At 37.5% G+C, this 247733-nt stretch overlaps 1 protein-coding gene, 1 long non-coding RNA gene and 2 other non-coding genes across 5 annotated transcripts; 1 reads left to right on the forward strand and 3 right to left on the reverse strand.

Moving 5' to 3' along the window:
• Nucleotides 1-17942: 17942 nt before the first annotated feature.
• LOC150075861 (uncharacterized) lies at nt 17943-31223 on the forward strand. The gene is made up of 3 exons (XR_016547853.1): nt 17943-18062; nt 29039-29127; nt 31004-31223. It is a non-coding gene; the product is annotated as an uncharacterized LOC150075861 (long non-coding RNA).
• A 12081-nt stretch (nt 31224-43304) lies between these two features.
• On the reverse strand, nt 43305-43393 carry TRNAY-GUA (transfer RNA tyrosine (anticodon GUA)). The gene is given in 2 exon segments: nt 43305-43340; nt 43357-43393. It is a non-coding gene; the product is annotated as a tRNA-Tyr (tRNA).
• A 4108-nt stretch (nt 43394-47501) lies between these two features.
• Nucleotides 47502-47589, reverse strand: TRNAY-GUA (transfer RNA tyrosine (anticodon GUA)). Its single transcript is given in 2 exon segments — nt 47502-47537; nt 47553-47589. It is a non-coding gene; the product is annotated as a tRNA-Tyr (tRNA).
• Nucleotides 47590-70306: 22717 nt separating this feature from the next.
• Rab5 (RAS oncogene family member Rab5) lies at nt 70307-195251 on the reverse strand. Of its 2 annotated transcripts, none has more exons than XM_090388100.1 (6): nt 195192-195251; nt 125179-125347; nt 116803-116954; nt 106676-106798; nt 95489-95582; nt 70307-70951 (listed from the first exon to the last, which is right to left on the reverse strand). In XM_090388100.1, the coding sequence occupies exons 2-6, from the start codon at nt 125339-125341 to the stop codon at nt 70842-70844; spliced, it is 642 nt and encodes a 213-aa protein (XP_090244226.1). In that variant the 5' UTR covers nt 125342-125347; nt 195192-195251; the 3' UTR covers nt 70307-70841. The 2 variants fall into 2 exon arrangements, with proteins under 2 accessions (XP_090244226.1, XP_090244225.1); XM_090388099.1 differs by lacking the exon at nt 195192-195251 and adding an exon at nt 194890-195008 and having other exon boundaries at nt 70312-70951.
• Nucleotides 195252-247733: the final 52482 nt, after the last annotated feature.

Consider the following 247733-nt stretch of genomic DNA (forward strand, 5'->3'; position numbering starts at 1 on the left):
ATCTCCACCTAGGACTGCCAACTTCAAATCGTCCAACAACCTGTCATTTCGAAGAATCATCTAAACGACGATGATTTGCTACTCTGAGTACTGGAGATGTGGGTATCCCACTTAGCAATCCAAAAAAACCTGAATGAAGAAATGTGGTCGCATCCAGTATTTTTGTAGCCATGAATAATTCGGGTAAGGTGGTAGATCGATTTCTGTTGGAAAGTCGTAATTTGCATGCTAGGATGCCAATTACATCAAATATTCATCTTCACAATAAAATGTTCATGTAAAGCATTTTTTTCTATTCATTTTACTGAACAGTGTGTGGGCCCATTATGTTCTTTCCCCATTCACCCAACGACAGGCTAGCAAGAAACCAGAATTAGAAATAGGGAAGGTGAAACCCCCTAGTTCTTTGTGTTCCCCTCATTTATTGATGTTTATGGGAGATGGCTTATCTTCCTAGAACTACGAAAATGTGGCAGCAATTAGAGCAATGGAAACCTTCATTCTAAACTGTTTTAATTCTTAAAGTTATGTTCAATTTATTGTAGTAGTAGTAGTAGTAGTAGTAGTAGTAGTAGTAGTAGTAGTAGTAGTAGTAGTAGTAGTAGTAGTAGTAGTGGCATGTGATGCAAGAAAGCAAGTGTATGAGCTTATGCAGCATCAGCCAAAAAAAAAAAAAAAAAAAAATCACACCATTCCCTCCAAATGCCTGTCCAGTTCCTCCTTAAATTTATTTGACCTATCAACTTCCACAACGACAAATGGAAGTTTGTTCCAGCAATTAACCATCCGCTGGCTAAAGGCAAATTTCCGCACATCTATTCTACATCTATCTTTTCTTAATTTGAATTTATGCCCCCTTAGGTTCGTAATCTGAACAAGTGGAAGGATGCCATCAGAATTCAGCGTGCTCAACACATTCAAGGCCTTATACACCTCAATCAGATCACCGCGCAGGTGCCTAGTCTCCAGCCACTGCAATTTGCAGAACTTAAGCCTCTCATGGTAAGAGGATCCCTTCATTCCCCTCACCAATCTTGTTGCCCTTCTCTGTACACGCTCAAACAAATCTATATCCTTCCTAAAATGAGGCCTCCAGACCTGCACGCAGTACTCAAGGCGTGGCCTGACCATTGCCTTATACAGAGGGACAATCACCTCATTTTCCCTGCTAGCAAAATTCCTATATATCATTGACAAAAACCACATGACCTGCCCTGGCAGCCTGTCTGCATTGCTCAGAAAACTTCATATCTGACTGCACAATTACTCCCAGGTTTTTTTCATTTTCTACCGCCTTAAGCGTAGTACCACACAGTTGGTACGTTTCTCTGGAGTTACTTCTACCCATATGCAGTACTTTGAATTTGTCAAGGTTAAACTTCAGTTGCCACGTTTTAGCCCATCTGCCCAAATTATCTAGATCCTGTTGCAGTAGCACACTGCCATTGCTGTCATTAACAACTCTGCCAACCTTTGTATCATCTGCAAACTTCGACACTAAGCCTGATATACCTTCATCAATATCATTGATAAATATAAAAAACAACAGAGGACCCAACACCGAACCCTGTGGGACTCCAATAATAACATTAGCCCACGAAGAGCAGCACCCATTAATTTCCACCCTCTGTCTTCTCCCACTCAACCATCCTTTTATCCATTGTAGCAACTTACCCTTAATACCATTCTGCTCCAATTTGTACAATAGTCTTCCATGCGCAACAGTGTCAAAAGCTTTCCTGAAATCCAAATATATGATATCAAAATTATTTTTTGCATCCAGTTCCTTTGTAACCACATCATAATATCCTATCAAATTTGTCAGACAAGACTTTCCCTTAACAAACCCATGCTGCTTCTGAATTATTGCTGCAGTCTTGTCCAGATGATCCTGCAATGCATCTTTAACCAGTGACTCCATTATTTTACCCGGAACAGAAGTTAAACTAACTGGTCTGTAATTACTCGTGCCACCCTTCGATCCCCCTTTGTGAATTGGGGATACATTTGCACATCTCCAGTCCGTGGGTACCTCCCCGAGTCCAAGGATGCTCTCATAATTATGGCTATGGGTTTGCTTACTTCCTTTGCTGCCTCTTTTAATATAACTGGATAGATCCCATCCACCCCAGGTGCCTTTCTTATGTTTAACTTCAACAATTTCTCCTCCACTGTGCTCTCAGTTATTTCAAAATCATTAAGCACCCTGCTACAATTTGATAACCTTCTGCCATTTTCAAACCTTAATAACTCCTCATGTGTGAATGTAAATGCGAAATACTCATTCAGTTTATTTGCTATCTGAGCAGGATCATCAACAGTCGAACCATCGATATTAAGTGGACCAATCAGATTCATCCCCTTCCTTTTAGAGTTAATATTAGTAAAGAAATCCTTGCTGTTTTTCTTGGCATCTTTTGCCAAAGACTCCTCGTAATCTGCCTTCGCCTGCCTTACCTCGTTTGTGACCTGATTACAGACTAGCTTATATCTACCATAGGCTTCTGAGTCGCTTGATAATTTATATGCATCCCATGCATTTTTCTTCTCTGTCACGAGTCTCATTAGTTCATGGATAACCATTTAGGCCTAAACCTTGAACAATATTTCTTAATTGTGATACTACCTCCAAAGTATTATGTCAATCCATGCGCTGCTTATTTGGTTCAATGAAAACAATACAACCCTCCCCTACAATTCCATTACTATACAGTACGTACGTACACTACTGGTTAAGAAATACCATATTCGCTCCAAATCATCGCTACTACTCTACGAGTATTAATGTCGCACGCTATGTACTACGTGATAAAGTCACATTATTAAAACAGGGTTGTGTTGCTATAAATTATAATTGATTGGCCCCTTCTGATACTCATTACACGTATTTTTATGATATGTAGTCTGTATGGTTTTATTTTTTGTAAGAAATCTATTTATGGTAGCGCAAGAATTTACAATGTACTGCACTTATAACAGTAGGTTGCGTACCACAGTATCTGTATATATATATTTTTTTTTTTTTTTTGTCGCATTTATGTTTTAAATCGCTATATCTCGGCTTCTATCAGTCCGATTTTTTTTTAAAAACCAAATTATGTCTTTTGTCTTTCTCTACCGTATTTCATTAAAAAATTTATAATAGTAAGCGTTGTAAGGCATATAGAGCACGTATACGTGCAATGCGACCACTGAAACCACCTCCATTGAGTACAAAGCAGAAATCTGTAAAAACTTTGTAATAAACTTGTAAAATATTAAACCACTGTAGCATTGAAATAATAAACGTTTCAAAAGATTCTAAAGAAGTTTCACGTATTCCGCTATGCATAGTAGGGGACACAATGTTGTTTTTTTTTATCTTACAATATATTCACTTAAATTCTTTTGTAGCTATTTGGTTTTGGAAATAAAAAATATATAATTAATGCTCAAATGTATATTAGTATTGAAAACAAAATAAAAAAAACAACATAAAATATCGTTATTGCATAGTTTCTATCAGGAAACTACATATGGCTTGGCACACCCAGGGCTCTGAGCTGGATATCATCATTCTTCTCTTTCTTGGTGATTTCCTTCTACTTTTGACTCTCTCTGTCTCTCGGGAATTTTTTTTTTTTTTTTGGCTGGTGCAGCATAAGCTTCGGGCTTCCTTGTGCTATGCAGGGTGTCTCAAAAATATTGGTACAAACGTTTAGGGGAGGTAGGTAACATCTAAAGGAATGTGAATCACATAGGAACCCATAACCGGAAACATCACCGTAAGTTGGTACACGGCGCTGTTCATCAGTTCGCGAGAGGAAAAATTTCTGGTTTACTCATTCAAGCACTAGTTGCCGCACGAAGAGCATGCATCGATATACGAACTGTGAGCTGGCAGAAATCCACCTAGTGTATGGATTAGCAGAGGGCCCACACGGTGTGCGCCCCCATGCGGCACAACATGGCTTCGCAATAAATGTGTGGGCAGGTATGGTCGGTGACTGCTTAGTCGGCCCATACCTGTTACCATCTCGCATGAACCCCCAGCTTGAAGTAGCAGGAGTGCTACTTTAAGCTGGAGGTAGAAGTCTGCACTGGCCGGGTAACGAAGTTCGGGCTTGGGTCGGGTACAAATAATCGTAATAAATTGTTCTTCCAAACATTCCGGGCTATTTCTTCCAAATATATATTTTTAAAATGTATTTAAATTCTTAAAGGTTTTTTTAGAAAAAAATGTGTGTTATTTGTCTGTTAACACTACTTAATTGACCAATAAGGCACACTTCTCCAACGTCTCCAAAATTCAACGAAATTTGTGCTCTTTCGTGCAGATTACCCGGTCTATCTTTTTGCTGAGTAAAGTAGCCATTGCTGTTAAGCGGGTATTAGTTACTTATTTACGTTGCACCAATTAGTTATTTACGTTATATCAAGAGTATGATGAATCATTATGTCCCCGGCACTGGCCTCTTATTAGTTGTATGTGAAGTCTGATACCGTTAATCCCTAGTTCTACTACATTCGAGATTTTCGGTTGACCTACTTTTAATTCTGAGAATTGCTACATCCAATACTGACCAATAATTTAGAAATACAGGTAAGCTGAATACTTACATATCATTCATACAGTGACAGTTTTTAATAGTAATAGGTGTAGCCCTCATCATGGATTTCTTGACAATAAAATGAAAACCTGCTAATAACATTAGAAATGAATTGAATCACAGACTTGTAAAATTAGGAATAAAGCCAGATGCTCTCTCTAAATTAAATTTCGTGACTGATCAAGAACCTATTGGGTGTGCTCTTCAACAGACTGTCAGACTGATTTGCAGTTGTCACATAATAAACGCAACACTATGAAATACTTTCAAAGAAAATTAACTGAAAGAAACTCTACCGCTCATTAAAGTTATAAGGAAACATTAGAGCCTTATTGCTGACATGGAAAAACTTTTACTGATGTGGATTGAACATCAAACTAGTCACAACGTGCCTTTAAGCCAGGACAAGGCCCTAAATCTTTTCAATGCTATGAAGGTTGAGAGAGGTGAGGAAGCTGTTGAGGATAAATTCGAAGCTAGCAGAGTCTGGTTTAATAGGTTTAAGGGAAAAAGCCATCTCCACAACATCAAAGTGCAAGGTGAAGCGGCTAGTGCTGATACAGTAGCTGCAGAAAGTTATCCATGTGAGCTTTCTAAGATCATCGAAGATGGTGGATATACAAAACAGCAGATTTTCAACGTGGACGGCATCTTCTTCCTATATTGGAAGAAGATGCCGTCTAGGACTTTTATTGCTAAAGAGGAGAAGTCAATGCCTAGGTTCAAAGCTGCAAAAAACAGGCTAACTCTCTTGTTAGGAGCTAATGCAGCTGGTGATTGCAAGCTAAAACCTATAATGATTTATCACTCAGAAAAGTGTCATTGCAGCGTTTAAATCGTATTACTTAAGAAGAACTTTTGCTACCGCTATAAATGCCTTAGACAGTGATACAGTAGCTGGGCATAAACAAAATAAATTAAAAGCATTTTGGATGGTATAAAAGAACAATGCAAAAGCTAACCTCCCTGTTTATTATAAATCTAATTCAAAAGCTTGGATGACTGAAGATCTTTTATCAAATTGGTTCACGAACTATTTTAACCCTACGATTGAGACTTATTGTAAGGAAAATAAAATTCCTTTTAAGATTTTACTTCTTGCAGACAATGACCCTGGCCATCCTAGAACTCTAATTGGTTTGTACAAGGAGATATATGTTATTTTTCTACCTACAAATACAGCTTCATTGCAGCAGCCTATGGACCAAGATGTCATTGCAGCAGCCTATGGACCAAGATGTCATTGCAGCAGCCTATGGACCAAGATGTCATTGCAGCAGCCTATGGACCAAGATGTCATTGCAGCAGCCTATGGACCAAGATGTCATTGCAGCAGCCTATGGACCAAGATGTCATTGCAGCGTTTAAATCGTATTACTTAAGAAGAACTTTTGTTACCGCTATAAATGCCTTAGACAGTGATACAGTAGCTGGGCATAAACAAAATAAATTTAAAGCATTTTGTATGGTATAAAAACCATTAAAGATGCATGGGAGGAAGTTAAAGAAACAACATTGAAAGGTGCTTGGAAGAAGCTAATTCCCAAACATGGACGATTTTGAAGGCTTTGAGAATTCAGTGAGGGAAGTCGCTACAAATATTGTGGAAATGGGAAGGGAATTAGAATTGGTAGTCGAGCCTGAGGATGTGGCAGAATTGCTTGTCTCTCATGATGAGACCCGAACGGATGAAGATCTTCTTCTGATTGAAGAGCAAAGAAGGATGTTTCACGAAGACGAGTCCCATCCTGATGATATTCCTGCTATCCCTAGAGAAATGACCACTGAGGAAGAAGCTATGAAATGTATAGAAACAGGGATGGCAGCTTTTGAGAAAATTGATACAAATTTCGAAGAAGTTCTAAAGTGAATGCAAGACTTCTAGACGATATTGCATGCTATAAAGAAATTCTAAGGGAAAGTAGATGGAAATTAATGAGGCAAGGTTCATTGTTTTCCTACTTTACGAAACTATCATCGCAGCCTTCGACAGCAAAAATCTTCAACGTCAACAGCAACACAAATCCCTGCAAGAGCTTCAACCAAGTTTCCATTGTCAAAACGAATAAGATTCGTTAATGAGTGAGATGATGAAAATGTGCCATCTCCTTCATCCTTCCTACAATAAATATATTCTTTTTTTTTTTTTTTTTCAAATTTACATTCGTCAATCTCTATAAGCTTAAGGGCGAAAATATTAACATAAGTAGTGTGTGTACTGTATATTCATTTGCTTTTCGTATCTTTTTGGAGTTCTACCTCTGTTGCTCACTTAATATATGATAGTTTAAACATGTTATTAGGCTTTTATGTGAATTCGCAAGCGAAAAAAAGGCCATGTTCCACTTTTCGGCGGGGGTCTGGAACCTAATCCGCCGTTTGAGTGTGGTCCTACTGTACTTACAGTTGAAGTTAAAGACGTTAAAAGCAGTCTGGTCTGGTTCGTCACCTGAAAACCACTGTTCGCCAAGAGTATACTCGGTATACTCAAGGGTATACAAGAGTATCCTCGGTCGGTAGAATAGTAGAATTGACATGTATGAATCTTTTGATGTCAACTAGGACAACATTACAAATATTCTCATCGAACGTTGGGAAGAAGAGAGAGAGAGAGAGAATGGTCTATGTCCAACAAGACAACTTAAAATGGTGATTAGTTTTCTGAAATCATTTAAAGAAGCTTCAATGCAACTTGAAGGTGGTGCATATACAACAATGCAGCTTGTTGTCAGATAAAGAAAAACGAGAAACAATAGAGGACGTACGAGATTTAGTAGAAGAATATAAAAGTGACGAACAGTCACTATCTTCAATTATAACAATGCCCAAAACAATACCTGTACATTTAGACGAGTGTAGCAACGACAACGAGGAACCTGTTACAAAGAAAGCGAAAATACTAGACTTCAGTATGTTCCAAGACACTGCTGAAGCGACAATAAGTGAAAATGGCGCAGTTGATAAATATATGCATGTTGATGTGATGGGGCATGTTCAACCCAACGCCTTATTGGAGTGGCGGATAAATCATGAAGGTAAATTCAGATATTTGCCCAAAATGGCTAGGCATGCAAATAAATGTTCATCTTTATACTCCGGTAGGACCACCAGGTCAGTAGATTTACAACAAATCATAAATACAAACATTATTCGTATTCAGCAGTCACGGGTTTGAATCCCGGTCCACCCCAAGAGCACGAGCTACTGCACTCTCGGTCCTGACCACTCGGCTATGTCAGGCCTAAGTACTTTAGGCTCTTGCCCGCCAGCAGTGCAAGCTCTGAAAGAAATTTTAGTGCAGTGAGATTAGCAATGCAAGAGCGTCAAACCAATTTAAGTGGTAACAGTGTTGATCCTATTTTATTTCTACACAACAATTTATAATAAAAAAAATTGAGGATGTAAGTCAAAGCATTTGACTTACATCCTCATTTCGAAATGCTGTTTGAAGAGAGCGTGATCTCGAGCTGCTACAATCTTCACAAAGTTCTTGAACCAAAGCCGATCACACACGGAACAAACTGAACCGAAATCATTATCCAGGAATGTACGTTTAAATTGTGCGTGGATGCTTCGGTGTTTCTTACAATCCTGTTGCTGCTCCGGCTGTGTATTACGTGTTGAACGATTTAATGGAGTCATTTTTGGCTTCTTCACTTTTCATTTACGACTGGGCTTCGAGGACTCTTCATCGTTTTTCATTTGCAGTATCAACTTCTATGACTCCTTGCAAATTCACTTCTAACATTCTGGGGAGAAGTAAGGCTCTGAAGATGTGGATGGACCTTCTCTGGCTTCTTTGTTCAACTCCACCGCGCTCTGTAATTTCTTCCAGTGTCGAAATAGCTTACATCTCTGCTTTGTACTGAATGGAGGTGGATTCGGTGGTCGCATCCACCTCCATAAAATTATAATATTGTTATTATATAATTATTAATATTCAATTTTTAATCTGAATGTTTATTTTTTTATTATGAAACTTCAGAAAATCTGGTCGGGTATTGGTAATAAATTTGAAAAACAAATTCGGGTCGTTTAGATTTCGGGATCGGCTGGGTAAAAATAAAAAATGCAGGCCTGTACAGACCTCTAGCCTGAGGGAAGAAAGAAAGGAGAATGTTCTCTTACGAGTCATGGCCTTAAGAATGTGCATTTTTGTCATGTTTGCAGATTCTTTGGGGGACAATCACTTACGTTGAGAGTTGAGGTTTTAATTAAAAAGTGCAAAGACTGTGCAAGACTCATGGGGGTAGAATTTTTCTCAGCTAGTCTTTGCTTTTTAACAGGAGAGATTGTTTTTATAGGATGGGATACTCTTAAATAGAAGGGGTTCAAGTATATTCCCTGATGTCATCGGGACAATATTTGGTGGGTCGGAAAACTGATACCTTGAGGGGATATACAGCAAATAGATTAACAAGATCCGCAGATAGAGGTTAAAGTGACTGCTGCACTGCTTCTATTGGAACATGCCGCATCCTTGAAGGCAAGATGGTTATTTTAAGGCCTGTTGTGGGTTCTCAAGGAGCAAGCCAACAAATGGACTGTGTTAGGGTAACCGGAAGAAGAACAGGTGCACATTTACTAATTGTAGGTGCACTAATTCTTGGAGCATAGTAAATAAATTTTGTGAATTTGAAGTATGCTTAAGTCATCAAATGTAGACATTCTGGGCATACCAGAAACGTGGTGCCACTCAGATATAAGGTTGTTGTAGAAATTTAGGAGCATTAGCGACTAAGGTCACATTGCTCTGTGTATATTGCCTGTAAACTGTGTTGTGAGATCGATTTTCTGCAAGAAAAACCTAGTTTCCGGGAGAAAAAACCATGCTACCCTCGACTAAGACTGCCTAACTCAGCCACGTTGTGAAAACGGCTCATAAAAATTCTTGACATCATTGCCGGGACTCTAACTCAGATCTTTTCCTCCCAATGTGCGAAGAAGGTGATACCACCAACTGCGCTACCCACAAGGGCCAGATATAAAGGATCCAGAATTTGAATACTGGGGGCACAGTCAGTACAGAAATGACAGACAGGATGGAACCGAGCTATAGACTAATACTCTTAGTCACTCTGGGTGGTGTTGATAAATCACAGTGATGGGTATTAATTTAGAGTTGTAACTACTGCCTGGGCATTGTCGTGCGTAGCACAGTTGGTAGAATCGTTGTCCTCCCCATGCCGAGTGGAAAAGACCTGAGTTCGAATCCCATCGATGACGGGAGGAATTTTTGAGTCTTTTTCACAACGTGGTTGAGCTAGTTGGTTTCAGGAGAGGGTAGCATGGTTTTTTAACCGGAAACTCGGGTTTTTCGTCCAGCAAACAGAAAATCGACCGAAGAACACATGCAATTTACAGACAATATACACAGAGCAACGTGGCCTTAGTCGCTGATCTCCTAAAACCCAACAATAAAAACAACTGTCCAGGGTAGAGGGAAGGTTGACCAAATTGGTCTCAGACAATTCAAAATTCGACACAGTAGGACAAATTCGCCAGTAAGATAATGCTGCCAAAAAAGCAAATTCTAAATAGTAAGCGTTTAGGGATGTAATCGTAGAAACTATTGTATGTTAGTTTTTAGGATTTTTTTTTTTTTTTTTTTTTTTTTTGATTCTGGGGAGTTTCCTATGGCTAGTGATGTGCGAATATATTCCCAATTCAGAAACGAGAGAATCGAGGAGTGATCTGAGTAATTACAGACCTGTTGTTAGCTTAACATCTGTTCTAGAGCAAATAATGGAGTCGCTGGTTAAAGTAGTAATGCAGGGCCATCTAGACAGGAATACAATTAGTGCAATGACAGGGTCGGTTGGTTAGGATTTCGAGTTGTTGATGTTGTGTTAGTAATCGGATTTGATACTATGATGCAGTAACAAAGGATCTGGATACATAAAATAATTTTGATATCATATTTGGATTTCAAGAAAGCTTTGGATACTGCTGCACATAAAAGACTGCTGTGCAAATTGAAACAGTATAGCATTAAGAGCAAGTTCCTGCTTTGGATAAAGGACTGATTGAGTTGGGGAGGACAGAGAGTGGTTTATTAATGGGCACCGATCTTCACGGACTCACGCTATTAGTGGAGTCTCCGGGGTTGGGTTTAGTATTGGGTACGTTGCGTTTTCTCTATTTTTTTTAATAATATTATTGAAGGTCTAAGTTTAAAGATAATACAAAGGTGTAAGGTGGTTAACAACAGCAGTCAAAATATGCTGCTGCAACAGTATCTAGAAAAATTAGGCAGACAGGCCTACGAATGACAACTGTAGGTTAACATGATAAATGCAATATACTGCTTATGGGTATCAGTAATCCCAGATTAAGGTACCAGTTCTGTAGTACACTCAGAGTTGAAAATAAAAAATCACCAGAGGTAATTGTACAGTCAGATATGAAGTTCTCCGAATGCTACAAACAGGCTTCCACGATGTCTCATTGAGTTTTGTTAATGAAATATAGGAATTTTGCTAGCAGCAATAAGCAGATGATTGTCCCATTTTATAAAGCTATTGTTAGGCTGCTCTTCTAGTTCTGCTGATAGGTCTGCAGGCCTCATTTTAGTAAGGATGTGGATCTCTTGTAACGAGTACACAATAGGTTAACAAGATTGGTGAAGGGAACAAAAGGCGGTTATACCAAGAAAGCTTCAGTTCTGCAAATTGCAGCGTTTGAAAACCAGGCACCTGTGAGCTGCTCTGATTTATGACTCCAAGGCTTTGGATGGAGTAAGATCAATGCTGATGGCATTCTTCTTCTTAAAATACACACATAAGGGGCATAATTTCAAATTGAGGAAGGATGGTTCCACGCTAATTGATTTTTGGAACAAACTTCCATTTGTTGCTGTGGAAGTGAGTAGTTTCAGTAAATTCCAGAAAAAATTTACTACACAAGCTATTGGGCAAAAAGTTTTTTTTTTTTTTTTTGGTATGCTGTATATGCTTGCTTCTTACATCGTCTGCCACTACTGTTATTAATAAAAATCTGACAGATAAATTTTATCTGCGTGTAAGAGCACAAATATTGCAGTGTTCGTGGTGCTCATATACTGTATAATAAATCGCTCTGACTGGTATATTACTTAGCACATAAAGAGAGAATTTATTTACTTTAACTCTAGACATCGTAAATAATTTTAAATGTAGTACAGTAACACTTCCCAGAATAAAGAAATGCTGTTCATTGTTTGTTAAATGCAGAAATAGCTCATTGTAAGTGTTCTAAGGAATCAGTTCCTTCACATGTTAAAACTTTTTGTTTCTGTAAATGAAAGTTAGCTTTGTACATTTATTACAGTCAAAGAAATTATGTTTTGTTATTGACATTGAGGTGCAATATGAGTGTGCCACGCAGTTCCTTGAGATTCGACGGAGGTAGCAGCGAACAGCCCTTTCCAGCTCATCCCAAAGAAGTTCAATATAATTGAGATCAGCAGACTGATCTCACTGTAGCAAAGAAAAGTCATTGTCATGTTCTTGGAACCATTCCATAGTGATTCGGGCTTTGTGCACCGGCGTATTATCCTGCTGGAAGTAACCATCTCACTGAGGATAGGTTATCGTCTTGATCAGCAGTGTATAAGTTATCGTCTTGATCAGCAACGACGTTTAGGTAGGATGTGGCATTCAGACGTGAATCTATGGGTATCAATGGACCCAAAGTGTGCCAAGAAAATATTCCCCACACCATAACACTGTCCCCACCACCTTGCACAGTAGTCGTCAGACATGACGGGTCATTGGATTCATGTTGTTTTCGCCAAATTCTGAGCCTTCCATCAACATGATGCACCAGGAACTTCGACTCGTCAGACCAAGCAACTGTTTTCCAATCCGCGATAGTCCAGTGCTGGTGTTGCTGTGCCCACAAAAGGCCTACTATCTTGTTCTTCATTGATAACAAAGACACGCGATGTGGCCGTCGGCTGTTGTAGCCCATTCGCGACAAGGTGCGACTAGTGGTCCGTTGCGATATTTTGTTCTGCGCACCAAGGTTGTATTAGGACGTGATGTGTGGCATTGTGGTCCGTGTGTTTGCTTGCACAATTCTAGCCAACCTCCTCTGACCTCTCTCATCAACAGGCGATTTTCTTCCACACGAGTGAAGTTGAGAGGATGTTTTACTACCATTCCAAGTCCGAAGTCCGTTAGATCACTCCTTTTCCTCATTCTTGCTATGGTTTGTACACTTAACTGATACTAGAAAGGTTGTTCTGCTGCATTTATATCCACAAGTGTGGTCATGTGACTTGCAAAGTTGTGGGAAAAACCATTTGTGTGCACAGCTAGGATGTACCTAATCAAGTGGCAGCACAGTGTATAAGTTATCGTTTTGTGTTGTTTTTTTGCGGTTGATGTAGTAACAACCTCTTGTTTCATAATATGAAAAGGGTCTCTATCACTCTGAGCATAATCTCTCAACTTGAAGTGGAAGTGGGTTTTTTTTTTTTTTTTTTTTTTTGGCTGATGCTGCATAAGCTTGCTTTCTTGCATCAAATGCCTCTACTAATGCTAATTTAAAAAAATGCTAAAAACTTCATCTGAAATCCAAAATATTTTATTCTTATTAATTTACATTTACGTAAAAATTTTATCTGTTATCCATTAATACTATGCTTTATTTAATTGAATTTAATATTTTATTAAATAAATTAAAAAATAATAAATTGAATTTAATACTTTATTTAATAGATGTCTTTTTATGGCTTGTTTATGCTGAGGAATTTAACAAGCCCACTGAGTATTGTAATGTAGCATTCATTATGGACCGTTTGGCCATGTTCCTAGAATAATATAAACCCCTGGTTAAGAAATTATTATATGTATCTATTAACTGGTTTTCTCGGTGCTTCGTACACTAGGACTAGCACTACCTTTAGATCCTTTCCATAATCTTTCACATATAAGAAAACTCCCGCAAATTAGATGACACACACATAATTATGAGTCTTATCGAATATAAACCCCTAGGGCTCACATCTGGTTAATATGGGCTTGGCATACCCAAGGTCTTGAGTTCGATATCACCATTCTTCTCTTTCTGGGTGATTCCTCTCTCTCTCTCTCTCTCTCTCTCTCTCTCTCTCTCTCTCTCTCTCTCTCTCTCTCTCTCTCTCTCTCTCGTGCAGCATAAGCCTCAGGCTTCCTTGCACCATACGCCTAATGATAACAATTAACTATAGATGCCGCGATTATGGAGCAAGCCTACAAGAAGCACCTCAACATGTACACAGCCTACATCGATTACCGCGAGGCATTCGACTCCGTGCCTCATAGCTGGCTTATAGATGCGCTGAACATCTACAAAGTCAATCCGATAGTGACAAACTATCGGATGGCGAAATGGAGCACCACCATTAAGGTCAAGAACATCACAACCAGGCCAATACCTATCAGGAGGGGAATCTATCAGGGAGATGCTCTGAGCCCATTGTGGTTCTGTCTAGCACTTAACCCGCTATCCATCATACTCAACAGTAGCAAGTACGGATATAACTTCAAAGAAGGAAGGAAGAACCTGTACACCCTCACCCACCTGTGTACATGGCTGGCATCAAGCTCTATGCGGGAACCGAGAAACACCTACAGCAACTAGTACAAATCACCGAAGAATTCAGCAATGATACCAGAATGAAATTTGGTCTAGACACATGCAAGATCCCCGGATTGCACAAGGGAAAATAAGCCAACCGAAACTACCAGCTGATGACTGGTAAAAAAGATAGAAGCCATGGCAGAGGAAGAGGCCTACAAATACTTGAAGATGACGCAGCTACAGCACAAGGAAATTAAGGCCTGCCTGACCGAAAAATACCATCAGAGACTCAGAAGTGCTGAAAGCAAAGCTCAACGGAGGGAACACAGTTAAAGCCATAAACATCTATGACCCCGAAGGAGCCAAAATGCTCTTTCGGGGTCATAGATTGGACTAACACCGAGCTGGAGGATATCATGAGAACAACAAGGACAATGATCATCAAAAGCCGCCAACACCACTCGAAATCTGTCGTGGAGAGACTGACAATTTCCCCGTAAGAAAGAGGAAGGGGCTTGATTGACCTCATTGAGCAACAGAAGACAGCTTAGTTAACCTGAAGGATTACTTTCAGAAAAACACAGCAGCACTCCAGCAGGCTATAAGGAAGATAGACAACCAGTATACCCCAATCAACCTAAGCGAGGAGTCTCCCCAACCAGGAGTCACCAACGAAGCTAGAAAGATGGGCAATGACACTTCATGACAGACACTACAATGATCTCCACCAAGGTCACACAGATAAAATTGCTTCCAATGCATGGCTCTTCCCCGAGACTGAAGGATTCATGCTCGCCATCCAAGACCATCAAATCAACACCGGGAACTGTAGAAAATACATTGCCAATGGGCCCGGAGTGTTCGATGACACATGTCGCCAGTGCCATCCGGCCTCAGAAACGAACCAACACATCACCGCGGGATGCAAGGTATCCAAAGTGAGCACAATCATACACACGTCCAGGTAGCCAGGAAAATACATCAGAAGCTAGCAAGGAAATACAAGTTGATCGAAGAAAGTGTACCGTACTATAAGTACGAACCCCAGACAATACTAGAGACCCAAACCCACAAGCTGTACTGGGACCGCGCCATAATAACGGATAGGACAATCCCGCACAACAGACCGGACATAACTCTTGTGGACAAGAACGAAAAGGCTACCTATCTGATTCACACAGCGGTACCTAACACGGGCAACTTGCAGAAAACCCATGATGAAAAGATCAGGAAGTACACGAACCTAAGACAGGAGATCAAAGAGATGTGGCATATGAAACAAGTAACGACCGTCCCGATCATCGTGTCAACCACCGGTATGGTGCCAAAAACCCTTCATAACAGCCTAGCAGCAAGAGGTCTCCCACCTACAAGGAACTCCTGAAAGTCGCAATACTGAACACCTGTAGGACAGAGAGTTCCTCGACCAACAGTAACACCCGACATAACAACAGCCACCCTCTGTACTTGGTAGCAATACCTGTCACGAGGTGGAAACCCCAATTAGGGAGAAATAATATAAGAGCAATAATAATAATAAGTTCACTCGAATGATAAGGCACCCGGAGACAATCCCGAAGTTTCTCACTAAAGGAGTCACATCTCTGAGCCTAAAGATGAAGATACAAGAAACCCGGCGAAATACAGGCCAATTACCTGCCTCCCAGCAATGTACAAGTTCCTGACTTGCTGCATAACCAAGAAAATATCAGACCACTTAGAGTGTCAGAATATAATGGCCGAACAGCAAAAAGAATGCACGCGGAGAAGCAAAGGATGCAAGGAGCAATTAATCATAGATGCCGCAGTTATGGAGCAAGGCTACAAGAAGCACTGCAAGCTATACACGGCCTACATCGATAATCGTAAAGCCTTCGACTCCGTACCTTATAGCTGGCTAACAGAGACCCTGAAGTCTAGAAGGTCAATCCGATAGTGACAAACTTCCTAGGAGCAACAATGGCGAAATAGAGCACCACCAGTAAAGTCGAGAACATCACAACCAGACCGATCTCCACCAGAAGCAGAATCTTTCAGGAAGATGCTCTGAGCCCATTGTGGTTCTGTCTAGCACTCAACATGCTATCCACCATGCTTAACCGCAGCAAGTATAGATATAACCTCAAAGAAGGAAGAAAGAACCTGTACACACCTGCAACCGAGAAACAACTACTGCGGATTACTGAAGAATTCAGCAAGGACATCAGGATGGAATTTGGTGTAGACAAATGAATGACCCACGCACTGCACCAGGGAAAATTAGTCGGCGGAAAGTACCAGCTGCTGACTGGTAAAGAGATCGAAGCTATGACAGAAGGAGAGACCTACAAATACCTAGGAATGATGCAGGCTCAGCAGTTAGAGCACAAGGAAATTAAGGCCTGACTGATCGAAAAATACCATCAGAAGCTCAGAAACCTGCTGAAAGCAAAATTGAAAGGAGGGAACACAGTTAAATCCATAAAGACATTTGCAGCTCCAGTACTAACATACATATTTGGGATTATAGATTGGACTAACACCGCGCTAGAGGATATCATGCAAAATACAAGGACAATGATGACCAAAAGCCGCCAACACCACCCGAAGTCAGCAGTGGAGAGACTAACAATTTCTCGGAAAGTGGAAGGAAGGGGCCTGATAGAACAGCAGAAAACAGCGATAGTTAACCTGAAGGATTATTTCGTCAACAACAAAGCACCACTCCACAAGGCTATAAGGAAGATAGATAAGTGGTATACCACACTCAACCTAAGCGAGGAAACACCTCCCGCCCAGACAGTACAAGAAACGAAGTTAGTAAGATGGACAAAGAAGACACTCCATGGCAGACACTACAATGACCTCCATCAAATCACATCGATAACATTGCTTCCTATGCATGGCTCACAAGGGGACGCTCTTCCCCGAGTCTGAAGGATTCATGCTGGCCATTCAAGGCCAGGTAATCAACACCAGAACCTATAGAAAATACATAGCAAAAGCCTGGAATGTCAGATGACACATGTCAACGATGCCACCTGGCGTCAGAAACGATCCAACACATCACCGCTGGGTGCAAGGTGATCACCCAGACTGAGTAGACTAATAGACACCACCAGGTAGCCAGTATAATACATCAGAAGCTAACGAGGAAATACCAATTGACCAAAGAAAATGTACCATACTACAAGTACGAACCCCAGGGCAATACTAGAGACCCAAACCCACAAGCTGTACTGCGACCACGCCATAATAACGGATAAAACCATCCCGCACAACAGACCGGACATAATCCTTGTGGACAAGATGGAAAAGGCTACCTACCTGATTGACATAGCAGTGCCCAACACTAGCAATGTCCAGAAAACCCATGAGGAAAAAATTAGGAAGTACACGAACCTGAGACATGAGGTCAAGGAGATGTGGCATGTACAAGAAGTATCAACTGTCCCAATCATCGTGTCAACCACCGGTATGGTACCAAAGACTCTACATAGCAGCCTAGCAGCAATAGGTCTCCCAGAGAACACCTACAAGGAACTCCAGAAAGTCGCAATCCTGAACACCTGTAGGACAGTCAGAGATTTCCTCGACCAACAGTAACACCAGACATTACAACCACCTGCGTACTTGGTAGTAGTACCCGTCACGGAGTGGAATCTCCCAATTAGGGAGAAATAATATAAGAGCAACAATAATAATAATAACTTATAAAACCTTGTTTGTGCCGATTTTGGTGTTTGGTATATCGTGCTATAATTAGGCGACGAAAATAATAATAGGTATAATTCTCTGATATGACGTCATTCCCTTCCTATTCAGAGTCGTCATCCGGGTCTTTTCATCATTTTACATGTGGATGGTTTTACGCAGGGTGGCTGTGTTAAAACTTTGATCCGTAAACATCCTTACAAAAGGAAATAATTTTTCGTCATGAGGGCTAAGGTAAGAAATATTATTGTTATAGTTCTCATCCTGTGTCTTTTTTTTACCGAATATTTGAGAAGAAATATGCTTTTTATGAACTTTCGCATAACTTACCAATTTTGGCCGTTCCATTGTCACAAAGCAAAAATTTTGCTGAAATGCGTTGTGGGTACCCAACATTAAAATATTCTTTTGGAGTAATATATTAACTTGATTGCTTACTTTTAACTAATGTTATAATAAATATTAATAAAACTAAGCTTCAGCACTGTTTTATTTAATAAAAGAATTAATTTCATTAGGATTGGCAATATGGCTTGGCACGCCCAGGGTCCTGAGCTGGATATCATCATTCTTCTCTTTCTTGGTTATTCCCTTCTCTCTCTCTCTCTGAGTAACTCAATTTTTTTGGTTGGTGCAGCATAAGCCTCAGGCTTACTTGCACCATGTGGCTAATAATAATGTTTGATATTGATTATGATGTTAGATATAATTGGTTAACTTTGGCAAATTTGTGCATTATTTAGAAATAATTCTCTGGTCCTTTGTTCACGTACTGAATAACTCTTAAGATCAGAAGCTATCGACCTTTTACAATTGAGTACAAAATACTTTCGCATGCATGCTTCAACTTTCTATCTGTCTATGTATATATACACATTCACACACGTAAAATTGAGTAACCTATTTATATATTTCCTCCTTTCAATTCCCAAGTACTTGGATGCTAATTCCTGTTTTTCTCCCCCCACCGTTAAACTCCAAGATAGCAATTCCCTGGCTATTCTTGCACACGTAAAGGCCATTATGAAGTGTTGATGACTAAAGAAACTTAACGTTTTGTTTACTTTAGCAGTAGTATTGCTATTTTCCATTGTTTCAGAAGATTAGGTGTGCATGCATGCAATTGCACACTGTTGAAACAGTACTACTTACAAAAAACCATAGGAAATGTAATGCAAGTTTAGAGGAGCATAAACTTTCAGTGGTCACTGATTTCAGTGATAAGTTGCCTCCGCCTAGTAAGAGAGCAGTTGGTGAAACAGCTGCGTGGGTAATGACATTTCAAATAAATACTTGTATACGTTTTAGGGAGAGTGATGCTTATTTTGTGGTATGCAGGCAATTTGTGATTTGCTTCACAGTTTTAGATAGTAAGATGAGAAATCGGAAGACTGGTTAACACTGAAATTAAATTTCAGTGTTAACCAGTCTTCAGTGACCATGATTCACAGGAAATATAGTAGTAGTAGTGGCATGTGATGCAAGAAAGCAAATGTATGAGCTTATGCAGCATCAGCCAAAAAAAAAAAAATCGCACCATTCCCTCCAAATGCCTGTCCAGTTCCTCCTTAAATTTATTCAACCTATCAACTTCCACAACGACAAATGGAAGTTTGTTCCAGCAATTAACCACCCGCTGGCTAAAGGCAAATTTCCGCACATCTAATCTACATCTGTCTTTTCTTAATTTGAATTTATGCTCCCTTAGGTTCGTAATCTGAACAAGTGGAAGGATCCCATCAGAATTCAGCGTGCTGAACCCATTCAAGGCCTTATACACCTCAATCAGATCACCGCGCAGGTGCCTAGTCTCCAGCCACTGCAATTTGCAGAACTTAAGCCTCTCTTGATAAGAGGATCCCTTCATTCCCCTCACCAATCTTGTTGCCCTTCTCTTTACACGCTCAAGTAAATCTACATCCTTCCTAAAATGAGGCCTCCAGACCTGTATGCAGTACTCAAGGCGTGGCCTGACCATTGCCTTATACAGAGGGATAATCGCCTCCTTTTCCCTGCTAGCAAAATTCCTATATATCATTGACAATACCCCATGACCTGCCCTGGCAGCCTGTCTGCATTGCTCAGAAAACTTCATATCTGCCTGCACAATTACTCCCAGGTCTTTTTCATTTTCTACCACCTTAAGTGTAGTACCACACAGTTGGTACGTTTCTCTGGGGTTACTTCTACCCATATGCAGTACTTATATGCATTTGTCAAGGTTAAACTTCAGTTGCCACGTTTTAGCCCATCTGCCCAAATTATCTAGATCCTGTTGCAGTAGCACACTACCATTACTGTCATTAACAACCCTGCCAACCTTTGTATCATCTGCAAACTTCGACACTAAGCCTGATATACCTTCATCAATATCATTGATAAATATACAAAACAACAGTGGACCCAACACCGAACCCTGTGGGACTCCACTAATAACATTAGTCCACGAAGAGCAGCACCCATTGATTACCACCCTCTGTCTTCTTCCACTTAACCATCCTTTTATCCATTGTAGCAACTTACCCATAATACCATTCTCTCCAATTTGTACAATAGTCTTCCATGTGCAACAGTGTCAAAAGCTTTCCTGAAATCCAAATATATGATATCAAAATTATTTTTTGCATCCAGTTCCTTTGTAACCACATCATAATATCCTATCAAATTTGTCAGACAAGACTTTCCCTTAACAAACCCATCCTGTGTCTGAATTATTGCTGCAGTCTTGTCTAGATGATCCTGCAATGCATCTTTAACCAGCGACTCCATTATTTTACCCGGAACAGAAGTTAAACTAAGTGGTTTGTAATTACTCGTGTCACCCTTCGATCCCCCTTTATGAATTGGGGATACATTTGCACATCTCCAGTCTGTGGGAACCTCCCCTGAGTCCAAGGATGCTCTCATAATTATGGCTAAGGGTTTGCTTAGTTGCTTTGCCGCCTCCTTTAATATAACTGGATAGATCCCATCCACCCCAGGTGCTTTTCTTACGTTTAACTTCAACAGTTTCTCTTCCACTTTGCTCTCAGTTATTACAAAATCATTAAGCACCCTGCTACAATTTGATAACCTCCTGCCATTTTCAAACCTTAATAATTCCTCATGTGTGAATGTAGATGCAAAATACTCTTTCAGTTTGTTTGCTATCTGAGCAGGATCATCAACAGTCGAACCAACGATGTCAAGTGGACCAATCAGATTCATCCCCTTCCTTTTAGAGTTTACATAAGTAAAGAAATCCTTGCTGTTTTTCTTAGCATCTTTTGCCAAGGATTTCTCGTAATCTGCCTTCACCTGCCTAACCTCCTTTGTAACTTGGTTACAGATTAACTTGTAGCTATCATGGGTTTCTGTGTCACGTGTTAATTTGTATGCATCCCATGCATTTTTCTTCTCTGTTAAGAGTCTCATTAGTTCATTTGACAACCATTTAGGCCTAAACCTTGAACAATATTTCTTAATAGGTATGAAACTTTTAGTAGCATCCACAATTAATTCCTTGAATGCTTCCCACTTAGAATTTACTGTTGGTAACATCATCAGTTGATTCCACTGTACAGAATTTAAAAACTGTCGAAGACCACTGTACTCGCCTTTACGGAAGCCAAAACCCTTTCCTTTATCCCTGATGGTAATTATATCCTTTAGTAAATCCCACGTCAGTACACTGTGATCACTGCCACCTAGTGGTTATTTTATCTGCAAATTCCTAATACATGAATGATCACTGCTGATAACCAGATCAAGATTTGCACTGAAGAGGTAAATGCAGAAAAGTTAGTTGTGTTTGGGGTTGAATTGTGAATGTACATCTGTTAACTAGTTTAGAAAAAAAGAGGTTGATTACAAATGCTAATAAGTGTCTGTAAAGGCATGTAGTTTTGGGGTTGCCCCACCCTAGACGTGGGAATAGTATTTTGTGATTAAAGTGAATGTAGAGAATAATTAGTTTAAATGAAAAACAATGTTGAGAGCAAGAGTGAAAACCTGAGTTCTCAAATGTAGATTTGTTTAGCTTGTTCCTCTCTATATATGAAACAATGCTTTTGTGTTACACTTATCCCAGTGCCAAGCCAGGCTTATATTGACTGATAATTTGTTCCAGATACCAGCTTAACTATAAACTTACAAACCATATTCTTTTTTCCTCACACAGTAGAACTAAAATCTGAATGTGTTTTAAATATGTGAGTTCATAATAGCTGGTTATGAAGGATAGCATTGACCATGGGTTGTGTACTGGATTCACTTTGATATGGGCACCAGGTTCAGTGTACTTCGGGCTTGGTGTTGGATTTCTGAAATCGGGTGAGCTTGAAAAATGGGTGCACACAGCACAAGCGATAATTTGTGAAATGCAGTGTCTTCACTTTTGAAATGAAATTGGAACATGGGTACACCTGTTTGCTATTGTGGTATGAACCAGGAACCATTTCAGATGGTGCTATCTTTAGCTCCAGGACCATTGTTGCCAATCCTTGGTGTAGATGGTTTCAACAGGAGCATACTTGTAGCCTAATATGTTTAAAAGTAGTGCCTCTGTAGCTGAGTGGTCAGGAGCGGGAGTGCAGTAGCACACGCTCTGAGTATACCGGGACTCAAGCCCCTGACTGCTAAATACGGTCAATCTGCCAGCCCACACTGGACCAGCATGGCAGATTATGATCCATTTCTCTCAGCATGGATTGTTGAAGAAGCTTCCATCCTGCAGTGGGTGATAATGGCTGCAGTTTACCTCTTATCTATGTTTAAAAATGTCTGAATACCTGGTGTATTGGGGGTGTTTGGATCTTCTATTGTTTGAGGAAGAAGGGTGAGGGTTATCTCAGTCATGCAATCGGGATATTTTCTTGTAACAGTTCATTTTAAAATAAATATAAATGATTTAATTGACCAAGTTTTTTTTTTTTTTTTTTTGGGTACTAAAACTGGTTGGTGAGTTGGCAGCAGAGCCAGGGTAGTTTGCCTAATGGCTGCTTTGTATGAATGGCATGTAGCCCAGCGCAGCATACTTTTTCTTTTTTTTCTCATGTGATTTTGTCAGATGTGTCTGATAGGCCAATAAAATGTCCACTGGCTAATGGGAGGGCTGGAAAAATGCATTTTGCATGGAATGTGAAGAAGGCAGTTACTTATGAAAATAGGGGGAGCAGGTTTTATGAGATGATTGAGGGTTTGGTACATACTTGAAACAAAAGGCTCAGTTATTGTTAGCAAGATGCTGCACTGGTCTAAAAATAAATATATAAAAATAATAAAAAGAAAGTGTTTCATTCCTCATGTGGGTACCCTTTGAATCCAGCTGCTGTTTGAATTTCCCAAAGCTGGCAGCCTCAACAACCTGCAGAACTAATTTCACTAATTAGCAACTTGCTGGGCAAAAGAAATCAGGCAATTTTGGATTCCGCCCCACCCCCCAAGTGTCTTTTGGGTGATTTATCCCAGTGATTAACAACTAGCTGGATAAAGGAAGCTCCTACAATCCAGTCTATAATTCTCTCATAGTTTGAGCCTGTTCCCTAATTATAGTGTTATATAATACTATATGGAAGTTGTTTTCGCTCATTTTCCTTTCCCCTCCAGAGCCTTATAAACCTTAATGACATCCCATCTAGGTACTTTAGATGGGTCTGTTGTCCATATTCTCTCCATCTTTCTCCCCCCCCCCTGCCCCTCATGTACTAGTACAGCATTCAAATTGCCCCATGAACTTTAGAAAAGGTTCCTCCCTCCAGACTTCCTCAGTCTTGGGGGTGTTCTATTCTCCCCCAAGTCTTAGAGTTGTTTCCCCAAATGTAAAACCTTGCGCTTTGCAATATTAACACCCATTGCACCTTATTTAACCATCTATAAAGCCTGTTCAACTTGGCCTCAGAAATACGACTTGACTGCAGTCATTAACCACTGCCCTTGCCTGTTTTTGTTATCTGAAAATCTTAACATCATGCATTGTATTCCTTCATCATTAAGAAAATCACATAGAAGGGGGCCCATGCACAGATGTACGAAATCTCAATTCTGAAATCCTAGTCCATTCTGAAAGAGTAAGCATCTTGTAATCCTTTTTCTTCCAGTTGCATATAATGGGGGGGGTGATAAAATCCTTTGGTATGTTTGGTAGTTTTTCAAACTGCTTTGTACTGGTTTTTTTTTTTTTTTTTTTTTTTTGAAAACTCCAACCATGGAAAGTTCTTGTTTTGAGAGACTTTGTTAGAGATGTCTTGATTAATCTGACTGCCTTTTATGAAGGAAATTTGGGAGAGGCTTTGTGGGCACCACAACAGAAGTGGGAGTGTTCCATGTGATGGTGGATTTCAGATTTGTAGTGAGTAGCTCTTTAGAAGAATAATGTTGAGAGCAAAGGGTAAAATCCAATTTTTTAGATGCAGAGTAAGATATATTTGTGATGTGTTTTATGCTAAAAGAGAGACTAGAAGTCGAGGTAATCCCTAATAGAGGTAAGTAGTCTTTGTCTTGTCTATAAATGTGAGTGTCAGAGATAGCATAGGACAAGTAGCCTCCTTTTTTGCAATATATGACAGCACTGAGTTTTAGGATTGAAAATAACTAAAATAATTTCCTCATTGGCAAATTACTAAGAAATCTGCATTTAAGGAATTGGTGGTGGATATTTGAAAAGTTGAAGCTGTATTTACGGAATAAGGTTTCTCAAACTTAAGGTAGACTGCAATGTGCTGTCATCAGCAAAACTATGTATAGGATTTCCAATCACTAGAAGAACATTGATATACAAGAGGAAATGGGTGAAGGAAAGAACATAATTTTTGATAATACCAGCATTAGTGGAAAAGTTAGAAAAACAGAGAGCTGTCTACCATCTCCTAGAGTGAACAGTCAGAAAACTAGATACCCAATTGCAAAAAAAAAAACAGGTGACAATCCATAAGATGGGAGCTTGCATAGGAGTCTTGTGCAAAACATGATCAGAGGCTTTAAAAATGTAGAGCAACTGCTGGAACTTCACCAAATCTTTCCATTGAATTTGTCCACAAGTGGTTAACGCAAGCCAGTATATCCCCAGTGAATTGACACTGGCAGAATCCATATTAGAGATGATTGATCAGGTGGAATGTTTTGAGATAGATTTGAGATAGTTTTAAGATTTGACAGTTGGATTTCTCCACTAGTTTCGAAAGAATAGAGGTACGTGCAATGGCACAATGACTGGGAGCTGGCTGGATACGAGCAAATTTCCAAGCAGAACAAAAAATGCTGGTGGAATAAGAAAGTGTAAAAAGGCAACACAGAACAGTGGAGAAATGCAATCAGGACTGGAGCTTTCTGGGTATTGAGATTCAAATTTTTTTTTTCTGTCATTCTTTTGATGAAAGACCACAGGATGCATTTAGGGCATACAATACTGGGATCCTGGTCGGTTTTTTTTCTTTTTTTTTTTTTTTCTCGGTATTGATACAAAAAAATGCTGGTTTTTCAGTACTAATTTAAATAAAATAATTGTTTATAATTTTATCACATAGAGGTTATAAAATGACCTTTATGTGATTATGACGTCGTTATCTCTACTAGCAAATGTTCAATAAATCATCGATAGGACACCATGCAACATTGCAACCTGTCCACAATTCCCGGACAACTTTGTGTCTGACAGTATTGTTACTCCCAAGTCCCGTTCCTCCACTGCTGACTTTAGTTCAACTCCACCAAATGAATAAGTTATGTTGGGGTTGCTGTTCCCCAGGTGTAAGACCTTGCATTTTGCTGAATTAAAGAATAGCTGCCACTTTTCTGATCATCCGGGAAGTCTATCTGGGTCACTCTGAAGATGATCTGCATGGCAGCGAATATTAACTACTCCACTGATCTTTACATCATCTGCAAATTTAGACCTCACGCCCTCCATCCCTTCATAGATGTCATTTAAGATAATCAAAAACAACAGTGGTTCCAATTCTGATCCTTGGGGAACCTCACTTCTTACATTAACCCAATCTGAGGAATAACCATTTATCACAACTCTCTGCCTGGTGCCCTCAAGCCATTGTGCTATCCATCTAAGGATTTTCCCTACGATTCCAGCTTGCTCCAACTTATAAAGTAACCACTCATGTGGGACTGAGTCAAATGCTTTGCTGAAATCCAAATAAACACTGCCGAAATTATTCCCTAAATCCAGCTCACAAGTGACCTGTCAAAATGGCTAACCAGATTTGTTAAACTTGATTTTCCCTTTACAAAACCATGCTGTGTATCCTACAGAATTCCATTTCCATCTGAATGATCCTGAATTCCACTCTTCATCATTGCCTCCATGATTTTCCCTACTACTGAAGTTAGACTGTGGCCGGTTGGTAATTTTCCAGAACCTCCTTTATGTTCCAATTTACATCAATCCAACGGAATCTCTCTCCTGAGTCCAGTGATGGTCTTAATGGTTCAATGCAATCACTTGCTGCCTCCTTTAAGATTATAGGGTAAAACTGCAGCCATTATCAACCCACTGCAGGATGGAAGCCTCCTCAACAAATCATGCTGAGGGAAATGGACCATAATCTGGCACGCTGGTGCAGTGCTGGTTGGCAGATCGACCGTATTTGACAGTCGGGGGCTTGAACCCCGGTCTACTCAAAGAGTGTGTGCTACTGCACTCCTGCTCCTGACCACTCAGGTATGGAGACCTCTGTAGCCGAGATTATAGGCTACCCCATATACCCTATAAGATTATAGGGTATATGCCATCAACCACAAGGAGCCTTACTCACCCGTAGGCGCGAAAGTTCTCATATTACATTTTTTTCAGCTTCACTTCCATAACATCTCATTGACACAGGGTTTTTTTTATGTAAATATCGACGCAAAGTAGCTGTTCAGTTCGTCTGCAACTTCAGCTATGTTATCTAATACTATCCCATGTCCATTGCATAAGGGTCCAATCTGATTTGTCCTTCTGTTCTTTGCATTTATATATGTTAAGAATTCCTTAACTGCACTCTTTGCCCTCTTCTTTATTCCTTATCCTCACTCTTTGCTCTCTGCTTTATTTTTTTATCCACACTCTGCTCGCTCCCAGACTCAGTAAAGATACTATAGTGAAAATTATACTTCGCTGAATAAAACGTCTTTCTCCTTCAGAAAATGATGAACATAATTCAACCATGGAAGATCAACATGGAACAGAACATGTGTTCCGCAAATTCTTTCCAAAATAAGAAATTGCCCGACTCCAATGAGATTTTAAAAGATGGACTTTTAAAGAAATTAATGAAATAATTTTAACTATTTTTGCTAAAAATGTTCAAAGCCTAGAAAATATGGACTGAGATCATCTACGATTATCTCAGTACCAGAATAGAATCCGAAAGGGTGTTTCTGCCGCTAATAAAATATGTACCAAAATTAGATCCATTTTAAACGATCATACTATTGATTGAAAGTATTTTAAATGTAACTTCCAAGGGGAATTCAAAATAATTTTCTATAAAAGGATTTCGTTAAACAGAGGTCCGACTGAGTAATTTAGAATAACAAAAATGGTTATACAGTTTTATATAGAAAATACCTTAACAATAGACAGTGAAAAATGCAAATTTAGTTAAATAATTTTAAGCTTTTTTGAATAGCAAATTTAAGGAATATTACAAATTTTGAAGTGCATTACATCCAAAAATCACACGTCACTGTTAATAAAGGTGCCGGTACGCTGCATACTGTCCCAAAAAAAAGTGCTGGGTAGAGGCAATGACAATTGGAATTCTGTTAGGAAATTAAGTGGGGCTTGGCATACTTTAGGTGGAAATGGGCATCTTTGAGAGTGGAGCTTGTGTATTTGTGAAATGAATGAGGCAGTGTTCGAAAGTTTACGCCATTTCTCACTCTAAGTTTTTTTTTTTTTTTTTTCTATTAGTTTAACTATTCTCCTGCATTTAGTAGAAAATGTAAAGGGGGAGACAAATATAAAGTAATGAAATTTTTAGATTAATGTATGCATAGCAATAATATACTTCAGCAATGTCCCCTCCCTCTACCACATATACACTATTTTAACTCCCTCCAGTGACTACTTGGCCTTGGCACAGTATAAGCAGCAAAATTATACCCTAGCTGATCTGGTGGACTGGACTATCTAGCAATTAGCCTGTGAACACTGTTTTAGATTTTGTATCCTTGAAGTGTAAGGAAGATTGGATCCTGCAATGATAAAGCGATGGGATTTGTCTGAAATTTCGTTCTGGAAACTATACATTGGTTTCATCATTTCAAGCCTCCAATAAGCAAAGTGTTGGTATTGCACCAGTTGACAAATCATCTACTCATTGCCTGGTGACACAGAGGGGTGTTATCAACCGGGGTGCAGCGGCACCTTAGTGTGCTGCAATAATGTTCCAGGGGTGCCACGTAATTTGGATTTAAGTTAAACTTATTATTTTTTTTTTATTTATGTTTATTTCATTATAAAACGGTGTACAGTATCTTTAATTTTGTGGTGATTTATAATTGATGTTTACTTAGTACCTCTTATAAAGAATAAAATTATTATATACTGTGTGTGTATATAATTTGTATTATGAAATATAACTTTTATAATTATATTATTGTAATAACTATCATATATATATATATATATATATATACACACACACACAGAGAATCGGATCTAACAGGCAGAAAATTGAGTGGGGTTGCCGCAAAATAAAATAAATTACTTAGGGGTGCCATTATTAAAGAAAAGGTTGAAAACCACTGTTTTAGAGAGTTATATGGCAAATTTCAACTTCCGAGGTTGTGGAATGAATTACCAAAAAAGTGTTGTTGGGTTCACAATACGATGGTGTCTCTTGAATGGATTAATATAGTAAAGCTGGGTACACTATTGTATAGCTACGCATGTGATTTGAAATGCAGTATTTATGAATGTTTAACGTTTTTTTTTTTTTTTTTCAATTAATGTTCATATTTTTGATTTTGTTGATACTTGATACTTTGAAAGGGGAAAAAAACCTCGTAAAGCGTGTATAAGGTTATAGGGTTATATAATTATAAGGTTAGCTAATTATCTTAACTACAAATTATTTCATTAAAACTATTTTTTGGATTGTGATTCTACTATGTCAAATGAATCTTGTTTTGATCGTAAATTATCTGTTTAAATTTAGGATTTTGAAAATGATTTGTTCTATGTAGTGATTTTGTTAATTTTTATTCATTGTGTTTTTTCATCATTACTGTAGTGGAGGAAGAAGCGTATGAGGAGGCTGAAGAGGAAGAGGAGGAAGATGAGGGAAAGGTCTAAGTAGATGAGCAGCCAGTTGACCACCTGGTGAGTATCTGAGGACAATATAGGGAACTTGCAGGACAAATTTATATTGTACCGTGATCAATAGTCAATGTAGTCTGTCTGCTGACTCCTAAATGTTACTACATAATCTTATTGTAAATGGTTGAGGAACTATTGCTTGAAACATTTTAAGATTCTGCTGAATCTTGTCATCAAGGCTAAATAGTGGCAAAAAATGCCTATATTTAACAAAACCAGGCGCCTCACAAATACATACAGAACGATTATTAATATAACTGTCTTGCTTCATTAGTGATGGAAGATTGAAAATAGATGACAATTGTATGTTTGCATCATGTGAGCATCTGTATTTCATATAGGAGCCCATTTGATGTGATTAATAATCTACCACCTGAAAATGCACAGGTTTGCCCCTACTGGTCAAAGCAGCTGTCTTTATGGTTTGTGCGATAGGACTAACAACTGCATGCTTCCTGGACACAAATTAACAGGAGTTTGCTAGGACTGTCCTGAGAATAAAGACCCACTTACTGCTAGCCCCTTTTGTTTACTTCTGAGCAAAGGTAAAAATAGTAGGCAATGGCATTGAAAAAATTAATGTCTATCAGCATAAATTATGTACACATGCACCACCTCGCAGCAGAGATAAATTGTTTCTGTTGCTAGACTTGTGCTTTTACTGCCACACAAATTTATATTTAGAAAGGAAACAATTACATAGGGATTTATTTTCTTGCTTAAACTCTTAGGTCTCAGTCACATTAGGAATTTTTCTAATTGGCCTGGAGTTTCAACTCCATAAGTAGATAAGAAAAATGTTGGTGTTGCACTGCTTTGCATTGTAGCTAGTGAGGGCATCAAAACTGTAGTTCTGCCTTGTGTCTAGGATGTCTAATTTGACTAGCAATAATTTTCAAAATTCTTTTACATGCTGGCAGCTGGACCCAACCATGCTTCGAACACCGAATTTACAACCAATGGTCTCCAAATGTTTTTGGTCACGCACCCTTATTTTATTTAAAAGAACTAACGTGCATCCCGAAATTAAATATATGTTTAATATATTTTTTATTTATAAATCATTTACGTGGAAGACATTAAATCTAAAATCACAATTTTAAAAAAATACAAAATTAAATCGAAGTTCAAGCACAAAAAGATATGAAATCATTAAGGTAACAAGTGTAGTAAGTATAATGTAATATTATTTGTTTTATTTATAAATAATTTACATGGTATACAATTATATTGAGAATCACAATCTAATTCGATGCAAAAATTAAATCAAATCAACAGCATTTTTTAGTGGGAACAATGCACTTGAATATTTTTCATTATTGCTGAGTTTCATATTTTGGGACACAGCTACCCGAAGAACTAGTTCCAAGTTAAGTTTATTTCTAGACGTGGTTTTAATCATACTCATTGCAGAGAAAGTCGCCTCACATAGGTACGTTGATCCAAATGGAAGGAGCCGACCGGGCTAGCCGAGTGGGTAAAATACTTGCCCGGCAACCCAAAGGTCGCGGGTTCGATTCCCGCCTTGGGCTTGGATCAAAGTACTGCAAAAACCTTGGGAGGTGCAATATGGCCACAGAAGCCGATGCGCCAACAACTACCAAATCAAAAAAAAAAAAAACCAAATGGAAGGCTTGCATTGCTCACTCTGCTTACCAAATCACTCCATGGATCATCTGCACACCCCACTTTAGGCTGATTTAGACAAATGAAATGATTTTAGTCCAGTTGTGAAGTGTATTTAACTGTGAAATTGCATGAATAAGTCTAAAGAAAATCTACATGTCCTGTTGAATGAACTTTGACTTTTAAATAATTTTTTTCTCTCTCTCTCTCTCTCTCTCTCTTTCTAACCCTTGTATGTGTTATTTTGTTGCAGGCATTTTGGAATTTCGGGAATGAAGTTGGCTGGAAAGAATGACATTAAACAGAATGAAGACTCGTTTGAGTTCTGATGATAGTTGTGTTGCTATCTAGCAATCCATGTATCCATATATGGAAAGAACTTTATCCTGAATTCCAGATCATGTTGAAATTCGTGCATACGGTTTTTATATTTGTATTTTTTGTGGTCATTGAATTAAAATATAGTTACAAAATGTAGTTTGTTGTGTGTGTATTTGTCATATACTTTTATAATATGGGAGCTCAAATTTTTCAAGGTTATACACAAGTTTTAAATAGAAATGAAAAATTTGGGGTGTTGCCTTTTAAAACTTGGTGGTATTTGTGAAATTAAATATTGAACTAAAAGTCAAGACATCAATTGACAGATTTATGATGAAACACATAAGGAGCAAGAGTGCAGTAGCACATTCTCTTTTAGTAGTCTGGTTTTGAAGCCTGTGACTGCTAAATAAAATGAATACAACAATTGTATTCATGATTTTTTTTGTAAACTTTTGACCTTGTAGTTGTGATGGGCTATAAACAAGAACATTTTTCATGTTTTTGTTTATACTCCAGCATGACCAGATGTTGACTTGTCCTGACTTCTGGTTCATATGGTATATATTAATTACTAAAAAGTTATTTTATTGAGATGGCTGGCTTGGTTCTTTTATGGGGTTTGAAATATTTTCCTTTCTTTATAACTTTGAAAAGAGAGAAGTCATTTGGAGCCAAATCTGGTGAATTGGAAGGTTGATCTCATAGATCCCTTTTTTGCAAAAAAAATCTTAACATGGATAATTTTTTTTTTTTCTCTCTCTCTCTCACAGAAAGGGGTTACTTAAGATCAACCACCCCTATTAAGCAGTTCACTGTGGCTGACTTCTCTTTCCTAAGTCCCCTTTCTATCCCAAACAAATAACCTTTCTGTTTGGGATACAAAGGGGACTTTTTACAGTTGGCATTGATCTGGCCTTCGGTTGTACCACCACTACTACGCAATGAACTTCTCTTAAGCCATTTATGGATCAGCCATAATGTTAATTTGTGTTCTCCAGATTCCCAAACTTTTTTGCCCACTGGCCCCTTGGTCCTGTAGACTCATCCCCATTGTCACCACCCTGTCATATATATATATAAAAAAAAAAAGCTTAATGTGATGGATGGGCATGGTGAAATGATACCAGTTTCCCAATGTCTTGTTTAAAGTCACTTAGCAGAAGTGTTAAATCACCATGTTTAGTAATTTTGAGATGAATGTGCTAAAACCGCATTCCACCAAATATGTTGAAAATACAAAGGAAATGACTGAAAGCAATAAAACTTAAACGTGAAGAAGGAAAGTGTTTTACTCTAGGCTATAACCTGGTCAGTCATAAATAATGTGCTCATGAATGCAACAAGGAGCTTGCATTTCTGTTGTAAATACAGAGCAACAAAAGAAAATAACAGTAGTAAAACTTCAAATAAAAAGCAGGGAAGGTGTTTTGCCCTCTAGCCTGATCAATCATAAATAAGCAATCAGCTTACTCAGAGGGCCCCCACCTCTGATGCACCCCTGGTACGTTAGCACTCCCTTGGGTAGTCTGGTGTAATCAAATATTCCTCAATTTATGAAAAATTTACCAGAATGGTATTGCCAACTGAAGCAACTCTTCAGTTGAGTATTGAGATATCTAAAAAGACTTTTTAGATATCTCAATAAATTTCATAGTAACATTTGTACACCTGCTTTAGCAACATTCCCTTCTAGGATTTGTGCTCCAGACAGTTAGCTCAGTTTCTAACCTTTCTCTATTATACTCTCACATTTTGCAGATTAGCCTAATAAACTGGAAACAGGAGTGAAGGTATTGCAGAGAAGCATGCTATCCTTTAGCACCATTGAGATAAGTTTCTACTGTTGCAGGTTTTATTTTTCAATAGAATGTTTTCAACTTTTTTTTCAACAAGCTCCACACATATTGTGGCCTGCCACTGCTCATCAATCAGCACGGAACATCCACTGATTAATATTTTGGCATACCCAAGTTTTGTGCATGGACCTCTTGCATTTAGCAAAATAGCAATTATAATTTAAATGCCACTATACAAACATAAGACCATGATCTTTACTTCAGATGCAGTCGGTAAGAAATTTACTGGATTCCTTCAACACTTTCACCTGATTTAAAACACCTAAAGTTACTTATTAATACCTTTATTTATATATATATATATACTGTAGCCAGGTGGGAAGGAGCAGCAGTGCGTAGCACACGCTTGATTAGACCAGGGTTCAAGCCCGTCACCACCAAATACGGAGGATGCGGAAAGGTCAGAGAATGACCACTGCATATTCCCGGAGCAATATGGCCTTAGTTGCTAATGCTCCTAAAAACCAAATAACCAACCAACCAATGGTTATCAGAGGATGCAGGGCATAAAGGATGTGATTACAGGGGAACTAGATGCAAAAAATATTACAATATACTTGGATTTCAGGAAAGCTTTTGACACTGTTGCACTTGGAAGACTACAAACTGGAGAAGCTTGGCATTAAGGGAAAGTTGCCATGATTGAGTAAAAGACTGGTTGAGTGGGAAAAGACAGTGGTAATCAATGGACACTGCCCTTCATGGACTATTAGTGGAGTTCTGCAAGGTTCAGTGTTCGGCCCATTGTTGTTTTGTATATTTATCAATGATATTGATGAAGGTATATAAGGCTTGTTGTCCAAGTTTACAGATGATACAAAGGTTGTTAATGACAGTACGTTACTGCAACAGGATCTAGAAAATATGGGCTGAGAAATGGCAACTGAAGTTTAACATTGGCAAATGCAAAGTACTGCATATGGGTAGAATGACCCCAGAGAAATGTACCAACTGTGTGGTACTAGACTTGGTGGTAGAGAATGAAAAAGACCTGGGAGTAATTGTGCAGACAGGCTACCAGAACAGGTCGTCGGGTCTTGTCAATGATATACAGGAATTTTGCTAGTAGGGAGAAGGTGATTATTCCTTTGTATAAGGCAATGGTCAGGCCATACCTAGACTACTGCTTGCATACAGGTTTGGAGGCCTCATTTTAGGAAGGATGTAGAGTTGCTAGAACGAGTACAGAGAAGGCAACAAGGTTGGTGAGGTGCTCTTACCAAGAAAGACTTCAAATTGCAAATTGCAGCATCTGGAAACTAGGCACCTGCAATGTGATCTGATTGAGGTATATAAAGCTTTGAATGTGTTCAGCAGGCTCAATGCTGATGGGATTCTTTTATCAGATTACTTACCTGAGGGGGTGTAAATTCAAATTGAGGAAGCACAGTTGTAGAAAAAGGATAGTTGACTGCTGGAACAAACTTCCATCTGCCATTGTGGAAGTTATCAACTTCCACAATGGCAGATAACTGATAAATTCAAGGAAGTGGACAAACTTTTAGAACAGATGGTTGTGTGAAATGGGATTTTTTTTTTTTTGCTGATACTGTATAAGCATGCTTTCTTGCATCATATGCATCTACTAATGCTAATAACACCAACAGTGCATCCAGGTGTCCTGGCCTTGTGTTGCTTGCTGCATTTTGTGGTTATGCCTTCAGCATGCTAGAGCCAGAAACAAGATTCATCAGACCAGGCGACAGGGTTCCACATTTTGTTGATAGTGTTATGCTGATATGCCCACAAGTGCAGATTCTTATCTTTCAGTGAGCATGAGCACCTGTGATGGCTGTCAATTGCCATAATATATACGAGATAATGTCCAGCACATAGAGTATGTGGTTATTGGTCTTGCTGTTCCTATTGGTCAATGTAACTCATGCACATACCTTAAGAGTTCTTATCTGTTACCCCAACTGGACGTATTATCTAGATGTTCTGGGGACAAAGACGTTTCACGTGCGCGGGTAGCTAATATCAGGGAAGAGAGCCTAAAAAACTTCAAGGGTTGTTAAATATACAAGAACAGTAAATCTTAATTGTTTATACAGTAACGTTAGAAGTGTCATCAATAAAATGAGCGAATTCGAACTGCTGGTTAAAACAAGTAACGCGGACATAATAGGGCTTACAGAGACGTGGTGCCACCCGGAAATTGGGGATGATGAGTTTCAGTACGGCTTGTATAATGTATTTAGGAAGGATAGGTTAGATAGAAGGGGTGGTGGGGTAATGCTTCTTATCAGAAGCAGCCTGAGTGCGAGGATAGCTTTCCCGGATTCAGACGTTTCACATGCTAGTATAGAGTCTGTATGGTGTGAGATAGTTGGAAAGAAAGGTATAATGCGAGTAGGAGTAATCTACAGACCAGGTGATTGTGAAGATTATGACAAAAGCCTCTACATGCAAATGGAATGGGCAAGTAAGCATCAATGCCTTATTATGGGTGATTTCAATTTGCCTCTAATTGATTGGAGTAAATGGGAAGGAAACTCGACATGGGGAACAAAATTTTTAAATCAACTAGATGACTGTTATTTGTATCAACATGTCAGGGAAAGTACTAGAGAAAAGAATATCCTAGACCTCATCATCACACATGAATCAGATGACATAACAGGGCTGACAGTAGAGGAACCAATAGCAGGAAGTGATCACGGAGTTCTACGGTGGATGATGACGAGAGAGGTAGCAGAAGTAAAAGGCAAAGGAATGGGTTTTAATTTCAGAAAAGGAAATTACGATGCCTTAAGGTACTACATGGCCTCTATTAACTGGGTAGATATCGCGCAGAGAATGAATACAATTGAACTGTGGTACGCTTTTAAAACATTAATCACAGATGCCTTGAATGCGTATATACCATTAAAAAAATACTCCACGAGGAGGGTTCCAAGTTGGATGACTAGTGAAGTTGCCGCATTACTTGAGCAGAAAAAGGTGGCATGGAAAGGTTACAGAACAATAAAAAGTACTGAAGCCTATAACAGCTACAAGGTGATGTGTAATAGAGCCACAGAAAAGGTTCGACAGGCAAAGGCAGTTTATGTGAAATCACTAGCAAACAGAGCAAAGAGGGGGGATAAAGAATTCTTCACATATATAAATGCCAAGAAGAGCAGGACAAACCAGATCGGACCTTTACGTAAGGGAAATGGGATAGTAATAAATACACCAGCTGCCGTTGCAGATGAACTCAACAGTTATTTTGCATCGATATTCACAAATGAAAAGCCTTTTGTGGCAAAGGGAAATTGTGGGAGCGAAGTTAAAAAATATGTAATTAATGATATTGAAATTTCGCAAGATTATTTAATGAAAAAACTTTCGAGCCTACAGACCAGTAAAGCTCCTGGAGTTGATGGAATATACCCTATAATCTTAAGAGAGGTGGCTAGCGAGTGCATTGAACCATTGAGGCTAATTATGCGAGCATCATTAGACTCTGGGGAGATTCCCTTGGATTGGAAAAGTGCAAATGTATCTCCCATACATAAGGGTGGCTCTAAAAGTGAAGTTGGAAATTATCGACCTGTCAGTCTGACTTCAGTAGTAGGGAAAATCATGGAGGCAATGATCAAGGGTGGAATTCAGGATCATTTGGATCGAATTGAAATTCTCAAGGATACTCAGCATGGTTTCGTAAAGGGAAAATCATGTTTAACAAATCTGGTTCGCTATTTCGAAAGGGTCACTCACGAGCTGGATTTAGGGAATAATTTCGACATTGTTTATTTAGATTTCAGCAAAGCTTTTGACTCAGTCCCACATGAGCGGTTGCTTTATAAGCTGGAACAGGTTGGAATCACTGGAAAAATCCTTAGGTGGATAGAAGGATGGCTTCAGGGCAGGAGGCAGAGGGTTGTGATAAATGGCTATTCCTCAGATTGGGTTGATGTAAGAAGTGGGGTTCCCCAAGGATCAGTATTAGGACCACTGTTGTTTTTAATTTTTATAAACGACATTGATGAAGGGATAGAGGGCGTGATGTCTAAATTTGCAGATGATGTTAAAATTGGGAGAGTAGTTAATGATCACTGTCAAGCTGAGCTTCTTCAGAGAGACCTAGATAGACTTCAGGAATGGTCAGAAAAATAGCAGCTGTGCTTTAATCCAACAAAGTGTAAGGTATTACACCTGGGAAACAGTAATCCCAAAAAAACTTATTCACTTGGTGGAGTTCAACTAAACCCAGTACTGGAGGAAAGGGACTTGGGTGTTACGATACGGTCAGACATGAAATTCTCTGAGCATTGTAAACAGGTTGCAAGGAAGGCCCATGGTGTCCTATCGATGATCTATCGAACTTTTGCAAGTAGAGATAGGGACGTGATAATCCCATTATATAAGGCTTATGTTAGACCACACTTGGAATACTGTGTTCAAGTATGGAGACCGCACCTGAAGAAAGACATCGAGCTTCTTGAAAGGGTGCAAAGAAGGGTAACTCGCCTGGTGAGATCGGCAAAAGGGCGTCCTTATGAAGAAAGACTTCGAATATGTGGGTTGCAGAGTTTGGAAACTAGACACCTTAGAGGAGATTTGATTGAGGTGTTTAAGGCTCTGAGAGGCATCAGTAAAATGAATGAGGACAAAATTTTCAAGATTATAAATGATGCTAGAACTAGAGGACATAAATTCAAGTTATGGGGGGAAATGTTTAGATTGGACTGCAGGAAGTTCTATTTTAGCCAGCGAGTTATAAATTACTGGAATAAGTTGCCTTCATAGGTGGTAGAGGCCGACAGTTTGGGGAAATTCAAAGGTCATCTGGATAGTACTTTCGGGTAAGGGAAGCGCATAGGGTGATAGGTTTAATTTCCTTTTTATTTATTTTTTATTTTATTTTTTTTATTTATTAATTATTATTATTTAGTTATTTATTTATTTATTTATTTTTTTGTTTTTATCATTGTTTTGTTCGGATTTTTTTTTTTTTTTGGCTGGTGCAGCATAAGCCATAGGCTTTCTTGCACCATGCGGCCGTTACTAATACTACTAATACTACTATATTGTACTGCAGGTCAACTAGACCACAGTGCTACATCGCTGCTGTTGTACAACATGTTACCTCAAGCTGATTTACTGTTAAGCCAGTCAATGCGAACCCGTCACAATAGAACAGAAGTATTTGCTGGCTGTGGTTAATCTTATATCACCCGTTACCTACTTTGAGCCTTCACCAGCTTCATAGACCATTTCTACACAGGGGTGTTGCAGTGTGTAGCCAACTCAGTAATATGGTAACTTAAATTGCTCATATCTGCCAGCTTTTCAATGGTACTATATACAGTTACTGAACAGGCCAATGCATGATGTCCCACATATTTAATTGGGTGGGCTTGTGCCCTTGTGGATAGTTGGTATCACCACTGTCCTCCCCACTGGGTGGAAAAGACCTGAGTTTGAATCCTGTCAATGACGGAATTTTTATGTGCCTTCTCAAGGTGGATGAATTAGCCAGTCTCAGGCAATAGTCTTGGCAGCCAGGTGATTTTTGGTTTTTTCTCTAGGAAGCTCAGGTTTTTTGTCCAGCAAAATAAATCGGCCACAGAACATGCATGCATTTACAGACATATTATAGACAGCACAATATGCCTACGTTTCAGATGTGCCTATAACCAAGTACCAAGAGCTTCGTTTTGTATGGGAGGACAACTTGCGGGATATGTCCAACTAGTGGTAAGAACCATGTCAGGAAGATTATTACGATCACCTGGAAATGCAATATGAACTACCGATGTGTATTGTGTCTGTAAGTTGCATGTGTTCTCTGGTCGATTTACCTGCTTTGCTGGATGAAAAACACTGGGTTCTGGGGGATAAACCTTGCTCTCTACGCCTGAGACCGACTAACTCAGCCATGGAGTGAAAAAAGCCCATAAAAGTTTCTGGCGTCATTGACGGAATTTGAACCCAAGCCTTTTCTACCGGTTGTGGGGAGGATGGTGATGATACCATTGTACTACGTGTGCAAACGCATGCTTCCAATCGAAAACGACACGTCTTTCCAGTTGCTCACGGCCGACTAGTTTAAAGTGTAAAAAAAAAATGGTACATAAGGTCAAACAACCTCCATCCGACAGAATCGTAAAGGATTCTACAAGGTGGATGTTCCTGGTGAGCAAAAGGTGCAGCACATCGTACAGGCTCAATGGCAAGTCACTGTGAGAGTTTATATCACAATACAATATAGCAAATACAAGAGCAATGTCCCTAAAGACAAAGCACTGCACCCTCAGACATAGGGTTCACAGCAAACGACCTAAAAAACACCATCTCACCTCTGATTATCATCGACGGCGAATGATTTGGTGTCAACAAAAAACTGGTTGGAGAACTGGAAACGAGTGTGCCAGTCGAATGAGTCCAAATACCTGGTGCAACACGCCGGTGGACGCCTTTGTTTTTGGCGCAAGAAACATAAGTATGCACTCATCATGCATAGTGCCCACTGTCCAGGTAGGTGACAGTGGTTGCTTTATATGGGGCATGTTTTTCTGGCAAGAAGTAGGACTCCTTGTGCGTATGGATCAACGTTTCAATGGTGAGGTATTTTTTGTGTGTTTCTTGTTCTTGTTTGTGGTCTCCAGAATTTCCCCCATATGCCACTGTATCGTCTGTACTAGGCAAATGCCAAAGCCAGCTGTATTAGTGTACTGTAGGTCTGTAAGTGTTATGTTTGTACTAGTGGGGTCTCTATGTATGTATGTATTTATGTGGTCTCTGTTTATAGTGGCTCCTAGGCTTTTGCCTATCTCCACGTAATGTCTCTGTAATGGAATACAAAATCTCTGTAAAGCGGGCCTGACATAGTATTAATGTATATACTGGTGAGGTCTACTAGCCGTTCTAAGGAGACTATGTCCACCCTGACATGTTGCATATTTTCCGGACAGAAACCAGATCTTCCAAGACGATAATGCACAGCGTCACCTGACCCTCACTGTACACGAGTGGGTCGAGGAACACAGTGCAGATATCACCCATCTTGATGGGCCTCCAAATTCTTTGCCTGACCTCAAACCCAGTGAACACCTGTGGCATGTTTTGGAGCAGGAACTGAGGCGTATGGACACACAACTCATCTATTCCGACACTGTGGAAAGCCTCGCAGGCAGCATGAATGCAGATCCCAACGTACATTTCAGACATCTAGTGGAATCAATGCCTAGATGAATAGCGGCTGTTACCTGTGGGAATGGTAGCCCAACACGGTATTAGATAGGTGGTCATAATTCAGTGATTACTGAGTATATATTAAAAAGAATGAAGGCAAGCCATTCAGTGCAAAGGGGAACTATCTCCTTCTCTTAATGGTAAAAAAAGTCACCAAAGTAAACGATATTACGAATTGTGCTATTGGTTTTAAAATTCATCACGTCTTTGTTGAAAGAATTCCTGTAATCTTAAAACGTTTTCTGGTCTAAACACAAACCAGTGAAAACTGGTTTGGAATGTGCTGTTGTTCACAAAAAATTACTTTGTAACTAATATAATGCGATTGACGAAGGGTAGCCATATTCCCCTCCAGAGGTAGCTGTGTGTAAATAGCATTTCACTGATATTCTTTTTTGCAGCATATGTACACTGGCGTGCAAAACTTAAGGACCAACACTATTTCTAAAGGTTAAAACCACAAAATCAAACGAAACAGCCTGTGGCGATTTGCATAACTGTGGCTGTTCAGTAGAAAGCTGGTGCACATGCAAAAATCTGAATCGTGATGAGAGGGCTCACATAAACAGATAAAAGCAGCAGTTATGTGCAAATTACCGAATGGTGAGAACGATTATTACAGACGTTCGGTTGGTTTCATACAGTGCTACAGACAACGAAATGGCCAGTAGACACCATCTGGATGACAAATAATTGGAAGTTCGAAGTGCAAGGAGTGTGGCTGCATAGTTTGGTATCGCCCATAGCATCGTCTCACATGCGTGGTCGGCCTTCAGGACGACAGGTACAGCTGTCGAAGGACGAGTGGTAATCGTCCACGAAAAACAACGCCTAATGATGACCGCTATATACTCCTACAGGCCAAGAAGAACCGACACCAGACAGCGGGATCCATTGCAAACCAGCTGCACAGGACGCAGGATATCGCGGTTTACTATGGCCTCTCCACAAAGGTGGACTGTTTGTCCGACTCCACAAAGGTGGACTGTTTGTCCGACGGCCAGTACGCTGTGTCCTTTTAACACCTGCCCATCGGAGACACCGTTTACAGTGGTGCATCGAACAGAAGGACTGGACAGCAGCGCAATGGGGTAAGGTACTCTTTGCTGATGAGAGTAGATTCAGTCTCAGCAGCGATTCTGGACGTCAGCTAATCTTGCGAGAGGTTGGCACGCGGTATCACCCCGCAAAAATCACTGAAAAGGATCGATATGCCGGTCGAGGTGCTCTCGTCTGAGGAGGCGTTATCTTGGATAGACGTACACAACTCTAGATACTGGAAGGTGGTACTGTAACCGGTACACGCTACTGTACTGAGGTAATCCTTCCCCATGTGCTTCTGTTCCGAGGTGCCATTGGCTCCGAGTTCGTGTTTATTAATAATAACGCCTAACCTAATCTCACTGTAACTGTTGATATGCTTTTGGAAAGTGAGGACATTGTTCGAATGAATTGGCCTGCCCGTTCCATTGGTCTAAATCCCATCGAACACATATGGGATGCGCTGGGGAGACGCCTAGCGGTACGTCCATACCCACCAGAAAATGTTCACCAGCTGAAGATGGCGCTGACAGAGGAATGGACGATCTTACCCCAACAACATTGTTCTAAGTATAGACAGGCAGTGCAAAGCCTGCGTCGACATTAGGGGTGGCCATATCTCCTACTGAGGACCACCTCTTCCCTTTGTTCCATCTTTGGCAGTGATGCATCTGTATCATGGCAGCCAGTGCTATGTTGCCATTTTTGAATAAAGTCCCTCTAAAGTACCGTTTTGTTTCCGTTGTTGTTTTCTTCATCATTTCTGTACCCCACGAGGTTCCTTTGGTATGCTTTTCCCATATCCAGGACACTCCTATGAGAAGCTACATGTGAAAACCTGACTGGTCCTTAAATTTCGCACACCAGTTTAGTTGATGGAAAATTCTGGGTGTTTACAGTAATTAGTCTCTGACGGGTCCTGTTTACAAAAATTATTGTTTTACCGTACATACTGACACCGGATGTAACAGACAACTTTTTTGACACGTAGCGCCTCTGGCGGTTGATATGATGGTTGTTGTTTCGTTCCATGTTTTTTACTCGAGAATTGAGAATCATAAGTTAACGGAATTAACGACAACGAGAGTTGTAGTAATATAATCAAAGAGATTTGTATGTTTTCTGTTAGAATTATTCTTTATTATAATATTCGTAATTAAAAAGAACGAGAGTTGTAATAGCGTAATCAATGAGACTTGTGTTTTCTTTTTTTATATTTGTGCTCGTTGTTTATTTGATCATTATATTATTTTATTTTACGACATGGGCCAACCCGGAACAATATCTGGCATGACCATGCGTCGCACGCTCGCACGTATGGGCTATACGGGCAGACAACCCCTATGGCATCCTCTCCTAACCAAGGTCCATCGGCGAAAAAGACTCGCCTGGTGCAAAGAGCATGCAAGTTGGATGTTAGAAGACTGGAAGGAGGTGTGCTGGTCGGATGAGTCACGTTATTTACTCTACACCCTGGACGGTCGTGTATGGATTTGGCGTCAACAACACGAGGCTCTTGATCCATCATGCATGGTTTCAAAAGTGCAGGCCAGTGGAGGCGGTTGTATGTGTGGGGCATGTTTCATTGGCAGGAACATGAACCCCTGTGGAACACCGTATCAGTGGTCTCCACTATCGTAAACTGCTTGCTGACTGTGTACACCCCACTAGGTTACACTTTTTCCCGAATGGCGATGGTGTTTTCCAAATGACAATGCGCCGAGCCATAGGGCACTTGTTGTGCAGGAATGGTTTGAGGAACACAATTCTGACTTCCTGCATATCGATTGGCCTCGGAACTTCCCTGATATCAATCCCATAGAGCACCTGTGGGACACAATGGAGAAGGCATATCAGGCATCTGGATACACCAATCACCTCCATGTCTGCATTGCTGACCGCATTACTCACAGCTTGGTTGGCCATATTTCCCCAGTTTTTTTTTTTTTTTTTGTCTGGTGCAGCATAAGCCTGAGGCTTATGCTGCACCAGACAAAAAAAAAAAAAAAAAAATTCTGAGTTACCCAGAGGGTGAGAGAAGCAGAAGGGAATCACCAAGAAAGAGAAGATTGATGATATCCAGCTCAGGACCTTGGATGTGCCAAGCCCATACTCACCAGATGTGAGCCCCTGGGGTAAAATAAAAAAAAATCCGTCGAGCCGGAGTCGAACCAGCGACCTATGGATATCTGTGAACTAACCACTACAGTCCACCGCTCTACCAACTGAGCTACCGACGGAACGCACATTCTTCCTCATTTTGAATATTGCAATCGCAATAATGGCAAATGACGCAAGCTTATAAAACAGCATCAGCCAAAAATAAATAAATTCTCATATCAACCGTCCATCTCCTCCATCTGCTTTGAATTTATTCAAACTACCCACTTCCACAACTACAGATGGAAGTTTGTTCCTGTAATCAACCACCCTCGCTAGCTGAAAGAAAATTTCGACACGTCTAACCTGCAACCATTCTTCCTCAATTTGAATTTATGCCCCCTCACGTGCGCAGTCTGAGCAAGAGGAAAAATGCCATGAGCTTATTCAATCCATTCAATGCCTTAAACACCTCAATCAGATCATCTCGCAGGTTTTAATGTGCAGACGCTGCAATTTGCAGAACTGAAACCTTTCTTGGTAAGAGCACACTTTTGTTCCCTTCACCAATCTGGTTGTCCTTTTCTGCACCCGTTCCAGCAGATCTACATCCTTCCTGAAATGAAGCCTCTACACCTGTATGCACTACTAAAGATGTAGCCTAACCGTTGCCTTGTACAATGGGATAAAAGCCTCCTTATCTCTGCTAGCAAAGTTTCTGTATTCAATGGCTTCTAGGGATATCTTTCGGGGAAAAAAATGAGTTTCTCTCCAAGTTATACAGAAATTTTAATGAACTGTTCTTCCTTCTTACAATCATCATATCGCTTTTTATGTTTTCACACAATAAATAAAAATAAATATATAAATAAAAATAAATTTTCTTTAAATATATGTTTCAATTTAACTTTAAAAATATATAAGGGTGGGAAGTTTTTTAAAAATGCTTTAAGGGTTAAATTAACAAAAATAAAATAAATATATAAATAAAAGTTTTTTTCTGAAATTCATATGCGTTTCCAAAGTTTGAAATGTCACTCAGAGTTGGTTCAATTGACTCAGGACACATTATTTTTTTTTGGCAAATTTGTTAAAAGAGAGAAATTCCATAAGAAGATCAAAAAGTGAGAAATGCGACAGCGAAAACTGAACAAGTGCTTTTAAGACCTATCTTAAAAGGGAATCTTTGGTAGGAAATCTTTGGACATTAGAATAGGATGTTAACTAACTGCAGGCTCATCTATTGGTGTTCGTAGATCCTAGGTATCTTCATTCCAAAGCCTTATTACATTATATCTGATTCAATTTCATCCACTTCTAAATTAGAAATCCGAGAATTATAAATTGTATCTACAATTACTTAGAAACACAGATAAGATAGGGCAGAACACTCCTTGAACATTTCTAAATAATTCGCACATAAATGAACAGAGAATATAATTTGAAACCACTTCAAAACGTATATATACGTTCTCACGACAAGAAGTCAACACGTGTATATACGTGCGTACTCCACAGAACCGACACGTGAAAAGTATATACTGTATATACATAATTATATGTTAGTAAGGATTTTGGACTAAAGATGAATATGGCTAAAACAAAAGTTTGCCACAGAAAGGGATATAATGATTGAAGGAGCAGTAATTGAAAAGGTGGAGTCATATGTTTATCTGGGACAAGTCATTGGCTGTGATAATGCTAAATGGCTGGAAGTCAAGAGAAGAATAAATTTTGGATGGATAGCATTCAGGAAATATAGTCACATACTGAGGAGCAATATCCCAATTTGTCTGAAACATAAAATAATGAACCAATGTATACTCCCCACCATGACTTATGGAAGTGAAACTTGGGCACTCACCAAAAGAATGGAAGAGAAGCTGAGAACTACACAGCGAACAATGGAACGAATTATATTGGGAATCAGACTGTTAGATAAGAAGAGAAACACATGGATTAGGCAGCAAACTCAAGTAAAGGACATTCTTATCAAAACTAGAGAACTAAAATGGTCTTGGGCAGGACACATAGCTCGAAGACACGATGACAGATGGACTAAGAAAATAACAGAATGGTACCCAAGAGGAGCTAGAAGAAAACCTGGAAGACAACGACGGAGATGGACAGATGAAATTCACGAGGTCGTAGGTAGTAAATGGATGGCCATTGCACAAAACAGAAGGAACTGGAAAGTTGCTGGAGAGGCCTTCATCCTGCAGTGGATTAAAAATTGCTGCTGATGATGACGTTAGTCAAAGGATAAAGGTAAAATGAATATCCTACACGATTCAGTACTGCAAAGAAAGGAAAAATGGAGAAACGCTTTTCCTAATACAGGCAAATCCTAGAGTTCAGCAGCACGGGTGCATGATAAGGAAAAGGACAGCAGGATGGGAGGGGGGTGATCCTAAATTAAGGCCCTGTTTTAAAAGATATTATTTCACGAATGTTGATTGGTTGGCGGATGGAAAGACAATGATTGTTATCGTAATCACCCCCCGGCACGCCTTTTGTCTTTAGGTCTTTCCCCACCTGTGCCACATTTTCTCTGAATTGCTTTTACCACCAATTCACTAGAAATTTTAGAAAGGTGGGACATCCTCTATATACAACGCCCAATGAAATACAAGTGAACCGATTATTAATATTTTATTTTTATTTAATTTTAATTTTAACATTAATATAATTTTAAATTTATGATATAATAAAATTTCGTTCTGAAAGCAAACTGAAAAGAAAAATGAAATTTTAAGAAATTTTTGTAGAATTTTTAAAGGAATATGAAATTGGGCATATGTCTTCCATTTTTTTTTTTTTTTTTGTTGTTGTTCATGTCAAGTTGTTCGTGTTGTTAATATAAATTATATAAATGCTTATTACTACGCATTTATATAATTTATATTAACGTTATATAAATGCGTATTACTACCTTCTACATTTTTTGTCGAGTGCAGGGCCGGACTGAGGTATTCCCGAGCAGAAATTATTTTGGAGTCCCTTTGCATATCCTAAATATCTGCGTAAAGTTTTGTAAAAAAAAATCCCTCCCTTGATCTTCAGCTTCTGGCTGAAATAATGGTTTCTCAGGCTGCTGCCCTGTTAGCCCGTGCTTTAATCCAGCACTGCTGGTATGTTCTGTTTCGCAAAATTTTCCATTTCGAGCTCAGAGGAAAATTTATATTTCCTGTAAATTTTCTCAAAATTTAACTAAAAAAAAAATCTTTCTTTTTAGATCGCTTTATAAATGATTTTTAAAAATACGTTCAAATATCTTCTGTCTTCCCAGCCTTCAACCCATAATAAAATAACTGCAAACAATAAAAAAAAAATAATAATAAATAAAAAACTCACTGATGCAGAAGGAATATTTATTGACGTGTCATACACGCATGCTGATTTAACGTTTGTTGAACATATATACCATATTATACTAAACATAGATTATTTCATCAGTGGCAAAACTACCATACCGCCCACTTCTCTAGGGTGGAGAGGGGAAAGACGAGTGCGCTTTGCCCGAAGATTAAGGGATAAATAATGGAGTAGAGGATGAGGATTAGAGCTTTGACTTAGAGAAAATTACTCTGTTTTTTTGTTTGTCTTCTTTTGATAGTGTAATTCTGTGCAACATGGACATGTGTTATGTAGCGGCACCTATTAGTTCAACTCCACCATGGTACATTGTGATGAATACTGAACTCTGTAAAATGGCCAGATATGAGTATGATGCTATGTCTTCGAAGTACGTGCCTTGTTTAATTTGGATGGCGCCATTTTTATGGTTAAAAAAATTTAAAAATTCCAATTTTCAAAGGGCACAATTTTTTTTTATTTGCCCTGGATGCCATCAACTGTAGTTACACCACTGTGTAGCCAATATATTAACTCCACAATGTCTATCCTCTAAATTCAGGGAAAGACCAGAATAACTTCCATCATTCAGTGTAAGGCTGAAGCCAGACAACCAGTTCTCTACCCCCCCCCCCCAGTACCCGGGTTTGGCATGGTTGTTTAAAGTTCCCCACTGTTTTATTCAATGTGCACCAGATTTTAGGAGATTTTTATGCAGAAACCTTTTGGTTCTGTAGTTGGGTGAAGTTCATATAAATACATTTATATTAAATATGATTTTGTTTCGTTTTATTCTGAGATTGAAACAATAAAAACAAAATATTATTGAACAATAAAACACAATAAAATATTTTATTGAAACAATAAAAACAAAAACAAAAAAAAAAAAAAAAATCCGTCGGGCCGGATTTGAACCAGCGACCTATGGATGTCTACATTTTACTTCTACAGTCCACCGCTCTGCCAACTGAGCTACCGACGGGTTGTAAGAACTTGATTAGAATGATCTCTAGAGTATATAGGCTTGCCAACTTTTTAATTTTATTTTATTATTCTTTGAAAAGGTGAATTTTTCTCAATGCGAACATTTTAATACCATTAAAGATTACTGATGTAATAGTACATCGACTTTAAAAATGCATTGCTTCATAGAGTAAAAAATTGATAAGCAACAGAAATAAATAATGTCTGTAGATCGATTGAAAACATGAAGTTAGGCTTTTAATTTCATGTATGAGATGTCTGTAATCATGGAAAGCAGTTATGAGATAATCTGACATCTTTATAATTTCCATTGATTTGGTTTTGCTTTCGTACTCTAGCAGTAAGAGAATTATATTGTTGTTTAGTAACGTTTTGTACCGTTAGAGGGCGGATAAATCAGAGCATTTTAAGAAACCATTCTAGAAAAGTTGAAGAATAATAGTACTGTAGTGTCGTTTTTCATACAATGCTAATAAGAAACCGGATCTTACTTAAGGTTTTTCCTTAATAATAAACTTTAAAAAACTTTTAGCTCTGCAACTCTTGTGATCCTCAGCTGGTTCTAAAAAAAAAAGGTGGGGGATAGCGCAGAAAAATATATGGCGCTAAACATTTTTGATATTTCAAAATAATAACATGAGCAATGCTAATGCAAAAAAAAAAAAAAATACTTATTTTTTTTACAATATATTTGATTTTCATAATATAATTCTCACAGTATATAATTTGAATATAACCCGAACAAAACTAAATTGCAGTAAAATTTAACAATGTTAAAATGAAAGTCAGAGGCAGGGCCAAAAGAACTAGTCTCGTAAATCAATATCTTTTTTTTTTTTTTTTTTTTTTTTTACTGCTATGTGATGATAAAAGCTTAGTCTTTCCCTGTATGTATGAATCTCTTTGCTATAATAAGTGCTTTAATTTTTTTTTTTTTTTTTTTTTTGTTGCAAATACGCGTTACCATTAATCAGAGAACAAAGTTTGCTTGATGCCTCTTATTACTTTTTCTCCTTATTGCAATTTTTTCCTCCCACTGACGGGTATTGGTACCAAGTGCATGTGATGTTTAGTTGTGTCCAGTTGCACTTATTATGATTATTATCACTATTGGTCAGGGAACACTCTGACTATCCTACAGGTGTTCGCGTCTTTCTGGTGTTCATGTACACGTTCTCTGAGAGGCTTACTGCTCCTAGGTTCTTGTGTGTGCTCTTTGGCGCCATGCCAGTGGCCGGTACGGTGATCAGGATGGTCACTACTTGTTCTATATGCCACATCTCTTTGACCTCCTCCCCCTTTCTTAGGTCTATGCACTTCCTGATCTTTTCTTTGTTGGTTTTCTGGAGGTTGCCAGCGTTGGGCACCATTATTTCGATAGGTAGATTTCTTAGATAGGTAGATTTCTTCCTTGTGGACGAGGGTTATGTGCAGTCTGTTGTGCGGGGTCGTCTTGTCCTTTCCCCTACTAGCAAAATTCCTGTATATCATTGACCTGCTCTGGCACCCTGTCTGCAATGCTCAGAAAATTACATATCTCACTGCACAATTACTGCCAATTGATTTTCTACCACCCTAAATGTAGTACCACACGATACGTTTCTCTGGGATTATTCTAAACTGAAGTTAAGAATAACCCCAGAGAAACGTTGTTCTTAACTGAAGTTAAGAATAAACTTCTGTTGCCACTTCTCAGACCATCTGCCCAAATTTTCTAGATCCTGTTGCAGTAGCACACTGCCATTACTGTCATTAACAACATTTGTATCATCCCTGTCACCCTTTGTATCATCTGCAAACTTCAACATTAAGCCTGATATACCTTCATCAATATCATTGATAAATATACAAAACAACAGTGGGTCCAACACCAAAACCTGAGGACTCCACTAATAACATTAGTCCACGAAGAGCAGCGTCCATTGATTACCATTTTCTTTCTTCTCCCACTCAACCGCCCTTTTATCCATTGTAACAAATTACCCTTAATACCATACTGCTCGAATTTGTACAGTAGGTCTTCCATTCGCAACAGAGTCAAAAGCTTTCCCGAAATCCAGCTATATGATATCAAAATTATTTTTTGCATCCAGTTCCTTTGTACCCACATCATAGTATCCAATCAAAATTGTCAGACAAGATTTTCTTTAAAAACCCATGCTGTGTCCGAATTATTTAGTTCGGCAGCTATCTGAGAATGATCATCTAAAGTCGAACTACTGCAGTCTTATCTAGATGATCCTGCGCTGCATCTTTAACCAGTGATTCCATTATTTTCCCGGGAACGGAAGTTAAACTAACGGGTCTGTAAATACTCTTATCACCCTTAGATTCCCCTTTGTGAATTGGGGATATATTTGCACATCTAAAGTTAGCGGGGACTTTTCCTGAATCCAAGGATACTCTCATAATTAAGGCTAAGGGTTTGCTTACATCCTCTGCCGCCTCCTTTATTATAACTGGATAGATCCCATCCACCCAAGTGCCTTTCTTATGTTAACTTCAACAGTTTCTCCTCCACTTTGCTCTGTTATTACAATATCATTAAGCACCCTGTTATAGTTTGATAAACTTACAGAAAATTTCTCCCTTAATAACTTCTCATGTGTGAATGTAGATACAAAATACTCATTTAGTTCGGCAGCTATCTGAGAATGATCATCTAAAGTCGAACCATTGATATCATGTGGACCAATCTGATTCTTCCCTTCCTTTTACAGTTTATATAAGTAAAGAAATCTTTGCGGTTTTTCTTTGCATATTTTGCCAAAGATTTCTCATAATCTACCTTAGCTTGCCTAATCTCCTTTGTGACTTGATTGCAGACTAGCTTATATCTGCCGTAGGCTTCTGTGTCGCCTGCTAATTTATATGAATCCCGTTGCATTTTTATTCTCTGCCACGAGTCTCATTACTTCTTCTGACATCCATTTAGGCCTAAACCTTGAACAATATTTCTTAATCGGCATGAAAAGCCTAGTGGCTTCCACGATTAGTTCCTTGAATGCTTCCCACTAAGAATTAGCTGTTGGAAACATCATCAGCTAGTCCCAATGTACAGAAATTAAAAACTGCCCGAGACCACTCTAGTCACCTTTATGGAAGCAAAAACCCTTCTCTTTACCCCTGATAGTAATTATATCTTTAAGTAAATCCCACATCAGTACACTGTGATCACTGCCACCTAGTGGTTCATTTATCTGCAAATTCTTAATGCATGAATAATCACTGCCGATAACCAGATCAAGAGTATTACACTCTCTGTTTGCGTCTCGAGCATGCTGCTGCTGCTGCAGAAATCCAATAAATCCACAAAAGTCTTGCTAGTATGCGAGTGACCAACCCACAAGATCCAGTCAATATCTGGGATGTTAAAATCCCCCATTATAACACAATCTGATTTACTGGCCCATTCTATTTTTCTGTACAATTGTTCGTTGTACACATTACAGTCATTAGGCCTATAAAACATTCCTACTCTTATTTTTGCTTTCCCAGTGCTTATGTCGCACCAAACTGACTCAACATTGCATTATCCATCTGTGTTAACTGGACGCACTTCCTTAGATTTTATGTTTTTCTTAATTAACAGCATTGTGCTCGAGTGGTCCATTACCTTCTTTTCCCTCTTGTCTGTTATTCCTGTAGAAGGTTTTTGGTTTTCATCGAAGATACGGGTGTTTGTTTTTCTCTTCGCGATCTCTTTGTATCGGTATAGTCTCTTGCTAAGTGCGAGGAAGTTCTGCTTCAGAGTGTCTAAGTATTGTACTATTCTCTGAATTTTGGTGTTGTGTTTGCTGTGCATTATTATTATGTGATTATTTCTCCCTGGGTGTGGGAATGATGGAGATTCTACCAACTGTGCTACGCACCAGATCAATCCAAGAAGTTGAAAGTTTTTGATTATTAATGGATGTTATCGTTGTGAATTTATTAGAGTGGGTTGTTAAAAATATTTTTCATAAACTTGGGATTTATTGGAACTGGTTCGCCTCGAAGTTTGTAATAATGATAAATGCAATCGTGTTTTTTTTTTTGTTGATTGTTTTTTCGAGTAGGTACTAGTATCTGGTGAGTATGGGCTTGGCACACCCAGGGTCCTGAGCTGGATATCATCATTCTTCTCTTTCTTGGTGATTCCCTTCTACTTTTGACTCTCTCTCTCTCTCTCTCTCTCTCTCTCTCTCTCTCTCTCTCTCTCTCTCTCTCTCTCTCTCTCGCTCACAGGGTTACTCGGGAACTTTTTTTTTTCCTGGTGCAGCATAAGCCTCAGGTTTCCTTGCATCATATGGATATTAATAATAATATTAATGTAATGTTGTTGAGCAGATATCATCTTAATATCTCTAATAACATCTACAAGAATATCATCTTAAAAGGTAATACTGTTGTATACGTTGGCAAAAATGACATTAAGTGTAGGAGATCAGCGGACCTGCTTAATAAGTACAGATCACCGTTGAAAAAAAGTCGCGAGTCGGGTTAAATTTGAGTGTCTGCAATTTTGCCCAGACACGATAGGGAGTATATGATGAGAGCCTTTTCAATCAATTCGGCACTGGAGAGATTGTGCAAGGCTCATGGGGTAGAATATTTTCAGCATGATCTGAGATTGTTTCTCAGATGGGACACATTTAAAGAGAATGGGTGCAAGGATATTTGCTGATGCTATCGAGGAAGCGTTAGGTGAGTAGAAAAACTGCTTGCTTGGAGGAAGTCACAGATTAATAGATTAACAGTAGCCGCAGGCAGAGGTGAAAGTGATTCTTGCACTTCTTCTATTATAATGAGTAGAAGCCTGGAAAGCAAGGTGTTGGGGATTTCAAGGATTGGGAGTTATCATGGAACAAGTAAATACATAGCAGTGTTAGAGTAACTAAGAGTAAGAATAGGTGCATGTATACTTGCATATTAGCATTAGTTGAGGCATATGATGCAAAAAAAAAAAACTTTCCCATTTTGCCCATCTGGTCACTCCAAATGTTTGTCTAGTTCAGCCTTAAATTTATTTAAGCTATCAACTTCCACAACAACAGATGGAAGTCTGTTCCAGCAATCAACTACCCGTTAGCCAAAGGCAAACTTCCGCACATCTATTCTACAAGGAATTTGAATCTATGCCCCCTCAGGTTCTTAATCTGAGCAAGCGGAAGTATATAATCAGCATTGAAACTGCTCAAACCATTCAAGGCCTTATATACCTCAATCAGATCACCACGCAGCTGCCAAGTCTCCAGATGCTGCAACTTGCAGAACTTAAGCCTTTCTTTGTAAGTGCACCCCTTTGTTTCTCTCACTAATCTTGTTATCTTTCTCTGTACTCGTTCTAGCAACTCTACATCCTTCCTAAAATGAGGCCTCCAGACCTGTATGCAGTACTTAAGGTGTGGCCTGATCATTGTCTTATACAAAGGGATAATCACCTCCTTGTCTCTGCAAGCAAAATTCCTATATATCATATAATTGTGAAGACTGCACAAATACCCCCAGGTCTTTTTCATTCTCCACCTCCATGAGTGTAGTACCACACAGTTGGTACATTTCTCTTGGGTTACTTCTACTCATATGCAGTACTTTGCATTTGTCAATGTTATTGTAATGTCAGTGTAATATTGGCTGAGAAGTTGCCACTTCTCAGCCAATCTGCCTAACTTTTCTAGAGTAGGCACAAGTGTCTGCAGCATATTGTCTATTGCAGCAGCATACTGTCTTTAGTGTCATTAACAACCCTGCCATGGACCAGTGATGTGCAAATGTATCCCCAATTCATGAAAAGGTATCGAAAAGTGACATAAGTAATTACAGACCTGTTCATTTAACTTCTGTTCAGGGGAAAATAATGGAGTCACTGGTGAAAGATCCATTGCAGTATCATCTAGACACGACTGCAGTAATAATTCAGACACTGAATGGATTTGTTAAGGGAGTCTTGTCTGACAAATTTGATTGGATACTTTGCTGTGGTCACAAAGGAACTGGATGCAAAAAATAATTTTGTTATCATAAAGATGACTTTTAGAAAGCTTTTGATACTATTGCGCATGGAAGACTACTGTACAAGTTTGAGCAATATGGCATTAAGGGCCAGTTGGTGCTATGGATAAAGGGATGGTTGAGTGGGAGAAGACAGAGAATGATAATCAATGGACACTGCCCTTTGTGGACTATTATGATTAGTGGAGTCCTCCAGGATACAGTGTTGGGCACATTGTTTCCTGTATTTATCAATGATATTGAAGGCATATCAAGCTTAATGTCCAAGTTTGCAGATGACAATAAGATTGGTAGGGTAGTTAATGACAGTACGTTACCTCAACAGGATCTAGTAAAGGATAGCGAAAGCTTAAAAAGCGGTACTCACCTTGAATTAATCTGCGATGGCTTACTTAGGCAGCGCGTTAATATTTAGGTTGAATTGTTAAATTGAAAAAATTAAAAGGGAGGAAGTAGGTAAGTGTTGACTGAGTTAAAATAGACGCAAGGAAACAGAAGTGTACACATCCAATTCTTGGTTGTCATTGAAGTAAATGAATAATTAAAAACTAAATAAATGAATACGATGAAGCCAATAGTCGTTACGAGGACTTTCGTTAGTTAAAAACGTCTTCAGTTGGCAATGTGTGGGAGAGAGAACGCACATGGTATTTAAGAATAAAAAATTATACTTTCGTGATAACTTTTTTGACATGTGGGAACTTTAATCGCTAGAGGTTCCAAATTGGGGAAAGATTGAAGGGGGGGGGGTTGGATTTTAGAATTTTGAGGTTAGAGTGGTGCCGGTACCATTCAATAGCTAGGGCTTCATATTGAAGTATTCTGTAGCTGGATTTTAGTTTAATGATGGAAATGGCAGAGTCCATGAGGGAGTTGTGGTTGTGAGTCTGGGCATGAATTGTAAGTTCTGTAACAGATTGGTTAGACATGAGACTATGGAAATGATAGTATGCACGGGCGTTGGATGTTTTTGATGAGTCAAATTTGGTAGTGGTACTTCCGATGTAACATGTGTTACAGTTTGGTTGACAATTAATGAGGTATATTATATTATTGAGGTCGTTTGTAGGATATTTGTGTGTGTCTTTATAGGTGCTGAAGGAGGATCCTAAATTGTAGTAGGTGGAAAAAACAAGGGAGATATCAGTGTCGTTAAATAGGCGGCGGAACTGCCCTGCTAGTTCATTGTGATAAGGGAGGACTATGCGGATGTTTGTTTTATTTTTGTCTTTGGTTGGGTTGTTAGATTTAATTTTATTTTTAGCGATAGAGATTGTGTTTAAAATAAGTTGGTGGGGGTAACCTCTGGATATAAATTTGTCAGTAAGGTATTGGATTTCGTTGTGAAGGTCGGTATGTAAAGAACTGTACTTTAGTGCATTGTGAATTTGATTATATAAAACTGCATTTTTAGTGTTTAGGGGGTGATGAGAAGCAAAATGTAAGTATTTACCGGTGTTTGTATTTTTCCTGAAAATTTTCGTATTTAATTTTAATTATACACGACAGACTTAAATTCACCCTTGAAATTGGACAAAACAATCAGATAAATTTCCTCAATCTCACTATCTATATAACAGGCACAAAATTAAAATTAAACATTTAACATTGACATATGCAATGTGCTGCATATTGGTAGCAGTAATCCCAGAGTAACATACCGTGTGGTACTACACTCAGGGTAGTGGAGAATGAAAAAGACCTGGGGGTAATTTTGCAGTCAGATATGAAGTTTTCTGAGTGGTGCAGACAGGCTGTCAGAATAGCTCCTGGATTTATGTTAATGTTATTATAAAGGAATTTTGCTAGTACGGATAAGGTGTTTATCCCCTTGTATAAGGCAATGGTCAGGCCACACCTTGAGTACTGCATACAAGTCTGGATGCCTCATTTTAGGAAGGATGTAGAGTTGCTAGAACGATTACAGAGAAGGGCAACAAGATTGGTGAGAGGAACAAAGGGGTGCTCTTACCAGGAGAGCCTTAAGTTCTACAAGTTGCAGCATCTGGAGACTAGCATTAGCATTAGCATTAGTAGAGGAATTTGATGCAAGAAAGCAAGCTTATGCAGCATCAGCCAAAAAAAAAATAAAAATAAAAAATAATAAATAAATAAATAATAAATAAATAAAAAATAACCACTTCCACTTCACCCCTCTGTTCATTCGAAATACCTGTCCAGCTGAGCCTTAAACTTATTTAGGCTATCAACTTCCACGACAAGGGATGGAAGTTTATTCCACCAACCAACCACCCGCTGGCTAAGGGCAAATTTCCTCACGTCTATCCTACATCTGTCTTTTCTCAATTTGAATTTATGCCCTCTCAGGTGATTATTCTGAGCAAGAGGAAGAATCCCATCAGCACTGAGCATGCTCACACCATTCAAGGCTTTATACACCTCTATCAGATCACCTCGCCGGTGCCTAGTCTCCAGACACTGTAATTTGCAAAACTTAAGCCTTTCTTCGTAAGAGCACCCCTTTGTTCCATTCACTAATCTTGTTGCCCTTCTCTGTACTCGTTCCAGCATCTCTACATCCTTCTTGAAATGAGGCCTCCAGCTCTGTATACAGTACTCTAGGTGTGGTCTGACCATTGCCTTATACAATGGAATAATCATCTTATCCCTGCTAGAAAAATTCCTATATATCATCGACAATACACCATGAGCTACTCTTGCAGCCCATCGGCACTGCTCAGAAAACTTCATATCTGCCTGCACAACCACCCCCAGGTCCCTTTCATTCTCTACCACTGTCAGTGTGGTAGAGAATGACCACTAACTGTCCCCTCCCCACCCTGCCACCCTATTTCTTCCCTCTGGTGGGGCATGGGCATGCCCCACTGTAAACTGGAGTTGCCTTCCCTTTCGGCTCCATATTTCTGTCTATTTGCCCCCCAGTCTTCAGCCTTCACCCCACTCTATCGTGAACACGCCACACACAATCTAAAATCACCAATCTAAATTAATTTTGCCCAACATTTAGGACTTCTAGCGCTCCCCGCGACGCGTACGCGATTTTTTTTTTAAGGTCCTAGCCACTGAAATCTTAGGAAATTAGGTGGCAGGACCTGCCAGAGTGAACTATATACTAGTGAGTACCTGGTCTGCCTCCACGGGGCTAAAGTGGGACAACGTCGGGCCTCAGTAGGGATCTGGCGGCTAAATGACGAGATGAACAACTGTACAAGGCATCAAATATATACAAAGTCCATACACTTTTAAATCTCTGGCTTTTCCAGTCAACTGGTTCACCCACAATGTAAACTACGCGGAGATGGGGGAAACCCCTGGTGCCGCTTGACCCTAAACACACTTTACACTTTACACTTGCCACAGAGTTGATACGTTGCTCTGGGGTTGCTGTTTCTCATATGTAGTACTTTACATTTGTCAATGTTAAACTTCATTTGCCACCTCGAAGCCCATCTGCTCAACCTTTCCAGATCCTGTTGCAGTAGCATAGTGTCAGTAGTGTCCTTGATAACCCTGCCAACCTTCCTATCGTCGGCAAACTTGGACATTAAGCTTGATATACCATCATCGATATCATTTATAAATACAGAAAACAATAATGGACCCAATACTGAACCCTGAGGGACTCCACTAATAACATTAGTCCACGACGAGCAGTGTCCATTGATTACCACTCTCTGTCTTCTCCCCCTCAACCACCCCTTTATACACAGCAGCAATTTGCCTCCAATGCCACACTGCTCCAATTTGTGCAGCAGTCTTCCATGTGCAACAGTATCAAAAGCTTTCTAAGATCCAAGTATATAATATCAAAGTTATTCCCTGCATCCAGTTCTTTTGTGACTGCATCATAGTATCCAATCAAATTGGTCAGGCAATACTTCCCCTTAACAAAACCATGCTGTGTCTGAGCTATGACTGAAGTCTTGTCTAGATGATCCTGCAGTGCTTCTTAAACCAGTGCCTCCATAAATTTTCCAGGAACAAAAGTTAAACTAACAGGTCTATAATTATTTGTGTCGCCCTTTGATCCTCCTTTGTGAATTGGGGTTACATTTGCACATCTCCAGTCCATGGGTACTTCCCCTGAGTCCAAGGAAGCTCTCATAATTATGGCTAAGGGTTTACTTACTTCCTTTGCTGCTTCCTTTAATATAACTGGATAGATCCCATCCACCACAGGTGCCTTTCTTGTATTTATCTTCAACAATTTCTCCTCCACTTTACTCTCAGTTATTACAAGATTCTCTAGCTTACTGCCAGAGTTGAATACACCTCTGGCATTCCCCTCTCTGCATAACTCCTCATGTGTGAATGTCGATGCGAAATATTCATTTAGTTTGTTAGCTACCTGAGCAGGATCATCAACAGTTGAACCATCGATATCAAGTGGACCAATCTGATTCATCCCTTTCCTTCTAGAGTTTACATAAGTAAAGAACTCTTTGCTGTTTTTCTTTGCATCCCTTGCCAAGGATTTCTCGTAATCTGCCTTCGCCTGCCTAACCTCCTTTGTAACTTGGTTACAGATCAACTTGTATCTATCATAGGCTTCTGTGTCACGTGTTAATTTGTATGTATCTCATGCATTTTTCTTCTCTGCCATATATCTCATTAGTTCATCTCACATCCACTTAGGCCTAAACCTTGAACAATATTTCTTAGTTGGTATGTAAAGCCTAGTAACTTCCAAGATAAGTTCTTTGAATGCTTCCCATTTTGAATTTGCTGTTGGTAACATCATCAGTTGGTCCCACTGTATAGAATTTAAATACTGTCTCAGTCCATCGTAGTCGCCTTTGCGAAAGCAATAGCCCTTCCCTTTACCCCTAATGGTAGTTACCTCTTTGAGTAAATCCCACTTCAGCACACTGTGATCACTGCCACGTAGTGGTTCATTTACCTGCAGATTCTTAATGCATGAAGAATCACTACTGATAATCAAATCAAGAGTATTACTCTCTCTAGTTGCCTCCCGAACATTCTGATGTAGAAAACAATCATCCGATAAATCCACAAAAGTCTTGCTAGTGTGTGAGTGACCAGCCCCCAAATTCCAGTCAATAACTGGGAAATTAAAATCGTCCATTATAAGACTCTCTGATTTACTGGCCCACTCTATTTCCCCGTGCAGTTTCTTATTATACTCATCAGAGTCATTAGGCCTATAGCACACTCCTACTCTCAATTTTGATCTCCCAATGCTTATGTCACACCAAACTGACTCGACACTGCACTGTCCAGCAATGTCGACTGGCTTCACTTCCTTGGATTTTATGCATTTCTTAACTAATAGCATAACCCCTCCTCCCTTCCTACCTTGTCTATCCTTTCTGTAGACATTGTACTTCCCAAATTCCAGTTCTGCATTCCTTACATCTGTGTGACACCACGTCTCTGAAATCCCCACAATATCTGCCGTTGATGTTTTGAGCAATACCTCAAATTCATCAAATTTATTTACTAATTTTTTTACTAGGCACCTGTCAGGTGATCTGATTGAGGTGTATAAGGATTTGAATGGTTTGAGCAGGCTCAATGCTGACGGGATACTTCCCCTTGCTCAGACTAAGAACCTGAGGGGGCATAGATTCAAATTGAGGAAAGACAGTTGTAAAATAGATGTGCGGAATTTTGCCTTTAACCAGTGGATGGTAGATTACTGGAACAAACTTCCATCTATCATAGAATTGACTGCTATATAAGCTTGCTTTGTGGCATCATATGCTTCTACTAATGCTAATCCTTGTGTGAAACTATTTGTAATACGAATGTATTTTAAACAAGAAAATTCAAACAGCAAGTAATTCGCTGTTTGAAATTTTATACTCTATCTTGTAATATGTATATTATTTTCAGATCAGCCTTTTGGCATTTGTGCTTTACAGCGTGGGGTGGCGAGTCTTCTTTTATTCTGCAAGCCTTTTTGTTACCATTAAGTTACATTACCAATAAACTGATATTTATTATTGTCAATAAGCCAGAATAGCTGATGTTGACTGGCATATGAAAAAAATGTTGGTATGATATTACTCTGTGAGCCATTCACATGGAAAGGATTTGCAAGTAACTAGTGAGATAAATTAATGGATCTCAGAAGGAAGTATAAGTTCCTTGCTCAACAGCCAGTGTTTTCATCCAGAAAATTTAAAGAGATATATGAAGATATGTAATTATAGATGAGTCTACTGTAACTGGCTCAAAAGTGGTCAAACCAACCATAGGTCACACTTAGCATTACCTCATGTAGGAAACATTACATGCCTCATTATCCGTGGTGAGAACTGTTTTGTAGCATAGCACAGTGGTCCAGCTAACTGTCTAATACAGCGTAGGAAAAGAAACCAATATCCATATAGACTATGCACTGGACATTAGATCATATAGGCTATGGCAGTCAACAGCCACCACGGGTAGCCAAGATCACTACGAGAAACAAGAAATTGTGCCTTGCATGTATGGCTACATCAACACCAACACTGGACCCACTGACATATGCAAACTCTATAATGCTGATGGGAGTATCCACATTTGGAGAAAACGTGAGGCCATGGCACCTGGATGCAGTGTTCAGCAGGCTGGAGGCACTGGTGTAATGGTTTAGGCTTTTTTAGTTACATGCCTGGGTTCTCTGATCATTGTTAATTAATGGCTTGACGTAAACATTCACCTTTATTTGGTCACCAAGTACACCTCCCTCACAATGACATTGTATCTAGACAACTCCGGCATCTGTCAATTAGATGTGCCATGCCACAAGGCTTAGCAGGTTGCTAACTAGTCTCAGGAACATGGCACGTTGAAGTCATCATTCTCCCATAGCTGCTCAACTAACGATCTCAACTCGGCATGTTTGTGACCAATGGTAAAGGATATTCGATGGTCGTAGCAGCCAAATTGTCACATAGATCCTCGCAGATGTTCATGCGATAATGTGCAACGTTACTCGACACATTGTGAAATGTGTGGTTAGCACTATCACAGTACAACCTGCAACATAGTGTGGGGTCCATGACATGTACTGACTATATCACACCTAATACTGTGAGGTATTAGATAAGTGTTGATGCCTGGGTTCTGATAATGCAGTCAAATCAGTGTATATATAGAATTATGATTTAATTGTAAGCCAGATACTGCACACTATTTAAATGTTTTAAGATTTACAACAATGAATTCAATTTCTACAATTTAGCCAATATTTGATTTTAACCCTATTCAATAAAACTGCATTTCATAATTCGTTATTTTTAAAAAACAGGTTGCCAATTTCAAGCTTTTTTTTTTTTTTTCCAGATACAGCCTCCAGATCTGAATACAGAATTCCACTGATTTGCCAAATATTGTTGACTGGTAAGACCCTCCATCTTCCTAGATGAAAAGGCATGGTAAATCACTGATGACACCATGCACCTTCTTTGCTACCTGCTCACTATGCTAACCTTCACTGTAGCATAATGCCCAAGTCTTGTCATTTACACTATTTATCTACACACACTATTAGTATGTTATTCTTGGGTATTTCCCAAGAATAAATTAACTTTACATTTGGCAGAATCGAAGTTTTTTCCATTTCACTGACCATTCAGAAGCCTGTCTAATCATTGAAGTCCAGATTAACTGCCTACCAAAGCTTCATCATGTCTGAAAATTTTAATGCTTATCAGATTGCTTTTCTCCTCACAGATGTTCGAGAACAAAATATGTCAAGAGGAGCCATTACAGATAACTATATCAGTTGCAAACCGATAGGAATTCAAAACTAAACTAAACTAAAAAGGCCAAAACAAGCACAAGTACTAGCATACAATAATATACACTCAGCAGCTACTTTAATAAGCATACCTGTCTAATAGTGATTAGGTCTACTTTTGGCCCTCAGCATAAATTTTTCATGGTTTGTTTTCAATGAAGTGTTAAAGGCATGCAACAGGAATGCTGACTAAATTGCTTCCCTCATAGTTGTTGCAAATTGGACAGTTGCAGATCTCTTCTCCAAAATGCTTATTCCACAGATGTCCAAATGATTGATAAACTGGGAATGCCACTTAGTAACCCGAATTCACTCTTTTCTGGAATCAACTTCTGACCTTGTGACATGGCATATTAACCTGGTGGAAGAACTCATTCACAGATGGATACACTGCAGCTGTTGAGGGATGCACAAGGTCAAAAAAAGTTCCCAGATACCCTGTGGCACCAAACATTGCTGAACTGGTATCAAATGGTTAAATATGTACCACAAAAACCCTCCCCACTCCATTATGCCACCATGGTAAGTCTGTGGACTCTTGCTTTCACTGAATTCTGGTCATAGCTGTGAAACAGGAACCAGTTTGTCAAACCATGCAGTTTTTTCAGTCCCCCATTATTCAGTGCTGGTGTTTTGAATCCCCATGACTGTACCTTCTATTTTACTGACAAGGGCAGAACCCAGTATGGCCACCATCTGTAACATAGTATGAGTTGCAGTCTAAGATACTGGGTTGTTAGTTGGCCTATTGTAGCCTTTTGGTTACCCTGCATGTCTTGTTAGTCTCCACTGGCCACTTGTATTGAGCTGGTTCAAACCACAGGTTTGTCACTGGCTAGATGTTTAGTTGTTGGACCAATCTTAACACATCTGTGAGTCATACTGGAAACCCAAGTAAGGTTGCAATTTCTAAGCTACATTACAGACAATAGATACAGCACAATATGGTCTGTCACTGATGCACCAAACCCTATAACAGCGTCTGGTACCAACTACCATGCCAAGTTCATCAGTAAAATGTTTCAGGTTGCCTTTTCTTGCACTATTGCAAGAACTGCACACGTACAGCACCTCTATACATCTGCACATTTGCTTTATATTGCATAGTATGAACACGATGCTGTTATTGAAGGGGCACTATTTCATGAAAAGGGTGAATGTACGAGGGTAATTCAAAAAATGTTACTTGATCATTGTAGCTCAAGAGACATTTGTTGAGGTACGTAACATTGTGCAATAGAAAGCACATACCTTGCACTACTTTTGCAGTCACCAAGTTGGTGTAAACACTTCTTCGAACATGCAATTCCTTGATGATAGAAATCCACTCCTTGGTCACTCAGCCAGCATCGAACCATTTGCACCTGCTAATCGTTTGCAAATTGTTGTCCCCCTAGACGTTCTTTCAGCTTGCCGAAGATGTGATAGTCACAAGATGAGTCAGGACAGTACAGATGTTGCCATACCACCCATCCAAAACTTTGGAGCAAGTGTCATGTTGTGCATGCAATGTGTGGCATCGTCCTGAATGAGAACACCTTTGCTTAACTTTCCAGACCTCGTTTTTCATGGCTGATTGCAAAGACTGTTTGGCAGTATGAGACTGCATTAATTGTTGTGCCTTTTGCCATAAATTCCATGTACACTACTTCACAGTCAAAAAACACAGCGGCCATGACCTTTTCTGCTGATGGTGCAACTTTGAACTTTTCTTCCACACAGGCAATGTTGCGTCTCCATTCCATAGACGTTCATTTCTCGGTGAAATGGTGTGCCCATGTTTCATCACCAGTGGTGATGCGGCGTAAGTCACAGTCTACAGAATAGCGTTGAAGGCTAGCGAAGACAAAAAGTGTTGGTCTTTGTGTTCGTCCGTCAGTGAATGAGGAACCCACCATGCACACAATCTGCGATAGTCAAGATGTTCACGGATGATGGAATGAACACTATCGAAATATCCAACTCCTTTGCCATTTCTATGACTGTCAGTCTTTGATTATTGCAAATCATTTCAACCTGCATCACGTCTGCAGTGGTTGACATTGATGGCCTTCCTTTTCGATCAGCATCCGTCAGTTCTGTGCAACCACTTTCAAACTGCTGGCACCACTTCACTATGGCTGGATGCGACATTGCATTTTCTTCACACACCGCCGTTATTTCACAATGAATCTCGGAACAATTCAGACATTTCGCCCGCAAAAACCTTATTGTTCCACGTACCTCGAACTTGGAGTGACATTCTAGCTGACTTGCTATTATGAACGCTTGCTCCTACACAACTGTTACCACTACATCAAATCAATTAAACTCGCCTACCAGGGTCAAACGATATGAACTCCATTCTGCACAGGCACATTGTTGCGCAATCATATCAAGAGATGGTGGCAGGTATAACTTATTTTTTGAATGCCCCTCGTAGCAATAGAGTAGTCAGCGTATACAAAATACAGCTGATGAGAATAACAAAGCCATAATATCACAGGTTTAAGACCATGAACAAAACATTTCAGTGTATATGGAAATAATTTAGGATAGAATTTAAATTTAAGATTATTTTCATGTTTTCACTGATGGCAATAACACAAATGAAAATACCAAAGCAGTCACTTATATCCTGTGATGCTTATATTAGTCCTACAGGCAAGTAAAAATCCATTAATACAAGTATGCTTGTTTAAAAGAAAATATCAGACAAGCCACCTCATTAATTGCCATTTCATGGCAATGAAATTCTGGATTGCCTAAATTAAAAAAGTAATAAAATTTTCATAGTGAAGTACTATTTTGTTTATAGACAAAATCTGTTTAAGCAATCTTAATTAATGCAAAATTATTCAGATAAGATAAAGTTTGGTTTAATGGTAATATGGATTACATTTATAGTGGTGATTAAAGATTTTTTTTTTTTTTTTTTTTTGTAGTTTTGGCACATAGGCTTCTGTGGCCATAATGCACCTCCCAAGGTTTTTGCAGTACTTTGATCCAAGCCCGAGGCGGGAATCAAACCCGCGACCTTTGGGTTGCCAGGCAGGCACTTTACCCACCTGGCTATCCCGGTCGGCAATTAAAGACATAACTAAATGTCTATCTTCAACTATTACATTTATGGATGGTCAATAGAACAACAAATCCCCTACAAGGTGACTGGACCTTAACTTTGAGTCTCGTTGCAGTAAGAGCAATTACACTGTTAACATTCCTTAAAATATTCATAATATCAACTAATTTTTAATTAACTTCTTTGAAAATTTTGGTGCTTCAGCTATACATGCCAGTTTTCACATATCCTAGTTCACATGGTATTGTGTAATGTCTATATAACTGGTATGTTCAGAATCCAATTTTCACATTGTGCAAGCGGAAGAATCCAGAGTAACTCACAGGAATAAAATCCTTTCTCCAGAGATCAGACACGACCTGTTCAAATGAGTGACAAAATCACTACACTCATGGAGATTGTCTTGCAAGATTTAAAGAAATTTTTTTTAATATGAATGTGCTTGCATATCCCTACACACTCTGGAGTTCCAAATTCATGGTATGCATCCTGTTCATTAAAATGTATCTTACACATTTCATCTCATCATATTAAGCTGCTTCACTAAAATCACGTAAACAATTTTTTCCCAAAATTTCAAATTTATGGAAATGCTCTAAAAACAGAACATGGAATAAAACGATTTTCTGTCTTGATGTTTATGGGGAAAAGGTCAACAGAGATACACAATACAGCAGTTATTTCGCAAACCAGAATGAATTCTGAAAATAGAATTTATTTAACTGCACATTACAAGGAAAATGTGAAGTCATTATCCCAATTTTTGTACAATACAGAATCATTAAAAATTTAACACTAAAATTCACTCAGTGAGATATCACTTCAGTACACTAGTTATATAAACAGCTGACTGCAATAATTGTTTCCACTGCCAGCTTGAGAGAGAGGGAGGGGGAAAAACACTACTATCCCCCACTTTCCAATCAAACTGTGAAAGGAGCAAAAAAAAAAAAACTCCACCTTTCAGAGTATTTTTTACTTTTTCAATGGGTTATTCTGGTGTCCTCTAAACAAACAATTCCCATCGTTTTAAAGAAATATTTATCCTATTCAAGACTGAGTTCGATGAATTTGTGTGGGCCCTGTGGGAGTGCCTAAGTTTTCTGTTAGAAACTGGTTCTGAGCCGTGAGTTTCTCCATAGAATTTTTAAATTACATTTATTTTATTATTAAAAAAAAAACTGTGCACAAATGCTTTTAAATATTAATTTATTCTTATTTTGATTCAGCTGCCCAAAATTAGTAAAAAAAATCAAAAATAAACTGCTGCTTCTTTTGATGTAGTAATATCTAATTGTTGCAGGACAGGTACAACACGAGTTGCTAACACTAATTTAAAAAATAAACACTTATGCACCATGCTTATGTAATTAGTTTACTGTAAACTTAATGATCAAAATAATGTATTTACATGTCCAAACACCTAGTGCAATTCAGTATCTAACTGGTTATATTTTGGAATCCACTGATTCCACCAGGCTAAAATAAACTAGCTTTTCAAAGCTGACATCTACTTAGAGCTAGTGCAAGCTATTTTATTCTGATGTGATGACAAAATCCCAAGTGCATTCCAAAATATAACCAGACACTCAATTAGCTTAGTGAACTATACTAAGTGTTGGAATATGTATTTTTTGTGCATTTCAGTCATTTAGCTCACCATAAACTAATTACATAAACAATGTATAAGTTTCTATTATTTATTTTTGAATTAGCAATAAAACTTCTACATTATTTGTGCATCATTTCAATTAATTTTATCAACTTATGCATCTGCATTCTGGCTTCTGTAAACCAAATCAGACAACAGTTGAAAGGTACAATCTCTTCCTCAGGGCCCACATATGAAAAACATATGCTTGTACTCCAGGAAGGACTAATAAAAAAAAAAAAAAAACCCCAACGATGGTACAGTCCCATAACCCTTATGCAGGGAAATGTGTCATGCTACTTTATTTTCTAGATTTAAGTGCTAAATCTAGTACAGTATATATGTATTTATAATATATGCATTCCTTGTCTTTCATCAAGGATGCCTTCTTGGAAAAATAAGGTTACAAGTCAAAGAGCCATAATTTGTAATGTAATCTGCACAGCTATAACATTATAAACTGGAGTTACTACTTAAATGTCTGTTGGGAGTGTATGTTTAATGGGAAAATAAGTCCAAAAATTATAAATTTGTAATTACAACTAATAAAACTAATATAATAAGCATAAATAGAGCATAACAATTAATAGGAGTTTAATAAAAATGCAAAAATAAAACTGCATGCACAATTTGGGCCACCAAGACAATGACAAAATGAAACTGATTTGAAAGGAGTCAGTGCCAACGCAAATCCAGGAGGCTGAAAGTTGGATTACTCTTTTAGAAGTTAAGAAAATGCGAATATAAACACAGCAGCACTTTATAACGTGAACATAATGAACATATGAGTCATAACCCATAAACCCATTGCCACATCATAAATTATAGGTAGAATCTGTGAAAAATACTAATTATATTTCAAAAAGTTATATAAGGGTGAGAGAACTAATAACGAGCAAAATCAAACTAGCATACCAGATCAGAATTTTGCTTGTTTCCTGTCAGAATTTGGAATACAAAATAAGGGGAAGACAGTACTATATAGTCTTATTTAAAAGGTAAGACCATTTAAATAAATATTTCTATCTACAAACAACTGATGAGGATATATTGTCCAAATTTGAAGATGTGAAGGTCGAGGATGGTAGTAAACAATCGCAACCAGGTCATGCCACTTCAAAATGACCTGGACAGACTATACATAATCACAGAAATGGTAAATAAGGTTTAACATTGCTAAATTTAAAATCATACACCTTAGGAATACTTACCCAAGTCAAACTTTAGGAGGAGAAAAGTTCAGGAATGTCAGTGATTGGGGGGGGGGGTGATGATGCAGGCAAATGTAAAATTCCCCATGCAGCACAAACAGGCTTTCTGTTTTCTCAAAGAATTTCTGGCTGCCTGTTTGTACCTAATTTACCAGATATTTGTATGCAGAAATTATAGTTGCCATGTAAATCAAATGTGAGACTGCAATTGGAAAGCCACATCTGAAAAAGGAATAAATCCTTGAGCTGAGAGGGGAGACTGGTGAGAACACAAAACAAGGTTTCTATAAGTAAAGATATCAGAGGTGCAGATTGCAGACTGGAAACCAGGCACCCTGTGGTGCAGGGTTGATCTGACTTAAGCACAGGAGGCTTAAAAGTCAAGTATAGAAATTTTAGAGTTATTGCAGAATCAGCCAGGGGTATTCAAACACCAAATAGCAAACAAAATCTAATTAAATACCCATGGACACTTATTTCCTTTTAATTTTTATTCCTTGCATCATTTGACCATTTATAATACTAAACTGAGCTATCTAGTTTAGTATTATAATGGCCAAATATGCAATGTTTGAAAGTATCACAATACCAGATTAGTTCACTGAAAAGTGGAAATTTGAATAGCAAAGAACAATTTTTTTAAATTTATTTATTTATTTTTTTTTAGGTACATTAACATATTTCGAATATGCATAAAGTACATTATCTTCACCATGTCCATCTGTCTGCCATGTAATAAACTGACTCCTAGTGGAATGATTTTCATAAAATTTCATATTTAGCTCTTTTCGAAAGATTTATCAAGCCTTCCAAATTTCATTAAAATTGGACCAACAGAAATTACTTCTTTATCTATCTGTCTGCATGTAATAACTTGACTCCCAACAATGGACGGATTTTCATAAAAAAATTATATTTTGTTCCTTCAGAATTTTGTCAAGAATTTTATCAAACTTTTTCAAATTTCATTAAAATCAGACAAATAGATTTTTGGCAATTATTTCCTTTTTTCGTGGTTATGAACACAGGCTATCCATATAAATTACCATAGTGGGTTGAAAGAATGGATATGTTTGTTGCTAGATGCTGATTGGAGGAATACATAGAAACCTAAATGTTCTCAGTTCAGCCAACAAAAGTAGCTGCTTTTTGCTCTTTTTTTTTTTATTTATCATGAATTATTACTGTTTGCTAAAGCACCAGAAATGTAATGCACTACATCTGTTTCTCACTGGCTACAGCAAAAAGAAGGGCAGAGCAACATTCCTTATATTCTATAAAATATTTTTTACACTTTACAGTGATATTCATTTCACTCACCTATTTTAATTGTAGTGGCAGAATTTTAAGGGATTGGAATTTTTTTGCTTTTTATTTCGCAACTGTCACCTAGTCCAAAACATGTAAGAGCAAAATAAAACTGACATTAATATGGTGTAGCAAATAAATTTTCATGGCTAACAGTTGAGCTACTTGATTTATGTCGATTATAATCCCAGCTTCTAAACCACAGTGGCTGTGGTAATGCTGACATCAGACTGTGATTAAAATATTTGTGGCAATATCAGTTCTCAAATTCTGACTAAGCACTGCTTTAAATAAGTTTTTCAATGCTGTGCATAATGTTTCTTATTTACAAAAAATATTTTGTTAAATTACTATATTTTGCCATATATGAATGATATTTACAACTACAAAACTTTGCAGTTTTTGCAGTATGACTCCAATAATAATGAGAAATCATTACTGAAAGAGAATGTTTCTCTTGAATTACTGGAGGTTGTCCACTTAACCTTTGCTCATCCAAACCATTTTATCTTGAAGGTTCCATAAGCTTGGCTATAGATTTTTAAATGGCATGTAGCTTTAACAATGAAAATTTTTAGGTTCTCTAAGGTGGTGGTTATTTAGAAGAACATTCAAATAAGTTACACACACACACACAGCCTGCTGAATATAATGGAAGGGCCTCAATAATTATGCCAGAAACTTTCAAAGATTTAACTGATGAGTCACCACAATAAATATTTTTTTGAAACAGCCCTCTTGCAATGTCAATATCACTGGCCTCTTTCCCTAAAGATAGTTTAACTTCTTAAGTATTCTACTTTACAAATTAATCCAATTTGCAGTGTAAATATATTGACTAACTCTGACTCCAAATCCAATGTTCAGATGTGTAAATACTAAAATGAAACCCTTGGGACCAAGACTATCTTAAGAGTGAATAACTATGGTGGTGAATACTTTAGATCATGCAATAATAAATATTAGAAAAAAAAAGTATGTTAAGTTGAAATTTTACAATACTGCCTCTTCTAATTCATGCAATACAATACAGCAGAAAACAGATGTTAAGTAAACGGCAAAACTGCATAGCTATCTATAAAAAATGATCAAGATTCAGATGTAGCTTAGTGTTGCAAGCATATATTTTATTTTTAAAAAGTGAATGTATGAAGTATACAAAACTACAACTATCTGAAAGTTATAGAGTAAAACTGAAGTTTATTAGGTGCAGCAGTTAACATTTGCTATGACTAAAGTTCACATTCCAATTAAAACTGTTAAAAATAATTTTATTTTTTCAATTTTCTGACTCTTGAGTTAGTTTACACTACACATTCTTATTTCAATATATATCTCTTAATGAGTTTCAGGACAAGAGACAGACAACACAATATTCTTCATATGAAAAATTTATTTTATCAGCTACTTTTTTTTTTTTTTTTTTTCACTGCAATGAACAATGTTCCCCCTGCTATACAATACCTATACTTTTTCTTTACCAGGACCAGCTGTTCAAGCGTATACCTATACAGGTTTTTAAAAGAAAAATAAATATACAAAGTATTTACCTTTTCAATAAGTGCTTGGTGTTTAATGTTTTAGAATTAGCAGCAGACAACTAACTACGAGCAAAGTATTAACATCAGAAAATGTTTTTATTTTGAATTTGATATCAAATGTTTATATATACAGCATAGACATACAGAATAAGACGACACAAGTTTTTTTTTTTTTTTCTTTCCTACATGATACTTAACTTGAAAAGCTCACCTTTACAGTATAGTCAGCAAAAAAAAAAAAAACTAACAAGTGAAAAATTCACAAAATTTTCTGCAGTTTAGAATCATTTACCTGCATAATCCACATGATGTGAAAGGTTTTAAGTGCCTATGGCAGGAATGAATTCAAAGCCTTACAATACAGATTGTGGAAACATAGGGTTCCTGAAGTGCTAATTTCTTAATGCTTGGAGAAAGTGCACAGTAGTTCCCACACACAAAAAATCAAATGAAATTATAGCCTTTATGAACCCCCATTATCTTTCAATACAAGCTGCAGTCTAACAAACTTCTTGTTCCAAGAAGTGAGAATCCATGCTAATTTTTTATACTTTATTTTATATTACCCTAAGTATGAAAGCATTTCATTCCCCTAGCTTCCAGTTGTGAAAGTGGTCTCTGTACCTAGTGCCCTGCTTTAACCAGGCCACCAGACAGGGTTATATACACATTTTGTTTCCAATGTACAATACATGTGGTTGAAGGGGATGTCTGAAGTTATGGAAATCAGCCATGGTAGGTAGGCAATTCCATCATTTACAACAACCACCAGAAGACTGCTGTTGGTTATCATTTAAAGTGACACGTCCAGGACCACTGACACCTCCACCTGTTGACTGGTCATTCTTTGGTAGTTTCTTGGCTAAGGAGGAAAAAAAAAAAAAGGAAGAAAATCATAAAAATGCTTTTATAATATGACATATGTCACATATTATACTGCAGTGGTTTCACTATTTCTCAATGTGCCTGTCAAATATATCATCACATTATAAAGTATAAAATTAAGAATTAGTACTACCACTATCAACAAAGCTTTAGAAGCAAAATTCAATCTGTGTTACATTGCTAAACAAAGATCTTAACACCATCAACTTATAAAATTAAAAGTTTAAATTAATAACAGAAATACAAAAACTGTGCAACAAAAATTAAATTACAGCTATATAACTTAATGTGACAGATATATACATACTTCTCTATCAATGAAATATTTCTTTAATATTTCATTGAGTGATATTGTCTAAGCCCCATTCTCCATCACTAAGTCCCATTTATTAAATGTTCTTGAATATCTTTATGGTAAAAACTGGCTAGACTTAAGGGGGGAGAATTAAGTTTTGAATGCACAAGAGTAGCTATATCACTTTACTCAAAGAAAGGTGCCAGAGATAACCAAATAACAACCAGACAACAAGGTCTGAAGAATGATGGGTAAGACAAAACTTCCCACTGCAGGGTTACAAGTTTTCCCTGCATACAACACCTACATAGGGTTTGGCATTATTATACTGGAGCATTAAACTTCATTTGATTCTCCAATGTAGGCAATTTTGTAATTACAGCTTATGATTTAATTTGAGATCATTTAGCAAGTAGTCTGCTATAACAGTTAAAAATGAAATTGCTCTTTACACTGTGTGTTTGTGCGTGCACATATGCACTGTAATTAACTAGTGCACTACTTAATTACATAGATAACTCTATGTTAATGTACTTGCAATGATATATTTAGGAAAAAAGCTTTAATTTAGTAACATCTCTAAGCATCTGCTAATTTAAATTCTTATGTAAAAGAATCAAAAATAAAGACAAAGGCAAAGCTGAGGAAAAATTAAAGACATTTAATGAATTTAAATTTTAAGTGTTAATTTCAATTCAAGGCACCTAAAACAGATCACAAAATGAAAAGCAAGAAGAAAATGATAAAAAGTGAACACAGTGGCAAGAGAATTACTACTTTTCACATTAACATTTTCAATTTCCATTAAGAATAATTTGCACAAGGAAAAGATTAAAGGTATTGTGATGATTACATGAACAGAGGAACTTGTTTTTGATTATGGTGTTTTCCAAACACCATAATCCCAAGAATTCAAATAGGGAATCTGGTACTCAACACGAATGTATCTTCAAATTTTTAAATTCTATTAAGGCAAGCATTTCCATTTCACATAATTCATATTCAAGTTTAATTAACATTAACTCCATCTAGTTCAGATTTATGTAATGAACTACAACCATGGATTGATAACCTCCTGTCTGTCCCAACCTATTTCGTAAACTGTATCTGTGATATGTACCTGTTTAAATGTTGGAGCAGCCATGTCTAACCAATGTTGAACCAACATATTTGCCTGCACAGTTCTCATGACAATTTAAGAAAACTATGCTATTTAAATTGTTCATATTAGCATTTCCAAAAGTGTGGTCTGTGGCTCAGTACCAGTTCTTAAAAAAGAAATACTGTACCTTATAAAATATACAAATAATCACATGATCCTAACATATATTCCTGAATGTGGCAAGTCACAACATAAGTGTGAAATTAGTTTATCTTTTGCCGATTATCAATCTGTAATCATTATTACAAAAAATTAGAGAAACAGACAATGTCAAACCCGATTTAAGGATAAATTGTCTTTTACTTCTGACACAAAGCTGCTTCAATAATGTTAAATTACAGTCATTTGCATTAGTGTTTTATGCATGTTAGCATATATGCACCTCTTGTCTTCACTATGTCTGGTCATAATCTGTCCACATGAAATTTTATATTTGTCTTCACAAAAAGATCTTGGCATTACCAGTGGCAAATGATGCAAGAAGGCAAGCTTATACAGCATTAGCAGCAAAAAAAAAAAAAAAAACCTAACATTTCACCTATTTATTCCCTGCAATAGTCCCTCGAATTTATTTAAACTATCAACTTCCATAACAGATGGAAGCTTGTCCCAACAATCAAACACATTGGCTAAAGGCAAACTTCCACAGATTTATTCTGCAACCGTCCTTCCTCAATTTGAATTTGTGCCCCTCATGGTGTGTGGTCTGAGCAAGAATCTTATCAGCACTGAGGCTTAGGGGTGTATTCAGGGGTGGCCAGAAAGGGCACATGCCCCTCCTTAACCCTAAATTTTTTTGAATGCCTGCATTCTAAAACGCACTGGTCGCCATGCCCCCTCACGATGACACCTGGACATTGTTTATTTGGTTTTTAAGAGCATTAGCAATTAAGGCCATATTGCTCTTGGGATATGCAGTTGTCATTCCCTGACCTTTCCATATCCTCCGTATTTGATGGGCACGGGCTTGAACCCCGGTCTAATCAAGAAGCGTGTGCTACGCGCTGCTGCTCCTGCCCACGGCTGCAATGCCCCCTGTTATGATGATATCTGGATACGCCGCTGTTCAGGCTTGCTCAAACCATTCAAAGTCTTAAACACCTCAATCAGATCAATTTGCAGGTGCCTGATCTCTAGACCAGACGTTGGCAACCTTTTTTGGCTGCGGGTCAAAATCAACCAAAATGTGACTATTAAGAAGACGGTTTGAGTCAATGGGTATTTTCATTTTAAAACAGTCCGTTAGTGAACAATAAGATAAATTTTATTGAGAAAACTATTACAATATGCTTTTAAACTCTTTTTAAACTAAACATAAAAAAAAAAATATATTATAATTCTAATTATTATAAAAACAAATATAATTGTCAAGTTTTAGTTCATTAATAATTTATGAACTTTATTTATAACCGTTCTCTTCGTTATCAATGGCTCCCCTGATGCTGAATTTGTGACGTCAATTTAGTCAAGTCTGATTCATACTTAGTCACCTTAAGACGAATACAAGCATCTGAATTTTCGGTAGTTAATCTGCTCCTGTTCTTACCTAAAATAAATTTCATGTGTGAAAATATTTGCTCACATTTATAAGTAGAACCAAACACGGACAAAATGGCAAAGCCCATATATTTCAAAGATGAAAACTTCATAGGAAGTGATGCCCAACACGATGATATCATGAGAAGATGATTATCTTCACCATTTTCTAAATCTTTCTGCAATGTCTTGAATTTGTCCGTCCACAACGTTGAACTTTTAAAATCAATCATTTCTAAACTTAAACTGTCAATTTTAAGATATTCAAAATACTGCAAATCTAAAACATTTCTCTATTTCGTCGGGCTGTATTATAAATGTAAACATTTCGCCGTGCTTCTTTAAACTTTGAAATCTACTTTCAAATTCACTTTTAATGTTCAAAACACAACTTTCGAACATATTTAGATTGCTTTCATCGATATTTTCTTTCTCATATTGGCTTTTTAGTAAGGGAAAGAAAAGAAATATTTTAGTTTTTATGTCAGTTTCAAATAATATTAATTTCGAACAAAAACTCTTCCATTCCTCGTACATTTTCAAAATTGTGTGGTTATTTCCTTGGAGTCTTACGTTGAAATCATTATAATGGTTCATTATGTCTGTTAAGAACAAAAGTCTTAAAAACCATTGTTTATCAAGTTCGAGATGATTTTCACCGATTTCGTAAAGAAATTTGTATATCATCAAAGCACTCTACAAATCTATTAAGAACTTTGCCTCGACTTAACCATTGTACTTCAACATGTAACAGCAAATCTCCATATTTCGATTCAATTTCCTCCAAAAAAGCTTTGAAGCACCTGTGTGTTAATGCAGATCGTGCTACTATTATGTTTACGATCTTAACAACCTTTTCCGTTACATCGTTAAGTTGTTGCGTAGATGCCTTTGCAAATAAATTTTCTTCATGTATGATACAATGGAACGATAAAAGTGGGCGGCCAAGTTCATTTTCCATTAGTTTCACAAATCCAACTTTTTTCCTCTCATAGCTGGAGCACCATCAGTTGTTATAGAAAACAATTTACTTTTTAAATCCAATATTTTCCCATTTTTGAAATTTGTAAACCCTTGTACTTGATGCAAAATATCAATGCCTTTGGTCTTGTCATTCATTGAAGCAAGAACGCATAGTTCTTCATTGATATTCGAACTATTTATTGATGCAAATCTAATAATAATTGCCAGCCTAGCCATAATATTTACATCGGTACTTTCAACAAGTGCAATGCTAATTACGTCACTAGATAACAAATCATTTTTGACCTGTGCGTCAATATTTTTTGCCATATCTTCAATGTGACGCTGAACTGTTCTGGCCGACAATGACACTTCTTCAATTCTCTCAATTATTTGCGAAGTCATTGAATAAGTGTTCGGAACAATTTATGAATGCGTTTTTCAAAAATTCGCCGTCTCTAAACGGTTTTCCGTTGGTACCAATACTAAGAGCTGCAACAAAGCTGGCAGATGTAGCGTAATTGTGGCTGGTAACAAATCTCTTCAAAAATTTATTTTGTTTTCCATAATTTAATACACGTTTAGCAATGTATTCATATTTTTCATCATTTGGCATTTCACTCACATCTTCATGTTTTGAAGAAAGTGTTCGCTCAATACTGTAAGTCCTGGCGGTAATTATATCCATACATAAAGTACATATCAATTTGTCACCATTTTCCATACCTTTCAGTCCACACATCTTGAAATAATTTTTTGCTGTTTGTTTGTCCATGGTAATAAAAATAATAATTATTTCGCTTAGGTAACTGTTCTCGCGCTTCTGAACTGAACTACTGTTTATTCACGTTAAAGACGAAGTAAACGTAAACAAGAGTAGATGCTTGATCAGCAGGTGGGCAGGGCTCTATTGGTCGGCTGCAGGTGGCATGCAGTCAGGGCGCCCAGCCAACCAATAGGAGTGAATAAACGCTTGTCGAGTAATGATGAGATTCGTTCAGACAATGTCGCTGTATTCTGCCTATGTTCATTTCTGCAACTTTGTAATCAAACCAAAATGTTAATCTTATTATTTATATTTTCTCCAAGTGTTTGTTTCATGTTTATGTTTTATAATTTATTTTTATACAGCAGGCCCCCGTTATAACGCGGTTTGCTTTACGCTGATTCGCTATAACGCTGTTCTTATATTATAACCCGTATCTGACTATAACGTTGTCACAGATCACTATAACGCTCTTTTACAGATTGCATTTTTGGCATATTTAACGAAATCGTTTCATTTGATGGAGCCGATAGCTTGGAAATGAATATAAAAATACGGTTAAAACGTTTCCCACGCCGACTTGAGAAATATTCCCACACTCAGTGAAATTCTCTCGCGCGCTAATTTAATTGCAGTACAGTGACTTGTTACGTAGATCCGAGATCAACATTTTAAAAAATGATCAAGTATATTGCTTGTAATATTTGCGTTATATGCATTTATACGAAGTCTAGTCATCACTCAGTACAGTATTAGACATTGTGCGTAACGAACAGTTTACTCGAACATTGTATCGTAATTAATGCAACCAACGCAGTTACATTTTCGAAGAGTTAATAATGGCCGATAAGAATGAAAAAGCAACAACGTCCGGGCGCAGTACGAAGACTATAAATGTAAGAAAAAGACCAAATTTGAAAATTAAATTAGACGTTTTGAAGCGAATCGATCCGGTCAAAGACAAGCGGATATGTGCCATAATTTAGGACTTGCAAGTTTAACTGTAAGAACAATTATGAAAAAATAAAGAATTAATTTTAGCAGCGGGAAAGATAGCTGTTCCACTGCAAGCAACTAGGACTAGGCCGACTATTAGGATTGAAATGGAAAGACTAATTTTATTGAAGATAATATCCAATGCAGAATTCAGTTAAGTTAAATATTATAAATAATAAAAAGAGAGAGAGAGAGAGAGATTAGCCTATATGATGATCAGAAGAAAACTCACCTAAAAAAAAAAAAAAAACCGAAACCATTTAAAACTAGTAAGCTATTGGAACCATTTAAGTACTAGTAAAGCTCAACCCAAAATCGACACATTTTTCATAATTAAATTCATCAATTAAATTAAATCAATTTGGATCAATTAAATTCATGATTTTAATTGGAATTTTAAGTTTAATTTTGATACGTAAGTAGTTACCACATAATTATATACGTATGTAATGCAGAATATTTTATATGTACGAATATTTGAATATTAAATATTTTGACCAACATTTGTGCATCTTTTCACTGCCGTTTATTATTGATTAGGAAATATTCTATGGCACTGACCGCAACTCACAAATACATATGTTATCTTATGGGAATGCGGCGCTCGCTTAGCGCGGATTCACTTAGCGCTCTGTTTTTCCGGAACGCATTATCAGCGTTAAGCGGGGGTCACCTGTATATTATATTTTATTTGTGGAACTCGAGTGGGTCAATTGAAATTATCAAATGGGTCACTTGGTGACCCGCGGGTCATAGGTTGCCGACACCTGCTCTACACGCAACAATTTGCACAACTGAATCCTTTCTTGGTAAAAGCTTTGTTCCACTCACCAATATGCCTTCATCAATAACATTGATGAATATAGAAAACAATGGGCCCAACACCAAACCCTAGGGCACTCCACTAATAACATTAGTCCATGAAGAGCAATGCCCATTGATTACCGCTCTATCTTCTCCCACTCAACCATTCCTTAATGCCACACTCCAATTTGTACAGCAGTCTTATGTGCAACGGTATCAAAAGCTTTCCTGAAATCCAAGTATATGATATCAAAATTATTTTTTGTATCCAGTTCCTTTGTGCCCACACTGTTGTAACCAATCAAACTGGTCAAACAATATTTCCCCTTAACAAACCCTAGATGATCCTACATTACTTCTTTTATCAGTAACTCCATTATTTTCCCTGAAACAGAAGGTAAACTAACAGGTCTTACTCATGTCACCCTTTCATCTGCCTTTGTGAATGGAGGATACATTCACACATCCCCCCCGTACACGGGGACCTTCCCTGAATTCAAGGATGCTCTCACAATTATGGCTAAAGGTTTGCTTACTTTCTTCACTGCCTCCCTTAATATAACTGGATACATCCTGTCCATTCCAGGTGCCTTTCTTATGTTGAACTTCAACTTATCTTCCACTTTCCTCTCAGTTATTACAAAATCATTTAGCTCCCTGTTAGAGTTTGATAAACTTCTAGCATCCCCTATCTAAAGAGTTGATCAGTTGTCAAGTCATTCCAAATTTCATTAAAATCAGACCAAAAAAAATCTGGCAATTCCCCCCCCCCCACAACTTCCAGTAGATGGAGTTTCATAAATTTTATATTTGGACCTTTTAGAAAGATTTGTAGAACTATCCCAAATTTCATTAAAATTGGACCAATAGAAATCTAAAAATTATTTCTTCTTCTGTCCATCTACATGTAATAACTCAACTTCCAGTGAATGGATTTTCATAAAATTTTATATTGCACTCTGTTAGAACAATTTATTCGACCCTTCTCAAATTTCATTAAAATTAGACCAATAGAAATCTGGTAAATATATACAGTATATATTTTTTTATATAGTATGAATCAGAGCTGTAATGCTCAATACGTTCTACATTGACATTAATATATTTTTAAAATATATAATTTTAGATATATAAAATAATAATAAAATAATTTGTAAAATATATTTTACAAATATATTTTTTTATAATTATCACATAGGGTATCCATATGCATACCAGATATTGTAGTTGAAGCACTGGATATCACGTCTGCTACCACATGCTGATTGGAGGAATGAACAGGCAATGTGGCAGATATACAATGTTTGACTTGCACAAATCATTTTTTTTTTTTTTTTGTTATAAAATCATGAATTATTACTATTTGCTAATGTGCCTGAAATATAACACACCATGAACATTAACTTGTTTCTTATTCAGTTAAAAGGGGAACACAATGACTTATTGTTATAAGATTAAACAAAGAGCAAAAATTTATTTATTATTTTTTTAAATATGCTAAAAGATTTTTTTTTTTTTTTTATTCCTAACAGATGATGTGAACTGAAATGCAGGCATTAGCTAGAATGAATTGTTTTTCTGTGGATACATGTGCTAAGGACAGGGCTTTCTTTCATAACAGTCAAATTTAAGAAATTTCTATTATTATTTTCTATATCAAGGGTGTATTATAATCTGGGGTACAAAGATTTAATTGTGGCTCTGTTACTTACAATGAGAATATCATCTGTGAACAGTGACTATTTAACATGTAATCTATATAGGGCCAATATTTTTTGCATCAGCTTGGTCCATTACTTTAAAGTAGAATCCAAGCCTAGTAGTCCTCGTATTTTGTTCAAGGTTAAATCGACATTCCTGTTAGTGTATAAAAAGGAAGTACATCATATGATGCTAAGAGACATCCTCAGAATTTAAATGGCTTTACTTTAAACAAGGAAATGATATTCACCAAAAACAAAGACCACCTAGAGAAGGCAGACAATTTAAAGAAACAACAGGATATAGGAGGGCACCCAATTCACGTATTTTTATAATACTGAATAAGTGTGGCATGACCAAGCTTTGTATATGCCTATTTGTTGAAAAAAAATGGAAAACTAATCTTCCTCTCTTTTTTGATGGAAAGTGTCAAACTTATTCTTAATTGTTAAGCTGAATAAAATGCCAAATCTGTTATCTGTACTTTTGCACAATTTGTTCTAATTTATTATTATATATTATTTTATCTAATAAAACTCACTTTTATTAGCCTTCTGTATTTTTATTAAGTGCTTTTACAGATTATAATTGAACTTGACTTGCATTTGATTTACATTTCCAAATTAATAACCTCATTTAGCTGTTTTTATTATTATTATTCAGATGATTAATTTCAATTGTGTTCCAAAAATAGCTTCTCTCATTAGGTAAAACCTTCAATGAACTGAACTGCAAAACCAAATCTGAACCATTAAGGCCCAAGTTCAGAATTGCTGAACTATCAACAAAGATAAAATTTATTATAACAGTTGATATGAAAAGTACTTAGTTCTCTTCTTGCCACCATGTTCAGTTTTGTTTAACTTGCATATGTTCTTTTTGTTTATGTCCTATTTTGAATGTTTCAAGGTTGAACCTTTACTGAAATCATGTTTAGAAAAGTTAATTTTTTAATGTTTCCCTGTTCTTGTCATTTTTTGTTTTATTTTTGATTCTTTCATGTAGGAATTTATAGAAGCTTTTTGCTAAACATATCTTTATATCATTATGCCATATACAAAGCATGATTGTTCATGAGTGAAAGGACACATATTGGGGGACAGGTAATAATGCTTGCTTGGAATGTATCTGTGTGTCCTTTGCAACAACTGCTTACAAACAAAGCAGCTGTTATCAGGAGTTATAATCATGAGAAATATCTATTTCTCATGATTATTTAATATTTTTTTTCCAGAACTGACCAACAAACTTATCGTGAGAGAAACAAATGATAACTGGTTATTTAATATATCCCCTACAAAATATTAGTAAAGCAGGACAATCCTGCTTTGCTGTGTTTAATGCACAGCAGAATTTTAATTAGTATCACATCAAATGATGCAAGGCAACACCTTGCTACTAGATGTTAGCCACTAAGTATACAAAGAGACAAGATAGCCCCTATTTACTAATTTATTTTATAAGTCATAATTTTTCTATATTAATACTTGTAAGTTTTAACCTCTTAACTCGTGGCAATACTAAAAAAAGGAAATCACAATTGAACTAATTCTTTTCAAGTGCTTTCAAATTCATCAGAAAAGGAGCAATGAGGAATTACCATATAATGGCAAGTTAAATTGATTAGAAGATTCAAAGCAAATTTGATTAGAACATTTAAACTTTATTTTAATCTTTAGCTAACAACATAAGTGCATTTCTGTAGTTCTGAGCAGAGCTGAAATAAAAACATTAAATTTGTATAGAGGGCATCATTATACATCTCATATTGTAAAATTTTTCATAAGGTGACTTATGTTTTACACTTTCAAGAAGTAACACTTCCCAATAGAAAAGTTTACTGTTATTTATACTGAGTTAAGTGTAACCAAGTCACAAAGGAGATTAGGCAGGCAAAGGCAGACTACGAAAAATCTTTGGCAAAGGATGCAAAGAAAAACAGAAAGAGTTCTTTACCTATTTAAACTCAAGAAGGAAAGGGATGAATCAGATTGGTCCACTGGATATTGATGGTTCAACAGTTGAGGATAATGCTCAGGTGGCTAACAATCTAAACGAGTATTTTGCATCTACATTCACGCATGAGGAGTTATTCAGGAAGGAGAATGACATAGGTAAAGTAGACATTGGCAGTGAGCTAGATGATTTTGTAATAACTGAGAGGAAAGTGGAGGAGAGATTGTTGAGGATAAACATAAAAAAGGCACCTGGGGTGGATGGGATCTATCCAGTTATATTAAAGGAGGCAGCAAAGGAAGTAAGCAAACCCCTAGCCATAATTATGAGAGCTTCTTTGGACTCAGGGGAGGTACCCATAGACTGGAGATGTGCAAATGTAACCCCAATTCACAAAGGAGGATCAAAGGCTGACACAAGTAATTATAGACCTGTTAGTTTAACTTCTGTTCCAGGAAAATTAATGGAGGCACTGGTTAAAGAAGCACTGCAGGATCATCTAGACAAGAATTCAGTTATAGCTCAGACGCAGCATGGTTTTGTTAAGGGCAGGTCTTGCCTGACCAATTTGATTGGATACTATGATGCAGTCACAAAAGAACTGGATGCAGGGAATAACTTTGATATTATATATTTAGATCTTAGAAAGGCTTTTGATACTGTTGCACATGGAAGACTGCTGCACAAATTGGAGCAGTGTGGCATTGGAGGCAAATTGCTGCTATGGATAAGGGGATGGTTGAGTGGCAGAAGACAGAGAGTAGTAATCAATGGACACTGCTCAACGTGGACTAATGTTATTAGTGGAGTTCCTCAGGGTTCAGTGTTGGGTCCGTTGTTGTTTTCGGTGTTTATGAATGATATTGATGATGGTATATCAAGTTTAATGTCCAAGTTTGCAGACTACTGACGCTATGCTGCTGCAACAGGATCTGGAAAGGTTGAACAGATGGGCTGAGAGGTGGCAAATGAAGTTTAACATTGACAAATGTAAAGTACTACATATGGGAAACAGTAACCCCAGAGCAACGTATCAACTCTGCGGTACTACACTGACAGTGGTGGAGAATGAAAAGGACCTGGGGGTAATTGTGCAGGCAGATATGAAGTTCTCTGAGCAGTGCAGACGAGCTGCAAGAGTAGCTCATGGTGTCTTGTCAATGATATACAGGAATTTTTCTAGCAGGGATAAGGAGGTGATTATTCCCTTGTATAAGGCAATGGTTAGGCCACATCTTGAGTACTGTATACAGGTCTGGAAGCCTCATTTCAAGAAGGATGTAGAGCTGCTGGAACAGGTACAGAGAAGGGCAACAAGATTAGTGAATGGAACAAAGGGTTGCTCTTATGAAGAAAGGCTTAAGTTTTGCAAATTACAGAGTCTGGAGACTAGGCACCGGCGAGGTGATCTGATAGAGGTGTATAAGGCTTTGAATGGTTTGAGCATGCTCAATGCCAATGGGATTCTTCCTCTTGCTCAGAATAATCACCTCAGAGGGCATAAATTCAAATTGAGGAAGGACGGATGTCGGATAGATGTGCGGAAATTTGCCTTTGGCCAGCGGGTGGTTGGTTGGTGGAACCGACTTCCATCATTTGTTGTTGAAGTTGATAGCCTAAACAAATTTAAGGCTCAACTGGACAGGTATTTCGAACGAACGGAGGGGTGAAATGGGAATGGTGTATTTTTTTTTTTTTTTTTTTGGCTGATGCTGAATAAGCTTGCTTTCTTGCATCATATGCCTCTACTAATGCTAATGCTAAGATGTAAGAGCAGATAAAACCCAGTTGTGAATTATTTACATAATATGAGAGATGCCAAGAGGTGTATAATCAAACTCTTACGAATCCTAGGGCTATGAAGTCTCAAACTAATATAAAAGTTAGTGCATTTGCATCAATTCTGTATAGAGCTGAAATGAAAACAAAATCAAATTTTGCAGATTTCATACTTGGAGGCATCACAGTAATAGAATTCTAAGAGGTCAGTCTTAAGCAAAATTTGTGGTAGTGCAATGAATTGAGAAACATTCTTATATTTCTCCTCCTTTTCTTATCCTAGATCTTGACTTATTAATGGAATCCCACAGTAGATATGTAAACAGTTCATAAAAAATCAATAACTTTACTGAAGGTAAATGGTATAGAAAGTTATATTTCCATAATTGAGGTTCAAGGTTGACCTTAAAAAAAATAATAATAAATAAATAAATAAAATCTACCAAAACAAAACCTTTTTCTTGGCAGATGGTGAAAAATGCTGAGTCCCTGACACACAGCCATGCCCACAATGGAGCAACATCAGCAGTACAAGATTGCCAGACTTTGCCACCAAAAGTGTGGAACAGCACCATAACCTTGTGGGGAAGTAACTATCATGTGCAGGTATGACTGGTGCAACATGTTTTCTGAAGAATGTGAAGAAGCTGTTAACTGAGCTGCTTCACAACATGGCAAAGGCAGTGAGTCTGCTAAGCTCAAAATGGAATTGCATTATTACCTTGCTTGCATGCTCATTTTCAGCAAACAGCTGTTACAGATATGAAAACTGTCGTATCAAGCTCATTTTGGAAAACAGACTAACAGTGAACAAACTGCATCAAAAGTATGCACAAGTATTACAAGTGCAGAGAATTTCACATACTCACTGTTCAAGAAAATGTACACATAGTAGCTTTTAAAGATACTAACATTTGACCACAAAGCTGAACTCTGTTTTCACCAAATATCTAAACTAGTTTGTGTATGCATTTCTGTAGTCAATAGTGACTTGTGATAAGAATGGGTACATTATTTCACTGCAGAATCAGAAGTCTGGTATGGAATAAAACCACAAAGAATCCCCACCATCCAAAATTCAAGGCATCCTTCACTAGAAAGATCATGGCAATTTTAATTTGGTATTCAGAAGTGTTGCTTCTTGTTAGAGGAAGATTGGACTGAGTACTGAAGGGGCTGTGTAGATGACTGGGAGAAGTCAAGGGAGATCATCAGAAGCAAGACAAAAATCAGGGGATACAAATATAAAATTTCAGAGAGACACTGAATACCGGATCTCAAAGTTCACCTATGAACAGCAGAACAAGGCCCACCCCTTCATTGCATAGGCAATGAGTCTAGCTAAATTTAAAAAATAAATAAATACATGGCTATCTTGTGGGAATATTATGGATATCTGTTTTTTTTTTTTTTTTTTGGTTAATGCAGAAAAGGTCCACTTTCCTTGTATCATCTGGCCTCACTAATACAGTAAAATCCTGTTGCAACAAATACTCTTTTTTGAATAAAATGTAATGGTTTTACATACGTGAAAATTATGAATGACACTGAATAACCATCATATTGTAAATATGACTGTGGGAGGATTCCATTAGAAAAAAATAAGTTTTAAGATGTGGCAAAAAGATCCAGTTTCACACCCTCTTAATTTTTCCACAATTTCTGAATGATGTGGTCTGTGAGATGACAAATTTGCACAAACAGTTACTTTATTACTTTATTTTTTCCCCTCATGGGAAAGGGAGACTCAAAATTACTAGAATTGTCTAATTATTAGTCATTAATTTAATGCAGCCTCTAAGTATTTCTAACTGCACAAACAAGGGCAGAAATTTATGTATTAATATGTGCAGATTAACTGAAAGTTATATTTTCTGTACCATATTTCTGAAAGTGGGGATTATTAATTTTATACAATACAGTAATAATAAATACAATGTTTTCAAAGTTTGTTCAGAGAACAAACTTTACATTAGTACATACTTTTGTCATTTTATTTACTTACTCATTTGAAAGTTGATATTTCAACCCTCTAGACACTGTGGTTAATTAGAGTTGGGTAACATATTCATCACTAACAGCCTTCATTTGACTATACACGAGACAGATTTTGTGGGCTTTGTACTATGATTGTACAGAGTCAAGCTAATAAAAACTTACAGATAGGTGCTGTCATCTGTTGGCTTTCAAATAAATAATCAGTTACAAATATTGGATATCAGAAATGAATTTTTATATATATATATATATAAACCATGAACATATCATACATCCAAAGAGCTAATGTGGAGCAATGTATAAACAACTGACGATTGTGGTTTGGGAAAACTGAGTTGCAATTTTATTTCTACTAAAATGCTTTATTTTCTAACAGAGTCAGAAGTACATGAACATCATGAATCTGATATCAAAAATTCTGAAAATGTTTCATTTGATGAAACAGAGATTAACAGCAACAAGGATCTCCAATGCATTGAAGTAAGTTCTGATCTTGAGAGAGAAAAATGAGCCATTCCATTTGTTTCCAGCCATTGCTGGAAACAAATGGAATGGCATAGGGATGAGGTCATTCCTAAAATATCAGTTTTATGACAGTAATTCAGGAATTAGGAAAGCAGTTTCCCAAAAACTGCAGAGATCTCAAAGAAGTCTACTTTTTTCAGAAAAATATTTATAGAAGTTGCCAAATTAGTAGATGAAGAGACATTATTAGCATAACTGAAAATGCAACCAAAATTTTGCATTAATAGTATTTGCAATAATTCATTGCAATACTTATGCTCATGGTACACAATAAGAAACTGTTGCTAAAATAATACTGGTCAAATGATTGGCTTTCAAAATCCCCAGCTTGCTCTGAGGTTATGGCAAGAGCTGGATTGCTACATTTTATTCATAATGAAGAAAAGGAAAAAGGCAATTTATGCATAAGTTCAGATCTGTGCTGAATCTAAGAAAAGAAAAATTTAAGACTTTTTATCCACCTGAAAAGTGGTGTGCTGATGAGAGCCTACTTGTACTACTACTAGTTCTGCCTACTTCTTGGCAGAACTAGTAGTTTAAAGGATAGCTTGGAATTATAAACAATACATTTGCACAAAATGATATAGATTTGTGTAAAACAGTTTTTGTTTCAGTTGTGGATCCTAAATAGTTTACATTAGATCCACAACTGAAATATCAGTTATTTGTTATTTTTATTTTGGTTTTTTAAGAGCATTAGCAACTAAGGCCATATTGCTCCGGGAGTATGCAGTGGTCATTCCCTGACCTTTCCACATCCTCCGTATTTGGTGGTCATGGGCTCGAACCCCGGTCTAGTCAACAAGCATGTGCTACGCACTGCTGCTCCTGCCCGCCTGAAATACCAGTAAATGCAAATTAGGTGCAAGCAGGACTTTTGTAATGCATTTACTTCAGCCATACCTAGGTAAAGGCCATAGTCTATATACAGGCAACTGGTATGCAAGTCCACTGCTTTCTAAGAAGCTACATGAAATGAAAAGCCAATTTCTCATGGTACAAGTCTGTCCTAAAATAAATAAAATGCCACCCATCAGTTTGAATGAAAAAGGTGCAACAGTCATTCTGCACATATATTATGATGACACTATGCTGGATGGACAGAAGGGAAGTAGAATATCGACAACATTTCATGCAGACAAGTTAGTCGGCCACTATCAAAGCTGACAAGAAAACAAAAGGAAAAAAAATAAAATAATGAAGTCAGCATGTGTAAATGCATATAACAAAAACATGGATTCAGTGAACAGATCTGATATGATGCCAAGTTCAGTAGTGTTTGTACACAATTTTCCTAGTTCATGTTGCAGTACTACACCTTGATTCCTGTCATTAACTATCCTGGCCAACCTTTGTATCATCTGCAAATTTACACAAAACTTGATGTTTCTTCATTAATAAATAATGACCCAGCACTGAATCATAAGGGACTTCACTAATAATATTAGCAAAGAAGAGTGGGACCCACTTATAACTACCCTGTCTTTTGCCACTCAACCATCCCTTTATTCATACCAGCAGCAACTTGTCCATAATACCACACTGTTCCAATTTGTCCAGTCTTTCATGTGGAACAGTGTCAAAAGCTTCACTGAAATCTAAGTGTCAAATTATAAATTATTTTTGCATCCAGTTCCTCCTCTGTTACTTAAACAGTCTAACTTTCCTAACTATTAAACTATCATAGACATTTTTTTTTTTTTTTTGGTCACTTCCATTGGTTGTCCTGAGTAGGAGTCATCTTTTATGGATTCTCAACTACACTTAAACAGCTCAGACCAAAATTTTATCATCTGATATTCAAAAGTAGGTAGCATCATCATATACAGCTTTCATATATTTAAGAAAAATTTTTCCATCAAAAATGATTGTGACCTGATGCTTCAATTTCAAGACATCCACATTTTCTTTTGTGGTTTGCTACTTTGAATCTTGTTCTTCAATTACTTCAACTGTATTGAGCTAGTCCAGCACAAATAAGATATGGACATTTATGTGAGTAAGATAAAAACTTTTTTTTTAATACTAAATTTATAATAAAGGTAGATAACTTATTAATACTCCTCATAACACTTCAATGGACTTGATCAGCAGACAATCATTTTTATGGTTGAACAACACTAATGCTACTTTCATTTAGATAGCAATGAAAATTTCACATGACATGCTAAGAGAGAGAGAATTAAGAAAAAGTTTTGCTGTTTTAGTGTTTAGTTGGATGAATTTGAGTGCTTGAAGAAAACAGCCACTGCCCTGAAAGGAATTAAATCAGGGGGAGGGGGTACTCATCAAGCACTCGACTGTTCACCTTAATGCTGGAGTCTGTGCAGACTCCAGCACTCATGCATCTGACTGCATGGAAGAATTACCATACACAGGATGTGCTAGTCCCACTTATTAGCTATTCTGGGTGACTACTGTCAGTGAAGTGAGGTTTGTTATTTGGTTTTTAGGAGCACTGGCAACTAAGGCCTTATTGCTCTGGGGATATGCGGTGGTCATTCTCTGTCCTTTCCTCATTCTCCGTATTTGGTGGTCACGGGCTTGAACCCCAGTCTAATCAAGAAGAGTGTGCTGCACACTGCTGCTCCTGCCCACCTGGCTACGAAGGCGCCAGTGAAGTGAGGAATATTTTATGTAATAAGGATAGGTGGAATAGGACCAGAGTATGTCTGCCAGGCATTCTGAGACTTTATTTAACAAATATGATGCAATGTTGAGAAAAAACAAGTTAGAGCCGAATTTGAAAGTGTCCGGAATTTTGCCATGACCCAATATTAGGAAGGAGTTTATGATGTTCAGCTATGGAGAGCTTATGCAATGCTCAAAGGGTAGAATTTTTCTCAGCATGGCCAGTAGTTGTTAATAGATAGATGGGATAAAGATGGACAACGCTTGAACAGAAAAAAGGATAAAAGATGGATAAAATCTATCTTTATAAAATTTATGCATACAAATGTAAAAAAAAAAAAAAGCACAAATGTAAACGGCGCAAAAATGTTTGCTGTGGTATTCAAGCAAATGTTAAGGAAGACTACAAAACTTAATCTGAGCGATACAGACTAACTTCACAACAGCCATAAGCAGAGGTAGCATTAATTCTTGTATAGCTTTGATAGTGACATGCAGTATTCTGAAAAGCAGAACAGACATTACGTGCCCTGCTCAGAGTCCACATGGAAATGGCAATTAGATGGGTTGTGTAAAAGTTACTAAAAATGCAAACAGGCATGAGTTTACTTGCTAGAGGAGCAGTGAATAAATGCGATGAGCTTGGGGCATTGATCAAGTCATCAAATGATGACAATTATAACAGAAACATGGTTGCATTCTGATACTGAAGATGCAGAAATTGAACTAGTATTTATAACTTATACAGAAAGGGCAGACAAAGTGGGAAGGGGAATGATGCTTTTACAGAGCAGAGACTGAAACAGTACAGCCAGTAGACACAGGTTACCAGTGTAATGCTGAGTCAGCATTGAATGACAAACACTGGGGAAACAAAAATGAGAGTTGGAGTCCACAGCCTAAATGGTTGTGTTGAGTATAACAAACTATACAGCTAAATTAGAGCAGACCAGCAAATCAGAATATCTTATCATGGGGAATTTTAGCTTTCCATATATTAAATGGAACTTTCAGGTTGGCAGCACACAGTATCAAAGCATTTTGATCAGTTGAATGACTACTTTCTCCACCAACATATTAGAGACGTAGCAAGCAAAAGCAATGTTTTTGATTTGGTTATCAGCAGTGATCCATCACAGTCTTCAGGTTACAGAACTGTTTGGTGGCAGTGATCTTTGCATATACAAACAGGATTTATTCAAAGAAATAACTGTAATCAAAGATAAATAGAAGGGATTTTGTTTTTGTAAAAGTTATTATAATGGGCTCAAGACATTTTTTAAAAACATTTCATTGGAATCAAACATTGTTAAAAAAAATGGGAATGCCAAACAGGAAGTGCTTAAAGATGTGATTTTAGATGCCACTAAGCATTGTACATTGATTAAAAAATAATTTTCAAGATTTAGACCAAGATGGATATCAGATGAACTGATGAGCTAAGTAGCTGAGAGAAAAAAAAAAAATGCATAAGATGATTATTAATTTAAGGGATACAGAATTCTACAGTAAGTAGGAACCAGCATGTAACCGAGTTACTCAGGGGGTTAGGCAGGCTAAGGAAGATTACAAAGAGTCCTTGGCTAAGAGTGTAAATAAAAAAAAAAAGGAATTTTTTGCATATGTTAACACCAGAAAGAATTGGATTACTCATACTGGTCTATTGGATATGGAAGAAAAATAATAAAAAATAGATAAAAGATGGACACTAATAGAAAAGGTGCAAGAATATTTGCTGATAGTATTCAAGCAAATGTTAAGGAGGGTTCGAAAACAGTCTATTCCACATCTGGAATAATGCATACAGGTTTGTAAACCTTATTTTAAGAAGTGCACAGATTATCAAGTTTATTAGCAATCTGTAAAGATTGCTGATAAACTGAATAAATATTTTGCACACAAATGTTTTTAGATGAGGCCAGCAGACACTGAATATTGACTTGGAGTTAAATAATTTTATAACAGAAAGAGATTGTAGAGAAACTGCTCAGCTAAAAATGAATAACACCTAGAGCTGATGGAATCTACTAATTATATTAAGAGAAGCTGTTAAAGAGGCAACTAAACCTTTGACCATAATAATGAGAACATCCTGACATCAGGGGGGAAATACCTGTACATTGGAGATGTGCAAGTGTAATCCACTATTAACAAGAGTGGTTCAAAGGGTGAAGGGGGTAAATTACAGACCTAACAGTAAATTCTGTACCAGGGAAAATAACAGAATCATTAAAGAAGTAATGCAACATCCATTGACAGGAGTGGAGTCATAAGGCAATCACAGCATGACTTTGTTAAAGGGAAATCATGCCTCACAAACCTGATTAGCTATGAGTTTGTTGCAAAGAAACTGGATACAAAGAATAATTTTAATATCATCTACTTAGATTTCAGTAAAGCTTTTTATATTATACCATCCATATAAACTGGAGTAACATGGCATTAGAGGGAAGTTACCACTGTTGATAAAGGGATATGTAAGTGGTAGAAGACAAAGGGTGGTTATAAATGACCACTGCTCTTCATGGACTGAGATGAGTGGAATTCCATGGGTGAGGGGGAAGACCCTTACTGTTTTTAATGTTTACTAATGACATTGATGTGGGTATTTCATTTGTTGTCTACGTTTACTAATTATAAAGGTGGCACAGTAGTTAATATAGTCTGACAAGGAATTCTCCGCAGTGCAAACAAGCTGCTAAAGCAGCTTATGGAGTTCTGTCAATGACATACAGGAACTTTTCCAGAAGAGACAAAAAAGATTATTATCCTATTGCCACATCTGGAATAACACATATAGGTTTGTAAACCTCATTTCAGGAAGCACACAAATCTGTTAAAAAGGGTGCAGAGATAATCAATAAGATCTCAGATTTGGCAAAAAAGACTATTCTTACCAAGAAAGACTGGAGTTCTCTAAATAGTAGGCTCTAGTAACTAAGAATCTGCAGGGCAACTTAAATGAAGAGCATAAGGCTCTAAAAGGGTCAAGTGAACTAAATTCTGATAGCATCTTTACCCTTTATCAGATGAAACCCACAAGGAGGGCATAAATTTAAACTGGAAAAGGATGGTTGCAGAACAGATGTGCAGAAATTTGCATTTGGCCAGAATAATCAATTGTTGGCATAAACTACCACTTAGCGTTGTAGAGATGGGTGGTTTGAATAAATTTAAGGAAGGTCTAGACAAATTATTGAAAGGAATGGGGACAGTGGACATAGTGTTGAGGATCAAGTGGCACCAGTAGGCTAGGTAAAAATAATAATTTGTTATTAATTTAAGTGCTAAGCTGATTAATATTGCTTAATACTTGTTAAGCATTAGTTAAGTATGAATTAACTAAAAAGTTAAAAAAAAAAACACTACTTTACATTTAAGTTGCCTACTGAGTTAAATACTGGGTTTAAGCTGATGAACATTACTTAAATGAGAGTTAGATAATAATTGAATTTAATATATAACTAGCATTTATTGAATACTGGGTCAGATGCTAGATTGAAGAAAAAAAATTATATTTAATTGCATACTAAGTGCTAAGATCGTTAATAGACCCTCAATACTAGTTAAGTACTAGTTAGGTGCAGTTAAATGCTAAGCTACAAGGGGGGGGGACTCATTTGACAACAAAACAACTGTGTTCAGCCCGTTTCCTATCAGTCCATCTTGCTGGTTTCTGTTTATTGCCTAATTTGTCTAACTGAATGAGCTTGGGTTACCAGTCTATGGGTATTGTTCCTGCTTTGGATCACTTCGTGTATGTATGTAGAAAAAGTGACTATAGTTGTCCTTGTTCATAAGAAGTTGTTTTTCATCTCTCCTGGGGAGATGCCTATTCTGGTTATTAAATTTTTATGTTCTTGTAGTTAGTGCAACTGTAGAAGATATGATCCTGCATTTCTTCTTCTCCACAGGATCTTGGCAGCTTCTTGTTGAATGGTCCATGACCTATTATTATGTAGGTCATATTGAGGCCTGGAGCAAATCACGGGTGTTGTTTAGTTGTCAGGCCATTCATTTGGGGTATGAATCTGTATATTTTTCTTCCTAACTGGTTGTTATTCCACCTGTTCTGCCAGATTTTCATAATTTCTCTATCTTTGGTTCTCTTGTGAGATCTATTGTTATTCCTAGGAAGCTTGCTGCTATCTGCCTACTCAGACAACACAGGAATCCTCCATAGGTGACTGCCAGGTACAGGGGTAAGTTACCTGTTATGACTTGGAGGGCAGTGGTTGAAGTTGCCCTACAGGATCTTGATATTGCCAAAAGTATCATTCTTTGGAGGGACTAACTTTCTCCTTACAATTACTTTGTTTGCTGCTATCACATGCTGGCTCCATAAGTTACTATTGGAAGAAAGAGTGAATTGTATAGGGCTACTAGTGCCTTTCCCCTGAATCCCGGAGTGTTCAGCTGTGCTATTCTCAGCTTTGCATGCTCTTTCATATCTAGTGTGTATATCTGTAACTGATTCTCAGCTTAGCTTGTTTCATGACTCTCAGATAAGTAGGGCACTTATTGCTCCTTATGGAGTGGTTGCTTTCCCTCCCTTGGGCCTTAAATCAGCATATTTTGGTGGCTCTGCCCTGTTCAGAGATTCCTTGAAGTCATGCTCTTTTGTGGCAGTGTGGTGGTTTGCCTCTCAGGATAGGTTTCGGTGGTGTGCCCATATTTATGGAACTTGAAACGTTTGGTTAGGGATATGTGCTCCTTGAATCTGTATACTCAAGTATCTCAAGACCATCTCAAGTATACTCTTTCACATTGTTTCAGCCGGTGCCACACTCTCAGAAAAACATCTGCAACCTGGTTAACTGTACAGCTGGACCAAGATTTGGTCTGGTACTTTAACTTGAACTGTTCATTTAATTTCCCCCTAGTAAGTATGTTGTCCACGTTTTTATATATTCCTTCTGTGATCTCTTTACTTATATTGAATATTAAGATGCTTGGACCTATCCCCTTTGATATCTCTGCCTGTAATCCAAGCTCTGAGATGGAGTTGTCCTGTAACAGTTTGTCCACCTCTGCTTTGTTAACTGTTTCTATACTTATCCCTTGTCTCTCACTTTTCTGAGAGATCTGATCTTAGTTGTCTTTAATCTTTCTTTCATGTTCTTGATAAAGTAATCCTTCAACTCTTCAATGGTCTTTAATTAACTCATTTCTGTAGGGTTCAGAATGATAACGTATGGTTGTTCCTATGTTTTCTTGTCTGCTGGCTTGTTTTTCTCTTTCTGTTGATCATTTCCTTTCAGTTTCTCTGCATATGTTTGTACCAGTGGTGTGAAGTCTATTGTTATTCCAATGCTAATACTGTCACAGTAGTAGTTTAACAGTTTGGGTTTGTATGTATTTCTTGCTTTCATCCAGCTGTATCTTCAGCTTCTCATTCTCAATAACTATGGTCATTAGTACCTTTTCCATTTTTAAAAAGGGCTTGATAATTTCGGTGCTGGCAGCACATATAATTTTGTTATTAGAGTGCCCCATAAACTCCTCCAGTTCTATGTGGAGGGCATAAATTTAGTCCAGTGGATTGCCTCCTGGCAATTCATCAGTCGTTGTTGTTTTGTCACCTCTTCTTCCTTACAATCTGTGTCTGTTGTGATAGTTTTATATCTTTTCTCATTTTTGTGTACTGTGTTTATTTAGAAATTACATACCTATCTTAAAAATGGGTATGTAATTTCTAAATAATGTTAGAATCTATTTAATCTAGCAGAAAAAAACTTTATCTACCAGAAACACAAGTTGTGTTTCTAGCTTAAAAATTAAATATAACACCTGAACCAGTCAAAATTACAGTATAACTGGGGAGGGGGAGTTTAAATGCTAATATCTTGGAAAATAATTGGCCGATCGTGCTCTGAGATTTATATGAGGGGGTTTACAAAGACTGAACTAAACACTAAATAATTTTCTGTTCAGCAAATGAGCAGAGAGGTGCTGAAGGTTTGGCATACTATTCAATGGGGGAAGTGAATGATGGTCATAACTGGTCATAATGATGCAATGTCGAAGAAAGTTGAAACTTATAAGGATAATAGTATACAAAAATAATGAACTTGCTGCCAAGTTCATTATTTTCCATTGAATGGCTCCAAAGGTCTAAAGTGAGCAGAAAATCAAAATGGCAGCTCCTTTGTTTGGTGATGCTAGGTCACTATAACAGTTTACAAAAAGTAGTCCACAAAGAAGCATGCCAGAATAAAGGGAAAAAAAACACCTAGTTTTGTATTTCCCATAATAATTTATGTGTGTGCAAGTCCTTCCCCAGTCAAGACTACCAATAATCTGGTACAGTAAAACCAAAATAAGCATTGGTTAGCTTTGTTGGTGGTAGCACTATGGTGATACGGGTGGTCTGGTCCATAGTGACATACTGCCAACTTCAAACGTAAAATTCTTCGTCATTTCCCAGCAGAAAATTCTAAAAATTTTACCAGATGGTCTCTGGTATCTCTTTAGCCTGTACAGATACACACAGCAGACCTCAGTACCTCAATTATCTGATGAAGTAGATCATCCTCTACAGAATGTGAAGAGCATCTCCACCAGAACAGATCAGTAAGGACATCCCAAAAGGAATGGGCAAATGAAGTCTCAAACAGCTGATACTGTATATGCCTTGCTTCCTTGCATCATATTGTCAATACCAATGCTGAAGTTAGAAAGAGCCATCAAAATCTATCCTGATTAGGCCTGATGACAGGATTCAATAAAGAAACCAGAAACATCATTATGTAGTTTTATTGTGTGGGAATTTAAATTAAATTATTTTAAGTAATACTTTTAATACAATAAAATTCACTTAAACAAATCACATGGTTATTTAATTAATGTTATTCATATTTAATTTTAAAATACCACATTTTACCACACAAATTATCAGGATTAAAGGAGCAATAGATTTCCACTCATGCTATTTAGTGATATGAAGATTTGTCAGTTGTCCCATCCAATGGCCCTCAAATATCAATCTTAAGAGCAAACACTTAATTTCCCTTACCAGAACATGTCAAATTATGCTGAAAATTTTCTGGGGCATTTGACAGCTCTGCCCTGATCGGGATTCTTTCAGGTTGATTTTGCACCAATGCAAAGTCAATCTTAAAGGGGAAAAAGAAAAAAAAACCAGCATTTATGATGATAGATTAAATTTCAAATGTATCAAACACAAAGGACAGATCATCAGTGACTTTTAATACTATTCAACATCAGTTTGGCACAGAACCATAGTCTATGCCAAAGTGAAGTTGCCTACAACTATAAAAAAAAAAAAAAACCACATACAGAATATCACATATCAAAGTTTAAATTATTCTTGATATAAGCAAGGCATAGCCTTACAATAATTATTTTATAATTATTTTGCATTCACAAAAATAAATCTCACCAATAGCCAGAAAAATGTCATTCACATTCATAGCTGTCTTTGCTGATGTTTCCATAAAAAGCAGGCCATTTTCTTCAGCATAAACTTGCGCTTCCTTAATAAAAATGTAAAATATAAAAATATTATACAATACGAAATACAACACTTAAAAGTATCTGAATTTTTAACAAAAAAAAGGCTGTTATATATGTTACTTATAAATCTACAATGGCAAAACTTCAATTTGAAGTTTATTTTGTACATGCACAATTTTTTGCAGCAAAGAAAACACATAGCTGCAGAAATGACTGCTCATAATCAACACTCCACTACTATATTCTCATCCTACAGAGTTTTAGTCCTAATTTCATTAGGACTGAGCACTTTACAAATTGTAAAGTACTCAGTCAATGATTAGAATTTATGTTTAAGTTAATCTACTAAACCAACAGAGACTAACCCAAATTTAACATGTCGACTGCTGACTATGAGTTAATTCGTATTTGGCGATCTGGCCCAGGACGCTGCCTACAAGTTAACTCAGACTGGTATGACTTGCCTTTCAGGTGCAGCTACAAGTATATTTGTAGGAAATATGTGCAACTGATGGGATAGTGGGCTTCTGGGATAAGAATGAAAAATCAACCACGGTGTCAGAAAACAGTTTATTCACAAAAAAATAAAAAATAAAAAAATAAATATATATATATTTTATTTACAAATACATAAAGAAAAGTGTATGACTAAAATTCATGATAATATTAGTGTTTATTTGTGGTATTTCTTGAAACATTCCTCTACACAAAGAGCAAGCTTTTCTTGGTACACTGGACAACAATAGCATGTTTCTTGGCTTTTTTTTTTTTTTTTTATTTCTGGTACATATTCGACACGGCTTAGTCGGGTGCTTTTTTTTCAGTTGGTGGTACTGCCTCTAAATAATGAATGTTGCGTTCTGATCTAATCTTTGAAATTTTTCTTTTTGAATTTTCTCCAATCAAAGATTCAATGAATGTTTCTCTGAATTTTAGAGATTTTATGGTGGAACCTGTAACTTGACGGAAAAGGATGTATGTGTTAATTAATATATATATATATATTTCTAAAATATGCAATGCAATTTTTTTCGGCCATCTGACGGTTTTTTTAGCGCTGAATAATGACAGAATTTGATTCGATCGATCTATGCTGGACATTTCGCTATTGTAATCCTGAATTATGTTTGGTTTTATTGAAAGTATTCCCGTTATGTACCTCAACCATTTCAACAACATGTTTGTCAGAAATAGTGAGAACTTCTCTTTTATCCCTCCACTTACAAACTACAACAGGGCCATTTCGTTGCCATGCAACTTAACCTTTCTTCAATTTTCTCATTATCAGATCTTTTGGATTTTCTTCTCTGTTGGTGCGTAATGTTCCACATACATAAGTTTTTCTAGCAGACAACAATTTCATCAGAGCAACAGAATTATAAAAATTGTCCATATACACTACATATCCCTTGTCTAAGTAGTCCTCAAGCAAGTATAACACAACTTCAGCTATATGACCTATGTTTTGTTCAGTTTCTTCTGATTTACCTGAGTAAATTTTTATTTTCATAACAAGACCGCTAGACTCGCACAGTTCGTAAAGTTTTATTCTGTATTTGTGCTTTTTATTTTTTATGTACTGGCAGAAATTCAGTCTCCCACGTCACAACATCGACTCGTTAATACATATGTTTTTATCTGGTACGTAATGTTATGTTTTGGTGATCTTTTATGAGTCGAAATAGATTCCAGTTGATGTTGCGTTATCTGCAAAGTGAAAATATCGCAACATCAACTGGAATCTATTTCGACTCAAAAGATCACCAAAACATAACATTGTAGAATGCACTTGTACTCCAGTAATGCTTTATTGAAGGAAAAGAACAAGGACCCATTTCTAGCAAAATGTCCAAGAGACACTTTCATTTCTGAAATGTCAGTGTCCTTCCATTTTGATGACCTGGCATATTTTTGCAATTGTCCACATTTTTCGATTTCTTGCCTAGCGTATAAATTAGTTTGTTCCACTAATAATGAAAGAAATTCTTCAGAAAAATATAGCTCTACCAATTTTTGTACACTAAGTTCTGTTGTGTCCATTTTCAAACCAACGTTCTCTTCAAAAATAAATTGTGAAGGATCTTGTGCTATCTCATTCCACAAATTATCATTATTTGAGGTACTTGCCTACGGAGAATTAGGATTATCTTCAGGCTGGCAGCTGGCTTCACCTTTGCTATCCTCACTTGAATCGTTATGTTCATTTTATTAACCAGAACCATATGGCTCGTCAAAAATCTCTTCAAATTCGGAGTTGCTCATATCAGCATACAGCTCAAGCTCTTCTTTGGTCAGTGGTCTCTTCTTATCCAAGTTTTAGGTTCTTTTGTTGTCTTTTTTAGAAATGCATAACAGATTACTAAATACAAGGTACATACACGGCACAGTCTATGTCACTACTATGGATTAGTTGGCTGCCACGAGGAATTTTCTATTACACGCGCCACCTGCGAGATAATTCAGGCTTTTTTTTTTTTTTTTTTAAATCAACAATAAGCTTTTTTTTAGAAATTTTGGTGATGAATATATATTATAATTTGGGTTTTGAATAATTTAACATGCCTAACTCAGATTGGTGTCGGAGACCCGTTTACCCAAATAAGCCTGCTACAGTCAATGTGTTAAAAATAACAGATCAAAAAATGCATAAGTATATTTATTTAATAAACATACTTATACATTACCACGAGTTAATATTAGAGTTCACTACAAGTTAATTAGTTCCTAAATATCGGTTTTACTAATAAAGAGTATAGAACAAAAATGACACTATATATTGTGGCTTGAATAATAAATTTTATTGGTTTACTAACTGGTAAGCCTATTTTGCAGTTTCATTTACCACCCACACAAATATTTAATTATGAAAAAAGCAACATATTTTGCAAGTAACTTTCTTTTGCATGCTAGCAAAGATTTAAAATGGAAATATAAATTATAAGCACAGTAAAGTCCTTATTAGGATTTTATTGTGCTTATAATTTATATTTCCTTTTATAATTTATATTTTACTGAGGCTATCTAATCAGAAGGCCAGATCTCTTTATCTCCTAAACTAGAGATAAGCTAAACTCCTAACTCCTATTTTTGGGAACAAGTCTAGTTCTCCACTAGACTTGTGGAGAACCAGCTGGGATTCTGTGTGCTCTCCTCACCTTCTCATGGTGAGACTTATTGGGAGGAAGCCAGTTACATGGCTACTGAAGGAACAGGGATGGGTTACCAACACAGAACTAAGCTAACCAAACTGGATAAATTATAGATTGAAACCATATCACTATAGTAAGATTTTAGTGGGGGAACACTAGGACCATTGTTGTTTTTGATATTTATTAATGACACTGATGAAAGCATATCAGGTTTAATGTCTAAGTCCGCTGACAATAGGTTGGCAGTACCTTCTTTCACCTCAACCCATGCGTGGTACTAATAGCTTTTGTGTTTGGGATTTTCAAAAAAAAAAAAAGGGTGGAGGAGTGGGCCATATGGAGTGAGAAATGACAATTTAGGTTTACATTGATAAATGCAGTGTTGCATTTTGGTATCAGCCATCACAGAATAACATACCAATGGGCACTACAACACTCAAGATAGGGAGGAATGAAAAATACCTGGAGCTAACTGTACATTTGTCATTTGTGTTAGCCCCTATCCTAGTTGCCTCCTGGGCTCGCCCACATGTAACTAGTTCTCAGCTGCGAATTTAACTTAACCTATTCAAGGTTAGTATGTTAGTCATTATCAATACAACACAGCACATGCTCTACAACAACAGCAAGAAGAACAACCTTTGGCCTTGCAGTAGGGATGGCATCTCTGCCCCAACAACAAGGAGGTAGGTCACCCTATCGAGCAAAAACTATTAATGGCACATAAATGCACCTTTAACAAAAAATCTGAAGAACAGGTCTCTATCGAGGCAGAGCTCCACCAAAGCAGATTGTATGAGAGAGAATGTCCCTTGCTCCAGCCTCACTCGGAGGTGTGAGGGACAAGGACAAATCAGCATGATGTGAAGGCTGGTCTCCGGCTCTCCACATGAGCACAGACTTGGTCTGTTTGCTAATTGTAAAGCCTGAAATTAAGTTATTAGTGTAAACAGGATGCTAGGACAGCTCGTAGAGCTCTGTTTATGATACATAGAAGCTTCCCAGTAGGGGTGAAAAGGTGATTATTCCATTGTAAAATGGTAATGGTTAGGCACATCTAGATCTCATACAGGTCTGGAACCTTCATTGTGGGGAAAAATGGGGGATCCATTGGAATAGGTACAGAGAGGAGCAATGAGATTAGTGATGGGAACAAAAGGGTGCTCTTAACAAGAAAGGTTTCAGTTCTGTAAATTACAAATATCTACAGGCTAGGCACCTGCAAGGAGTCTTATTGAAGCATTTAAGGCTTTGAATGGGTTGAGTAAGCTAAATGCTGGTAGCATCCTTCCTGTTGCTCAGATTACACACAGTTGCTTGTTAGAACCAGCCCATCTGTTGTTGTAAAAGTGGGTATAAATAAATTCAAGGAAGAGTTAGATAAACTATTAAAGGGGATGAATGGTAATATGGAAAGGATTCCCCCCCCTTCTTGGCTGATGCTGCACAAGCTTGCTTTCTTGCATTATTTGCCAGTACTAACACTAAGACAAAAGGGCACATAGAAGATTTGAGATTGACAAGTTATATAGAAGATTTGAGATTGACAAGTTATATAGAAGATTTGAGATTGACAAGTTATATAGAAGATTTGAGATTGACAAGTTATATAGAAGATTTGAGATTGACAAGTTATATAGAAGATTTGAGATTGACCAACACTTTGTATTTAGCAAATTAAAAATGGTAATCAGTGCCAACTATAACAGATATATAAAACATTTGAAAAGCCCTCAGATTTATCAATAATTTCAAAGACCTCAGTAGGAAGTACTTAATAACACTGAAGTAATTTTCCTTAATGATTTTAATGCTCATAACTCTAGTTGACTTGAATTTGTTCAGTTTTATTAGAAGCAATATACATTTGGATGAAAAAAATATTTTATAACATTATTGATTTTCAGGAAGATTTTGATACTGTTGTATCATAAAAGACTGCTATACAAACTGAAACAATGTGGCATTAAGGGCAAGTTACTGCTACAGATAAAGGGATAGTTTTTCCAAAAACAAAATAAAGCTTCGGTACAAAGTTATTCACTTAATTCTTAAGTCAAACTCTCAGAACCAAAATGTGTTTTGTGGCAAATTGTTTTTTCTCATACATAAAGATGTACGCTATTCAAATGATTTAAATTTGGGGACATGATAAAGGACTGCAATAGTTCAAAGCTTCTGCCAATCATTTTGTATTCTATTACCCCTAGATATCAGCATCACATCAGCTCATGGAGCTGGACACACACAAGTTATGAAATAAGTTTCTCTATTGAGGAGATCCGAGTGTCAAAATGGTTAGAGTTAGTGCTATGAAAATTGGTGGGTATGTCATTTAGGGTATGGGGAAGTGGTTTGTAGAAGAAAAAAATCAGTTCAAATTTCCACCGCCAGGGGGAAAAACGGCACTGCACATAAATACAAGTTGTCATTTACTTTAAGACACTGCTTACACAAATGACATCCTGTTAGATAAAAGCAGACATTCAACACCACCATGAATAACCATTATGGCTCTTACAAAAAAGGAACGTGCTCTTTTAGTAAAACTGTTCTACCAGAATAATAGTAATGCTAATGTGTGAATATCAGAAACTTTTTTTTTTTTGTTAGTTATTGGCACATCGGCTTCTGTGGCCATAATGCACCTCCCAAGGTTTTTGTATTTTCTACTCTGATCCAAGCCAGAAGCGGGATTCGAACCTTTGGGTTGCCAGGCAGGCACTTTACCCACTCGGCTAGCCCAGTCAGCTACTGGAAACTTAAAAAGGTTTGCTTAAAGGACCTTTGACGTCAGTGGGGCTTTGAAAACTAATAAAGAAATTTGAAGGGACCGGGGAGTTAGGTGTAATTCCAGGCAGGGGACGACCATATATTGGAATGGAGGGAGTGGATGAAGTGGCGGTTGCAATGGCCTCCAGGTCAGAATGCAAAACACTACCAGTCAGTAAGTGCCAGAGGTGTGTCAAGAGACTTGGGTCACCCATGCTTTCTTATTTGATCACCAAATAAGAAAGCATGGGTGACCCAAGTCTCTTGACACACCTCTGGCACTTCTTAGAAATGTAAGTTCTGGAAGGAATCCTTTTCCGGAATAAACCGGTTTCATCCACGTTAAGTATTTGTTGATCAGTGCATCTACCATCTTCAATTATTTTTTCAAAACATCAGGATATTTAGATGCTGCGTCCTCATCTGCACTGGCCACCTCACTGGTAATTTTAATATGCAGCTGAACTATTTTTAAATCAATTAAACCAACCAACACTCGCACTAAATGTTTCTTCTACATTATTTTTTTCTTTCACTCACTTAAACAAATTTAAAACTTTTGTCTGAATGGCTGCCCTGCTAAAGGGCATGCCTTTCCGATTGCAATCCTCAATCCATACAGTTAAAAGATGCTCCATTTCTATCATAGTAATACTCCTATTCCTTGTAGATGTTTGAAAACCACAAAAAGCTGATGCAACTTTACATTTTTCTTTTATTTCCCCTGTGTTTTATAATATTCCGTACCGTATATTCAGGCATTCCGATATCTCATCCTATTTTAGAGTTGCTGTGACCACATTCCTGTCATTCAATCAAATTTTTTGCTCTAATCTAATAACGAGCCTCTGCTTTTTTGCACTCTTAGTGTTTTTATCTGAAGGAATCTCCCCTTTGTCCATTTTGTTAAGGGCACTTAATAAATAAATGTTTATACTCCAGGATGACCAAACGGTCAGAGGAGTTCACAAAATAGACAGAATACAAGAAACAGCACCATATTTAGCAGTCACAGTCACTCAAGGCACATGTACTTATGCACCTGCACGCCTGATCACTCGGCTATGGCGGCCGACTGCTTCTTAAAACAATCACAAAAACTAACGTATATTACAACAGGCAGCAGCACATGCAAAGATAAACAAGTGATAAACAAGTCAAATGTGAGACTAGCGCAGATAGCCTCACATTAACTGAATTTTGGTTTGCATTAAATGCAACCTGGTATACAATTTGCACTAAATCGAATATCGCATTATTCAAACTTGCATTAATTGTGACCTAGCTGTATATAAAACTTAAATAAAATGTAGGGTGAAAATAAGATAAAATGTGCCAGTAGCGTGGCAAACCAGTAGAGTGAAGATGAATTTAACATATAAAATAGAACTAAACAAGAATAAGAGTGTGGGGAGGGGGGAGGGGGAAATATATAGGAGTATATATATTCTTGCCATGTGTACGCCACCATATAAAAAATTTCATTACTTCATATCAAATCCTCAACCCCTTTTCCTACTACTGAATACATCGTGAATAGTCAAACTAACAGAATAAACTTATCTGCGAAAAGATCAAAATCAACCAAAAACTTCCTACTTCATTTCATAAATCAAAGGTTTAGTGTCAAACAAAATTTTAGTTTTACTTTATACAAATAACAATGCATATCATGTCACACAGCTGTATCTCTAGTACTTTAGAAGTTAGCTTGGACTATAAGCAAATTTATGGTAAACCAAGAAAATGTCAAATGACTTTCTTGGTTAATTACAAAAACGTTTAATACAAAATGATTTTGTAGTTAACGTCGTTTGACTCTAAACCCTCAAAATATATGGTCTCAGTTCCAATCTCAATGATTTCCATTTACAGACTGCCAAACCCCACTTTGTCTAACAGAATCACCCCCTTATACCAGCTAACAAAAGTCCTGTATATCAATGACAAAATCCATGAGCTTAATTAAATCCATGAATTAATAAATCTCAGATTAATGTACCCATATGCAGCACCTTATATTTGTCAAAGTTAAATTTCAACTACCATTTCTCAGCCAATCTGCCTAATTTTTCTACATCTTGTTGCAGTTGCATACCTTCATTACTGTCATTAACCACCCTCCCAACCTTTGTATCATCTGTAAACTTAAACATTAGGCTTGATGTGCCTTCATCAATATCATTAATATGGAAAACAACAATGGGTTCAGCACTGAACCCTAGGGATCATGTTAATAACAAGTCAAAAAAGAGCAGTGCCCATTGATAACAATTTTCTTCCACTCAAACCATCCCTTTATCTGGGGCAGTAACGTGTCCTAAATGCTACACTGCTTCAATTTGTACAATAGTTTTTCATGTGAAACCGTATCGAAAGCTTATCTGAAATCCAAGTATATGATGCCAAAATTATTATTTTGAATCCAATTCCTTTGTTACTGAATCATAGTATCCAATCAGACTGGTCTGACAAGATTGCCTCTTAACAAATCCATGCTGTAATAGTCATGTAATTCATGTCTAGATGAACCTCTATTACTGCTTTAACCAGTGATTCCATTATTTTCCATGGAACAGAAGCTAAGCTAACAGGTCTGAAATTACTCATGTCACCCTTTGATCCCCTTGTGAATCGGGGATATACATTTTCATATCTGCTGTCCACAGGGACCACCCCTGAGTCCAAAGGTGCTCTCAAAATTACAGCTAACAGGTTACTTACCTCTTTACTGCTGCCATTATAATACAACTGGATAATTCCAACCATGCCAGATGCCTTTTTGTTTAGCTTCGATAGTTTCTCTTCCACTTTCCTCTCAGTTCCCACAAAGTCATTTAGCTTTCTGTCAGAATTTGATAAACATCTGGCATCCCCTTCCCTAAAGTGTTCCTCATGTGTAAATGTAGATGCAAAATACCTATTCAGTTTGTCAGCAACCTGAACAGACTCGTCAACAGTTAAACAAATGATATTAATCTCCTTCCTTCTAGTGTTTACATAACTAAAGTTTTTTGCTGTTTTTCTTTTGTATCCTTTGCCAAAGACTTCTCATAATCTGCCTTAGTTCCCCTAAACTAGTCTTCAATCAAGCCACAAAAGTGACCCAACTACAGACTAGTTTATATTTATCAGAGGCTTCTGTATCACCTGACAATTTATATGCATCCCATGCATTTTTCTTCTCTTTGCACGAGTCATTAGTAGCTTCTCATCAGAAGTTTCTATGATTTAGTTCCCGAATGCTTCCCATTTAGAATTTGCCATTAGTAATATCACTTGGTCCCACTGCACAGAATTAAAAAAAAAAAAAAAAGTCTGAGACCACCTCCTTTACGAAAGCAAAAACCCTTCCCCATATCCTTGATGGTAGTTACATCTTTAAGTAAATCCCACAATAATACACTGTGATCACTGCCACCTGGTAGTTCTTTTATCTGCAGATTCTTAATGCATGAATAATCACTGCTGATAATCAGATTGAGAGTATTGCTCTCTAGCTGCTTCTGTAACACGTTGCTGTAGAAAACAATCATCCAACAAAACCACAGAAGCCTTGCTAGCATGTGAGTGACCAATCCACAAGTTCCAGTCAATATTTGGAAAGCTAAAATCTCCAATTATAAAACATTCTGATTTACTGTCCCCTCTATTTCTCTGTATGGTTGTTCCATACAGAGAAATGGATGATTTTCCATGAGAACCTTTGTCAAGCAAGCCTTGAAATTCCCACCACCTTGTTTTCCAGGCTGCTGGATGTTTCAATAGAAGCAGTTTGTTTGTATGTAGGTTTTACGACGCAAGGCCATAATGTGCCTAATAGAAGCAGTGCAAGAATCACTTGCACTTCTTCTTGCAATTGTAAATCTATTAGTCTGCATATTTCCCATGGCTAGCAGTTTTTCAGCCCACTTAACTGCCTCATTAGCATCAGCAAACATTTTTACACCCCTTCTATTGAAGGCAATACCACCCCTATAAAGGTCTCTCCAGTATTTCAGTAAAGATAAATCAATAGTTTTATGCCATGTAAAATAGAAGAGTAAAACAGAAGACTTTAAACTACCAAAGATAATGGGCAGTATTTGATACTATATGTTGTGCTCAAATTTTTGATTAACACAGTCACTGAAAAGCACACAACAGTTAAAAAAATAAATAAAATCCAAATAACAACTGCACTCTCAATGAAAGAATCTGCATGAAATTCACATTCCACTATTTTTAGAAAAAATTCTCCCCCATAATTAAGTTCAAATGTACTACTAACTGGGAAGTAGAGTACATGTTAAGGCGCCTCCATAGCCAGGTGGGCAGGAGCAGCGGTTTATAGCATACACTTCTTGATTAGACCAGGATTCGAGCCCGTGACCACCAAATATGGAGGATGCGGAAAGGTCAGGGAATGACCGCCGCATATCCCCAGTGTCTACATGGCCTTAGTTGCTAATGCTCCTAAAAACCAAATAACAAACAAACAAGTACATGTTAAATTACAGAATATTTTACAGTTAAGATTGCCTGTAAGATATTCTGTATGTTCTTTATATTATTCCTATCAATATGCTTTCAGACCATTAGTGACAGGTCTTTGTCAAATAGTTCTTTCAATTGCCTTTACATTAGTATGTTCCTCGTGCATGTTTTTTTAGGTCTGCAGAGCATAGATGATGATCACTGAGACTTAGAACTTTTAAAAATCTATCCTGTGCTGGAGTATTAATCTGCTTCAACTCTGTTCAAGATTTTCCTTTGACATTTCCAGTCTTTTTTGTTTAAGAATTCTTGGCACAAAAGACTGATTACAGCCAATCTTCTTGGAAAGAAGATTGGCTGTAATCAAAGCCCATCCCTATAAAGAGCAATAATTACTTTTCTTCCTCTGAATTAACTGCTTGTATGTCACATTACTGTTGAATAGAAATTAGTAGTAAATGCTAGCAAGTGCATGCCCATAAACTAAGGCGATGCTGTCGGGTGACAGTTTCACATATACTAGAAGATACTACTGAAATAACTTAACTTTAAGGGGATCATGCAATTTTTGTAGCTGCTACTATGTACGAATATATATTTTTTTCAAAATTTTTCAATGCAAGAAAAAAATATTTTGCATTTTTTTTTTTTTTTTATCAAAAATAAAAAAGGGACTTGACAAGCAATAATTACTCAAGGTATTTGTTCAAACTCACCTCATACTCAACAGCTCTTTTATTTGCGAGGTCTGCTTTATTTCCAGCTAGTGCAATGACAATATTTGGGCTTGCCTGACGCTGAAGTTCCTTCACCCATGTTTTTGCTCTACTAAATGTATCCTAATGAAGATAAATTAAACAAAATTTAAACCACTTTACAGAATAAAAATGATGAAACAAGTATCTAAGAGCATCTAATAAGAAATTAATTTATGCATGAAATAGTCTTATTCTGAATGTAATAGTTTTGCAAAGACAAAAAAAAAAAATAAAATAAAAATAACTTTTGATTCAGTTACATTCTGCCACCATTTTGGATTTTCAGATTTTATTTCTTTTGAAGATCTATTTTCTATAGAAGAAAAAAATCTATTTTCTTCTGAAAATAGATTTTCAGATTTATTTTATTTTGAAATGAAGCCATGGATGTTAGATCCAACTGGATGCATGCCGGATCTGCTAGTGAAGAAATTCAAGAGCTTACTGAATTAAAATGTAACAAAGAATGCAAATATAAATTCGAAAAAGATGGAATGGCTGAGTTGTGGGGATCAGGAACAACTAAACTTCTTTATCCAACAATGTGGTCCGAAATGGCCAAAGTACTACTTTGTTTTCCAACATCTTATATGGTTGAAAGTGGTTTTAGTTCAGTAAATAATATATTTACAAAGGAAAGAAACAGAATTGATATATGTTCAAGAGGAGACATTACAATTAAACTTACTAACATCATACCAAACATTGAACTTTTAGATAAGAAACATCAAGCTCAGTGATCCCATTGAATAAAAAAAGTAAAGTATTTTCTTGTTTAAAATTTCATGGGGGTGATTTAGGAGAAAAAAAAAATTGTCTAAAAAAGCCCCTTCGGGGGAAGACAATTAAAAAAAAAATGTTGAGAAATTCTGATATACATGAAAATTCCAAGCAGGCATAAAGTGATTATCCCATTGTACAATCAGTGATTACTGAATTATGACCACCCAATTCCATAATGGACTATGCCACGTAGCATGCAGTATAAAAAGCTAAACAGCTTTGTATGCTACAGCAGTGGTAATTTGCATCTGATTATGAAAGAGATAAAATGGCAGTTTTGAAACATAGTAAATATATCACAGCGTTTCAAAAGGGCATGACTGTGGGAACTTGTGCATTTCAATGTGGGTGCTTCCACATTGAAACAGCATGTTTTTCATTTGCTCACAGCCCACTGCGATTAACGGTTTAACAGTGTTAAACGGATCAAACCACCTTTCACCGACAGAGCTATAAAGGATTACACAAGGTGAATGTTTGTGACAAGCAAAGGGTACAGCATGTTGTATGGGCTGAAAACAGCAGGTCACTGTGTGACAGCTGAAATTACAATACAATATGAAGAATGCAAGAATGAATGATAATGCGGTACACACTCAGACATATGGGACTCCACAGCAGATGACCCAAGACATGCTGTCCTCACCACTAATCACTGTCAACAGTGAATGCTGTGGAGTCAGCAATACACTGGTTGAATACTGAAGGACTGGAAAAGAGTGTGCTGGTCAGATAAGTCCAAATATCTAGCACAACAGGAGTCCATGGACCCATCATGCATGGTGCCCACTATCAAGGCAGGTGGTGGTTGCTTAATATGAAGTACGTTTTGGTGGCAAAAACTAGGATCTCTGGTGTGTATGGACCAACGTTTCACTGGCAAAGTCTATTGGCAGATCTTAGGAGCCCATTTGCACCCCGTTGTGTTGCATTTTTTTTGGGAGCAGAAATGGGACCTTCCAAGATGATGTGCCATGTCATTGGGCCCACACTGCACAAGTGGTTCAAGGAACACAGTGAAGATATTACCCATCTTGATGGACCTCCAAATTCACCTAACCCCAATCCAACTGAAAACCTGTGGGATGTTTTAGAACGTGAAGTGATGTGTATGGACATGCAATCATCATCTATTCAGACATTGTGGAAAGCCTTGCAGGCAGCATGGCTGCAGATCCCTACACACACCTTCAGACATCTAGTGGAGTTGATGCCTAGGTGAATAATGACTGTTATCCAGGCAAACATTGGCCCAACACAGTATTGGATAGGTGGTCATAATTCAGTGATCACTCAATGTATAAGGCAATGGTTAGGCTGTATCTTGAGTACTACATTCAGGGATCTGAAAGTCCCATCTTAAGAGCGATGTGCTTGCTAGAATGAGCACAAGAGAACAGCTGATTGAGTTTTTTTTTTTTACGGCACAAAAATGACTAGGTTATAATGTGCCACAACAAACAGAGAACAGAAAAAAAGTATCAATGGTGTAAAGGGTATATTTACCATAAATGAAAGATTTCTGTTCAGCAAGTTGTAGCATTTGGAGACTAGGCACCTGCAATTATTAGTATTAGCCAAACAGTGCAAGAATCTGCAAGCCTTTGCTGCTCCAGCAAAAAAAAAAAAAAAAAAAAAAAAAAAAGTAGATAAGAAAATAAATTATTTCTCTCCTCATGTGGGTAACTATCCAGTTGATCTTTGAATTTCTTCAAACTGTCTGCCACAACTAACTGCAGAGGTAATTGTTCCAGTAATTAACAACTTGCTGGCTAAGAGGAAACTTCCTATAATCTAGTCTAAACCTCTTCCCCTGTAATTTGAATTTATGGCCAATAGTTCTGAATTCTTTATAACAGTGAAAATTCTGCCTTCATTCATTTTACTAACCCTTCTCAGAGCCTTATGATACTGGCAGAAACTCTTTCGGCATCTTTGTTCAAGTAAATACTGCCTCTACCAAATATTCCTACTTATCAATGTAGGCTGCACCGATAAAAATATTGCAGAGTCCTCAAGTCTTGAGTTAATACACAAGGATTTCAATAAGGTTCTATGTTTATCCAACAAACTGCTTGGTTGTGTTCATTTAACACTGTTAATACCCACATGAACAATAATGCTTGCTTTACCCTCAAAATTCTGTTGGTAACATCATCAATTGTTGCTACCGGAAAATACACATTTGTTCTGGTCCACCTATCTTTATTACAAAAAATAGTTTGTTTCTCTGACAACAGAGTCTCTCAATAAAACCAACTCTCCTTCAACCAGAGCAGTATACGCTTTACTATTCTGTTCTGGAATCTGAATTGGGGGAATATCACTTGCCAGGTCACAAAATACTTGAGTTCCTTATGAGCTTCCAGGTAAATTTGTTTCTAGGCAAAGCATTTATTTCTTCAGTGACTCAAATTCTTCTAGTAATACACCAAGTTTCAATTTCAGATCAGTACACTGCTTACACAAGTAGCAAAGAAAAGAAGTCAGATGACCATGGTTTTGCAACAAACCACACAAGCAATAAACTCATGGTTCACCACAAATGCCCTCAAGCATATCTTTCTGAGCCATGATGTCCTTGGACAAAGTATTGAAAGTGGATCTTGTAACAACCATTATTTAGGTAAAACTGGAACTTTTAAGATTACAAAATTTAAATATTTAATACATTACAGAATTTAAATTAACAAAGTATTATAGAAATTAAGTCTTACCAAAATTTTATCCACTATAAGTTAAAATTAAGCTACTGTAATTATCAGAAAGAATTTAACTTAGCAGGAATACTTTAGAAAAGTTAAAAATTAAATTTACAAAATACTGTAGAAATTAATTTCACAGAGTTAGTGAAATAAGATTTAAAAATTGCAGAAATTAAATTTATTAAATTTCTGTGCACAAATTTTTTCGTGCATGCACTATATTCTGGAATGCAGTTGAACTGCACCAGGGTCCCAGCTTGACAGGGATTCCTCATGAAGGTTTCGCATATTTCTGGAATATGAATTATGCTTCAAAGCTTTTAGGAATATGTGCAGGAAAACTTGTAAGATCCACAGCACAGGCAATTCAAAGAAATTATTTCAAAAAAAAAAAAAAACCTCCTAACCCTTACTGATAAGAAATCTCTGTCTTATCTTATTTAAAAGAGAAGCCAGGAATCATCTACCTCAAAGTAGTACTGTAATTAAGAATGAATGGTTCTTTCATACATAATTATTTTTCATTTTCAAATAAAATGATTCTCTTTGTAAATAAAAATTACATGTGGAAATTCTTTTTTAATTTTATTTCCTGTGCATATCATATATAAAATGCAACAATAAAACAATTTTTAATGAAATGAAAAAATAAAATTAAAAATGTGAAAGTATTTATCAAACAGACTGAAGAAAAGACTCGTATATTCTATTCTTTGTTTTTATTAAAAACCTCAATTTTGTACTTAATAGGTCAATAGTCTTCAATAACTTTATTTTAAATCACAATAAGTTTGCTTGTTGAAAGTCTAAATTTATGTTATGGATATAACTAGTACTAGCCTTTGAGAATGAGCTTCTTCTCTCGGAGCTCTCAAGTGCTTTTACTTTACTAATATTATTACGCAATTGAAGGATTATTCTCTGAATGTTCACTTTATTTTATAAAATTTGTTAATTTTCAAAAATGGTTTTCTAATTTATACGTAAAAATCAACCTTCTAATAACAATAATTATTTTTTATGGTGACTAACCCCACACAACAGAGTGAGGGAAGCATAAAAAAGTGATAGTCATCATTCTGTGCACTGGGGAAAAAAATTTAAGAGGGAAGTATGATCCTTACTCATTCTTGGACAACACATATGTAAGAGGTCAAAAATTCAAAATGGAAAAGGATGGCTGTGAAAGTGGATAGCTTAAATAAATTTAAAGGATTACACAAATCATTAGAGGAATGGAAAGATAATGTTTAAACAAGTGCTAATGTTGTATAAGCTTGCTTCTTCTCATCATTTGCCACTACTGAAACTAACTTTTATTTTAAAACAAAAATATATTTCTTCCATATGCTTAAAAATATTCCACAGGATTCTCCATATGCACTTATGTATATGGAAGTATCTAATAGGTTGTCGTAATGATTTTTATACTATTTCATAAACTTAAAAAAAAAAATTAATAGTTGAAAAAAATATACAGATAGACCCTGCTTTATGATGCTTCAATTTATGCATTTCACATAAATAAAATAAATTTTCTGTTTATACTCCAGCACAACAACCAAGTCAGCAGAGTTTACAATAAATCGTCAATACAAATATTTATCGTATTTAGTAGTCACGGGCTTGAACCCCGGTCCACTCAAGGAACGCGTGTTATGCACTCTCGCTCCTGACCACTGGGCTATGCCTTTTTAAAATAATGAAAAAAAAAATTTTTAAAAAAATATATATAGATATATATAAAAAAAGAAGAAAAATTTAAAGCAAAAGCATAAACGCAGCACAGGAAGTGGGTACCTAGATGGCGCTAGTGTCGATGTCAGTTGCTTGCTCCTTGTCCATCAGTGTGCATGTGTTGAGCTGTGCCTTAAATTTTAATAATTACCTTGTGTTCATTAGTTCCTTACTATTTTAAATAAATTGTGCAACCATGTCTTCTAAGTGTACTGGTGAATCTGTGCCTGCACATGTTAAAAAAAAAGCTGCAAATCCAACAATTGAAGTGAAAATGGATATTATTCGCCATATGGAATCTGGCGAGCAGCATTCGGAGGTGTGCAAGACCCTAAATTTAGTACCTTCTACTGTTACGACCATTATGAATAATGCTGAGAAGATCAAGCAATCATATATACATAAATTGTTAATGTAAGCATTTCTAGAACACCTTATTTAAGGAGTGAGACAATGGAGAAGTTATTAGTGCTATGATAGACGATATGAACCAAAATAACATTCGTGTAACATAGGCAGTGGTTATGGACAAGGCTAGGAGCTTGTTCAATGAAATTAATGAAGAATTGGGAGGGACTGAATCATTTTTGGCTGGCAGGAGCTGCCTTCCCTGGTTTAAAAACCGGACAAGAATTCACAATGTAAAAATTACTAGTGAGGCTGCTGGCACAGACACTGCAGGTGCTGAGGAATATTCTCCCATATTCCAAAAGTTAATGGATGAAGGCTGCTACACCCCAAACTTGGTCTTTAACGTTAATGAAACGGGCTGTACTGGAAGAAGATGCCTGGTAGGACATCTATAGCCCATGAAGAGAGGTCTGCCCCTGGTTATAAGGCTGGAAAAGATCGACTTACATTACTTCTGAGTGGTACATCAGGCTCTTTTAAGTTAAAGCATGTTGGTAGTGTACCATTCAGAGAATCCATGTATTATGAAGGGCATTGTGAAGACTACTTCCTGTTTTCTGGCACTCTAATAAGGCATGGGTAACCCAGACCCTTTTTAGTGAATGGTACACTTCATACTTTTGTCCAGAGATGGCCCAATTTTGTGCAGCAAACAACTTGCCCAAAAACGTTGTTTTAGTCCTCGACAATGCTCCAGGACATCCAGCCAACCTTGAAGATATCCCTAACGACGCTCTGAATGTGAAGGTAGTTTATTTGCCACCCAACAACATTCATTGTTGCAGCCAATGGATCAGGGCATGTTATTGCAACCTTCAAGGCGTATCAGGGTTTCATTGCAACCTTCAAAGGGATTGTCGAGGACTAACTCGGTGAATTTGAGGGACTACTGGAGGTCCTACAACATCCTTAAGGCCCTAAGTAACATTGCTGTAGCCTAGAAAGAAGTGTCGCAATCATGCATGAATGCTGTTTAGAGGAGATTGTGGCCTGATGCAGCATCTTACTTTGTATTTGCACCAGTTTCAGCAGTGGCTAAAGATGTCACTCAGATGGCTCAGGATGTTGGCCTTGGCAAGGTTGACATTGATGATGTCAATGAGTTGCTGCAAAGCCATGGTGAGCCTCTTTCAAAGGAGGACAGATGAGCTGGCTGCACAACTGGCCAAACAGGATTCTGAGGAGGAAGAGCAGGAGATTGTGCCAATTAGGACCCTCACTACAAAGATACTTCAATCAGCTTTGGCACAAATACAAACAGGCTGTGAAACTGTGATAATGAACCAGACTGGGAACGCAGCTCTTCCATCCAAAGAACTGTTACTAACATATTGAAGTCCTACTACAATAACATATAGTAGTAGGGCTTCAACATGTTAGAAGAGAGAAAGACTCAACAATTGTCACTACTGCAGTTCTTTTCTAGGGCCAAAGAACCTGCAGAACTGGTCAACCACCATCAGGCCCATCCCATTAATGCCACACCATTACACCACTGTTAAAGAACAATAAGGTAGGCAGACAGTGGTGTTACTACATACTCCAAATCTGGCTCTACAGGAATGAAGTACTAAGTTAGTTTTTTTATTTTATTACTTATATCTATAAATATTATTTATATCTCAATTATAAAATAACCACAAATATTAAATATAAACAACACTTATATTAACTCTTATGGTTCAATTTTCATAGTGAAGGAACCTATCTCATTAAAATCCATAAGTGTCACCAAAGATAAGCATAGGAGCAGAAGAATCCTTTTTGCGAGGTATAAGACAAGACTGGGTTTTAGAAGGATTGAAATCAACTAAGTTGTCTTTGCCCCACTGGAGATCGGCATTTAAGGAATTGGTAGCAGATTTTCGAAAAGTTGAAGCTGATTGAGCAGGACAAGGTTTCTCAAAATGGAAAGTCGAATGCAATGTGCTATCATCGGAAAAACTATGGATAGGATTTCCAGTCAATGGAAGAAGGTCATTAATATACAAGAGGAAAAGAGTGAGAGAAAGAACTGAACCTTGGGGGGGACACCGGTATTCAGTGGAAAAGTTAGAAGACAGAGAGCCATCACCCTCAGTGAGCGATCAGAGAGAAAACTGGATAACCAATTACAAAAAACAGTTGGCAAACCATAAGATGGAAGCTTGTTTAGAAGACCTTTATTCCACGACTGAAAGCCTTTGAGATGTTAAGAGCAACTGCTTGTGTTTCACCGAACTTTTCCATTGAATATGTTCATGCATTAGGGTTAGCCTTATAGTGCAAGTGAGCCACAGGCTTTTGCTGCATCAGCCCCTCCCAAAAAAAAAAAAAAATATATATATATATATATATATATATTTTTTTTTTTTTTTTTTTTTGGTAGATAAGAAAATACAAATTATGTGCTTCCCTCCTCACACAGTAACTAGCCAGGTGACCTTTGAATTGTCAGCCTCCTATCTGTGGAGGCAGCAATTTGTTTCAGTAATCCAACAACCCACTGGCTAAAAAAAAAAAAAAAATTCCTGCAATCTAGTCACTGGTTGCCTTGTATTTCTTAATTACTGTGTTAACTTTAAGAACTGCAACACAACAGAAACAAAAGGGTTCCTCGCTGCTAATGCAATGTCCTAGTGCTTTGCTTTTCAGGTCTGCAAATGTTAAAACATTCATCCATTCATATGCAGCAACTCTACTTTTGTGAAATACCAGATCAGGCTATTTGAGACATTTGTCCAGCCATTCCAAACTTTAACTGAATTTTTTTTTTTTTATAACAGTGAAAATTCCACTTGCATTCACTTTACAAACCCCTCTCAAAGCCTTATACACTTCACTCAGGTGCCTCCGAGGTGCCTGGTTGCCAAGCTGTGTAGTCCACATAATCTACGTATCATTGCTTTTGCAGTCTTTGGATCCATTCAAGAGGCTCAATGTATTTTTGATGTGAAAATATCTTTGGCGGCACCCACGACATTTTCGGACAGAAGCAAACCAATTGGTAACAAAATTTTCTTACGGAAATGATGCCACTTCCGTCTCTTAGTATGAAGGACACTAACTCAGTCACTGACGTTGATTCGGTAGAGAAAGTTTTGGGTGTGAGAATAAAACATCATGTTGTTCATACTAAGAGGTGGAAATAACATCACTTCCTAAATGACGCTAACTCAGTCTCTAACGTTGATAATCCGAGCCAAAGTCTAGACGGCTCCACCCAATGAGCCCAAAATTGTTTTTCAAATTCATTACCCATACCGACCCCATCCGAACCTATTTTTATCCTGGCCCAACTAACTTTTTATATAAATAAAATCACTAGCATTAGTTTCTGAAGTTTCATAATAATAAACTCTCAGATTCAAAATTCAATATTAATAATTATCCAAAATAATTATCAATATTAATTATAAAAAAGTAAATGTAATAAATTTTACATAAATCTAAAATGTATATTTCCTATTATTAAACTTGTCACAATCTATTTTTGTATCCGTTTCGCTCTGAGCAACAGTAATTTGATATTAATACAATTCTAAAGCAAATATTGACATCCACCTCTACCAGCCACCTCTTCACACTTTTTATTGCAAATTGTTGTGCAGAAATAAAATAAGTCAACACTGTTGTTACTCTCGATGCTCTTGCACTACTAATCTGGCTGCACTACTGGCAGGTTATTTCCATGAAAGAGTACAAATTTCTGTGAATTTTGGAGACGTTGGCGAAGTGCACCTTATTGGCCAATTAAACGTGACAGACAAATAATACACATTTTTTTTCTAAAAAACCTTTAAAAATTTAAATACATAAATAAGTAAGAAATAGCCCAGCCCGAAATGTTTGAAATAACAATTCACTTTGATTATATAGTAGTTATACTCCTAAAACTAGTAATGTATAGTATATAATTAACCAGGAGTATGTTAGTAGTAATAATTAGTTAACTGCTAACTATTACTGTTTAATTTTAGTAGTAACAATTACTAACATTAACTAACAGCAAACAGGAGTATTCACTGGTTCATTAGTAGTAATAAAAGTTAACATTTTAACTATTGTCACTGGAAGAGTTAGTAGTAATAGTAGTCATTTACTGTTATTACTACTGACAACTTTTCCAGCATTGTACTTCTTACTCCAAAGTTGGAGTAAGTCTAAGAACTTTGTTGCTGCTGTGACATAAATTGGCCATCACCTTCAAGATTAGTAGGATTATTGACTTTCGATCTTCAACCGGTACCATTCAACTATAAGTAGCGAGGGTGAACCAGCTACTTACTCTACTGAATCATCATTAGTGACTGTATTAGTGTCACTTAGGAAGTGACGTAATTTGCGACATTTTCATTCCACATTTTTGCCAAAGATGTTCTGTACACAAAACATCTTGTGTGTACAGGGTACACCGTGCTTTTTTTTTTTTAACTGACGAGCTAAAATGAAAGTGCTACACAAACTTACCTGATTAGTGATGTCATAAACAACAATAGCTGCTTGTGCCCCTCTGTAGTACATTGGTGCCAGACTATGATATCGTTCCTGTCCTGCAGTATCCCATATTTCAAATTTTACTGTTGTATCATCTAGACACACAGTCTGTGTCAGGAATGCAGCTAGAGTAAATATGCATGACAAATAATGAATTTGTTTTTATCCATTATATATATTAATGAAAATTAATTTTTTTACATCTCAAACTCTTAATTAATCTTTTTTCAAACTTTTTAACTCTCAAAATTAAAAACAATGGAGATGGTAACTATCATATTTCTTAAAATACAATTGAAAATTACATCCACAAATCAACTCCTAAAGCAAGCATAAATACAGTAAATATTATACCACCAAAAATAAACATATCCCTTCATTAGCAGCCATTTAAACATAAAGGAATATTTTTCAGTTATAAGCCCTCTACGAAACACTACAACTATAAATATATTTTTATCACTTCATGAGCTAAATAAGCTGGAATCTACAGGTGGCTAAATGCACGCACACATATCTATAACATTTAAATAATATTCACATGTACATAACAGTGACCTGTCTACCTTCATCCACTGATCCACAGAAAATGATTCACATTGAAAAATCCCATACAATTTACATAAGAATATCAAATTAAGGTAGTGGCTTCCAACCAATTACTTGCAGAGCAATTTCAAATAGCCCTTGGAAGGTTCTGAAAAGCTTTTGATACTGTTTGATAATACAGAGTGGTTATCAATGGACACCACTTCTCCACTAACAATGTTGTTAGCAGAGTCCCACATGGGACTAAGTAGTGGACTCATTGTTTTCTGTATTTATTAATGATACAGATGAAGGTATACCAGGCTTAATGTCTATGTTTGCAGATAATACAAAGATTGGTATTAATAACAGTAATGATGGTATACCACTACAAGATCTAGAAAAATTAGGCATAAGGGCTGAGAAATGGCAATTAAGTTTAACAATGATAAATGCAAAGTACTGCATATGGCTAGCAGAGCAACATATAAACTGTGTGGCACTAACACTTGGGACAGTAGAAAATGAAAAAGACCTAGGGATAATAGTGCAGTCAGATATGAAGTTCTGTGAGCAGTGCAGACAAGCTGCCAGGGCAGCTCATGAGGTTTAGTCAATGATAGAGGAATTTTGCTAGCAGGGATAAAGAGGTGATGATCCCATTGTATAAGGCAATTGATTGACTACATCTTAAATACTGCATACAAGTCTGGAAGCCTCATTTTGGGAACAATGTACAGCTGCTGGAACATGTACAAAGAAGGACAACAAGATTGGTGAGGGGAACAATAAAGAGGTGTTCTTACCAAGAAAGGCTTCAGTTTTGCAAACTGCAGCATCTGGAGACTAGGCACCTACAAGGTGATCTGACTGAGGTGTTTACAGCTTTGAATGGCATTCTTCCTCAGACTATGCACATGAAGAGGTATAAATTCAAATTGAGAAAAGATGGTTAGAGAATAGACATGTGGTAGTCTGCCTTCAGCTAACTGCTGGTTGACTGATGCTGTGGAAGTGGATAGTTTGAACAAATTCAAGGAAGAACTAGACAACCTACTGGAGGGAATGGATAGGCGAAATTTTTTTTTTTTTTGTTTTTGGCTGATACTGTATATGCTTGCTTTCTTGCATCATTTCTCACAATACTAAAAGGGTGAAGATTTCTACCAAAATGCTATCACACAAAATAAAAGTTGATATTAAAGGAGCCCAATGAATGGCACAGGACTTAATGACAAAGTTTTTTGGAAGATACTTTAAATTTTCTCTTTGCCTATTTCATCAAGGGACACTGACTGTCAGCAGTGGTCCACATCTTCAGTACACTGCATATTTAATTATTTTATTTTTAAGTCATCACTATAAAATATTAGTTCAAGCCACTAAACTTGGCTCTCACAAGTATTGCAGCAATGGTGGCTTTCTTTCTCTTAACATAATTCCATGGTTCCTATTAACCTGTAAGTAAATGTTTTGAGATCAAAACATGGGATGATCCTCTCAAAAACTGGTCACGGGCACACTATGTATAGACTAGGGAGGGTGAACCAATGGCACATGTACCATGAGTGGTACTCATAGGAAAACACATGCACATGGCTATCCATAAATAGTTAATATAATTTAAAAAAGATTTTAATTTGAAGAAAAATTTTTATGGTCTCAGCCACATTTGGTGGAGTAAAACATAGGGATAATTGTGTGTAGCATTATATAGCAACACAGTTCTTAATAGAAACTTTCACTTATTGTTACTTTTTAATAACAATGAAGACTACTCACTAATTTTAGTAATCCTTTCCCCCCACCTCCATGTCTTGTGAAAAAAAATTAATGTTTCTGAGTGTAGGTGGAAAACCACTTTAGTCGTAGTAGCAGTAATGACAAATAATGTAAGAGAGCAAGCTTAAACAGCATTGGCCAAAAAAAAAAAAAGTTTCTTCCCATTTCACCTGTCCATCCCCTCCAGCATTCTATCCAACTCTCCCAGCCAAAGGCAAACCTCCACATATCAAATCTGCAACTTCCCCCATCCAAATTTATCACCAACATGGGTTTAGTCTGAGCAAGGACTCCACCAGCATTTAGCCCACTCACTCCATTCAAGGCCCTAAACACCCCAATCAGATCCCCATGCAGGTACACAGTCTCCAGATAACCACAATTTGCAAAACTGGAGCCTTTTGCGGTAAGAACAAGCTTTCTATGGTCAAATTATGCTGCTCTACTCTGCACCTACTCCAAAAGATCCACATCCTACCCAAAAGGCTTTCAGATCTGCATGCAGTACTCAACGTGGCCCAACCACTGCCCCACACAATGGGACAATTATTTCCTTATCCCTACTGGCAAAACTTCATGAATGTTCCTGGCAGCCCATCTACAATGCTCAGAGAACTTGATATCTGACTGCACAATCACTATCAGGTTCCTTTCTTTTTAGGTTCCAACTGTGTGGTGCCACACTGTCTCAAGTGTGGCACCACACAGCTGGAACACTAATCTGGGATCACCGTTCCCCATGTGAAGCACCCCGAATTTGTCAAAATCAAACACCAAATGCCAAAAATCTTGTTGAAGCAGCATACCCCGACTACAGTGATCAACCACCCCACCAACCTTCATACATCTGCAAAATTAGACATTTAAGTCCAATATGCCTTCAATATTAGTATTAATTGTTACTATTTGTATCATTCATATTTTTTACCAGAACATCAGAATTCCACAACACCTGAAGAATACTAGCATTCTCTCTGCTAAGAGGACCATATTCCCAAAAGAGGATGTGCAAAAAAAAAAAAAAAAAAAAACCGACAAAACAGGGAATTCATCTGTATCTCAAAGCAGAGAACATCCCCCAGTCACAGTGGATGTTCACAATATTTCTGTTGCTGTGGACAATAGTGTAACACAAAATCAATATTCATCTGTTAGTGCTAGGGTAGTATCATGACAGCATAATATTCCACGGTCAACTGTCTGCTAAGTTCTTCAATCCATCATTCACTGGAATTCATACAAAATACATGTAGTGTAACAGCTAACACAAACTAATCACCCACATAGCCGTAATGACTCTGCATGATCATTATCTGCACAAAGAGTTACTTAGCATTAGTAGAGGCATTTGATGCAAGAAAGCAAGCTTATGCAGCATCAGCCAAAAAAAAAAAAATAAATAATAAATAAATAAAAAATAACCACTTCCACTTCACCCCTCTGTTCGTTCGAAATACCTGTCCAGCTGAGCCTTAAACTTAAAACAAACAGCTCCCAGGTAGACCAAGAACATCTATGGACAATACATCAGCAGCGATCATTACCTGGAAGACAGAATACCATTGACGAAACACAATGACCTATCCTGGAAGCATATCTCCACTGCTCAGAGAATTTGATATCTGATGCACAATTACCCTGAAGTCTTTTTCATTTTCCACTACCATGAGTGTAGTACCACAAGAAGTTAAGTACTGTGGGATTACTGCTACCCATATGCAGTACCTTGCATTTGTCAATGTTAAACTTCAGTTGCCACTTCTCATCTCAGCCCATCTGCCCAACTTTTCTTAGATCCTGTTGCAGTAGCAACACTGCCATTACTGTCATTAACAACCCAACCAACCTTCATATCATCTGCAAACTTAGACATTAAGTTTGATATACCTTCATCAATATCATTAATAAATATTGAAAGCAACAATGGGTCCAGCATTGAACCCTGGGGCACTCCACTGATAATATTAGTCCATGAAGAGTAGTGCCCATTGATACTCTGTCTTCTTCCACTTAACCATCCCTTTATCCATAGCAGTAACTTTCTGTTAATGCCACATTGCTCCCATTTATACAGCAGTATTTTATGTGCAACAGTATCAAACCCTTCCTGAAATCCAAGTATATGATATCAATATTATTTCGTTCATCCGGTTACTTGGCCACTACATCATAGTAACCCATCAGATTGGTTAGACAAGACTGCCCCTTAACAAATCCATGGTGTGATTGCAGCATAACTGCATTCCTGCATTCCTTTCTCTCCGAAAAATAAAAAATAAAATAAATCCCATTTCACCCATCCAATCACTCTAAAAGTTTGTCCAGTTCTTCTTGAATTTATTTAAGCTATTAACTTCCACAACGACAGATGGAAATTTGTTCCAGCAATCAACTATCCACTGGTTAAAGGCAAATTTCCGTACATCTATTCTGTCTTTCCTCAATTAGAATTTATGCCCTCCTCATGTGTGTAGTCTGAGCAAGAGGAAGAATCTCATCAGCATTCAGCCTGCTCAAACCATTCAGTGTCTTATACACCTCAATCAGATAAGCTCCCAAATGCCTAGTCTCCAGATTTGCAGAACTTAAGCCTTCCTTGGTAAGAGAACCCCTTTGTTTGCCTCACTAATCTTGTTGCCCTTCTCTGTACTCATTTTAGCAATTCTACATCCTTTATAAAATGAGGACTGCAGACCTGTATGCAGTACTCAAGGTGTGGCCTGAACATTGCCTTATACAATCACCTACTTTCCCCTATCAGCAAAATTCCTGTATACTATTGACAAGATGCCATGACCTGCTCTGGCAGCCTGTCTGCACTGCTCAGAAAACTTCATATCAGACTACACAATTACCCCCAGGTCTTTTTCATTCTCTTCCACCCTGAGTGTAATACCACACAGTTGGTAAGTTTCTATGGAATTACTGCTACCTGTATGCAGTACTTGGCATTTGTCAATGTTAAACTTCAGTTGCCACTTCTCAGCCCATCTATTCACCTTTTATAGATCCTGTTGCAGTAGCATACTGTCATTATCATTAAAAACCCTGCCAACCTTTGTATCATTTGCAAACTTGGACATTAAGTCTGATATAACTTCATCAATATCATTGATAAATATACAACAACAGGCACAATGCCAAACCCTGGGGAACTCCACTAATAACATTTGTCCACAAAGAGAAGTGTCCATTGATTACCACTATCTTTTCCCATTTGACCATCCTTTTATCCATTGAAGCAACTTTCTTTTAATGGCATATTGCTCCAATTTGTACAGTAGTCTTCCATGTACAACAGTATCAAAAGCTTTCCTGAAATCCAAGTATATGATATCAAAATTATTCTTTGCATCCAGTTCCTTTGTGACCATGTCATAGTATCCAATCATACTGGTCAGACGACTTCCCCTTAACCAACACATGCTGTGTCTGAATTTTTACTGCTGTCTTCTCTAGATAATCCTGCAATGCTTCTTTAACCAGTGACTCCATTATTTTCCCTAGAACAGAAGTTCAACTAACAGTTCTGTAATTACTCGTGTCACTCTTTGTGAATTGGGGATACATTTGTACATCTCCATTCCATGGGGACCTCTGAGTCCAAGGCTAATTATGGCTAAGGTTTGCTTGCTTCCTCTATCTATAAATAAATGGATCAATCTATAAACGGATAGATCCCATCCACCCTAGGTGCCTTTATGTTTTAACTTCAAAAATTTCTCCTCCACTTTGCTCTCAGTTATTACAAAATCATTTAGCTCTCACTGTTAGAGTTTAATAAGCTTCTGTCCTCCACTTTCCTACAGAATTCCTCCTCATTTTATAATGTAGATGCAAAATACTGATTCAGTTTGTCAGCTATCCGAGCAGGATCATCAACAGTTGAACCATCAATATCAAGGGGACCAATCTGATTCACCCCTTCCTTCTAGAGTTTGCATAAGTAAAGTCTTTGTATCCTTTACCTGCCGACCTCCTTTGTGACTTTATTAGCTTACATCTACTATAGGCATCTTGTCTCCTGATAATCCATATGCATCCAATGCACTTTTCTTCTCTGCCACAAGTTTCATTAGTTCATCTAACATCCATTTAAGATTAAATTTCCTAGTTTCTTAGTTTGAAAAGCTTATGAAAAGCTTATTTACAACTTGCAAAACATCTGTTTATACCTATTTATTTGTTATTTGAATTTTATGATTTCCGGTTGATTTTTTTATTATTTATTTTTTATTTTTTTAATTTGGAGTCTTGAAGTGTCCCAGTTAATCGAGAGAGTGCCGTATTTTAAGTCAGACAACTGGAGTGGCCACACTATAATTTGCAATACCACCCTCCTGTTGTCGTTTAGTTGCTAGAAAGTGCCTGCACAGCTTAGAGCTGTGCTTCAGGTCACTGTCTTTTAATATTAAAATTCCTTTCACAAAGAGGTCCAGAGGATACTGTATTGTGTTCGAGAATGTTTTTATAGTCTTTTCTTGAAATTCCTTCAATTCTGATGTCACTCCAGAAAAACAGAAGCAACCCCAGATCATGATGGAAGCACCATCATGCTTGGCAACGTTTCTTCAGTTGATCATCTCGCATAAACTCTACACTTGAATCCAAAAATTTCAAAGTTGGATTCAACCATCCAAAGTACATTTTTCCACCCTCCAATATTCATTATTTACAAATGGCTTTTGAATTTCTTTTTGAAGGTAAACCGATTGAAGTATTTGACAGTTACATGGGCACATTGTCTTCTTTTAACTACAAAGTAGGAGTAAATTATTAACTTATTCCCATTTTCTTAATCTAACTGAATTAATCTTAAGAGTTTTGGTCAAGATAATAGAAAATAAGAAATAAGTGCAAGCATCAAAAGCCACTAAAAAAATTTACAAAAGATCTACTGCCATAAAACTTTTCCATAGATCTGGAACAATTAGTCATGTGACAGTTTATGCTAGTTTTCATTGCTTTTCAACTAAGCATTAACAGTTAGGCATTTCCTATTTTTTCTAACAAAATCAATACTCTACAAAAGGAAAAAAAGAAAAAAAAAAAGTAAACTGAGTGACATTTGCAAATCAAAAAGAATATGATACCGAGAATCAAACTCTTGTCATGAATTCAGTGGGAGAGTTCACCGAGTGGCTTTCAGAACATTTTGAAAACTCTTACTAAAATGCTTCACTACTGGTTAGAAATAACAATTAATAAAAGACACTTCATATCAAATTAGGCATTGTGATCCTGAATTTATGGAAAGAGCTGGTTTCCATCACATTTTACATCCTGCTGCTGCTGATAAGTTGCCTGCTTTTCTCTCATTTCTTACTTTCCCTGCCTGCTTTACCCTAACTTTTTCCCCCTTCATATAAATGAATGTTACATCCAGTTGGTATAGAAAAATGAGAAGATAATTTTTTTTTTGCCATACCTGCATTGCATTATCAGGTTCTCAGAATTTAACAATCCCTACCACTGTAACCCTGCACACTGAATTTAAAGTTAATGGCCTCCAAGGATGTAAACCTCCACATCGTATTCAGTTGAATTTTTGTACTGTGTTTAATGGCTTACATCAAAGTCTGAATCTGTCAAGTAGCAATGGCAGCCAGTCATGACAATGTACATTCTCTAGCCAGTTAGCCATGCAGATTAGCCAACTAGCATTGGTTAATCTAGTAAAATAAAAACTTTTAATACAGCTATTTTAGACTAATTACTATCCATAACTGTGCTTCCCAAACTTTTAACTTATACTCTATCCAAACATTACTACTAATGGGGTCACTCAACTGAGACTTTTTATTAATGATGATTACGGCACTTTTGTATGTTTAGCACAGTGATCCCTACTATACTTGTCCTCCTTTTAAAGTCTATAATGCACAGGAATAGAATAAAAATAAGTGCAAATTCTACTGCATAAATGTAATCGATTTCAACTTGATTATTTCAATGTGTGATAAATCTAAATGCCAAAAACAAACCACAGACCATGATTATCACATTATAATAAAAAGATAAACAGCATAAAAAACCAACCTCCAATGGTACTCTCCTGATATTCATGGAATTGTCCTTTAACAAACCGCAGCACTAAGCTCGATTTTCCAACAGCACTTTCTCCCAGCAACACAAGTTTAAACTGGCAGATTTTACCCTGAGTTGCACCGTTGGGTCTCTGGGCTCCACCTCGACCTGCCATTGGAGGCTATGATAAAAACTGATCTTTACACATTTATAAAAAAAATTTAGATAATTTTAAAAAGAATAACTATCAATATACTACTACAAAAAACATTCAGAGTAATTTAAACAATCTTATTCAATATAACAGGATGATCAACATTACAATTTAAAAAAGTGTGTAATGCAACTTTTGTAAGGCATCACACAAGAAAGCATTAAGTCAATATGCTGACCAGAAAGAAACTATCACTATGTTAAATTTGAAAATCATTTATCAATCATAGCCTATTTTTGTACACATCTGTGAGCAAACTGGGTTTGGTACTTTGTGCATCAGCCTCATTGTGCTGGAACTTTGCCACCGAGTTTCCTTGGTATTGCATTACTCTAAATAAAAAGGCACTGCTCTAGTGGAGAGGTACGTTGCTTTTAATTTAAAGTGTAAGCTGCAACTGGACCCAGGTTCAAATCTCATTGGAGTCTCATCGGTGGGCAGGCAGGCATTGTGAAGACTTGAGCAACTCAGTGATGCAATATTTTCATAATAGGTGAGCTGTGAAATAGTGTAGGAAGCAAAGCAGATGAATTAAGTACCAAACCCAGTTTCTTTGTAGCTATGTTTAGACAGAGGCTATGCTTGGCATGTATAATTACTTTATGTGGCTTTCATAGCTTGAGGCTTTTGCCTAGGCTTGACTATGTCTGCTTTACTTAGCATACCATTTCACATAAAGTAACTTATTATTAGCTATGAAAGCTAATAAAGACATTGTACACATTGGGCATAGCCTGTTTCTGTATGTAGCTATGAGCAAACTGTGTTTGTTATTAATTGCATATACTTTTCTAATAGCATCATCTCTCATCTTACATTGTGGATATATTTCATCACTGTGTTGTGCTCAGTCTTCACATTGCCTACCTGCCATTCTAACCAAGAAATACACAGCAAATGGATATCTATTGCAACTATGCAAGTGACCCTTCAGTGCTACAAAAAAAAGGCAGAACAATGGAGGGGGAAAAACTTGTTCCTTTATAGCAGCGTTTCCAAACTGGGATCCATGGACCAGTTGGCGTCTGTAGACAGTTCCTGGGGGCTGCAAAATGGATTCTCTGGAACTGGTCAAATTATTCGTTCTATGTATAGCAAATTGATGATAAAGTTATTATTATATATTTATGTAAAAATAAGAATAAAAGTGAGTTGTTTTAAATATAAAACTTTGAAATTTCTTTTCAGAAAACCCAGTGTACATACATATACAGGTAGCCCTTGTTTTGTGCTGGTCCAATTTGCAATAGCAGTCATTAACCACAAGGCCATGAATATTTATTTTTGAAATTTTTTTATAAATCGAAAGTTTAAATCGTCAAACAATTTATCAGCATTGTACTATACTAAGTATCATGCACTGTTCATGTGATCTGTACACGTGATCAAGGATAATCTGAGCCAATCACAAATAATAATATCAGTTTTGCAACCGATGGATCAGGAGGTAATAGCCACCTCTAAAGCTTACTACCTACGGCAAACATTTACAGAAATGGTAAAAGCTTTAGACGAGTCCAACATTACCATCAGAGAATATCGACAGTTGTTTGATGTCTTAAAGGGCATCAATCACATTAACATAATCTGGCAAGAAGTGACTGTCACTTGTCTAAATGGAGTGTGGCATAAACTTCTCCCAGATTTCATGCATGACTTCAGAGGAGTCGAGCCACAACAGAATGTTGTAGAAAACATCAGCAGGCTCACACAAGAGGCAGAGTTGAAGTTACAGCTGAAGATGTAACTGAGCTCTTGAAAAGTCATGCACACCCTTTCAAATGAACACTTTTAAGCCAACAACAGGAGGAAGAGAAAGAAGATACTCCTCTAAAAATTATGAAAACCAGTGATCTACAACCGATTCTTGCAAGCGTACAGTCGCTCATTAATGAGCTCTGTGACATTTATCAAGACTGGGAGAGGAGTGCCACAGTTAAAAGGGGTGTCATATCAACCCTGACCTGTTATTTTGAAATTCTTAAAGAAAGGAGGAAGAAATCTGGGCGATCAACACTTGCTTCTTTCTTCAAAAACCAACTAAAAATTTTTTTCACTGTCAAAATGTTTTGTAATTTATTTTTTTATATTTAACTGTATTTATGTAGGTTAAAAATAAAGTTTATTTCTGAACTTTAAATACTTCAGTATTGAAAAGGGTAGGTAAAATGTTTGGTGCCCAGAACCTAACTCTGTGATTTCCCATTAACTCCATTATATAAAGGGTTCCATTTGCACCTGTCCCCCATGAACCTAACCCCAGAATAAATCAAGAGCTACTTGTATATACATACACACAGAGGAGAAGGAAAAAAAAATAAATATATATATATATATATATAGACAAAAAAGGTAATTATCAGTGTATTTGGTAGGGGAGTTGAGCTATCAGGTGTAATAATTGCATCTTTATAATTTATATACAGTATATATAGGAGTCTGCAAACTTTTGATTTTTGAAAGGGTCCATAGATCTCAAGTAGTTTGGGAACCACAGCTTTATAGCATTCAGTCAGAATAAAAGGTTTAATTCAATATATTTTGTGTGGCATCCTTTCTAGTTAACAGGTAGTCAAAAAACAAAAGTGAACAATATGCATAATACAGAGTGCCTAACTGGTATGGAATGCCACCAAGTCTTTTTTTTTTTCCATTGATCCCAAAAGAAAGGTTGGCATAATATTTAAAAAAGGAATAAGTAGATGCTTTAAGTCAGAAAAAAAAAACAACAGACTTGCCACATATGTGGGGATAATCTGATTGGAGTTATCAGCTTGGTCGAACCGTTTAGGATTGCTTGCACAAGAAGTTTACAATTTAGAAGTTCTTTTCTGTAAGGGTTCATTAATTTAAATGGATTAAGCAAAGCAAACCAAATGCTAATGGCAACCTTACTCTTGGACAATAAACACATGCACAGGGAACAAATTTAAAACTGAAATGGATGGTTTCAGGATAGATGTGAAAAGATTAAGAGTAGATGTTCAATGGAACAAACTTCCTTCTGGTGTTAGTGGAAGGGACTATCCCTGATTTGTGCCTCAAGACAGAATGGTCAAGAACATGCTGCTCTGGTTCAAAAAGATTTAATTTTATTGGGGAATTACTGTCACAGAAACTAGTAAAATCTTTAAAAATAGAGATAAAAAGGGGAATGTCTGTCAAACGTGAAATCTGATGTGACAAACAAGTTATCAATTTTCAGTGGATCTAAAGAGGGCATTATTATTCATATGGATTATAAAGGATCCAGACAAAAAAAAAAAAAATTGTAAGTTAATTCAATATATTTGTGCCAGCAAGCGACCCTAGACACGATGGGGACTAAATGACAAAAGCCTTGTAAACTAACTCGACTTGAGGAACTCTGCAAGGCTTGTAGTGGGTAAATATTTCTTGCATATGCAATGCAAGAAAGAATCTATTAGCCCTCTTAAGAATCTATTTTGTATAGATGGCAAGCATTTAAACAAAAGGGTCTTTGCCAATATCACTGAACAGTGTCTTAAGAGCATGAGCCAAAAAGTTTTCTAATGTTGTAAGGATGTACCAACAGCAGCAATATGTTTAAATGAATGGAAAGCAAATACAGTACTACAGAAACAAGTTTAAATAACCTTAAAATGGATGTGTCAAGGCAGCAAGTGATAAGGATAGTTAGTCTAAACTGCATCTACAGCAATTTCAGGATTGTGTTGTCAATAAAAATCAATGAGTTTGAACTCATTGATTTTTACAACTAAACCTGACATAAGAGCTAACAGAAACAGTGTCATCTAGAAATAGGAAACAGTTTCATTATGTTATGCACAATGTATTTAGGAAGAATAGGCAAAATAGGGGTAGGGATTCTGCTTTTAATGAAAAGTGGCAAGGACAACAAGAATATTCTCAGATTTGAAACCAATACATACAAACATGGAATCTGTATGGTGAGAGTTACAAAGAAGCAACGGGATTAGCGATTTTAATTTACCCCTTACTGACTGAAGCAAGTTGGGAGGAAAATACACCACAAGGAACAATTTTTTTTTTTTTTTTTTTTTTTTAAATCAACAAGGCAACTGATTTATATCAGTGTGTCACAGAAAGTACTAGGTGCAAGAACATTCTAGACCTGATCACCCACAAACCAAATAATGTCATAGGGTTGACAGTATTTTATTTATTTTTTTTATCAGAACCCCAAGCACAAAAGATATTAGAACCTATAGTACTTAGTATCGTGTGGGTTGAAGAATAAGGTGAAACAAAACACTTGTTGATATATACAGACTTAATTTCTGTAGACTAATTTTCAGGAAATACATATGATGGTAGGTTGTCCTGTGAGTTTGGGGTTGGACAGTAAAAGGATGGTGACTGGTTGTGACACACATTCGGACTGGTTTGGAAGAGAGGGGGAATTACAGAAGCCAATTCAGAAGAACAGAACCCATGGAAGTATCTATGAAAAAGGCACGCAGCAGCAGAAAGAGAATACCTATGAGACAGAGTGAAGAGTCTATTAGAGATGGGTCATTAATTAATCTAACTTGCCCTCTTTTGAATAGTCTAAAAGCCTGAGAGACATTTTGAGGATTCCAGTCCACATGCGGGACCAATATCCCATGTAGGGAAGATTTTTCAGCATTCTCTACCCAGCACATGCATGCGCAATTTTTGAAAATTCCGTTTTTTCAAGGTTATGCATACAGCCTAAGTGTTCAGGCAACGTTTTTTTATTTTATTAGATAAAGTAGTAGCTCCAGTCTAGAATATCCCCAGAACGTTAATCACCAATATTACGCCACAATGGTCTAAGAAATATAGGTTGCAGATTAGCCAAGTGGTCTAAGAAATATAGGTTGCAGATTCAAATGCTGCCTCTGCTATGAGTGTTGCAATTTTCCAATATTTTTTTAAGTGGAAGTATACATAATGCAATATGATTTTGGCAATCATACCACCTTAAAACCTAAATCCATACTACTGTATTATTAATTACTGTACTATACTGCAAATGGTAGCCTATGGTCTAGTGCTAGTCTGCAATCAAGTCACAAGAGGTTAGGCAAGCAAAAGCAGATGAGAAATCTTTGGCAAAATATGCAAAGAAAAACAGAAAAGCCTTCTCTAGAAGGAAGGGGATGAATCAGGTTGGTCCACTTGATATTGATGGTTCGACTGTTGATGATCCTGCTCAGATAGTTGACAAACTGAATGAGTATTCTATATCTACATTCACACATGAGGAATTCTGCAGGGAAGTGGAGGACAGAAGCTTATTAAAAGGAACAGGGATAATGATTTTGTAATAATTGAGAGAAAAGTGGAGGAGAAATTAAAGTTAAACATAAGAAAAGCACTTGTGGTGGATGGGATCTATCCAGTTATATTAAAGGAGGCAGCAAAGGAAGTAAGCAAACCCTTAGGCATAATGAGAGCATAGCTGAACTCAGGGGAGGTCTCCACATAGTGGAGATGTGAAAATGTATCTCCAATTCAAAGGGGAATCGAAGGGTGACAGTAATTGCAGACCTGTTAGTTTAACTTCTGTTACGGGGAAAATAATGGAGTCAGTGGTTAAAGCAGCAATGAAGGATCATCTAGACAAGACTGCAGTAATAATTCAGACAGCATGGGTTGGTTAAGGGGAAGTCTTGTCAGACCAGTTTGATTGGATACTATGTGGTCACAAAGGAACTGGATGCAAAAAATAATTTTTATATTATATGCTTGGATTTCAAGAAAGCTTTTGATACTGTTGCACATCAAAGACTACTGTACAAATTGGAGCAATATGGCATTAAGGGCAAGCTGGTACAATGGATAAAAGGATGGTTGAGTGGGAGAAGACAGTGGTAATAAATAGACACTGCTCTACGTGGACTAATGTTATTAGTGGAGTCCCCCAGGGTTTGGGTGTTGGGACCATTGTTGTTTTGTATATTTATCAATAATATTGATGAAGATATATAAGGCTTAATGTCGAAGTTTGAAGATGATACAAATGTTGACAGGGATGTTAGTGACAGTAATGACAACGTGCTATTGCAACAGGATCTAGAAAAGTTAGGCAGGTGGGCTGAGAAGGGACACCTGGGGTTTAATATTGACAAATGCAAAGAACTGCATATGGGTAGCAGTAACCCCAGAGAAAGGTATCAACTGTGTGGTATTACACAGAGTAGTGGAGAATGAAAAAGAACTGGGGGTAATTGTGCAGTCAAGATGTGAAATTTACTGACCAGTGCAGACAGGCTGCCAGAGCAGGTCATGGGGTCTTGTCAATGATATACTGTACAAGAATTTTGCTAGCAGGGATAAGGAGGTGATTATCCCCTTGTATAAGGCAATGGTCAGACCACACCTTGAATAAGTACTGCTTACAGGTCTGGAGACTTCATTTCTGGAGGTATATAGAGTTCCTAGAATGGTGAGAGGTTTCAAGACTGGTGATGGGAAACAAAGGGATACTCTTATGAAGAAAGAGTTACGTTCTGCAAATTACAGCATCTGAAGACTAGGCACCTACAAGGTGATCTGATTTAAGTGTTTAAGGCCTTAAATGGTTTGAGCAGGCTCATCACTTTAGTTCCATTACTGATGATGGAACTAAATACTTCTGAAGCTGGTCAGGGCAGTGCCTGAATTTAATGGATAATGCCTAACGGGCGATTTTATTGAATTAAAAACAATATCAGTTAATTCAGGTTGACTGCATGGTCAAATACAGTAATTTCTAAAATACAATAAATGTGCTAAGGCTGTTCAAGAGAACAATGTTGCATATCTTAATTGGCTTGTTTCATTTCTTCAGTTTCATTTTCTGCCTACACCAAAATTCGAAACAATTGTAAAGCAGTTATTAATCAGTCCAAACTAGATTTTGAACATGCTAAGAGTAGAAAACTTGCTTCTTGTGCTAATGGTAGCCAAGCATTCTGGCCTCTTGCCAAAGCTATTGGCCGCAACTTTTGCCCATCTCTGCTCCCACCTCTTTCAAAACTAGATGGTCTGTTGTCACTTCGACCAAGAACAAAGCTGACCTACTAGCACCCCATTTTTCTTCCAACTCATGTATTAATGATCTTGGCAAAACACCTCCCACCACGCTGCAATCAATGCTTCCTGTATTCTTCCATCAAAAGGAAGTCAGAAGGATTTTGACGAATCTTGATGCTAAGAAAGCTCCTGTCCTGATGGTATTTCTCCAATTGTTCTCGAAACCTGTGCTCCTGAACTCACTCCTGTTCTTTGCTGCTTTTTTCCACTTTCTTATTCCAAAGGTGTTTTTCCTTCTGCTTGGAAATTTGCTCATATCCAGCCAGTTCCTAAAAAAGGTGACAAATCCTTCCCATCCAATTATCGTCCCATGCAATTACTTCTACTCTTTCCAAAGTAATGGAGAAATCAATTAACCACCAACTCAAACTACCTAGAAATCTTACGTTTGATCAACATAAGGTTTCTAGGTAGTTTCTGTCAATGTTGATCCACTCATGATATTCTGGCTTATGTAACCCATTTATGGGCAAATTCAATGGAAAAGTTCGGTGAAACACATGCAGTTGCTCTTGACATCTCAAAGGCTTTCGATCGTATTTGGCATAAAGGTCTTATAAACAAGCTTCCATCTTATGGTTTGCCAACTGTTTTTTTGTAATTGTTTATAGTTCTCTCTGATCACTCACTGAGGGTGACGGTAGATGACTCTCTGTCTTCGACTTCTCCACTAATGCCGGTGTCCCCCAAGGTTCAGTTCTTTCGCCCACTCTTTACCTCTTGTATATTAATGACCTTCTTTCCATTGACCGGAAATCCTATCCATAGTTTTGCTGATGACAGCACATTGCATTCCACTTTCCATTTTGAGAAACCTTGTCCTGCTCAATCAGCTTCAACTTCTCAAATATCCACTACCAATTCCTTAAATGCTGATCTCCAGGTAATTCTCCAGTGGGGCAAAGACAACTTAGTTGATTTCAATCCTTCTAAAACTCTGTCTTGTCTTATATCTCGCAAAAAGGATTCTTCTGCTCCAATGCTTATCTTTGGTGACATGTCAATTTCTAGGCTAAATGATATCTCTTTTGGGGATTACCTTGACTTCTAATCTCTCTTGGAGCAAGCACATTACAAATATTGCTTCCTCTGCATCTAAAAAACTTGGTTTTCTCTTTCGCTCTCAGTGGTACTTTTCTTCCAAACAGCTGTTCATTCTGTACAAATTTTAAATTCCCCTACCATGGAATATTGTTCGCATATCTGGGACAGTGCCCCCAAAACCTCTCAGGCTTCTAGATTCCATTCAGAAGAGGGCAGTTAGGTTAATTAATGACTCCTCTCTAACAGTCTCTCCACTTGCTGTCTCATAGATGTACTGTTTCTGCTGCATGCCTCTTCTACAGATACTTCCATGGACACTGTTCTTCTGAATTGGATTCTATAATTCCCACTCTCTCTTTCAAAACAGTTCAAACACGTGCCGCCAACATCCATTTGCTGTCCAACTTCAAACTCACAGAACCAACTTTTCATCTTCCTCGTTTATTCATTCAACTGCCGTGTTCTGGAACAACCTTCCTTCATACGTATTTCCTGAAAACCATAGAAGTTAGAGTCTAATGTCAACAAATATCTTCTTCATATTTCTCAACCTCCAACCCAAGCACAGTACTATAGGTTCTAATACCACTCATGTTTGGGGTTTTCATAAAAAAAAAATGCTGTCAACTTCACTGGAGGCATGACAGCATCCCCAGAAGGTCCACTGAAAAACCCACACAGAAAAGCATTGTTTTAGAGAACTACTTCAATTTCTAAAATATCTAACATTACAATCTCATTTCACAGCATAGAGAGAGAGAGAGAAAATATATGCCAGTGACATTAATTTCACATAAATATTCTTCCCAAGTTTTTTTGTATTTCCATTAAAACATACATAATTTTTTTTAATTAGTTATTAGGCAAAAATGTTCATTATGTTAAAATGTTTAGATAATGACTTCCTTCTCAGTTCTAGAAATTCCTTTGTAACAGAAATTAGAGAGAAGGCTCAATTCAAGGGAAGACAGAAATTAAGGGGAAGGCTGAATTAAAATTCAGCTATAAGAATAAAACTTTTAATTCACAAGCCTAAAAAATTATTACTATTTTATAGGAATTTTGATTAAGAGATTAGCAGAAAATTTTTGCTTAATTTGTTTACCTTGTAAATTTAATTTCTATAATTTCAGTAAACTCTGAAAAAAACCATAATTTTAGATTCCATCAACATTTTACAAAAAAAAAAAAAATCAACATTTTCACCATCCAGAAATATTAAGAAAGCAAACCAGCACTTGCACAAGAACACAGTATAATTTGACTTAAAAAATCTAAGCAAAAAAAAAAAAAAAAAAAAAGTTTTTGCAGATAGTATGATTTCAATTTCACAGATAATACAATAGTCTTAATTCTAACAGAATAAAACTGCATTTGCAACGAATTGCCTTGGAGTGGTCTCCGTAGTTGCGTGGTCAGGAGCAGCAGTGCAGTAGCATATGCTCTGAGTAGACCGGGGGGTTCAAACCCGACTGCTAAATATGGTCGATCTGCCAACCCACACTGGACCAGTGTGGCAGATTATGGTTCATTTCCCTCAACATGAATCGTTAGGAGGCGGCGGCTTCCATCCTGCAGTGGATTATTAACGGTTGCAGTTTACCTTTAGGGGTTAGAGGGAAACAGGCATTCGTGTGTTATCAGATAGTCTAAAACACTGATGGATCCAATATCTTTCTATTTTAGAAGTCCAGTTGGCCTGCATCCCTAAAATCCACTCATGCACACCTTCTCATTGTTAAGCCAAGCCCTAATACATCATTTTGGTAGCAATGAATGCATGAAGTCTTTGGTCTTCCTCTTCAAGACACCTGGTCAGAATGAAGAGGAAGACCAAACCCATCAGCACTTTATTAAATATGACAACATGGTGAAACAAATGGCCCTCAGTCCCTAGAAGCTTTCACGCTCCCTGTTACAGCAACAAGAGGATCAGAGTGGAAACAGAGGGTGCAGAGAATCTCTGGTTGCAACCAGGCATGCAGGGAAACTGAACTTGGCCTGTTACAATGCAAGATCACTCATCAGTGAAGATAGGATATTAGAACTGGAAAAGGAATTGGAAAATGTGAATTGGAATATCATCATCAGCTTGGCTGAAGAAATTAATCACAAGTTTATCAAGTGAAAATTTTCTGTACACCAATGGAAACAGTGAAAAGAGCAAAGGAGGAGTTGGCTTTCTGGTCCATAAAGATTGGAATGAGCCGAAGCCTGAAAAACAAGATGCAGGATATTTCAGAGACTGCTGGGAGTCATTGCGGTACAAGTAAACACATGGGTCGTGTTACGGTAGGTAAGAATAGAAACAGGTGCATGTATACTTGCGTGTACACCAATGCTAAGGGTTTGGTAAATAAATTTGAGGTATTGCTCAAAACATCAAAGGCAGATATTGTTGGGATATCAGAGACGTGATGTCACACAGATATAAGGAATGCAGAACTGGAATTTAGGGAGTACATCTACAGTAAGGATAGACAGGATAGGAAGGGAGAAGGTGTTATGCTATTAGTTAAGAAACACACAAAATCCAAGGAAGTGAAGCCAGCCGACATCGCTGGACAGTGCAGTGTGACATAAGCATTGGGAGATCAAAATTGAGAGTAGGAGTGTGCTATACGCCTAATGACTCTGATGAGTATAATAAGAAACTGTACAGGGAAATAGTGGGCCAGTAAATCAGAGTCTTATAATGGGAGATTTTAATTTCCCAAATATTGACTGCAATTTGTTGGTTGGTCACTCACACACTAGCAAGGCTTTTGTGGATTTATTGGATGATTGTTTTCTACATCAGCAAGTTCGGGAGGCAACTAGAGGGAGTAATACTCTTGATTTGATTATCAGTAGTGATTCTTCATGCATTAAGAATCTGCAGATAAAGGAACCACTAGGTGGCAGTGATCACAGTGTGCTGAAGTGAGATTTACACACAGAGGTAACTACCATCACGGGTAAAGGGAAGGGTTATTGCTTTCGTAAAGGGGACTATGATGGTTTGAGACAGTATTTAAATTCTATACAGTGGGACCAACTGATGATGTTACCAACAGCAAATTCAAAATGGGAAGCATTCAAAGAATTTATCTTGGAAGCTACTAGGCTTTACATACCAACAAAGAAATATTGTTCAAGGTTTAGGCCTAAATGGATGTCAGATGAACTAATGAGACATATGCCAGAGAAGAAAAATGCATGGGATACATATAAATTAACACGTGACACAGAAGCCTATGATAGATACAAGTTGATCTGTAACCAAGCTACAAAGGAGGCTAGGCAGGCGAAGGCAGATTACGAGAAATCTTTGGCAAGGGATGCAAAGAAAAACAGCAAAGAGTTTTTTACTTATGTAAACTCTAGAAGGAAGGGGATGAATCAGATTGGTCCACTTGATATTGATGGTTCAACTGTTGATGATCCTGCTCAGATAGCTAACAAACTAAATGAATATTTTGCATCGACATTCACACATGAGGAGGAATGCCAGAGGTGTATTCAACTCTGGCAATAAGCTAGATAATCTTGTAATAACTGAGAGTAAAGTGGAGAAGAAATTGTTGAAGATAAACACAAGAAAGGCACTGGGGTGGATGGGATCTATCCAGTTATTTTAAAGGAGGCAGCAAAAGAAGTAAGCGAACCCTTGGCCATAATTATGAGAGCTTCCTGACTCAGGGGAGGTACCCATAGACTGGAGATGTGCAAATGTGACCACAATTCACAAAGGAGGATCAAAGGCTGACACAAGTAATTATAGACCTGCGAGTTTAACTTCTGTTCCAGGAAAATTAATGGAGGCACTGGTTAAAGAAGCACTGCAGGATCATCTAGACAAGACTTCAGTTATAGCTCGGACACAGCATGGTTTTGTTAAGGGGAAGTCTTACCTGACCAATTTGATTGGATACTATGATGCAGTCACAAAAGAAATGGATGCAGGGAATAACTTTGACATTATATACTTGGATCTTAGAAAGGCTTTTGATACTGTTGCACATGGAAGACTGCTGCACAAATTGGAGCAGTGTGGCATTGGAGGCAAATTGCTGCTATGGATAAAGGGGTGGTTGAGGGGGAGAAGACAGAGTGATAATCAATGGACACTGCTCATCGTGGACTAATGTTATTAGTGGAGTCCCTCAGGGTTCAGTGTTGGGTCCATTATTGTTTTCCGTATTTATAAATGATATTGATGATGGTATATCAAGCTTAATGTCCAAATTTGCAGATGATACAAAGTTGGCAGGATTGTTAAGGACACTACTGATGCTATGCTGCTGCAACAGGATCTGGAAAGGTTGAGCAGATGGGCTGAGAGGTGGCAAATGAAGTTTAACATTGACAAATGTAAAGTACTACTTATGGGAAACAGCAACCCCAGAGCAACGTATCAACTCTGTGGTACTACACTGATAGTGGCAGAGAATGAAAAGGACCTGGGGGTAATTGTGCAGGCAGATATGAAGTTCTCTGAGCAGTGCAGACAGGCTGCAAGAGTAGCTCATGGTGTCTTGTCAATGATATACAGGAATTTGTCTAGCAGGAATAAGGAGATGATTATTCCCTTGTATAAGTCAATGGTCAGGCCACACCTTCAGTACTGTATACAAGTCTGGAGGCCTCATTTCAAGAAGGAAGTAGAGCTGCTGGAACGAGTACAAAGGGCAACAAAATTAGTGAATGGAACAAAGGGTTGCTCTTACGAAGAAAGGCTTAAGTTTTGCAAATTAGTGTCTGGAGACTAGGCACCAGTAAGGTGTGTGTGTGTGTGTTATGGAGGTTTAATGGCACATAAGCTGCTGGGGCTATAATGCACCTCACCAGTAAGGTGATCTTATAGAGGTGTATAAAGCCTTGAATGGTTTGAGCATGCTCAATGCTGATGGGATTCTTCCTCTTGCTCAGAATAATCACCTGAGAGGGCATAAATTCAAATTGAGGAAAGACAGAGGTAAGATAGATGTGCAGAAATTTGCCTTTAGCCAGCGGGTAGTTGGTTGGTGGAACAGACTTCCATCCCTTGTTGTGGAAGTTGATAGCCTAAATAAATTTAACTCTCAGCTGGACAGGTATTTCGAATGAACGGAGGGGTGAAGTGGAAGTTTTTTTTTTTTTTTTCCCCTGGCTGATGCTGCATAAGCTTGCTTTCTTGCATCAAATGCCTCTACTAATGCTAATGTCTAAAACAAAAGTAATGATTTTTTTTTTTTTATGTGAACCCCAAACACGAGAGGTATTAGAACCTATAGTACTTAGTACCGTGCTTGGGTTGGAGGTTGAGAAGACGAAAGAAGATATTTGTTGACATTGGACTTGAACTTCTGTAGATTGTAATTTTCAGGAAATACGTATGAAGGAAGGTTGTTCCAGAAAACGGCAGTTGAATGAATAAATGAGGAAGATGAAAAGTTGGTTCTGTGGGTTTGAAGTTGGACAGTAAATGGATGTTGGCTGGTGGCGGCACGTGTTCGGACTGTTTTGAAAGAGAGAGCGGGAATTATAGAAGCCAATTCAGAAGAACAGTGCCCATGGAAATATCTGTAGAAGAGGCATGCAGCAGAAACAGTACGTCTATGAGAAAGCGAGTGGAGAGACTCTGTTAGAGATGAATCATTAATTAACCTAACTGCCCTCTTCTGAATGGAATCAAGAAGCCTGAGAGAGGTTTTGGGGGCACCACCCCAAATGTGGGAACAATATTCCATGGCAGGGCGGATTTGCGATTTATACAGAGTGAGCAGCTGTTTGGAAGAAAAGTAACGCCGAGAGCGAAAGAGAAAACCAAGTTTTTTAGATGCAGAGGAAGCAATATTTGTAATGTGCTTGTGCCAAGAGAGATTAGAAGTCAGGGTAATCCCCAAAAGAGATATATCCTTTTGCCTAGAAATTGGAGTGTCACTAAAGATAAGCATAGGAGCAGAAGAATCCTTTTTGCGAGATATAAGACAAGACTGAGTTTTAGAAGGGTTGAAATCAACTAAGTTGTCTTTGCCCCACTGGAGAATTACCTGAAGATCGGCATTTAAGGAATTGGTAGCAGATTTTCGAGAAGTTGAAGCTGATTGAGCAGGGCAAGGTTTCTCAAAATGGAAAGTTGAATGCAATGTGCTATCATCGGCAAAACTATGGATAGGATTTCCAGTCAATGGAAGAAGGTCATTGATATACAAGAGGAAAAGAGTGGGGGAAAGAACTGAACCTTGGGGGACACCGGCATTAGTGGAGAAGTTAGAAGACAGAGAGCCATCTACCATCACCCTCAGTGAGCGATCAGAGAGAAAACTGGATAACCAATTACTAAAAACAGTTGGCAAACCATAAGATGGAAGCTTGTTTAGAAGACCTTTATGCCAAACACGATCGAAAGCCTTTGAGATGTCAAGAGCAACTGCTTGTGTTTCACCGAACCTTTCCATTGAAGTAGTCCATAAATGGGTAACATAAGCCAGAATATCACCAGTGGATCGACACCGACGGAATCCATACTGGCGATCGTTGATCAGACGGAAGGTTTCTAGGTAGTTTAAGAGTTGGCGGTTAATTGATTTCTCCATTACTTTAGAAAGAGTAGAAGTAATTGCAATGGGACGATAATTGGATGGGAGGGATTTGTCACCCTTTTTAGGAACTGGCTGGATATGAGCAAATTTCCAAGCAGAAGGAAAAACACCTTTGGAATAAGAAAGTGAAAAAAGGCGGCAAAGAATAGGAGCAAGTTCAGGAGCACAGATTTTGAGAACAAGTGGAGAAATACCATCAGGACCTGGAGCTTTCTTAGCATCAAGATTCATCAAAATCCTTCTGATATCCTTTTGACGGAAGACCACAGGAGGCATTGAATGGACCGTGTTGGGAATGGTGGGAGGTGTTTTACCAAGTTCATTAATACATGAGCTGGTAGAAAAATGGGATGCTAGCAGGTCAGCTTTATCCTTGGCTGAAGTGACAACAGAACCATCTGGTTTGGACAGAGGTGGAAGCAGAGATGGGCAAAAGTTGCGGCCAATAGCTTTGGCAAGAGACCAGAATGCTCGGCTACCATTAGGGCAAGAAGCAAGTTTTCTACTCTTAGCCTGTTCAAACTCAAGTTTGGACTGATTAATAACTGAATGAGGAACAACTGATTAATAATAAATGATGAACAAGTATGCCACTGGAAGGGATATAAACAGAGTAAAAATTGAAAAGGTGGATTCGTATACTTGTCTGGGACAAGTCATTAGATGTAACAATGATAAATGGCTGGAAGCCAAGAGAAGAATAAATTTTGGATGTATAGCATTCAGGAAATATAGTCACATACTGAGGAGCAATATCCCAATTTGTCTGAAACAAAATAATGAACCAATCTAGTACTCCCCACCATGACTTATGGAAGTGAAACTTGGGCACTCACCTCAATCAGATCACCTTGCAGGTGATCTGATTGAGGTGAGTGCCCAAGTTATATTATGATTGAGGTGTATAAGGCCTTGAATGGGATGAGCAAGCTGAATGCTGATGGGATTCTTCCTCTTGCTCAGATTAAAAACTTGAGGGGGGCATAGATTCAAATTCAGGAAAGCCAGTTGTAGAATAGATGTGCAGAAATTTTCCTTTAGCCAGGAGGTAGTTGATTGGTGGAACAGACGTCCAGCTCAGCCTAAATAAATTTAAGGCTGAGCTGGACAGGCATTTGGAACGAATGGAGGGGTAAAATGGGTGGGTTTTTTTTTGGCTGATGCTGCATAAGCTTGCTTTCTTGCATCGTATATCTCTACTAATGCTAATAAGAATTGAAGAGAAGCTGAAAACTACACAGCAAAGAATGGAACAAATTATATTATGAATTAGACTGTTGGATAAGAAGAGAAGCACATGGATTAGGCAGCACACTCAAGTAAAGGACATTCTTATTAAAACTAAAGAACTGAAATGGACTTTGGCAGGACATAGCTTGACGCCATGACAGATGGACTAAGAATATAACAGAATGGTACCCAAGGACTAAAAGTTGTTGTGGTAATTTTTTGCACAAAGGCTACTTAGGCCATATTACTGTAAAATGGCCATCCATTTTGTGAAATGGATGGCCATTTCACAAAACAGAAGGAACTGGAAAAGTTGCTGGAGAGGCCTTCGCCCTACAGTGGACTGAAAATGGCTGATGATGATGCCTTGGAACTGCACTACTTTCAAACATAAGGCCTTACCAAAAGGCAGCTGGTAAGGCAGCTAAACAAAACAGTTGTAAAAAGTTGTTCAACGTGTGCTGCCATGTGATACACAAAAGTTTTCAAAGTTGTAGTATAGCTAGAGCTATCTGCTTTGCCTAGTACTGTCACCAGAAGCTATCCAATCATGGGCAGGTTATTCCTGAAACAGGCTGTTAAAGAAGTCTTATCATATAAACAAATGAACAATATCTTTTGGCACAGTCATCTGTATAAAAGTAATACAATACCAGGACAACTTGATTTAAAGGAAAGTTTGCTCTGCTTTTAGAATTAAGACTATGCATTATCAATGCACTTTAAATCCTGGCAGCTGCAAGAACAGATGAAAGAACAAGGCAGCCCTGCAAACATTTTACAATTTCTCTGAGGCCATACAGCAGTTGATTCACTCACTGTTCATCTCATTGTCCTAATTATTCACTGTACAATTCCTTTTACTTCAAAAGGTAGTACCAGAGCATGTCTGCACTAATATTTCCTGTCACAGAAACTTAATTTGAAATCTCCTCTGCCTCAAAATCTCCCTACGCAATTCTGTCAATCATCTATTGCCTCTATCAATCTCTCAATTATGCTAACTGCTCGGAACTCTGACTTCCTTTCTTTGAAACTACTTTATCCAGTCCAAATTTCCTAAGAGTGAGGTAATTTTCCTTAGCAATTTTAATATACACAACTCCAGCTAGCTTCACTTTTCTACTCAAACAGCCCCAGCTGGCCACAATGCTGAGGCTTTTGCAATTACTAATGACCTCGCACCAATTATTCATTAACCTAAGAAAATACTAAATAATCCTAAACACACAGCCAACTGATTTTCTCACAAAAAAGCTTTCCTAGTACATGATTGAGGTGAGTAATCATCTAAGCACCTCAGATCACAATTAGTGGTCTCTTCTCCAATGGAGCCTTTCTTGTGGCCATTTTCAGCCTCTTATTACTTGGTATTACAACAATGCAAAATGGGATTATCTGAGAGATTTCCATACTTCTTTTCCTGGGTTAGATTACTGTTTTAAATCTTCTGATATCAATTTTTACTCAGATCACATCAGTGAAATTATTCTTGTAGTAATGAAATCCTTTATTCCACATTCATCTCATCCTTTATCTAAACCTTGGTTTTCCAATAAATGGGCTAGGGCTATTCAAGACAAGATTGTTGCATATCACAATTGGCTCCCATCCAAGTCTCCAGGTTCATTTTCTGCCTACACCAAACCTCTTAAAAATTGTAAGGCAGTTAATCAGTCCAAACTAGAGTTTAAACATTTAGTGTTCTTCACTCTTATGACTCCTGTGGTCTTCTGTCAGAAAGAAGTCAGAAGAATTTTGATGCTAAAAAAAGATCCAGGTCCTGACCATATTTCTACACTTGTTCTCAAAATCCAAGCTCCCCTGTTCTGTGTCACTTTTTACACTTTCTTATTCAACTAGTGTTTTTTCTTCTGGAAGTTCACTATTTTTTTGGCTGGTGTTGCTAAAGCCTCAAGCTTTCTTGCACCATATGGCTAATAATAACAATAATATCCAGCCAGTTCCTATAAAAATGGCAACAAATCCCTCCCACCCAATCATCCCATTGGACCTGCCTCTACTCTTTTTTGAAGTAATGGAGAAATTCATTACCCACAAACTCCTATACTATCTTGACACCTTCCATCTGAACAATCATCACCAATCTGGATTCCGTCAGTGTCAATCCATAGGTGATATATCAGTTCAACGTTACCCATCTGTGGAAAAATTCAATAGAACAGTTTCATGAAACTCAAGCAGTTGCTCTTAACATTTCAAAGGCTTTTGATCATGTTCGGATAAAGATCTAAATAAACTTCCATCTTATGGATAGCAAACTGTGTTTTGTAATTGGGTATCCAGTTTTCTCTCTGACTGCTCACTATGGATGATGGTAGATGTCTATCAGTCTTAACTTCTCTGCTACTGCTGGTGTTCTGCAAGGTTCAATTCTTTCTCCATTATTTTCTTCTTGTACCCCAGGGGCTCACATCTGGTAAGTATGGGCCTGGCACACCCAGGGTCCCAAGCTAGATATCATCATTCTTCTCTTTCTTGGCGATTCCCTTGTATTCCTTACTCTTGTACGTTCACTCTGTCTGTCTGTCTGTCTGTCTGTCTGTCTCTCTCTCTCTCTCTCTCTCTCTCTCGGTAACTAAAAATTTTTTTTTTTTTTTTTTGGCTGGTGCAGCAAAAGCCTCAGGCTTCCTTGCACCATATGGCTAATGATAATAATAATATATTAATGACCTTCCATTGACCAGAAATTCTACCCATAGTTTTGCTGATGACAGCACATTGCATTCAACCTTTCAGTTTGAGACACCTTGCCCTGCACAAGCAGCTTCCACTTCTCAAATATTCACTACCAATTCTTTAAATGTTGATCTACAATTCTCCAGTGGGACAAAGATAACTTAGTTGAATTCAATGCTTCTAAAACTCAGTCCTGTCTTATATCACATAAAAAGGATTCCTTTTTGTGCGATTTTTATCTTCGATGACACTGATTTCAAGGCAAGGTTATAATATCTCTATTGGGGATTACCAACTTCTAATCTCTCTTGGCATAAGCACATTACAAATATTGTTTCCTCTGCATCTAAAAAACTGGGTTTTCTCTTTTGCTCTGTTTCTTTTCTTCCAAACCGCTGTTCACTGTGCAAATCACATATCGAATATTGTTCTCACATCTAGGGCACTGGCCCCCAAAAACCACTCTCAGGCTTCTAGATTCCATTCAAAAGAGGGCAGTTAGGCTAATTAATGACTGACATTTAACAGTCTCTCTCTCTCTCTCTCTCTCTCTCTCTCTCTCTCTCTCTCTCTCTCTCTCTCACACACAGATTTTCTGATGTATGCCTTTTCTATAGATACTTCCATGGCCACTGTTCTTCTGAATTGGCTTCTATAATGCCTACTCTTTCTTCCAAATCAGTCTGAATACATGCCACAACCAGTCAGCATCTTTTTTTTTTACTGTACAACTTCAAATTCACAGAACCAACTTTTCTTTTTCCTCATTTATTCCAACTTCTGTTTTCTGGAACCTACCTCCCTTCACATGCATTCCCTGAAAATTACAATCTACAGAAATTCAAGTCTAACATCAACAAGATGTTCTTCCATCTTCTCAACCTCAAACCCACATGCAATACTAAATACCATAGGTTCTAATATTTTTTTTGTATTTGGGGTTTTCATTAAAAAAAAATGCATCTGCAAGGAGATCTGATTGAGGTATTTAAAGCACTGAATGGATTGAGTAAGTGCTAAATTTTAATGGTATTCTCACTAGCACAAACACACATATGGTGACACAAATATAAAATGAAAAAGGATGGTTGTAGGAAAGATGCTTTCAGTCAGAAAGTAATCAATCCCTGGAAAAAATTTGCATATGGTTTTGTGAAAATGGGTAGTATGAATAAATTTGACAAACAATTAGAGGGGATGGATAGTCAGGTGATATGGAAGTGTGTGTGTGTGTGTGTGTGTGTGTGTGTGTGTGTGTGTGTGTGTGTGTGTGTGTGTGTGTGTGTGTGTGTGTTGCTATTTAACCTTGCTTCCTTTTATCATTTGCTAAGACTAATACAGGTGGTGCAAGCGTTTTTACCAATATCAAACTATATAGAGGCACTTTATCCCAACTATACAGTAATGTCAGGAATGTTGTCAATAAAATGGGCAAATTCAAACTGCTGGTTAAGAAAACTAATGCTGGCATAACAGGGCTAATGGAAACTCATCTATAAATATGGGAGGACAAGTTTCAGTAAGGTATATATAATGTATTTCATGAGGATAAACAAGACAGAAGAGGTTGTTGAGGGGGGGGGGGATGCTTATCAGACGTGGGTTGAGCACAAAACAAGCTTTCTTGGATTCATAACTTATGCATATCAGCACAGAATCTGTGTCGTGGTGTCAAATAGTTGGATGCAAAGGTAAAGCAGGAGTGTGGATATGCTACACACCAGATCATAAGAGCCTTTTACACCTATTCCATATCCAAGTGTAAATGTCTTATTATGGGCAATTTCAATTTGCCCCTTATTGACTGTAGCAAGTCACCATAGAGGGGAAATAATTAAATAAACTAGGCAATTATTTTCATCTATCTATGTCAGAGAAAATACTACGGGTAAGAATATTTCCCACCCGATCATTACAAACAAATAAACAAACAAACAAACCAGATTACGCCATAGGGCTCACAAAACTGATACAATTAGCAGTAATAATGATCACAGTCTACAGAAAGGTAAGAGGTTGCAACTATCAAAGGTAATGGTATAGGGTTTAATTTGAGGAAAGGGGACCATGGCAGTCTAAGATGCTATAAGTCCCCCATAAGCTGGGCAGAAATCAGAGGGAGAATGAATTGATTGGAATATCTTAAAAGTAATAGTTACAGAAGTCATGAATGCATACATACCATTAAGAAAATATAAAAACAGGAATTGCTAAGATAGACAGACAAATAAAGAACATACCAGACCAACAGACCAACAGAGTGAAAAGATGGAACAGACAGTTAAAGAGCAATGAAAAAAAAAGTACAGAAGCCTATAACAACTACAAGTTGATCTGTAATAGTAACAAGAAAACACTAGGTTGGCAAGGGCTTAGTATCATAAATCACTATCTAAGAGAGCAAAAAACAGGGACACAGTTGTATATGCGAATTTAAAGAAAATGAATCAGATTGAATGTTTTCACACCCCTTGCATAATGTGTGTGGAAAGATCTTCACTAACCCAGCTGATGATGCTAATGAACTGAAAGGGTACTTTTTTTGCATAGATCTTTAAAGAAAATACTCTTCACAGTGAGGACAAACTGTGTGGTAAATCAGCAATATTGAAATTACAGATAACCATTTATTAGAAAAATATGAAAAAAAGACAAGTAAAGCTCCTGGAGTTGATGGCATATACTCAGTAATTTTGAGAGTGCAACAAGAGAGTTATGCATTGAACTATTAAGGTTAATTACGAAGGCATCACTGAGACTAATGAGAAACTAATGAGAGACTGCTCTGGACTGGAGAAGTTCCAATGTATTAACAGAACTAATGAGAGAACACTGAACTAATGAGAGACTGCTCTGGACTGGAGAAGTTCCAATGTATTAACAGTACATAAAGGCAGTTCTAAGAGTGAAGTGAATATATAAGTCAGAAACTTTAGTAAGTAGTAGGGAAACTCAGAGGCAAGATAGAAATAGAATTCATAGCAGGTTTCGTTAAAGAATATTGTGTTAAAATAATCTGGTTAACTATTTTCACAGTTACCAATGAGCTGGAAGGAGGAAATACTTTCAACATTGTTTATTTGCATTTTGGCAACACATATGACAGTCCCTCAGAGATTACTGTATAAGTTTGAAAATGTTGGGTAAGATTCTAAGATGGATTGCAGGATGGCTGCTGAGCAGGAGGTTGTGATTAATGGTTACTTTTTAGGTTGGTCTAATGCAGGGATTCTCAATGGGGGCAAAAATTGGTTTTTGGTGGTTGAAAAAAAAGTGGATATTTTGATGGTTTGTGGCCCCCCCAAGTTGTTCTATCTGACATCTTATTCCTTAATATTTAATTTCTCCCATTGGGTTTTCTTTTCCCCTGAGAACTTATTTTTAACATAAGTACAGTACAGCGGCTTCCGGTTATTTGGTCCACCGGTTAATTGGGGCAACCGTTCATTTGGGACAAATCTTAAAAAACAGAACCCAATCGAGAAAATAGCCAGGGTTTACTTCGCTTAATTGGGACAACATGCCATTTAATCGGGGCAGGAGACCGCAGCACTGGAGATTACCCTATGATTGTCTCCGACTGTACCACATGGTTCAGTTGGATTTCTGGAGGTCACAACCATAAAACATGGAGAGTAAACTCGATCTTATTGAATTTGCGATAATACGGACACATCTGGAATCTTCAATCATATAAAAAAAATTAAAAAATTAATTTTCAGAAACTTTCTCTTCATTCCTATTTTTTAAGCTTCGTAACTTGCAAATTGCTACTTGCAATTTGTGTGTGCCGTGTTTTGTTATTGATTGCTTATCTTTTTACTGTTTTAAATTTTAAACCCTACCCACAAATGTCAACTAGTTAGTATGTACATATTACAGTACGTATTAATTATTCCGATTTTCACGTATCATTTAATTTTAATTGGTAAGGTAATAAAGGGTAAATTTGTGCTTAATATATCTTTACTTTTATAGCTTGTGGATAATATTCCTCCTATTTTCGCTAATTAGAATCGCTGTTTAATAGAATTAAAATTCAATTCACAAACGTGATCACAATGACCGGCGCTTACTACACATCTTATAGTGAATGGTACTTTACTATGGTGACTCCATCATAATGTGATTTGATTGTACAGCGAACCAATTGTAAAGCGGGGTCCATTGTATTTTTAACTTTTTTTACTTGAAACTTCGGATAATTGGGGCAGCCGCTTAATCGGGCCAAAATGCACTAGTCCCGATGTGTCCCAAATAACCGGAATTGACTGTATATTATATTAGGAGTGAGTTAGATACTTTGATAAAAGGAAGATAGTGAGTGAGCATGATTTAATTCAACTGCCTTTGCTTTTCATAGGCATTAAATGTCTAAGTGCTTTCAGAGGTAATGTCTCCAAAATCCTTGCCTTTACGGGTCTTTAAGACAGCTGCGACATTGGTAGTGGCATGGCGGGGATGATTTATTTATTTTTTCTTTTGTTCCACTGGTCAATATATAACAGTGATGCATCAAAATCCATCCAGTATTTTAAAAGCATTGTCATTGAGCAATGAATCAATTAGAAATCAAACCAATAAGATGTAAGTTAACATTGAAAAGCAGCTAATTGACAAACTAAAAACGAGAAAATTTTCTATTCAGATTTATGAATCCACAGTTGCTGACAATATGGCTCTTCTAATGGCATACATTCATTATTTCGATGATTGTAAATTGCAAGAAGAGATGTTTGTAAAATCTATAGAAACTGACTGTACTGAAGCATCCATTTTTGCTGCTGTAAAAGCATGGTTTGATGAAAAACAAGTACCATTGGAAAATTTGGTATAGTGTTCCACTGCTACCTCCATGGTTGGAAGACAAAAAGGTTTTACAGCCCACCTATAGGAAATGTCCCAAAGTGAAGTTATTGCAATGCACTGCATTGTGAGCCAACATTATTATTATTATTAGCCATATGTTGCAAGGAAGCCTGAGGCTTATGCTGCACCAGCCAAAAAAAAAAAAAAAAAAAAAAAAAATTGAGTACCTTGAGAGAGAGAGAATCACCAAAATAGAGAAAAATGATGATATCCAGCTGGGGACACTAGGTGTGCCAAGCCCATAACTCACCAAATGTGACCTCCTGGGGTTAATCATCTAGTTGCAAAAAAATATTAGCTCCAGTTCTTTATCAATCTCTCAGTATAGTTATTAAAACCATCAATAAAATAAAGTCACATAGCAATATGATTGCCTTTTCAAAAAAATTTGTTGATAATGAACAGTATATGAGGCTTCTTTTACATATACAAGTCAGATGGCTTTCTAAAGGAAATTGTCTAAAAAGATGTGTAAACGATAATTAGTTTTTTGAAACCGAAGGAGACAGACTTATCAAAGGAGATCAGCAAACACAAAAACAACATACTATATATGGCTTGGATTTTTCGAAAACTTAATGAAGTATCACTTCAACTTCATGCGAAATTAATACGGTGATAAGACTGCAAATAGACTTTTGAAAACAATTTCATGGTATGCAAGAGTTAGCTGAAATCAATGAATCTCTCATCGAGAATGATCTTAAGAATTATTCAGATCATTTGTGTTCTTTAAAAGGTGAAATGAAAAATAGATTTTCAGATTTATTTTCTTTTGAAGTGAACCCATGGATGTTAGATTCAATTGGATGTGATTTTGGGTCTGCTAGCAAAAAAATTCAAGAACTCATTGAATTAAAATGTAACAAAGGATGCAAATATAAATTCGAAAAAGGTGGAATGGCTGAGTTGTGGGGATCAAAAGCAACTAAACTTCTTTATCCAGCAATGTGGTCTGAAATGGCCAAAGTACTTTTGTTTTCCAATGTCTTATATGGTTGTAAGTGGTTTTAGTTCAGTAAATAAAATATTAACAAAGGAAAGAAACAGAACTGACATATGTTCAAGAGGAGACATTAGAATTAAACTTACTAACATCATACCAAATATTGAACTTTTAGCTAAGAAGCATCGGGCTCAGAGATCACACCAAAAAGGAGTATTTTCCAATTTTTTAGAATTTCATGGGGGAGGATTAGGAAAAAAAAAAATTGTCTAAAAAAGCCTTTTAGGGGGCAATAATTAAAAAAAAAAAAAAGGTTGAGAAACACTGTTCCAATGTTATAAATGGATCCCTTAATAGATCAGTCCCAGAACTGATGCTTTAAGGGGCCTACTGGTTTCTGGTTTCTTAAATGACATATAGGGCATGATTTCAAAATTTATGGATAAAGTGAAGATTGAGAGACAGTGGTTAAAAAATTATCAGCAATAAACAGTGCTCCTTCAGGATTATTTGGATAGACTGAAGCCTATCCAAGGATGGTCACAAAAGTAGCAACTGGTTTGATGCAGCAAAATTCAAGGTCTTTAACACTGGGAATGGCAATCCCAAAATAGATTATAAACTTAGTGGGAGTGAACTGAAAACAGAATAGGAAAGGAATTTGGAAGTTACAATATGCTCACACATGAAGCTCCCTGAACAGTGCAGACAGGTGGCAAGTGAGGCCCATGGTGTCCTATTAATGATTTATTGAATATTTCCTAACAGAAACAGTAAAATCATAATTCCATAGTATAAAGCAATTATATACCACAATTTGAATACTTTAAATGGAGACTCACAAAGGGAGGCTAAAGTACATAATTAGCAAAAATTATTTTTTTTTATGTGCACTGATAGTAATAAAACCAGAGACAAACCTTTTTGGCATTACTATGTATTATATGTGTACACCGGAGGCCGTAGCCGAGTGGTCAGGAGTGGGAGTGCAGTAGCACGCGCTCTTTGAGTAGACCGGGGTTCAAGCCCCTGACTGCTGAATACGGACGATCTGCCAACCTGCACTGGACCAGCGTGGCAGATTATGGCCCATTTCCCTCAGCATGAATTGTTGAGGAGGCTTCCATCCTGCAGTGGGTTGATAATGGCTGCACTAACTTTTTTTTTTTTTTTACCAGAGATACACTAATTACTATTAAATGTGATAATATAACTAAGGTGCATTAAGGGCAGGTTGCTACAATGGATAAAAAGATGTTTGAGTGAGAGAAGACAGTGGATATAAGTTTAGGGTTATATTTTTGTATTGAAATTGAATCGAAATCATTAGCATAGGCATACAATGCAAGAAAGCAAGCTTATGCAGCATCAGCCAAAAACAACCGCTCCCATTTCACCCCTCCGTTCATTCCAAATACCTGTCCAGCTCAGCCTGAAATTTATTTATGCGATCAAACTTCCACAACAAAAGATGGAAGTTGTTCCACCAATCAACTACCCGCTGGCTAAAGGCAAATCTATCCTACAACTGTCTTTCCTCAATTTGAATTTATGCCCTCTCAGGTGATTATTCTGAGCAAGAGGAAGAATTCCATCAGCATTGAGCATGCACAAACCATTCAAGGCTTTATACACCTCAATCAGATCACCTCGTAGGTGCCTAGTCTCCAGACACTAATCTGCAAAACTTAAACAACCCTTCGTTCCATTCACTAATCTTGTTACTATTCTCTGTACTCGTTCCAACAGCTCTACATCCTTCTTAAAATGAGGCCTCCAGACCTGTATACAGTACCCAAGGTGTGGCCTGACCATTGCCTTATACAAGGGGATAATCATGTCCTCAAAATTCCTGTATATCATTGACAAGACACCATGAGCTACTCTTGCAGCCCATCTGCGCTGCTCAGAGAACTTCATATCTACCTGAACAATTACCCCCAGGTCCTTTTCATTCTCAACCATTGTCAGTGTAGTACCACAGAGTGCTCTGGGGTTGCTGTTTCCCATATGTAGTACTTTACATTTGTCAATGTTAAACTTCATTTGCCACCTCTCAGCCCATCTGCTCAACCTTTCCAGATCCTGTTGCAGCAGCATACTGTGATTAGTGTCCTTAACAACCCTGCCAACCTTTGTATCGTCTGCAAACTTGGACATTAAGCCTGACATAACATCATCAATATCATTTATAAATACACAAAACAACAATGGACCCAACACTGAACCCTGAGGGACACCACTAATAACATTGGTCCACAAAGAGCAGTGTCCACTGATTACCACTTCGTCTTCTCCCACTCAACCATCCCTTTATTGATAGCAGCAATTTGCCTCCGATACCACACTGTCCAATTTGTACAGCAGTCTTCCATGTGAAACAGTATCAAAAGTCTTTATAAGGTCCAAATATATGATATCAAAGTTATTCCCCGCATCCAGTTCCTTTGTGACCACATCATAGTATCCAATCAAATTGGTCAGACAAGACTTCCACTTAACAAAATCATGCTGTGTCCGAGCTATAACTGAACTCTTGTCTAGATGATCCTGAAGTGCTTCTTTAACCAGTGCCTCCATTAATTTACCTGGAACAGAAGTTAAACTAACAGGTTTATAATTACTTGTGTCACCCTTTGATCCTCCTTTGTGAATTGGGGTCAACATTTACACGTCTCCAGTCTGAGTACCTCCCTAGAGTCCAAGGAAGCTCATAATTCTTCTGAAGCCCTCAGTTCTCCTATGAGCCACAGCACACCCATTAGCTTGAGCCTTTTGCTTTGCTGCTCTGGTCTGAGTCATGAGTTCAATTCAATTTCAATACAAAATTATAACCATAAACTTATATCCCAATGCACTTATAACACTATATATCTATATTTTTTTCAGTATAGAGTATTATCTCCGAGTTTCATTATATAACTTCCGTATCAAGTTATGTATTAATTAATAATGTTACGTTTGTAAAATCTAAGTCATACGTATTTAGTTAAAAAGTACAATATTAATTGACAACGAAGTTTAACAAGATTAATAAATTTTACTGATTAATTGATAATATTATATACTATACTAAGCTAACGCCATCTAGTATGGATATAACGTATCATAACAATGGTGTCAAGTTACGAACGGTAAATCTACGGACACTAAGTATTAATTAACTTCCAAAATCTTGCTATCTAAATTCAGAATAATCCAAGGATCTTGACTAGATGTACAAGCTACTTAGAGAAAATAATTTAATATAACAATTGTCAGTAAAGCAGCTAAATATAGCTAAAAGCTTTGCGTTCGCTGGAGCTGCAAAACTTGTAAAACACGTGGATTGGATACCCTTACTGATAAGTAAAAACCTAAAAAATCTCCATCGAAGTTAAAAATTAAACTAACTAAGAATATAAATCTACTCTAGATGTTGTTATTTGATTTTTAGGAGCATTAGCAACTAAGGCCATATTGCTCCGGGATATGCGGTGGTCATTCCCTGACCTTACAGCATCCTCCGTTTTTGGTGGTGACGGGCTCGAACCCTGGTCTACTCTATAAAATAAGTCAATATGCCAGTTTAAGTTAATAAAACAGAAATTTTAAAAAATTTCTCTATTAACCTATAAAACTTCCCCTACACAGGGCTATTGTCATTCCCGATGATCATGCCTCAGACCAGAGCAGAGCAGCAAAGCAAAAGGCTCAAGCTAATGGGAGTACTGTGGCTCATAGAACTGAGGGAAGCAGTTCTCTGAATCGCAGCCTTTTGAAATGTACTGCTTGTTTGATGTTTGTGGGGTAATCAGGAATGGAACATATTGCCAAGGGGAATGTCTGAGTGTGCACAATGCAAGGAGTGTGAGGAAATCAGGTGCCAACTCAGCATTGTTATGGGCCTATATGAGAGCTCGAAGGACAGGGCATATGCTCTCGAAGGATTTAAATAGAGGGACCCATCAAGCTCTCAGCTGCCAGATGCTTGCACTTGAACTTCACAAGCAACACAGCAGCAACCCGCAAGGCAGAACACGCTGGTCCCACAGGAACCAGTTGTTGTCGGTGGCTCTATTGTCAGGGAAACTGGGAATATAACGTGCAAAAGGATAGGTGGAACAGGACCAGGGTGTCTGCCAGGGGCAAAGAGTTGTTGTAGAGCAGATATCTTTTAAGGGCACAAAAGGTGATACTGTTGTACACTTTGCACTAATGATATTTAAGAGTAGGAGACTGGCAGAATTACTTAACAAGTACAGGTCGATATTGAAAAAACGCCGTGAGTTAGGGTTGAATTTGAAAGTGTCTGCAATTCTGCCCAGACACAAAAGGAGGGAATATATGATGAGAGCCTTGTCAATCAATCCTACTCTGGAGAAATTGTGCAAGGCTATAGGGTAGAATTTTTCACAGCTTGGTCTGTGCTTGTTAACAGGAGAGACTGCTTCTACAGGGATGGGATACACTTAAACAGAAAGGGTGCAAGAATATTTGCTGATGCTATCAGTGCAGGGTTAGGTAGGTTGGAAAATTGCTAGCTTCGGTGGGGGGGATACACTGACTAATAGGTTAACAGTAGCTGCTGGCAGAAGTGAAAGTGATTCTTGCACTGCTTCTTATTGGAATGAGCAGCAGTCTGAAAACAAGATGTGGGGGATTTCAGAGACAGCTGGGAGTCACTGTGGAAAAAGTAAATACATAAGCTGTGTAAGGGTAGCTAAGAATAGGTGCATGTATACTCCGTGTACACCAATGCTAGGAATTTTGTAAATAATTTTGATGAATTTGAAGTGTTGGTCAAAACATCAAAGGCAGATACTGTTGGGATATCAGAGACGTGGTGTCACACAGATATAAGGAATGCAGAAATTGAATCTGGGGAGTACAACGTGTACAGAAAGGATAGACAGGATAGGAAGGTAGGAGGGGTTATGCTATTAGTTAAGAAACACAAAATCCAAGGAAGTACAGCCAGTCAACATGGGTGGACAGAGCAGTGTTGAGTCAGTTTAGTGTGACATAAGGACTGGAAAAGCAAAATTGAGAGTAGGAGTGTGTTACAGGCCTAATTACTGATGAGTATATATTATTTTATTTTTAGGAGCATTAGCAACTAAGGCCATATTGCTCCGGGGATATGCGGTGGTCATTCCCTGACCTTTCCGCATCCTCCGTATTTGGTGGTCACGGGCTCGAACCACGGTCTAATTAAGAAGTGTCTGCTATGCACTGCTGCTCCTGCTCACCTGGCTACGGAGGCGACAACTGACTGATGAGTATAATAAACAACTGTACAGAGAAATAGAGTGAACCAGTAAATCAGACTGTCTTATAATGGGGGATTTTAATTTCCCAGATATTGACTGGAATTTGTGGGTTGTTCACTCACACACTAGCAAAGGCTTTTGTGGATTTATTGGATAATTGTTTTCTACAGCAACATGTTCAAGAGGCAACTAGAGGAAGTAATACTCTTGATCTGATGATCAGTAGTTATTCTTCACGCATCAAGAATCTGCAGATAAAGGAACCACTAGGTGGCAGTGTTCATAATGTACTGAAGTGGCATTTACTCAGGGATGTAACCACTATCAGGGGTAAAAGGAAGGTTTTTGCTTTTGTAAAGGTGACTATGGTGGTCTGAGACAGTTTTTAAATTCTATACGGTGGAACCAACTGATGTTACCAACAGCAAATTCAAAATGGGAGGCATTCAAAGAATTAATCTTGGAAGCTACTAGGCTTTTCATACCAACTAAGAAATATTGTTTGAGGTTTAGGTTAAATGCATGTCAGATGGACTAATGAGAAGAGGCAGAGAAGAAAATTGTATGGGATACATATAAATTAACAGGTGACACCTATGATAGATATAAGCTGGTCTGTAACCAAGAGACAAAGGAGGTTAGGCAGGCAAAGGCAGATGAGAAATCTTTGGAAAAGGATGCAAAGAAAAACAGCAGAGTTCTTCAATTATATAAACTCTAGAAGGGAATGAATCAGATTGGTCCACTTGATATCAATGGTTCAACTGTTGATGATCATGCTGAGGTAGCTAATGAACTAAATGAGTATTTTAGCATCTACATTCACAGATGAGGTGTTATTCAGGGAGAGGAATGCCAGAGGGGTATTAAACTCTGGCAGTGAACTAGATGATTTTGTAACAAATAAGAGCAAAGTGGAGGAGAGATTGTTGACGATAAACAAAGGCTCCTGGGGTGGATGGGATTTATCCAGTTATCTTAAAGGAGGCAGTAAAGGAAGTAAGCAAACCCTTAGCCAAAATTATGAGAGCTTCCTGGGACTCAGGGGAGGTACTCATGGACTGGAGATGTGCAAATCTGACTGCAATTCAAAAAGGAAGGTCAAAGGATGACACGAGTAATTACAGACCTGTTAGTTTAACTTCTGTTCCAGGGAAATTAATAAAGGCACTGGTAAAAAAAAGCACTGCAGGATCATCTAGACAAGACTTCAGTTATAGCTCAGACACAGCATGGGTTTGTTAAGGGGGAAGTCTTGTCTGACCAATTTGATTGGATACTATGATGTGGTCACAAAGGAACTAGATGCAAAGAATAATTTTGATATCATATTTGGATCTTAGAAAGGCTTTTGATATTGTTGCACATGGAAGACTGCTGCACAAATTGGAGCAGTGTGGCATTAGAAGCAAATTGCTGGTATGGATAAAGGGATGGTTTAGAGGGAAAAAACAGAGTGGTAATCAATGGATACTGCTCTTCATGGACTAATATTATTAGTGGAGTCCCCCGGGGGTTCAGTGTTGGGTACATTGTTGTTTTCTGTATTTATTAATGATATTGATGATGGTAGATCAGGCTTAATGTCTAAGTTTGCAGACGATACGAAGTTTGGCAGGGTTGTTAAAGACACTAATGACAGTATGCTACTGCAACAGGATCTAGAAAAAAGTTGAGCAGATGGGTGAGGTGGCAACTGAAGTTTAAAGTTTAACATTGACAAATGTAAAGTACTACATATGGGAAGCAGTAACCCCAGAGTAACTTAACTGTGTGGTACTACACTGACGGTGGTAGAGAACGAAAAGGAACTGGGGGTAATTGTGCAGTCAGATATGAAGTTTTATGAGCAGTGCAGACAGTCTGCAAGGGTAGCTCATGGCATCTTGTCAATGATATACAGGAATTTTTCTAGCAGGAATAAGGAGGTGATATCACCTTCTTAAAATGAGGTCTGGAGGCCTCGTTTTAAGAAGGATGTGGAGCTGCTGGAACAAGTACAGAGAAGGGCAACAAGATTAGTGAATGGAACAAAGGGTTGCTCTTACGAACAAAGGCTTAAGTTTTGTAAATTACAGTGTCTGGAGACTAGGCACCTGCGAGGTGACCTGATTGAGGTGTATAAGGCCTTGAATGGTTTGAGCATGCTCAACGCTGATGGGATTCTTCCTCTTGCTCAGAATAATCACCTGAGAGGACATAAATTCAAATTGAGGAAGGACAGTTGTAGGATAGATGTGCGCAAGTTTGCCTTAACCAGCAGGTGGTTGATTGCTGGAACAAACTAGCAGGTGGTTGATTGCTGGAACAAAACTTCCATCTGTTATTGTAGAAGTTGATAGTTTAAATAGATTCAAGACAGAACTAGACAGACATTTGGAGCGAGTGGATAGGACAAATGAGAAGTGGGTTTTTTTTTTTGGCTGATGCTGTATAAGCTTGCTTTCTTGCATCATATGCCTTTATTAATGTTAATTTCACTGCACATAAGTCAAAGCATAATATTCACCCAACACTTTTATAATCAAAAGAGCAAACAACATCTAGGTGCTTCAGCTAGATGTTGAAGTTGAACTAGGTGTTCATCATTACAATATATGATATTAAGGCCGCCGTAGCCTAGTGGTCAGGCGTGTGGGTACTTAAGTACACATGCCTTTAGTGACTGGGGTTCTAGCGCGTGACTGCTGAATACAGTGCTGTTTCTTGTATTCTGTCTATCTTGTGAACTCCTCTGACTCCTCATCCCGGAGTATAAACAAAAAAAAATGTGTGTGTGTGTGTCCCATGATATGTACACGTGTTATAGTTAGGGCAGCTCCTAGAATGTCAATTCACATCCGCCTCTTATTACTGTATGTTTTAACAGACTTTATAAACTAGGCCAGACTTGGAGTAATGTCTTGTTTGTGTATTTTATGTATATTGTGATGTGCTGGCCTCTTGGCTACTTAGAAGCAGCAGTCGCCGGGAAGGCTGCTTCCAGATACTCGCCCACACCACAGGAAGGTGGGCCAGGTCCAGTGGATGAGATGCCTTAGGCCTCTATTAATGAGACCAACTTGAAAAAAAAAAAAAAATTTCATATTAAAAAAAAACCCCTCTGGTGGCCCCACTCCAGATTTAAAAAAAAAAAAAAACTGCCAACTAACTACAACCATGTTAATCGCAGTTAATTATCCAAAATTAATCCAGTTCTTAACTGTGGAAGCATACTTCTTAGATCAAATGCAGCTTTAGCAAAAGTTTGTAACAGCTGAAGTTTATCTCGTTCCATCAAGAGATGAAACTCTTGTCTAGGAGATCAGTGATTATTGATCACGCACTATCATAAATATTACATTCACACAAAATGTGAAACCAATTTTCCTTGGCTCCACAAAAACAATTCAGTATTTGTTAATCCTAGAGCAAATAGTTGCTCATTCAATGAGCAACTATTTGCATAAACCATTCAGCAACCCTTTCACCTAGGAGAAACATCACTTCAGGAAGAAGTAACTTTGTCACCCTTCCCACAGTTCCAGTGTCCCATCTTTTTCCATAGCATTAGCAGAGGCATTTGATGCAAGAAAGCAAGCTTATGCAGCATCAGCCAAAAAAAAAACCCACTTCCACTTCACCCCTCTGTTCGTTCAAAATACCTGTCCAGCTGAGCCTTAAACTTATTTAGGCTATCAACCTCCACCACAAGGGATGGCAGTCTGTTCCACCAACCAACCACCCGCTGGCTAAAGGCAAATTTCCGCACATCTATCCTACATCTGTCTTTCCTCAATTTGAATTTATGCCCTCTCAGGTGATTTTTCTGAGCTAGAGGAAGAATCCCATCAGCATTGAGCATGCTTAAACCATTCAAGGTTTTATACACCTCTATCAGATCACCTCGTTGGTGCCTAGTCTCCAGACACTGTAATTTGCAAAACTTAAGCCTTTCTTCGTAAGAGCACCCCTTTGTTCCATTCACTAATCTTGTTGCCCTTCTCTGTACTCGTTCCAGCAGCTCTACATCCTTCTTGAAATGAGGCCTCCAGACCTGTATACAGTACTCTAGGTGTGGCCTGACCATTGCCTTATACAATGGAATAATCACCTCCTTATCCCTGCTGGAAAAATTCCTGTATATCATTGACAATACTCCATGAGCTACTCTTGCAGCCCGTCTGCACCGCTCAGAGAACTTCATATCTGCCTGCACAATCACCCCCAAGTCCCTTTCATTCTCTACCACTGTCAGTGTAGTACCACAGAGTTGATACGTTGCTCTGGGGTTGCTGTTTCCCATGTGTAGTACTTTACATTTGTCAATGTTAAACTTCATTTGCCACCTCTCAGCCCATCTGCTCAACCTTTCCAGATCCTGTTGCAGCAGCATAGTGTCAGTAGTGTCCTTGACAACCCTGCCAACTTTTGTATCATCTGCAAACTTGGACATTAAGCTTGATATACCATCATCAATATCATTTATAAATACAGAAAACAACAATGGACCCAACACTGAGCCCTGAGGGACTCCACTAATAACATCAGTCCACGATGAGCAGTGTCCATTGATTACCACTCTGTCTTCTCCCCCTCAACCACCCCTTTATCCATAGCAGCAATTTGCCTCCAATGTCACACTGCTCCAATTTGTGTAGCAGTCTTCCATGTGCAACAGTATCAAAAGCCTTTCTAAGATCCAAGTATATAATATCAAAGTTATTCCCTGCATCCAGCTCTTTTGTGACTGCATCATAGTATCCAATCAAGTTGGTCAGGCAAGACTTCCCCTTAACAAAACCATGCTGTGTCTGAGCTATAACTGAAGTCTTGTCTAAATGATCCTGCAGTGCTTCTTTAACCAGTGCCTCCATTAATTTTCCTGGAACAGAAGTTAAGCTCACAGGTCTATAATTACTTGTTTCAGCCTTTGATCCTCCTTTGTGAATTGGGGTCACATTTGCACATTTCCAGTCCAATGGGTACCTCCCCTGAGTCCAAGGAAGCTCTCATAACTATGGCTAAGGGTTTGCTTACTTCCTTTGCTGCCTCCTTTAATATAACTGGATAGATCCCATCCACCCCGGGTGCCTTTCTTGTGTTTATCTTCAACAGTTTCTCCTCCACTTTACTCCCAGTTATTTCAAGATTCTGTAGCTTACTGCTAGAGTTGAATACACCTCTGGCATTCCCCTCACTGAATAACTCCTCATGTGTGAATGTCGATGCAAAATATTCATTTAGTTTGTTAGCTACCTGAGCAGGATCATCAACACTTGACCCATCAATATCAAGTGGACCAATCTGATTCATCCCCTTCCTTCTAGAGTTTACATAAGTAAAGAACTCTTTGCTGTTTTTCTTTGCATCCCTTGCCAATGATTTCTCGTAATCTGCCTTCGCCTGCCTAACCTCCTTTGTAACTTGGTTGCATATCAACTTGTATCTATCATAGGCTTCTGTGTCATGTGTTAATTTGTAAGTATCCCATGCATTTTTCTTCTCTGCCATATGCCTCATTAGTTCATCTGACATCCATTTTGGCCTAAACCTTGAACAATATTTCTTAGTTGGTATGTAAAGCCTAGTAGCTTCCAAGATAAGTTCTTTGAATGCTTCCCATTTTGAATTTGCTGTTGGTAACATCATCAGTTGGTCCCACTGTATAGAATTTAAATACTGTCTCAGTCCATCGTAATCGCCTTTACGGAAGCAATAACCCTTCCCTTTACCCCTAATGGTAGTTACCTCTTTCAGTAAATCCCACTTCAGCACACTGTGATCACTGCCACCTAGTGGTTCATTTATCTGCAGATTCTTAATGCATGAAGAATCACTGCTGATAATCAAATCAAGAGTATTACTCCCTCTAGTTGCCTCCCGAACATGCTGATGTAGAAAACAATCATCCAATAAATCCACAAAAGCCCTGCTAGTGTGAGTAACCAGCCCCCAAATTCCAGTCAATATCTGGGAAATTAAAATCTCCCATTATAAGACTCTCTGATTTACTGGCCACTCTATTTCCCTGTACAGTTCCTTATTATACTCATCAGAGTCATTAGGCCTATAGCACACTCCTACTCTCAATTTTGATCTCCCAATGCTTATGTCACACCAAATTGACTCAACACCGCACTGTCCAGCGATGTCGACTGGCTTCACTTCCTTGGTTTTTATGTGTTTCTTAACTAATAGCATAACCCCTCCCCCCTTCCTATCCTGTCTATCCTTTCTGTAGACGTTGTACTCCCCAAATTGCAGTTCTGCATCCCTTATATCTGTGTGACACCACGTCTCTGATATCCCAACAATATCTGCCTTTGATGTTTTGAGCAATACCTCAAATTCATCAAATTTATTTATTAAACTCCTAGCATTGGTGTACACGCAAGTATACCCGCACCTGTTTCTATTCTTAGCTACCCTAACACAACCCATGTGTTTACTTGTACCGCAATGGCTCCCAGCAGTCTCTGAAATACCATGCATCTTGTTTTTCAGGCTTCTGCTCATTCTAATAGAAGCAGTGCAAGAATCTCTTTCACCTCTGCCAGTGGCTACTGTCAATCTATTGGTCTTTGTCTCCCCCCAAGCTAGCAGTTTTCCGACCCACCTAACACTGCCTCGATAGCATCAGCAAATATTCTTGCACCCTTTCTATTTAAGTGTATCCCATCCCTGTAGAAGCAATCTCTCCTGTTAACAAGTACAGTCCAGGCTGTACTTGTTACATAGGTTAATTCTCTCCTTTAAACACTGCTTTTCCCTTTTAATATCTACCTGACTATCAACTGTAATGTTATGAAACTTAGCAGGTAAGTTCTTAATCCGATAACATAATCCTCAGTATAACAGGAACACGTCCAAAGGAACAGCCCCGGCCAACATCTGAATTGCTGCAGTAGATACGGTCCTACACACTCTCAGCATACTGAGAAGCATTGATCTTTGTATAGAGTTGAGTTCTGCATGGAACCTCACCAACACAGCACGATGAAACCAAGCACCTTGGTTATCAAATGAACTAATAAGACTCGTGACAGAGAAGAAAAATGCATGGGATGTATATAAATTATCAAGCGACTCAGAAGCCTATGGCAGATATAAGCTAGTCTGTAACCAGGTCACCAAGGAGGTTAGGCAGGCAAAGGCAGATTACAAGAAATCCTTGGCAAAAGGAAGGGGATGAATCTGATTAAGATTAATGGGATGAAGGGGATAAACTCTAAAAGGGGATGAGCCTGATTGGTCCACTTGACATCAATGTTGATGTTCCTGCTCAGATAGCAAACAAACTGAATGAGTATTTTGCATCTACATTCAAACATGAGGAATTATTACGGTTTGAAAATGGCAGAAGGTTATCAAATTGTAGCAAGGTACTTAATGATTTTGTAATAACTGAGAGCAAAGTGGAGAAGAAATTGTTGAAGTTAAACATAAGAAAAGCACCCGGGGTGGATGGGATCTATCCAGTTATATTAAAGGAGGAGGCAAAGCAACTAAGCAAACCCTTAGCCATAATTATGAGAGCATCCTTGGACTCGGGAGTTTCCCACGGACTGGAGATGTACAAATGTATCCAAAATTCACAAAGGGGGATCGAAGGGTGACACGAATAATTACAGACCAGTTAGTTTAACTTCTGTTCCGGGTAAAATAATGGAGTCACTGGTTAAAGATGCATTGCAGGATCATCTAGACAAGACTGCAGCAATATTCAGACACAGCATGGGTTTGTTAAGGAAAAGTCTTGTCTGACAAATTTGATTGGTTATTATGATGTGGTTACAAAGGAACTGGATGCAAAAAATAATTTTGATATCATATATTTTGATTTGAGGAAAGCTTTTGACACTGTTGCGCATAGAAGACTATTGTACAAATTGGAGCAGAATGGTATTAAAGGTAAGTTGCTACAATGGATAAAAGGATGGTTAAGTGGGAGAAGACAGAGGGTGGTAACCAATGGATGCTGCTCTTCGTGGACTAATGTTATTAGTGGAGTCCCACAGGGTTCGGTGTTGGGTCCACTGTTGTTTTGTATATTTATCAATGATATTGATGAAGGTATATCAGGCTTAGTGTCGAAGTTTGCAGATGATACAAAGGTTGGCAGGGTTGTGAATGACAGTAATGGCAGTGTGCTACTGCAACAGGATCTAGATAATTTGGGCAGATGGGCTAAGTGGCAACTGAAGTTTAACCTTGACAAATGCAAAGTACTACATATGGGTAGAAGTTACCCCAGAGAAACATACCAACTGTTTGGTACTACACTTAAGGTGGTGGAAAATGAAAGACCTGGGAGTAATTGTGCAGTCAAATATGAAGTTTTCTGAGCAATGCAGACAGGCTGCCAGGGCAGGTCATGGGATTTTGTCAATGATATATAGGAATTTTGCTAGAAGGGAAAAGGAGGTGATTGTCCGTCTGTATAAGGCAATGGTCAGGCCACGCCTTGAGTACTGCGTACAGGTCTGGAGGCCTCATTTTAGGAAGGATGTAGATTGGTTGAGCATGTACAGAGAAGGGCAACAAGATTGGTGAGGGGAACGATGGGATCCTCTTACCAAGAGAGGCTTAAGTTCTGCTAATTGCAGTGGCTGGAGACTAGGCACCTGCGCAGCGATCTGATTGAGGTGTATAAGGCCTTGAATGGGTTGAACATGCTGGATTCTGATGGGATCCTTCCACTTGTTCAGATTATCAACCTAAGGGGGCATAAATTCAAATTAAGAAAAGACAGATGTAGAATAGATGTGCAGAAATTTGCCTTTAGCCAGCAGGTGGTTAATTGCTAGAACAAACTTTCATCTGTCGTTGTGGAAGTTGATAGGTTTAATAAATTTAAGGAGGAACTGGACAGGCATTTGGAGGGAATGGTGCGATTTTTTTTTTTTTTTTTTTTTTTTTGGCTGATGCTGCATAAGCTCATAACACTTGCTTTCTTGCATCACATGCCACTACTACTACTACCTGCTGCATATGTTGTTCATGGGGAGAAATACTGCCTTATAATATAAGGAGTCTTGCAGGATAAATCCCATTCAGACTTAGAAACATGAACAGTACCTGAAAACTGTTTTCACTTTAGCTCCCTAATATGTTAGATGTGGAAAAAATGACAGTTTATTATCTATTACTATTCCTCGATATTTAGCTTCAGACGTCATTGGTAGCTAAATACCATTTAACTTTATTTGTGGAGGTTGACCAGGATCCAATTTGCTTTTAAAAAGCATCATTTTAGTTTTATACAGATTAATAATTAACTTATAGATTTGTGCCAGAGATGTAAATCAGTCAATACAATATTGGCATTATGTTCAAGACTACTCCTAGAATTCCCAGCCACTATAATTGTTAAATCATCGGCAAAAGCTATTGTCCTACAGTTGTAAAAAGAGCGAGCTAACCAATTTTGCAAGACAAGGTTCCATATGAAAGGACCTAAGACTAAACCTTGGGGACAACCACGATAAACCTGCTTTTTGATATAAAAGGTTTTAGATTTAACAATTACGCATCTGTCACTAAAATAACTTCCAAACAATGTATATAATTCTTGAGAACATCCAGTTACCCTCAACTGAGCAAGAGCAGCCTCCCACCATACTGATTTAAAAGCACCCTGAAAATTCATAAAAATGGCTAATTCATACTTTGAAGCAGAACTCTCGATGTATGTTCGAAAGTCCACTAAAGCATCCTCTGCTGACTTTCCAGATGTAATCTTGTATTGTTTATTTGATATCATTCCACGCTGCTCTATTAACTGCATAATGAGCAGAACCATCAACCTTTCCAGTAACTTGCCAAGGTTAGCTAGAAGTGCTTATTGGCCAGTAGGATCCAGGATCTGAGAGTGGCTTACCAGGCTTTTTGATTAGCTTCAATAAAGCTACCTTCCAAACTGGTGGCCTATGATATGTATAGGAGGAGAATAAAATAAATTTCCCAATTTTTTATCGATACAATTATAAAATTTTGGATGGACGAAATATGATGGCTTGACAAATCTTTATAGAAGAGCCACATATAATTTATGAAAATCCATCTACTGAGAGTTAAGTTATTCTGCAGGCAGATAGACAAATGGATGGACATCATGAAGACAGAGGCACTTTACACACCATAAAAATGCACTGAAAGTTGCTGCAACCATTCAGAGACGTATCAGATAAAGTGACTCGTGACAACATTATTCCAGTTAATGTGATTAACTACTACACTTATTTAAAGGAAATTAATATTTTTTGAAAACATACTAGACACACTAATCCCCAAAATATTTAGCTATTAATGAGAAGTCATTAAAGAATCACTAGATAATCATTTACAATAGAAAAGTGATTACAGCAGAGAAAAAAAATACAATTACCAATACAAAAAACAAAAAAAAAAAATCAATACTAAAGGAAATCTCTGTACAATTACACATAATAAAATTATATTTATTAAAAAAATAATAATTATAATAATCCCAAACACGAAAGGCTGTTGAAACTTGACATATCTGAAATTTTTCTGCTAGCAGTAGTTTAGACAACTGTGAATAAAAAATCAAGTTTAGCAGTCTCAGTCCTGCAAGCCAACTCTTTCAGAAATAAAATGCCTCTGCATAAAATTCTTCAATTAATAACAAAGTTTAAAGAAACAGTTAATGTAATGGGCAATGTGACAACAAAATCCTTCCACCTCAATTATTATCTGTATAGACTTCATTTTAAAAATCATAACAGTTGCCTACAACAACCCTTAAAATGCATGCTATCCTCAACACGTACTGACACCTTATCCCTGAGAAGTTAATTCCAGACATTACAGATGACAATGCCTGTTAAAAATAATACATAAAAGGCATGCACAATCAATGGCATGTTAAATGAACAGAGCAAAACAACAAAAGCAGATCTCTTCATAATAAGGTGTGATAGTTTCACCTATGACAACAATTGCACAGCTGGCATAATAGCCACCTATGTAACTATTATGCCATTATGCAATTGTTGTTACATAGAAGGCATGGCTATTTGCCAGGCAGCAGAAAGAATAGGACACTCAGAATCAATATGCATAAGCTTTGTTTTTTTATTGGCATATGTTTTCAACACTGTATGCCAATGGGAAAACAAAATGCTATGTACATGTATAAGCAAGCAAGCACTCAAGTAAATTGTGCATTATGTGAGTAATGGCAGGATGTATTAGTATCCTGTTTGATTAGCCTCTTAGCCCACAGAGCAACAATACATATATGCTGCTACTTGGTTACCATCTCTAGCCATAAGGAAATAGGTCAATAACAACCGCACCCCCAGATGGAGCCAATGGGTCAGCAGCAAGATAATGGATTTAACAGCAACAACAGTTCATTCTCACCCATGGCAAAATCCAAGGATTAGCAGGCAGTAGTCCCATGCTAGAAATGAAGTAACTAATGGCACCAGCAGGATAATTCCACCCTGGAGGAGCCCATGGGTCGGCAGACAGAGTTCCAATGTTGGCTAAGGAAAGTGCCTTCTGTAATGTCAGGAAAAGTATCTCTCACTCCATCCAGGAAAACTAAGGGGTCAGCAAAAAAGTAGATCTCATTGCTGGCAACAAAAGATCACTGGTAACAGTGGGATTGTTGTTTGGTTTTTAGGAGCATTAGCAACTAAGGCCATATTGCTCCGGGGATATGCGGTGGTCATTCCCTGACCTTTCCGCATCCTCCGTATTTCGTGGTCACGGGCTCGAACCCCGGTCTAATCAAGAAGCGTGCGCTACGCACTGCTGCTCCTGCCCACCTGGCTACGGAGGCGCCTACTCTTCCTGGTGACATATAGCAGCCCTCTGTAACAAACTGCCACAATGTAGTAGAATGAAGCACCAACTCTGGGAGGGTTGTTTCTGGATGGCAACCCTATTACTCCCATGGTACTGCAGGTCACGATTAAGAGAGTTACTAGTTAAGGACTCTTATCCTGGAAATTTCAGAGATGCATTTCTTGATCTTTTCAATGTGATGGTTAAGAAAGGACATTCTTTCACCAAGTATAAGCCAAAGGATTTGTATAGACTTGTTATACAATTTGGTCTGTTGGGAGTATAACCTCCCTTTAAATAGCATCACGCATGCTTTCTTCGTTGAGATATGATCCACAAGGACTGGTTCCAATCAACTTCAGCTGGGGATAGGACTCACGTGCCACAAGGATACCTAAAGTAGTGCAGCAAATCATTCCAAGCCAATTAGATCATTTACAACCCAGAAAATGTCAACAGCTGAAGTGGATAGCAAGAGGAAATCAAAGCCACTCTTAATGAGCTGACTCAAGAGACCATTAACAGAACTGGAATAAAGTGCAGAACTGACAATTAATAAGAGAAAAGAACTAGGGGACACAGTCTTAGGAAACAGCAGCAGGCTGGATTTCATGAAATTCACCTTTGGGTAACATGGTGTAATCATTGGAATAAGTTATCTCCTAAGGTGGTTGAGAGCAGAGGGTATGAAACTGGATGGTCACTTTTTGGCAATTGGGAAAAAGTAGACTTTTTTTTTTTTCTTTTTCTTAACCTGGAACTACTCATGCTACACCTGAGAAGTGATGTGCAAAAAAAAAAAAAAAAAGCTAGCAGGCCACCTCCTAACTGTAAGAAATTTTATAGGAGCAATTTTTAAAGAGAAATTATGGTTTTCAACCCACAACATGCAGAGCAAGCACCCTTGCATCTTTTCTGTTTAGTGGTCATCATGCCACACATTGCAGGCATCACCACTCCCAAAAAATATAATATGCAGTGTGTGTGTGTGTGTGTGTGTGTGTGTGTAAATACATAAATATAAGCAGAAGTATGTGGGAATGCATAACTGAAAATTTCAAATATTGATATACTTCACCCAGAGTTAAAAAAAAAAACCAAACTTCTTCCCGATATAGAAAAGAAAGTTACCCCCCCCCCCATGCAGTATATGCATTTTGTTAGGGGTACGAGCACTGCCAGGTTAACAGATACAAAAAAAAAAAAAAATCCACTAACATTTAAGAAAAAGCAAGTTACTGTGTAAATATGATTGTTGTTTTAGTACCAACAAAAGTAAGAGGCAGTGTATTTTGTCTGCAAGCTGCACATACTCTGAGGTTAGAGTGCCTGTTTTCCTAAATGAAAAAGTTATCAGGGAGAGAGTTGCAACCCCACCAAAAACCAACTTGTCTAGTAAACAGTCAATAAAAATTCATCTCAATGAGATTAGAATCTAGGCCTTTTCCATGTGGTGAAAGGACTCATGTGCTACCACCAAGGCATGGGGTAAAATTCATGTATTTCTAGAACAGGCGAAAGGTAACTTCATTTTATCAGACAAATTGGATGAGATGCTTATTACTGACATTAACTTCTACTGTAAGAGATCCAGTGATGGGCAATTTACTTTTTAAAAGTAGTAAAATTAAGTTAGTTGGCTGATAAAAGTAATTTAATTAAGTTACTGATTTTTTTTTTTTTTAATTCATAAAAATGTCATTTAAGTTTTTTTTTTTTTTATTGAATCACATACCACCTTAAATTGAATAAGTTTTTTTAAATAAAAGAATACTAAAACTGATAGAAAAACACTTCTATTATTTCTGTATGAGGTCTTCATTATCAAAAATATTTATAAAATTTTAATAACATCTGCATTTAAAAATTTGCACCAGATAACAATCATTATCTTGTAATAATGTCCTGCAGTACTAAGCATTCTTTCTACATAGGTTAACAATAGTAGCCCCATACTGTAGTGTAAAAAGAGATTTTATAATTAGAGATATTTTCTGAAGTTATTGTAAACTGGTTAATAGCTAATAAGTCCCATATTTTTATTATCAAGATTAAAACATCTTTAAAAAATTTATTTTTTTAAAGAAAGTTTTAAAATTTGTTTTATTGATAATTAACTTGAATTCATTATCAAGAATGACTGGATGAAGTACTATGAAGGACTTTTAAAAGAAGACCGAGAAGTTTCTATTAGGGAAGTGGAGCTCTTACTAAAGGAAGGAATGGCAAATCACCTGGACGAGTTTATATGGAACTTCTGAAATACGGAAGAAGAGGAGTGGCTGTTTTGATACAAAAACTGTTAAATGGTATACTGAGAAGAGAAGAAATACCAAAAGAAATGACAACAGGATATATTACATCAATTTATAAGACAGCCGATTGGAAAAGCTGTTCAAATTACAGAGGAATATGCATCCTGAACCCGCTGTTAAAGATTCTTGGAAAATGGATCAGGAACCATTTAGAAGCCCGAATCAAGGTGTCAGAAGAACAAAATGGTTTTTCAGCCAGGAGATCATGTATAGACCATATCTCAACAGTATAACAGATCCTTGAAAAATGCCAATCGAAAGGAAAAGAAATCTTTGATTTTCATTGACCTTGAAAAGGCATATGACAGTATTCAAGAACACTCTTATGGGAAGCACTGAAAGAGTCAAATATTGGTGGACAATTGATTAACATTATTAAGACAATTTACAGGAATAATAGATGCAGAATTAAAGTGGGATCAGCTTTGTCACCTGAATTTCACACTTCAAAAGGCTTATTACAAGGCTGTTGCATGTCACCAACACTTTTCAAAATTTATGACATCTGCCTAAGATCCTGGTCAAAGAAGTGCAATAAAATGGGATTGCCAATCAATAAGAACATCTATATTCACAATTTACTTTTTTGCAGATAATCAGGTGGTGATAGTACAAGACTTAGAAGATGCAGACTATGCATGTCGTCAATTGTTTGAGGAATATAAATGATGGGGTCTAAAAATCAATTTTAGCAAGACTGAAATGTTGTCTTCAGGATCAGGACACATTCTAAATATTGAAGGTTTTAAAATCAAACAAGTCGATAAATTCAAATATTTGGGATCAATCTTACAAAGTGATGGATCGTCCCAAGCAGAGATCAATAAGTGAATTGCAGATGGCAGAAAGGCTATCAGCATATTAAATTCTGTTCTATGGAGCAGAAATATTCTAAAACAAGAAACATATTTCAAACAATTGTACAAAGTCTTCTATTGCATGGAGCAGAAACCTGGACGAGAAATAGGCAAGGGGGAAACAAATTGCTCTCCACAGAAATGGATTTTTGGAGATCAGCAAGAACTTCTAGAAGAGACAAAAAACAGAATGAAGACATGAGAAAATGGAAGTGAAAAAGAATATTATTGACACTATCAAAGAACAGCATTTAACATGGTATGGACATGTAAAATGGATTCAAGAAACCAGATATCCAAAGGCTATCCTGGAATGGATACTTCCTGGAAGAAGAGGAAGACCTAGGAGGACATGAATGGATGGAGTATGGGAGTGCATGACAGCCTGAGGCTTAATCGATCAAGACATCTTGAACTGCACTTTATGACAGGAAAAAGTTCCTACCAAAAAAACTTTTAGGCTGAGGAAACCAGTTGTAAATGGAAACTCCTCTTGAAGAAGACTAATGTAACCAAGAAATTAAAGGATTATCATTAATTATTTACAAAATAATCCTGGTATGCAATTTAGTTATGCCCATCTTAACTTCACTGCAAAACTAATCAATTATTTCAAATGCACTTTAATTCCTAATTACTACTGCTGAAAATTTCGGGAATTAATACCTTAACTCTTTCCCAAAATTTGCACACCTAATCTGTGTGCCTGCCTGCACTATCTCTGTAGGAGTATTTAATGTTAATCCTATCTGCAATTTTCATGCTGTCCTGATTAGAAGCCTTTTATCTGAGAACACAATGACAATGCAGTTGCTCTGTTGGTAGGATAGAGGATTTGAGCATAAAACTAAATTATTTGGACATAATTAAATTTATTACATTTCATTAACAAATTACTTATGAATTTATACAGATATGAAATACATTTTGATGAAATTGTAAAATGCACACATTTTACTTTCCATTTTGCATATCCCCCCCTTCCTTGATGTGCCCCTTGTGCTGAAGAGTTGTTTTTGGTTATTCCAGTGAAAACATATCTAGTAACTCACAGGACAAACTTGACTACCAGTCCGCAATAGCGATAAGAGTCCAAAAGTCGGTAGGGTTGAATTTTCGCATGTTTGGATATCACCCTTGTATAGTACCAATTCCCCTGGTCACTATGGTGATGACTCTAGATAAGCAGCCGCTACGGACACGTTGTGCTCACTAGTCCAGTAAAATACGAGCTTCGCTCTCCCTGACAAATACTGGTCAGTGTGTCTGACGTTGACCGCGTGAGAAAAGTGCCCCACCCTAGACCAAGCTCCGGGGAGGAGGCGAAAGTTCACGCGATAAGGAGGATATACTTGAGTACGTGGAGAGGAGGGGAGTGGTTGTAGAAAGAACAGTAGTGTGGTACGGAAGAGTTTGGTTTTTCAGAGAGCAAGTTTGGCGAATAAAGTGTAAAAGAGGAGAAGAACAGAGAGAGAGATGGAGAATCATGGAAGCGCCAACTGCAAGCCCCGCACTCGGCCGAAGGAGTCAACTTTACTTCGGTAAGTTATAACATCTTCCCACAGCTATACATAAACCTTACTCCTCAATAATATAATTAATTATGTTAGCATTGATAAATTGTAAAATGTCCTAATACTGCTATCTTAAATAGCGCATCACTTAGATTGTCAGTTTCACAAATTAACAATAGGTAAAATGATGTATCTTAAGCGTGCTATCCTAAATAGTGCGGTATTTTAGTATCGACCCCCATCATGTTTGTACAACCATTATGTCATATGCCAGTCCTTGCCTGAGATGAAGTATCCACACGAAGAACACCTATGTGAAGAGCCCATTAAATTCCAAAACATCAATAATGCTAAGAACTCTTAAATACTCCTATAAAATCAGCTTGTATTTGTGTAACCAAATGATTTAGGATTTGCTTGTCACTGCCACTAGGGCGGTAGTTTTTATACATGTATCAATTCTATAGTGGAGTATATTAAACTATGTTTTGTTTTAAACATATGCCTCAGGCCTATCCTCCATTCACACGAATGAGTAAGTAAAGAATTATATATAGAAGAACTTTTTATTGCGGTGCTCAAAATTCCTGACTAAAACTGGAAAGGGTTTGAGTATTAACACAGCGCCCTGGTCGATGCTGCAGTTCCATTCCCCTCAAAAGGGTGGATATAGAGGGCTGAGACCATTGTCCTAATATAAAAAAACCACTAGACAGTCACACGAGTATACTGGGGTTATGACAGAACAAATGATCAAGGAAGGAAAACGTCCCGCTATACAGGTGTGTTGTCCAGAGAAGTCCGAACGATAAATTAGTAAGTAAAAAATAACCCCCAGTGTAACAAAATCAAATCCAGTGATTTTATTACAAGAGTATTTATCTAATTTATATTTTAACTTTTCTCACTCACCAACTTCATCACTGTCTTAGAATGGAAACAATTATAAAATTGGGTAATTTTCTTATTCACAGTTTGTAAATATTTATTTACAGTCAGTTTCGGCTTTTCTTTTGCAGTTTCCTTTTCTTTTTCTTTTGCAACAATCATCCAATAAATCCACAAAAGAGTGACCAACCCACAAATTCCAGTGTGCGAGTGACCAACCCACAAATTCCAGTCAACATCTGGGAAATTAAAATCCCCCATTATAAGACTCTCTGATTTACTGGCCCACTCTATTTACCTGTACAATATCTTATTATACTCATCAGAGTCATTAGGCCTATAGCACACTCCTACTCTCAATTTTGATTTCCCTATGCTTATGTCACACCAAACTGACTCGACACTGCCCTGTCCATCGATGTCGACTGGCTTCACTTCCTTGGACTTTGTGTTTCTTAACTAATAGCATAACCCCTCCTCCCCTCCTGTCCTGTCTATCCTTTCTATACACATTGTATTCCCCAAATTCCAGTTCCGCATTCCTTATATCTGTGTGACACCACGTCTCTGATATCCCAACAATATCTGCCTTTGATGTTTTGAGCAATACCTCAAATTCATCAAATTTATTTACCAAACTCCTAGCATTGGTGTACACGCAGGTATACATGCACCTGTTTCTATTCTTGGCTACCCTAACACAACCCATGTGTTTACTTGTACCGCAATGACTCCCAGCAGTCTCTGAAATATCCTGCATCTTGTTTTTCAGGCTTCTGCACATTTCAATAGAAGCAGTGCAAGAATCACTTCCACCTCTGCCAGTGGCTACTGTTAATCTATTAGTCCTTGTATCCCCCCCAACTAGCAGTTTTCCGACCCACCTAACTCTGCCTCGACAGCATCAGCAAAAATTCTTGCACCCTTTCTATTTAAGTGTATCCCATCCCTGTAGAAGCAATCTCTCCTGTTAACAAGTACCCATCCCTGTAGAAGCAATCTCTCCTGTTAACAAGTACAGTCCAGGCTGAAAAAAATTCTATGTTGTTGGAGTAACAAGTGAATTCCAGTTATACAATTAAGACCTAATCAATGGCAGGCACATCAAGAAGGCAAAATTATACTATTGGATTTAAGATAAAAATAGTACATCATAGTACAATAACAAAGAACACAGGAACAGAGCAGAAGAATGAAATTTCGGACCACCATCTACTAATACGATGATTCGTCAGTGGAGGAAGCAAGGAGTTAACAAGTACAGGTCACTGTTGAAAAAAGCCGTGAATTAGGGTTGAATTTGAAAGTGTCTGCAATTCTGCCCAGACATGATAGGAGGGAGTATACTATGAGAGCCTTGTCGATCAATTCGGCCCTGGAAAGATTGTGCAAGGCTCAAGGGGTAGAATTTTTTTCAGCCTGGTCTGTACTTGTTAACAGAAGGGACTGCTTCTACAGGGATGGGATACACTTAAATAGAAAGGGTGCAAGAATATTTGCTGATGCTATCGAGGCAGTGTTAGGTGGGTCAGAAAACTGCTAGCTTGGGGGGATACAAGGACTAATAGATTAACAGTAGCCACTGGCAGAGTGAAAGTGATTCATGCACTGTTTCTATGGGAATGAGCAGAAGCCTGGAAAACAAGATGCAGGATATTTCAGAGACTGCTGGGAGTCACTGCGGTACAAGTAAACACATGGGTTGTGTTAGGGTAGCTAAGAAAAAGAACAGGTGCATGTATACTTGCATTGCATGTACACCAATGCTAGGAGTTTGGTAAATAAATTTGAGGTATTGCTCAAAACATCAAAGGCAGATATTGTTGGGATATCAGAGACGTGGTGTCACACAGATACAAGGAATGCAGAACTGGAATTTGGGGAGTACAACATCTACAGAAAGGATAGACAAGATAGGAAGGGAGGAGGGGTTATGCTATTAGTTAAGAAACACACAAAATCCAAGGAAGTGAAGCCAGTCAACATCGCTGGACAGTGCAGTGTCGAGTCAGTTTGGTGTGACATAAGCACTGGGAGATCAAAATTGAGAGTAGGAGTGTGCTATAGGCCTAATGACTCTGATGAGTATAATAAGAAACTGTACAGGGAAATAGAGTGGGCCAATAAATCAGAGTCTTATAATGGGGAATTTTAATTTCCCAGATATTGAATGGAATTTGGGACTGGTCACTCACACACTAGCAAGGCTTTTGTGGATTTATTGGATGATGGTTTTCTACATCAGCATGTTTGGGAGGCAACTAGGGGGAGTAATAGTCTTGATTTGATTATCAGTAGTGATTCTTCATGCATTAAGATTCTGCAGGATAGAGGAACCACTAGGTGGCAGTGATCACAGTGTGCTGAAGTGGGATTTACTCAAAGAGGTAACTACCATCAGGGGTAAAGGGAAGGGTTATTGGTTTCATAAAGGCGACTACGATGGTCTGATACAGTATTTAAATTCTATACAGTGGGACCAACTGATGATGTTACCAACAGCAAATTCAAAATGGGAAGCATTCAAAGAACTTATCTTGGAAGCTACTAGGCTTTACATACCAACTAAGAAATATTGTTCAAGGTTTAGGCCTAAATGGATGTCAGATGAACTAATGAGACATATGACAGAGAAGAAAAATGCTTGGGATACATATAAATTAACACGTGACACAGAAGCCTATGATAGATACAAGTTGATCTCTAACCAAGTTACAAAGGAGGTTAGGCAGCGAAAGCAGATTACGAAAAATCTTTGGCGAAGGATGCAAAGAAAAACAGTAAAGAGTTCTTTTCTTATGTAAATTCTAGAAGGAAGGGGATGAATCAGATTGGTCCACTTCATATCGATGGTTCAACTGTTGATGATCCTGCTCAGGTAGCTAACAAACTAAATGAATATTTTGCACTGACATTCACACATGAGGAGTTATTCAGCGAGGGAAATGCCAGAGGTGTATTCAACTCTGGCAGTAAGCTAGATAATCTTGTAATAACTGAGAGTAAAGTGGAGGAGAAATTGTTGAAGATAAACACAAGAAAGGCACCTGGGGTGAATGGGATCTATCCAGTTATATTAAAGGAGGCAGCAAAGGAAGTAAGCAAACCATTGCCATAATTATGAGAGCTTCCTTGGACTCAGGGGAGTTACCCATAGACTGGAGATGTGCAAATGTGACCCCAATTCACAAAGGAGGATCAAAGTCTGACACAAGTAATTATAGACCTGTGAGTTTAACTTTGTTCCAGGAAAATTAATGGAAGCACTAGTTAAGGAAGCACTGCAGAATCATCTGGACAAGACTTCAGTTATAGCTTGGACACAGCATGGTTTTGTTAAGGTAAAGTCTTGCCTGACCAATTTGATTGGATACTATGATGTGGTCACAAAGGAACTAGATGTACAGAATAATTTTGATATCATATTTGGATCTTAGAAAGGCTTTTGATACTGTTGCACATGAAAGACTGCTGCACAAATTGGAGCAGTGTGGCATTGGAGGCAAATTGCTGCTATGGATAAAGGGGTGGTTGAGGGGGAGAAGACAGAGTGGTAATCAATGAACACTGCTCATCATGGACTAATGTTATTAGTAGAGTCCCTCAGGGTTCAGTGTTGGGTCCATTGTTGTTTTCTGTATTTATAAATAATATTGATAATTGCATATCAAGCTTAATGTCCAAGTTTGCAGACAATACAAAAGTTGGCAGGGTTGTTAAGGACACTACTGACGCTATGCTGCTGCAACAGGATCTGGAAAGGTTGAGCAGATGGGCTGAGAGGTGGCAAATGAAGTTTAACATTGACAAATGTAAAATACTACATATGGGAAACAGCAACCCCAGAGCTACGTATCAACTCTGTGGTACTACACTGACAGTGGTAGAGAATGAAAAGGATCTGGGGGTAATTGTGCAGGCTGATATGAAGTTCTCTGAGCAGTGCAGACGGGCTGTAAGAGTAGCTCATGGTGTCTTATCAATGATATACAGGAATTTTTCTATCAGGGATAAGGAGGTGATTATTCCCTTGTATAAGGCAATGTGGTCAGGCCACACCTTGAGTACTGTATACAGGTCTGGAGGCCTTATTTCAATAAGCATGTAGAGCTGCTAGAATGAGTACAGAGAAGGGCAACAAGGTTAGTGAATGGAACAAAGGGTTGCTCTTACGAAGAAAGGCTTAAGTTTTGCAAATTGCAGTGTCTGGAGACTAGGCACCGGCGAGGTGATATGATAGAGGTGTATAAAGCCTCAAATGGTTTGAGCATGCTCAATGCTGATGGGATTCTGCCTCTTGCTCAGAATAATCACCTGAGAGGGCATAAATTCAAATTAAGAAAAGACAGATGTAGGATAGATGTCCGGAAATTTGTCTTTAGCCAGCAGGTAGTTGGTTGGTGGAACAGACTTCCATCCCTTGTTGTGGAAGTTGATAGCCTAAATAAATTTAAGGCTCAGTTGGATAGGAATTTCGAACAAATGGAGGGGTGACGTGGAATTTTTTTTTTTTTTTTTTTTTTTTTTTCTGGCTGATGCTGCATAAGCTTGCTTTCTTTTCATATGCCTCTACTAATGCTAAAGTTTATTACAAGAAGCTGATAAAACAAAGCACAACCTTTGTAAAATTCCACCTAAATGGCCAAATTTGGAAGAAAACTCGCGTAGTTGGATAATGGAACTTAGGGTCGTTGGTATTGCAGTGTGTACTAAAATGATAATAGAAGAAACACTGAAATGAGCAGCTGATATTAGGATTCAAGACTTTAAAGAAACTGAATCTTGGTGTTACTGCTTCATGAAAAGAAATGGGTTTACGCACAAGAACTAGAATAGCCCAGAGAATGCCTGCTGAATACGAACAGAAAATATTAGATTTCCATAAATTTGTCCTTAATACTAGAAAATGAAGCAACTACTAACTTAGCCAAATCGGGAATATGGATGAAATTCCATTGACTTTTCATACGTCATCCAATAAAATCTTAAATCTGAAAGGGCAAAAATCTATATTAAAACCACTGGACATGAAAAGACACTACACTGCAGTTTTAACTTTTTGTGCTAATGGGATGAAACTTCTGCCAATGTTAATTTTTAAAAGAAAAATTTTACCAAAAGATAAACTACCAAATGGAATTCACGTACTTGTACAACCGAAGGGATGGATATATGAAGAATGTATCAAGGATTGGTTTGTAAAAAAGTTTGGTCCAAGCATCCTGGTGGACTACTGCATAAAAATGCAGTACTAGTATGGGATCAGTTTAGAGCACATAGGACTGAAAATATCAAACAACTGGCCAAAATGATGAACACAGAATTGGCAGTAATTCCAGATGGCTTAACTTCCCAGTTACAGCCATTAGATGTCAGCATCAATAAGCCATTCAAGAATAACAAATATACAAGAACAGTAAATCTTAATTGTTTATACAGTAACGTTAGAAGTGTCGTCAATAAAATGAGCGAATTCGAACTGCTGGTTAAAACAAGTAACGCGGACATAATAGGGCTTACAGAGACGTGGTGCCACCCGGAAATTGGGGATGATGAGTTTCAGTACGGCTTGTATAATGTATTTAGGAAGAATAGGTTAGATAGAAGGGGTGGTGGGGTAATGCTTCTTATCAGAAGCAGCCTGAGTGCGACGATAGCTTTCCCGGATTCAGACGTTTCACATGCTAGTATAGAGTCTGTATGGTGTGAGATAGTTGGAAACAAAGGTATAATGCGAGTAGGAGTAATCTACAGACCAGGTGATTGTGAAGATTATGACAAAAGCCTCTACATGCAAATGGAATGGGCAAGTAAGCGTCAATGCCTTATTATGGGTGATTTCAATTTGCCTCTAATTGATTGGAGTAAATGGGAAGGAAACTCGACATGGGGAACAAAATTTTTAAATCAACTAGATGACTGTTATTTGTATCAACATGTCAGGGAAAGTACTAGAGAAAAGAATATCCTAGACCTCATCATCACACATGAATCAGATGACATAACAGGGCTGACAGTAGAGGAACCAGTAGCAGGAAGTGATCACGGAGTTCTACGGTGGATGATGACGAGAGAGGTAGCAGAAGTAAAAGGCAAAGGAATGGGTTTTAATTTCAGAAAAGGAAATTACGATGCCTTAAGGAACTACATGGCCTCTATTAATTGGGTAGATATCGCGCAGAGAATGAATACAATTGAACTGTGGTACACTTTTAAAACATTAATCACAGATGCCTTGAATGCGTATATACCATTAAAAAAATACTCCACGCAAAGGGTTCCAAGTTGGATGACTAGTGAAGTTGCCGCATTACTTGAGCAGAAAAAGGTGGCATGGAAAGGTTACAGAGCAATAAAAAGTACTGAAGCCTATAACAGCTACAAGGTGATGTGTAATAGAGCCACAGAAAAGGTTCGACAGGCAAAGGCAGTTTATGAGAAATCACTAGCAAACAGAGCAAAGAGGGGGGATAAAGAATTCTTCACATATATAAATGCCAAGAAGAGCAGGACAAACCAGATCGGACCTTTACGTAAGGGAAAGGGGATAGTAATAAATACACCAGCTGCCGTTGCAGATGAACTCAACAGTTATTTTGCATCGATATTTACAAATGAAAAGCCTTTTGTGGCAAAGGGAAATTGTGGGAGCGAAGTTAAAAAATATGTAATTAATGATATTGAAATTTCGCAAGATTATTTAATGAAAAAACTTTCGAGCCTACAGACCAGTAAAGCTCCTGGAGTTGATGGAATATACCCTATAATCTTAAGAGAGGCGGCAAGCGAGTGCATTGAACCATTGAGGCTAATTATGCGAGCATCATTAGACTCTGGGGAGATTCCCTTGGATTGGAAAAGTGCAAATGTATCTCCCATACATAAGGGTGGCTCTAAAAGTGAAGTTGGAAATTATCGACCTGTCAGTCTGACTTCAGTAGTAGGGAAAATCATGGAGGCAATGATCAAGGGTGGAATTCAGGATCATTTGGATCGAATTGAAATTCTCAAGGATACTCAGCATGGTTTCGTAAAGGGAAAATCATGTTTAACAAATCTGGTTCGCTATTTCGAAAGGGTCACTCACGAGCTGGATTTAGGGAATAATTTCAACATTATTTAGATTTCAGCAAAGCTTTTGACTCAGTCCCACATGAGCGGTTGCTTTATAAGCTGGAACAGGTTGGAATCACTGGGAAAATCCTTAGATGGATAGAAGGATGGCTTCAGGGCAGGAGGCAGAAGGTTGTGATAAATGGCTATTCCTCAGATTGGGTTGATGTAAGAAGTGGGGTTCCCCAAGGATCAGTATTAGGACCACTGTTGTTTTTAATTTTCATAAACGACATTGATGAAGGGATAGAGGGCGTGATGTCTAAATTTGCAGATGATGTTAAAATTGGGAGAGTAGTTAATGATCACTGTCAAGCTGAGCTTCTTCAGAGAGACCTAGATAGACTTCAGGAATGGTCAGAAAAATGGCAGCTGTGCTTTAATCCAACAAAGTGTAAGGTATTACACCTGGGAAACAGTAATCCCAAAAAAACTTATTCACTTGGTGGAGTTCAACTAAACCCAGTACTGGAGGAAAGGGACTTGGGTGTTACGATACGGTCAGACATGAAATTCTCTGAGCATTGTAAACAGGTTGCAAGGAAGGCCCATGGTGTCCTATCGATGATCTATCGAACTTTTGCAAGTAGAGATAGGGACGTGATAATCCCATTATATAAGGCTTATGTTAGACCACACTTGGAATACTGTGTTCAAGTATGGAGACCGCACCTGAAGAAAGACATCGAGCTTCTTGAAAGGGTGCAAAGAAGGGTAACTCGCCTGGTGAGATCGGCAAAAGGGCGTCCTTATGAAGAAAGACTTCGAATATGTGAGTTGCAGAGTTTGGAAACTAGACACCTTAGAGGAGATTTGATTGAGGTGTTTAAGGCTCTGAGAGGCATCAGTAAAATGAATGAGGACGAAATTTTCAAGATTATAAATGATGCTAGAACTAGGGGACATAAATTCAAGTTACGGGGGGAAATGTTTAGATTGGACTGCAGGAAGTTCTATTTTAGCCAGCGAGTTGTAAATTACTGGAATGGGTTGCCTTCATGGGTGGTAGAGGCCGACAGTTTGGGGAAATTCAAAGGTCATCTGGATAGTACTTTCGGGTAAGGGAAGCGCATAGGATGATAGGTTTGATTTCCTTTTTATTTATTTTTTATTTTATTTTATTTTTATTTTTTTTTTTATTTATTAATTATTATTATTTATTTTTTATTTTTTTTTTTTTTTGTTTTTATCATTGTTTTGTTCGGATTTTTTTTTTTTTTTTTTTTTGGCTGGTGCAGCATAAGCCATAGGCTTTCTTGCACCATGCGGCCGTTACTAATACTAACATGCAGGAGCAATGGAATCAATGGATAATAGAGGGGAACCATGATACAATGCCTACAGGAAGGATGAAATACCCATCAATAGCACAAGCGTGTGACTGAGTGCTGAAGTCATGGCATGATGTTAAGACTCAAATTGTGGTCAAGTCCTTTAAAAAAATGTGGTATAAGTAATTCAATGGATGGCACTGAAGAGGATGATGATAACCAAGTCAGTAATCAGTAATGAATCTGAAGTTGAATAATACTAAGTAAGAGTAATAATTCTATACCTTTCTTTATTGGCTTTTATTTTTATTGAATTTTAAATTTCCATTGTATTAACAATAATTTTTTTTTTTCTTAAATTTGCCATTCAAAAATTAGGATGCATCTTCCACGCCGCAACGTCTTATAAACTAAGAAATACGGCAATTCGAAACTTGCTTTTGTCTATTTATCATAAACAGAAGCAAGTTTCAAATTTAAACTCTTGTAAACAGCTTCTAAACATTTCCTATCAACCTATGATTTCCACCTATGATAGAGGTGTATAAAGCCTCGAATGGTTTGAGCATGCTCAATGCTGATGGGATTCTGCCTCTTGCTCAGAATAATCACCTGAGAGGGCATAAATTCAAATTAGGAAAAGACAGATGTAGGATAGATGTCCAGAAATTTGTCTTTAGCCAGCAGGTAGTTGGTTGGTGGAACAGACTTCCATCCCTTGTTGTGGAAGTTGATAGCCTAAATAAATTTAAGGCTCAGCTGGATAGGTATTTCGAACAAATGGAGGGGTGACGTTATAACCGGAGGCAAAAACTATTTTTATGCATTTTTCATTGAAAAAGTTCTCAAAAATAAGTTAGTTATTTAAATTATTCATCGAAGCAATTCACCAGGGCACTTAACAAATATCCTCTGAACTATCAAAATATAGGATTGTTACAAAGTAACTTAAAAATTTTAAACATTTGTTAAGCCCCATAATTTTAGAAAGTGTAGAAAAACAAATACATCAAATTAAAAACCTGAAGTTTTTGAAATAGGCACTAGTGATATTTGACAAACATTCCACCAAAAATCAAACTTCAGACAGTGTTGCTATGGCAGCAGAAATTCTAGATTCAGTTCAAACGACATTCCTTGGGAATGATGGTTGGTAGATGTCATAAAGAGGTGGAGTGCTATCTTGTTGGAAGAACAACTGTCCACTGGGGTCAAGAGCACTGATTTGTGCTATCAGAAAATTCAAGCATATCCAGGTAAACAACCTTGGCAATTTTTATTTATTTATTTTTTTTTTTGTGAAAAAAGAAAAAAACTCTGAACTCAAAGAAAAGCACACTGACTTTCAGGCTGTCACAGACATGTTCAAGCAAGCATTCACTTGGTTTTTCTGTGCTCCAAACACAAACATGCATGTTGATATAAATGTCAGTTTATACACTGGAGAGCCAATAGGAGATTTTAAAACTTCACGGTAAGTTTTATTGCAGCTGACATAATAAAGAGTGCACAGCCCATTGACTAACAATGGGCTAGACTTTTTGAGGCAGCATACAAGTTCAATATTGCTAGTGCAAATGTCATTGCACATTATCCCAGGACCAATGTGAATTCATCAAAAAATTACATACTCAAGTAGGTTTTATTCATCATCACACCTGCATTTCCACACAGAAATTGGTATGCTTCACTTTATCTTCTTTTGTGATTGCCTGCACCATTTCAATGGAAACTGCAAACATTTCTATAGCACCTTCTAAACAGCTGGTTGTGGCAGCACACATTCATGACTTCCACATATTACCAATTTTCTCGGTCTTCTGTCATCAGACAGCTCACTTCGTCCTCTGTTTCATCACTCACACAATCTTATTCACAAAATTTGTGTCATTTCTGCTGGGAGGATTCTTCACAAAATGAGTGCAAAATCTTCTCTGAACTGTTGTCACTGACTGTTTCCTCAAACCAAGATGCTGTGCTTTTTCAGCACCAGTGAAATCCACCATTTGTTTGGTGCTATTGCAGTGTTTCTGGTGGGGAGTTCTGGGTATTTCAGCATGACCCAGAGAAAGTCTTAGAATATGCAGTGGACTTTATAAATCATCACAAGGCCCAAAACATTTCATTTCCAAAATCCAAGATCAAGATGATGCTGATCATGTTTTTCAACAAACAGGGTGTGTTCAAGGAATTTTTACCTGAAGGGGAGAGAGTCAAATGTTGCATTCTACATACATCTGCTTCAAAGACTGTTGAAGCACATTTCACAAGCAAGGTCACAATTTCAAGGGAAAGGCAGAAGGTTCTTGCTGCATGACAATCCCCCCCCCACCCATTCAGCACTTGTCATGAAGACATTTCTGACAAAGCATGGCACTGTACAGATCAACCATCCACCTTACTTTCCACACCTGGCACCATACTTCTTCCTCTCCCGAAGTTGAAAACTGCCCCCAAAGAAAAGAGATTTCAGGATATTGAGGGCAAAGAAAAACATAACTGCTAAATTGAACACCTCTTTAGACATCTTCACTGGCTCTTTGCAAAAACTTTTAGACCAGCGTAAAAAGTGCATTAAATCAGGTTGTAATTACTTTGAATAAAAATAAAGCCATTTTTGAGCTCATTCACTGTGTTCTTCTCATTGCAGCAGTCCACAAACTTTACTGCCACACCTTGTATATTAAAATTTTCCAGATATCGCCATATATCTCTTTAAATATAAAGAATGACTGTGCTCTTTATCTACTGACTCCCTAAGAGCCAGTATAAGTAAACTTGGTAGTCACATCTTTCATCAGACCAAAGGCTATATTTAGATCCGAAACTCTGACCACCTCCCCTATAACAGAGTACTGTATTGCTACATTAGTTTATGACCAGAAATTTTGAAGTGGATTCAGGAAAAGTGGAGGACTGTGTTTAGGTCTAAAATTCATTCTAGTATTATAGCGATCTCTGCATCTCGTGACACTTCAGTGATCCGCTTTAAATGCAGAAACCTTCACATCATTATAAATCCTATTTATGGAACAGTTTTTCTTTCCTAAATAGAAATGGTAAAATATTATGGAGAAATTTTGGTGCAAATTGGAATATCATATATAGGCTCTTCATAACAAACTTCCAAATCTTTGATTTTCTAAATGCTAAATAGTCAATAACCCATGGTCATAACAATGACGATTTTCTTGGCAAATTGCATTAAGTCCCCTAATTCTCTCCAGAAAAGAAAACTTTTCTTATAAAGGCAGTTAATGAAGTTTCTAAAAGATACCATTGTGTTTAGGCAGAATTTTACTTCAAAATAAAGGCTTAATTATATGGTTTCAACTACAGTTGAAACTGAACAGAACTTGTAACATCTTTCTGTACCTATCTTAGAAATAAATCTTTCCTGTTAATGTAATAAGCAATATTTTATTAGCATTTTACAACTTGATTTCTCAAAGGAACTACCTGCTCGTATTTAATGTTTTTCCTTTTACTTATTTTCCTGTGTTCTGCTACTGTAGTTTCTTTAAAAGTCATAAAAATCCCCCCCCCACTTTTTTTTTTAACAAAAAAATTAAAGTGCATTATATTTGGCAAAAATCAGTCTTATTGAAAAATCACCATACTACTGCTGCTGACACCTATAACTTGACTTTTTTCTAAATGCACTTTTTGTCATTTTACAAATCTCACCTAAAATGTGATATAAAAACAGTAATGCGGTCTTATCAACAGTGGTGCCATTTATTAAAAATTCAAATTAGCAATTCATGCATAACCAAGCATTTACTAAATAACCAAATAATTAATAAAAAAAATAAAATAATCATGTCATTACTAGTTCTATGGTAAGTAATAACATGATTATTTTATTTTTAATGAAGAAAATAAAACATTTATCAACAATTTGAATATTTAATAACATACTTCACATCCAACAGTATGTATAGAAACCACAATAAAATAATTCAATTATAATGAAAAAAAAAAATTGCAAAATCCAGGAAACTTAGTACATGGTAAAGTGTCTTTTATGGCTGTTGACTGGGTGCCATTCTTCATATTGTATGCTAGCTCATACTTTTCTTATCCTGTGTTATGGCTATGCATCTATGTGAGTGATCACAGCTAATTTGCAAGTTGTGCAGGTTGATAAACATGGAAAAAATCATAGAACTTGTGCTATATTCTGCCAAATTTCACTATCTATTATTATCATCATTTCAATACGTAATTATTTTGAGTATACCTGGGTTGAGAAAGACTTCAAATAAAATAAAATTGCTCATAAATTCAGGAATTTTTTTTTTTTTTTTTTTAAGAATAATCTAGAAGTTTTGCTTAATAAATATTGCAATAAGTAGTAAAGAAATAGTTTTAAGTGACATAACCCTTGGTTACCCATGCTCCTGAATAGAAGACATTCACACTTGTAGCATCTGCAAGATGACATGCTTGGTATCAATTATAATTTTTTTTATTGAATTGAAAACTGTTCTATTAAAGATATGCTGAAATTCAATAACAAAAATAAGAGTAATGAAAGTTTTTGTATTTTTTACAATTTAAAGTCATTCATTCTGCAAACTGAAACACAGATACAATGTGAATGTCTTTTTATCGGCTGTTTCCATTTAGCCAGCAAAACCAAAGCTCTATAACAATAGACAGCTTTCACTGACATCTTGCATACATTGCATGGGAATGGGAATTGAGCAGAACAAAGATGCTTTTGCTCATCTGGTGTCTGGTAAACATATGAAATTGATTTTTTTTTTTTTTTTTCATGTAAACCCCAAACACAAGAGGTATTAGAACCTATAGTACTTAGTACCGTGCTTGAGTGGAAGGTTGAAAAGACGAAAGAAGATATTTGTTGACATTGGACTTGAACTTCTGTAGACTGTAATTTTCAGGAAATAAGTATGAAAGAAGGTTGTTCCAGAAAACGGCAGTTGAATGAATAAACGAGAAAGATGAAAAGTTGGTTCTGTGAGTTAAGTTGGACAGTAGATGGATGTTGGCTGCATGGGTTCGGACTGTTTTGAAAGAGAGAGCAGGAATTATTCCGAAGAATGATTTCCACGGGCACTGTTCTTCAGAATGCCAATTCAGAAGAACTGTGGCCATGGAAATATCTGTAGAAGAGGCATACAGCAGAAACAGTACGTCTATGAGACAGCGAGTGGAGAGACTCTGTTAGAGATGAATCATTAATTAACCTAACTGCCCTCTTCTGAACGGAATCAAGAAGCCTGAGCGAGGTTTTGGGGGCACCACCCCAGATGTGAGAACAATATTCCATGGTAGGGCGGACTTGCAATTTGTACAGAGTGAACAGCTGTTTGGAAGAAAAGTAATGCCGAGAGCGAAAGAGAAAACCAAGTTTTTTAGATGCAGAGGAAGCAATATTTGTAATGTGTTTGTGCCAAGAGAGAAGCCAGCGTAATCCCCAAAAGAGATATATCATTTTGCTTAGAAACTGGAGTGTCACCAAAGATAAGCATAGGAGTGGAAGAATCCTTTTTGCGAGACATAAGACAAGACTGAGTTTTAGAAGGATTGAAATCAACTAAGTTGTCTTTGCTCCACTGGAGAATTCCCTGGAGATCGAAACTTAAGGAATTGGTAGCAGATTTTCGAAAAGGTGAAGCTGATTGAGCAGGGTAAAGTTTCTCAAAATGGAAAGCAATGTGCTATCATCGGCAAAACTATGGATAGGATTTCCAGTCAATGAAAGAAGGTCATTAATATACAAGAGGAAAAAAGTGGGAGAAAGAACTGAACCTTGGGGGACACTGGCATTAGTGGAGAAGTTAGAAGACAGAGAGCCATCTACCATCACCCTCAGTGAGTGATCAGAGAGAACTCTATAACCAATTACAAAAAACAGTTGGCAACAATAAGATTGAAGCTTGTTTAGAAGACCTTTATGCCAAACACAATCAAAAGCCTTTGAGATGTCAAGAGCAACTGCTTGTGTTTCACCGAGCTTTTCCATTGAATTAGCCCATAAATGGGTAACATAAGCCAGAATATAACCAGTGGATCGACACTGACGGAATCCATACTGGCAATTGTTGATCAGATGGAAGGTTTCTAGGTAGTTTAAGAGTTGCGATTAATTGATTTCTCCATTACTTTAGAAAGAGTAGAAGTAATTGCAATGAGACGATAATTGAATGGGAGGGATTTTTCACCCTTTTCAGGAACTGGCAGGATATAAGCAAATTTCCAAGCAAAAGGAAAAACACCTTTGGAATAAGAAAGTGAAAAAAAGCAGCAAAGAACAGGAGTAAGTTCAGGAGCACAGGTTTTGAGAAGTGGAGAAATACCATTGGGACCTGGAGCTTTCTTATCATCAGAATCCTTCTGATATCCTTTTGACGGAAGACCATAGGAGGCATTGAATAGAGCATGTTGGGAATGGTGGAAGGTGTTTTACCAAGATAATTAATACATGAGTTGGAAGAAAAATAGGATGCTAGCAGGTCAGCTTTATCCTTGGCTGAAGTGACAACCAAACCACCTAATTGGGACAGAGGTGGGAGCAGAGATGGGCAATAGCTTTGGCAAGAGAACAGAATGCTCAGCTACCATTAGGGCAAGAAGCAAGTTTTCTATCCTTAGCCTGTTCAAACTCTAGTTTGGACTGATTAATAACTGCTTTACAATTGTTGTAAGCTTTGGTGTAGGCAGAAAATGACACAGAAGAATTAGAAACAAGCCAATTACGATATGCAACGTTCTTATCTTGAACAGCCCTAGCACATTTATTGGAAAATCAAGGTTTAGATAAATGACATGATTTTCAAGTGGAGTGTGGGATAAAGGATTCCATTCCTGCAAGAATAATTTCATTGACACGATCTGAGCAAATGTTGACATCAGAAGTTTTGAAACAGTAATCCGACCAGGGAAAAGAAAAGAAATCTCGCAGGTCATCCCATTTTGCATTCTTGTAATGCCAAACAATACGAGGTGGTAGTAGTGGCATGTGATGCAAGAAAGCAAATGTATAAGCTTATGCATCAGCCAAAATAAAAAAAAATATATCATCATACCATCCACTCCAAATGCCTGTCCAGTTGCTGCTTAAATTTATTCAACCTATAAACTTCCACAACGACAGATGGAAGTTTGTTCCAGCAATTAACCACCCGCTGGCTAAAAACAAAATTTCCGCACATCTATTCTACATCTGTCCTTTCTTAATTTGAATTTATGCCCCCTTAGGTTCGTAATCTGAACAAGTGGAAGGATCCCATCAGAATTCAGCGTGCTCAAATCATTCAAGCCCTTATACACCTCAATCAGATCACCGCACAGGTGCCTAGTCTCCAGCCACTGCAATTTGCAGAACTTAAGCCTCTCTTGGTAAGAGGATCCCTTCATTCCTCTCACCAATCTTGTTGCCCTTCTCTGTACATGCTCAACCAATCTACATCCTTCCTAAAATGAGGCCTCCAGATCTGTACGCAGTACTCAAGGCGTGGCCTGACCATTGCCTTATACAGTGGGACAATCACCTTCTTTTCCCCGCTAGCAAAATTCCTATATATCATTGACAAAACCCCATGACCTGCCGTGGCAGCCTGTCTGCATTGCTCAGAAAACTTCATATCTGACTGCACAATTACTCCCGTCTTTTTCATTTTCTACCACCTTAAGTGTAGTACCACACAGTTGGTACGTTTCTCTGGGGTTACTTCTACCCATATGTAGTACTTTGCATTTGTCAAGGTTAAACTTCAGTTGCCACTTCTTAGCCCATCTGCTCAAATTATCTAGATCCTGTTGCAGTAGCACACTGCCATTACTGTCATTAACAATCCTGCCAACCTTTGTATCATCTGCAAACTTCGACATTAAGCCTGATATACCTTCATCGATATCATTGATAAATATACAAAACAGTGGACCCAACACCGAGCCCTGTGGGATTCCACTAATAACATTAGTCCACGAAGAGCAGCACCCATTGATTACCACCCTCTGTCTTCTCCCACTTAACCATCCTTTTATCCATTGTAGCAACTTACCCTTAATACCATTCTACTCCAATTTGTACAATAATCTTCCATGCACAACAGTGTTAAAAGCTTTCCTGAAATCCAAATATATGATATCAAAATTATTTTTTGCATCCAGTTCCTTTGTAACCACATCATAATAACCAATCAAATTTGTCAGACAAGACTTTCCCTTAACAAATCCATGATGTGTCTGAATTATTGCTGCAGTCTTGTCTAGATGATCCTGCAATGCATCTTTAACCAGTGACTCCATTATTTTACCCAGAACAGGTTAAACTAACTGGTCTGTAATTACTCCTGTCACCCTTCGATCCCCCTTTATGAACTGGGGATACATTTGCACATCTCCAGTCCGTGGGAACCTCCCCTGAGTCCAAGGATTCTCTCATAATATGGATAAGGGTTTGCTTAGTTGCTTTGCCTCCTTTAATATAACTGGATAGATCCCATCCACTCCCATGGCTATTCCCAGGTTGGGAATAGCCATGAGATAAAGGCTCCACTGGAGAAGAGACAATCACCATGTTGTGATCTGAGGTGCCTAAAGGACTTCTCACTTTGACCGTATACTTATAAGGGTTGTTTATGAGAAAAAGATCAAATGTGTTGGCTGTATAGTTAGGATTGTCCGGTATTCTTGTAGGTAAATGAACAATCTGTGCAAGGTAATTGCAAATGCCTCAGAATTTTGACCAGCCAGGTCGGTGTGACTAGAAAACAGAAGCCAGCTAGAGTTGTGAACATTAAAATCACCAAGGAAAATTACCTCACTATTAGGAAAGATGGACTGGAGAAAGTCAAGGAGCTCCAAGTGATTAGTGGAGTTGGGAGAACGGTAGAGACAACAGATGAATTTTATACAATGGGGTAGAGATATTTTAAGTCGGAGAAGGTCGAAAAGAGAAGATTCCAAATTACCAAGTCTCTGACAGGAAATATCGGAACGGACATATGCACCAGTACATCTTTGAGGGGAAAGGAATCATACAGTGAATAATTTGGGCATCTGAGATGAGCAGTAGTTGAATCAACCGATAACTGAGATTCTGTCAGAAAAAGTACATGGTGTTTGGCAGACTGCAAGTGAAAATGGATATCGTTGATATTAGAATTGAGACCACATATATTTGTGAAATGAATCAGGAAGTGTTTGGGAGGTTTAGATCTTTTCGCAGATAAGCTTACTCTATTAGCTTGACAATTCATGGTGTATTCAATAGTAAGAAAAAGTGGGTGGGGCATGCTATACGAAGTAATGAAATTTTTGGATATGGCCTACACATGGTAAGAATATACCCAGATCCTTGACATAACGTGGCCTCTACAATGCTCCCCCCCCCCGCATACACACTACTCTGACTCCCTCCAGTCACTATCTGGCAGAGTAGAGGTAGCTATACACTAGCTGATCCAGAAGCCTCCTAGAGAGTTACCAATAGGTTCTGTCCGGTGTACTAACTAGCAGCCGGCCTGTGAACACCGTTTTAAAGCTGTACCCTCGAAATGTAAGGAAGATTGGATCTCATCACGATGTTTATCATAACCTCAAAAGTCATCAATCATACTGCATGGGGGGGGGGGGGTTGACCGGAACTTAGCTCTGGAGACTAAACATGGGTTCCACCACTTCAAGCCTCCAATAAGCAAAGTTGTGGTATTGCACCGGTTGATGAGAGTCATCTACCACCCAGTACTGCCTGGTAACACAGAGGGGTGGCATTCATCCATATGGTGTGGACACTACACCTCGACCCCTGCTTACGTTGGTTCACACCTGGGTGGTCACCCACCACGAGCTTATGCATGGAGGTTATAACCAGGATTACTAACAGTCCCACCATCGTGAAGGTGCAAGCAGAGGATTTGGTTGTCACAGAGCATCCGGACTTCGCCAAAATTGGGTCCACTTGACTTGAGTGTCACCCAAATATCAGTTCCATCAGCATTTTAGACTGCCAGGTAGCAAGTGCAGCTTGTCTGGCATATCTGAGAGAATGTCTGTGACAACCTCAAGGACCAATTTCTTGTAATACCCAATATATCAAAATGAAAATACAGTACTGCATAAAGATCATTCCATGTTAAGTGACCAAGGGTCCCCTACTCTGCCATCTTCAATTTTGTCCAAACTTGGTGTGGCCTTCCATAGATGTCCTATGAACTTCTGGAAAATTTCAGCTTCATATATAATACAGGTCAGGTGCTAGGACCTTTCTGTTCAACTTTTCTTCCTGAACATTAATTCTATTGGATAGCTCACAAATCAATATATTTTTAAAAATTAGGTCTGAAAGTGGCCATGAAAATTACCGTGACAAATCTGACCCATACTTTGGCAATCCATAACTTTAAAACAAAAACCTCTACTAACCTGCTGTGTGACCAGTTTATTAACAATCTCCCTGCCACAATATTGCACAAGTATCAGTCCAAAAGTTTTTTCCCTTAAGGTATTTGCCCATGGCCAAAATTTGAAACACTATATGACCTATGCTTATGGTCAAATATCTCTAAAGGAGTCACCTATAATTTTTTTTTTTTTAGTACCATTGGAAAGAGCAGATTTCTTCCCATTAGAAACCAGTTCTCATTTTAATGTCTTTCCACTTACAGTAAAAAAAAAAAAAAAAAAACTTTGAAGATCATGCACTTCCTTGCGTAATATGTATTCCATGGTCACTGATTAACATGATATGGAGTCCAAGATCCCAATGGATAGAAGCCTGAAATTTAGTACACTTAAAGCTTTTGTTCTGAGCACAAGAATTTGTTTTATACTTTGAATGATAAAATTTACCATTTATTTTTTGATTTTAATTCAATGTACACCCACCTGTACTTCACCTTAATGTGTCTGTTACAGTATTTTAATTGATGTGTGTTCTCGTTAATATTTGAAGGTGACTAGTACTTGTATTTTAAGAGAGTTTTGCCCAATAATTATTGCAAGTCGAAGTTCAAAAATGTGAACATTTCGAAGTAACTTTGAGAAACTTAAGCCAATATTTGGCATTAGCATTAGTACAGGCATACAATGCAAGAAAGCAAGATTATGCAGCATCGGCCAGAAAAAAAACCAAAAACCTTCCACTTCACCCCTCCGTTCGTTCGAAATACCTGTCCAGCTCAGCCATAAATTTATTTAGGCTATCAACTTCCAGGCAGGCATATCTGAGAGAATGTCTGTGACAACCTCAAGGACCTAAATAACCCAACAATCATTGCTCTTGCCTCCCATATATAACATGGGCAATGCCAGGTTTCAGACCTATGTGGTCAGAGTTTACAAGTCTGTTGTTTATACATTGGCACACATAAACAGAATTTTTTTTTTTTTTTTTGTTCAGAAAAATTCCCTTGGCTGCCTCAGAACATAAAACAAAACATAATTAAAAAATCTTGACATGTGCAGACTTGTGCTTAATCATTACCCAGGTAGCAGTGCAGTACTACGGTCTATCCGAGTGAATTATTCAGATATAGTAAAATCTCATTACAACAAACTTCAAGGGGAGTGCAAAAATCATTTTTTGTACCAAAATTTGTTTTAATGAATATCACTGAAAATTATTTCAATAGAACCATTAACTGTTCAAATAAATTCTGCTGCACTTCGAAATTACTACTGCTACATATTATAAATAGTAATTTCTGCTTTGTTTTAAAATATCAACTTTAAAATCAATAATAAATGAAATGACTAAATATGTATACTACAAAAGTAGTAATATTTCATACAGAGTATCACTGAAGATACTCTGTATGAAATATACAGCCCACTCGGCTTCCGTAGCCGAGTGGTCAGGAGCGGGAGTGCAGTAGCATACGCTCTTTGAGTAGACCGGGGTTCAAGCCTCTGACTGCTAAATACGGTCGGATCTGTCAACCCACACTGGACAAGCGTGGCAGATTATGGTCCATTTCCCTCAGCATGAATTTTTGAGGAGGCTTTCATCCTGCAGTGGGTTGATAAGGGCTGCAGTTTTTATCACTGAAGAAATACCACACATTCAGAAATACAGTACAACAGATACAGTAAGTTGTATTTACATTAATATAAGAATTCAACTTTTAGTACAGTTGAAAATGTAGGTTGCACCAATTGATACTTTTCTGTTGACCATGTGAAGTCTCATATGAAAGGAAACAGAAGAGCTTAAAATCATGAAAACACAAGGCCTGTTTCATTACTGATCTTAATTTCCTTTTTTTTTGTATGTTTTCTTCAATTTGAGAATTTTTTTTTTTTCAATTCACTGTATAAAATAAAGAAAAAAAACTACAGGTACTGAAATTTGAAATCACACCATTTGATATGAAACACTGCACTGGCTGCATGCTGTAGGGGAGGGCACATTTTCCCTAAAGCAAAGACCTATGACTGTATTTACAATTTGGGCTACTGCTCTGTTCATGATTTTCCAAAAAAAAATTTTCAACAGTACAGCAGTTTATTTAAATCAGTACATTTAGGTATAGCTTAACTTTGAAATCATTTTTTTGTAATTATTTTTTGCCAAAAAATATTTCATTCAAATAAGAAAGCCTTAATAATATGCAAAGTTCACCAGGTTCTAAAAGTAGTTTTGCAGTAGTAAAAAAAAAATTGACGATAGGATTTTACCGTATTTTTGAAAGCTTAGCAAATACCAGCTGACCAGAAAGGAGCTTTTCTTTCTTCCTGTAAATACCAATGATAACTGATAAGTACTAAAAATTTATTAGTTTTGGTACATAAAGATTATTATATAGCTCAAAAATGACCATTATGAAATAGAATCAGTTCTATTCAGGTATCCAAGGTAGGTTAATAAAATACACCTATTATTGCATATGCAATAATACTCCAAATATTTCCAAACTTCCAACAAGCAGTTGGGCCTTTTTAGCCACATTATTCATATTGTAAATTTCCATGATAATGCAATGGAAGACCTTTACTTAAAATAGCTACTTTTATTTTTGCATCACAAACATTGACAGATAACTGTATCAGCAGTCATAAGAAACTGCTCATAAACTGAACTGTGATTTTTTTTTTTTTTTTTTTTTTAAGTCCTCCCACCTGCAAAGAAGTTGTCATTCGAGTTGGGAAATTTTTTTTCAGCTTTTACACTTCCAACAATGTTCACTTTTTGAAAAGCAATTAAAATAATGCCTACTTGACTATGAGTTTTAGCAGAACTGGTGACAGGTTATACATTTCCTTTAGCCACATGGTTTGTGGTATTTAACCACATCATATTTTATACTTTATATATTAATGAAATTAATTTGATTTAATGGCATCAAATACGCCAACAATCTGTCTAGAAAAATCTAGATTTAAATAATTAATCAGACCCTCACAAATGAGAACAAATTCTAGTATACGATATGCGACTAACTATTGCTTAAAAACCTGTTCCTGCTTAACGATTTACATTAAGTGATTAAATCAAGCTGAACCGTATATATTACTAACGATAAACTGCATCTGGTGAAATTATGAAAAAGCGAATTATACCATCCTCGATTCACTAATATTTTTGGTAATTAAAAAAAAAAAAAAAAAAAGGGCGGTCGAGTATTTCATAAAAGTTCAAATTTCGTCACCAAGCCAAGCAATCCCATATTACTATAAGGTGTTTAAAGAACTTCCTATAGAGCGAACATGAATTCTTGTAACGGTATGAGACTGGTTCGCATATTCACTGGTACAGATATTAATTTCCTTGAAAGTACGAAACTTGTATTCCTAGTAGTATAATGTATAGCTACTGTGCTAAAAAGGCGACATAGCCATTTATTTTTTATTTTGATGCTCCGTATTTTTAACTGTAACAAAATAAAATGATAAAACGAAGACACACCCCTTGTTCTCAGTACCAGCTGAGAAGTCATTATCACTTACTCATCACTTCAAGCATCATCTTAGGCTTAAAATCCGTAAAGGTTCAGTTAGGCCTACTTGGTACCAGGCTTCACGGCTCTTAAAATAAGGACAAACAAATTTGTTTAGAACATTCACCACTCAGTAAGAGAGCACTGATAACTAGTAAACAACATAATGAAAATATCATGCTCACCAAAAGCACTGTAGCAAAAGTGGGTAGCCCAAATATGCAGAAATTATATTTCCAAGCACAAACTTCTCCGACGCAATTAGCCACCGAATTTCCACCCTCGAAAATTAACCTTATAACAGCTGTCAAACGATGTCAACATCCGCCATTGATGGAGCAAAAGAAAATCCACAAAGTAAAATATAAAACAGTGCACTCTAAGCAAATATTGAATAAAAAAATATACTCTTCTAATAGATTCTAGATTATATAGATTATATATTCGCTATTTTACAGCTCATTATATGAAGAACTATTTTACTTACATTCAGTGTTTCCTATATCGCAGACACGACAACCACAGTGCAACAGCCGTTAGGTTACAGTGGTATCCCCCGTTCATGACATCATTTTATTTGGGATTAGTTTATTTTTTAATTAAAGCAAAAATGGTTACATGCATTATTAATAAAAACTACTTTAATGTTGAACGGTTGCTAATTTATATTTTTTATCAACTAAATTAAATTTCTAACCAATAACTACGGTTGCTAGGTTACCAAAGTTCCGCATACGATTTAAAAATGGCGATCAAAACGACGGCACGTATGTGTATATTAATAACTTGTTTATAACTGTTTGACATGCGTATACATAAATGAAAATAATATTGTATACTATACTTTTGATATAATAAATTTAATATATATTTAAAATGTTCTTAACTTTTTAGGTATCTAAGAGTGTGGCAAATAGTTACTTGACATTGCAGTCATCTCGTAGTAAAGCATTCAGCTCGCTTGCTCTTATTTATTTACTTTTATTTTTTTATTAATCTTGTATTCCATCTGCTAAGATTTAATTAATCCTCTTTCTCACTTTGTTAAAACATTTAGCATCCTAAATTTGCTGTAAAGGGGAATAATAGTTTTGATATGATCACTACCAGTCTAGGAAAAACATATGTAAGCATAGTAGCCAGTATTATACAAATAGCCTCAAACTGTTCTCAAACTATATGAATTACCAAATCTTTTCTCAAACGGGAATGTTCGAATCTTTCTGCTTGATACACTGAGATTATTATTAGTAGTATGCAAGAAAGCAAGCTTTTACAGAATCATCATCAGATGGGAGTTTGTGCCAACAATCAACCCCCCCCCACCCTGACTGAAGGGAAATATCTGCCTATCCAACCTGCAACCATCCTTCCCCAGTTATATGCTACTTATTATTCTTTTATATAGCAATTTAATATCAGTTTTAATCATCATGATTATTAGTGAGATTACTTTTTATTGGAAAAATGGCTTATGTGTTTAAGAATAAACTCAGGAAGTAGTCGGTGATTTCAAAATGATAAGTCGCCACAAACTTATTCTGGGTAAATTCATTTTCAATAATTTAAATTCTTTGATGCCACTGATAATACTTTTTATCAGTGCTCAAATTTGAAAATATTAAAACAGAATGCTATTATATAGCAGCAAAAGCAAGATTACAATATATTATTAGTAAAAGTTTATATAGCATATGCAAACATTTAGACACCAGTGCTCATTGATTCTGATGCAGGGTTCACAATTAATTCAGAATGTGCTTGAACTTGTAATTGACAATAACCGTCTTAATGTTTTGTTAAACTTTTTTTGGAAGTTTACCGATCCAAAAATCTTTATACTGTAATTTATAAAAATTAAACTTATTAACCAAAATGGCATTCCTGCCTAATTGTAATACTGCATTTTACTATTATTTGAGAGAGCTGTCTTTCCACATTCTGAACAAACTGTGTAACATATTTCAGTGAGATTTTTCTAAATTTTGGAGTATGGATTTCTGAGGGAAATGGTAAATAAGAAAAACACATCAAGAGATCAGTATTTGTAATTGGAATTTAACTGATAATCTAGAAAACATTTCTAGAAAATATAATTTGGTAACAGATTTCATTATTTTTTGATGATGAATAGATGAAGTTAGTGGCATTTTTTTTAGCATTTGGCATTTTTAGCATTTTTTTTTTTTTCCCTGGTTTAGGCTCAAATTTTCCATCTAGTAATTGATTTCCACATTATATGATATGGTAAAAGTTTTTCTTTTAATATAAAACCTTTAATCAGGGGTGGGCTGTCCCAAGGGTGCAAGGGGCACACTATACCTTGGTGCCAATGTTCAAGGGGTGCATGAAAACCTGAAACTTACATACACATATGAAGAAAATTTTAAAGGGGGGGGGGGTGCCAAATTTCAGTTGGCACCCCCTCTTTAAAATTTACCCTAGGAATGCCCCTGCCTTTAATGAGTGAGAATAGAATGCAATAAAAACCAAAAATATATATATTATAGATAATCACAATTTGAACTACTACTTTTGGTCTTAAAGTAACTATAGGATCACTAGAAAAAAAAAATATTTGAATAAATTTGGCATATCTGCACTTTTATTCAAATTCACTTTAATATTTTTAGAAAACCATATAATAATTTTTCAAGCTTATCTCTAAAGAATGCTAAAAAATACTTATAATTTTTATCAAGGGAGAGCTTGTAGATTAGAGGGTGTCATAGCTTGTGGTCCTGAAACATCTGTTATACTACCCAATTGGCGTAATCAGGTACAAAGTCATTGTACTATACCTATATAAAAATAGTAATACATTATAGTACTTTAAAGGATTTACACTAATTTTGTATCATTTCAATAAAAATTTGACTTCAATAACTCCTGCTGGTTTAGGAGATTGCATTCTTGTGCAATGGTTGATATAAAATATTTAGCAATTCATGCCATTTCTGAATTTGTCACCTATATTGCAATGGCAATATGGGTAACACTTTCTCTTCTCCAATGAAGAGACTATATTTGCTATAGGGGCAGTCTATATTTGCTCTTGGGGAAAATTTGGTGGTATGGTAGTTTTTCCATTATAATATGGAACATATGTGTTGGTATCCAATCACTTTTAAAGAGCATGGAGAGGTAGGTTTAGAATTTCCACTTAACTATTGTCATATCACATAGATTATGGGAAAAAAAATTAACCTGTGTTTTATGCAAGAAGTTTCTTTTTATACTCTAGGACAGTCACCCAGTGAAAGTGTTAAAAATTTTATTTATTTCTTATCTAGTGGAACAATTTTGTATTTTAATTTCTACGACTCTTTATTTATTTATTTTTTTTATTAGATTTATTTGTAGGTGTGCCTTTAAGTAAGCATGCAAGTGCAAGTTACAGTAAGCTTGTGAAGAACAAAAGAAACCTAGCAGTAACTATACAGTCTGGTATTAAGTTCCCTGAGTGGTGCAGACAGACTGCTAGAACAGCTCATGGTGTTCTGCCAATGATATACAAGTAATGGCTGGGACAAAGATGATTATACCATTGTACAAGATAATGGTTAGGCTGCATCTGGATTACTGCTTACAGATCAGGAAGCCTCATTTTAGGAAGGATGTGGTGCTCTTAGAATAGATGCAGAGAAGAGCAACAAGATTAATTAAGAACAGAAAAGGGCACTATTAACCATGAAATTAGCATTAGCATTAGTAGAGGTATATGATACAAGAAAGCAAGCTTATACAGCATCAGCCAAAAAAACCTTCCCATTTCACCCATCCATTCACTCCAAACATTTACTCACTTCCTTGAATTTAGCATTTGAGAAGAGAAGAGTCTTGCCAGTTGGCATTAGCATTAGTGGAGGCACACAATGCAAGAAAGCAAGCTTATGCAGCATCAGCCAAAAAAAAACTCTGATTTCACCCCTCTATTCGTTCCAAATACCTGTCCAGCTCAGCCTTAAATTTATTTAAGCTATCAACTTCCACAACAAAAGATGGAAGTCTGTTCCACCAATCAACTACCCACTGACTAAAGGCAAACTTCCGCACATCTATCCTACAACTGTCCTTCCTCAATTTGAATTGATGACCTCTCAGGTGATTATTCTGAGCAAGAGGAAGAATCCCATCAGCATTGAGCATGCTCAAACCATTCAAGGCTTTATGCACCTCAATCAGATCACCTCGCAGGTGCCTAGTCTCCAAACACTGCAATCTACAAAACTTAAGCCTTTCTTCATAAGAGCAACCCTTTGTTCCATTCACTAATCTTGTTGCCCTTCTCTGTACTCGTTCCAACAGCTCTACATCCTTCTTAAAATGAGGCCTCCAGGCATGTATACAGTACTCAAGGTGTGGCCTGACCATTGCCTTATACAAGGGAATAATCACCTCCTTATCCCTGCTAGAAAAATTCCTGTATATCATTGACAACACACCATGAGCTACTCTTGCAGACCGTCTGCACTGTTCAGAAAAACATCATATCTGCCTGCAGTTATGAAGTTATTTATTTAAGCTATCAACTTCCACGACAGATGGAAGTTTGTTCCAGCAATCAACTACCAGCTGGCTAAAGGCAAATTTCCACACATCTATTTGACAACTGTCTTTCCTCAATTTAAATTTATGCCATCTCAGGTTCTCAGGTTTTTACTCTGAACAAGAGGAAGAATCCCATCAGCATTGAGCCTGCTCAATCCATTCAAGGCCTTATACACCTCAATCAGATCACCTCGCATATTCCTAGTCTCCAGATGCTGCAATTTGCAGAACTTAAGCCTATCTTCATAAGAGCATCCCTTTGTTCCCCTCACCAGTCTTGTTGCCCTTCTCTCTACTCGAGAGAATGACAACAAGACTGGTGAGGGGAAAAATTCCTGTATATCACTGACAAGACTCCATGACCTGCACTGTTCAGAAAGCTTCATATCTGACTGCACAATTATCCCCAGGTCTCTTTCATTCTCGATTACCCTGAGTGTAACACCATACAATTGGTACATTTCTCTTGGGTTACTGCTACCCATATGCAGTACTTTGCATTTGTCAGTGTTAAACTTCAGTTGCCACTTTTCATCCCATCTTCCCAACTTTTCTAGATCCTGTTGCAGTAGCATACTGTTATTAACAACCCTGCCAACCTTTGTATCATCTGCAAACTGACATTAAGCCTACTTTCATCAATATCATTGATAAATACAGAAAACAACAATGGACCGAACCCTGTGGGACTCCACTAATAACATTAGTCCACGAAGAGTAGTGTCCATTGATTACCACTCTGTCTTCTCTTCTCCCACTCAACCATCCTGTTATTCATTGTAGCAACTTGTCCTTAATGTCATACTGCTCCAATTTGTACAGTAGTCTTCCATGTGCAACAGTATCAAAAGCTTTCCTGAAATCCAGGTACACAATATCCAAATTATTTTTTGCATCCAGTTCCTTTGTAACCACATCATAGTATCCAGTCGAATTGGCCAGACAAGACTTCCCCTTAACAAACCCATGCTGTGTCTGAATTAATACTGTAGTCTTGTCTAGATGATCCTGCAATGCTTCTTTAACCAGTGACTCCATTATTTTCCCCAGAAGAGAAATTAAACTAACAGGTCTGTAATTACTTGTGTCACCCCTTCATCCCCCTTTGTGAATTGGAGATACATTTGCATATCTCCAGTTCGGGGGGTCCTTCCCTGAGTCCAGTGAAGCGCTCATAATTGTGGATAAGGGTTTGCTTACTTCCTTTGCCACCTCCTTTAATATTACTGGATATATCCCATCCACCCCAGGTGCCTTTTTTGTGTTTAATTTCAGCAATTTCTCCTCCACTTTACTCTCAGTTATTACAAAACATTTAGCTCCTTGTTAGAGTTTAATACGTTTCTGTTCTCTACTTCCCTACAGAATTCCTCATGTGCTAATGTAGATGCAAAATACTCGTTTTCGTTTGTCAGCTATCTGAGCAGGATCGTCTACAGTCAAACCATCGATATCAAGCAGTCAAAATTATATGACATTTAGTTGTTTTTTTTTTTTAAAACTGCTATCAAATTTAGGTGAAATAAAAATGTTTGTTTTGCTTTTTACATAGTAATTACCCTGGAGTTTAGAAATAAAGACAGAATTGTAGTAAATTCCTTTCCCCTTTGTTTATCCTTTCTGCACGGAACATACAGTCGCTTTTGGGGGCCCAGGTACACAGTCGCTTTTGGGGGCCAGTTTCATATAGTTAGGGAAGGACATTATGGGGTTGTTTTCCATTAAGATTATTACTAAATATAATACCACTCTTATACCACGTGAAATAATATAGTTTATTAAGTACATTAAGGTATCTTACCGATACCCATCATCAGACCATGCTGCTGACAGACTGCCCTTGCCAATGCTCCTAGAAACCTAAAAAAAGGTATGCACATCAGGTTTCTGGGAGCATCGGCAAGAGGAGTCTGTCAGCAGCATGGTCTGATGATAGGTATCGGTAAGATACCTGAAACATTACCTTAATGTATAGTGTTTACGCAAATAGCTTAATAAACTATATTATTAATTTCATGTGGTATAAGAGTGCTATTATATTTAGTAATAATCTTGCCAGTTTCATATGTTCAAACTATATTATTAATTTCATGTGGTATAAGAGTGCTATTATATTTAGTAATAATCTTACCAGTTTCATATGTTCAAACTATATTATTACCATTTAAGAAGTGTTTGTGGCCCCCTTTCCATGTCAAGGCCCAGGTACATCATATCCTGCAAATTCCCTTTGCAGGATATCCTGCACCTGCAAAAATAGCCCTGCCCCTGTGTGCCTTCTTTACTAACTACAATACACATACATAGTTAAATCCTTTACTACTAAAAATTCTAGTACAGTATTTACATAATTCTTTTTAAGTCAGCTAGTAACAAAAGTTTGCACCCCAAAAGACAAATGTTTTTTTTATGTCATTGGTCTTACATATTGGGCTACACTACAAATAATCAGCTTCTCCTAAGCAAGAATTATAATGTAGTACCGCATTAAAAATAAGGAACACTATGTACCCAGATAGTCCTAGGCTTTTATTGCACCAGCCAAAAAAAATAATAATTAATTAATTAAAAATAATAATAATTAATTAATTAAAAAATAATAATTAACTAAAAATAATAATAAAATAAACTGCCTGTTCAATTCCTTCCACACGTAGGTGTCTATCTAGCTGATCTATGAATTTCCCAAAGCTGTCAGCCTCACCCACTGGAGGTAACTTATTCCAATAATTAATAACTTGTTTGCTAAAAGAAAACTTCCTGCAATCCAGGCTATACCTCTTTCCCTATAATTTTAATTTATGGTCCCTGGTTCTGGAATTATTTATAACAGTGAAAATTTCACCCTTATTCATTATAATTTCACCTCTCCCAGCCACTATATACCTTAATCAAGTCTCCTCTAAGGTGCCTAGTTTCTAAGCTCTGTGGCACATGAATTCAAAGTCTTTCCTCATATGGATGCTCTTTTGTCAAATTTACCAAGTGAGTTTGCCTTTTTTTTTGGTTAAACTTTATATGTTCTTAGATCATAAGTTCATTCCAGGAATCCACTAACATCTGGGATGAAGCTAGTGGATGTGTTCACTAACACCATGAGTGGATAAAGAAAAACTTCATAAATTTGGTTTATGGACAACCTTAGTATAATATGTGAACGGGAAATGTTTTGTTTGTTTTTTTGGCTGATGCTATATAAGCTTGCTTTCTTGCATTTTCCAATGCTAATACTAATAAACAAGGTAAAACTTCAGATAAATGGTCTCCTAAAGGCAAGCATACATATTGAGTCATCCACTTATGAAACTAGTGAGTCATTTAGCTTATGACTCCCACCTTCTAGTTTTATCCCATATTTTGCATAGATTTGAGTCCTAGTTATCTTTTCTACTTTTTTCCTGGAGCAGTTAAACTATTTCCTTATAATCAAGTACTGATTTCATATTACATGAAGATATGAAACTCATCATTGTGTATCCATTGAAGACATCATAAGTAACATAACATTCATTAATTTCTAAGAGAAATGAATTGGCTTGCTTTAGAGGTTGTTTGCATCTCATGATAATTAAACCAATCCATCATTGGTTTAATTATCATTGATTAGAGCAGCCTAATTCAGTAAGCAGATCAAAAGGTTGTCATAGGAACCCTTTTATGTTAAACTTGCTTCTATTTTTATAGGGTAAATTTATAAAAGCTGTTCGATAAAAAATTATCATAATTTTTCATGAACAACCATACTGCTTGTTATTTCTAGCTGAGCTGCAGAATTTAAGACCAAACCAAGCTGCATCACATAGCAATTGCACAGTTGATTCATGCACGACATGACCTTGGCAGTTGGTCAAGTTTATGCCTGTTCAGTTTTGCATACATAACAATGGACATGATGTGCAAGGAACAGGCGCCTCCATAGCCAGGTGGGAAGGAGCAGCAGCAGTGCGTAGCACGGGCTTCTTGATTAGACCGGGGTTCGAGCCCATCACCACCAAATACGGAGGATGCGGAAAGGTCAGGGAATGACCACCGCATATCCCGGAGCAATATAGCCTTAGTTGCTAATGCTCCTAAAAACCAAATAACAAACAAACAACAAGCAAGGAACAGTATGCTGCTCTCAAATTTTGTTTCTATATCAAGAAAACATCAGCTGAAGCATATGAAATGTTAAAAGAGGCTTATGATGAATCTACACTTGCATGTAGCACAGTTCACAGGTGGTTTAGAATGTTTAAAGATGGATGTGATTCAGTCACAAAAATTGGCGGTCCTGGAGCTCCAGCCACTGCTGTCACCACAGAAACCATAAACACTGCTTCTGTAATCATGACAGAAGATCTTTATATAACAGAAAGGCAACTGGAAGAGATGCTGAGAATATCAGTAGGAATCAGGCACAGTATTCTTTCTGACATTTGCATATAACACACATTTGTGTATGCTGGTTCCAAGACTACTCACATCTGAGCAACAGTAAGTTCGTGTGGAGGTTTGTCAGGAGATGCAATAGATGGTTACTGAAGATGGTGAAGTTCTGAACAAGGTGATAATGGCAAATGAGATGGCTTCATCATTTCAATCCAGAGAGTAAGCAACAAAGCTCTGTTTGGAAGACTATGTCATTACCAACACCGAAAAAAGCAAAAGTTGTGTCTTCTGTAGGAAGGTTATGGTCATCTCTATTTTTGACATTCAAGGAATAGTTTAGCAGCATGTTGTGCCATGTCATACCACTGTTATGGAACCTTGCTGCAGAACTGTATTAACACACTTTGCAGGATCACATTTGTCCCAAATAACCACAACTCAACTCCAGGGGCTCACATCTCGTGAGTCTGGGCTTGGCACACCTAGGGTACTGAACTGGATATCATCATTCTTCTCTTTCTTGGTGATTCCCTTTTACTTCTAACTCTCTCTCTCTTGCCTAGTACAGCATAAGCCTCAGCTTCCTTGTACTATATTGCTAATAATAATAATAACAATAATAACTGCATTCAGATAGGTGAGTGCTGCATCATAACAATGCAAGACCTCACGTTGCTCATAGTGTCATTGAGTACTTAGCCAACATTAATGTCACATGTGTTCCTCGTCCACTCTACAGCCCTGACCTTGGACCCTGCGATTTTTTTTTATTACCAAAATTAAAGAAGGAGCTGTGATGAAAACGTTTCTGGTCATCAGAAGAAGTTGTAAAGACATCACAGGCAGTTCTCAAATGCATGTCAAAAAATGGCTTCTGCCATGCTTTTGAAGAATGGCAGAAACATTAGAGTAAGTACATTTCATCAAATGGAGACTACTTTGAAAAGGACCATCAAAATGTGGATGATTAATAAAGGTATGTTGTGAAAAGGTATGTTACGATCATTTTTTATTGAACAGCCTTCCTATATTTTTAAAAATATGATGATTTAGCATTAGATAGTAGTTTGTGTATTTCACATTTTAATGGAATAACTTGTTTGAAATTAATGATAAAAATTAAATTCCACATATATATATAAAATCGTTCATAGTATTAAACTATTGGTATTTTACTTTATCAGGTGTTATTCTAAAACTAGAATTTTGGAATGGTGGAATACTGTAAACATAGTTGCAGTATTATTGTTTTATTTTTATCTGAGTCTTATAAGAATATTTTTTGCTCCCTAATATTAGAGGTTTGGTTCTCCTTCCAGGAAGAGTATTGTACTCATTAAAATTTATGGGTCATCCACATTACATCTTACATCTGCTATAGGCCTAATGACTCTCATGAGTGTAATAAGAAACTGTACAGGGAAATAGAGTGGGCCAGTAAATCAGAGAGTCTTATAATGGGAGATTTTAATTTCCCAGATATTGACTGGAATTTGGGGGCTGATCACTCACACACTAGCAAGGCTTTTGCGGATTTATTGGATATTTGTTTTCTACATCAGCATGTTCGGGAGGCAATTAGAGGGAGTAATACTCTTGATTTGATTATCAGTAGTGATTCTTCATGCATTAAGAATCTGTAGATAAAGGAACCACTAGGTGGCAGTGATCACAATGTACTGAAGTGGGATTTACTCAGAGGTAACTACCATCAGGGGTAAAGGGAAGGGTTTTTGCTTTCATAAAGGCGACTACATTGGTCTGAGACAGTATTTAAATTCTATACAGTGGGACCAACTGATGATGTTACCAACAGAAAATTCAAAATGGGAAGCATTCAAAGAATTTATCTTGGAAGCTACTAGGATTTACATACCAACTAAGAAATATTGTTCAAGGTTTAGGCCTAAATGGATGTCAGATGAACTAATGAGACATATGGCAGAGAAGAAAAATGCATGGGTGACATGGAAGCCTATGATAGATATAAGCTGGTCTGTAACCAAGTCACAAAGGAAATTAGGCAGGCAAAGGCAGATTATGAGAAATCCTTGGCAAAGGATGCAAAGAAAAACAGAAAAGAGTTCTTTACCTATGTAAACTCTGTAAGGAAAAGAGATGAATCAGATTGGTCCACTGGATATTGATGGTTCAACAGTTGATGATTCTGTTCAGGTGGCTAACAAACTAAACGAGTATTTTGCATCTACATTCACACATGAGGAGTTATTCAGGAAGGGAATTCCAGAGGTGAAGTAAACTGTGGCAGTGAGCTAGATGATTTTGTAATAACTGAGAAGAAAGTGGAGGATAAATTGTTGAGGATAAACATAAAAAAGGTACCCAGGGTGGATGGGATCAATCCAGTTATATTAAAGGAAGTAAGCAAACCCTTAGCCATAATTATGAGAGCTTCTTTGAACCCAGGGGAGGTACCCATAGACTGGAGATGTGCAAATGTGACCCCAATTCACAAAGCAGGATCAAAGGCTGACACAAGTAATTATAGACCTGTTAGTTTAACTTCTGTTCCAGGAAAATTAATGGAGGCACTGGTTAAAGAAGCACTGCAGGATCATCTAGACAAGACTTCTCGGACACAGCATGGTTTTTTTAAGGGAAGACCAATTTGATTGGATACTATAATGCAGTCACAAAAGAACTGGATGCAGGGAATAACTTTGATATTATATATTTGGATCTTAGAAAGGCTTTTGATACTGTTGCACATGGAAGACTGCTGCACAAATTGGAGCATTGTGGCATTGGAGGCAAATTGCTGCTATGGATAAAGGTATGGTTGAGGGGGAGAAGACAGAGAGTGGTAATCAATGAACATTGCTCATTGTGGACTAATGTTATTAGTGGAGTCCCTCAGGGTTCAGTGTTGGGTCCATTGTTGTTTTCTGTATTTATAAATGATATTGATGATGGTATATTTTTATGTTTATCCTTAATGTCCAAGTTTGCAGATGATACAAAGGTTGGCAGGGTTGTTAAAGACACTACTGACAGTATGCTGCTGAAACAGGATCTGGAAAAGTTGAGCAGATGGGCTGAGAGGTGGCAAATGAAGTTTAACATTGACAAATGTAAAGTACTACATATGGGAAACAGCAACCCCAGAGTAACGTATCAACTCTGTGGTACTACATTGATAGTGGTAGAGAATGAAAAGGACCTGGGGGTAATTGTGCAGGCAGATATGAAGTTTTCTGAGCAGTGCAGACGGGCTTCAAGAGTAGCTCATGGTGTCTTGTCAATGATATACATGAAATTTTCTAGTAGGTATAAGGCAATGGTTAGGCCACACCTTGAGTACTGTATACAGGTCTAGAGGCCTCATTTCAAGAAGGATGTAGAGCTGCTGGAACGAGTACAGAGAAGGGCAACAAGATTAGTGAATGGAACAAAGGGTTGCTCTTACGAAGAAAGGCTTAAGTTTTGCAAATTACGGTATCTGGAGACTAGGCACCGGCGAGGTGATCTGATAGAAGTGTATAAAGCCTTGAATGGTTTGAGCATGCTCAATGCTGATGGGATTCTTCCTCTCGCTCAGAATAATCACCTGAGAGTTCATAAATTCAAATTTAGGAAGGACAGATGTAGGATAGATGTGTGGAAATTTGCCTTTAGCGAGCAGGTAGTCCCTTGTTGTGGAAGTTGATAGCCTAAATAAATTTAAGGCTCAGCTGGACAGGTATTTCGAATGAACAAAGGGGTGAAATGGGAGTGGTATTTTATTTTTGTTTTTTTTTTGCTGATGCTGCATAAGTTTGCTTTCTTGCATCATATGCCTCTACTAATGCTAATCTTATTTATCCAAAGTTGTTTTTAGCTTAATAGAGAGCATCAAACACTAAAAAGATTATTCACTTACCAATCATTTTTAAATTGAGTTTATATTGGCACATCACTTCACGAATTTTTAAAAAGTGAATGAGATCAAATTCAGGATGCAGTAAAATTGTTATACCTGAAATCATTTTGAATTATAGTAGCAAGCATGGTCTTATTTGACTGAATACATCAATTTTTGTATTTGTAGAAGAATAAGAGAAATTTACCTCAATATGATACATAGAACACTTCCGTATGATAAAAGATTAATGCAAAATGATTACAGTAAAAAATCAATTGAAAACAATTAAAAAATTAAAAAGTTTAACATAAATTTTTAAAAACGATTTTCCAGGAATTAAAATGAATAAAAGATTAAGGCAAAATGATTACAGTAAAAAATCAATCAAAAATTTTAATGTAAAATTTGTGTTAAACTTTTTAATAAATTTTTTAATTGTTTTTTGAATTTTTAATTAATGTTTTAATTGTTTTTTTTTTTTAATTCTTAATTAATTTTTAAATAGTTTTTTTGAATTGTTTTCAATTGATTTTTTACTGTAATTATTTTGCATTAATATTTTATTCATTTTTATTTCTGGAGAGTATCATATGCAAGTGTTCTACATATCATATTTAGGTAAATTTCTGTTGTTCTACAAATATTGAAATTAGCGTAGAACATATTGAGTATCATAGCTCTGTCATATACCATCCATTTTGTGTACTGCTGAAATTAAAACAGTATTAAGCATGGTCCTTCTTTAGGTGATGACTATCCAAGAACACCAAGACAAAATGTTTTTTTTTTTTTTTTCAACCTTTGCTTTAATTCAATTTTTTGCCTTGGTTTTAATTTTCCACTATTGTAGTCTGAAAAGTAAAACTGCACTTCGATTTAAGGAAATTTTTTGTTCTTGCTATTTTTACTCTTTATTATAAAAGTAGGTATGTACTTTTTACATTTATTTTTACTTTTTTTTTTTTCTTTCCCATTTATATATGTTTTTGGTAATAACAACTAAGTAAAACCATGTCACAATTTGAGAAACCAGGGCAGGGTTGGATCCAGAGTTCTTTCTCTTTGGGGGGGGAAGGACAATATAAAGATGATGATATATGTGATTGACAGTACAGTAAACCCTCGATTTAATGGACTAATAGAGGAGAAGGGAGGTGTCCATTAATGCCGAAAGTCCATTAAATCGAATGTAACCTGGGGGTTAATTTTTTGTTGTTCTTAATGTAAAAAAAAAAAAAAAAGCTTTAATACAGTATACAGTACTGTACAATATAAAATTATGTTGCAATTTGGCCTTTGATTTACGGATATCAGAAACAGTTTGTTTTTTTACGCTGCAAATTTCACAAACACATGCTACTGAAACGCCTTGTTCTAATTTCTCAATTAGCTCTAATTTCTTTGCCACATTTAAGTTCATATGCTTTCTTTTAACTCCTCTATCATTGATGCCATTTTAAATTGTAAGGATTGCAAAATTATTTAATAAATAAAGTCACAATTCAGAAATCACAGAAACACTCCGTGTATAACCTGACCGCATGATAGTTTGAGACAGACTGAGACCGAAACAAAGTAGGTCAGTAGACCTGCAGTTTAGTGTCCCGAGTCACGTTCAGCTCGCAAGTTATCTGTAATCTGGGAAAACAGCTATTTGAACACATTTTCGGAAAGAATAAAAAACAATTTTCTGATTACAATTTCCTGAATTCGATTATAAAAATAAAAAAAAATAAAAGTAGGTAAATAGGTAATTATTATTAATTTTTAATTAATAATAACACTGAAATTTTGTATAACCTAAAAAAAAATAATATGGTTGAGATTAATATGCACATTACTGTATTATTATTTGTCCGGTCCATTAAATCCAAAATCTGTTATATCGGAGTCCGTTAAATCAAGGGTTTACTGTAATTGAATTAATATATAAAAAACAACAGTATTTGTTCCCATATACTTGGGCTCTTGAGGGGTAGTCACACGCTGTCAGGTCTGCCACTGAATCAGGGGTTTTATTAAAAAATAGATGTATTACAGTCCCATATTATTAACCCAGGCATACATGCGCTGGAATAAAAATTACACATTGAATCCTGAAAACAGTATAGCTTCAAAATGTGCACAGAGCCTTCAGTACCACACTTCAGTATCTTTCAAGATTGATTGATTTGGTAGTTGTTGGCGCATCGGCTTCTGTGGCCATATTGCACCTCCCAAGGTTTTTGCAGTACTTTGATCCAAGCCCGAGGCGGGAATCGAACCCGCGACCTTTGGGTTGCCGGGCAGGTACTTTACCCACTCGGCTAGCCCGGTCGGCATCTTTCAAGAACATTATATCTATAACATAATTGGTGGGGGGGGGATTCCCTAAGTTGCACTTCTGTATAAACACTTTTGTTTAGTACCTGGATAAAATACACCCGACACAAATGTATTAACATTTCCAATGTTTAAATAAAATAGGGAAAATAGATCAAAACTGAGATAATGCTTTGAAAAGCAAAGTGCATTCTGCTGCTTTTTTGTGGAGACTTTGCATCTGGGTTTGATTATTAGTTAACTAATTTATTAATTTAATTTTTTTTTTTTTTTTTTTTTTTTTTGTAATTAAGTGCATGCACCTAAATTTATCTGTAAAAGGGCAGCCAAAATATATTTGTTGCTTGCTTGTTTTGCTTATTTCTGTGTAATGCTTACCTTTTCTAACCCTATACATATATTTTTGATTTATGGCTTCTAAACTTAATGGTAAATATGTTTGCAGTGTAAAATGTATCAAAAATGCATCCTGAATCATGTCTCCCTTGAAAGGAGTCCTCAATCGCTAGTTGCCACCAATTCTGCCAATGTCATCAGTCAGATATTTCTCTTAGCCTGCACAATGTTATTGTTTGTGGACTTTCACAAAGATAAAACATCTGCAACCAACACGATTTGAGGCCAAATTCTCGCTGCATTTCACATCAACTGTTCAGTCAGCTTAGTTTGCTCTTAAAGTTAACTTATGCTGTGTAAATATTTTTTTCTATTTTCCATTTATGTCTGCGCATACTTTACATATATTCTTTTATTTAATTTACATCTAATTTTTCTCTTTTTACTCTCAATGTGGACCCCTTTACTTTGATGTTGGGCTCTGCCCTACTAATTCACCTGTCATTTTTTGTAAAACCCCTGACCTTTTGGCCACGAAGGGTCAAATTACTAAATGTTACATGTGTTATATGTACATTTTGTAGATATTTCTAGTAATAAATAATTCTAATAAAATGCCTGTTTTCAGTTTTCATGCACTTTGTTGTCCTTTTTCCCCTGATATTAATTCTTCCACCTGGCCCCAGAACTCTATGACTTGTACCATATATTTCTACCATTAGAGTGGGCACCTCCGTAGCCAGGTGGGAAGGAGCAGCAGTGCGTAGCACACGCTTCTTGATTAGACTGGGGTTCGAGCCCATCACCACCAAATACGGAGGATGCGGAAAGGTCAGGGAATGACCACCGCATATCCCGGAGCAATATGGCCTTAGTTGCTAATGCTCCTAAAAACCAAATAACAAACAAAACCATTACAGTGAATCATTCCTTCTATGTACCATGTATTTTAACCATTACAATGAATTTAACATTCCTCTTTCTATATGGTTGTCCTAGGGTATAAACAGAAACTACTCAAAGTGACCAGTGTGTATATGCATGGACAATCAATAGGAATTACTTGATATGTGTACATTGTAGAATGTTTAATATATCTAAATTGGGTAATGAAACAATCGATTATCCAGTTAAACCATATATGAGTTTGGTATTTTTCAGAATGGTGTTTTGGGAAAAGTGTATGAATCAGCTATGATCTTACCTCTGAAGTAGCTGGTTGTTTAATTGATGAAGTCTCTATGAAATGGCTTAAATTTTAGGAAGTTATGAAAGAAATTATAAATATGGTTACTACTCTGCAAATGTTAGAAATCTAAACAGGTTAATGAACCTGTGACTTTGAACATGACAGTCCAGTTTTTGGCATTCATTTCTAATTGAATTTCAAAATATAACAATACAACATGGGCCATAGTCATAATCTAAAGCAAGGGTGTCAAACTCAGAGGTGCTTGTGGGCTATATAGTTCTCCAGCAAGAAAGGGGACACTAGTGGGATGGACTAGTGTACATATGGTACCCAGTTGCATTTCTGAGAGAAATATATTAAATATTTTATGTATTTCTTCTTGTGCAAAAATATATGATCTTATGATCATCAGTAGTTTGAAGGGATTTTATTATTAAATCTATTAGCTCCTTTATCACCATTTACTGTTAATTTTCATATAGTTTTAATACTGTTAATCTGTGAAAGTTGACAACACACAGAGGACCACACTGCAAAAAATCAGAAAGCTGTACATAGCCACAGGCTATCAGTTTGACATGCTTAATCTAAAACATCTGTCTGATGATCTTCATTTTCATAACATAATGAACTTCCCCACATTCTGCATAACATCTTCTTCTTTAGCATATGTGGTAAAAATTAAATGAAACCATGCAATTTTCAACAATTTCTTCTTTTAAAAATAGGCCTCCTTCTTCTGCTAGCATGGCATCTGACAGATGTCACTTTTTAAAATTTTTTTCTGTTATTTTTTTAAATCTGGAAATAAAATTCTCCCATGTACCTTTCCCCATGAATAACTGGTTATAGAGTATTTTGTGCTTTCGTTTTGATATACTATGAAGTATGACAGATGAAATTTTTGTTTGGGTTTAACAGATGACAGGTGAGCAAAAGCATCCACCTTCCTTCTAAACAACTCTCTTTCCCACATAGTGTCTGTGAGAAGCCTGTGTTTAATCTTGTCGTAATGCTTTGATTTTACCAATTAAATGTGAACAGTACAAAAATACAGATACCACATGAGCATCTGAGTTTCAATCAGTTTTTGGTCAGTGACTTTGAAAATTCTAAAAAAATATGATAAAATCTTTCTTTATTATTATTATTGGTTTCTCTCATTTATTTTCATTCAGTATCTGCATTACAGTTAAGGGTATGAGTGAGTAAAGGTTAATAAAATTCTACTGGGTCACATGCCAAGTTGGACTTCATAATGATGTGATTTATAATCTCTTAATAATGTATAATGAAAGACTTTCTGTCTTGTAAAATCAACAACCTTTCTTTATACCAAAAGTTGAAAGTCATGATATAAGCCAGTCCCTTAATGTTGATAATAGCTATGTTGATTGATGACACAACTGAAGATAAAAACAGTCCAATAAAATATTTCTTTTGCATTTCCAGCCCAAATGGTGATATGCTGATAGTTGTGCTTAAGTTTGTCATTATAATGTGGGCTTGATTTGGATCAGAAATAAGTGCCATACAACCTATTGCTATATAAGTGAAACTAGTCATTATATACCACTGCTAGTATCATGTCTGACAAATGCCACTTTTTTAAATGAAATTAAATACTCCCACATACCTTGCCCAACAATATTCTCTAACTGGTTATATGGTATTTTTGTTTCATTTCAGTACACAGTAAACCCTTACTAATCTGGAGTAATTGGGGTAAGAGGTCATCCGGATTAGTGAAGCAAAAGATAGCCCTAAAAGACAAAAAAAAAAAAAAAAAATTTAGAACACAAATAAATGGAAAATTTAATGATATAGGTAGTGCTGATGAAAATAATAAAACAGCATCACTGTAGAGCCTTTATTTAAAAACTATAAAAAGACAATAGTTTTTATGTTGATAATTGTCTTTTGTCTTTTTATACATTTATCAGGTGGCACTGGCGTCACACACCAACCCAACTTGATTGTTGCTGTGAATACCACTTAAATGCAGCTTCTTCCAGAAACACTTCTTTTGGCTTTTTTAATGTCTCTGTTCAGTACACTGCTTTTATCACTCCCCACATCGAATTTTAAAGGAAATGTCTTTATAGATTCTTTCTGTTTTTTAATATCTGACACAGAGTGTTGGCCAATACCAAATTCTTCAGCAATTTCTTTTTTTTTTTTTTTCAGGAACACCATTTTCAAGTTAATGAGAGTTAAACTAAAGTGTTTTCTTTTTATTTCACTTTTTAATTCATTATATAAAATATTTTAACTTATGTACATATATATGTATAAAGAAGTATGCAAATGAAGCGATATAAGCAATAGCATCCATCCGACTCAGAGAAAAAAAAATTATATTGAACAACACACAAGACAATGTAATGTATGTTCCATCTCTCTCTGCACAGTCAATCAGCGTGCAGTGAGAGTTACTCGTCTGCCTTCCTAAATCCCATGTGTCTTTCAAAGGACTAATTTCGATCCGGACTATCCGGCATGCAGATTAACTGTAACCGGATTAGCGAGGGTTTACTGTACTATGAATTACAAGATGGTAATTTTTTGTTTGCCATTTAACAGATGCAGGTGAGACAAAAGCATCTATACCTTTCTTCTAGACAATTCCCATTACCATGTGGCTTCTGTAAGATGCCAATGACAGGTGTATAGTGTTGATTGTCAAGCAGCACTGGGAGTCCTCCCCAACTTTACTGTACTCTCTGTCACAGTACAAACTCTGTAAACACCAGAGATAGTGTGAGTTTTAGTGCTGGTCTGTGTAGGGTTATGTTAGTCTGTTTTTCCTCTAGTATTTACCATGTGTCCCCTAGAGAGACCCCCATGTTGCCTATCCACCACCACAAGGAGGCAGTCAGGTATGATAGGGAGTAGGTATAGACTCTGGTGGGGGCAAACCCTGGTCTGGACCTAAGCTTGCCAGGGAGGGTCCAGAAAAAAAATGCTGCAATTTTTTTTTTATTGGAAGGGGATTGTGGTGGTGATAGTTCAAGTATTGGAGAAAGAAGGGGAGTGAAGATAAAAGGGATTGGACGATAGGAAGACTATCCACCTTCAAATTAGAAGTTAAAGGGATAGGGGGGAAAGGACTAACAAGTGCAGTAAAATGTTTGTGATGATATGGTAGGGAGTGATCCCTACCATACCACCACATCCCAACTTCTTCACCTCGTGGCAAAACAGGTCTGGAGGCCTCATTTCAAGAAGGATGTAGAGCTGCTGGAACGAGTACAGAGAAGGGCAACAAGATTAGTGAATGGAACAAAAGGTTGCTCTTACGAAGAAAGGCTTAAGTTTTGCAAATTACAGTGTCTGGAGATTAGGCACCAGCGAGGTGATCTGATAGAGATGTATAAAGCCTTGAATGGTTTGAGGATGCTCAATGCTGATGGGATTCTTCCTCTTGCTCAGAATAATCACCTGAGAGGGCATAAATTCAAATTGAGGAAAGACAGATGTAGGATAGATGTCTGGAAATTTGTCTTTAGCCAGCGGGTAGTTGGTTGGTGGAACAGACTTCCATCCCTTGTTGTGGGAGTGGATAGCCTAAATAAATTTAAGGCTCAGCTGGACAGGTATTTCAAACGAACGGAGGGGTGAAGTGGAAGGTTTTTTATTTTTTTTTTTCTGGCTGATGCTGCATAAGCTTGCTTTCTTACATCATATGCCTCTACTAATGCTAATGCTAAAAACAAAGGGGGTTCAAAGGTGACAGAAATAATTATAGACCTGTTAGTTTAACTTCTGTTCCAGAGAAAATAATGGAATCACTGGTTAAAGAGGTAATACAGGATCACCTAGACAAGACAGCAGCAATATTTCAGACACAGCACAGGTTTGTTAAGGGAAAGTCTTGTCTGACCAATTTGATAGGATACTACGATGTGGTCACAAAGGAACTGATGCAAAAAATAATTTTGATATCATATACTTGAATTTCAGGAAAGCTTTTGATACTGTTGCACATGGAAGACTGCTGTACAAATTGGTGCAGTATGGCATTAAGGGCAAGTTACTGCAATAGATAAAAGAATAGTTGAGTGGGATATGGCAGAGAGTGGTAATAAATGGACACTGCTCTATGTGGACTTATATTATTAGCGGAGGCCCTCAGGGTTCGGTGCTGGGCCCATTCTTGTTTTGTGTATTTATCTATGAAGGTATATCGGGCTTAATGCCCAAGTTTGCAGATGATACAAAAGTTGGCAGGGTTGTTAATGACACTAATGACAGTATGCTACTGCAACAGGATCTAGAAAAGTTAGGTAGATGGGCTGAGAAGTGGAAACTGAAGTTTAACATTGGCAAATGCAAAGTGCTGCATATTGGTAGCAGTAATCCCAGAGTAACATACCGTGTGGTACTACACTCAGGGTAGTGGAGAATGAAAAAAGACCTGGGGGTAATTGTGCAGTCAGATATAAAGTTTTCTGAGTGGTGCAGACAGGCTGTAAGAGTAGCTCTTGGATTTATGTTAATGTTATTATAAAGGAATTTTGCTAGTACGGATAATTTGTTTATCCCCTTGTATAAGGCAATGGTCAGGCCACACCTTGAGTACTGCATACAAGTTTGGAGGCCTCATTTTAGGAAGGCTGTAGAGTTTCTAGGACAAGTACAGAGAAGGGCAACAAGATTGGTGAGAGGAACAAAGGGGTGCTCTTACCAGGAGAGCCTTAAGTTCTGCAAGTTGCAGCATCTGGAGACTAGGCACCTGCGAGGTGATTTTATTGAGGTGTATAATAATAATAAAATTCTTTATTCAAAGAAATGTAGGACACGATCCCCGCTACAGGCAATCAGAGGAATCTCACAATAACTGTACACATTACATTCAGTACATAAAAAACTACGAGTCCACAGCAAAAACATAAAATACACAGAAAATGCTAATAGTTTATATATAGCTTACATTGCATTATATAGATTATATAGTTATTATACAGAGCTTACATTGCATTATATAGATTTTACATACAAGTTTTTATATACAAACTGCAACATGTTGATACATTCTGGTCTGGACACTTTCACTGGGAGTTATTCTGCTGACAATTACAGGAATGCTGACTGCACTTCACTATGGATTGGCACTTTTCTTCTCTGTAGGCAGAATCTCTGGACCACACACCCAAATCAATGTTTGCAGAGTTCAGCGCACTGATGATGCTGTTCGGAAAGTGCCACTTTAAGGTCGAGAGCTTCTGCAGGTTAGAACATAGCACTGGATGGTTTCTGAGAACTCTATCAGGGATTTTCCAGCCTACGATTTCCCAGATATTAACGAAGTCAAGAGCAGCAGAGCACAGATTAAGCGCCATTATGAGCTTCCTCGCATATGCCAGATGCTAGGCCGGGGTGTATCTCAGATTTATGCAAAGCTGTGATTTTGATGTTATATAGGGTAGGTGAGGCCAATCATGGCTCATTTTAGGACCCAGAATTCCAGACCCCAGAGCGTCTTCAGACAGGACATTGGAGCAGCCGACCAAACTTCAATACCATAACTGATCACAGAACTAAAATAGTAGAGGAGAAATTTTCTGACTGTTTCTTTGTTGTGCGCTCTACAGAGATCAAGTTTCATACCCCAGAAAGCCCGTAATGCTCTTGACTGCAGTTGCTGGATTTGTTCCTTATACGTTAGGTTTTCGTCCATTACTACTCCTAGGAATTTTACGAAATGAGTAGCGACAAGAACATGCCCCGCAGTGGAGGGCTGCAGAGAGGCTGCTGGATTGAGGTCTGCTTGTGCTCTAGGTGAGAAGATGATATATCTGGATTTTTCAGGGTTTATTTTAAGCCCAAAATAGGTAGTGTATGCACAGAAAGAGGACAGATTTTTGTTCAGGATGACAGACTTCGTAATTCCTCTGCTTGGTCTGCTGAGGTGTTAGCCAGGCTTGAGAGGTAACATATAATATCGTAGGCATAGGCCATAAACACAGGTATCTCATTCATTAGCAGAATAAATATCGCTGAAAAAAGCAGTGCCGACAACGATCCACCTTGGGGTATACTGACTTCCATCTGTTTTGTGATGCAGTTATTCCCTTGCTGGAAGGTATGCATCTTGGTTAGCAGATTCCTGAGGAGCTTCTAGACATTACCCGTGAAACTGTAGTAGTTCTCAAAGAGGCACATAAGTGGCTTAACTTGCACTGTCAAAGGCCGCTTTCAGATCCAGAAAAACAGCATGCATAACATAGCCTTACTCCCAGGCTTGAAGGGTTTTCAAATTCAGGGCCTGTATGCATGTTATGAGCGATCTTTGTGAGAGCACGTAATGTGTATGCTGGGGTCTCTGGGAAAGGATCTGATTGGCAACCACTTTAAACATGCATTTCTCCAGGCATTTGAGAAAAGAGGAGGAGATTGAAATAGGCCTATAGTCAGCAGTTGAGGTCGGATTCTGCACCTTTGGAACTGGGATGACTCTATAATTTAGCCAAGTGTATGGGACGACTCCCTGTTATAAAATTATGTTAAACAACTTCGTCACCTCGTCACTGATGAAGTAGAAGGCAACTTTTAGACAAAAGGTGGGAACAGAGTCACTTCCCATTGTGTGGTGCCTCCGTAGCCAGGTGGGAAGGAGCAGCAGTGCGTAGTACATGCTTCTTGATTAGACCGGGGTTCGAGCCCGTCACCACCAAATACGGAGGATGCGGAAAGGTCAAGGAATGACCACCGCATATCCCGGAGCAATATGGCTTTAGTTGCTAATGCTCCTAAAAACCAAATAACAAACAAACAAACTTCCCATTGTTTTCTTATTGGACAGGGCATTGATGGCCTTTATTAGCTCCTCTTCGCCAATCATCACGTTAGTGAGATTAGTTATGTCGTAGTGGGCACTGTTTCAGGGGAAGTCAGCAGCTGCACTGTCTGTTTTGATGAACCGGATTACATGATCGCACCATTCAGCCAGGTCTAACGATTCTGCTGCCCGGATGTGATTGGCCGACCAGGATCGCTGTCCACAAGCTATCCTCTTCTCCATGAACGAGTTGATAGCCTGCTTCTTGGATTTCTGGAAACTGCATCTAGCTATTGAGTACACTGAGTATGATCTTTCTGTGGGTGATCTCTTGAATTGGGCATGTAGTCGTTGTTTTTCTTTAAACTGGTGCATAAGGATGCTGGACCACCACAGCTTCAAGTGTGGGCAGATGACGCATACTTTTGACATGGCCACTCTAGCAATGAAAGACAACCATTTCTGAAGCCAAAACGCAGCTTCCGCTATATCGATTTCACTGAGAGTTCGCCAGGGGTAGTTTACATCATTTAGATCTGATGTAAACCCTTCTGGCCTCTGCCATATTGGGTATGCTGTCTCCTGTAAATTATGTATTTGCCTGGTGCTACTGGTAAATGAATATTTATTTTATTTATTTATGATGTCAAATTTATCCTTTGTGATAACCTCATAGTAGCTAATCAGCTTTGTGAGGCATGATCTCCCTTTAAAAAACCTGTACTGTGAATGCCTTACGGCTCCACTCCTGTCAAGATGATCTTGCAGTACTTCTCTAACTAAATTCCATTATTTTCTCTAGCATAGAGGTTAAACTGACAGTTCACTAGCTACCCACTTCACCCTTTGGACCATCCTTGTGAATAGGAGATACATTTGCACATCTCCAATATACAGATGCTTCTCATGAACCTAAGAATGATGTTCTCATTATTTATGACAGCCTATCTCATTATTTCTCATATCATTACTCATAGATTCAAATGCAAAAAACAATATTCTTCAAAAAATTATTGGAATCTAAGATAATAGTTTGTAAATGGATAATGAGATAATGAGGAGATATAAAATATTTAATAATAAATATTTGCTTTTCCTATAATGATGGCAAAAAGGAAATCAAATTTTTCATACAAAGCAGTAAATAAAATGTTCATACTTGGTGAGGAGAAAAGTTTCTGTGAGTACAGTTCAGAAAATGAAGAAAAAATCTATAATAACTGAATTTGTCTCTCCTTCTGATCAATGGACACTGCTCATCGTGGACTAATGTTATTAGTGGAGTCCCTCAGGGCTCAGTGTTGGGTCCATTATTGTTTTCTGTATTTATAAATGATATTGATGATGGTATATCAAGCTTAATGTCCAAGTTTGCAGACGATACAAAGGTTGGCAGGGTTGTCAAGGACACTACTGACACTATGCTGCTGCAACAGGATCTGGAAAGGTTGAGCAGATGGGCTGAGAGGTGGCAAATGAAGTTTAACATTGACAAATGTAAAGTACTACACATGGGAAACAGCAACCCCAGAGCAACGTATCAACTCTGTGGTACTACACTGACAGTGGTAGAGAATGAAAGGGACTTGGGGGTGGTTGTGCAGGCAGATATGAAGTTCTCTGAGCAGTGCAGACGGGCTGCAAGAGTAGCTCATGGTGTATTGTCAATGATATACAGGAATTTTTCCAGCAGGGATAAAGAGGTGATTATTCCATTGTATAAGGCAATGGTCAGGCCACACCTAGAGTACTGTATACAGGTCTGGAGGCCTCATTTCAAGAAGGATGTAGAGCTGCTGGAACGAGTACAGAGAAGGGCAACAAGATTAGTGAATGGAACAAAGGGGTGCTCTTACGAAGAAAGGCTTAAGTTTTGCAAATTACAGTGTCTGGAGACTAGGCACCAGCGAGGTGATCTGATAGAGGTGTATAAAGCCTTGAATGGTTTAAGCATGCTCAATGCTGATGGGATTCTTCCTCTAGGTCAGAAAAATCACCTGAGAGGGCATAAATTCAAATTGAGGAAAGACAGATGTAGGATAGACGTGCGGAAATTTGCCTTTAGCCAGCGGGTGGTTGGTTGGTGGAACAGACTTCCATCCCTTGTGGTGGAGGTTGATAGCCTAAATAAGTTTAAGGCTCAGCTGGACAGGTATTTTGAACGAACAGAGGGGTGAAGTGGAAGTGGGTTTTTTTTTTGGCTGATGCTGCATAAGCTTGCTTTCTTGCATCAAATGCCTCTACTAATGCTAATGCTAAATTACTAAGCAAAGCTTCTATTTGAAAATTGAACCTCAAAATGAAAGAACTAGCGAAAATATCACACAAGACATTGAATGAGTCAAGAGAAATTAAATGAAGCCTTGATTCCCTAGAAGATTTAAGATATAAGGGAGGACTGCTGAAGTATTTAATTTGAAAATGTTCAAATGAAATATTTGAACATTTTTTTGATGATAATAATCAGTGATGATTTGATATATATTTTTTAGTGATAAAATTTGTATATCCAATTGAAAATAAATGAAAACTCTTCTTAATGAGATGAAGAGCAGAAAAAAATGATAAAGACTGTTTCAAAACGAAGAAAATTAAGATTTTTTGTCTTTTAGAATTGTACTCGTGCAAGAAAAAAATTGAGTAGATGGCTATTTTTTTTTCTAACAGACTATTGGCAACACTGATCTTTTACAAATTATGAGTGAGAAATGATTCCTTCTGAAAGTTTTCCATTTTGCCAATAGCAAAACATAGAATAGTGGAGAACAGAAAATTAATTTTTTGCTGAGCAAATTGATCAGAGAAAATTTAACTACAAATGCTAAGTTCCCACTCCAATGCTTTGAGAATTTTGAATCAGCCCACCCTGTATACTAACAAAAATATGAACTGCTACAGATAATTAATTTACAGTTAAAAAAAAATACTTTATTGATAACCTGTATTTATATAAATATAAAAATCACTTATTAACCCACCAGAAGTTAAAAGGATTGTTCTTCCTCCAAGCATGCTGGGTCACTGTGACTCCACACACATATGCATTTGAAAAAATCAGCAAAAAATAATTGAAAATTGTTCACTTTTTTTATGCCACTTTTATTTTCAATTTCCCCCGAACAACTATGAAAAATCCATTTTTTTATATTATAAACATATATTTTTAATAATTTCGGAAATTAAAACACCTGTTGGTGGGCAAAACACAAATTGAAAAATCCATTCACTTCAATGAACATGTGCAATTGTACCACAGCCTGTTAATAACTGGAGCATCCACTACAGAAAACATGAAATGTGTATGTCAAGTTTGATTCCAACAATGCTTCAATATCATGAAGCCAGAGATCATTACTGATCAAAGGAAAGCATGCATCAATAAAGCCAGCTTGCTATCAATAATTGTACATGACAGATGCCACTCAACACATGTATATAATTAGGTTTAACTTAATTCCTGAATTTTTCCTAATTGTGTGATAATATGCAGAGGTTTCTAAAATTTTCCATTTGGAAAATCAAAGAGAACACTTTCAAAAACAGCTATTAGCAGTTTTTCCATGTGGACATTAGAAGAAAAGCACGAATTGCTGAAATATTGTCTAGTCTCATCAACCCCCATGCAAAAGGCTCAAGGCTAAAAAAGAGGCCTCAAAAGTCAGGAATAGGCATGATATAAAAGTTCCTATGGCACCGGACTAAAACACAGCAAATTAAAAAATTTTAATTTAATAATAATTTTATTATTTTTTTTAGCTGGACATGATCTATACAAATTGGTGCATATAACACCAACCTGTCTGTATGAACTGTAGCCATGACATTCTTTTAATCTTATGAAGCTACTTTTAGTGTTTTTTAGTATTATAGTGCTTTTATATATTCTTTTTTCTAATTTTAATTTATTTATTGCTTTATTAGTTTCATTTTATTTTTATGCCTTTAGTTACTACTTGGTCATTTATTAAAATTTTCACTTGTCATTTAATTATCTGTTGCAAGAACTTATGTTATAAAATTTCAGTTATTATATTCAGAGCATTCAGAGAGGAAAACATATTTTTATGGCAAATTCATCATTCTCCGAAAAGAATTAGAAAGACGTGGCTCTTTTGCAATCAGTATAATTATAATTATTTAATTTAATTTATATAATTAATGGTAAATAATGCATTATCACAAAATGGAATTACATGAAAACCATAAGTGTGTGAGTGATGCCTATATTTGTATATGTGTCACTATATTGCTACATTTTATAGTTTTATATAAGCTTTTATAATTCATAATTGCTTTGCAGAAACAAATGTTTCTTTCATTCTTCACATGGTAGTGCAGTGGATAGATACACTGTCCCACTATGTCTGGAAATGGTCTGTGGTTTGATATCTGTTACAGACTAACAGAATTCTTTGTGTGTGTGCAATGCAAGGAGTGTAACAAAATCAGGCGATAACTCAGCATTGTTATGGGCCTATATGAGAGCTTGAAGGACAGGGTGGATGCCTTCGAAGGATCTAAATTGAGGGGCCCATCAAGCTCTCAGCTGCCCACATCAACGCCAGAGCTTGCACTTGGTCATCACCCAACACAGCGGCAACTCCCAAGGCAGAATGCTCTGGTCCCACAGGAACTAGTAGTTGTTGGTGACTCTATTGTCAGGGAAACGGGGAAAATGTTCTGTAAAAAGGATAGGTGGAACAGAACCAGGGTATCTCTGCCAGGGGCAAAGGTTGATGACGTTGTAGAGCGGATATCATCTTTTAAGGGCACAAAAGGTGATATAGTTGTACACGTTGGCACTAATGATATTAAGAGTAGGAGACCGGCAGAATTACTTAACAAGTACAGGTCACTGTTGAAAAAAGCCAGGAATTAGGGTTGAATTTGAAAGTGTCTGCAATTCTGCCCAGACACGATAGGAGGGAGTATATGATGAGAGCCTTGTCGATCAATTCGGCCCTGGAAAGATCGTGCAAGACTAAAGGGGTAGAATTTTTTTCAGCCTGGTCTGTACTTGTTAACAGGAGAGACTACTTCTACAGGGATGGGATACACTTAAATAGAAAGGGTGCAAGAATATTTGCTGATGCTGTCGAGGCAGTGTTAGGTGTGTCAGAAAACTGCTAGCTTGGGGGGATACAAGGACTAATAGATTAACAGTAGCCACTGGCAGAGGTGAAGGTGATTCTTGCACTGCTTCTATTGGAATGAGAAGAAGCCTGGAAAACAAAATGCAGGATGTTTCAGAGACTGCTGGGAGTCATTGCAGTACAAGTAAACACCTGGGTTGTGTTAGGTAGCTAAGAATAGGAACAGATGCATGTATACTTGCGTGTACACCAATGCTAGGAGTTTGGTAAATAAATTTGATGAATTTGAGGTATTGCTCAAAGCATCAAAGGCGGATATTGTTGGGATATCAGAGACGTTGTGTCACACAGATGTAAGGAATGCAGAACTGGAATTTGGGGAGTACAACGTCTACAGAAAGGATAGACAGGATAGGAAAGGAGGAGGGGTTATGCTATTAGTTAAGAAACATATAAAATCCAAGGAAGTGAAGCCAGTCGACATCGCTGGACAGTACAGTGTCGAGTCAGTTTGGTGTAATATAAGCATTGGAAGATCAAAATTGAGAGTAGGAGTGTGCTATAGGCCTAATGACTCTGATGAGTATAATAAGTAACTGTACAGGGAAATAGAGTGGGCCAGTAAATCAGAGAGTCTTATAATGGGAGATTTTAATTTCCCAGATATTGACAGGAATTTGTTGGTTGGTCACTCACACACTAGCAAGGCTTTTGTGGATTTATTGGATGATTGTTTTCTACATCAGCATGTCCAGGAGGCAACTAGAGGGAGTAATATACTTGATTTGATTATCAGTAGTGATTCTTCATGCATTAAGAATCTGCAGATAAAGGAACCACTAGGTGGCAGTGATCACAGTGTGCTGACGTGGGATTTACTCAAAGAGGTAACTACCATCAGGGGTAAAGGGAAGGGTTTTTGCTTTCGTAAAGGCGACTACGATGGTCTGAGACAGTATATAAATTCTATACAATGGTACCGACTGATGATGTTACCAACAGCCAATTCAAAATGGGAAGCATTCAAAGAACTTATCGTGGAAGCTACTAGGCTTTACATACCAACTAAGAAATATTGTTCAAGGTTTAGGCCTAAATGGATGTCAGATGAACTAATGAGACAGAGAAGAAAAATGCATGGGATACATATAAATTAATGGGTGACATGGAAGCCTATGATAGATATAAGCTGGTCTGTAACCAAGTCACAAAGGAGGTTAGGCAGGCAAAGGCAGATTATGAGAAATCTTTGGCAAAGGATGCAAAGAAAAACAGCAAAGAGTTCTTTACTTGTGTAAACTCTAGAAGGAAGGGAATGAATCAGATTGGTCCACTTAATATCGATGGTTCAACTGTTGATGATCCTGCTCAGGTAGCTAACAAACTAAATGAATATTTTGCATCGACATTCACACATGAGGAGTTATTCAGTGAGGGGAATGCCAGAGGTTTATTCAACTCATTATGAGAGCTTCCTTGGACTCAGGGGAGGTACCCATAGACTGGAGATGTGCAAATGTGACCCCAATTCACAAAGGAGGATCAAAGGCTGACACAAGTAATTATAGACCTGTGAGTTTAACTTCTGTTCCAGGAAAATTAATGGAGGCACTGCTTAAAGAAGCACTGCAGGATCATCTAGACAAGACTTCAGTTATAGCTCAGACACAGCATGGTTTTGTTAAGGGGAAGGCTTACCTGACCAATATGATTGGATACTATGATGCAGTCACAAAAGAGCTGGATGCAGGGAATAACTCTGATATTATATACTTGGATCTTAGAAAGGCTTTTGATACTGTTGCACATGGAAGACTGCTGCACAAATTGGAGCAGTGTGGCATTGGAGGCAAATTGCTGCTATGGATAAAGGGGTGGTTGAGGGGGAGAAGACAGAGAGTGGTAATCAATGGACACTGCTCATCATGGACTAATGTTATTAGTGGAGTCCCTCAGGGTTCAGTGTTGGGTCCATTATTGTTTTCCGTATTTATAAATGATATTGATGATGGTATATCAAGCTTAATGTCCAAGTTTGCAGACGTACAAAGGTTGGCAGGGTTGTTAAGGACACTACTGACGCTATGCTGCTGCAACATGATCTGGAAAGGTTGAGCAGATGGGCTGAGAGGTGGCAAATGAAGTTTAACATTGACAAATGAAAAGTACTACATATGGGAAACAGCAACCCCAGAGCAACATATCTGTGGTACTACACTGACAGTGGTAGAGAATGAAAAGGACCTGGGGTCCTTTTCATTCTCCACCACTGTAAATTATTGTGAAAAGTTATTGTGCAGGCAGATATGAAGTTCTCTGAGCTGTGCAGACGGGCTGCAAGAGTAGCTCTTGGTGTCTTGTCAATGATATACATAAATTTTTCTAGCAGGGATAAAGAGGTGATTATTCCCTTGTATAAGGGAATGGTCAGTCCACACATTGAGCACTGTATACAGGGCTGGAGGCCTCATTTCAAGAAGGATGTAGAGCTGCTGGAACGAGTACAGAGAAGGGCAACAAGATTAGTGAATGGACCAAAGGGTTGCTCTTATGAAGAAAGGCTTAAGTTTTGCAAATTACAGTGTCTGGAGACTAAGCACCGGCGAGGTGATCTGATAGAGGTGTATAAAGCCTTGAATGGTTTGAGGATGCTCAATGATGATGGGATTCTTCCTCTTGCTCAGAATAATCACCTGAGAGGGCATAAATTCAAATTGAGGAAAGGCAGATATAGGATAGATGTGTGGAAATTTGCCTTTAGCCAGCAGCTAGTTTGTTGGTGGAACAGACTTCCATCCCTTGTTGTGGAAAGTGATAGCCTAAATAAATTTAAGGCTCAGCTGGACAGGTATTTCGAACGAACGGAGGGGTGAAGTGTAAGTTTTTTTTTTTTTTTTTTTTGGCTGATGCTGCATAATCTTGCTTTCTTGCATCATATGCCTCTACTAATGCTAATGCTAATTCTCTATCCCCCCACCTTACAACTGATTACGGGCAGAAGCATGTTGTTCCCTTCCCACATATTCAAACTTACCTAGAATGCACACAATTTATAATATACTGATACTCTATGGTTAATAAGAAAATGCAACAAAAATTCTGTCTGTATTATCTCTATTAAAAAAAGAAAGAGAAAAAAAAAAAAAAAAAAAAAAGAGCCAAAACATGCTCTGGTTGCTTAAAAAAATATTAGGACAGTGTCCTGACTACATTTTAACTCTATAAAAACTATTAAACCCCTTTCCATAGGATATGTTATCACCAGCAGTAGACGTTTGTTTCACTGTGAAAAAAAATATTTGTTTATAGATCTGGATAAACATTGTGCTGCGTTATCCTAAGCCCCTCTGGAGCATGGTTGGTTTTGGGGATCTCCTTTTTGTTATGTTTGCAATTAACAAATGCTTTGGTGACCCTTCAAGTATTGTGGCTGAGGTGCTTTACATCCCTTTTTGCAAAGCTCTACACCTAGATACAGTGTTAATAAAAATTTGTATAACTTTGTTGAGCCGACTGGGCTAGCCGGATGGGTAAAGTGCCTGCCTAGCAACCCAAAGGTCGCGGGTTCGAATCCCACCTCGGGCTTGGATCAAAGTACTGCAAAAACCTTGGGAGGTGCATTATGGCCACAGAAGCCGATGCGCCAACAATTACCAAAAAATAAATAAAATAAAATAACTTTGTTGAATTTTTCAATCTGAAGTGTACATGGTAGAAATATTTTTATACTCCACAAAAATTTGTTTCCATTCAGATTTCTTTTATTATACAGTAGAACCCGGATAAGAAATTCCTATACAAGAAGTTTTCCCCTGTACTAGGTTTGGTTTCTTAAGTCCCAATTTCAACTCTATATGTTGTAATGTATTATTTTCCCACTTAAGAAGTCCCCCTCCACCCCGGTAAAACGTTTTCCTGCATGAAAAGTTCATGATAAAGAATACACAGTGTATTATTATAATGACATTTTCCCACTTAATATGTTTTTAAATATAGAAATTTATTTTTAATATTAAAAAATATTAAACAATATTTGGTAACCGAACAAGTTAGTGCCAAGCATCATTTTAGTTCTTAGTAAATCACCAAAGTAGATGAAATGGCATTGTTTCTGTTATATCTCATATGTGAATGCCTTCACGAGTTGCCCTGATATTGCACTACCTCCAATAAGCAACACTTCAGGTGCCTCCATAGCCAGGTGGGAAGGAGCAGCAGTGCATAGCACACGCTTCTTGATTAGACCGGGATTCGAGCCCGTCACCACCAAATACGGAGGATGCGGAAAGGTCAGGGAATGACCATCGCATGTCCCCAGAGCAATACGGCCTTAGTTGCTAATGCTCCTAAAAACCAAATAACAAACAAACAAACAAGCAATACTTCACCAATGGAGTAGACTAATGTTACTTATTCTTGGCAGATACTGGGTGGTGGTATCCGCCACCCAGTATCTCCCAAGTAATGATTTTTTTTTTTTTTTTCATGAGTTTAATGAACAGAATGTTAAGCAATTAGAAATTCTCAGTTTAAAATGTTTCCCATAGGCAGAGTAAAATATTTAAAAAATCTGAAATAGTACTTAAAAATCATCTTTAACTTATGTATGTGTATCTTTTCATTTTTATTTGTGTAGTTAATATTTCATACTCTTAGGTGATTTTTCCTTCTAAGAAGTTTTCCTATGTAGGAAGTTCTAAACCTCCAGTCCCTTGGAAAACATCTTATCTGGGTTCTACTGTAGTTAAAATTTACTGCATGCCTAAAAGAAATAACATTTTAAGATTTTGAAAACCACCACCCCCTAATTCCTATAATGATTTGCATGATTGCTCTCAGTGGTCAAGTGTGCTTATCTGAATTGCACTGTTATGACTTCTTATAATAGATGTTTGACATTTTGCCAAAAAAAATTATATTTGCATATATAGGTACTCACTTTATTCTCTGGTAGTGTGTGTGTGTTTGTGTGTGTGTGTGTGTGTGTAACACAGAGTCAATTTTTGAAAAGAAAAGTTCTTAATAATAAACTTTGGATATACCAGGTAATTATTATATACATATTAAGCAAAAATGAAATGAGACAATTAGTGGAATCCCTCCAAAGGAAGAAGATAGGGAATTCCCAACATATAAAACTTCACACTGGAATTTTAAAATGGGTTCCATCCCTAACTGAAAACACGCTATTTTCAGATGTGTTCTGGAGAGGACTTTAGCATATATAATTTTTATATAATTGTTCTTTCAAGTGTTGACACTTGTAAAGGCTACCAATAGGGAACACATGAGCCTCACCCAAACAAAATTTCTGGGTGTGTCACTGGTTGTTCCCTTACCCCCCTTCCTTGTGAACATCACACGATGAAATTTTGGCCTCATTCATTTTACTAATCATTATTTAATAATCAAATTATAGACATTATTTGATGATGTAATGCGATAAGTACATGTGTTTCTGTGGTGAATAGACTAACAATCTGCAAGGAAAAGAGCATAGAAGAGGACAATTGACAGCAGAGGCAAAAGAATAAATTGCCAACCTGTCACTGGCATCTTATAGATGCAATGTGGAAATGGAAATTCCCTAGAAAAAAAGACGTGCTTTTTTTTTTCTGGCATCTGTTAAACAACAAACAAAAAAATTAATATCTTATAACTCATAATATATGAAAAAACAGAAAACTTTATAACCAGTTAGAGAATATTGGTGGGCAAAGGTACATGGAAGGATTAATTTCATTTACAGTTTTAAAAAAATAACAGAAAAATTTTTAAAAGTGGTATCTGTCAGGCCCCATACTGACAATAGCACGGTTAAAAATTCTCCCAGTCTTTTCAATCAAGGGTGTAGCTTGGGCAAACCAGAAATCTATAAGATTTTGGATGCCATTCCTCAAATATGCAAGGGCCACATATCAGTTTATTGCCTCTAAACAGTAAACATTTGTACTGACTAGAATTTTTTTTAAATTTTTCCTAGTAAGTACAAATATTCTTTAGTTAATTTTTACAAGCTGGTACCCTTCCGGTTGAGTTTCCAGGAGGCGTGACGTCACTGCATATGCCTAGCCCGCTATGGTTAGTCTTAGGGTGTTTATCCCCCCCCTTTAAAATCGGGAACTCGTTTTCCGGTTTTTGCACAGACGATGTGTTGCGCAGTGGAACTATATACCAAACCCTAAGCCGTACAAAAATAGTTACGTGAGTTCGGAGGGACGACAGTGTGACCCCCTCAGAGCTCACGAAAGTTCGTGTCAAAATGACACGAACTTTCGTGAGTTCTCGGGGGGGTTACACTGTTGCTGAACTTAAATGTTTATTTTTACTGAACTGAAAACATTTCCCTGAAAGGTATGAAGGGTACAACAGGATCGAAACTTCAGAAAAGAAAACAAAGAAGGAATACTAATAACACCTTTCTGCCCAATGAAACAAAAATATATAATTCACCACATGTGATAACGCTTCAGCTGGATTTATGGGACAGTTGGCTGGCGAGTATTGGGAAACTGGTGTAACTTGACTAGAGGAACCGGATACATTGTATCTCTCACACCCGCATTGGGTCAAACATTTCCTTTCGCTTATTTCACGTTTCATTGAAGATGCGCAATCATTATATCGCATTAGTTTGAAATAATATAAGCTTTTAATATTGTGACAGTGTTTTTTAATTTATCCTGTTTTGGTTTGAATGTTGTGTAAATCAGAACTTAGAAGTGCGAATTTAATTTATGGTTTGAAATATTTCGTTTTGTGTATATTTGAAAAAAAAAAAAAATGCAAATTTTGTGAAAAAAAAGTATGGTGTAAAGTACGACTCTTTCAAAAATACGTTTCAACAAACTATCATGTTAGGTGAAATATAGCGTTTTTTCGAAGTTAAGCACCCCCCCCCCCCCCATGGGCTCACATCTGGTGAGTATGGGCTAGGCACACCCAGGGTCATGAGCTGGATATCATCATTCTTCTCTTTCTTGGTGATTCCCTTCTCTCTCTCTCTCTCTCTCAGGGTAATTCAGATTTTTTTTTTTTTTTTGCCTGGTGCATAATAAGCCTCAGGCTTCCTTGCACCATATGGCTAATAATAATAATAAAGCCTGATTAGTACTCTAGTATTTCGATTTTTCACCCGTAAACTAAAAATCGAAGTACTGAGGCGTTCAAAGTATAAACGGAAATAAAGTTTATTTTTAATAAATTTCCATTTATACTTTGTATGAGCAAGGCTGGTAAAGTTTAGAACTTCAATGTAATTGTTTTTATTACAGTCGACGCAATGGCTAACAACGTCATAATGCTAGTGCCTAATACTGTTTCGTGTTTTTTTTGTTTTTTTTTTTTTGTCTCCTTGACACCAGATCTTTCACCGATAGTACAGTGGTGAAATCATCATCCTCTCCACACCAGGTGGAAAAGGCTCGAGTTTAAATCCCGTTAGTGACGCAAAGAACTTTTATGGGCTTTGATTTTTTTTTTTTTTTTTTCCTGTGGTTTGGTTAGTTGGGCTGAAGTGAGGATGGTGAAGTACCCCTTCTCCGGAAACTCGGGTTTTTCATCCAGCAAAACAGACAAACCGACCTGAGAACTCACGGAATTCATGAACATAATACACGCTGCCACTGCTAAATTTCGTTATCAGAACGATACAGTTCGTGAGGTAACTTTCTTCTGACATCTTCCACGCCCAGGCATGGCCGTCAGTCTGGTAGATCAGGTGTCGTGACATTATTATTATTATTATTATTATTATTAGCCATATGGTGCAAGGAAGCCTGAGGCTTATGCTGCACCAGCCAAAAAAATAAATAAATTCCGCGTTACCCTGAGAGAGAGAGAGAGTCAGAAGTAGAAGGGAATCACGCAAACCCAGGCTCAGGACCCTGGGTTTGCCAAGCCGATACTCACCAGATGAGAGCCCCTGACTTGTCACTCCCACTCCAATGTACGGCTCTCTACTGGTCATACAGTCCAAGAATGGTGGGCCTTACACCAAGCTAGATGGGGTCTAGCTTGGTGTAAGGGATCTTCAGTGATGTTTAAATGTCACGTACAGACCGATTTCTGTGTGTCACCCTATTATCATTCTGCTCTGAAAGTATGTTAACTCTATAGATCGCGACCTCTTACGTTCACAATCGTATTATTGTCTCCTCGAAGGCCTACGAGCATATTTATAGTTGTGTCTGGCACATAGTGCTTGGATAGGACATGAACAACTGTCAACGGATAGAGTTCGGATATTATAAGATATATTCGGGTCAAACGGCACCTGGGGTTTCAACCATCGCCGCATATGTACATTGTATTGGAAACAGAACACTGTTAAGCCAGAGATTTAAAAGTGTGTAGGTCGTATGTAGTGTAAGATATTGTGCCCATTGTTCCTCTGGCTTATTGGCCGCTGGGCCCCTATTGGGAACCGACATTGCCCATACCTAGCCAGGTGTTACCAGTAAGTGATACTCTGGCAGGTCCTGCCACCTACTTTTCTAGGATTTCAGTGGCAAGGACCTAAAAAAAAAAGGGAAAAAAAAAAAGGTTGAAATGATCGCGGTTGATTTAGGTAAGATTTCGTTAACGAGCGCTGCGTGGGGTTGTACGCTGAAAGGACGAGTTCTAGGAGCCTAAAACGTCGGGCAAAATTTTGTTGAAATTAATTTAAGTTTGGACGTGTGGGGCGAACGCCGTGTAAAAGTATTGGGAGGGGAGGGCTGAAGATGGGGGGTGAAGTAGGAAGGGCCGACCGGGCTAGCCGGGTGGGTAAAGTGCCTGCCTGGCAACCCAAAGGTCGCGGGTTCGATTCCCGCCTCGGGCTTGGATCAAAGTACTGCAAAAACCTTGGGAGGTGCATTATGGCCACAGAAGCCTATGCCCCAACAACTACAAAAAAAAAAAGAAGTAGGAAGGAAGGGGGTCGATAGTGAAGGCGACCCCCTTTTTTTGAGTGGGGCCATGCCCATGCCCCACCAGATCAGGGCCACCATAGTGATCCATGTCCAGGTCTTGTCCGTTTGGGGGGGAGGACTTGGAGGTCCCGTCCGAGAGTAATTAGTAGTGAGGTTAGGTTCAGAGATAGTCCAGTATTCCATGGGAGAACAAGATTCTGTACTTGGGTCCATTGCTGGAGTTTTCGTTGGTGGAGTTGGCCATTTGTTCCCTCAAGAGCAGAGACATCCTGTCTGTGCCTTCCTTTGGGGAAAAGTCCCATATTTGGTTTCATGTTGTGGTTTTTAAAATGGTTTACTCTTTAGTTCTTGGGGTAGGGACCAGAGGGTGCTCATCCCTGTATGCTTGACATCAGACACCAGTAGAAAGTTTGTCTGTTCCAATGTGACATTAATGGGATCAGGGGTCCCATGTTAGGGTTCTCATATGGAGAGTCCTTGGCGTTGGTATTGGCTATCGGGGTTGTGCTCTGTCCTCAGTTCTGATATACAGTGGTGGTATAAGCCAAGATTATGGCAGTGGGGGGGGTCCATCTTCTGTAAAAGAATTCCTGTGAGAAGTTGATAAAGGCATTTTGTAGGTCTCGCTGGATTCCAGGAGGTAATACTCTTGGTCCTCTGGATTAAATTATATTTTGGTAATTAGTACACATCTTAGGTCTGTGTAGATTGGGCAAGTATATATTAGGTGCTCCCAGGTCTCTGGGATCCCACAGGAGCATGGGGGGGGTTGTCTGTTAGTCCCATTATTAACTTTCCTCTGATTGCCCCATGCCCAGTGTGTAGGTATGGACAGTAGGCCTGGGGAAAGCCAGACCGGCATTTCTGGATGAGTTTTTCTGAAGTCTGGAATGAATTTTTTGGTAATGGTGCCCTTTGTGCTGTCATTCCAGCGTTGCTGCCAGAGGTCATGTAAGTACTCGATGAAACGTCGGTTTCCCATTTTGTGGTTGTTTGAGGTGAAGTCTCAGAAGGTGGTAGCCTTTCCTCTGGCCAGGATGCCAGACTGCACTACCTCCAGGTCCGGGGGGGGGCCCTAGTGTGTGCAGGGCATGGGTGATGACCGTGCAGCAGGCTCGAGAAGTTGTCATTAATATTGTCCTCTGGATAGTTTCTAGCTCCCGTTGATTGGAGACCATTGTGGTTTTGTTGTACCAGACTGCGGTGGCATATGTAATAGCAGCTAGAAAGATCGTCTTGTTGAATAGACTGAGGGTTCTCCTTTTGAGTCCCCAGTCTTTCCTGGTAATACTGGCAAACTGCTGCATTGTTTTGAAAGTAGCAATAAAATTCATTGCTGGTGTTTTTTGTTCTGGTTTAATGCCATGTAATTAAACATTACTTTTATGCTTTCAAAAGTAGCTGTTTTTCTGGAGAATACGCTAGACTGTTGTTTCGAGCATATCCAATTCCCTGCTACATCTGTAAATGAACATCTGTAAACCTTGTTGAAAGCATCTTACAAACTTCACTGTTTCATTATGGTGTAGGGACGACCAGGACTCCAACTCTCTCGCAGATACAGCCATTGCTTTAAAACTTTTCACGAAAATTGTAATTGGCTTATGCAGTTGTGTGTCATTTTTCGTAGCTGAACGTCGCCGAATTTCTCTTTGCAAACTGGATGACATAAAATGCTTTTTCCAGTGGAGAAGTCACTTTAAATAATATTCCTCCTGGCAAACGTGAGGAAATTGTTATTTCCATCAAGAAATTTTCTTTTAATTTGAAAATTTTCTGTAATGTTCATGGTTAGCGTTTCATGAACATCTGGAATTTCTTTTTGCATGACCCTACATTTCACTATTGTTTTGATGCTGAAAGAGGAGTCTGAATAAATTTTTACGAATTGCGAAACTGAATATGCTCTTGTCAGTATTCTTAAATAGTTTATAGAAGAAAAAAAAAAAAAAACATATATGTATAGTGCATTTTACATCTCATGTTCTTAGTTGTACCAAGCTATCTGAGCCTACTTTGATCACAGATCTAAACAGGTTACTTCAAAAACCTATAGCATAACGCGAGCTGTCAATAGAGGATGTCTGCAGGATTCTGTTCTGGAGCCGCTCCTCAGGAACATTGCACTGAATACATGGCTAACCAGACATTTTGATTTTGCTACTCCATTTGCATATACCGATGACCTTGTCATTGTCCTCTCTTGCAACTCCAGGAGACAAATTCAAGAAAGAGCCTCTCCGGTCTTAAAGGATGTTACAGAAAACCATGAACATTACAGAAAATTTTCAAATTAAAAGAAAATTTCATGATGGAAATAATTTCCTCACGTCTGCCAGGAGGAATATGATTTAAAGTGACATCAAATGAGTAACTGCCAATAAACTTAAAATTGTTCCTCAAAACCTGGCTCATGATTTTTAAAGGTCAACTAAATATTCATCGTCCTCCTATCTTGAAAATAGCTAGCAAGCAAATGCCATATGTCAAGCACTTAAAACATCTTGGTGTGATCATTGATGATAGACTAAATTTTACTCTCCACATAAACCACCTAATAGATAAAATCAAGAAATTTACTATGGCTATTGTTTGGATTTCGAGAACTGACTGGGGACTTGGGTGCAGAGTTTATCTCTTATATTACAAGGCAGTATTCATACCTATTGCAACCTATGCTGCTCCGGTTTGGTGTAACAGAATTAAGAACGTCGAACTGAAATCAAAATTACTCTCCTTGAAAAGTTCCGTGATTCTTACAATGCTCCGTGCCTGCAAGACTGTCTCAACTGATGCCCTGTAGGTCATAGCTGAAGTACTACCTTTGGACTTTTTACATCGTGTCTCCGGTTACTTTCAAAAACATCAAACCTCCATGGAATTCTACTGAATACAGAATGACGTTCTTGCAGACACCAAAGCTGAAAAAGCCCGGATTTGGTCTGAATTAATAAAAACGTGGCAAAAAAATTGTTGGGACACAACCCCTAAAGGTCGAACTACATATAAATTTATACCAGATGTCTTCCTTACTGCCAACAAGAAAAATTCCCTATGGTTCTCTCCAAACCTCTACACGCCATTTACCATAACCGGACATGACTCTTTTAACTCCAAACTCTTTCAGTTTAGAATAAGCAATACCGATTCTTGCCTTTTTCTTCAATGGAAGGCTGGAACCTTCCAGTTGGAGAAAAAGGGCAGTGCTCTATCACTGCCCTTTTTACGCTGAGCTACGGAAATCCCTACAAGACCGTATAAACACCTTATCACCTGAAAACGAAAACTTTCTGTCATCTGTATTAATATGTTGATGATTTTCAGCGCTGGACCAAGGTATTTCCGTGCCCCGGGCATTGATATTTATTAGTTAAAGTGGTCCCAGCTAACCAATGCAACCCTGCTGTCAGTTACATATAATCTAGCAGTACTCATATACTCTCTCTCTCTCTCTCCTGTTTGCCCAAATACAAGGAGGGAAAAAACCTGCCATGACCAAAAAACATTGATATAATCAAATTACATAAATTAAATATACATATAATTAAATTTTACACAAAGCCCAAACTTCATTGGAAAGAGCTACATCTGTTCACAGTCTATTGGAAAGCCAGCAGCGCCAGGAGCTGCTGAGAATATAAATGCCAGCATAAGGAGCTGCCGAGAACAAAATGCCAGCACATGAAGCTGACGAGAACAGAAATGCCAGCACAAGAAGCTGCCGAGAACAGAAATTCCAGCACAAGGAGCTGGAGTTGCAGTGGATATAGTAGACTCAAACCTCCACGATTTCACAGAACTTTAGGTAATTCGGCACTAAACCATACCGCATTACAAATCCAAGGCTTCCAGATGTAGAAGTCTTCCACCTAAGAAATATTGCAGTTGCAAAGGCTTGGAAAGTCAAGAAGTTCTCCTGTTTATCAACTAGAATTGTCTCGCAGTCTTCTGCCATAATATTGAGATTAATAACCCGAGATACCAATTCAATTCGTAGATCGCTGTACTCCTCACAGTTCTACATAATATGTTCCCATGATTCTCTTTCGCCACAATAGCAACTAGACCTTTCAGTAATTCCTAAATCGTGCAACTTTGGATTAATCGAACCATGACCAGTCAATAAGAATATAGCTCGTAAGTTGGGCATCCATTGAATTCGAGCTGCATTCTAATCTGAAAGATCTGGAGAGCTTGGATCTGGATTCTTAAATCTGGGGGAAAAAAAATTTGTCATCTGTTCTTTATCACAAGCATTCCAACGCTTTTGCCAGACTTTAACAAAGCATCCCAGATTCTTGCCCTTTCCTTCCTGGGATCTGCCAAGATGTCCACCTCTATATTCAGAAAAGAACAAGGAATTCCACAGCGGATGAAGTAATCCAATGCATAATACACCAAATGCAGATCAATAGACAATTTTCCAGTCACAACCTACAAAGCTCGAATCGACACAGTTCTGCATGCCATCTGCGCGTCTAGCACAGTGGTATCGTCACCATCTTCCCCCACTCGGGTGGAAAAGGCCCGGGTTCGAATCCCCTCGATGATGCGAAGAACTTCAATGGACTTTTTTTCACTCGGTGGCTGAGTTAGTCGGTCTCAAGTGTAGATAGCAAGGTTTTTTCGTCCTGAAAACCAGGCAAATCGATCATAGAACACACGCAATTTACAGACACAAATACGGGTTAATGTATTGAATTACGGGCAACCCTAAAATAATAATAATTTGGTTTTTTAGTTCTGCGTGCCATGCACATCCTAAGGAGCATTACTCTTTGAATGGAACTGAGCTTTTTTCTTGTAAATACTTTTCCACTTAAGATTTTTGATGCCGTTTTACTAAGGACATATTTATTTCTTGCCACATACTTCTTCTGTTTTTTGCGCCCTTAAAGAATGGCGCCATGGGCAAGAGCCCCACTAGCGCGTACCTTAATTCGGTACTGATGATTATCAGTAATCGCTTTAGAAATCAATATTTCTTGACATTAGAAACACTCATATATAATTTACTTCTATCTATTTTCTCTCTCTCTCTCTCTCTCTCTCTCTCTCTCTCTCTCTCTCTCTCTCTCTCTCTCTCTCTGTAAGCTTTTGAACTTCGATAGAAAAATACACAAGTAATTTCGTTTCATTCACAGATTTGCTTTGGCTTATTCAGGGAATTGGATTGTTGAATAATTGTTTTCGCAAAGGAAACTTAAAACTATCACTAGTGATATCAACCTTCCTATTGGCATGAAGACAAAACCATGAATTAATTTGTGTATCTCTTCAAAATTCTTTTTATTTGTGGATCCACAAATTAATTCATGGTTTGGTCGAGAATTTTTAATCTTTATTTTTATTTAATTTTTAATTTCTGTCGAAACAAATTATTATTTTAACAAAGCAAAAATACTATCTGCTGCGCCACGTAGTAGCAAATATGTTGATTGGTATGTCATTTTTGTTTATCGTATGCTATTATTAATTTTTAATAGTTTATTATACTAAAATTGTTATTCCAGTTGTAATTCTTATTTTAAAGCTTAAGTTCCTTGTCCATGTACAAAAGAAAAAAAAAAAAAAAGAAAAAGAGTGTTTAATCAGGAACATCTCTAATACGTACGGCATTATGATACTTGGCTGAATAAAACATCCTTCCTCAGTTCATGGAAATGGTACTTATATTCTCGCTAAGTTGAAGGAAATCACGAAAGATCAGATCAGACGTGTGCAAAGAAACGAAGAAATTTCGAAAATATTAACAGGAACAAGCTGTCAGCAATGATAGGTATGCTACTTTTTAAAACCAACAAAGTTAAATTAGTTGGCTAATGAAAGTAATTACATACAATTTTACTCTGTGATAGAGAAAAAAAAAGTCATTTCATGAAGAGTAACTTCAATTACTTTTAGGCATTTTTTTCTTAAAATAAGAATACAGTATTTCAAGGAAAATTACAACTTATATTGAATAATTATTTTTAAAATAAAGAATATTAAAAATGATAAAGACGTGAAATGAAAAATATATTTATTCTATTGTTTTTGTAACTGATAATTATCTAAAGTAACTCTTAAATTTCAGTAACAGCTGCATTTCAAAATTTGTATCTGATAATTTTCCTCGTCTATCTTCAAATAATGTCCTCTGCACTAAACATCCTTTCTACATGGGCTAACGATGATAGTTCTGTATTTTAGCATAAATATGAAGATTTCACAATTGGATAGAGCTTTTGTGGAGAGTTATAATTGGTTAAATAGTGAGTGCATTTTTTTGTTACTAAGATTCATTTCAAAATTAAAAAAAAAAAAAAAAATGAATGATTATTACCTCTAGTTTCCTCTACTGTTTTATGAAAAGAGTATTGGATTTCTTGACGAATAATATCTTCTAATTCTAATTTCAGTGATGATTTATTTTTAGCCCGGTTCTTTAAACTGAATTGGGCTGAAATAAGGCTGATCCTAAGCAAAGAGTTTTAAAAGGTCCCAAAATATATATTATACTTTGTGATATTCAAAAAACGAAACTGGGAATAAATAAGTGGATATAGAGGCTCCAAACAATGGGTTATTTGTGTTTTGTCTTGCACCATTTGTCCCTACTAATACTAATTCGAGCCCTTATATTATCGCAACACCACCTCTTCTATCATGTCTTGAGTTGCGAATAGAGCAGCATGAGGGCAAGCTGTCTTTTGTGGCTAAGCCATGTTTGAATTTTATATACACACACACACACACAGTCACATGCTCAAATATGTACGAGAGAGTTAATGGGGAAACTCGACTTGTTGGATACGCTTCTAGCATTTTGGAGGAAAGTGTAAAGTATTCAGTGTGTATTAAGCATCGATTACCTAAGGCTATGAGCGTCTGTATATTACGTAAGCAAACTGCATGTATCTTATGGTCGATTTGCCCGTTTCCTGGACGAAAAACCTGAGTTTCCGAGAGGTAAAACTAACCTCTTCTGAGACTGACGAACTCAGTCACGTTGTGAAAAAAGATCATAAAAATTCCTTGCGTCCTTGACGGGATTCGAACTTATGCCACCAGATATGGGGAGGACGGTGATTATATCAACTATGCTACATGCGGAGCAAATATTTTAAAGAGAAGCGCTGCGTGATTACACTGTCTGCACGGGAAAACTGATTCTCTATTTCGAAAACGGTTTAAATCCTGAGTACGTGTTAAAAATTCCGGGAATTCTAAGTTCAATTCTATTTCCACCAGTACATATATTATAATCTTTGCACAAACCCACCGGCTAATCTCAGTGGGAGTATTTCAAATTTTACTACCTGTAATTTATGCGCTTTCCTAATTATAAACCAGGGTCGTGCCGAGCTAATTTGCACCTAGGGCAAAGGGTTCATAATGTGGCGCCTACAAGTTAAATTTTGTTTCATTTTTGCGTCCCTGGAAGGAATGCGCCCGAATACTGGCACGGTTTTGCCCAGAAAGGCGTGCTTACGAGGCGCCTTTATGAGAGAGAGAGAAGGAGGGAATCGCCAAAAAAGAGAAGAATGATGATATCCAACTCAGGACCCTGGGTGTGCCAAGCCCATCTCACAAGATGCGAGTCCCTGGGGTTATTGCAGACAGTTGTTTTAATATGCAGTATTTTCGTAATGATCAATGAACATATAAAAGAATATGTTTTGAATTTAGAAACTCATCTACAGTGGTGCACAAAAAAACTGCATCACTTGTGAATTTTGCAAATAATGTGTTTTGCTCTGCATTGTGGGTTGCAGAAATGTTCGAAATGCATTTGTTAGATGGGATATATATCTCTGTGAATGAAATCCAATAAAAAGACTCCACCTGATATACCTAATTGCCATAAATATCTCCTAATGCGTAATTAATGGAAATATGAGAAATATGCAAATAGCAATCATGGCAACCAAACATATTTTATTGCATTTACGTGTAAAAACTGAAATGACAAGTTAACGTAATAGTATTATGTACTGTAAATCAGAAAAATAAGTCCTCAATATTTTGTTGTTCTTCCTCGGGCTGCAATTACAGCCTTGCAACGATCTGTCATAGAGTTAAGCAACTTCTGGATATATGGTTGCCCGATTTCGTGGTACCACACCCTTACAGTGTTCGCCTGCAGCTGAATCTTACTTGTTGGCTTCTTCTGAGCAATTTTAGACGGCATTATATACCAGCAATTTTCAATAGGGTTCAAATCTGCACTGTTGCCGGGCTAGTCCAGCATTTCTGAGGTATGACTGCACCTTAAGGGAGAAAAACGAGGGAAAACATTGGTGTAAGTATGTTTTAAGCATTGTGAGACAAGAAGACAAACTCATTAAATCTAAGTAGCATAAAACTTACCAGTTTTGCTCTGTGGCAAGGTGCTGATAGGTGGCAGCCTATTTTAGCACGCGTATCCCTTCCTGGGACAGAGCAACAGCTACACTTTTTTTTTTCTTGGTGTCAACTGGTGTCATGCTTACATCTCCACAAAAGAGGATACTAATGAGCGTGTATACCCTTCCAACGCCGTATTTATAGAAACGGCTGATGCAATACCTTGCAATTACTTTCTGATGCAATACCTTGCAACTACTGTCCGATGCAATTGAAGCGTTATCTGACGCAATACCTTTGCTTTGCGACAAACAAAATGACTAATCAAACAATATCTTATACGTTTCACTACAATGTTACTTTTTTTAAAGGTGATGCAGTTTTTTTGTCCGTCACTGTATGTTGTAACGCCTTACAAAAAAAAAATAAATAAATAATAATAATAAAAATAATAAACTAAACTTTTATCAGAATATTTATCATTGTGTTTCTTCCCGCTGAAAAACAAATTCTAGTTTACTATATAATGTAATTAGCTGGTAACTTTTAAGTAATGTTTATAAAGAACGAGAATAATAATTTTTAATATTTGATTTTCATAATTCTTAATTCTTTTTTATTACAAATTACAGTAACCGACAGTAATTATTATTTATATTAATTTCAACATTTTTTTTTTTTTTTTTTAAACAGTTCATATACCACATCCGCCCCTTCCTTCACAATTCAAATTTTATTTCATTCATTTCATTTTTGCATCCCCAGCAGAAACCCATCGGGGAGAGGGCCTTCGTTACCCAAGCCAATTTAAAAGCTATACTTTTAACTTTTGGGAAAACAACAAGGATAATGCATTTCCTCTGTTGTTGTGGGAAGATTTCAGCATTAAGTTTAAAAAAAAAAAATACGTATTATCTCGAGTTAAGTGAAAATATTTACAGAAAATATTACAAAAAAACCGCCCGGATTTTGTACAGATGTTAAATACATTTGATGAAATCAAATCAAATGATTTTAAAACGGAAGTACTCATTTTAACTTTGCAATTCGTTACCATGTAAATCTGCTGTCAGGAGATGACTACGTCAACAGACATCACAAGGGATTTTTTTTTTATTCTCTCTCTCTCCTTTAATAACAGTAATTCATGCGAGTAGCAGTAAAGCTTCCCTATGTACTTTCGTTATATAGCTTCCCAATTCGCTTGTCTTTCAAGATTAACGTGTCTCAGATGATTTGTAGTCTGTAATAATAGTTCTGATTATAAAGTAGATAATTCTTTTGAATTCATACTAACAGTTCAAGGTCACTAGCAGTTAAATGCGAAAAAATGCACTGCTTAAACTGTATGCAGTGTTTCCCCCTCGTGGGTTATTCATTTCGGGAGAATAATAATAAAATAAAATAAAGTGGTTTTTTTTAAGATTAGAAAAATCACTTACATGAAAAAAAATTAAACTGTTATTTATTTACTACAAAATATGTAATGAATATTTAAACTTAACTTTATTTCTATAATAAAATAATCTAATAGAATAAAATAACAATAATAAGTGAAAAATTGTGAATAAGTTATTAATTTAAAGGACGTGTATGGCATTAGTTTCAGTTTATTAAATTTATATTTCATTAATTAATTTAATATATAAATTTAATTAATTAAATAAATAAAATTTAACTTTTTTATCATTTATACAGTATAAGTAATATTTAGTGGTCACAAGGTCAGCCCTTATCAGAGGATCTTAACCTTTTTGTACGACTACCTCGTCTTATTCTAATTTCAAAGTTTGTAAATGAAAGAGAGTACATGATCTGAAAATTCAATTTTGGGAATCCTCCTCACCTCCCATTGAACCCAAATTAATTCCAAATAAAGCAGATTTCTTCCGCTTTATCAGATGTAACGTGACTTTCAAATCAACTTAAAAAACTCCGTGGAGTTTTTTAAGTTGATTTGTTAGCTTCACGATGATTTCTTTGTAAGGAAAGTCAAGATTTCACATATTTGAGCTTTTCTTTTTCTGGCCATGCTCTTTCTATTTTGGCATCAGGCAGGTGTGATATATTAACATTTCTTCAATCCATATTAATTTTTTAATTTCAATTTTTTTTTCAATGTTTTTCAATCCATGTTATTCCCATAATCCATTCCTTTACACTTTATGCCTGTAGATTGTTTAAAGGGTAATATGGGACTGTACTGTCATCTGTTGTCAAACATTAGGATTTCAATGAATGTCCGAGTTACCAAATGTCCAGGGATAACGGATACTCAGTTCTCTTCTAAATATAAATGCTGATAACAAAAATTAAATTCTATTTGGAAAGTTGCATAAATAGCGGTAAGAAACTGCTCTTGCGGTCTGCTTCTCGCGAGAACTGATCCACCTCCCCCAATTTGTGTGTTTTGACCACTAACCAAAAAAAAAAGGTTGGATACCCCTGCTTTAGATCTCACTGCACAGTGATCATGCCCCCACAGGTCTAAATCTAAAAACATCAAAATTACTGCCCGACCTATTTGGCCCTAGAACAAGTTATCAGCGAACAACCCTACGCTCTGTTAAAATTACAACCGTTGCTCAAGAAACAGCGATCATCTCATTCTTAAATCTGGTCCTAGCCACTGAAATCCCAGGAAAGTAGGTGGCAGGACCCGCCAGAGTACTCTAGCTACAGTGGTACACCCGGTCAGCCTCCCCGTGGCATGGTGTGGTAACGTCGGGTCCCACTAGGGGCTCGGCGGCTAATAGACCGGAGGAACAAAGGGCACAACACAATATACAGCACATGACCCCCACACACTTCAAATCTCTGGCCCCGATACAATGTACACCCGCGGAGATGGGAGAAATCCCAGGAGCCGTTAGACACTAACATACCTTATACCTTATACCTTATACCTTGCACAGTGATCTTATTGTACTGGTTATTAGTCTGCAGAGGTAGCACAGTAGTTATAATCACCATTCTCCCTGTACTAGGTGGAAAAGCTCGCGTTCGAATCCGGTCAATGACGCATGGAACTTTTATCGGCTTTTTCCCATTCTGTGGCTGAGTTAGTCGGTCTCAGATGTGGACAGCATGGTTTTCCACTGGAAACTCAAGGTTTTCGTCCAGTGAAGCAAACAAATCGACCAGAGAACACCCGCAATTTATGGACATAATACATATAGGAAGATAAGATAGCTCTTGTGTGGCCCTAATATGACAGTTTTGTTTTGTTTTGTGTGTGTGTGTGTGTGTGTGTGTGTGTGTGTGTGTGTGTGTGTGTGTGTGTGTGTGTGTGTGTGTGTGTGTGTGTGTGTGTGTGTGTGTGTGTGTGTGTGTGTGTGTGTGTACTGGTTGGCTATTAGGTACCCTTGTCACTTGATTGACGTATTTGTATTTCGTTTGAGTTAATTATTAGTTTAATTATCATTTATGTCAGTCTCGCAAGGTAACTATAAAATTTGCTTGAAAATACACACTTTATTTGAATTTTTATGATTGAATTTCTTCGAGTAAACTCCAAAAGAGATGGTATCAATTGCAGAAAAGTATGGAAGTCTTTTCAAGCATAAGTAAGAGTGAGTAAGTAGATTACTTGATTGCTTGCAACTCTACCTTGACATCAGCCTCGCTTAAGGTAGTTCATATTTTCCACCAAGAGCAGCAAAAGTATACATTCTGTACCGCTTCCCTTCGTTCTAATCAGAAGTAACTAATTTTAACAAAATTTCGCATATTATCAGATAAAAAAAAAAAAAGTTTGTAAATGAAGAAAAAAAATCCTCATTTTAAACAAAAATTAATCATAAAATGCATGGCACTAACGTAATCCATAAAGTGTCAAGGTGAACTGTAACTGTATAATTCACCTTGACATAATTTTGTATAGATAGACTCACAGAGTGACGAGGGCACGCGAAATAAGTTATGGGTACTAAGGTAAGGCGTACTCAGAGTTCAAGGTTGGGGTTCGTGGGGCCCGCAACAAGAAGCACCACCCATTTCCTTAATGTCCTCACGGCTATACTGTATATCGATTTTAATTTGTTAGTATGTGTTTAAGTTTAAGAAAACAAATGTTTAATTTATGGTTTCCAACAATCACAATTTAAGAAAACTGTGAAAAACGTTTTGTTGTTGTTGTAATACTCCTTGGTGCCGATTACTGTGGACTTTCTAACGACATCATCCTATTTTCAAGACGTACTTTTGGTTTCGGTAAAGTAATGGTAAAAAGAACAGCTGCATTCCAACTCCTATTTCAAAATGTGCAATCCATGAGGAATAAAGTTGAGGAGCTCTTGCTGTCCAGTTCAATTGACATGGTTTGCAGTTTGCTTCGCAGAAACTTGGCTTTACCCTAACGAGGAAACTATTTCCTCCACTAGGCCTGCAGTATATCAGATGGGGTGGACATCTAGAGAAAAGCGCAGGAGAGGAGGAAGAGTTGCAATTATATATATATATATATATATATGTATATATATTTATTTTTTTATTTTTTTCCAATAACGGGTATTTTCTATCCTCCACTCAGTATCGAGCCAGTCTGACTCGATGCAGTTCTAGTTACACTAAAAACAACAGCGAGAACAATTCTCTCGACATTGTCGCTGTATATATCCCACCAGTGCCAGACGCACAAGTAGTAGATGAACTCCTCAATTGGTTGCTTAATCATCTTCATTCATCATTGAAATACGTTGTGTGTGGGGATTTCAATCTCCCAAATACTCTGGGGAACCTCAAAAGAAAACTGAGTCAGGGGCTAGATACACCATTTCTTAAACTGGTTAGCATACCACCCACGAGGGGTGAAAGCACATTGGACCTCTCGTTCGCGTCAGCAAATTGTGTGACTAATAAAACCCTATAAGCAACATACAGCCCCCATCATTCTTTCTATGCAAATAGAAACGCTCATCACTTCTGACAGAAGGAAAGTCACAACCAAGACAATTACAGCGCCCAAGTACCTCAACCCAGAAAAGTGTTTTTATGTGGTTCAGGCAATCCCATGGGGTGTCCTTGAGAACTGCGATCCGGAAATCGGGATTGACCTGCTGACAAGATGGATAACCTCTCTCTCTCTCTCTCTCTCTCTCTCTCTCTCTCTCTCTCTCTCTCTCTCTCTCTCTCTCTCTCTCTCTCTCTCTCTCTCTCTCTCTCTCTCTCTCTCTCTCTATGCTGCAACGAAGAAACTAACCAGAGCATTCAAAGGCCTGGTGGAATCCAAAAGTCTCTGAAATTTTCCACATGAAACAGAACATGCACAAGGGATAGAAAAAAACTTCGGCTCACCCTCAGACAGAATTGCCTTCTCCTGAGCTAGGGTGCTTTTTATTAGGAACAAGAGGGAGGCAAACTTCACATACAGACTATCATAAATAAGGGGAAGCCCTTCCATAGAATCCAATCTCACCGAGATTGGACTCTATGGCATTGACTCACTCAATCTTAGAAGTTGGCTCGACCATATAACTAGGTTCTCCGCTCAGCCAGAATCCCCCACAATAAAATTCCCATTCAATCCGATTTCAGCAGACCCCTTAAATTCATTTCGCCTCATCAAATATCAGCTGATAGACGCAATAAATAGCTTACACCTACAGCCGCATTCGGTGCCGACGGAATTCTCACTTTATGCTGAAATTCCTGAGTATGTTGTTGATCCTATCCTGTCGCTATTTAACAAGATCCTTCATCAAAATTTTTTCCTTCCTATGTGGCATGTCTATCTAATAATACTGCTGCTGAAAATACGCCCTGCTTCTCAGCCCAATCACTTCCGCCCAATTCTACATCAAGCCTATTAAATCTCTTCTGAGACCGTTAACCACACAAATAATGCCACAACAGCTACTGCAGATCCATTATGCTACCTGGTCAAGACCACTACCAAGATCTTCAAGCCATTTGAGCACGGGTCGGTTGTTGTTGTTGTTGCAGGGTTTTAGGAGATCAGCAACTAAGCCCAGATTGCTCCGTGTATATTGTCTGTAAATTGCGAGTGTTCTGAGGTCGGTTTTCTGATTTGCTGGACGAAAAACCCAGTGTTTCCGGAAGGAAAAAACATCCTACCCTTGCCTGAGACCGACTAACTCAGCCACATTGTGAAAAAGGCCCATAAAAATTCCTCCCGTCATCGACGGGACTCGAACTCCGGTCTTTTCCACCCAGTGTGGGGAGGATGGCGATCCTACCAACTGTGCTACCCATGAGGCCAGCACGGCTTGGAAATCACCATTACGTATATCGACTTCCAGGCAGCATTTAATACCATGTGTTGGCAAGCCTACTACGTGAGTACTACCTCATTGGTGGAGAAGTGTTGTTTATTCAGACAATCTTGAGAATGGGACTATTGTTCGCGATGGCAATCTGACCTACACCAGAACTATTATTGCTGGAGTCCCACAAGACGAAGTCCTATCTGATATCTTGTTCTCAACTGTTCTTGTGCCTTTTGTGACGGCCGAACTGGCATCATCACCTTTGCTGATGACATAAAACTGTTCACTGTTATCAACCCTACAAACACTCCTGACTATATCCATGCCTTAATCCTTCAGAAAATCCAGAACCTCGAGGCCTTCCTCTTGGGTTTCAGTCTTCATATCAAATCTGAGAAGTCAAACAGTTGACATTCTCTCTCAAACGGAACCCAACAATGGTGCAACCAATTTTAAGAGGTTCCGCGATTTCAGCTGTCCAACAACGTATCGATTTGGACATTATTTTTGACCGAAAGCTCTCCTTTCTTTCACATTTAGATCACCTACAAATAAAGTTCTGCGAACCCGGTGGATGCTTAACAACTTTCGCACTGCGATGACCAAGCTGTTGGGTGCAGATACATTAAGACCTGTGTATATCCGGTCATTCTCTATGGTGCCGAAGCTGGACTTAACTGCTATGACGCAGCTTAGACGAATTTTCGGGGGGGGGGGGGGGGGGATTTTGTTTATTGAAGTGGGCCATATGGAAATTTCGGCTTCCTCCTGCACCAAGGACTACTCAGATGGCGGCAGTTCTTTACATCAGGCTTGTTACTGCCATCATTCACGAGAGACTTGTCTTTGCTGTCAAAATTATGGTTGTCATTATTTCCGAACCAGAAGTCTGGGCTAGCTGCGGATGGAGGATCCCAGTCCTAAGCCTTAGACCCAACCCAGTACTTCAAGCACCCCAAACCGGTTAAAGTTATCTGATACGTTCGTACCCATGCAAATGCTGCAGTACATATACTCCTTGGAAGCGACCTCTACAAGTTCGCAGTCGATAAAA

This window comes from Mastigoproctus giganteus, chromosome 13, assembly GCF_048544385.1.
Source record: "Mastigoproctus giganteus isolate SK-2022 chromosome 13, ASM4854438v1, whole genome shotgun sequence".
Lineage (NCBI taxonomy): Eukaryota > Metazoa > Arthropoda > Arachnida > Uropygi > Thelyphonidae > Mastigoproctus > Mastigoproctus giganteus.

What these genes read in the sequence shown, in the direction of transcription:
- Rab5 (XM_090388100.1), bottom strand. Translation starts at nt 125,341, where the DNA reads ATGGCAGGTCGAGGTGGAGCCCAGAGACCCAACGGTGCAACTCAGGGT. An exon ending in TCAGGAGAGTACCATTGGAG is followed by an intron (nt 116,955 to 125,178) that starts GTTGGTTTTTTA and finishes TATTTACTCTAG; the next exon opens with CTGCATTCCTGACACAGACT. An exon ending in TGACATTTTTCTGGCTATTG is followed by an intron (nt 70,952 to 95,488) that starts GTGAGATTTATT and finishes TTTCCTCCTTAG; the next exon opens with CCAAGAAACTACCAAAGAAT.